Source organism: Trichoderma gamsii (assembly GCF_001481775.2).
Source record: "Trichoderma gamsii strain T6085 chromosome Unknown Scaffold_38.2, whole genome shotgun sequence".
NCBI lineage: Eukaryota > Fungi > Ascomycota > Sordariomycetes > Hypocreales > Hypocreaceae > Trichoderma > Trichoderma gamsii.
The window spans coordinates 404-272,133 of NW_020171375.1; the positions used below are offsets into that span (position 1 = coordinate 404).

Consider the following 271,730-nt stretch of genomic DNA (forward strand, 5'->3'; position numbering starts at 1 on the left):
TATACTACTATTAAAAGGTAAGAAATAATAAAAAAAAAAAACACCCTTAATAAAAATAATTAAAATTAATAAAACACTATTAACTATCCCTCTATAGCACTATAATAAATAAAATAAATTAAAAGTTATATAAATATAAAAAAAAATTATATTTATATAATAAGAATTAGCCTTTATTAATACTAAACTTACTAAAGCTAAGGTATAAGCCTAAAGCTAAAATAAAAATAAAAATAAAAATCTTAAAGAATAATTAAAACCTATTCTATAAAAGTTTTAATAATATAAAAAACTATATATTAAAATAATATAAATTAAAATACTAATTTATATTAAATAGGACTATATTATTAAATTAAAAAATAAAATTATACTTAAATTTTATAAAATTTATAACCTTAATAAAATTAAACTTATAACCCTATAAGAATAATTAAATAAGTAATTAAAATTAAAATATATATAAATATTTTTATTATTAATAAAATACTTTATTATATTTATATCTAAGAAAAATAATAAGCTATACTTAGTAATAAATTATTAATAGCTTAATAAAATAATAAAGAAAAATTATATACTACTGCCTTTAATTTTAAAAATTAAAGATAAGCTTATAGGAGTAAATTAATTTATAGCCCTTAACCTTAAAAAAGCCTATAACTTTATATAAATTAAAGAAAGTAATAAATAAAAAATAATATTTTAAATATAATATAAATTATTTAAATACTTTATTATACCTTTTAAACTTATTAATATACTTACTATATTTTAAAAGATAATTAACTTTATACTTAAGGAATATATTAACTAATTTATTATTATTTACTTAAATAATATTTTAATTTTTTTAAAAACTTATAAAGAATATAAGAAATATATTTATAAGGTACTATAGGCATTAAAAAACACTAATCTCCTTATAAAACCTAAAAAATATTAATTTAAAATATAAAAAGTAATATTCCTAGGGTATATTATTACACTTAGAAATATATAAATAAACCCTGCTAAAATTAGTATAATTTAAGACTAAAAGGATTTTAAAAATATTAAAGAAATATAAAGCTTCTTAGGACTAGTAAACTATTACTAAAGGTTTATTAAAGACTTTACTAAAATTACTATATTACTTATAAACCTTATAAAAAAAGAAATTAAGTTTAAATAAGAAAAATTAAAAATTATAGTATTTTAATAACTTAAGGATACTATTATTAATAAATTAATTTTAATTATATTTAATAAAATAAGACTTATTAAAGTAAAAACTAATGCCTTAGACTATATAATAAGAGAATAAATTAAATATTAAAATAAAAAAGGGAAACTATAACTTATTATATTCTTTTTTAAAAAACTTTATAAACTAGCACTATAATACCCTATTTATAATAAGGAATTTATAGCTATTATAGAAGTATTTAAAGAATAAAGATATTACTTATATAAAAGTATATATAAGGTTAAGGTTTATATTAATTATAATAATATTACTTACTTTATAATAATATAAAGGTTATTTAAATAATAAGTTAAATACTTTAAAAAATTTATATAATTTAATTATAAATTAATTTATATTAAAGGAAAAGAAAATAAATAAGTAAATGCACTTAGCTATAAACTTAAACTATTTTAAAAAATCCTTAAGTATTTTATATAAATACTTAAATATAATAATAAAGGAAACCTTAAATAATAATTACTAGCTATAATATTTTAAATTAAAGAAAATAACTTTATAATTATAAAAATTAAGGAATATATTACTTACTAAGAAATAAATAATATCTTAAAAGGTATAACCCTTAATAATAAAATATTAATTTATAAATATAAGGTTTAAGTACTTAAGGAATTATATAAGGAAGTAATATAATTAGTATATAAATACTTATTATATAGTTATAAAGGAATATAGAAAATTAAGGAATAAATATAATAATATTATTATATAAATAAAATAAAGAAAGTAATTTAATATATTATATCTTACTATAATATATATTAATAAAGTAAAAGTAATAAATATTTACCCTATAGTAAAATTTAACCGCTATTAATACCTATAAGACTATAAGAATTAATTTTATTTAACTATATTATAAAGTTACTACTATTAAAAGAACTAGTAATAAAAATAAAATATAATAATATCTTTATTATAGTTAATAAACTTATAAAAATAGCTTACTTTATTTTATATAAGGAAGTAATAAATATTAAAGACCTTATATATATTTTTATAAGATTTATTAATATAAATTATAAATTACTAGGAAATATTATTTTTAATTAAGGAATAATATTTATTTTTAAATTTTAAAAGGCACTTATAGCTAAATTAAAAATAAATTATAAAGCTAGTATAATATATTACCCTTAAATAAATAAATAAATAAAGAGAATTAATTAAATTATTAAAGTATAGTTATAATATTACATTAACTTATAATAAAATAACTAAGTAAAAAAGCTATTAATTACCTAACTCTTATATAATAGCATACTATTAAAATCCACTAAAAAATTACTATTCTTTTTAAATTATAGCTTTAAACCTAAAGTATATAAATTACTATATATTAATAAAAATATAAAAAAAGTAATAATTTAAGTAAAAAATATAATTAAATTATATAAAGAACTATAAGTATAACTTAAGCTAATATATATATATATATAGAAATATATTAATTAAATAAGGCTTAGAGGTTTAACCCTTTAAAAGGGGGATATAGTTTACCTCTGCTATTATATAAAAGAAATTAAATAAGCTAATATTAAAATAAATTAGCTAAATAATAAATTAAACTATAAGAAAGTAAGACTATATAAAATCTTAAAGAAAATTAAAAAAGTAAATTATAAGCTTAATATCCTTAATATTTAAGGGAAATAAAGAGTAAAACTTTACTTAATTTTTTATATTTTATTATTAAAAAAAGCCTTAATAAATAAAGATATAAGAGAAGTTATTTATAATAAGATTATAATTAAAAGAGAAAAAAAGGAATATAAAGTTAAAAAAATCCTTAAATTTAAACTTAACTAAAATAGGCTATATAAATACTTAATAAAGTAAAAGAACTATAATAAAAGTATAAATAGCTAGGAACTTATTAAGTATTTAAAGAATATATAAACACTAATAAAAAAGATTTATTAAAACTTAAAAGGTTTAATATTATTAAATTATTTAAATTAATTACTCTAAGGTTAACTAACTTAAAGGCAAAAGGGCTGCTTAAGGAAGTAGCCCCTGCACTTTATTAGTTAACCCCATTATACACATTAAGCACTTCTATCCCCTAATAAAATACCTTATTACTACACTCCTTAATATTCTATTTTAATTAATAAACCCGCTAAAGCCGGTTTAATGCTTTTAATAAAGCAGCCTTAGCCTTATACTCCTTTTTATTATATTTAATATACTTCTCTTATAGATGTATAACTAAGATAATACTATAATTAATAAAAAAAACCTTATATTTAAAAAATAATATAAACTTATAAAAAGTAACTATAGTTCCGCTATTATATAGCTTATATAATTAAATATACCTTTAATAATAAAAGGAATAGTTACTATAATAATATACACTCCTAATGCCTGCGCTTAAATAATAATTACACAGTATAGCAGAAATACCTATTATTTTAATTTAAGAAATTAATTTTTCTTTATTTAAATTAGCACGCTCTTTATTTTTAATAAAATATAGTATAATATAAGCCTTATAAATAGTACACTTTACTAAAGGTATTTTTATAACTATAAAAAGGGGTAATATAAAAGGAAGAAAATACTTATATAAGGAAATAAATTATAAGGTCTATATATAAAAGGGAAAAATATTATATTATACTAATGCATAAAATAAAGGATATTATAATAGGCCTTAAGGATAAAACCTTTAGGAAAAGAGTATTATATTATAACCTAATAAATATAATAGTATATACTATAAATTAGGTATAAATTAATAGGTTAATTATATAAAGAGCGATAATAAGCACTATTGCTCTTAGGCGCTCTATAGGAAAAAGGCAATAGAAGGCAATAACACTTATAATTATCTTTATAAAATAACTTACTATATAAGTTAAATAAAATACACTTATTAAATAGCTTAAATAGTTAGTTATTAATAATATAATAGTACTAAATATAAGTTAAACTCTATTTATTAACTAAAGTAACTATATAATATACTTAATAATAGATATTCTATCCCATCTGCTAATATAAACACAGGCATCTATCCCTTAAGAATCCCCTACCCTATAATAATAACCTAGGACCTAGGGAACGGATTATTATAAATTAAAAATAATATAATTATAATTCCTTAAGGTCTTAAGGATTAATAATATATATAAAATAAATTACTTTAATATATATCTCTTTAAAGTTATTAAAATTACTAACTAAAAGTCTATAGCTAACTTTACCTTTAGCTTAATTAATATAAAAAAGGAAAATAAATATTAGTGGCTTTATAAGAAACTAAAGGTAATCTATTAAAACCTTTATATCCTAGCGCCTTTTATAATTATTATAAATAAAGAAAATATACTTAAAAACGCACTTAAGGACATTTTTCCTTAAGTATAGCAGTAGTTATATATTTATTATATTAACGCTAATATATAGGCTAAGGTTTATACTTATTAAAAGGGTAATAGTAATATTAAAGAAAAGGGTAAAGATAAAAAGCTTAATAAGCTTAATAATAACCTTACCGCTTAAGTAGCTGCTATATAATAAGAAGCTAAAGAAAAAGGCTTAGCGCTAAAGTTATAATTAAATAATAAAAAGCTAACCTATAAGAATATATTTATTAATTAAAAATGCATTATTTATATTAATAATAAGGAAGGCTTTTAAGAGACCTAGGATAAGTTAAAGAATAAATATAAGGATTAAAGATATATCCTTTATTATATTTTAAAGGAATATATACTTTATTATAAGTAATAGGCTTTTTACTTTATTAAATAATACTATAACTTTAGTTAAAGAGTTAATAGTCCTATAAAAACTGCCTATAAGAATATTAAGTTATATCTCCTCTTTAATATAAGTAATCTTTTTTACCTTTATATAGTAATTATCTTTATAATTAATTAAAAAAAAAAAACTATATTTAAAATATAGCTAAAATATAAATATAGCAGTAATAGTATTTTATTAAAAAGCCCTAGCTTAGTAATATTACCTTAATTATCTTTTATATTACTATTAATTTTCTTAATTAATAGCATTGCCTAGCTATAGCTATAATCCCCTTACACTATAACCTAAGGCCAGAGCCCTTAAAGCCCTATATAAGGAACTTTATATAGCAGTATAAGCTCCCTTATAGCCATATAATTTATTATAAGTTAAAAGAAAAGGAAGCGCTTTATTAAGAAAATATACACCTATAGTAGTAATTAAAGAAGCCTTTAATATAATTCCTAGCTAATTTTCTATAAAAACACTACTAATCCTACCTCCTAGGACCTTAAGGAGCCTCTCCTTTAAATATATAACCTAAATACTGTCTAAAACCTTTATAGTTAACTAAGAATTTTAAAAAATAGTAAGTTACTTATTTTAATAAGCCTTAGGGCTAATAATAAAGAGAGTAAGGGAGAGGGAGAGACACTGGCTTTATTATAAGCGCTAGCTTTATTATAAGCGCTAGCTTTATTATAAGCGCTAGCTTTATTATAGGCTAGGCCTAGGGCATTTTAATAGTAACTTTATTAATAAGCCTTAATGCGCTATTTAAACCTATTTATATAAAAAGTTCTATCTTAGTATAAAATAAAAGGCAGCAGCGCCCTCCTATTATTACTATTATTGCCTTAAGGCTAAGGATAAAGCCGGGCTTACACTAGCGGCTTAGAAAAAGGCAGTCAGGCTTCCTCATAATCCCCTAGAGCCTCACAGAGCTCTTAATAACACTGACTTATAGCTATTACTACTACTGCCCTTGTAAGTAATATTAAAGAGGTTATCCCGGCTACCCAGCCGGCGCTAGCGACCCCTAATAAGTTAAATAAATTAGCCGGCCTGTGATTATATATATATATTAATAAATAATTATAGGAAATGCTATATTTAAATAAATTAGCCTACCTTATTTCCTTAAATAGCTTTATTTACTATTTTTTATAATATTATTTCCTTAATAGTAATTACTGCTAATATACTGCACTATAATTTAATATAAGTATATAAAATCCTATACTTAGGGGGTAAACCTAGCTTATGGCACAGACCACTATAGTTCAAATAGGAATATCCTACGGTGCAATTAATAGCACTCTTTGCAAAACAGCACTGCTCGGCTGCCGCTGTGGGGCCGGTAACGATAGCCGCGTTCTGGTGTGGGATTTTTGGCACGGCTACAGGGGACCGGCCTCCACTGAGAGCCACTCAATCGCCTGGCGGCTGCTGAAACGAGCGACTGGCCTTTGATCGTGGTCGCGGGTTCATGTGGTGTTCATTGAACAGAAACATTTCGGTGTCAGGCGATGGGGCCGATTATTTCTAAATTTAAGTGGCCGATGAAAGAAGAGCTACAAACAGCGCTGGAAAGCCGCTGAACAGACCGTTCTGTCCATCTCTTTTTGTTTAATCTTGCTACCTCTAGCTTTATATACATGTACCTATCCAGGTCGGCCCATGTTGTAAAAGAGCAAATGGTGCCGTAGACACAATTAGATACATCGACTATATTGAAGCCGATCTTTTGTCCTTATGTGACTTTTCACCCCGACGTGACTCGAGTTTCTGCAGCACTGACATACCTGTAGTCTGCGTAACAAAGACCTAGATCATGACTTGTTTACTGACAAAGACACGCATGCACATCTATATATGTGGACATGTGTGTCGAAGCATCATGTTTTCCATGCTCTTTACTATATTATTAGCCCATTCTTCCCTGTTCCAAGTCTGTGTGACGACCTCTGAACAATTTGATCATCTTTTTTCCGTTGAAACAAGCATTTCAACGCCATTATTTCCCTGCGCGCTTGTACGCAACCTATAGCGCCGGCTGACACTAACAATGAACGAAGAAGACGTAACGGAAGAGTTTCTTATAGCGCACTGGAGATTGGGACATTATGGAGATGAAGCCTTGTTTTTCGGGGTGTTACTTATATCCTTTCTGAAGAATGAGGCGGCTGAGTCAAGTAAGTCAGCCCATCGTCAGCACACTGGCATCAATGAACATCTCTCTGACTGTAGCTGGATATAATGTGGAATGACTGACGGATATTTCTAGTACTTCGGCTCGTTGAAGTGCTAAAGCAATATCAACTGTATATAAATAGCGATAGAGATATCACACCTTGTGCTTACTACAACCGCTATACATATATTACGAAGCTACAATTTAGAGATGAAAACTTTACGGGGCTATTCCGGTCTGACCATGAGATTGTAACTCTAGTCTATAGACAGATGGAACAGCACCAGAGAGGCAAAGAGGTGAAAGCTTGTGGCTCAACATGCTTTGAGATACTTAGACGTATTAGGTTTTGAATAAATCTTCTTCATGTGCTTTCTGCATCATTCTTATTATTCTTGCGACTTATCAAGGGCAGTTCTAGGCTCATGTGTTCAGACACCCACTGAGGCGCGTAGATGGTGGTAAATGGGCCAATGCTGGTATATTCCTACAGACATTCAATATACGTGCAATGAATATCATAAATCCCTAGGTAATATGTTATACATGTGGACTTTCACCCGACCTTAACTTGCGCGTCTGAGGTACTGTCATAGTCTTCTGAACAGAGAAGGGCTAGATTCCGGCATGTTCATTTACAAGTCTGGGCCCGTTCATCTTTCTACATGTGTGTTATTATGTTTTTGATCAAGTTTATACTGCTATTCCTTTCCTTATAAATAACTCTAACTTGCCTTTCGGCCTTTTTGTATTATTTCTTTATCCGCTGTAACTTCATCTCTGCATTAAGTAAAAGCAATAATGGATCAAGATTGCTGGTTGAAAGATATACTTGACAGCTACCGGAGGGAAGGAGTTTGGGAAATTGAAGCCGTGAGTTTCGGGCTTTTACTTTTACCCCATCTGAAAGATAACGCCAAGGAAACGGGTAAGACAGTCATTCAGCGCTCTTAATTAAATCATAACATCTCTATGACTATTAGTTAGCATATAAATTGCCATAAACTAAAACGACTAACTGGGTATATGTTAGTGAATAGCCTCTTCCAAACTCTTGAATATTTTCACCTCTATCTCAATGCACCTGGAACAAACAGACAGAAACCTTTCTCCAATCGCTGCAGGTTCATATGTACCGAGATGCTGCCATATGGGGGGTTCATCAACGGGTTGTTCAAGAATGGCTATGGCACTGCATACTTCATTCTTGGACAGATAGCTGAACTCCATCACAGACGCGAACAGAGATTTTGAGGGAGCTCGTCATAGGCTAGGTACGATATTCACGACTGGAGGATGATGGAATCTCTTGCACTTTAAATTGAAAAATCGTTTGCCTTTCAAGACACTTTTAATTTGTCATTAGTTAAATGATCTGCCGCTTTTAATATAACTTAGCCAGTAAATATACGCATGTGGGTTTTGTCCTGAACTGACTTATGCGTCAAAGCACCGGCATGCCTACTAGTAGTCTGTTGAACAAAGAAGAGCTACATTGTGGCATGTTCACTTCCAGATACGCACATGTTCACATCTCTACATGTGTGTCAAAATCTTTCATGATTTTGGTTCAAGTTCATACTGCTATCCCTTTCCTTATAAATAATGTTCAGCTGCCTTTCGACCTTTCTTCAACGCAAGCACTCTGGTTTTACCATTTCCTTGTCCCGCTTGAACTCCATCTCTGGCGTCGACAAACAGCAATAATGGCTCCTCTTTGCTGGGTGGAAGATCATCTTGAAGACTTCTGGAAGCAGGGAGTGTTTAGGCGTGAAGCCTTGGACTTTGGGCTTTTACTTCTACGATATCTAAAAGATACAGAGGCGGGAACAGGTAAGCTAATCATTCAGCACTGTTAATGCAATTAAATTTCTCTGTGACAATAGTTAGCATATAAGTTACCATAGACTAAACTAACCAACTGAGGACTTTAATAGCGAATAATCTTATTCAAACTCTCTACTCTTATGAATCCTTTCTCAGGAAGGATAATCATTCCGCACGATGCCATTTCTACAATCGCGTCAGATTTATTGAGATATCAATGTATCACAAACAAAACTTCATGGGGATATTCAACAATCGCCGTCTTACTGTATCCCGAATTTGGACAAAGATGGGGTCTCAAATATGCCTGAGAGTCAACCAGTGCAGATGTTCCCGCACTCCTCCCCCTCCTCCCCGTCAGTTTTATTTTTACGGCTAGTTTAGTTCTTTTCAACCTCGTCACATTTCCAGTAACAGTCACATTCTGCCTTCTTTGACCTTTTAGTGCCTCCAGTCATTGAGATTGTTCTCCCGGCTTTCTTGCGTTGTGTTTGTGTATCCCGTTTTCGTGCTCCCTCACACACGCGAAGCTTGAAAACAGATGGAACCTCGTGAGAAAAGCACGAGGCGCGAATATGAATGGCAAGAGGATGGTGGAATTGCTGCACTCTGATCTTGGAAACCGTTTCTATTCAAGGCACGTTCGGTTCGGCGTTAGTCAAAGGAGCTGCCTTCAATGGTATTTTCTAGGCAGTAAATGTACGCATGTGGGCTTTCATCCGAACTAATTAATGCTTCTAAAACATTGACATGCCTAATCTGCTAAATAAAGAAGAGTGTCAGGGCGCGGTACCACAACAAGAGTGATAGAGGACCAAATGGGGCTGATGCGATATTGTTGGATAGTAGGCAGTTAGGTCTTATGAAAGAACTATATATATCTCTGCCCGTTTTGAATTCCTGGGAGCCTTTGTTCCTTGATGTGTCCTTTCCTTGTTCCAACCAGATTCTAATCAGTTGCAGTCCAGCTTCTTTGACATCTGACAAACAACTAGAGTCTGGCATCGGGGTATCACAAAAGAGTGATTGAGTATCAAGTGGAGCCAATGCGATCTTATTAACGGATAGTAGCTAGCTCCTATAAGATGACTATATTTACCTCTGCCCTTCTGTTAACAGGTCAGGGCTCTTGCTCTCTTATATATCTATTCTTTGTAGCGAATAGGCTCTAATAGGTATCAACCCAGCTTCTTTGTCATTCAACAAAGAGCTAGATTCTAGCATGCTCACTTGAGCACGCGCTTGGTCAATACTTACAGATGTGTATCAAGACTTGTCATGTATTTATATCAAGCTATTCCCTGCCCTGCAATGACTCTGATTCCTGACAACTCCAAGCATTCTAATCTTCCTCTAGAACACGCATTTCAACTTCAGTATTCCGTCGCTCATCTTTACCGTCGAGTAACAGCAACAATGAGTCAAGATAACGACACTCCAAAAGACTGTCTTGATGTCGCCTACCGGTTCGACGGAGCATTTCAACTGGAAGCGTATAAGTTTGGGAAATTCTTCATACCGTTTCTGAAGGATGAGTCGACCGATACCAGTCAGTAAATCATTGACCCACTGCTGAGACAAGGAATATTTCTGTTGTTTCGACTGACTTGGAGACGTTTTAGTTGATAAGTTCATCGTCATGCTAAAAGACTATGACTTTTATTGGGATACCAAAGAAAGCAAACCAGAGAGCGTTTACCAACGTCGCCTCGAGTATATTCTACTCTTTTCGGAAGCCAAAAATTGTTCAGAGTTTTTACGAGATACACAAGAGGTTGTATACGCACTTTCCGAAGAGTTGAAGGCTCATTTCGATCGTACCTAGGTACGGCGAGCGGGGTTGACAGCCAGTAGTTGGCTGTAAGAGTTAGATAAGAATGTGATGAAGGTGCAAACTTGTTACACTCGGAATTGGAAGATACATGTAGTTGCCTTACGAGACAATTTTGGCTCGTTGTTGGTGGGAAAAAGCTGCTTTGTATATTTTCATGTATAGGCCATCAAAAAATTGTTTAGCTGTGTATTTGGAGGAGTATGCAATAGAATTTTCCTTGTGTTAATTACATCTTTTTTACAGCCTGTAAGGGTCAATTTTCAGCCCAGCTTTCTCTCTTTCTTCTCTTCATCTAGTCAGTCAAACCGAATATACATCATCGTCCTTTCACAGTCCTATTTCATTCTTTCATCTCTGACTAGATGCTAAAATTAATTGCTCGTGTATCAGTATCCGTTCGTCAGATGCTGAAGAAATGTATGCAAATCTTCGCTATGCTTCTCGTCATTATCCGGCAACAGCAAGTAAATATGCTCTCATCTGTCTCCATCGCCTGATCTCTGCAGCATCATCACGCAAGCCTCGCTCACGTCTTTATTGCACGCACCTACATTCACCTCCTTCTTCAACAGTCAGATGACCGGAATCTGCACCATTTGCTGCTGCATTTCCTTAGCCGGGCACATGCACCTCATCCACGTGCAGCTAGCAATTCGGATCTTAGCAAACCATAAAGTGCTTCCAGCTGGCGATTCGCTACCCGCAACGCCCTTTCAGCGCACGTCAGCGCTATTGCCGGCGCTATGCCCCCCGCCACGGTCCCGCCACGGGCACCTGTCCGGGCATCGCTACAGCATCGATCGAATCAGGTCCAGCGCTCCACCTCCATCGCGCACCTCCACGATGGCACCCGCTGCCGCAGTTGCCATTCGTCACGCATGTGCGTCCAGCCCCGGCGATGATGCGACTGCATCGAGACTTATCTCTTATCTATTTCTCCTCTCACCACCGCCTTCGCTTATGTACTTGCACCTCCTCCATCAACAACAACGAGGATCGAATCTCCATACCATCACAGAGAGGAATTTCTTCTTCTCTCTGCTTTTCTTCTACCATCTCGCCAGGGTAACAGCTGAAGAGAAGAGGGGCTGCCAACTCTATCCTCCAGCGCCACCAAACTCGTCGTTAGCCTACTAGGCTCCCATGGAAGATTGAACGCGCCCATCCAATCCTCTTCCTCTTCATCTGCCGTCTTCACCTACGATGCCATCGCATCGTCCCTCAGATCCTCGCCAACACCGTCTCCGAGTCCGCTGACGCGACCGACAATGCAATAAGAAGCATCTTTTGTCGACCCACCCGCGCGCGAACACTTCCGTTGCCTGTTGCTCCTCTAGACCCGAGACCTAATCATAAGCCTTAAGCCTGCCTCCTCGCTTTGTCGATCGCTTTCTTCTCGGTCAAATCTCACCTTTGGCCACCCTCTTTCTTCTTCTACTTCTTCTTTTTACTCCTACTAATTTCATAATTTCTTCTTCTTCTTCTTCTTTCTCCTCTTGTCCCTTGTCTGTAAAAATACTGCAGTACATCCACCATGTCGTCCTCTCTCGAGGCCAAGATTGTCGTCCTTGGCGCCCAAAACGTGGGCAAGACATCCCTTGTGATGCGGTACTGCAAAGGCTCTTTCAACCCGGCTCAGATCACGTCCACCGTGGGCGCCAGTTTCCTGACCAAGCGCGTGGTCGACAATGACTCCGACACTGTTGTGCGCCTCCAGATCTGGGACACGGGTATGTGCATGCCTTAGACCGATTTGCCCTGCGCCCTTATCTTCCGTGTCTTTTTGTTCAGTCTTGTACTATGACTCCCCTCCATGCTCGTAAATCACGTAATTCTGCATAGCCGTTTTCATGCTGACTTCTCTTCTGCAGCCGGCCAAGAGCGCTTCCGCTCCATATCCCGCCTGTATTATCGCGGGGCCAACGCTTGCATCCTCTGCTACAGCATCACCGATGCCCAATCCTTTACCGACATGGGCGAGTGGCTGACCGAGCTGCGCCGCAATCTGCCAGCAGATGTCGTGCTGCACGTCGTCGGCACAAAAGCCGACATTGTTGCCCGCGACCCGTCTCTTCGCCAGGTTCCCTTTGAACGCTGCATCGCTTACGTAGCCGAAAACTTGGCCCCCGGCCTCGGTGGCACGCCACCGCCGACCGCCACGCCTCTCAACGGACAATCCTATCTCTCTTCGGCCGGCATCGAACCCCGGAGCCCAAGCTCCAAGCGGAGTTCCGGCTTCTGGGGCCAAGAGATTGGCTGGGACGCCTGTCATGAGATCAGCGCTGAGAGTGGCGAAGGCGTCGAGGAGGTGTTCCGCGTTGTTGCCAGGAAGCTCGTGGAGCAGAATCGCAAGATGCAGCAGGCACTTTTACAAGCAACGGCCACCCCCAATACACCAGGGTTTGAATCTGGTATGGACGGAGGATACTTTGATGCTAGCAATGGCAGGGGGAGTTTTCGCATCGGGCGAGATAGGAGGAGCTGGCTATTCCCCCCTGGGTTCTCGCCCGCCGTGACCATTGATAGAGCTGGGTCAACTCAAGACCAGCATGACCAAATGGCTGAGAGCCGGCAAAAACAGCGACAGAGCAGCTGTTGCTAAATCTTGTGTTTGCTTTTCGAAGGCGTTTTCGTCAACACTTGGTTCCCCTGTCACAACTACGCTTCGCTATACCGGCTTTTACCTTGAAAAACGGCTTTTTGTTGTGGCTCGGCCTTACTGATGCTCTTTAATTCTCTTTCTCTTCTCATACATCTCGAGCGAGGTGGTTTCTTCTTCTGATTGGTTGATTCATTTCATCTGTAACTTTTTAGAGGCGGGTTGGCGTTCAGGATACTTTGTGCGGACGGGCTGGAAAAGATCAAAGGACGTACTTGGAGGGAAAGAATATTTTGGGTCCAGCTGTTTTTTTCGCCCTGTACGATGTTTTTACTTATTTGTTTGCTTATTATACAGAGATATTGGAAGAGAGCTCTCACGAGACATGGTTTGTAACTTTACATAACGGCGCATGGAATATACGGATAATGGATATTGGCATTTTTGCGTTTTTCGCCTGAGCAGTTTGTTTCCAATCCAGACGGGTATATGATGTGCGTGTATTGATCACTTTGAATGTGTACGTTTTTCTGGCGCACAATCCATTGTTGATATCTTATACGTAGTAGCCTTCCTTAAATCTTTAGTGCACTGTACAACAAGACTGTATCTAGACTGTATCTAAAGACACTCTTCGTTCAGAGTGGCCTAAACATAGTTACCCTAGATTGAAAATCTACACATTCACTTATGATGATGATCCTCCTGCCACCACCGTCTTGGCCTGGTTCTTCTTGTCCAAATCATCATCTGCTGCCGGTGGGGCTGGGATATCCACACCCATCACCCTATGCTCCAAGCCAACATAGCCATCGCTCACGACAATGATATCCAGCTTACGAGCTTCCCTAGCCTTGGGCTCCGGAAGCTTGAGCACCGTTCGTGCAGTAGGACGTGAGCCCTGACCGAGCGACTTCTTTCCTCCCGAGTTGTTGCCGCTCGTAGATAGACCAGCCCAGCCGACGCGCTTCACGGCAATGACCTCGTCCTTGGCTGAGTCGGCGATGATGACGAACCAGCCTTCTGTTTGAGGCTTGTGGAATTTAGGCGCCCAGATGCGTGCTTCGCGCTCGACGAGGGGGTTGAGACGCTTGATGTTGACTGTTAGGGAGAGCGTTGTGATCTCGTCGACGGAGACGGAGATGTTGGGGAGCATGGACACCGCGCGCTTGAAGCGTGGCTGAACACCAGATGGGACGCGAAGCTTCTTAGCAAACGCGTTGATCTGGTCTTGAGAGAATGTGCTGATTTTCGCGAGCGTTGTCTCGTCTTTTGTCGACTCGGGTTCTACTCCGGGGAGGATTGACGCCGGCGAGTCGGTGGGCCATCGCGCACACTTGATGCTCTGCATAAGCTTCATCATCTGGAGACAGCTCGACAGGTAGCCCATCTCGGTGATGACGTCGATGGAGGCCTGGATAATACGGATGGCCTGGTCAAGCACACTGGTCTGGTCGCCGACGTAGTCCGTCACGGGCAGCTCGATGCGCGACATGAAGGCTTGCAGCAGCAAGAAGGACTTGACGTGCGGATCCCACATGGGCAGGTTGAACGAATTGCCAGGGAAGGGAAGGTTCTGCGAGAGCACATCGTTGACTAGATCTTCGTTGTGGCGGACAGGGAGCTCGTCGTATTCTGTGGCGTGGCACATCCACGATAGAACGTTGAGGAAGCTTGCGTTGGGTTTGACGTTGTGGACGAGATGTCGGATGGTCTTGTGGGATAGATAGTAGTAACTCATAATCTTTCCGAGAGGGGTAGGGTCGACGTCGCCGTTGGGGAAACTCTCAACACATTTAGAATCTTCGAGCTCTCCAAGGGATTTCTCGACCATGTCAATCATGTATTCGTTGGCTTGCATCTGAGCAGCAATACTGCTGTGCTCTTCTGCAGAAATCTCCAGTCCATAATAGGACGGGTTCTTGTGAAGTCTTCTGAAGAAGAATGTCCAGGTCAAGTAATCCAACGCGTCTTGTTTGTTCATGATTGTCTCGGCAGAGATCTCGGCACAAATATGGTTGTCCAAAACTTTGTGCAGCGAAGATTCTACAGGGAAGCCAGTATGCAAAAAGTGCTTGTAAAAGTCCTTCTTTGCATCCTGCGTGAAGATACGGGCAACGCCAGAGTTATCAAACTGAGGTCGTCCAGCTCGTCCCAGCATCTGCAAGACATCTGTGAGATCCATGTCCTTGTAGCCGCTCGTTTTTGCGTCGTAAAATTGTGTGCCCTTGACGACAACCAGGTGCGCTGGCAAGTTAACACCCCAAGCAAGGGTACTGGTCGCAACCAATATCTGAATCTTATTGTTCAGGAAAAGCTCCTCGGCAATCTGTCTGTCAGACTCAACAAGACCTGCGTGATGAAGGCCAATACCAAAGTTGATAGCTTCTTTAAGAGCGTCATCCTTGACACGGGACAGGTTGAGCTGCAAATCCTCCTCGTCCATTCGCAGGAAGCGTCGCGGGTTGTCCTCCATACCACAGTAATTGATCAGATCTTTAGCAGTAAGGCGAGTTTGTCGACGTGATGCCACAAACACGATAACAGGCTTTTCAGGACTGTGATTCTTGATGGCCAAAAAGGTCGGCCGGTTCATAGACTGCATCAGTGGGCAGAAACCTCGAATTTCTGGGAACCCATCGATGTAAAGCTCCAGAGGAACGGGACGGACGGAGTGCCTAAAGTTGAAGAGGCCTTCCTTGACACCAAGCCAGTTGGCCAAGTCAGTAGCGTTGGCACAGGCTGTTGACATACCCAACAATCGGACTTTGTTCTTTAGCGATGATGAGATGTAGTTCATTCCTGACATGTTATTTAGCAACCTGCAATCATTCTTGAGCTTATGATAGGGAACACTTACGAGAAACGATAATCTCCAAAATTGGTCCACGATCTCCGGCCAATAGATGGATCTCGTCGATAATCACCAAACTGACCTGCCTGACGTAACCTCTGGTCTGCCATGAACGAGAGATACCATCCCACTTTTCGGGAGTTGTGATAATGATATCTGCATCCTTGATAGTCCTCGTGTCTGGAGTATTGTCACCTGTCAACTCGACCAATTTGAGTCCCAGAGGTTTGGCAAGCCGGTTCCCCCAATCAATAACTCGCTCACGCACCAGAGCTTTCATGGGAGCAATATACACGACTTTGGATTTTGGTCGTTCCCGGAATGCCCACCACATGGCGAGTTCAGCAGCAACAGTCTTTCCACTTCCCGTTGGGGAACCTAGAAGAACATTTGCAGGAGTATGATACAGAGTATGGAAAATTTGAGTCTGCATAGGATTGAAGAAGCTAAATCGCTTAGCATAGAGCTCTTCCAATCCAGGATTTTTGAGAGCGGTGATTGGCAGAGGTTGCAAATTGAGCAAATCCGTATATACGCTTTCTGTATCAGGACGGATAAGATGCTGGAAAGATACAGGAGTGACAGTCTCTGACCCAAGCCATCTGTCAGAGATTGCGCGGACGTAAATCTGAGTTGGCAACGGATCTGAGAGAGGGATCGTAAAATTCAGTTCGTGCTCATCATGAAGCTTTCTCCTATTAAGAATAAAGTATTCATGATGGTAAATTTCTGAGGTCTCCGAATTCTCAACCCAGATGTAGAAAGATTCCGAGGTTCCATGGATATGGTCTTTCCAGAGGAACTCAGGAATCACATAAAGCTTAATGCGCAACACATCTCGGTTCAGGGGCGCAATCTCGGCTTCCACATGAACCATTGGGAAATTGTTGAGTATCTTGGCAATATTCTTGCCAGCGCTCTGGTTATGCACTAAGCTCCCCAGCTCTGCTGGCTCCATCTCCTTCATTGTGTCAATCGTCAGGTTTTCCTTAGAGTCGAGCTGATTGAGCACGGGCTTGGTAAGCTCGAATTGATGAAGGGGGTGCTGGAACGGCCAGATTCTCTTTTCTATCGACTTGGATAGAGTGAGAAGAACCAAACACTGATGGCCCCATCTGCGATTAAGAGCGAGCATAAACAATGCCCTACAGATACGACCCGACTGCTGCGCAACGTAGTTCATGTCGTTGGAAAGAGCAAAATCATCAGGCTGGATTTTGGAAATATACGATTGCAAGAGAATGTTTGTCTTTGCTTGGGGCGTATCGATGCCTTTATCGACATCGCAAGGAACAATATCCTTGAACGAGGTTAGCTCCTTCGCCTCATTATCTCTTGACTGGATATTGTCAAACTCTCCACTCATACTGATCATCTTCAAGACATCAGCTTCGGTGGCTTGAGGGTGCATCATCGTGTTGAACACTTGGATACTTGTATGGAGGATATAATACTGGCTGGCAATACGGCCAATGTCCTTGCTGCGAAGTTCTTCGGTATTTTCGTTGAAGATGATCATCTGAGACTGCTGAAGAGTTCGTGCGGCCTGTATCGCCAGCTGGCGGCGTCGTTGAACCAGATTCGGATCATCACGTATTTCCGCCCACTCAATGCCATATGTCATTGGGCTCCTCTGCATTCGCACAAACAGATAGGAGTATCCTATCCATTGCACGGCTTCAGGGATAGACGTTACAGTGCCCAGAGCGATTTCAGCATTGAGATTGTCAACTAGTTTGGTCGAAAATTTGGATTCAATGGGCTGCTGTTCTGTGATGGCCGACAAGTAATGAGGAAGCTTGTCGTGAGTGGTACAGATCATACCGATACCCGTGTCCTCAAACTGGGGACGACCAGCACGACCAAAGATTTGAAGCACATCAAGAATGCTGAGATCGATAAATTTACCTTCCTGAGCGCTGTAAACCTGAGTGCCCTTGATGACTACCGCAGCAGCGGGCAAGTTGACACCCCATGCGAGCGTCGCAGTACAGCAAAGAACTTTGAGGACGCCATCGGCGAAGAGCCTCTCCATGAGATTTCTGTCAGCTCTTGCCATACCGGCATGATGAACACCGATACCCTTGGAAAGCAGGTCGCGAATATCCTTGGATTTGGACTGGTTCATATCCCTAGATGCCTGTCCAAAGTGAGGATGCCCTGTTGGGTCGAAAAGGTCAACGCAAAACTGCTCAATCGCTTTCTGATGAAGCATTCTTGCAGTCACCATGGTATCTCGACGAGAGTGGACAAAGACCATGACTTGATGATCCCGCTGTAACATCTCTTTGACTTTATCAAAAGCAACATTGTCCAAGTTCTCTTTGGATTGCTTGGATCCAGCCTTTCCTTTGACACCAATAAAGTGTTGCTCCAGTGGAACAGGACGAAACGAAGCATCAAAGTAGAACAAGCCGGCGTACTTGTTGACTTTCAAGAAATCAGCAACGTCGACATAATTAGGCAATGTGGCACTCAAGCCAACGATTCGAATGAGCGACTGAGTACTCTCTACCTGTCTCTCGGTTCGAGCCACCAGGGATTCCAGCACGGCTCCACGTTCATCATGAAGCATGTGGACTTCATCGATAATGAGAAGCCTCACCTTTTGCACCAGCTCCGTATCGCCAGTTCCCTTTCTTGTAACAACATCCCACTTTTCAGGGGTCGTGACAATGATTTGGGTTTGGACAATCTCTGCTTTGGTGAGCTGCATATCACCAGTGTATTCTCGGCACTTGATGCCCAGCCACGCGAGACGCTTGCCCAGCTTCTCGGTAACTTCGGCTGCCAAGGCTTTCATAGGTGCTACATAGACGATTTTGAAGTCGTCTGTATTGACGGCAAATTCAGTTGCCTCAGGGTTCTCAATGGGATTTGGCTCCACGTGTTGGCCAATGGTGTGAAGGATAGTGAGCATAGCTGCGTCAGTTTTACCCTAATACAGCGATGAGCATTGATTGATATGGAGAGTGTGTTATACGTGTTATAGACTTACCGCACCAGTTGGAGCACAAATCAACATGTTTTCGCTTGTTTTGTATCCGACTGGGTAAACCAGACTCTGCATTCGGTTAAGAGACTTGTACCCCTTGAACGTGTTACGGCAAAGTCCGTCCAAGTCTGAAATCTTGACGAGCTTCTCTCCGGGGCCCGGCACTCCCTTCTTTCCAGCAGGTACAGAGTACTCTTCGTATTTCTCAAACTGGAGACGCTCACTGCCAACCGGCAAGCCATACTTCTTACCAGAAGAGCTCAATGTGTTTCCTGCATTGTACGCTCTATAGACGTGAGGATACTGAGGCTCCTTGGCGAAACTGGGTGCCAAGGCTGCATTCTTGTGCTGATAATCTCGCGCACGAAGAGCCTCGTCTCTTTCGGCTTTGGTCAATAGCCGTCGTCCTTTGGTGTCTGGCGCATCGTGAAAATCGGCTGCAGACGCAACAACTTCATCCTTGTGACTAAGCAGCTCAATGATGAAGTCCAAGTCGTCAAAGCCGACCAGGTCAGTCAGATGCTGCTGTAGCTCGTCTTCAGGCTGGCCAGAGGACAGTACATTGACCAGCTGAGTTTGAAAAACATCAGGGGCCATGCCATTCTTGGCCGCGATGGAGGCACATTTGGTAGCCAGCCACTCGAGCCCAAAGCCGCTTGTGACTGCACCAGATCCTTCATCGGCAAAGTCGCTGCTGTAGTACTCATACTCGTCCTCGTCCGAGATGAAGTCCCAGACGTCGTGGCCGCTAGTCGTCGAAGAGTAGCCGCCAAAGTCATCATCGTCCAGATCGGCATCTGCCTTGGCATCGTTCTGAGGGAGCTTGAGTTTAGCAAGGGCCGCCTGCATGGCCTCGAATTGCTGCCTCCACTCGGACTCTGCGTTGATCAGGTCGGTCGACGCCATGGCTTCGTTTAGATCCTAATCTCTTCAATAATCGTGAAACAAGCAACAAAGATTCGCGTGAGTGCAGAGAAGAAACGATCAAAGAGCAAGTAGTCTAACGCTCTCGATTTCGAATTCAGAGCTGCACCTCAACCTCTTATCAAATTTCACAGTCCCAAGTCCAGATGACGCATCGTCAACCAAAGATCAACTCATATCAGTCACACACCGCCCGCCCCGCCAACGGGGGCGCAAAAAGTCCCCACTAATCCGCCTGAAGGCACCCACTTCGCAGCAACTCAGCGCCTGAATCTTGGCTCTAGAGAGCTGGACTTAGCGGGGTCCTGCTGCGGTAGGGAAGCGCCTAAAATCCGTGGGGCGGGCGATGGGCCGCATCCCTGTGGAATGCAGAGGCACAGGCATTTTCAACTCCACGCGCCCCAACTTGAAACTCCGACTTGTGAAACACCTTTCCTTGAACATTCGATTTGCAGCCCTTCGCCGCCTCTTTGCTGTTCGACAAGGCCTCCTTTCGACTCTCCAACTACGACTCGTGCGATCGCATAGACGAATTCTCTGCTTCCTGACATTTTCGGACTCCAGACGAGGAACAAAATCCAGATCGCACCAACCTCAACCTCTCGCCCAACATGAAGCTTCACTACATCGGCGTACGTCCCATCGATTTGCTCGACCATACCTCCTGCCGCCCTTCACCGAATACTATGTTTTCGAGCCGCCTATGGACGCTCAACTAATATGGCCCTCTTTCGAGATAGATTATCCGCAACGACTCCCAGCCCGCTCACGAGATCGTCGCAGAGAAGGAGCTGAGCGCCTACTCGCGCTTCACACGCAGCAAGTTCGTCTCCCTTCGCCCACCGCACGCGAAATCCTTCGACGACGCTTTCTCTTAACAACATCCGTTCACGAGTTAACTCCTCTCTGTCTTATAGCTATGGCGAGTTCATGTCCCTTTTCGCAAAGACCGTCGCCGAGCGCACTCGACCCGCCCAACGACAAGACGTTGAAGAGCAAGGTACGAATTCAAAACCGCCCCTTTTCTCCCTTGTTCAGATTCAAGGGAGATAAAAAAGCATCACGATCTTTGCAGGCCAGGAGACTCACTCACGATTTTCCTCCACCAGACTACACCTTCCACGCCTACGGCCGCACCGAGGGCATCTGCGGCATCATCATTTCCGACCACCAATACCCCGCCCTGGTCGCCCATCAGCTCCTCAGCAAGGTCGTCGACGAGTTCCTCTCAAAGCACCCGCGCTCCTCATGGGCCCAGGGCGACGTCACCCTGCCCTTCCCCGAGCTGACGGACTACCTCGCCAAGTACCAGGACCCCCAGCAGGCCGACAGCATCATGAAGATCCAGAAGGAGCTGGACGAGACCAAGATTGTGCTGCACAAGACGATTGAGAGCGTGCTGCAGCGAGGAGAGAAGATTGACGACTTGGTGGCCAAGAGCGATGGGCTGAGCGCTCAGAGCAAAATGTTTTACCGTATGGCTGCCTATCCCTTGAGCTCTCTTGTTTCTCTCTATTTTGCTTTCGTCTATCAAGTTGGTGACTAACGTATTCCAAACAGAGCAAGCAAAGAAGCAAAATTCTTGCTGTGTGTTGATGTAATTAGGGGAGCGTTTTATTTGGCGTTGCAATGGGGTCGTAATTTTCAGCAACAAATGGGCTGTCTTGTTTTCAAAGATTGGTTATTATGAAAGACACACACTCGCACACACATATATACTAATACGTAAATCTTGGGGGGGAAGACGATCAAACGAGTTTCACCCATGATTTTATTATACACATATTTTCAAACACACAGACAAAAAAACACATGTTTCAAAGAAGGAGAAAAGAATATCAATGATGTAGTTTCATGAAATTCTGCCATAGACTGTCCGATACAATCGTTACAAGCCTACATTTCGCTTTATATTTTTTTATTTATCCGCCATCAAAGCAGGCCCTCGGGGCTGTGCAACTAATGATGATAAATGATGAAGAGAACCTAAAAGAGAATTCGGGATTGCCTGGTATGATTGAAGAAAAAAGATGACACATAGAAAGGAAATGGATGGGGGCGTGTGAGTGTATAAAAGAAATACACGCCCGGTGGCTCGTAAAAGGAATAGTAAGAAGAAGAAAAAATAAAAGAATAGACAAGAATAGATCAGTCAGAAACGTAAAAAGGTCGTTCCATCATGCACCCTCGAGCACCACGCGCGAGCTCTTCCGATAGCCACTCTGCCCAATATTGCCCTCTTCTTCTGGATGCACCAACTGCGGCGTTGCTGTCCTCGTCTCGACCATTCGCTTGTTCTTTTCTGGCTTGATCAAGGCGGCCACTTCCGCCGCAGCCTCCCCAGGTACCCTTTTTGAGGCGGAACGCATCAAAGGCACCACAATATTACGCTGCTGCCTTGAGACGCTAATTTGACGCGCAATAGATATTTCCACAGCCTCGTATAAGGCTCTTTCGACCTCTTCTTCGTCTGCGTTGGTACGAATCGACGTTGTGGACTTTTGGTGTTGATGTTTCGGAGGCGCCACTCTTTGGGATGGCGAAGGCTTCTGGGTTGGTGAAACTTTTTGGGACGGTGAGATTCTTTGAGCTGGTGATGCCCTTTGGGATGATGGCGGTTTGGGCTCTGCTGCACGATTCAGTGGTTGTGGTGGCGGTCCAGAGGGCTTCTTTAGAATTGATCGAGGCTGTACTGGTGCCGGTATGGCAACCGGTGCAGTTATGGATGCGGGAGATTCAGATAGCTGTCCGGCGACTCTTGGTACTGAGGCCTCTGATGATGTCGACTCTTTGCGGTGGAACTTGGAAATAAGCTTCTCGCGTCGCTCCGGTGTCATTTGACTATCTGTCGGTAGAGGCTCGTCTTGAGAAGGATTAGAAACGGAAGTAGTCCTCTTCCTTAATCCTTTTGTTGCTTTGTACATGGCTGGAGTCGGAAAGTTGACCATTGCAGGGGAGGTGTTTGATCGCGCGCGTGAAGAGACTCTTAGGGGAAGAGTATTTGCGGGCGCTTGATCCTGGGGGAAGAGGGAGAATGAAGGTGAGCTTTTCGGCAAAGGTGAAGTTGATCGTCGTTGTGGCACTATGATCTCGATAGGAATAGAAGTATCTTGGAAAGTTTTGGCCGCGGGTACTTTCAGCTTGTCCAGTTTGACCTGTCGCCGGACTGACAACTGTGGTCGTAGCGGGGATAATACTTGTTGTGAGTCTTGAGTCTTGACCGATTCCTTTGATGGCCTCCTTGACTGCTCTGGGGTTTGTTTAGGCTGAGACTGCTGTGTTTCTTCAGGCTTCCGCGACTCTTGTGGCTTCTCATCCTGCTCTGGTGCCGCTGATGGTTGGGGCTGCCACGACTGTTGGGCTTGTTGTAAGAAATATTGATATTCAGATGGCTGCTTCTTAAGAATGGTTCCAAACATGACGCTGAATCGTTCCATCTGAGTTGTTGGGATATCAACCTCTAGTAGCTTTGAAGGCTGTAATTGAGGCTGTGGCGGAACTGGGGCATAGCGCGTCGGTGCCGCATAATTTCGTTGATTTGGCAATCCAGAAATGTCTTTGGGCGGAGATTTCGATACGCTGCTCGAGCTGTCCTTGCGCAATACGGGCCCTGTGCCTCTAATATCACTCTCTTTCTCGCTCCTCTTCTTTCCACTTCCAAAGTCATCAGCGTTCTTTGCTCCATTCGCAAGATCCACTACGCTTTTTCCAGACTCTGAGCCCAACGATTGCGAAGGTAAAGTGTCTACTGGCTTGGTTCTTTTTGACTTTGTCCTGCTAAAAGGATTCCACCTTTTTGACATTGATCTTGACACGCCATTGGGATTAGAAGCTGGCTCTTGTGCATGCCCTCCTGAGGTTACAGTCGTCAACGTCCCAGTCTGCCATCGCAAGTCAGCAGGTCCAGGAGCATGACTTGGGCTTCCAAGCGCCATCCCTATCCCGGTGGGTGTCTCGTCTCCGCCTACTAATGATGGTGCCATTAGATGCGAAGTTGGTGTGTTTCTGGGATTCGATGCTGGTGACGGTACTTCGGCTCGAATCGGGATATGATATTGCTTGTAGTTTCTCGGTTCCTTTGGCTTCGTACTTGCGGATCGATGGCTGGAGAAGGACGCTTTCGATTGTACACTGATTTGATCGGTAGACCTGCTAAATTCCGACTGATCACCCTGTCTAAGCCGTCCGGCGGCAGAATTGGCATCCAGGCCTGAAGAAGAATAAGGATTGTTGTTTTGGTTTGGGAGACTGGCAGTGCTCTCTGCTGCAACGGAACTGAGAGACGGCGGTCCGTGAGCATACTTGTAGTCTCTGTGATCTGCCCATTTTTGCGGGCCCCCTTCTGATGCTGCATAAGTCGGCGTGCTACTGTGGGCAACCTCATATTCGGAGCCCTCTTGGCTGGGCATGGTTGCGCCAGCCCCTGTCTGTCCCTTGCTGAACCAGCCCATTGTGTCCAGCGTGCCCCGGGCTTGCCTCTGCGGAAACGAGAACTGGCTTGACCTGGGAAGAAGTCGACCAGAAGAAGATCATGCGACGATTTTCCTTGTTTGCTCAGGCCACGGGGAGGATGCCTCTGATAAAAAGACGAAATGGCTAGCAGTAATACTGAACTGATGTTAGCACCGTTCCAGTAGCGCGGAGGTAGCGGATCGGCATAAAGACTGTGGCGTTTCGAAAGTGGTCTCAATCAAAATCCCATCTTACCTGTGTAGTGCATCTGCCCACCTTTAAGGGCCTTGGGATTCGTGGTGGCGTCCTCCTTTGAGCCCTCCGGGGCACAGGAACGGCGCCATCTTAACCTGCGCGGCTTTGTTTGAAGCCCCCATGTTTGCTGCAATGGGGTCCGCGCAGAGGCCCTTTGACGCCAGAGCAGTGCATAATAATAGTAACGTGTGAGTGCCTCGAAGCGATGCTATCTTGATGCGTGCAAGCGGGCGCCAAGAGACTTCACCGCTCCCCGAAGCGGCAATCCTGGGGCCTTGCCATCGGAGAGCGGTCTTTGAACCACGATCGTGGCCAGTAGCATTATGCGCGGCACTTCTAGGTGCGCAGAGCTATGTTTGAGGTTGATGAGAGGGGTCGTCGTGGCCGGACGTTTAGGCGGCCTGATCCGCACCAGGATGACTAGCCAGGGTCCAAACGAGGGACTAGCAAGGTTTGCCGGATTGGGCAAGCCAGAGAGAGCTGAAGACACGAGGCCTGCGGTACAAAATGGCATGCAAGTTGCAGCAGAGTTGAACGATTGATACGGCAGCCTGGTGTTGTTGAGGAAATGAATTTCCATGGGTAGAAGCCAATTAGACGGCGAGCTAAGAGCTGCAATGTAAGCGCCTGTATCGATTGTAGTCGGCATCACCGCCTTGGGAATTTTGCCAGCCATAACAGTACCGCCTAGCTTGTAGTTCAAAGGATTGATGGCAGCCTCATACAACAGTTGCTACCTAATCGAATGACATGCACCTCACAGATATGAAGCACGATCAGCAGTGTCATCAAACACAGGCTGTCGTTTGCCAAGCTGTGTCAAAAGACCACTCAAACAAGCGTTCCAGAAAACCACAGGGAAACTCCGGGCAGCCATCCCGCGCTGAGGCCGATCTAAGATCAAACCCTGCGGCCCCAACGACCCCCTTATAATTTCACATGGCGGGGTGCGACACACTAAACCCGACTCCTGAAGACAAAGTTGCAGCAGCCCTGTTGGCTGTTGGTCTGCCGTTCTTAAGACGCAGAGCCTTGCCCATTATTACACGGGCTGCGGTAGCTACTCTGCGCCGTACGAAACAAACTCGGGCGCGACGTTGCAGATTCTACAAGACGAGGTCAGAAAGTGGACTGCAGAATCTCGGTTATCGTTAGCCACATCCCAAATGGCACTCTATCCAAGCAAGCGGTGTTTTCGCTTGCCCCCAGGCCGGAGAATTTTATTTCCTCAGAGGGCTGCATATTGACAATGGGATGCTTGCGACTTTGTTGGTTCGGTGTCGCCTTGTTCCTTGTAATATGCTGCTGGCTTTGTCTGATTGTTCTTCCATGAGAACGGACACCCTCCTCGTTTCAGCTCTTTGGTAGACGAGGCTGCATTGCATCTTTCATCCGTTCTCTGACATGTTCTCCATTGTAAACCCCGTGATTATCGCATTCGGTACTTATGGAGAGACGTGCTCTGTAGCCCTCACCAAACTTTCTAGTGCTGCTGCCGAGCACTCTGGTCCGGCGCCTAATGCAAGGGACCGCACATTAAGGCCGTTGTCCAACGGTATTGGATTGAAGCCTTCTACGGCATGAGACTAGTATGCGCGGCATGACGTAGTTGCAGCATGTGAAAGGGGAGTTTGTAGGAGGACATTGCTGTGATTGAAGCAAGAGAGGTATACACTCTTATACCCACGACTTGAAGCATGAAATCTGAATCTCACGCCAAGTTATAAAAGCAAGGTAAAAGTGACACTCATGTGTGTTTCAGTATACCGAGTATACCTTGACTGTATTTGAGATACTTTAACATCGGCCAATTAACTCATTGCAGAGTGCTCTCAAAAGACCACGCTATGAGAAGACTTCACTTATAACAGCATATACAAAGAGCAATGCCTCGGCTGTTACTCTATTCGTCCAGACATCAAGTTGTAACAGTTCGGAGACGGCTTAACAATCTGCATCTGGTCTAGCTGACGATCTCTTGGTTATCATTGCATCAGATAAAGAGCAAGGCAAGATTAGGCAAAAATCGTCACAAACGTTGGCCCCTGTCTGTCTGCTTGCAGCTAAGATGCAGAGACAAGCACTGCAATTTCGGGATGACTTCCGACTAGTATCAACATGTTAGGTAGTTAAGCCTGTGATTCTACATCGAGTAATACCCGTTGCTGGCATCGGCACGATATCCTAGGGCGACAGCGAGGTTATCTCGTCGATGATCGGTGATAAGTGAGCGATTCGTGGTTCTGCATTTCTTTTGGCACGTGCATTTTCAAGGATCAGTTGATGCTCGAAATTGTGCCGAAAACATCAATCACTAATAGATGCGAGCAGCATTAAGTTGTGAGAACTTTTGGTTTGAAACTGGGCTCGAAGTACAGCCTTCAATGGCTCTTTGCTTGTCGGGAGGAAGAGAGAATCGAGGGCCGAGCGATGACTCTTTATGGATCACATATTGCTGCAGAAAGTGGGATTCGCCAACAAGGCCGTAAATTGTCATTTATTGGTATTTTCCTCTGACCTTCGAAGAAGAGATTGCTCTTATTTCGCTATAGATATTAGTATAGATTGCCATCATCGTCTATTTGGGCCAGGAAATTACACCCGTGGACACCAAATATAGTCATTTTACCGCTTCCAAACATGTCCCACTTGCATCTCACAAGACACATTCAACTGTACAGCGGGAAATGGGGCCCCGCTGACGGGAGCAGCTCTTGTTTCACGTCATCCAATCTCTGACTGATTTGCCAGTTGTTCATGGTGTTGCTGAATTTGTAGCAGATAGATGTCGTGTACAGACAGACGGACGTGACATGAGTGCACGGGCAAGATCTTGGTGGCTCTACGATGAGCGAGTCTGAGACCACTTTCTATCTTACACCGACAACTTGAGATTCTAGCATCCGCCTAGCCCAGAAACCTGGAAGAAGCTCGGCTAACTGTGCTGCCCGTGCTCCTCACTCGGCCGATGCGTCTGGAGCAATACAGCCCAGCAATTGGGTGAAGAGATGACGTAGACATGGAGGAAATTTTCGACATCGCATAAGACCCTGGGAAAGACTTGCCGTGAAGACATCCATGACCAGTAAATCGATTGGGTTTTCAACAAGCAGCCTACACTACAGCTAGTGTTAATGACTTTTCCTCTCTACCTTTGCTGTACTTTGTGAGATAGGGACCCCCTTAACTGTGACCTGGGTTGAGAGAATCTCAGCCTCGAAATGAAGAGGCACTACTGGTATATCAGAACGCAGTCGGTCAAGCTGGCGCTGTGGGCATCCCGGCACAGATCCCTGAGTGTCGGGATCCAGATGGACAGAGCAATCTTGGTGCTTTCATGTTTCTTGGAGATGTATACTGTACATTTTAATGAGATGGAAGTTGTGCCTAGTAGGCAGACAACTTTCATACATCGCCCGGCAAGGCAGACAAATGAGAGAGTGACAGCTTCATTTCAATGTTAATTTTGGCACCTGCTAGCGCCGCCAATATCACATGGAGGTCTCCACGACAGCGCATCCAACACCTGTCGATACATGCAGTGGACAATAAGCAGGCACCCAAATCAGCATCAGGCACACCTGCGGCCCCTGGAATCCGGTCATGCTCTTCTCTCCAGCCCCAGCGCGTGCTCCTATACCGCACCTCCTATCTGCAGACACCACTGACCGACCGCGCAGAATGGCGGTAGACTCCCTGTAGCGGCCCCGTAGAACCCTCGATAGCACCGCCAGAAGCTCTCGCTTTTGGTGGGGTTTCTGGGCCAAGGCAAGTCGTCGGTCTCCTCCCTCCCGCGAAAGGCCCGCGGCGGGGAACTTTGGGCGCGGATTGGTCAGTGGCGCTATTACGAGTGTCTTTCTGGCTCAACTGGCATTTACGTTGACGGAAACGAGGGGCACAAAAGCTCTAATCCACAGCCGCCCAAATAAACAACCCACTCCGCCATTTTCCTTTTGACTCTTCCCGTCGCGGAAACTTCTGCCTCTCCATCTCTTTTCTTCTCTTCTTCATTTTCTTCAGACTTTCTCGTCCGTCTCTACATACCACATAACCGCCCATCATGTCCTGGCAAGGTCTGCGCTCCTCCTGTCTTTCCCTTGATCCCGTCCCTGATAACCCCACCTTGGATTTCTGAGGAGCAAGAAGCAACTGGAAGAGAGATTTGGGAGTCATGATGACAGCTGCTGACTTGGCCCTGCGATTATAGCATTCGTCGACACTAGGTACTGCGACCTCCTTTTTTCCCGCGCTTCGATCGATACTCCGAGCCGTCGAATACTGACTGAGAGACTGCAGCTTGGTCGCCACCGGCCACATCACCAAGGGCGCCATCATCAGCTCCGCCGGTGACAGCGCCTGGGCTTCTTCCCCTGACCTGACCGTACGGTGCACCTTGCCTATCATGGCCATATCAGCAACCTTGAAATAATAACTAATGATGGAAAACGACCATATACAGATTACTCCCGCTGAGATGAAGGCTATTGCCAGCATCGTTGCCAAGGACCAGGCTGCCATCGACAAGGCCTACGCCGAGGGTCTTTACATTGGCGGCGTGCGCCACGTCTTGACCAGAGTCGACGACGACATCTACGCCCGAGCTGTAGGTTCCAGAGATGCCGAATTCACCTCTCACGGACAGCGCGCTAATATAATATCGCTAGGGCCGTGATGGTGTTGCCATTACTGCCGCCAAGTCCTGCATCGTCATCGGCCTCCACAGCGAGACCCAGGTCGCTGGAAACGCCACCTCTGTCGTCGCCGCCCTCGCAGACCACCTCAAGAAGACCGGCTACTAAATTAGACCAGCGATGGGAGTGAGCGCGCGATGAGGAACGGCGTGTAAATCAAAAAGTTTCGAGCACTCGTGCCGGGGTAGGACAGCGTTGGATGATATAGGAGAAACGGAGGAGTTTCCATGGGAATCTTTGCAAATTAACTAGCATGTGCTCTGAGAGGATAGAGACATCTCCTCAGCAGAGAAAAAAAAACAACCAATATTTCAAGTCTCATCTTCAAATTGTTGCATTCTCACATGCATCTTTCAGCTATTTCTGAGTGATGTCTGATAACATGGCTACCTATGTGGTAGATGTGACCTAGTTGCTCTTATTATAGGCGTTCCGCTCAAGCCTATGCCGATACATACAATGGTACCTATTCTACATAATCCAGCAGTTCCTTTTACACCATCCGGGTTCCATAAGGGCGCAGTTCAGTTTCAACGCCAACGCCAAAACACCGATGCCGCAGCTCACGCGAGCCGAGATATTATCAACCCCTTTGGGATTTTCGCTATCATCCTTCATCTCTTTCATCTTTCACGGAGTCTCCAGTAGATTCAAGGTTTGGCCAAGTAAATGGCACAATGGCGGTTATCGTAGCGCAAACAGGAGCGCAGGTGGGCTTAGACGGGCAGCTCAGCGTTGCGGCGCCCCAAACCCATCCGATCTACCAGCATGCCGATATATGGTCCGATTACCGGCAGACCTCGAGCGAATCCAGCAATCGTCCCCAAGAAATCCCCGAATAATACAGCTATGCCGTAGGCTTCTACTATGAAGCCGATAAAAGTCCATTTAATCAATATCAGCGTGAGACCCGCAAAAAATGCAGCTGTGCCTTTTGCTTTTTGTTTTCTGGCAAAGAAGAGAAACGTCTTTTGAGGACCGATGATGATTGTCAGGCCGATGAGGAAAAGGATCTAGAAGTCGTCGAGGAGTATACATGTCAGCTTCGATCGTTCGCATTCGCAAAGTAGGTGGACTATGGGGATCTTATACATTTCCCATCGCAAGCCTAGGTTGAAATAAAGTTAGAAAAGCGGAACAACGCCAAACGCCCCTTTCTTTGGCAGGTGGGAAACTTACATGGCGCGATCAAAGAAGAGCATCACTCCACCGACGAGGAAGAGACCACCTGAAACGAAGCGACACCGTCAGACCAAGCGCTTGTGAGCGTCGAAGCTCGTGAGCAGGCTGCGTACCTACCGCCTGAGCAGAAAACCACCCCGATCTCTGTAAAGCGAGTCAGCATACTACATCTTCCACTCTTGCATCAGGCACAAGCCCGAAGTACATACTCTGATTATCCGACAGCCACATCGACATGTTTGCAGACTAATAAGTGTATTCCCCTCTTTGTTGGTAAAGTTTGACAGGTATATTCGATTCTTGGCAGAATCGCGACGACGATTTCCGTATTGAGGAGCGGAGGGACAAGTGGCGGCACGCCGGGTTCGTTGCAGGAACAAAGCTGAAGTCCAGATCACGGGCGTCTCTCTACGAATTAGGAGTTTGAAGCTTCCCTTGGCTTAGGAGGACACCATGGCGGAACGCGATTGGGGGGCATTTCCGCTCTCAGCTTATCGCGTATTGGGCTTAGCGCAAGGGTCTTTAGAGGCGGTACCTGCGCTGGGCTGTGAGGCGCGACGTCATCACAGCAGGTAAATTGTGAGGAAGGAGGCATCTTGCTGGTGAAGAAAATGGTCGTGTTGTTTTGTGAGATGATTTTGTAAACTTTCATTTACTTGGATGATTCATTATAGCAGAAGTGATATACTTCCAGATCATCAACGTCGTAATCGCCATTACTCTTCTATATGTCTACCTACACTACCTAACGATACAATATCAGAGAGAAGCATGCGGTACCCGATATAGAAGTCAGGCAGACGTCTAGCAATTTGAAGTTTACGGCACTTTTTGGTTTCGTTTTCGTTTGTTCAAGTACCAGGACCAGCCTCTAGGAAAAACTTCTACTGCATTCTCCCATATGTCGCTGTCAAGTGGTGGGCATATTCGCCTCACTTCCTTATCTGTCGCTAACGTACTCAACAGCACCTGACAGACGACGCATATTGCAGCAACCCGTCACGTACCCTGATGGCTAGGTAGGCTTCAATGGCTACGAATCATAATTGGATCATCGTCAACGAGGCGTCATATCCGTCGACTCGTGATGCCAGGAAATAAGCTCTGTCTGCAGGTCGCCGAGCATTTGAGGCGCAGTCAGAAGATCAACTTCTCTTCCCGTCGGTGAGCAAGAGTGAAGCCGTTCAAACTGGAGCATGATAAGGAAATGAGAGATATCATTGGTTTATCGGGCCGTGAACTCTCAGCAGCTGATACGTATCAACTGCAACTCGCCAGAACCCGGCATATATGGCATCAAAGAGATAACGCAATAAATCCACGTCTGGCTAAAATGAATGAAAGGTCTCGCTCTGGTCAACAGACACGCTTATCTGAGCTGGTGTCTATATAATTCTATAACACCCCCTTTGAAGTCCTGAGGCTCTTTGAAACTTATTTACTTCACCAGAAATGATTCAAAGTCCACGTTCACCTGATCATCTCTTGTAGATATCTTTATGGACATGGCGGCGCATTATGATGAGTCCTTTTGTCATGTTGATTTATGAGGAGACATTACACGATCGACTGAACAATCGAGTTTGGACAAGAAAGACGTAGGTCAAGTCATCTGCATTCATCCCATTTTTCTCACCTGAGATGGCTCAGTGGCTCACAGACTCCTCTCTGTGTAGTACCAACGGCCGAGCTTACTCTCCTCCCCTGGCTATTGGTCGAAATTCAACTCGTGATTCAGGTTAACCGCGGGTGACTACGCCCTTGCAGCGGTGGTAGACGACCTCCAACGGACACGAGGAGCTCTGCTTTTGTTCTGTCGTTTGTCATTACCAAATGCTCCGAGTAACTCAGCTTGAGCTACAGCCTCGTGAGGCAAGTGACATTGACTGTCAACTACAACCTCTATATACGCGGTCGACATCGAGGATCAACACCGGGCCTGTATTATGGACTTATTGAACACGACCCCAGCCTGCGTGGAAGATGCTCGAACCCATGACAATTGATTCAATCAGTCTCTCGTCGCCATACTCTTCTCACTATCAGACCCTCTCCAGCACTGATGGGTGCGTATTCTGCGTACAGTACTCACAGCTTTCTTTTGCACAACAATATGACAGTAGCGACTCTTCTCAATTCGGCATCAGCTCTCCATACGCTCAGGAGGCAGCTAGCATGCTTGACATGGCGGTGGCGGATCTAAATCGTGTCTCTTCTCAATACTCTCCTCAGTGTAACTCATCTTCTTCAGCACTGGTGGATTCGCAATTTGCATACCCGCAGTTTCCTTTCACCTAGCAACATGACAGTGACGGCCTTTCTCAATGCGGCATCCACTTTAGTCTATACACGCAGGGAGTTTTACCAAGTCTGGCGATCTTGGTATCCTCACCAGCGACTGTACCATCAAATCCGAACGCATCTTGACCATGCCACTATACATCACCCTGGAGTTTCATTCAGCACTTTTATTGGACGTCCATCCCAAGTCCATCCAGCAACTTGTCCACGATGAGAACGAGCAAATACAACAATGTTCGGGGTACGCAACGCTCAGAGATTCTGGGCTCGGACTACAATGCTACTCCAATGCAACATGGCGACCCAAGATCGGCTGCAAGCCCAATGAAGGGCGATCCAGCCTTTCAACAGCCACATGGCATGAGTACTCCCAGATACTTCAGTCATTCAACTTTCTAGGCATGGCACAATGGAAGCCAGTCGCAACCCTATCCCACCTTGCATTCTCAGGAGCTCAAAAACGAGCCTTGCACATCTTACGCAGATCACATCTCTATCTACGGATCTCATGGTGTCCAAGGTCCCTCTTGGCAAACTACACAAGCCATTAGAAGGGGCAGCCTAGGAGACCAATCTAATATCCAAGAGGTCTTCTGGGCATGACATAATGGAGACCAGTCGCAACCATATCCAATTGTACATTCTCAGGAGCTCAAGAACGAGCTTTGCGCGTCTTACGCAAATCACATTTCTATGTACAGATCTCATAGTATCCAAGGTCTCTCTTGGTAAATCACACAAGCCATTAAAATGGGCAGTCTAGGAGATTATCTGATATCCAAGAGGTCTTCTGGGCATGACATAATGGAGACCAGTCGCAACCATATCCAATTGTACATTCTCAGGAGCTCAAGAACGGGCTTTGCGCGTCTAACGCAAAATAAACTTTTATCTACGGATCTCATGGCGTCCAAGGTCCCTCTTGGCAAACTACACAAGCTAGCTAGAAGAGGCAGCCTAGGGGACCAATCTGATATCCAAGAAATTTCCCGAGAGGCATGGCAAGCAACCAGCAATGTGAATCCGGAACGCAGAGCGATGTCAAGGGAATCCGGAACGCAGAGCCATACCAGGGGAATACGGAACGCAGAGTTATATCGAGGGCCAGATCCATGGCTCCTTCGAGCCAGCAAAATGCTACCCGGCGACTTATCGGCACATCACAGTTAATTCTCTAGAACAAGCGCCATTAATACAGCGAGAAACAATTGTACAAACTCAAGCTAGATCTGCGGCTACGTAGCAGGGGAGAACGGACCAAACGTCATATCATTGAAGCAAGAGGACTTGAAGCGACTCATTTAATCTACATGGACTAGATACAGTTTTCATATATCGTCTAATACTGCATCACAAACTAGTTAGAGAGACAATAACAGATAGCGAATCTCATTTCTTCACACAGCAATTTCCATCCTTGACCACTTCATTTGCCAAATTTTGCATCTCACAACTGGCAGGTTCAGGGTCCAGCTCTCCAAAGTCCTTGGCCAGAGCATCGCATAATGTGGCCAGGCCAATGTCTTTGTCTGATAGGCCCTTGGGCACATGCGTTGTCCAGCGGATGAATGTTGTGTTGTAGACCTACAGATGGGGATTCCATCAGATTTGACTGCTTTTCCTCCTAACGAATTCAATCTATACTTACGTTTGACCACTCAGGGTGATGATTCCAGATCTTGCACTGCAGCGAAACAGCCGTCATAAAATCCTGCATTTGTTTTTTTTTCCGTCAGCCATTGCCTTGTATCATGGCATGTAGAAGAACTGTTCTCATGTTAATTATACATACCCACGTCTTTGTAAAGTTTTTAAACTTGAAGCTCCGCTCCAAAGCCTCTCCATCAGACGTCAATGTCCACTTTCCGCCGTGCGATGCAAGCAGTGGCTCAAGCTTGGCGGGGCTTTGGGAAGACATGAATCTGGGGAGTCTAGTGCCAGTACTGGATGGTAAATTGATTCTGTGAGATAGACGTAGGGAGGGTGTTCTTAGGCGAGACATTGCTTTTTAGCTAAAGAGTGGATGACGAATGCTGATTTTGTTCGTTACGCTATTCATATGGAAGCTTTGGTGACACTGCTGATTGCTGGAATTTGGATTAACTATGCGCCGCTCTAGGGTATCATCTATCTATCATCCAGCTAACTAATTTCCACCAAGATTTTGACTTGCAAAATAGCCGTAGTATTCTCACATAAGCTTTTCAATCAATTGAGTCTTCATTTCTCATTTCACTCGTTTCATTATCATCAGAAAGAAGCTCAGTCTGTCATTGAATCCCCGCATCAGACGATCCCGTCGCGGGGTGTCGGCGCCTGTACCCGCCTCCACATCAGCTTCTACCGTACTACCAGCTAACCCTCGTCCGTTTCAAAGTTCTTTTGTTAGGATTGCATTTAGCCAAGATCCTGTTTCGGTAAGCGAGCGTCCCGTATAAACCGTATCGGCGCAGGTGTAGAGCATATCGGCATGTCATTGGTGATTTATCTCTGCTAGGATTTCCCAGCCACTCGACCGATGCTTGAATCGAGATTCCGTCTTATCTTGACTGAACGGCTATAAAGAGATGGATTCCAAGCCATGAGATCGAATCCGTCCTCTGCTTCTGTTCATCTTTTAGCCCATTGGCACATAACTTGCAATCGCTTCTTTCAGTCGTCGAAATGCGTATCCCTGTCCAGCGCCTACCCCCGTCGCATATTGCCTCGGAGCATCCCGTGGGAGAGAGCGAGACAATCACTCTCCTCCTCGCGAAACTGTTGATCCCAGGCCGCGGAGAGCCAATTCACAATGGACTGCTGGCGATCAAAGGCAGCAAAATCGAATGGGTTGGCGCACATGCCGACATACCGGCCAAGTACAAGGACATCAAGCCAAGGCATGTTCCGGTCCTGATGCCAGGCCTGTGGGACTGCCACGTTCACTTCATGGGACTGTCTCTTACCAATGCAGAGAGCGCCGCCAGCGCCGCGTATCTCCCTGGTTTCAATGCGTTAGCTGGCGCCATCTCGGTGGAAGACCTGAAGATGACGCTGATGGCGGGCTACACATCGGTGCGAGAGCTCGGCGGCTATGGATGCGATCTGTGGCCGGGCGTGCAGGATGGGCCTTTGATCGGCCCCAATATCTACGGCGCAGTTGCTCCGTTATCCATCACTGGAGGACATGCAGATGAGCACTCGGCGCCGATCCGGACTGTCCTGGATGCCATGAACTACGGCGGCTCTCCCGTCAGCGTATGTGATGGCGTCGACGACTGTATCAAGACTGTCCGAAAGATGATACGGCGAGGGGCGCGCTGCATCAAAGTCTGCTCCACTGGAGGTGTCCTCAGCCTCAACGACAAACCAGAGGATAGCCAGTTCTCGGACGAAGAGCTCAAGGCTATAGTGGACGAGGCCGCGCGGAGTGGACGAGCCGTAGCAGCTCATGCCATAGGCAAGGCCGGCATCTTGGCGGCGCTCCGAGCCGGCGTCAAGTCGATCGAGCATGGCATGTACCTGGACGAGGAGGTGGCCGACCTCATGCTGGAGAAAGACGCCATCTTCGTCGGCACGCAGCACATTGTTCGGAACCTGAGGCAAGACGCCGACTCGCTGCCCCCTCTGGTCAAGCGGAAGCTGCTTACGGTGTATCCAAAGGCCAAGACCTCATACCAAATGGCCATCAAGAAGGGCGTCAAGATTGCTCTGGGGACTGACATGCTCAGCAGCGCCAGGGCGTCTCCCCTCGCGCACGGCAACAATGCAAAGGAGCTCACGTACGCGGTCGAGCTGGGCATGACGCCTCTCCAGGCGATCGAGAGCGCAACGGCAAACGGCCCAGAGGTGCTCGGAGGCATGGCGCCTCTGAGCGGGCAGCTCAAGGCCGGGTATGACGCCGACATCATTGCCGTTGCGTCGAATCCGCTAGACGACATCCACGTCTTGACGGATCCCAGCAATGTCACGCACGTGTGGAAGGGTGGGAAGCTGTTCAAGAGCCAGCCGAGAATACCGACCCAAGCGATTGTTTCTTATTAGTCACTCTGCCTTTACGCTTTTACATGTACATGAGTCATCTGGCAGCATGGAAATTAATATAAGTACATCGGAGGTAGATGAGACACCTGTCGACGTGTAATTGGATGTAGGGATGCAGATATCAGCTAGGTCTTTGCATACACGCTCACACGAGAAACGATGAGATGGACGACGGGTTATCGAGCAATAGCTACAGTACATGCAAATGCTAAACACCGAAGGCCGCCGCCATCTCTACTAGTAAAAAAAACGCCTTACCACACCGAGTAGACGATAACATGACAGATGATAGCCTGGGGTTGGGAAGAGCCGCCACGTGTGACTGGCGCCGGGGATCCACGTCCAAGTGCCTGGGAGACTCGCTCCATGGAATCTTTTCCCGAGTGCTATGCATGGGTATATAGAAGCTACTGCGTGTGGTAGGTAATACGCTCGTGAAATAGCTGCACCCATGACCGGGGGGGCTATCAGTCAATAGGGATTTTCTGAGGAGAGGTTCAACGGGATTTGCCGATGGGGGCTCATTCTCCGTCTCGGTCGAATCATGCTTGAATAGCCTAATGCGACTCTGTAATCAAAAACTTACTCGTGCTAGCTATGTAATCAAAATGGGCAAATTTAGGTAAAGTGTTTATTTCCCGGAACATTTGCTGAGCTGACTGAAGACCCGAATCCTTTGTAGGAAATATTGATTATTGCAGCCCCCCAGTGCTACAGTACTTACATACGAGTACCTATATGCAAATATAACCTTATTAAGATGTGTACTGTAGTATTGGACGGACCCTTGCGGGCTGAAAGAAACATCTTCTCTTTTTCATTTGAGAGGATGGAGACGTAGTGATTCGAACCTCGGCTTTTTACAAGCTGCCTCGCCAAACTCGTTACCACAGTACGGAGTACTAGTAGGTAGACTATTCAACACACTGTAGAACTCCAAGTGCCACTGGCCTGAGTAATGACGGGTGGCTTACTACTGTACCTACTGAGGCTACTCTGCCTACTGTTGCTAGCATCATCAACCCCAGTCGCGGGAATTGATTGGTAGGCAGTCGATAAGTCTCCGGCGCGCTGTTATACTTAGTCTGGCGTCTGGAGTAGTAATCATGTCACTGACTGCGGTTAGCCGTCCATGTACAGTAGACAGAATCCTAATACGATAGACAGACATTACCTTGGTAATATTTCGCCGCACTGGCCGCAGTAAAGGAAGTCATACAATCGTATTAGTGATCAATCGACGCGCTCGATGTGCAAACTCTTTTGGTCTTAGTGCGGGCTGGGCAATCGGTGACTACGTAAGCCACAGGAGAGAGACCGAGAGCTTGCATTCTAGCAGGACAGACTGCTTCTCTCTATCGTCTGTCTGTCTGTCTGATCATTTCTGACGAGAGGAAACCGTACGTAATATCTTTGTCAGTCTGGCTAGGTACCAAGGTCCTGTGCCTACCTACCTAGGTAGCAAGGTAGCAAGCAGCAATGTCCGGGGTGGGCAACTGCTTGTCATTCGGATATAAGCCCCTCATTCCAGCTTGTGGCCGCAAAAAGGCGCGAGCCTCCTAGGCTAAGAATTAAAAGCAACGAGGTGCGCGCCGTGCAAGAGTGGCTGTCCATGCACTGTATACCTTACGCTGCGCCGCATCGACACTGTATCTTCGGATCTCTGCGTACCAGCAACCCGATGATTATACTGCCGCACTAGCGTTGAAATAGGTTGTAGGTACCAAAGGGTGGACCATTTGCTGTTTCTGGAATGCAAGGGCGAGGAAAAGCGACTTTTTCTTTCTGCTTTCTCTCCTCAATTATCCGGGATTCCACTCCTTATTCACAATGACTAATCGGACCATGCCCGATGGAGCCAATGTCAGGCATTGCTGACAAACCAGAACTGTAGGTATTCGCTGGCGCGCGCGCTGCAACTCGTGCCAAACTGGTAGCTGCACGGCTCGTTGGATGGGGGGTTTGATGCCGAGTCTGGAGTAGCCCGAGGCTCCCGTCAGTGTGATTGGGGAAACAGACAAATGACTAGGAAGACCGGATCCAAGGACTGCCGGTCGTGCAGAGAGACGCGAATGTTTACCTGTACCAAGGGCCATATCTGTGGCTGCAGTAATGGACCGAATATACGCACATCGCTGCTCGTCTATAAATTGTAAACTCTGTTGAGAAGCTAATTTAGGCCATCTGCAGACCTATCCCTGATTCCATGCCATGGCGTTATTTGCCGGGAGATGTGTTCAGTGCATTTGAAGTAAATCGATCTCGTTGTAGAGATCCATTGTCCGCGTTGTCACGGCGTATAACAGTCGTACCTAGGTACTTGTATGTACCTAGGTATGCAATGCTGGTGTTTCTCCATTGCTCCGCTTCTGTATGCACTGATTGCCAAGGTAGCAGTCGAGTCGAATCTAATGCCAATTGGAGAAATACGTCGACTTCTAGTGCTGCCGCCATCGAACATCTATGGAGGCGCAAATAGTAGCGCTGGGACGCATGGCTTACGGAAGCGGCTCCAGATGGAGGCTGCTCTCTTTGGTTGGATGGAGAAGATTCGGTAAGCATCCGATTGAGGCAGTAGTCGCGCCTCTGAAGTTTGCACCTGTGCCAGAGCAACACAGAGATACACGAGCATGACCAAATCCTGATGGAGAGCAGGCTTCAAAAAACTTCAATCTGATGGCGCGGTACTTGACCAGCCGTGGCAGCTCTGTAGAAACACAAGTACTCGCGGCTATCCAAGACGCGAGGCTCCAAGTACTTGCAGGTACTCATTTCTTCCCTCACGCGAGCACGACGGTACCTGCCGTCTGCTTTCAGACACGGCTGCAGCTCTCCAAATCAAAGCGTTCGGTTCTCCGGACATTCGATGCTCTGCCTAGCCCCAACTCATTACCCAAGCCTTTCCGCGTCCCGGAATCCGATCAGTCATCAGCGAGCCCCATATCGCATCCCACACTCGGTATTAGGGGGAGCAGGGAACTTGCAAAAACGCCTAGGCACCAAAAGCAACGGACAAAATAAACATGGGGAAAACCACGTAAACAAGTTAGTCGAGAAAATGAAAAAGAAAAAAGAGAAAAAAGAGAGGAAAACATGACTCGAAAAGGCAAAAAGTGCAAGGCCTGAAAAGCACACAGCTCAGCCATACCGTACGCCGCACCGTGTACCTGCGCGCGCCAGCCACGCCATTTTCGCTCCCAATCCCGCCACGCCCGCTGCGTTACATAATCCCGTCGCATCCAGCCTTTGGGGGAAAGCCCGTCTCTTGCCTGTGATTTTCCCTGTTTCACGTCAGCAAAAAGTGTGTAGTCATCAGAAAAAAATCCGACAGAATCGAAGCTCAATCTGCTAGCTAACGACCACACCATTGCTCGCCGCTGGTATTTAGAGCTGGAGAGGCCCGGATGCTGAGTCAGAATCTCCAAGCAATGCAGCAGAGCTCTCCTGCCAACGGCGCAAACACGCAAGGTACGTCTCGCTGACTTTCAACTCTCGGTCTTGTTTCGTATCTTTTTCCTCCCTCTTCTCTTTTTTTACTCTTCTCGAGTACATTGGATTACATACTGTTTCCTCTGTTACCTCAGCGTTGCCTTACCTGATCATATCCTGCCCTGCCCTGCCCTGTCGTCGTCGACGTTGATCTTTGGCTGCCGTGCCGTGCTTTGCGTTGCTGCAGCTCTGCCATCGCCAGCATCATCAGCATCATCCTCTGCTACCATCCTCTGTTTTTCTTGTCTTGAGGCATTCTTTGTCTCCAGGCCTGCTCCCCTCCGGCACGACGGTTTGTGGAAGCTCAAGTCAGCTTCCTCTAACACGTCCAAGCATTATTATCCGAGATTGGTAATTACCAGTGCATCTCATAGACGCTGGTTGGCGCGCGCCTCGGAACGCCGACGGTCCGTATAATCCACGACATTTGCTTCGAGATAGACGGCAGCACACGCAATTTCCCTGCTCTATCGCATTACAACTTTGCTTGTTGCTTATTTATTTTTGTCTTTTCTTCTTTTTTCTCTTGACTCGCTGAAGTCACGCGTGCATCTATCCACACTTGCCTCTTTTTGCCTTGCTGCGCTTGTTGATCTTCGCCATCTCCGCTAACACCAGCTCTGCTCCGCGACAGAACAGCACTTGCGCGCTCAGCTTGAACTGCTCCAGAACCACGATCCCGCTCCGTCGTCCGCCTCCAACCCGAGCGCGCGCGATCCCCGAGGCCCTCCGTCGCGGCCGCCGAATGGATACGACGTCCTGGCAGCATCCTCGCAAGACGTCGCCCGCCCTCTCGCCAAGCTAGACGCTGAAGCGCACATCCACCCCGATCTTCGAGCCTCCGTCGGCCACGCGCCAGCTCCCAACATGATGCCCATGGGCCCTCCTCCGGGGCACAGCCCTGTCACAGCCGGTCCCGGCCCTTCAGCCGTGCCGCTGGCCCCCGCGCCGCCGCAGCAGATGGCCATGGACGATGCCAACTCCAACGATGGCCGCAAGGCGAAGCGCGAGCTGTCGCAGTCCAAGCGCGCCGCTCAAAACAGAGCAGCACAGGTGAGCTTTTCCTGTTCTTGCTGTCAATTGCTTTTTTTCTCCGCATTGTTTTGTATCTGTCTCCTAGAATGGAGCTGTTTGGCTGTTCGCGGTTGCTGGGCAATACCGCGTTTGTCAGCAAACACACCGCGCCGGCATCGCCCGGATTCTTTCGCAACACTTGTGTCAAGCCATTGAGCCTTGCCATCTTCCTCTAGTAAAGACAGACTATCGGCCTTTCCATAGATTTAGCTTGCAACATGTCTAATTCATATCAATGGCGACACAGAGCTAACCAGCCATTTCCCCGCAGAGAGCTTTCCGCCAACGCAAGGAGGGCTACATCAAGAAGCTCGAGCAGCAGGTTCGTGAGCTTGCCGAGCTGGAGCACTCATACAAGTCGATGCAATCCGAAAACTACGCCCTCCGAGAATATGTGATCCACCTGCAATCCCGGCTGCTCGACACCCAGGGCGAATTCCCCCCGCCCCCTCCAAATGTCAACCTCTCGCAGCCTTCATCTGGTGCTCCTCCGCCGCCATCCGCCATCCCCGAACAGCACCATCAGCCGCACCAGCAACAGCACCAACACCAAGCGCCTCCGCCGCAACAGCCCCCTAACAGTAGCAATTCCGGAGTTGGTACTCCTCTCGAGGCCGTCGCGCAAGCCGTCGCGGGACTTACTGCCCAGGAGCAAATGGTTGAACGAGGGCAGACCTATCCCAGCCCGCCATTCAAGCCCGAACAGCCAGGCGAACGAGATGGCAATCCCCACCCGGCTCCCGAGGATTTGAGCAGGCAACTGAATCCTGAAGAGCGACCAGCCCAAGCTTAGGGGACCTTCCCCTAGAACACTTGCTATACTTGCTCTACAAGAATGGATTTAACTAAAGGGTGGCGTTGGGGGATTTTATTGCGTTATACGTGTGCGTGTGCATGATTTACAAACATTTATTATGCACATCTCTCACTTACTTTTTTTTTTTTATTTGCCTATTCCCTTTATTGTTTCCTTTTATTTTTTTAGTCAAGGAAAGGGGGTTTAAATCGATGGAGGGCGTTTACGGAAGGAGGGCCTTTTTGTGTCTAGTATGACTTTGAAATTTCTTTTTTGGTGTCCCAAGTGTGTGTCATTGATTCTCCCTTATTCCTTTTCTTGGGCTTTCTTAAGGCTATGTGACTATGGTGCGGCTTGGCAAGATGAGTATTAACTAGGTGTCTTTCTTTGCTCTCTTTCATACGGGCCTTTTTTTTTTTTGCTTTCCTTCTCAGGATATGAAACAGGTTGAGGTAGCAGGTTTGGAGTGGGCTGCTGTGTGTGCGTGTAGAAGGGATTCTATAAAACAAAATTGGAGACTGGTGTTCTTATAACAAGACCTTGGGAGTAGAACGAAGGGGCAGATATATACTTTCGGTATCTATGGAGAGATGCCTACTAATGTATGTGTGTTTTAGAGTCTACCTATGGACTACGAATTAGGTATTTTGGTAGGAGAGGGATGGACGCTGCACGGCTGGAAGATTTAATGATACTGTTGAACATGATCCATTCTAAGGTTATACGTGACGAAGCGTTAAATGTATAAAAAATGGAAAAATCACCCGAGCAAAAGAAAAAGAGCAAGCTACCTATAAAAGAATTACAAATCAAGGTAAAAAGGAGGAAACGAATTCCTTTCAACCCAAACAGTTTCACGCGTATGAATTGCCCATGTCGTGTTCCTATACTTTGGTTAGCAAATAGAGCAAAAAAAACAAAGATTAGAGGAAAAAAAAAATCACCTTGATATACTCCGGCCCCTTTTCCTGATACTCCTCCCGCGATATCGTCGCTGTCTTCCACGCCGAGCTCCCAACCCACCCCGCAGCCCCCTTCCACGCATCCAGCAGCGCGTCCTCTGCCCTCCTCACATGCAGCGGCGAATCTGCCGGCAGTAAAGCCCTCAGCCCATCGCGCACGCGCTCGTCAAAGTTGCGGAACAGAGTGTTGCCGCCCGTGAGGAAGATGTCCTTGAGGAAGTCGTCGCGGTTGGGCAGCGATCCGAGGCGCTGGTTCAGCACGTCGCCTGCAATCTCGATGATGCCGGCCTGGTCGACGCCTGCAATGGACGGGCGGAAGACCACCTCTGGCACGCGGATGCGCTCGACGTTGAGGTGGATCTGGTGCAGCTCTGCTTGGGACGCCGGGTCGATGGGGCGTGGGCCGCGGGCAAAGGCGTGCAGGAGGGATTTGGACCACACGGTCTGGGCGTCCTGGGTGTTTTCGTAGGTGAAGTTGGGGTCGTACCGGAGCAGATCCTGCTCCAGCGTCTTGAGCGTCGACGCGAGATCCTCCTCCTCCTGCTCTTCGTCGCTGTTGTCGCCCACGGCGATCTGGCGGTACACGCCCCAGTCGTCGTCGTTTGCGCCAAAGTTGTCGTCGTCGCCGCCGCGCCGCCGCTTCTTGGTGGGGTTGTCGGAGGCGAGGTTGGCGATGCTCTTCATGCGGATCTGGGAGGCAAGCGACTTGCGGTTGCCGAGGTCTTGCTTCAGCCTGTCGCGCTCCTTGATCTTCTGGAGGGCGTTCTGCAGGGCTTGGTGTTTCTCGCCGAGCCAGCCTTCGAGGTCGTTTTCGCGGCGTTCTTGATCTAGGCGCTCTTCTTCGGCGATGCGGGCCTTTTCGGCCTCCTTTTCGGCTTTGGCGCGGGCGCGGGCTTCATGGTTGGACTTCATGAGGCGCTGCTGGCGCTTTTGCTTTATTTGTGCTTCGTCGAGCTCCTCGTCGGGGATTTCTAGGAGGCCAAAGTCTGGCTGCTCTTGTTCTTCCTCGGGGTCGCCTCCGACGTCTTTGGTGCGGGCCTTTTTAATGGATTTCTCCAGTTCCTTGATGATCTTCTCGAGCTGGTTCTCATCTTTAATGTCGTGGCTGTCGAGAAGACGTCGAGTTTCCTTTTTCGTCTCATCGACGATTTTGCCCTGCAGGACTTTGTAATACTCCAAGTCCTGCTCTTTCTTGATGAGCTTTTCGAGCCGCATCTTGGCAGCCTGCTCCTGTAACCGTCTTCCACTCTCCTTCTTGCGCTCCGCAATGCGATCCAGCTCTTCCTGGCTCTTTTGAACAATCACTTCCTCTACGTATGGGTACTGGATGACTATATCTCGGTCTTCTAGTCCTTTCCAGTCAAGGTAGTCGCGAATCTCGGTATCGTAGTCTTTTGAGACGTAGAAGTGATCCCGCACCATGTTCTCTGCTTGCGAGGAGTTGAGTTTGCCCGTAAATGCGGGATACTTTAACCGAATCAGCTTGAGCAGATACTCGGCATTGTGGTAGCCGCCCCAATTGAGCCGTGTAGCCTGGGAAAGGAGCGCTTTCGAATTATAGACGGGTATTATGTGGGTAGATGTGTGGGAAGAAGACACCACCAATCCGGTCTTTCCCTTGTTATGTCTGTATGAGAAGAGCGAATCGATACCGTAGGCAAGAGATGGTGCACCGTAGCATTCGAAAATGATCTCGGTCATGGCTAGATGATTGTTTATGTTAGCAGATGAAACGGCATTTCTCTTGAAGGCTAGATTTGAACTTGCATTTCCTTGAATAAGGTAGATTGGCAACAGCCTCGGTCATCACAATCGGCACATCAATGCCACCGCTCGCATCGTTCATGCCCAGCTTTAGAAAGATGTAGTCCAAGACGTGCTCCGTCACGTCCCAGTTGCTTATTATTCCGGTGCCAGCTTCGAAGGCGTTCCGTATGTGGCCGCGCGCCGTGGTATCGGCATAGCAGTCTGAACCAGCAAAGGAGAAGGTCTTGCCGAGCTTTCGATCGCGGTACTTGGCCATGACGGGCGGGATGTTTAATCGCGGCGCGGACTCAAAGGACCAGCCTGCTCGAATGGCGGAGGATCCTGTGACTGGATTAGTCTTGTCTTATGCTCGTGTCAAGCTTGTGTGGTAGCTCACCATTATCTATCACAATGGCAGCATTGCCGGGCTGCTCCAGGGCTTTCTTCCGGCCATCGGTCTCAGGCTCAATGAACTTTTCAAACTTGTTCTCCTTGACAGGGAATATCTTTGCTGGCGGGTATGTCTTTTCGGGCGGCGCCAGGGGCATCCGCTCGTCGATTGCAGATGGAGCCATGATGTCGTATCCAAGGGAGTTTTATCGATCGATCGCAGCGGGAAAGTGTGGGATGATGGACAGTCTAGGTCGAAGAAGAGACCATGATGGGTTTGCAGGCGGTGTGTGGCGGGTGGTGATGAAGAGGAGAGACAATCGAGGGATGGCCAATTGATGTGGCGCTCGGAGAATTTGCTCGAAAGCTTCGGAGCTTTGGAAAAGGTTCAATGGACAATCGCGAGGCTGCAAGGCTGATGACGGCGAACGGCATTTGCGTGGGTCCTGGCCGCTAAACGCAAGCGCGTCGACACTTCTTTTCGCAGCTTCGCGGTCCCTTGAGACGGAATACATGGAGGAATACATGGAGGATTCCGTAGATTCTATCATGCTGATGATATTGCTGGCAATAATTACGGATTCAGAAATCAAAATTTGAAAGTACTCTTAAATAATTTTTTTTATCTTATTTGTTTTACGTGCAGCGCGCATTATGGTATCTTGAACGCATATAGCTTCTCTCCTCGTTCTCCATGTCATACTAGCCAGTCTCCTTATGCCAACAGCGACTCTCATGATGGAGGCTTCAGGTTATCAGTCGCTGGATTACACAATTAATTCCCATACAAGAACCGTAAACAATCACACAAAGATGCCGAACTCACCTTCTAGATGGAATAGGACGTTGGACTGGTAGTTTTTGAACATCTGCGCGACGAGCTCTACATTCATGTTTTGCACATTGATCTCCTACTCAGCGTTAGCCCAACTCCAGAGTAACTTACAAATTCTCTGCTTACCTGGAGGCTCTTGTTCATCACAACAACCGCTTCATTCAGTTTTTCCTATTTTCATTAGCCAGAAGCCCTGTATTAGTCTTCATTGGGCATCATACCACATTGGTGATGATGCGTGATATCAGCAGGTTCTGCTGATGCTCGTGCGGGCTTTCCTGCTCGGTTATTAGCGATGGTACACCGGCAAGTATGTAAACGTGATAATAATAGACCTACCATTTATTTTCCTGATTTGAATGGTTCTTGATCAATGAATGAAGGAGATGCGAATGGAACAAGAGCTGCGATGGAGGGGCGCACAGCTTACACTGTACTTGAATTATGACTAAGCGCGTAATCCAAAGCTAAAGGCATGGCTTGGTGATATCAGTTGATCCCTTCATGATACATCATTCCGCTTCATCTTCATTTATATCCCCTCAATCATCACAAACAACATTTCAACTCTTTACACACTAAACCGCCCTCCCATCAGCCATATACCAGTTTCCCCTTCACAATGGCCGCTCCCACAGAAGCGCAGCTCGCGCACATCGAGCTCCTCGAACAGCTCGACATCCACTCCATCCACAAGAACTTCCGCAACCCCAATTGGAAGCCCAACCAGCGACGAAACAAGAACCTCAAAGCCATCGTAGGCGACGCGTCCAAACGAGAGGCTTCCGCGTTCGCCACACCGCAGGACGTCAGCGGCGATGCAACTCCCGCAGTCGACGACGGCCTGTCCACCAGCGGCACCTCGACGCCCGCGACAAGCAACAACGGAAACCCGCCGCCTCCCAACCTCGCACAGGCATCGCGTAGCTTGTCAAAGCTCGTGCTGGAAAAGTCGCTGAAGCCCCCTGGAGGAGGATTAGCGGCCGGAGGCGTGACGGCGCCCAGCGCGACATACACAAACATCGAGTCGGCCCCTTCATTAGCACACTCAAAGCACTATTGCGACATCACGGGTCTACCTGCGCCATACATGGATCCCAAGACGAGGCTGCGGTATCACAATAAGGAAGTGTTTGGGTTGATTAGGACATTGCCTCAGAGCTCTGCGGAACAGTTCCTGGCTGCTCGTGGCGCGCATACGGTGCTGAAATGAGCGCGAACAAGGCAAGATTTCGAATTCGAATGGCATATTTACAACAAAGGCACGGAGGGATCAAAACTATAGGGAAGGGGAGCATTTTGGAACCTATCGGCGTACTACGGCAAGATTTGTTTTGATTTTTCTTTATACTACTGCTTTAATCAGAAGGGAAATAAATGTTGGATCCACAAAGTCAAGCTTCAACTATGCACCTCCCGCCTTTCAGCAAGAGGATGGCAAATGACGCTCCGGCTTAATCGGAATCCCGCAAAAAATAAGCGTTGGGTTTGCTCTTTGCCCTGAACGAGTACCGAAAAAAACGTATGGAGGAACAACGTCTCAGTTGCCAGAGCTTGAATGGCAGTGGCTGTCAGGGCAAGATTGTAATGGTAGATGAATAATATCGAATGAATAATATCGGAACATTCAAATGACTTTGATTGACGTTCACGAATGGCATGAAAGGGTGGTATTGGTGTGTTTAGCTGTGAAGTTGGTAGACAGGGAGCAAAATGGGTATCATGAGATTGTTCCTAGATGCGACATCCAGGGCCTTGAATCAAAGGCCGGCTAAGGGTAGTTTAATCTCGATACTTGGTAGCTTTACCATTCGATTTTACTGCCATTATTACCGCAAAATGATACGCGGTCTGCTTGTGGCACTGTCGCACAGGCTCTGACAAAGAAGAGAAATTACAGTTAAGTAAAATCCATGGCTGCGAAATTTATTCCTAGGAAATAATCGAGCTCCAGTTCGCTTATCTAATAAGTGGGGGTCGACAATCTGCCGTGGGTAATGTGCCTCTTACAGGGTCTATCAGAAAAGTGAAGTGTTTAAAACAGGGTATTCTTCCATTGAATCCAATTAAGCATGGAGCTGACGAAGAGCTGTATTAAGTATATGTCTAAGGTGCTCGCAAAGTACGTATATATATACAAAACAGTGAAAGAAGTCATGCTCTCGTCACCCCTCCCAACGCCGGTTGATGCCTTTTTGCCATCTCGGAGGCTGCCGCAGCTAGGCTATTAAGCTGACTATTAATCTATTTTCCTTTTCTCATTGTATTTTCAAAATCATGCAACCCTCGTTTTATCGATTGGCTTTGAAAAACCTGACGCATCTTTCGCTAAGAGCGCCTAGGCGTGTAATTGTTGTAACCAAGACAGATCGAATACACGACTGCTTTACTGGCCCTTCTTGGCCTTCATAGCAGCCAGCTTCTTCTCACGGCGTCTTCGGTGGGCATCGGCACCGGCCTCGGTGTCGAGCATGTAGTCCCACCAGCGGAAGCTGGAAGCGTAGTTGCCAATGAACTTCTCGTGGTGAACGTCGTGGTGCTCAGCGCCGGCCCAGACAGGCAGGAAGTGGCGCAAGCTCCAGGGGAAGTCGTAGCCGCTGTGGGCGTCGATGGCCTGGAAGAGACGCAGAGTGATCCAGATGTACATGGTCAGGAGGTGAAGCTTGCCGGTGAGGGCGAGGACAAGAATGGGAGATCCGACGACACCGATTCCGAGCAGACCAGTCTCAATGGGAGAAGCGTACTCAGCAGCCAGGCCGAAAGGAGCAGAGTACAGGTGGTGCATCTTGTGGATGCTCCTGTACAGAGGGCCGTAGTGAAGAGTGCGGTGGAACCAGTAGTGCCAGGTGTCCTCCATGACGAAGAAGAGGGCAATCTGCCAAGCCATGGTGAAGACCGAGGGGAACGGAATGCCGTAGTCCATGCCGAAGTAGGTGGCAATGGGGTGGAAGAACCAGATCTGAGGCAGTTCGGCGGTGAAGTGGCTGACGAGGACGATGGCGGCGCAATCCCACTGCTCTTTCAGGGTGGGGATCTTTTGGTTCTGAATCTTGTACTTGTGGAAGTAGGGGATCTTGTCCATGATCATGAAGGGAAGGCAGCGGCCGAAGTAGATGATCTCGTGCATGAAGAAGCTCATGAGACCGGTCGCCAGAGTGTCGTTGTCCATCCACAGGTACCAGGCCTAGAATGAGAATTTCGAGTTAGATTTGACCATTCGCAGAAAATTGGAGGGGCAAAACAAAAGACGTACGGCCCAGAGACGCTCAAACAAGTTCAAGTGAACATTGTATTTGCCAACTTCCTCGAGGACGTTGAAGTAGGTTTGCGTTTGGTTCAACGCGCCGAATGTCGCGTTCCTATACAAAAATTGCTGGTTAGACAGTGCCCAGTCATTGGTGTGGTTCGCTTGGAAGGTTCGTCTACTTACGCCACGTCCATGATTGCGGCCCAATTGTCGAGATGCTGGTACAAAAGGCTCTCAGGATATGCCGAGGGGGATGTAGAAGGAAAAAAAAAAGAGAGAGAGAATTAAGGAGAGGACACCGGTGTAGATAAGGAGATGAGCTTGTCGAGCACAAGTCTATTAGGGGACTCGCTGGTGGGGGCGGGTGGGAAGGGAGATTTTTATCGTTGGTCGCAGAGCTGTGAACTTTTCATTGGCCACTAAGTCAGGGGATGGGCGTTTTTGGCCCTGCAGACTAGAAGGTCGCAATGAGCTGACCTGGAAAAAGCCATTCCGTGCTCTGGGGATGGCAAATCGGAATCACGACGACCCGCATGGCTCTGCCAGATTTGCGGCGACGTGACGGGGCTTTTGTTGGGCTGAGACGGGTGCTGATTGGCTGCAGCGAGCGGGTTCCTTGGGCCGCCAAAATCAGCGACAGAAAAATAGGGACCGCAAAGGGAACATGTGCGTAATTTACCGTAATATGCGCACTTTTGCCACAGCAAGATCCTCAAAATTGTATGTGTATAGTCTCAGTGTTTGTGCTCAAAATCCTCTTATTCCCTGCCCTTTTGTCGTCTATCTGCCGCATTCGTATTCGCGATGAAGAGGCGACATTCGATCAGTTTGTTAATTCCCACACACACTCGTTTTCGCGCTTGAAGCTCGAGCTCTGAATCTGGCCATCTCATCTTATTGTGACCGCCACGCGCTGGAGCGGCCGCCGCTCGGCATCTTGTGAGGCAGCGCTGCGGCATACAGGCATCAACTGCGAATGGGCTTGGGAAAGCCTGCCCCGGCTTCTTGAGAAATATGCTTCTAGAACAAGAGGCTGCCCAAGGCTGCTGTCGCGCATCCATGGAGTAACTTTGCGCATGTATATCGTCTACCGAGACAGGGTTGTTCTGCCAGCGTCCACTGTGGGTAGCCTTTATTGTAGAAATTGGTGATAACAGATCTAAGCTTGATGCCTGATAGTACAAGTGCTAGTTATTCGAAGTTCATAGGTATGCATCTGTTTCTTTAATATTAGGGTGTAAGTTAGCTGTTGATAGTTGCTGTCGAGTTGTCATTCTCTTGTAAACTATACGCCGCCGCTGTCCAATAGGGGCAAGCAGCTCAGCTTAAACAGGCGCAAAACCAGTGACATCACAGCCAATGGCGGCCTTCATTCCAAATAGCAGCTGCACTCAGCCATCGTCATTCATCAGCTCGCCTCCTCCATCCTCGAGTTATTCACACTTGTCGCCCCTATTCCTCTGCATGACGTGAGCTGTTCGATTTCGCTCCGAGTACGATCTTCGCGCACGAATTCGAACTGCCCCGAAATATCTCTGTTTCGAGGTCCAGCAAAAAAAAAGAGGGAAAAAATCGGGCACACATTTGCCCCACGCACATCGCATCAGAGACCAGCGCCAGAACCGCCTCCGCCTTTCAATCGCAGAAATCGAATGGATCGATAATCGCCAGCTGCGCCCACCCGTTTGCTCTGCCCCTTCGGCCAGCTCTACTCCCGGACGCTGCCTGTGGTGTGATGGTCTGACCATCGTCCGGACTCGACTCCACCCATAGCCCGGTCCAGCTCCAGCCGAGATCGATGCAGATTCAGCAAGGTTCTGATACCAGCACCGTGGTAATTCTGGCCCTGGTCTGATCATTTCACCGGCTCGTACGAAGGGCAAAGGGCATACCGTTTTAAACCATGTCGTTGGTGGCAGAGTAAGTTCGCGTCCTCATTTTATTGCGGCTTGCTTGTTTGCTTGCCCCTCCAATAGCATGAGCTGCATTACCTCGATAGCTTCTCCTCCGCATTACGCAGCTGTGCTGACTTGACATTTCCCTTTGCCAGCCAGGTGCGTCGCCTGGATGCGTACCTCGACCGCCTCCCTGTCCTGTCCGAGGAGGCATCTGAAGATGGAGCTTCCGAAGCTGGCCACGCTTTCGCCACCGCAGAGGTGCTGGACGCTCCACGACTAGACCGTTTGCTGCACATTATTCGCTCGCTGAGCACCACCTCGTCTTCGGAACCGTTACTCAACATCCAACGTGTGAAAATCCTGCTCAACGAATCTGGTATTGCTACGATTGCAGATAACATCCATGGCGCTGCGTCGGAAGCTCACGCACGAACCAAGACGCCGTACGAGAACGAGATCGAGTGGCTCTTAGTCTCCAAAGCAACAGTCCAGGTCTATGGAGCTATCCTCAACTCCTTGGTCGACCGCATCGTCCCTCTTAGCGATGATATGTGGTACTGGGATGGGGTCTTGAGCTCCTACAGCTACAGTAGTATATATACGGTGCAGACATCTCCCCTACGGTTGTGGGCTTGGTCGCTTGATATATATCAGGCTAGTCAGTCACGGCTACGCTCTTTGTCTGCAGCAGACGCTTCGGCCGAGCTTGTCCAATCTACAAGATCCACACTATCACAACCATGGAGCAGGTTTTACGGTGTTGTTCGCGAAAGTATCCGAGAGCACTCGTTTGCTAACATTCAGCGAAAGGTGCTTTCACCTGTCGCTTTATGTCGAGCCGAGGCCCGCCGGAAACAGGCCCATCTACGGAAGCTAAGGGAAATGACGGCCAGCGGTCTTGGAGTGCTCATGGACGAAGGACTTCAGCTTGGCCATGACGATGAGAGAGCTGGAGTGCAGGATCATGAAGACCTCAAGGGCGTAGTCGAGCGAAGCGTAGCACTGATGGACATGGTCCTCAAGGAAGCAAGCAGTCTTGACATCAACATTCCTGACTTTGAAGAAAAAGTGTTTGCAGGCGTCGAAGAAGACGCAGAGTTGTCTGTTCACGTTGAGGAAGACATGACTCAATATCGTCCAAGCACATTGGCCCGCCGTCTGCTTCAAATCATTGACAAGACGCTTCCTCAACATATTGACGCTATGCAGCTTCTCGCAAATGAAAATGGCCCACCCCCAGCTATTGTGCGATACTGGCTACCCGCTCTTATTGGTATCACCTCATCTACAACCATCCTCAGGATTCTGGTCAATCGCAAGGCAGACATCATAGACTGGATTGCGGGTTTCGGCAGTACATTGCGGGATTTCTGGCTTAACTGGGTTATTCAACCGACTGAAAAAGTCATCAAGACTATACGGCACGACGAAACCAGCGAGATTGCAATCATGAGCAGGGACAGCCTCAAAGCTGACCGCGAGAGCCTGGAGCGAATGGTTGTAGATTTTGCCACTGAAAGACCCCATTACGCTGTTGGCACCTCATCTATCACTGACGCCCAAATTGCCGAAATCCGCACCAAGGTAGCTGAGGGTGATGTAACCCCAGTTTTAAAAGCATATGAACAAGAACTCAGAAAGCCTTTTGTTGGTGCTCTTCGGGGCGACCTTGTTCGGTCTCTCCTGATCCAAGTTCAAAAGACAAAGGTTGATCTGGAGGTTGCCATGACGGGCATTGACTCGCTCTTGAAGAGCCAGGAGCTGGTCTTTGGCTTTGTCGGTTTAACTCCTGGTGTATTTGTTTCGGTTGGCGTCTTTCAGTACCTCCGCAGCATCTTTGGCAGCCGATCTGGTCGGCGCCACAGCAAAACTTCTGGCAAGGCAATTCGTATTCTTCGAAACATTGACCGCATTCTCTCTGAGGCGCGGCCCACGGAGAACAACGTCCTGTCGTACAAGGATCACGGTCTCCTGTTGTGCGAGGTTCATGTGCTTCGTAATTTGGCTGGCAGTTTGATGCCGGATAACCTGCAGAAAGAGTTTTTGGAGGACTTGGATGACTTGGCGAATGTCAAGGGCGTGCACATTCAAGCAAAGGCTTTGGAGAGAATTCGCTGGGCGTATGCCAGATGGATTAGGTAGAGGAGTAGCGAGCATGCAATTTTGATTGCTTAAGAGGAATTTTTCTGACCTTGAAAATACCTTACTGTATTATTGCCGTACGGGATAGAAAGCAAGCAATAGAGCATAGCAACACAAGTTGACCATTTCTACCTGATATTGCTGATCACTCTGATGCCGTGCTTAGCACGCGAAATATTCTAGGGTATATGTGTAAATGTTCATATTATTGCTGATGCTGATTGATGATCTATTTCAATCAACCTATATATCTAAATGCCGTTGACCACGTTGAATGCTAATATGCTGCTCAAAAGTAGACGCTTTGTTGAAATCGCTTCGAGTACACCTGTCCCTGTTGCGCCACACCCTGCATGCCATTTCATCTAATCCGCCCCTGATTAATACTGTATATAAATGCATGATTATGGAAAGAAGGAATGGAAGGATATAAGAGAAAACAAGGCTATTATATGGCTTATGCTTTGCTTTCATCGGCCTCTACTTGCTTCTCCTTGAGGCTGTCGAGGCACGGGGCAACGAACAGTTCGCCGGTGATGACACGTTGTATCGTCCGTAGACTGACGAGAATCCAAAGGAGGAGGACCACAAGAGAGAGGATCTGTGTCTTTTGTTAGAAAGAGGCACCCAAAGAAGATGGGATAGATATGAAGAGGAAACCCACCATGGTTATATACTTGAAAAACTCGCTTCCCAGGTTCTGCCACAACGCGCTGGTGCAAGTTGCCCACACGCCCAGCGGAAAAGTAAATCCCCACCAGCCCATGTTGAAGGGAAACGACCGCGTGGTTCTCAAGATGATGAGAGCAAAGCACACCCAAGCCAGAGCGAACCCCCACATGACGATGCCGAAGAAGATGCCGAGGAAGTAGAAGAACTCGGCGCCGCGGGTGGGATCCACGCCGGCGACGTGGAACATTTCCGTGTGAGGGATGACTTTGAGGGCGACTTTACCGAGCTGCTGGATGCCGAAGCCGCCCTGGCCTAGGGGTCCGACAGGGAGGAAGACGGAGACGATGACCTCTCGCGGGGGCAGAGAATGGATCGTCAGGCGGTGGAAGTAGAGGGCCATGACGCAGGCGGAGAGGGCCTGGCCGATGCCCCAGAGGACGTAGGAGACGATGAGCGTGGCGTAGGCGTGGCTGATGTTGGGGAGGGCGTCGGCGACGATGCCACCGGTGGCTGCGGCGACGACGGTCGGGACGATGGGCAGGAGGAGCGCGGCGGTGGTGTTTTGGAGGCCGGGGCGGTGGCGGTGCATGACGATGAAGGGCATGGAGATTGCGGTTGCGAAGGAGACGAGGGCGTCAATCCACCAGAAGGCCCAGGCGAGGTAGATGAGCCAGGGGCCCCATTGGGCGCAGGAGAAGATCATCATGTTGATGATTGCTTTGGTGTGTTAGTGGCGGTGGTCGTTTTTGAAATTGTATACGTGAAAGTGAAAGGGGTGGGATGACTTACTTGCAAAGCCCATGGGGAGGCATCCCAGGAAGAGAGATTGTGCCGGATGAGCAATCATGGCGAACCAAATCTCGGGGTAGAGCGTGTATCGAAGGAGGGAGATTGTGAAGAAGATGGTGAAGAGGAGGATGTTGAGGGCGAAGAAGATGTAGGAGATGATGTGCAGCCAGTAGCCGTTCCAGGGGAGGTTGTGGAGGAGGATGGAGACGATGCCTGTGCCCATGTTGACGGCGAACCATCTGTTTGAGGGTGTTAGTTGAAGTTCTATTTTTGATATAGGGATACCTGTATGATAGTGTAGAAGTGTGTAAGTGATACATACGATGGCGTAAAGTTGCGGACGATTTTCCGCCAACCATGTTTGTTTTTTTCTGAAGCACATGAATTGCAGTTATGGTTGTCGGCTATGGCTTGGTTTGCAGCAGCGGGCAATGATGCCCTGGCGGTAGTTGTTTCCATGATGAGACTTGGAGGTTCAGTATCAGAATTTGAAAAGTCGAAGATTTTTAATTGTTGTTTGATGGGGATTCTAGAGTAAGAGATGTAGAGAAGCTTGGCCGGCTTTAGCTTATATAGCTCAGTCGTATAATAAAGAGTTGATGACGAAATTGTTTCTTTTCTTGCTTTGTAAATTCGCAAATGCCGGGCAACAGGTATTCTGAGTCTTGGCAGTTATTGGATGCAAAGCCCACTAAAAGGAAGTGTTGTTTGGCAGGCGGAGGTCTCTCGGCGAGAGTGGTTGAGTTTGCCGGAATGGCTGAGCCGAAGAGGATGGCAGATGGACGAAACGGGATGTTTGGATATCTGAGGTATGACGAGCGTGGGTTTGAATAGTATCCGAGTCGCCGACTATTGTGCGAGTAGAGAAGTCTCTTTTCACAGTTGAAATGTTTACTGGTATGGTATCTAGAACAAGTGGCAATAATTCTTCAGGACGAGCTGTTGTATTTTAAGTGCTTCATGACTCTCTATAAGCTACGATGATTCACAGCTTGCCGACCGACCGGATTCCCATTTCTCAGCTACGGCCTTGCCAGTCCCGGTTTTCAGATGGTAAAAAAAAAAAAAAAAAAAAATACGGGCATGTACCCACCGAGATCGAAATTCTAGAAGGGGTCAACTCTCGCGTTCCTCCGTCTTTCTAGCATTGGTGGCGCTCAGCCTCTGACATAAGGTGGGCTGGGCGGTTCTCATTCGCTGGAGACGACAACGAGAGCTCGGCATCGGCCGTGTGGAGCGGCTGTCGGGACTAGACTTGGGTCTGGGTTTTGGGGGCGCCGGGCCGATATGCGTCGACAATGGCAGCTGGAGATGCTTTTTTTTCTTTGTAAAGGACTTTCGGCCCAGAGTTCTGGTCGTTGGTCCGCTCTTTTTACTGGTTTTGAGATTGGATGCTCGGGAGTGACGTTGAGGGGCATCGGACGCTGGGGAAAGGACGGCAGATGGATTGATGACGACGATGCTGACGTCTATTTGGGACATGGAGTTGCACCCGACATGCGACGAGATCTGATAAAGCAGTCGTTTATAGTGATTACCGCCGTTCATCGTCAAAGATGCTAGTAAATCTCTTGGCATCCAGGTACTGCCTCGAGACCCGGGGCAGTGGATTTTGCTTCCCCGCATACAACGAACCCTCCGTACAAAACGGCGGGCCGTCGGCGAGCTCGAGAGTCCTTGTGCTAATTTCAAAATCGATAAGCTTGCTGTAGCTACGAGTCATTGCCATGGTCTGCTACCTGACATTTGCAATAGCTTGGATATTGCTTATCCGCGAAGATGAAGGTAGCCTGAGAGTCTACAGTGAGATTTTGCTCAATAGAAGCTGACTCTCAGTTGTGTTTGTTCGACCAAGGTCAAAGAAACTAGGTGTAAGAGCTTGTACGTTTAAGCTATAGCCTTTTTTTTTTTTTTTTAATAAAGCACTGTGGAAGCTTGAAACAGGTGATTTTGGATTGTATTCTGTACTGTAGGTATTCGTGTGTGAAAGCAGCGCGACAACAGCTCAATTGGGATGGCTCAATTGTTACTGAACTATGCGCAGTTACCCGTACTATGACTCGTTCACAAACAATAGAGCTTCTGGTTCTTCTGACAGTTTAAAAGCATTTATTCAAAGTATACGATGTTACTATTAGGATTTGCGCATTATTGCTGGTGTACCCGTCAAGGCCGTCGGCAAGCGGATGCAGAGCGGCTATCGGTGGCGGCTATCGGAGAAGTCTTGGTACTTCGCCTCCGTACCTCCTCGTCTTACCTAAGACAGCGTATGGAGCTAAATGTCAATCATGACTACGGCGAGCTGTCCGTATCCTACCCTTACTCTCTTTATCTTTTTCCACCTAAAGAAGTGGACGATTCAGGAGTGCTCTCCAGATAAGGATACGCAATAAGCAAGGACAAGAGAAGGTTCAAATTGCTGACCCCTTTTCACTACGAACCGTAAGCCCAGCAATCGTAAATCCTCAGAGTTCCTTTAGTAGCGTCTTGGTAGCATAGCGCTACTGCTGTGCTGGGTTTCAGGGCCCCACAAGGGAACTCTGCAAGTTCTTATCGTTCAAGTACTTCAAAACAGTCTCAAATCTTCCAGTCTCAATACCCTGTTGCAATTCGCACATCAAGTCCATTGCATGCCAAATGTGCATGGCCAAGTCTGTGATCCAATGCTGATCTCATTGGAAAGGCATTCGATAGTCTGTCGTCCCATCTTGCTGCTGCCATCTGATCAATTGATGGTTGCCTCTGCCGTTGACTTTGTGTCATCGCCTAAACCATGGCTGGCCATGATGCGCTCTTAGCGTCCTCTTATCCAACCAAATTGTGCGAAACGTGCGCAACGTAATCCACCGATGGTTGCCAGGTGTATCCGTACCTCGTACAAGCTATCACTGCCAATCCCTTTTTTTTTATCGCGTGGCTTGGAGGGACGAGGATTCCGCCTGCCGACACCGGGTGCCCTTATCCACCGTCGGGGGGCTCGCTCAGCTGACCTGTCGCGAGAGACACTGTCCATCCCCGCTCCAGTCGGTGTGTTGTCTTGGTTGTGCATCTTTGATTGCTGTGATAAATGTCCCATCGCATCGTTCTTTCCCATCGTTCCTATAGATTGTCAACATCCATCCATTATATCCACCTACGCAAATAATCTTCCCTAAAATTCTCATCAATCATGGCCATGAATATTATGTCAAGCAGCCACGTGCTCGGTGCCGTAGGAGACGTCGTGGCGCAGCGGGAGAGGGACCTTTTCGAAGAGCTCGTACTGGCGCTCAAGGAAGGCCTTGGTCCATCGTCTGGCCTGACGTCCGAGGATGTCGACGTTGACTCCTTGATGGAGATGATGCGAGCGTATGACAGCGGCGATATGCAATGGTCCAAGTATGCATTCGGCGACGCCAGTAGAGGCTACACTCGTAACCTTGTTGACGAGGGGAATGGTAAGAGCAATCTGGTAGGTCATGTCCTCAAGTCCAAGTCGAGAGTGATGCGACACCGCTCAAAGCCATCGGTATATTGACAAGCGAAACAGCTCGTACTTGTTTGGTCTCCAGGAAAGGGAAGCCCCATCCACGACCACGGAAACGCGCACTGCCTCATGAAGATACTGCGTGGAGATCTCACTGAGACCCGCTATGCCTTCCCCAACGACGACGAGCCCGAGGGACAAATGACCGTCATCTCCGAAAAGACATACAGAGAGAACCAAGTGACGTACATGGCCGACGACCTTGGTCTCCATAGAGTATCCAACCGTGGTAGCGACTTCGCTGTGTCCCTACACCGTAAGTTTTCATCTGGCACCACAACTCTTGTTCTGGACCCGACTAAAGAACTCTCCAGTATATACCCCTCCCAACGTCGCTAAGAAGGGCTGTCACATCTTTGACGAAAAGACTGGCCGGCGAAGCCATGTGCCTGGCTGCACGTACTTTTCAGCCTATGGCCGCGTATTGAAAGAGTAGCAAGCTTCGCAAGGTTTGCATCGGGCATGGCGATATGGCGTTCGGTATTCCTCGTTTGTTCCCTAGATTGAATCCTGTTGTTTAGTTTCTGGTTCTGGGTATTCTTGTATAGCATCTGCTGCGCTCATCCACAGCAGGTGGAGAAGCGGTCCTCATCGACGGCATCAGTGGAGAAGCATAGCGTTTTTTGCACCAAATGAAAGGCCTCATCGCATAGAAGCTCGCCTGCCCCAGTGAAGCGTAAAGAAGAGTGTAGTTGAAGGAGAGGAGAGGAATGGTCGCATGTCGTTGATATTACTGCTTGAATCCGCAGAGCCATCGATTGCGTGATTTCAGCTAGACCTATTTGGGGACAGCCTGGAGCGCTCCTCTGAGCGGATCTCGGCGCTCGATTTCAGTACGAGGGTACATGTTAAACTGCTTAGTCACTTCTCGCCATACTGTAGTGTCAGACTCAAATGCCTGAAACTAAAGCCAATAAAGGGTATTGAGCGTTGCAAAAAGGGAGTGATGTAGACTCTAGAAATACAAATCATATTGTAGATGCATTTGACATCTTATCGTATGCTATATTTCCAATGCCTCAAGTAAACTATTTGACTGTACATAACTTTGCTTCTGCAGATGCTCGCTACCTAGTCACATGACCTCGCGTTGTACCTGTATTTGCACTTAGACGCGCCAAGTGACTTGACAAGCTGCTCATCATAGAAGCGACATGGGAAAAAAAGAGAGGATAGAGATGCTCGACTATAGATTTTAACTTTGTTTCAATATCTCTACTTCAAGAATTTACGTCGTCTTTCATTGTTCTATCTTAGATTGCCTCTCGCACAAAACTGTTTTCACAATGCCTCCCCGTCGCAAGCGCGCCGCCCCAGAGGCTCCCGATTTCATCGATCTTACTGGAGATGCTGTCCAGCACGCTCCTAAACGACCTGCTTTATCATCCTCGCGGCCTGGTGCATCATCTGGCGCAGCAGGTCGCCAAAGAAGCCAGGCATTTCCTTCTTCGTCTTCTTACCTGTCAACTCAAGAGCCAGATTACTTGGATCTGACGCAAGAAGACGACGCACTTGACAGAGAGCTCTACGGTACTTTTGGTTCGTTTGCCTCAGCGTCAGTCATTCCAATAATCACTAAATTGACCCACATACCTTGTATAGATGGCAAAATTGTAGGCGTGAGGTACTACAACGGGTATGCTTCTCCTGGTGAAGCTGTCTTGTGTCACAGAGAGCCGAATAATCAGGTAAACTGTGCTCGATCATGTTTGGACTCCTCAAGTCACTGTGCTGATAGGATGATAGTATGACTCCAATGCAATCCGAATAGACAACGTTCTGCATCAGCAAATAGGCCATTTGCCTCGCAAAATCGTCGAAAAACTGGCACACTATATTGTGAGTTTGTATTCTTGTTTAACTAGAGTATTATTTGTTCTGCGGCTAATCTGAAATAGGACTCTGGAGACATCACTGTTGAAGGCCAGATCATAGGAGAAAAGGCTTACTATGACTGTCCTATTAGACTATCGTTTTATGGTCCAAGCAATCCCGAAGAGCGTACCAGGATTGAGAATGCTCTCAAGGCAGATAAATTTGTCAAGGCTACCCAACTGAAACAGACCAGGAAAGCTGCCGAAGCCCGTAGAGTGGTGCTTGGGCTGCACCAATCGATCTCTACCGCCGGTTTTGAGTCAGACAAGCAGCAAGGGGCACCTGAGCTATCTCTGGAAGAAATCCTCAAATCCAGCGATGCGGTCGAGTTCCGCAAAGGGGGTGATGCCATCAAGGCGCTGGCCATGGGTGAAGAGGAACTGTCAAAGATGCCGCAGGCTGAGCAGCCTAAACAGCTCAAGTCTACGCTTCTGCCATACCAACTGCAGGTATATATGAAATGTTTTTGCACAATCATCAAGTCAAAGCTAATGCCATTAACAGGGATTGGCATGGATGCAATCTAAAGAGAACCCGCAACTCCCACCAGTGGGATCAGATACCGTCACTCAACTGTGGAGGCGCGATAGCAAGGGCCGATACTGGAACGTTGCGTCCGACTTCATCACCTCTAAAGCACCAACACTATTTTCTGGCGGTATCCTCGCTGATGATATGGGCTTGGGAAAGACTCTCCAAATCATCAGCTTAATTCTTACGGGTGGCTCCGGCTCAACACTGATTGTTGCACCGGTTAGTGTAATGAGCAATTGGGAGCAGCAAATTCGAAGACACGTCAAAGAGGAACATCAGCCAAATATCCTAGTATATCATGGTGCTAGGAAAGTGGCTGGCCAAGAGCTCTCGGCATACAACGTTGTCATCACCAGCTACGGCACTCTCGCCAAAGAGCTGGACGAAGGTGGCAGCAAAACTCTGATGAGCCAAAAGAAGAACTGGCGGCGAGTTGTGCTTGACGAAGGACACACGATAAGGAATGTAAAGACCAAGGTGGCTCTGGCTGCAAGCGAACTGAAAGCCCAATCCCGCTGGGTTCTGACTGGAACTCCCATGTAAGTATCGATCGGTGGTGTCCTTGCAACGTTGATAATACTGACTTATTACTAGTATCAATTCTGTAAAGGATCTCCAGTCCTTGGTCAAATTCTTGCACATCACCGGAGGCATTGAGCAGTCCGAGATTTTCAACAATGCAATCACCCGAAAGCTGATGTCGGGTGATCGCAGCGCTGAAGCGCTTCTGCAATCGTTGATGCAAGACATCTGTCTGAGGCGAAAGAAGGACATGAAATTTGTTGATCTCAAGCTTCCCAAAAAGACTGAGTATCTACACCGAATCACATTTCTCCCAGAAGAGAAGTCGAAATACGATGCTCTACTGTATGTCGTCCAATAACCCTCACTTTGAGATGATCGTTTCTGAAGATTTGGTGTTAACCGGTGAACAGATCCGAAGCCAAAGGTGTTCTGGAAGAATACCAGGCAAGATCACAAAGCGGTCAAAAGGGCCGCTTCCAAAACGTCTTGGAGCGTCTTCTTCGACTCCGGCAGTCGTAAGTAGCCTGTTGATTGCATGCTGTTGCTACGCTACCCAAGCTAACTTCTTGTAGATGTAATCACTGGACTCTCTGTAAGGCGCGCATTGACGATCTGATGCAGTTGCTCAAAGATCAAGACGTTGTGCCCTTGACTGAGAAGAATCGAGCATTGCTCCAGGAAGCGCTTCGGCTGTACATTGATAGCCAAGAAGACTGCGCGATCTGCTACGATACACCTACTAACCCCATAATTACAAATTGTCAACACGTTTTCTGTCGCCACTGCATCGCCAGGGCAGTTCAGCTGCAAGGAAAATGTCCAATGTGTCGCAACCAGCTTACCGAGGACGATTTCCTGGAGCCAGCTCCCGAAGGTACTTTTGACGCGAACTTTGACACAGACACGCAGAGCTCAAAGACAGAAGCGATGCTGCAAATTGTTCGGGCGACGTTGAAGAATGAAGGATCCAAGATTGTCATCTTCTCACAGTGGACCTCGTTTCTCGACATTGTGCAGAAGCAGCTCGAGAATGCAGACCTGAAGTACTGTAGAATCGACGGAAGCATGAGCGCAGAGAAGCGCGACAAGGCAATCGATGCCCTCGACAACGAGTCTGAGACTCGCATCATGCTCGCCAGTCTGGCAGTCTGCAGCGTGGGACTTAACCTTGTTTCTGCGGACACAGTGATCCTGTCTGATAGCTGTAAGTCACCCCTTTGATAGAAGCCCTAACCCTTCAGCTGCTATGGTGAATACATGCTCATATGTGCTTTGACAGGGTGGGCACCGGCAATCGAAGACCAAGCCGTTGATCGAGTACATCGTCTTGGCCAAACACGAGAGACGAAGATATGGCGTCTCATTATGGAAGGAACCGTTGAAGAGCGAGTGCTGGACGTTCAACAAGAGAAACGCGATCTTGTCACCAAGGCATTCCAAGAAAAGGGCACCACGAAGAAATCTAAAGACACCAGAATGGGAGACGTGTTGAAGCTACTTTCTTGAGTGAGCGTCTGGCGTGGTACTCGTCGGCCCCCATGTACACGGAAAGCTATCTCCAGATGCAGGATGCCGTTGCTAGGCACACAAGGACCAAGTATTGGGCCTTCTCGACTACGCTATTGCGGCATCAAGAATCTCCATTATGTCAACATAGTGGGCTGACATAACAGGGATGCGGCCAATGCGGCAAATACAACATTTTGATACGGATTATCTGATCAATTAAATCTGATGGTAATCCGCTAATAGTTTGCGGAATTAATTAACCTTACTATAACCTGCTGTGGCTATAGCAGGAATATTAGTTCCCGAGATAAAGTGCTTACTTATACTGGAGTGAGTTGACGCCATTTATTTTGTACATTGATGGAAATGTTCAAACGGATGGGAAAATTGGCCAGGTAGAAGCAGGCTATATACTGCATGAGACTGCCGTTGTTAGGTAGTTACGAAATGATTCCAAATCTTTTTCGCCATACTTACATGTACGTATATCCATGTCGACTACTATGTGAGATTGGACATATATTTGACGTCCTGCGGCATCAATAAGCATCGCCATTCCAAGGTCAATACCGACGACTTGGCCTCGGCCTCGCGGTCTCTCGGCCACTCGGTCAGCGAATTCGTCGTCCACTCTGGGTGAATTGTTCCTCATTTAACAGTATGCCAATTGGTCAGCCAAAAGCTAGAAGCTAGAAGTCCGAGTTAGGAAAAAGCAGCATGGGCTGTATCAGCTTGGCTAACTTGTAGAGGGAAAAGCTACGCCCCCAGAATAGGATAAAACAGGAGTACCTTGGCGCGTTGTTTACAAGCTGTCGGGATTAAGCATATCCAGCAATACGCATGTGGCTGCATACCTTATTATTCAGCGCATAGCAGACTATTGGACCTATTACAATTCAGCTAGATTTATGCGACTAAGTATCCCGCTTAGCTCGGTTCCTAGGGCGCATTTACGTGGAGATACTTTTCTGCTTTCAGGCTGCACCATTTTGGCTCACAAAAGAGACGTCAACGTTGACTAAACATGGAGGACTTACAAATCGAAGCGCGGTCAGAATGTACTGACGCTTTCCATTCAAAAAGAGGATGTATAGAGACTAGGAACAGTAGTCAAAAAAATCGGAAGATAGACGATAGCCTATTGGCAAGAATCTCTATAAGTTAGATGTCGAACCCTTTCATTGACGATAGATTTGGTGTTGAAGCATAGCATTCCTAAGCGGTTTTCCTACTTCAGCCTGCATATTTCGTTTACTAATACCCAGAATATAAATTCATAAGATCAACAAGCCTCAGTAGCCATCATGGCCGTAATTTCCACACCTCAGCCACACGTCCTTATCATCCCCGGAGCATGGCATCCGGCTTCCACAATGGCCTCCTTTGCCGATGCCCTGGAGGCAGCAGGCTTCCCTGCTACGGTGGTGGCAACCCGCAGCGTTGGCACCAGAGACGTCACCATCCAGGACGACGAGGCTCAGGCCAAGGCTCTTTTGCAGCCTCTACTTGATGATGGCAAAGATGTAATTGTCCTTGGGCACTCGTACGGTGGCTTTGTGATCACGGGCCTCATTGCCGGTATGGATAAGAGAGGCAGAGAGGCGCAGGGTCTGAGGGGAGGCATTCTTGGTGTGATTTACCTTTCTGCGTTTATACCTATTGAGGGGGAGACGACGTTTGTAGCAGCGGGTGGTAATGATTGCACGTTTGCTTCGGCAGATAATGTGAGCCTTCTCTCCCAGCTAGGTTCATTCTTATTGACAGTATGCTAATTCGATTTTGCTAGATCGAAGAGACAGGCCTCTTGGGATCAAAAGAGGAGAAATACCACTTCTACAATGATATCCCAGATGAGGTAGCCGAACGCCTCGTAGCCAGCCTCAAGGGCCACTCCGGAGCGGCGGTCATGTCAACCCCTTCGAGTATAGGGTGGAAGGATAAGGCTTACGACGGTCGCCGCGCGTATATTCGCACTCTTCAAGACAATGCCCTTACTATCAAGTACCAAGACGAGCTTATTGCCCGTTCGGGTGTTGAGTGGCTTGTGAAGTCGGTGGATGCTTCGCATAGTGCGTTCTTTTCCAGGACTGATGAGGTGGTGGGCCTGGTTGCCGAGTTGGCGGTGGAATTTGCAAAAAATTAAGAGGGCTGAATGTTTGGAAAGTAAAAAGGTATATGGGATTTCGGTGTTTGGGATGTTCACTGCTGCAGCGGGCGGCGCAGCATTGTGTAAAATATAGGAGGATATGAAGCTATGATGACAATATATGTATTATAGACCTATCAATTCGATTCCGTTATGCGGAATCCTATTTTACAAGGAGATGAGCGCATGGACTAGTAGACGCCGTATATGTATGTAAAGTAAGAGATCTACTACATCTACATGCTCTGACTCACTCGACAACACATATAACCGCTACAATCTCCACGTAAAAACATCTTGGCGAGTTACTTATCGAAATGCAAACCTATCTACTCTGGACTATCGGAAACAAACTCATCTATCTGCTTGGTCACATTATTGCAGTTCCTCCAACCAATTCGCATTCTTCTTGAATCGGAATATCAAAACCTCTCCCGTTTGACAACCGACGATAACTCTATCCTTGTGAACCCTTATGGCATAACTATCCCTATCAGACTCTGGATGATATCGGTCTGGCAAGAGAATGATCCTTTTGTCATTCCAGGTGATCCATGTCTCTGCGCCGAACGTAACGCTATAAGGGCACCATGGCTCAGAGACTATCCGTGCCCTTGCACCGTCTCGCAACTCCTGGATGAGTATAGGACCCCTCTCTGTTATCACATACTGAGGGTGGTTGATATTGACGCTCAATGAGTGGATCGCTGACCTTGTGTCTGATTTGAGCGTGTACTCAAATTTCAAATTCCCATTCTCTCCAGTAATATTCCATATTGATATACTTCTGCGTCCGATGCGATAAATCTTTTTGAGTCGGCTGAAAATGTCATTGCATTTATGCGTTCCCCACCCCTCTCTTTAATAGTTGTAACCTGGATGGAGGAGCCGGTTTGATGGCCAGTGTGAAGGTCCCAAAGCATGATCTCGCCATTGTCAGCGCCAGACAAGACGTATCTTTCATCTTGTGAAAACAGAACGCATAAGACGAAGCCTCTATTACCATAAAATATTCTTACTCCCTGGACGCCGTTCAACTCTTCTATCTCTCCTATCTGTCCTCCTCCTTCTGCTTCTTGTGTCGCTATGGTACCTCCAATCTCAGGCTGCATAAGATCCCATATGCGTATAGTCGTATCACTGGATCCAGAAGCTAGGAGTGTTCCATCACGCGATAATACAGCACAGCGTACCGCGGTTTGGTGACCAAAGAGCGTGCGTGACTGGAAATCGTCCTTTAAGCTCCAGATACGAGCAGTTCTGTCATCGGAGGCTGATATCAGTTTGCGAGAATCATGGCTGAATGCAAGCGATCTAACAGGTTGCTCATGCCCCCTTAAGCTCCGGTGGAGCATACCAGAATTGCCATCCCATAAGCAGATTAGACCATCTCTAGAGGCCGATGCCACCCACTTCCCATCCTCAGATAGCGCAAGACGTAAGATAGACCGCGCGTGTGGGGTACTTTGACTGTCCTTTGAGCCACTTTCCGACTGCACCTGAGCTTTATAACTGCCGTAATCCCAAATCCGAATGGTTTGATCGCTGGAGCAAGTAGCAAGGCATGTGTCAGAAGGCGAGAATGCCAAGTCGTACACGCTCTGTAAGTGTCCGCTCAGTATTAATGGGGTTTGATTGGCGTTCCATGGCTCTCGCCACAATCTAACTGTTGCGTCGTATGATGCCGATGCCAGAAATGACCCATCAGATGAGAACTCGACTGTGCTGATATCGTCCATGTGTCCAGTGAGATCCACGGGAGGGCCTCCAAATTTCCAGTCCCAGATGTATATTTTGTTGGGTTTGTAAGTCCCAATGGCGACATATTTTGTATTCGGCGAAAAGGCCATTCCACATGCCTGAATTCTGTAAGAAGTAGGTATGATCAAGTCTTTTTGTCTCTTTAACCTTCGACTATGCTGTATAGCAGGCTCTGAGTTATGGACTTCTCTAGTTTTATCGTCGTCAGTCTCATCACTCTCCAGACTCCAGATAGTGATTGTTTGTTTTGCTACTGAACCAAGCAATGTGTCATGCTTGGAGAATTCAATGGACCTGACATTATCGTCGGAGGAAGCATTTTCTTGTCGTAGGATGAGCTTGCAGTCAGGAATTTGCCAAAAAACAACGTCTCTCCCAACTGCTGTTGCCAGCATGTTTCCGTCATTCGAAAACTTAACATCTCCGATAGCGCTGGGTTCATCGCGTGAATATTTCTCAACTGATAGCTTCAGCTGTTCTCCGGTAGATAAACTCCAGATTTTGACGGTCCTCTTGTTCGATGCAGCAATAAAGCCAGTGGAGGATAGAGCAATTGTTATTTCATAGTCGTTAGGAAAGGCTTTGATTGCATGCTGTGGTTTTCCCGATGATGTGTCCCAGATACGAATAGTACCATCATCTGATCTAGAGGCCAAGAGCTTTCCATCGTTAGAGTAAACACAGCAACGGATATAGTCTGAATGACCCTTCAAAATTTGACTGATGGGGTGCCAGTGGTTTTGGAACATCGGGGGGCCTTCAAGATACGGCCATTCCTTTGACAGGAAGGTTTCCTGAATTGCCGTATTACAGAGACAGAACAGAAGAGTCGTTTTGGCTGTAAGACCAGCGGCGCCTTGAATCATGCTGTGGAAATGCAGTAACCGATGCGTTTCATAGACAATGCTTGAGAACGCCCGGTGACGAATATCATTAGCACGCGCTCCAGTATTCCAGTTCTTCTGGTAGCAAAGTTAGTATCAGCGTTGGGATTGCGATATAAAGATATTGAAATTTTGATAAACCAAGAGAGCGGAGAAACGTACTTTGACATGGGTTTGTAAAGCTGATATCAGAGTTGTTGCTTGAGGTAACCATCCTGAATATACCAAGAAATCCAGCCATTTTAAAAGGTTCTTGCTGAGAAATCCAACAGTCATATCTATAACATCATCCGCATCATCAACATCACAAAGATGCCGAACCCAATATAGTGCCACATAGTTCGTGGGTGCCTTTGAGTTTTTGCCTGGGGTTGGCGATGAATATGCCGAAGATGAGCTCCAATATTTTGATAGAGATTTGAGACAGCGTTCGACGATTTGCAAATGCAATTTTGCCCCTTCGCTCTGTGTCGCTCTGAGAACCAAATCTCTGGCAGATTTGCGTGGAAAATGAACTCTTTTGTCACGCACTTCTAGGAATGCAAAACATTTCCCCACAAGGAACTGAACATTGACGTGTGCCGCAAAATCCAAAAGTGCTTCTAACTCCACAAGGTCCAAAGGTCTAGCTGCTGTTGCCATCATACTTAGCACATCTCCGCAGATCTCAGTATCATTGAAAGGTAGATTTCGAATATATTCGCGTATAGGAGCATATAGATTATTCAATGGATCGGAGTATGCAGAGTATACTGCCGAAGGCTGCGAGAGCCATCCAAGAATTGTTGGAGCATGCCAAGGATTTTCTCGTTGTATCGCCTGGCATGCCAAGTCAACTCGCAGAAAGTTTCCTGAAGATGCCTTCTTGAGGAGTTCAGTGATTTCATGTTGAAATTCTCCTTCAATGACCCAGTGATTTGCTATTTGGTTAGCCTTTGAAAGAATGTAATGATCCTTTAAAGTTATCTGCAATTCTTCATATGCGGCATCGATGCCTATGCATCCATCTTCAGGTATACACAGATTGCTGAACTTAGAAAAACGTTCAAATGACTCAGTTGAACTGGATATGAGCCATTTAACATTTTGTGACAGATTTATAGTTGTGTGGATGAGTGATAGGAAGGAGCTTGGATTTTCGTGTTCGAAATTAATCTCATCAATTCCCTCAATTATGAATATAGTCGACTCAAATGTCTCATCTCTGATAATGTCATATAACAGCATGGTTAATGCGTATACGTCATGGGATTCAGAAAATCCCTTACTATCTGCCAAGTTGCATTTCTCTGTCAGATATCTGCCCAGTTGAGGTTGGTGTTCCATGACGAGGTAGATGAGAGACTTTAGCACAGATACAGTGCTTTGCGCCTCATTTTCGCCGGTGCCGCACATTGAATATGACAAGGCTGTCGATTGTGAGCCGTGGCTCACCGGAGAGAGTCCACGGACAATTGACCAAATAACCATCGTTCTGCCGGCATCTGGGTCACCGCACACCCAGAGCACACGCAAGTCTCCTGTGATGAATTTCTTGTACTTACAAGAAGATTCGACCCATTCGTAGAGATTCTTCACCGATGGAATGTTCGCTTCTAATACTCGTGGATCGATTGCGTTCAAGATTTGTTTCGGAGTCTTCCTGTCGCTCTTTGTAGGCTCGGGCTTCTCATCTCCAATCCTATTATCCTTCTTTTCACTAAGAAGCGTGGAAAAGTTTTGAATCTGAATCTCAATATCCTTCCCATTAAAATTGAGAAGTGCTTGCTCTGCCTTTACCACGTCGGCCTCATTCACATCCACATCTCTCGATAATAGATTTTGATCCATCTGGATAAGATTGTTCTCTTGAATTGCATCTATTTGCAAACAGACGATGCGAGCTTGAAAGAGGAGAATCTGTTGGTATAGTTCTGTTATACGATCTCGGAGAGTTGTTTGTTCGCTTAAAGGAAGGCCTCTCTTATATTCATCGCCACCAAGAAGCTTGGGAAGTAATTTATACCACGACATTCCGGATATGATGTGGTTGATGCCCACCAACGTCTTCTCTGGTCGGTCGCTAGAGTGCAAGAGTGTCTATTTCATGTCTGACTTTTAGCAATCAGGATCACAGCAGCAATTCGTTCTGGATTTCAAGTCGCTGACCTGTAGAGCAAGACATGTTCCTGCCCATGCGAGGGCTGAATCTTCACCACTGTCGATTGATGATTTCAATAAGTCTTGAGTTTGTTTGGAAATTTCAAGGGAATCGCTTGACAGTTGATGTTTTTACTGCGCCCTTGAACAGTATCGGCACCAGCATCGCTCTCTTGCTGAGACTCGAGGCAGAAGGCAATAATATCCTGAGCGTATTGTCTCCTTTCTTGATGATGCGAAGGTTGAAACAGATTTTTTTCTTGATAATTACGAGAAGCTTTCTGATTGTGTTGTATCAAGTATGCACGTAGCCATAACGTCAATATCCTTTCGTACTTTTCCAATAAGTCGGCATGCTGAGGCCTCAGATTATCGTAAGCCACATCCCACAGGTTGTCGACCTCCCCGCGGGAAGATTCGGCTGAATCAAGCTTGCTAGGCGTGAAAGATATTGGAGATGAAACATCGTCAACTTCGCCTCTCTGCGAAATTGCTTCTTCTGGCTTCTTTGGGTCTTTGATTGGCAGGTCGGTGGGTTGTCCACTGTCTGAGGTTGCGGCGCTTGACTTTGGAGGTATTTCTGGTTCAATTGGAATGCAGATCTTGTCTGGCGCTTGATCAGTTACTGGGAGCGCAGGGAGAGGCTTATCATCTCCTGTATTCGTCCTTTTCGGGTTTTTAGATTTTCGGAAGTGCAGACCAAACTTCTCTAGAACCATGGCGCCTACCAGCTCCTACGACAGATCCAGGAACGCAAGGTGCAGAGGATCACTAGTGGAAGACAGATAATCGGTATTAATGTGTCGTAGGTAAGATGATGTGTTGCCTAGGAAGAATCGTGATCGGTAAAGCCTGGAGTGCCACGTTTGGGCATCAAGGCTGCAATAGGCACGTGTCGTACACTGCACTGTGCGTGTGTACAGCCGCGTAACAGAGGAACAAAGGAAGTACTTCAAGCACTTCTCAGTATCCCAACAATATGCGCGTTTGTATCCTGTGCTACCCACCCATTTCAATTCACCAGCCTCCCCATTTCCGAAGTACCACAAGCTGAGCAAGTTCCGACCATCTATGGCCGGAGCCTCTTGCTCTGTCGGGCTTCAACTCGGCCACTGGATCATCTTTTGTCTGGCTTGATGGAATAGAGATTGTGATGGTTCTATCTAAGTTTATAGCGCTGAATCGCAGATGTTCTAACTGCCCACCTCTGATATACGTAACATTACTTTCATATGCAACACGAGTACGATGGAGCATTCTCTTGGCAGTTTCTCAACTCTCGTAAAAATTAGTGATAGGCTTTCAACTGGCTTTGTTCGTGTTATACATGCTATAATTCCCTAACAAGAAGCTGCAAGGCCTAGGAAGCTTGTACTGTCGAGCTACTTGGGTGGTATATGCAAGTGCTTATCGCTACCCGAACAGGCTGCAGCCACAAGCCTGAAGTTGATGAGTGTACATGTAGATTGGACGGCGTTATGTCCCAAATGCGGATATTGAGACTTTCAATAAATCATAATGGAGGCTGTTTACGAGCACCATGGTTGCATGTACTCATAAGTTGTCTGGTCCAATGTAAATGTAACGCAAGATAGGTAACATTAGGTATATAAGCCGTTCTTGAGGCCGCTCATTCCCATCTTCAAACTTCGCTCAGTACTTTTACTTCTTCTTCCTGCTTGATTTCGTCCTTTATTGCACAGTCGGTGATCTCAACTCTGAATATTCGGTCAAACTACAGCCATGGCCAGTTTTGTGGACTTGGATAAAGAAGGCCAGTCAAACCGCCTAGAGATTGACCTCTATCAGAATTGGAACCATGAAACGACTGTCATGTCCGGTTCTTTCAAGTCATACGGAGCGAAAGAGAACGGTAGTGCAATCTTCGATAGTAAAAGATCTGGATACTCGGTAACAGCCGACCGGCTACTCTGGTTGGATGGATGGGAGAAAACAACATTCGAAGGTGCCACACCCATACGCCACCAGGAAATGACTTTAGTGGTGCTGAGAATCGACCTTGCTTCACATGATCCTAATAGAAATTTGGATCTGCCAACATCACCTTGGCATTCGAAGGCGGCGATGAGACAACGTCCGATCCAAGGGACATACCGGAGGTACAAGCATGGGCGCCTTTCAATACAACTGAGAGATACAACGCCTCGAAAGCTTCTCACACTAAATCTAGCAAGACGGAGATCGGCGCTCAGGGTGGATACTCTGGTTTCGAACTATCCAGCAATCGGAGCAACGAGCATGAGATATCATGGGATCAAACTGTGTTCGACCGAGGAAGCTCGACCCCAGTCATTGGCCAGCTTGGTCGACGGAACGGAGTCACCTGGGTTCTTGAACAAAACGAATTGCAGAATGCGGGCGTCCAGCAGACGTTTAATGTCGCAGTCCTCATTTCACGACAAACGCGTGAGCCGTATTTGGTCAAGTTTGACATCGAAGCTCGGGTTGGCACCATGGAAGATTTCAAGAACAGAACTAAGGCATTTTTCGGATCAAACCCGGGGAAAACCAAGCCCTATCTTGTGACCCCCTGGAAACAGAAGGTTTGCAATTACGAGGGTGTAAATATGTTGAAATGTATCGACCTCGATAACCTTGGGAGATTGCAGAACCACCAAAAGAGCTCCAGCTTGCAGCTGAGCTGGGAACTCAGCCCTCAAGTCGAGATAGAAGATGTGGCTACCGTCAAGCATACTGAAGGATTGTTGGGCGACAACCAGGCGGCGGAACAAGTACGACACAGCTTTGCAGAGGTGGCGATGTCGGCTTCGCTGAAAACTCCTGGCGGTACACATACCGAAACACCGCTTCTATCCGTGTCCAGATCCACTGCGGCTGATCTCGCTGCCTCTGTCGATTTGGCTAGATTCACAGCGCTCGAGGCTCGCGTCGAAGAGCTCGAAACTCGTCTTGCTTCACAGGATAAACTGATGCTTCGAATGCAACAAGCGCTTGCTCAGGAGCGTGATGCGTGAGGTTTACGTCTATTGTATACTGATATTTTTAATACGAGATTTGTCCGCGCATAATTTGCTATACTGTCTTTTTTTTCCTTGGCATGTAGTTTCAAAGTAAAACTGCGCTAGGTAGATAGATATGAATACCTACCTACTTACTTACCTTTACATCATTCGTTCTTGGCGCCGTGTATGTAGGTGCCTAGATAGGTATCTACAAACACGTTTGGGTTGACTCAGGGTATCTGACTCTTTGGCATTGCCTTACACTCAGATTTGCCTTCCATGACCATCACTCCAGCAGGCATACTCATTATATATATATATATATATATATATTTGTGAAATAGAAGAGCCAAGATGAGATATTGGCTGTCTTCATGCAATGTTCAAGGTATCGAGTATTGGTAATGGTATGATTAACTAAAGTATTAATCTTACAGAAAGCCTGTGATTGCCTATGCAGAGTAAGAGAGGGTGATACAATCAAAAGTTCCTTGAAAACTTTTCATCGGAAATGAGAATAAATGAAGTAGACCCTCATCGGAACTGAGAACCAATGAAGTAGATCCTCATCGGAACCGAGAACCAATGAAGTGAATATAGCTGCAGTTGAGCCCAACCCTATCTGTACGTATGCGAGTTGGTGTGACTCGGCGAGCCAGTGCCGTGTACCTGACTGTTACATAAGAGTAGTTCGGATATACTTACTAGGTATACTTGTACTGTGCTCTTTCTGCATCTGTATACCTATTGCTTCTTCTGTCCTTTGTTTACTTTTCACTTTCACCTTCTTTCTGGAACCCAAAATAGCCCACATCATTCAGACTACCCTACACAGTGTTTTTATTAAGAACTTCTTGTCACCAACTCACAGTTATATGATAACGAGGAGTTGCTAGGATTGGAGATAAATCGAGGAGCACCTTTGATTCGAAGCATTGAATTGGCGTTTGCTGATAATTCGACACCTTTTTCTTTTCTTTGCTTTTCTCTTCTTCTTCTTCTTCTTCTTCTTCTTCTTCTTCTGATTCTTTTTTTTTTTTTTGCTTTCGGACATGTCTCTTAGCCCAGATATACGAAGCAGCCAGACGCGTACAGAGCCCTCATCAAATATCGATACTAGCATAAAATTAACGCCAGATCCGAAAGAGTTGTCGGATGATCAATCTGTCGGCCAAATAGTAATCAATCAATGGATGAAACTCCGAAAGGCCAGTAAGGCATCAGAGATGCGATTACATGATCAAGCTTACGATCTCTTCCAATTTCTTAGAGAGGCTTTTGAACATGCAATTAAACACGAAAAATTACACAGCTTCATTCCAGACATCAAGAATTCTTAATCGACGAAGAAGGGAAATATCAACTAGATGACTGCATACGTTGGTTGATTCTCGATAGCGCGGTGGAGCAATGTTCGTTGGGCAACGAAGATGTTGGCGTCTCAGCAGTTCAGACAGAAGCTACAGAGGAGACTATCACTGGAGAAAAAAATCCCTGCATTATTATTATTCGAATTGTCGTTGAAGTCTGGCCTCATTTTCCGTTTATTTGCCTTTTCACTGCTCGTACGTTTCCTAAGCTTTTTCCGACTTCGGCACAAGAGCGTCTCGTGGGACATTGTTATTACGAAGAAGTTCATACAATCGAGCAAAGGAACGCATTCCGAAGCACCCCTTTGCATAGGGCTGCCGGGAGCGGCAACGGCAAGGCAATAAAACATATGATTTATAATGGACGATGTTTTAAGCCAGATATTCTACTTCAAATATTGAAACTTAATGATCCAGACCAAAGATCTGGCAAGACTGCCCTGTCTCTTGCTGCTATTGCCGGAAATCTAGGAGCTCTGCATGCACTTTTGGGTTACAATACTGGCATAGCAGATATGCCAGACACGACATTCAAAGAGGCCTTGGAGAATGGCAAAGGAAATGTCGTGGAAGTATTTGTGCAACAACCTGAACTCAGACAGAAATTCGCCAATGCCGACTACATTCTTCTAGCGATTGAACCATTGAAGGGCATGAATGAAGAGAAAATCAAAGATACTGAGAGATATAACCAACAAGTGGAGGTCGTCAATGCTCTGATCAAAGCTGCTGACCAGCAGAGTATAACTGATGAAAGGGTTATCGCGAAGATAATCCAGCTCGACTTGGAGAATGTTTGGGCCGAAAATGAAACCATTTTCAAGTCGGACACATCTGGATTGCTTCATCTCGCTGTCCAGTACCAAAAAACTGGATTTGTGAAGAAATTTCTCCAATACGATGAGTTGGTCACTGCTCAGAGTCATAAGCATCATGCACTCTGGCACAACAATAATATTATGGAAGGTTCTACGTCTACTCATCGCGTGTTGAAAGATGAGGATAGCAAAAGAATCCAAAGAGAGATTCGCAATCTCTTAGTTGCAGCGATTATTAAGAGCAAACACGTACGCAAAATGCAGGATTTGCTTGAGGTTTTCCAGTTGTCTGACGGTACGTATGAATTGAACAAGTTATCCCCCGTCTAGACGTGTCACTTGCTAATTTGAATACAATCTACTTTTTTAGAAACCGGTAAGAACAACTTCCTACGATCTATACGGCCGCTACTTCAGAATGACCTGACAATTTAGTCAACGAACTGTGTTTTGATCTCCCACGGTTCAATTCGGAGACCTACAGCGTTTCGGACTTTGTTCACTCGCTCATAAATCATCAAGACTATGCCAATCTGCTATCTTATGAAGAGACGCTAAAATATGCCACGTTTCCGGCCCTGGATCTCAAAACCGATAATAAAGAAACATTTCGCGACAATACTCAATTTGACCACGACGAGATTTTTAAAGCTTTAGATTGGTTGAGAAAAAAGAAGAAAGTTAGGCATATCATCAAACTGACAGTTTTAGATCGACTTGTGAATCCTCATGATGAGGTCATTATAGGCACCTATGTGAAACAGTTTGAGGTGGAAGTTCTCAATTGGAGATTACTAGATCTGTCTATATCGATTTTCAAGAGTTCGGAACCTAGCGAAAATGATGCACTGCAACGAATCCGAGAGCTTCATCTTTATACCAGCGGCAAGCGAGCAGTAATTAACCATTGGTTAAGCGAGAATGGGATCCGCACCCTTACGAATGTAGGTCATGCAATAATGCAGTTTTTCTTTCTTTTCTTTTCTTTTGTGCTATCTTATCAAAGTCTTTTCATGCTGAAAGAGATTATCGCTTAGCTTACAACGCTTGAAATATATGTTATCCAGGTTTGTGTTGCATGTCACGTATTTAAACGCCGTGCGCTGATGGAAATGCGAAGGACTTGGCGAGTAGAGAAAGATGCCGCGCCACCGCCACTTTTATCGAAAACGAATTTGGCAAGCTGAGCAAAGAAATAAACGAAGAACGGGAAAAGATGCGCCAAGAGAAGTGTAAGAACACACCAAACGCTCAGGACACTCATGATGCCTATGATACTTGGAAGCTCACAGTCGGTGTTAATACCCGGCCGTGGAATCCGACAGAGGAAAGAGACGCAGACTTGGGAGAGATGTAAGTGCTTCTTGTTGCCACTCAGACCGCACAGCCGGTCATTTGTATTTCTTCCGCTGACTATTATTAGAGCTGAACGGGCTGTCCCGAAGCTATCTCGGTTTATCAAAGGCTACCAGACCTATGTGCGTGACATTGTTAGAGAAGACTCTGTAACATTCCGCCCAACCAGAGTTGCCGTGATCGATAATGGAATTTTAAGCATTTCCCCTTTAGTTGACACTCCTTCAGCTATCTCAAACGCCGCTAAATATTTTTGAAACCCCATCTGCTCTTAATTTGACAGAGTCCTCGGACATCACCAGCATTGCTCCAAACGGATACCAAACCGGGAAAGACGGCGAATACAAGACTTTGTGGTCACGCATCAAGAAAGGCCGATCTTTTGTAGACGACGAATCCCGCGTTAGTTCCTGGCTATTTGCGTCGGATCCGCATGGAACTCAGATGGCAAATCTAATCTGTGCCATTGATCCTTGCTGTGATCTTTACGTGGCCAAGGTCGCTGAAGGGAGATCTGGAATCATCCCGGCGCGAGTTGAGCGAGTGAGTCAAGATTTGAGCTGATAAGACGTTTCTTTTTTTCTTTTTCCTTCTTTTTTTTTTCCAGACTCGGGTTTCGCTAACTCTTGGCTGCTTCGTGTTCTCTCAAGGCTGTTAGGTGGGCAATAAGCCAAGATGTTGACATTATTTCCATGAGCTTCGCCATCTTGGAGGGAACAAAAGGGCTAGCTAATGCTTGCGCCGATGCCATACACAATGGAATCATCATACTCTGCAGCACCCCTGACGAAGGCTTAAACACGGAAAAAAGCTGTATATCGGGGTACAGTGATACGATGACTATTACAGCTTGTGATGGCTTTGGGATATTGAGTCCGAATGCACCGCCAGACTATAATTATGCAATCAAAGGCATCGAGGTGGCTGCGGGCAAGGTCCCTTTTCTTGAGTCAAAGGACTGCATATCAGGAAGTTCGGTTTCCACAGCCATCGCCGCGGGATTGAGCTCGCTAATTTTAGCTAGCGATCGGCTGGCAAAGGATCGTCAACTCTATGAGCGAGGCGATAGGGCCAAAATTGTGAAGCATCATTTTGGAAAAATGGCCGGAATAAGCAAAAAGTACATCATCTTGGAAAAGTTTGCAGAGATTGACAAGAAGATCAAGGATGGCCGATATATCAACGCTAGAGATATCATAGAAGGATTTTTTGCTGAAGAAAGGTATAGTGAGTAAGGAAGGGTAACTTTTTTTTTTTTTTCATTACATTCTTTATAGGTATTAGATATCTCCAACCCTAAACTTACATGGTGGGTTAATGTTTAATGTGAATACTTTCCATCTATTTCGGAGCAAAAGTAGTGCCCGCATCTCTTTTACATAAGTGCATACTTGTAGAACTCGCGTCTAATGTTAGTAGCAGAATGCAATATCCGACATATACCGCTTCGAGAATGAGAGGCATTAGATCGTTGCTTTTGGAACCGTCAATCAATCTGTCCACCTATCGCCACTTTGATAAGACTACACCAAAGTCTGCACAACGCACCAATAGCAGTAAACCCCGAGGGTAGCACTTCATGGCTCGTTTTCACGACCTCAGACATTGTGACATCCAATCTTGCGATATCAAATACTTGCGCCAAGCACGAGCACGGGCACAAGATGTATCACCAAGGATGATCGCCTGCGCCAATGCAGGACATTCTTGTACTTGTAGATGGAACGGTCTCCACCCGAGTGCGTCTTATTCAGCGGATTCATTCAGTACCAAAGTAAACGTCTGTGAGCTATATCAACACGCACGCAGCTCCTTATTAACCCGTATAACAAGTTTTTCCGTCTTCCATCTTCTTCTTCGTCATCAGTGTCGGCGTTTCTTGCCGGTGCTTATATCTTGTCCTCGCTCTCGTTATCGTTCATGTGCGTCGGACAAATCCAGCCCGATTACCTAAGCAATCATCGGCGCGACGCTCGCCATCGCGCCGACATGCAAGCGCCGATGCACCGACCCTCCGCGATTTTTGGCACTGCAGGCAGCCCAGCTGGCGGTGCTTGGGGAGTCCGCTCTGGTCGCGGCCGGCACGCATTTGGTAATTTTCTTCGATAGCTACGTTGATCTCTTGTTTCTTGTCACTGGTGTCATCACGATTTAGAAATCAATACTTGACGAGACATAGAGGGAAAATTGGAGAGAGTGGACACTAAGCATATGAATATGGCTGGCAAGCTGAGCGACTGACCCAGACTCAGCTGTAGTTCTAAGACAGCCACCAAACATACAATCACGATAGCCAATGCCTACTATCGCCTACAATGACCAACATCCAAGACACGCGTATAAACCAACAGATAGTCTAATCGCACTAAACCTCCCCAGCCAAGCCTCCCAGCTCTACCCCTTGAACGCCCCAATTATCCGCTCTTTTAACGTTAAATCAAGCAACTCGCTAACACGCGTGACCCGTTCCTCCTCCCAATCCTTCGCCCAACCCCGGGCGGATCTTGCTAGAAGTGCGAGCGCCGATGCTGCCCAGCTTGAAACGTGCCTATTGCTGCCCACGGGCCGCAGATGTACGGACTTTGCATCAATGAATCGAAAATCTGCTTACAGATTCTGCCAGGCCCCCCCCTAGTATGAAGTAGCGTGGCATTACTGCTAGCAAGTGCAAGGTGATCCATTGTCGGTGCTTCGGGTGCGATGCTATTCTATTTTGGCGCGAGGGTAGCACAAGCAAGGGGAAGCTGAGCTACGGGGATAGGAAAAAGAAGACGAAAAAAGACCGCTGGGTCTATGAAGGATCTGGCTAAGCTCATGTACAATGACGGCGTTTATTGCTTTTTGGTTTTTTTCAATTTCTTTTATTATGTAGCGTGGCCCATGATCGTCCTCGACTCTGGTCATATTCGCTTATCATACTCGCTTGTCTTTTACATGACTGGAGCAACATACAACTAAAGCCACATACAGCATCCTATTCATCGCTTCCACTATCATCGATTTACGGGCGCTATCATTTGTCATCTCTTTTCTAGAGTTTATATCGTACGCGCTGTGTTTGACCATCACGAACTCGAGTATCTTGGTGGTGTGACTTGAAGGCAGCGACTTATACGCATCAGCCCACGATACTTCTACAGAAAGGCCCTTCAGCATCACGGCAATAAGAAGAAGTAATAAACAATAAAAAGAGAGAACACCGATTCTCGCATCTCTTGGATCCAAGTTGATACAACAAATATCAAAAACATGGCATCCGGCAGTCAAAACGGCGCCATGCAGATGCAGGTACGTACGACACCATCACCACCATCAAAAACACCACGAAATCATCATCATCATCTTCATCCAGCATCACAGCTAACATCTCAAAGGGCCCCCCCTACCCCCCCAAATACGCCGGCCTCGGCCTCACCCCAACCCCCTCCGTCGACATCCCCATCTCCGCCGTCATCCTCGCCTTCTACATCGCCTCCGCCGCCTTCAACATGACAATCTTCCAGCGCAACCGGCGCCGCGGCCACAAGTTCGTCCTCTCCGGCCTCTTCTTCGGCTTCTCCATGGCCCGCATCTCCGCAAACGTCATGCGCATCGTCTGGGCCTGTTACCCGAGAAACGTCCGCATCGCCATCGCCGCCCAGATCCTCGCCAACGCGGGTGTCATCATCATCTTCATCGCCAACCTGATTCTCGTCCAGCGCGTGCTGCGGGCGTATCATCCCCGTCTCGGCTGGAGCATGCCCGCCAGGATCATCCTGCGCGGGCTTATCGCGTCTGTGATTGGGTGCTTGATCATGCTCATCATTTGTCTCGTCGTCAGCATCTACACGCTCAACCAGACCACTATCGACCAGACTCACATCGCTCAAACCGTTGCATTGACGTATTTCGCCTTCCTGGCCTTCTTGCCGGTACCCATCATCGGTCTCTGCTTCATCATCCCCCGTCGCCAGCGCATCGAGAAATTCGGCACCGGAAGCATGCGTTACAAGCTCTTCCTCATCCTCTTCACATCTTGTCTGCTCACTCTCGGTGCGGCCTTCCGAGCAGGCGTAATCTACTATCGTTTACCCCCAACTGAGTCACGGTGGTTCCAGTCAAAGGCCTGCTTCTACTGCTTCAACTACCTCATCGAGCTCATCGTCGTCTACACGTACGCGCTGTCTCGGTTCGACAAGCGATTCCACATTCCCAACGGAAGCAGTGCCCCCGGCCACTATGCCAACGGCGTTCCAGGCTCTGACGGAGCCGTATTTGATGAAGAGCTGCCTGCCAGTGCTTCTGAGCAGACGATGACGGATGCCGGCTGGGCTATGGAATTTCAAAACAAGACTGCGCCCAAAGCATCTGCTTAGAGACGAAGAAGAGCAATGGATATAAAAGAAGACGAAAAGGGAGAAACGCACACGGGAAGGAATTAATAATAATTATAGCATAAAGGTGCCTTAGGGTTTGCATTTATATGTCATGGGTGTTCTTGACCACTCAGACGAGACACTCAAACGGCGTTGGCGGCATAGACTGGATATAGACAGCGGTTTTTACTGTGTTATACGGGTCTTGGAATGTCCGAAGAAAGAATCTCCTACATTTAGATTAGCCTGTCTGGGGATATTCTCCCTCAGCATGTAGAAATATGTATTCGCATAAATCTGAAATCAGTTCATTATAATTCTGTATCCTAGTTTGCTAGTCAGCGGCTGCATTAAAAGTAATGTTGATTCATAGTATAGGTAGACATAGGAATGATTCTGCCATAACGAGCTTGTAGTGAACACCGTCCAACGTTAATCTCAATTGCCGGATCCAATCATGGTGAAGCAGCCGAGCATTTTGTATATCGGTGTGTTTACAAAAAATAATAGGGCTAGGATTCTGTGATGGATCGTCCGTATCGCAGCAACACTTGGGCAACTCCTTGTTCACATTGAGACTGGTTACGGCTGGATGGCGTGGGCCTGTGTGCCAGCAGTAGGATTAATCGTACATTATTTTTCTTTTAGATGCCCAGCTCCTAGGACTCTAACAGCTATAAACCTTCTCGCAATAAGCCCTTTACAGCAATAACTTGTTTGAATGCAGAACATGAGTGCTAGATTAGAGGAAGTAATCAGGAGTTCCTATGAGAAAAGAGTTAGATGGCATGATTCAGATATTTGGTGGGGAAGTGGACAACATACGTCTCGAGACCATCGGTTCGCCGGCTCTCGGGCACGGGTCAAATTGCAAGCTGTTGCAGTTAGCACATCTGTGGCTTTGACAAAATCCCTCTTGGCGTGGGGTAGGTAGTTGCCACAGCGGGGAGATTCATCTGGACTTACAAGGTATATTTCAGATGCTCGTCAATTTCCATTATAGCAGCCTGGTTACCGCATCGGTAGCAGTAGTTTGGTGCTGCAAAGTAGTAGCAACGTTAGTCAAATTCTAATAAGGCTGGCGGAAAAAACAGAGGAAATGAAGGAAGGGTAGTAGGCGGGTTGATAGCTCGGGGAAGCTATAGCCTGCCATTGGGAGAGAGATAGCTAGAGAAGCACGTAACAAGTGGCACTCACCTGAGAAGATTGTCACCACGTTTCGATCCTGAGACCAGTTGTATCCCTCCATCACAAGCTGATGCGCTCGTGCCACCAGCGTCAAGCCGTTGTTGTGGTTGAAAGCCTCTGAAATGTCCTGGCCGAAAGTGTACCCCGCACCGCGGGGAGAGATTCCCCAACCGCAGCGGTCGTCTGGGTCGGACCATAGGAGATCGCACATGGGACCTTCGTGGGGAACTTCTTGCACACGATCGAGGGCCCTGATGTTATCTAGTGTGTCGATGCTGGGGGAGAGACCGCCGTGGAGGCAGAAAATCTGGTTCTCAATCAGGGCAGTCAGGGGGAGGTAGTCGAAGAAGTCGGTGAATATCTTCCACACGTTGGCGTTGCCGTATTTGCGAAGGCATTCGTCGTAGAAGCCGTAGACTTGTGTGATCTGGCGCGACTCGTGGTTGCCTCGGAGGATGGTGATGCGCTGGGGGTATCGGATTTTGAGGGCAACGAGGAGGGAGACGGTCTCGACCGAGTAGTATCCTCTGTCGACGTAGTCGCCTGCAGAATCAAGATTCATGGTCAGCGGCGAGGCACCCCTCATTTTGCGGATCATACTGCGTGTATCGCACCCATGAAGAGATAGTTGGTGTCAGGACTCGGGCCGCCAATCTTGAACAGCTCCATTAAATCGTGAAACTGGCCGTGGATATCGCCACAGACCGTAACGGGGCATTTCTGCACACAACGATTGGGGTCAGCTTCAGATACACATTATTTTGACTCATCAGCCGCGGATGGCCATCACCAAGGGCCAACCTACCACGGGCTGCACGTTTGATTCATCTTGAACAACCTCTCGACCCTACACGACAGCCAAAAAGTCAGCATCAATCTCCAATGACGTTTGAAACGGTGTCACGAGGGCGAGGTGATGGCGATGGGACAGCTTTGCAGCCTAGCCAAACCCCTCCTTCGCTCGCGTCGTCCACCATCAGCATCAAAGGCTCACCATGTCGCACAGCCTCTGGACGTCGGCTTCGGACAGCTGCTTGCAGTTCATCAGGTTCTCAATCCACTGCTCCAGCGTGGATCTCGTCGCGGGCTCCGTCTGCACAGGCGCCACGTCGGCCGGTACTCGCCCGACGTCTTCCATATTTGTGTCCATTCTGGGGGGATGCCGCGCAGTCTGTTGCGTCCGCTGCAGCTGTGCGTCAAGTCCTTGCTGGGAACGGGTCGATTGGCGATGGGTTGAAGCGAGGCGTAGGTGCGAAGCGGAGGATTCGAGGGCGCTGGTTGGGGAGGGGAGAGAGAAGGCTGCGATGGGTTTGAATGACGTTGCGGTCACGCTTCGGGTTGCTTGCTGTGCAGACTTTGGGTTCGCGAGCAGCTGTGCGACAGTGGCAGTTGGCAGTGCCAGCTTTGGGGCGGATAGCGGGCGAGCGGTGGGGCTCCAGGCGCCAAAGGAGGCGGCTCTATGGCAGTGGCGGTTGTGCAGCAGCCACTATCAGGAGGGAGGGAGATTGGGAGATTAGGAGAGGGGGCCAAAACAACAAGCCGGGGTGAAATGAAGTCAAAGGCTAGTGCTATTGCGAGCTGATGGCCCAGTGAAGCAGCATAGAGCACAATTACAAGATAATTCGATAAATGTTAATACTTGATCAGATAGAGCTTTTCGTTTTCTATGAAACGCTTTTCCTATTGTTTTCTGAACACTCTTAGTGGCTGTAGCTCTACGCGTCTGGACTCGAAATTGCTCGTGTTTTAAGAGAGCAAGGGGTAGCAAGTCAAGCTCTGCTATCTACTACTATACACTCGTAAGAGCAGAGGCTTAAAATCTTAGCAGTAAATGGAGAAGTAGATTGAGCAATTGATTTAGTAGAAGCAGTAGAAGCAGTAGAAGCAGTAGAAAGAGTGAGAGCAACGGATACAAGGAACAAAAGAAGCAGTAGTAAGAAGTAAAGCAAATCATGTGAAATTGAAGATATTTCTTACAAACATCATATAACCGTAATTATGGTGTGCACAAATGAACTATTCCTTCCAGCTAAGCACGCGGATTCCAATTATTTTTGGCTCTGGCCGAGCTGAGAGGTAGCCAAGCTAGAGCTCCCCCTGACACGAAGCTGGTATAGTTGACCTCCGGAGCTGCCCCGCCAAGCTTCAAAACTTGGTACATAGGTACCTTGGCATATAGTGAGGCAGATAAATACAGTAGTAGCAAGAGATTGATAGCAAAATATCGTGATTTTCTGGGATCTGGGGATCTTGATATTCTTCATTGCCTACTTATGATTTTATACCACTAATTGAAATAATATCGATTCACTGCTCCAGCGAGAGATACTTTATCACGATCCAGCGGCATCAACGTAGTAAGATAACGCTGATATAGTACCCAAGACATTTTATGCAAATCACGGACTTGAAAAGCATATTTAACACGGGAATCGTAATCAAGTGTAGCATATAATGCACTATAGAAAATAAAAACAATGTATAGGTAACCATACCACCTCCTCTTGCCACGCCCCATCTCGTTCTCCAGGCACAAACGCCATCAACAACCCAATACCAGATATCCATGACCAGACAGTTCACTGTGATCCACGTATTCTTCAAGCCAGCCCCAGCCCAACAAGGCCCTGGCTCTCAACCGACGAGCTAGCCGGAGGCCCATCCACGCCTTTACCAACCAAGCTTGAAAAGTCAAGGCCCACCTCAGACAACTTCTTCGCATGTTCCTTGGCCTGGTCCATGCACTGTGTCCAGACTGGCCCGCCGCGTTCGGTGCTGCTCAGCTGCCTGGCAAGAATCACGTTGAAAGCTTCTACTTGCTCCTTTGCCCACTTGACACACGTGCTCATCATAGGTGGGGGGAAACAGCTTTGGAAGCACAGCACCGTATTGTGGATGAGGGTAAAGTACACAAACGATAGCTGCCAAATGTATAGATGTAAGTCGCCCTGGAAGATGCATTGTCTGTTCGCACTCTGTTAGTTCATGTACTTCCATGGTACATCAAGGGGAGAAGCCTTGGCGGCCTTGAAGAAAAAAACGAACCTTGCTCGTTTATGAATGGTGTCACCGCGGGCTGCGAGATACGCCTCTCTAGCTCTGTCTTCATACCCCAGTCTGGCCAACCAGCTCAGATTTCGCTTCGTCTTGTTTTGCTGGTTGTGTGTCGTCTCCAGCTGCTGGATAATCATGCCCGCAAGCTTACCGCACCTGGCCTCAACCTCAAAGTTGATAAAGTCTTGCGCTACCGTGTTGCCTTTGAGTCCCCTGGCCAACCCGTTCATCTTTTCCACGCGTGCCACCGCGGGTTCGAATCCCTGGAGAGCAATATCAATATCAAGCTCGTCCATTTGGCCTTCGACCCAGCGCAGATTCTGCTGTTTGCCATCCACCTCTATCAGCATGTCCTTGATGTCGGACAGCGTCTCTAGCAGTTCCGTCTTCTGGAGCAGCCCCGGGTCTCTGGAAGCAAAGTAGTTGATTGTCTCTCTTGCCTTGTTATTGGCCTCCATTTCAGACTGTAACCCTTTGCGCAGCTCTTCCACTGCCTTGCGTACATTCATCATCAGCGCCTTCTTCTCAGTCGCTTCTGGTTTTTCCGTTCGATAGATGAAAGTCTCCTGGCCACCGCCTCGCACCATGATGGCATCAGCCAGCTTATTACGACCGCCCATAGAGTCGCCTGTTCCAGGCATTTCGATAACTTCAATGTCAAGCAAGGGCCAGCAGCGGTCAGCCACCAGCTTCACCATCGGTCCGCGGGTATCAGAGTTGGGCGCGTCGACCTTGCGTTTCTTCCGGGAAGCAATGAGAAGATGGTCATTCAGCAAAAATATCTGCATGGCTCTTCTGCTCTTGTAGGTTGCATTGTCCAATTCAATCCAAGGACCGGCATTGAGAACCACGTGGCGCCCTATCGCGTTCGGCAAAAACTTTTGAGAGCCCTCCACGGTCTTGTAGAGAGTTTGCATCTGCGTAGTCCAAAGAGCGCTTCGATCTACAATAGAGCTGCGCTTGTCTCGTTTGCTCATCGTGGCGCCTCCCCCTATGGATGTATCCATTTCACCTCTTCCCGAAGCTTGTCTAAGAGCTGTCGTATTCGCCTTGAGCTCCGACATCAGATTGCGGAGTGCTCGCATTTCGCCCTTTAGCTTCTCTGCTTCCTTACTGATTTTGATAAACTGTGTCCGATTCTGCAGTAGGTTTTGCTGCAGGTCCGCAGCTGCGCGTGCCTTGATCCCCTGCAGAGACTCGGCATATTCTTGGATCTGATCCTCGCTCGCCTCGCTCAGCACTGAGGCTACATACTGGTCGGACGTAAGGTTCGGATCTCGCAACGCCTTCAGATCGACAGTGGGAGCAGCTCCTGGCCCTGCTCGTGATGGAGGGGGCTGGTAGTCGGTGTTGTACCGCTCAAGAGGGGGGAGAGTCGGAACTGGAGGGGCGGCCGCGTCGAACTCGGGGGGCAAGTTGTTAAATCGTGAGGAGAATCGTCGCTTGACTAGATCAGAGGTCTACACAGCCAATATTAGTCGCCTGATCCAAACAAGTCTCCTCGGTGGCGGTGTCGTGCTATCTCACCTTTCCACCAACAAGTGCAGGCCGCGGCCGAGGCGCTTCGGGCAGCGGAACCAGTCCGGGACCAGCAGCTGTGCCCCCAGTCGAACCATCTTGCGGAATTGGAGCAGATATCTGTCGCGGTGCACTGATGACGGGACGGGCCTTTCGTCGCTTGCCGCTTCGAAGAGACAAAGTTATCTTGCTGCGCTCCTCAGACATGTCGGCTGCTGCTCATCGAGGTGAGGACCTGGCGACCAATTGAATGGTTGACACAGGGGACGGTGAAGAAGAGCAGCCTCTATGGTAGAGCTAAACGGCTATAGGTATGTACAGGCAACTTTGAACTTCCCAGTCGCGTCTACTTTTCTGGAAGTCGGTGCACAGAGCTTCAAAGCCGAGCTGTGACAGGATTGGCTGCTACGGTGGCAGTTGGGAATTCGACGCTCGGATGGAGGTATGTACAGTGGAACTTGGAGCTGTCGCCATGAATAGGTGGCTGCGTAAGTCCCGCGACGCTCTCATTTACCCGGCAATGTGCCGATCGCCTTCAGCGTCGCTCAATCGATATTCCGAGCTAGCAGGTATCGCAGTGACTCCATATTCCTTGTGATATCTTTTTTTCCAAAGAGCAAAGGAAAAAAAAATCCCGGCGGCGGCATCTTCTCAAGCTAAAGCTCAATTTCCCTGCTGTCGTATAACCGGGCCATTTCTGAGCAGCCGCCGCAAAGGCCGATTTCCGCGGAGCCCGTCATCTTTTCATTTTCTCACTTGCAGCTCCAGTTTGGGCAACCCTTGACCCCGAGAGCTCCCCTCCATTCGTCCAAAATGGTTCAGACAAGCACCGTGGTGACGGCATCAGTCGCAACCGTTGCGACGGGCCTCTTGGGTTCGTCTCTGCCCCAATGACCTGCGCGAGGTCGTCTCGGGAGCTGATTTGTTTTTGTTAACGATTTATTCAAAGCATATGCCGCATACTTTGATTTCCAGCGACGAAGAAACGCCGAATTCCGTCGTAACCTGAGAAGAAACGAGCGCAAGCAGGTCCGCGCCGAGAAGGAAGAAGCCGAGGCCTCCACACAGCGCCTGCGCGGCACCATCAAGGCAAAGGTCGACGAGGCCAAGGAGGAGGGATTCCCTGTCGGCGTGGAGGAGCGCGAGGCCTTCTTCAATGAGCAGGTCATGACGGGCGAGATGCTGAGCCAAGATCGTATGAATGAACCCCTCCATGACACAATTTTTTTTGTTAAAGCGTGATAACGAACAACACTGACATTTATTCTTCTTATAATTTAGCTTCTAAGATGCTTGACTCTGCGCTCGCTTTCTACAAGGGATTGAAGGTCTACCCTGCTCCCGGCGACCTTATCAAGATCTACGACAGCACCGTTCCCAAGGTAGATGATGCCCCTCCTTCTAGCAACATGACATTCCCAATGCACCGACTTGATCTTATGCTGACATTCAACTCCCTCACAGCCTATATTAGACATCTTGGCCGACATGATCGCATACGACGGTGACATCAGCATTCGCACTCGCCCCTCTTCCGCCGGCGTCAACCTGGGTGATATCCCCAGCGTCGGCCTCGACTAAGCAAACCCAACTCAACAGAAAATCCAGCCGAGTGTCATTCCCCCGCTCCACTCAGCTTATGAAACATCATGATGAGAGAAAATACTATCGTTTTTTTCTCCTGACCTAAAGTAAACGAATCTTGATGAAAAGGGGGAACGCAAAAAAATTGACAAAAAGAAAATCCCTGATTCGAAGCGCCGGATCCCCTCCCTCTCTTTGTTACATATATCTCTTCTAGAACCGTTGAGGAGGGGGAACGCAAACAATCGCTTTGGTGTACGATAAAACTCCCGAAACTCTTTTCCCCATAGTTTCTTTTTCTTTTTTTTCTCTCGCTCCGGGATTGAACCACTGGGAGTTGTGTGTAAACAATTGTGTAGTAAAATGATATAGCCATGGGAGGTTTTTGGGAAGGGCCGGTGCGGGTAGCGTTTCCATAATCCAATATGAAATTCTAATGGCTTACATTAGGTCTACGTGGATATGATAATACTTTCTTCGTGGATGATGAGGACTGGTAATAAGATACTTTCATCTTGTTATATATGATAATGACACTAATAATACCATTGAGCAATCTTACTCGGGTGCCTCGCGCGTCACAATGGCCTCCATTTTGCGGCCCTTTCTATCCACCCTTTCGTCCCGAGGATCAAATCCTCCATTCCCCCACAGAGCCCACTCAGGCGTCGGTGGTCCCATATAGTCCTCAGGCGTCCAATCACCATCTGGTCCTCTCTCCTCAAGGAGCTCAAAGAACCGCTGGTAATCAATGTGCGTATGCCACTTGCCATTGACGTTGAACCGTTTGCTCGCCAGCAAGACGCAGCAGCTATGGGCGTGCTCGGCAGCGATGCCGTAGTCAAGGCCCTTTTCCTGGAGACGCTTGTCCAGTGCCTTGACAAATTCGCAGACCTCCCAGTAGAACGGCACGTTGGACATGCTCAAGCCGGCATTGGAGGATGTTGACGTACCGCAGTACGTCACTCCCTTGACTTCGACAAAGCATGGCAGTCCGCGCTCAATGAGTTGGGCGTAGCCTTCAGCTTCATCTTCCACGTTAAAGCCCTTGACAAGAGTCAGGCGGTAGACTGTGCGATGGCGGAAACGCTTTTCCCGAAGAATGTCTAGGCATCTCAAGAATCTCTCCCAGAAATCTCGGTGGAGAGGCCTGTCAATCTTTCGCAGCGAGTCTCTGTTGGAGGCGTCGATGGACACGTATAACTGAGTCACAGCCTTGAGAGCCGCGAGCTGATCAGGATGTTGTGCATTGCAGACTAAGAAAGAAGAGATTCGCTCATTGTGCAGGAGAGCAAGAAATTCATTGATATAGGGATAGAAGATGGGCTCTCCCACCAAGGAGAGAGCACAGTGTCGAATTCTAAGAGCCTCGGCATATCGCTCCGCTCTCACACCAGGAACACCGCGCATCATCTTGATTTTCTTGTAGTGGTTCTCTTTGACGCCATCAAAGATCATGTCCGGGGGATCAACCACCCATCGCCATGTTGTACCGACAGGGTTCGTTCCGTGACGCCAGCAAAAGACACATTTATTCGAGCATGAGAGCGAAGGAGTGGTTTCCATGCACTGATGAGAGTTGATGCCGTAGAGGGAATACTTGTAACAGCTGCCCCGTCCGCGCAGAGCAGATTTGGTCCAGCGGCAGATCTTGACGCCAGAGTGAGAGCCGACAATGGAGTATCCTTGCTTGGTCAGAGCGGTATAAGTGGGTGAGTTCTTGGCTACCATCTCTTTAATGATGGGCGCCTGGGCCTTCTTCTTGGTGGCGGAGGGATATGTAGTGAAATCAACAGCCAGGGGTGCTTTTCGGGTAGTCCCATTTCCATCCTTGTTGGGACGAATCATCTTTCCCAGGTCCTCAACGTCGTCCAGTGGCCGAGAGTCATCAGAAGATTTGCCATCGCCAGACTCTTCATCGTCAAATACGACTTCACCGTCATCGGCTTCAGCGTCTTCTTCGTCGCTCTCTACAGCATCACCACTACCAGGCACACCCTCGCCGAGGAATCCAGTCTGTACAGCCTGAGAAATGACATCTTGTACTCCAGTAGTCCACTCTGTGAATCTTTCCGTGTGGTCGCTCTTCATGTCGCCCATTCCGACGGGGTAGGCTCGCTTCCGGCCGGTCAACTTGGACATCCATTTGTCTAGCTCCTTGGCCTGAAAGCAGAACCCCTCGTCTTCATTGGGCCATCCTTCCTTGTCTCCAAAGCCGAATACCGAGTATCCAATCAACGAAGACAGAGGGGCAGTATCGATCCTAAAGTCATGGTGGGTCTCTTGGAGATGCTGCAGAAATGTATCGTTGATGGAGTCGATGTTGTAGCTCGGGAGGAGGAAAAGGTACACGTAGGCGGCGTTCTCAGCAGACTTGGGAGGGCTGACGAAATAGTCTTCAAAGTCAATTTCAGTCAAATCGAGCAGTTCGGGCTTCAGGAATTTGCTCTCTGTTTCTCCAGCCTTTTGATCCAGGAATGTCTCAAGCGTCTTGATGTACTCGTGGGCAATCTTCTCCGTCTTGGTGGTGATAGAGGAGAAGAACACGAGTACTTTGGTAGGTCTATCCGTATCGACAGCTGTCGCCTTTTTCTCATGCGAGGGTTTCCTTGTCACACCACCCTTTATACGTCTTGGTCCGGTAGACTTTTTCTCGGCCACGGCGACAGGTGGCGCTTCTCGAGCTGTCTTTTCGTTCGCCTCGGGTTTCTCCTGGTTATAAATCTTGGGAAGCACAGCTAAGGGCTCCCTGTCTTCAGCCGCATGGAGAAGTGTGCGCAGACCGACCAGGAGAACAAGAGCGCACAGAATTATCGACGTGCGGTAGGCGTGCCACAGTTCCACCAGGTCTATGCAAGTTTGTCAGCATGCAACACACAGAAAATCAACGCAACAGACTCACCAGCAACTGCCGTCCCCAATTGGAGACGAATTCCCGCGTCCATCTTGATGGCAGCGTCACTTGCGCGTTGTCAAAGCGACTGCGCACAAGAATTTCATCCAGCACGCGATGCCTTGGAAATGGAAGGTTTGCTGCTGAAGCCAGTGCCCCGCGATGCAAAATTTTGGCGGGGCATCACGATAACGTGCTGACTCAATCTGGAGTGCACGATAAGATGGAAGTACACTGTACAGGTGATTCTAGGTATTCCTACCTATTCCAATCAATCTAATGTGGGAAAATGTTGTGCTACAATTTGATTATGTATATATAATTATTTGCTATTTAGCATAAGGTATACAAAATATTACCATTCGCATTGCACGTAGTAGGTAGGTCCTTACCTATAGGAAGGCATCCCTACTACGCCTACAATTTTACAGCCACTTACTTATTCGTGTGCAGCGGAACGGCATCCAATTGCCGGGATCCAATAGGTCTAAACAATATCTCATTATGTAATGTAGATGTTTCAGCCTCTTGCTACATGCCAGTATAGGATCTCAAGTACATACATCATCATATTAACTGATTAATTATCCTCGCACCGTTTACCGAGGTATATGAGGAATAACCGCTTCCGAGATATAGAGGCGTGCTTCTAGAGGCTATCACGTAAGGCAACTTTTCCCGGCTAAGTGGCGCCTAGTACGCGTTTCGCCCAACGAGATAGGGCCTGTGGTTTTAGCTGCCAATTAGCATTCGCTAGACCAGCAATAAATGCCCAGACAGGCAAGCAATACATTCCCAGGCGAGCAAGCTGACGTCTGTATTGACCGGCTGTCAGTAAACACCTAGGCTCGGCTTACCAATCTGATTTCCCGTTCTGGTGACTACCTAGGATGATGTAGCTCTCATCAGCCCATCATCATTAGATTCCTTAGACTAAAACCAGATGGTGCATGATGGTATAAGTCCGAAATAATACATGATGGTGTAAGTCCGAGATATACTAAGACATGTTTTTACAGTTTTCAAAAAGTATAAGAATACCCAGCAGCTGCATCCTTCCTGTGACGTTGTAGCCATTATCTACTCCTTACTACCGTCCGAGCTTCTCACAACTACATCCTCCCATCATGGCTCTTCCAAAAACTCTGGACGCTATATTGGTGGTTGGTGCTTCGGGCGCGGTTGGCAAGGGCCTCTGCCAAGCGTTGATCTCGAGGAAATCCGACTTCAAACGCATTGCCTTCTTCAATGACACATCCAGGCCCGAGACAGAAGAGAAGCGGACAATCTTCGCCACTTTCCGCGATGGTGGGTTGGAACAAGTCTCTGGCACATACACAGATACCGCAGCATTTACTGGATTCGACTGTGTCTTGATGACTTTGGGCAACCACGCCATAAAATACCAGCCTACCATCATTGACACTGCGATCAAGGCTGGGGTACGACACTTTTATACCAGCGAATGGGGCGCGGATCTGACTGCAGGATCAAACTGGACTCAACGATACTACCGAGACAAGGTTCTCACCAGAGAGCATCTGGCGAAGCGTGGTCGTAATGCAGATACACCAGATCTCGGCTGGACATACATCAACCTTGGACGTCTTACAGAATGGAGCATCATCAAGCATTTCGGAATCGACAATGCAAACCATACTGCCAGAATCTTTGGAACGCCCGAAGGAAGACAGTCGTTGCTTTCGACTGCGGACGCCATCGCATACACCATCGAAACTCTCCGACATCCATTTTCAGTTGCTGACAATGGCCATCGACGCACCTACCGTTTCCACGGTGGTTCGCCTACCTGGAAAGAAATATTCGACGACCTGGAGGCGATCACTGGCCACAAATACTCAATCACCTACCTTGACGTTGAAACGGCCGTGGAGAAAGAGGCTCGGGCAAAAGAACTCGGCGATGTCGACTTGGAATTGGAAGCCAGCCATCAGTTGATTCAAGGCAGAGGCGGGACTCTGTTGCCAGAGCCGTTTGACAATGATCTTTTCCCGAACATCCACCCAGAGCCGGTTCACTCTGTCTTTGAGAGAAGCTTCAAGGATGCAAATCTAAGAAAGTTTCTGGGTCTTCCGTAGACTAGGTACCCAAGTAAGTAAGATACATTAAACAAATGTCTTACTGTATTTAGCTTTGTATGTCAAATCGTACTTGACAATGGGATCTCACCCGTCTTCCAAAGAATCGTCCCAGGCTTTTATGCCTGCAAACTAGCTTCTGTATAAGTGGTCCCTTCATTGCGTTGTTAATTAGACGAAAAATTTTACCTTGGGTGTAGAAATCTTATCTCGAACCTTGTAAAGCTATTTTAATGAACTAGGCGTTGCTGAACCTTGATGGCCAACCTGGCTGTCTTTTTTTAATGTATTTTGGTTATCTTCATCCACCTACATACTCACTAATCCAAGGGCTAGGTACAGCCCGCTGTTGCAATGGTCTTTGCGAGCTTTTTGAATTTGTATAGTAAACTGTATTTGAAATTTATTCTTATGTCTATTCATGAAACTAATTATTCATTGAAAATTTTGTGACTGTCATTGTTCATGCCTTGGGTTCAATATGCTTATATGGGCCATACAGTTGTCTAACGCTTTGAGGCGGATGATACAAAAAATTAGCATCCCGTGCTATCGCCCCCCACTCCGTATCATATATTGTTCCCTCTGACCCAAAGTCTTGCCATACGCATATAGTAACGCGTTCAGACGAAGTTTCAATGGAGAAATCCGTTCTACAGGAACCGCAAGAGAAATGGACTGGAGTATTTTTTGTTGCGAAAGCCGTATCAAGAACTTGGTCGATTCCCGCGTGCTCGATTCCCGCTCGGTAAATTTGAATCCAACCATGGTTCCTTCTCATCCCCCCTTGAGAGTAATGAGGGCATATATCCAGATAACGTATAGACTTGCGAGCTGGCATGACCACGTACCCAAGATATGTCCAGATGGACAAGAGCAAATATCTTCCATTAACCACCTTGGGATAAACCGAAAATCTTACTTCGACGCCTCGAGTTATGGTCCAATACGGCTCTTGAAGCTGACGGTGGTATGGTTCAAGAAGTTTCAAAAGGTATTTCTGATACCTTCTTTCTATATCCTTCAGTCGCGTATACTTGAGCGTAAGCTCGACGTGTCTATGCTTTGGGGCATAGGCAAAATACTTGGACCGGCCGTACCGCTCGGAGATGTCCAATCCGTCTATACAGCTGAGGTGACGGGAGCTGCGGGTCTCTGGCGTATCTTCTCCATGGATCTTATGAAGCTTGCAGCATTTAGCGCAAACCCATCGATCAGGTTGAAGCCTGGAGAAGTGAGCGAGGTATAGTAGTCTATCTTCCGGCGTCACGTTGGCCAGTATATCACCTCTACCAGCTAGAAAGTAATCATAAATGATCCTGCGTAGGGGGCGACAAGTCTGGTAGACGAGCAGTAGCGTATAAGGCGGAAGAAGAGCCAGGATCTCCACAAGGGTAACGACTGGCAGCTGAAGGATGTAACAAGGATGTTGATAGGAAAGCTTGCCCTTTTTAGGGCGGACGAGGAATTCAAGAATGCTCATGATGGCGGACGTCTTCTTTCTCATCAAACTTGTGCTTTGGTGTGTTTGATGGAAGTGGGAACAGTATTTGATCGAGGTGTATGAGTTCTTTATATATTCGTGGCTGGCCCATCTCTTTGCTCGACGCGTAATCGAAATTAAGTTTACCATGTTTCTTTCTTAGTGTGGACAAAAACTTGGTAATTTGAGGCTGATGGTGGAGCTTTCATTTGTATAGAGATTATCGTATACTACTAGTAGTAGGTAAGTATAAAGAATGAAAGGTACTTGCAAATACATGTGGCCTGTAGTACCTATTTCATTACCAAACGCCCAAGCTACGACCTAACAACGTAATTGGTTTATAAAAAGATGTATTTTAAGTATTTGACATTAAAGGTACTCATTGTAGAAGAGTATCAGAAGTATCAGAAGTACCAATAGCCTACCTACATGCACCTATGCTCTGTTTGAGGTCAGAGATCTCCTACCGGCTGGACCTTCTCAGCCAAGGATCTCCACAAGCAGAGGTATTAGGTAAAGCGAGCTCTATATGCGTGCTAGGCGCAGCCCGCCAACATACCTTCCTTGAGGGTGTCCCAGGCGTGTTGGATGTCTTTCTAAATTCGTCGGTGGTCCTCGTTGAAGTTTGTCTATGCGCTGGTTTTCTTAGCAAAAACCTAGGTACCAACGTCCTCATTGTGTACGTCTCGAATCAAGCTCACGAAGGCTCGTACCTACCCTATTCAATCTGCCCAGAATCTGTTCCTACTTCCCAGGCAAGGATACAATTCTATAGCCAAAGCAGAAGGATGAACAAACATTTTCACCGTCAAAGGCAAAGCGAAAGATCATTCCATATCAATTCACCAAAATAGCAAATGTGGCTTGCCCATTGGCCAAAGAGAAGAATTGCCCCTCATTGTTTCCTTCTGTTTCTAAGGCGCGAGCATGCGCAAGTCATGTGCTGAAGCCTTCCGTATCCTTGTCCCTTTGTTGTGGAAATACATTGCCACTGATGTGTATGTAGTCCAATACCCACGGAGCACAAAATCGCATGGCAGTCTCGTACATCTCCGCAACGGATGTTGTCCTTGTCTGTTTGCTGTGCGCCGGCAACTTAGGTTTGAGATGTCTGACGCCACGTAGACAAAGAGGTGACCTTATCCTGGAGAAGTTTCGTGGGGATGTTATCAGTCATTTTGACACTACACAACTGAGTGTGTTGAGACTTGTGCCATGAATCGGCCTCCGGCCTCTTCTAAGCAACTTAGACCACTGATAGCCCTCATAAGGATCTATCTCTGAGGAGAGAAATACTTTTGTGAAACGCTTCAAGGAGTGACGAAGCCCGCGAAAAGAAGATCTAGGAAGCTATTTCCCGTGGGTTTATTATTGAGTTCTTTCGAAGTACTTCGCTGACATATTAGAGTCGGTGATACTCTAACCAAAGCGTAATTTTAGGTTTCACTGCTGCTTCCAAGCTCTTGCTTGCCAAAATTCAGTATCAGAGCCATCGTGAGAGTCAATAAGCTAGGTAAAAGTTATAAATGCAAAAAGTAGACACCTCATGCACGTACAGAGAATGGTGGATGGAGAGAAGGGAGAACCAGCCCCCACTCTCGTTATCGGAACGGCTTCAAGTATAAACACCGACACGTTTTAGAAGGCACAAAATCTAATGGGATTTAGAGAATATAACGCCCGGCACATTTATGGAGCATTTGGCTGCCAACAGGAAGTATTACCCAATAACGTTGAAGTCAGGTATTGGATCCTCTCTTTAGAGGATCCCAAAACCGGAATCTTCTAGATTTTCTAGCTGTTCAATAGAGCGTAGCCCCGATACATGTATGTTGTAAAGTACATGTCATTCTTCCCGTCAGTAAAGTTCCAACAAGGTTATCAACATCGGGGGACTATTCTCAGGGCTAGAAAGACGTGACTAAGCACAAGTAGCACAATGGCGCAAGTAGCACAATGCATCAGGATTTTGATCATAAGCAAGCTTGAGCAAGGTTGATAAAGATTGACCCTGGCATAAGCAACCTTGAAGTAAGCCTAGGTAGAGCATAAGCAGGGGCAGGATAAGACTGAGTAGAAGTGAGTCAAGGGAAAGCCGAGTAAGAATTTATGTTTGTAATATTCCAAGAATTATCAAACATTAAACGGGTTGCTACTAGCAAGTTTTTTAATTAGTTGATCAAAAGATTTTAGAAAAATAACTTTTATATAATGTGTTTAGTTTTATAATAGCTGTTAGAGAGGAAATACTAGTAAACCTTTGTTTGCTAAACTTGTCAAAATTGCTACTGCTTGGTGAATAAGGCTCTAGTTAGGTTACAGAGGCAATCTTATGTCAGATGCGGCATATGCACAACAGCGGGGCTTTAGTCCTTCCAAGCATGTCAGATAGTATCCACTTACACTACAACAAGGGACGTGTTATCAAGACGCCATGCTGGATTAACTGCCCTCCATAAAAACGGGCCTTGTGGCGTTACTACATCACCACGCCGATTCCGGCCGTTCCATATAAAAATAGCTTTTCTTTATTCTGACTCACGGACTACATAGTCTACAGCATCAGATCGATCTGGCAACCAACGTTTTCCTATTACACACGTCTTCGACAAACCATTAGCATTGTCCAAGATGTCGACCTTTGGCCAATTCCTGCGCGTAACGACCTACGGCGAGAGGTAAACATCAGTCTCTTTCGAGCGAGGATAGCGCTGGATGCTAATTTCCGTAGCCATTGTCCTAGCGTTGGATGTATCGTCGACAACTTTCCTCCTGGAATCCCGGTCTCAGAAGAGATCCTCCAGCCCCAGGTTAGTTAGCATACAGAACAACCCTCAAGCTGTCTTCAATTTTGTAACTCAAGAACTCAGATCTCCCGCCGTCGCCCCGGTCAAAACTCTCTTACGACACCTCGCAATGAGGCCGACCTTGTGTCAATCCAGTCCGGCGTGGAAGGAGGAATCTCACTCGGGACCCCGATAGCCATGGTCGTCAAGAACCAGGACCACCGTCCCGCAGACTACAAAGGCGATACCATGAAGCAGTACCCTCGCCCTAGCCATGCCGATTTCACCTACCTCGAGAAGTACGGCGTTCGAGCATCATCTGGCGGCGGCCGTTCGAGTGCGCGCGAAACAATTGGCCGTGTGGCGGCAGGCGCTCTTTGCGAGCACTACCTTAAACTCGCCCATGGGATTGAGATTGTTGCTTGGGTCTCATCTGTCGGAAATATTCATCAAAACCCACCAACAGCAGAGTACCCTATTACTTCTCATAACCCCAAGTTTCTCCAACTGCTTCAAGAGGTTTCACGGGAATCCGTTGACAAGTCGCCAGTCCGGTGTCCAGACCCGGAAGTTGCTGCCAAAATGGAGCAATGCATTGCTGACTTCCGAGACCGCCAGGACAGTATCGGCGGCACAGTTTCGTGTGTCATTCGAAACGTTCCCACTGGACTTGGCGAACCGGTGTTTTCAAAGTTGGAGGCAACACTTGCCCACGGAATGCTGAGCATTCCCGCAACAAAGGGATTCGAAATCGGCTCTGGATTTGAAGGAACAGAAATCCCAGGGTCCGCCCACAATGACATGTTTATTAAGCACCCTGATACCACTGCGTCAGGTTCCAAGAACGGATTTGCGCGACCAACGCTTGCAACGTCAACGAATAATAGCGGAGGTATCCAGGGAGGAATCACAAACGGCGCGCCCATCTTTTTCCGTGTCGCTTTCAAGCCGCCTGCAACGATTGGATTGCCTCAAGAGACGGTCACATTTGCGGGAGAAAGAGATGGGCTTTTAGAGGCCAAGGGGCGTCACGATCCCTGCGTTGTTCCACGTAAGTCATTTTGTACATGATCAATTTTGATTCCTGCTAACAGTATCTAGGCGCGGTCCCAATCGTGGAGGCCATGGCTTCAATTGCCATAATGGACGCTCTTCTGCTGCAAGGTGGTAGAAGGATGGCGACGCTCTCGTCATGAAAGTACAAAAATGCACTCCGGGTAGATGAAAACAAACAAAAAGGTGGCCTTGGTACCAGTGATGAGTGATGAGCTAGGAAAAAAGTCATGCCCTCAATCAATTGAATTAGCTGCCTGTCTTCAAACAAGTTGTTTATAACAAACGCCTACTAACCATATGAGCCTGATGTATATATTAACTAAGTTTGCTGCATGAATTGAAAATCCTTTCAATCACAACATAACTATACATAAACTGCTCCCTGGCTGCCAGTAGTAGCCCTGCAATTACTGACATATTGATCTATGAAGCTAACTAGTACTGACTGATTGCTACAAGTAGTAATATAAATGTCGAATGTCCTGACAGGTTTTCTGCAAGACTTTGTACTGCTATGCCTTTTGCAGGCATTTACGCGGCCCCTGCTAGTATAATCCTTTTAGGAACGGGGAGGATTCTTTTTTTTTTTTTTTTCCCGCTGGTGGAGCTAAGTGACACAACGTTATGCTACCAGCCTTTGCAAAAATAGGTATAGTGTCCTGAATTCGAGCTGATCAAGAATCTTACGGCAGATCAGCTTCGATGAATCGGGGCATTAGTGCAGAAGTGCCTCTCCGCGGCACATTGCCCCTGGCTGCGCTTATTCATTACTAATATACATGCATATGTCAACAATGTTAGTTTATGTGTCAAACATAAAGAAGTATCAGAAGTATTAGAAGTAGCAATAGCCTACATGTATCTATGCTGTAGCTAGAGTACCAGAAAATTGAACTGGGTTGCTTATTACGTAGGTACCTTCCAACTTATACGAATGCGACTTTATGTAGGTGTCCTTGAGTGTGTCCGTAGCAACGAGAAGAGACAAAATACATCAAAAATTCGAAACACGAGTAATCCAAAGCTTGCCAACATCAAGGAATCCAAAAGCCGTTCAGGCCCGATTTTAGATGCTCAGATCCTCGCTGACCCGGATAGCCAGGCTTTGGGGCATATTCTCCTCAACATGCTCAGTGGCGGCGGCAGCTCCAGTCTTCACAGCAGCCACAAACGTTTGAGCCATCGTCACGAGCGTTTTCTCAAGCATTTCGGTCTGCGCAGAAATGTTCTCAATTCGCTCTTGATCTCGCTTGGCTTGTCAGCAACTATGTTGAGGATAGCCTGAGAAGCGCTATTTGTCCAGTGGCTGAGGGCGTCGCGCTTGGCTGCCGCCTCACTGGGTTCCTTCAGCAAACTAGCTCAAATCTCAGACCGAGTCCATGCCCTTGGAGACATGGTTGATATGCATCTGGTAATACATTCGGGCAATTGTCTGGAATAGCTCGAAACATGCCTCGATCTGTAGGGTGCTCCTGTAGATGATCTCAATATCCATGTCCTTCAGGCGAAGAAGCTGCTTCTTGTTGGCGTCGATGGCGACGCTCGAGACATCTCCGTCAAACCTTTTGACCTTGTTTTGCAAGACTAGGCGCACCATGGTGGACAGAGGGCCAGAGAAGCACCTGAGCTTGCCGATTGGCACTTTGAGCTTCACGAGGGTGGTGATACAGTCAGTAGGGATATCCTTGGCCTTTTCGAGATTTCGAGAGACTAGCCCTCCATCTCGAAACCCTTGAGCGTGATCTAGAAGGTCATGAGCTCCTACTGCATTCTGAGGCACTATCAGCAGCCTTTTAGTAGTCCCTGCGCAGCATTGAGAGTCCCCTGGTTAATGGCCAGCTTCTCCATTGTCGTGTTTAGGGCAGCGTTTTGCGCCGAGTAGTCCGTCTTGGGCTCATCAATCTTGAGATTTCGTATTTGAGGGGTGCTGGCAGACGAGCTGGAGAAGGTCTTGGCCTTTGTACCCAGCTTGGAAGTAATGGCTTTGACATTCTTGATGTCCTCCTGCTAGGCCTTGATGATCGCTGCATCAGTGCCGCCGCCGGTCATGTCTGAAGACTTGAGCACCTTGGTCTTGATGGCCTCGATAATCTTAATCATCAATGCGAAGGCACTCTTGAGCTCTCTGCTGGGCTCACCGGTGCCGAGCTGTGCCGATTTCTCCTGTTGCTTGGCGTTGGTTGGCAACCAAGTGAGGCCGTGAGCCTGCTGGACTTTGCCATCCTCGTCTTTCATACTATCCTTGAACTTTGCCTAGTTAATATCGTCGTTGGAGCCATGGGTCATATACGAGTACATGCTGTTAAGAAAGGGGCCAGCAGTGGTGTCGCGGCGTAAGCAGGATCAGTTAGGGGCGTTGCGTCTGTTTGAGCGAGAGCAGAGCCGCTGTTGACAGCAGCTTGACCAACAGCGGCTCTGGTTAGAGCACCGGTCATGGGAGGATCGCCGGGAGCGTTGGCTGCGTCGTCTATTGCAGCTTTGCCAAAGGCTCTTGCGGCTGACTTGAGGACCGATATGGGACTCATGCCGTTGATGAGGGCAGGAAGAGTCTGAGCCACAGTTGAAGGCCCAGCCTGAGCGATAGCATTGATTGCTCCCATGGCGCAAGTTTCCTATGCTGTCCACAACCAGACGCCGGTGTTACTCATTTTACATTGTAAGTCTTGTGCCACTCCAGCCTTGTTTATAGACTTCAACATTACGTCGGCGGCCTTTTTCATAGACTCAACTTTCTTTACCTTGAAGGAGGATTCTACCTCGGCTTGCAGCTTGAGCGAGACATTGGCCTCGCCCACGGCCTCCGTGGTGCCATGCTTCTGGACCGACGCGGTGTGGAACCCTGTCAAGCAGAGGAGCCAAGCATCGAACGCTTTTTCGGTCCCATCAGCGTAGTTGAGGCAGCTGCCAGAGAGGCAACGAAGCTGGGTGAGCTTGTTGTCGAGAGTATGTGTATAATTCGGATTGGGCAGTTTCTGCGTTGCGGGGACAACTTCTGTAATCTTTTCTCTCTCACTTATTAGTAAACTACCCACTATCGCTCCTAAAAGTTGATTTCAATGGCTTCACTCACAATGTCTGTTGAGTCACCCGCAGTGCCAGCGATGGCGTCCATGTTGGTCGCAGCAATGGTAAATGCCTTGGCGCCGCAGTCACCGACATACACCAAGCACGCCTTGATAGTGGGCTTTGTGGCGACCTTCATATGCTTCCATCCGCCCTCAGGCGTGGCGGAGCGCAAATTGATGGCCGCGCCTTCTGGCTGGACAAAGCAAGATGGCAGGCGCCGAGGAGGGACAAAGCAGTTGGCGCGGCGGGGAGGATATTGGCCTAGTTGTACTGGAAGAGCATAGATTATGACCTCTTTCAAAGACTTTGTAACCGCCTTGTTGCCATACTCTTTCTAGGTGCGTGCCTTACTGCTACACTCCAGCTCCACTACGGCTTCAGCTCAGTTGAGACTCATGATGATGTTTAAAGGAAGAATGTTCCGGAAAAGCGGCAGATATCAGAAAGCGTTATTGTGCAAAATGATGTCTGCTGAAGATTGATAATGATATATTCGAACAAGGGCTGTATTCAAGTTTGGTAATACATTGCTTTATAACATTGGAAACATTAGTTTCAAGAGGATGCCTCTTCTATTGTTATCTTCATGTTTGCTGCTAATCTCTCCTCAACCTCTTCTTATCTTTCCACTTCAAAGCGAGAAAGCACTGTTAGTGCCGCCGAATTCGGTTGGCGCGTAACCGCTGTTTTAAGCGGCCTCGGCAGGGTGGACGTCGCCCATGCCTTAGTAATTTTGCGCCATGACAGCCTTCCACTTACCCCTTCATATTAGCTTACCCAGAACGAAGAATATGTTGCGTTGGTTGAAGTACTCTATTTACATAGTTTGTTGATCCTAGCTGATGGATTTCTGTATATATCTCTACGGGATATCTACAGCGGTAGGTTATACTCAGCTGCGTTTTGCTTTCGCCAAAACTAGAATAGCACGATGACTGACCTGTCTCATGAGCGCAATGATGACCACATATCTTTTTTTTAATCTCCAGAATAGTTGTTGAGCTTTGTCATTTCGTACAAAAGTGTGTTCTTATCATATTCTAATCCCCCCCAGAACGAACAGTGCGGCCAAGATATTTTTGATGTCTAGTTAATTTGATGACATGTAATCTCTTTATTTATTGATGACATTGGACTAATTACTACTCACAATGAATCAACAACGGTTACTATTGACAATTGGAAGATGACGGCTTGGCGTGTGCATGCGGCCAATGAAAGTATTCATTTTTGTTTCTCCGTGTCTTTATTCCACAAATGACTCTTTCTCAGCAATCCCTATGTTGGTATGTGCATTTGGCCAGAATTTCAAAACCATAACTGCTATTTTGCAGAAAGTAAAGCTACACTATTCTAAAAGTAGTGCGCTCCACAGTATTAGACCTCTCTGCTAATCTATATCGTTCTGAACTGCCCTCTGCGTAAGCTAGACCAACTCTCTCATATATGTTATGGCTTACACCAGGTCCAAGATGGAGCAATGTAATCTAAGTAAGGCGGCTGCGAGTTTGAATACCCAATATACCACGTTAACTCTCTGGGTAAGTCATCTTTCCAAAGACCAGCTAGGTAGTCACTACCTGTTAGCTTCTGAAAGTCAGAAGCAATACCAGAAAGTGCTGGAAGCTTGTCTCGCTTCATACTCAACTGCAAGTATGAATAGCTGTGAACTATTGATGCCCAATACTGAAAGCGCTCCGAATTGTTCTGGAGCTGCGCAGTCGACTGTTTAATAATTCCGTTAATCTCCTGATTATTCCAAGTAATTGGATAGTGGCAAGACTGAAGTCTAACATTGGTAGAGCACTCAAAATACATCTTCGTACTACCAAAATAAATGATTCGACGTGAAAGAAGCCTCTCTTGTAATATCCAAGCTCTTGTTGCCCAAGGTGAGTTGTGTTCTGGCTCGAAATAGTCGCGGTATTTACCAACCCCCTGGAGTGAAAGAACCACCTTTGTGTAAGCTCCATTGCGCGATATATCCACAATCTCATGTATTTGTTCATCTCGCTTATGAAGAAATCCTGAGTTACAACCTGTTGCAGCAGGACCAGCTAGCGTAACAGCGGCATTTTTGTAAACATTGATCATTTTAGTATATTCGCTATCCCAATCTGCTTTGCTGTCTTGGATGATACAGAGTGAGTCAATCCAAAGATATCGGGAGGCCCAGTGATCTTGTTACAGAAACAGCGTCCAAAAATGTTTTTGGAAGTGTAGAGAGGCTGATATTCTTCTGGAATTCTTCAAGTGTCGATAGAGTGAGTTTCAAAGGCTGGGAGCCGCCCCAACAATGACTTAGGGCCACATAACTGGCAGTTGACCCTTGGCCTAGAACGAGGCACAACTGTGAAGGACTTGTTGGAGATTCGAGATCTAGTACTCGTGTTGGTAATAGTGTTAGGGGCGGCGCAAGACAGAGTGGGTGGTCCGTTATACAGCTGTTAATCCAAGACTTTGCAGCGCGATTTCGGCTGTCACCGGTAGCTGTCTTGATATTATTGGCCCATTTTGTCACGTTTTCATAGCCTTCTCCATATCAATATGCAAGTTTCATTAACAATTTTGCGAAGATTAGTTTCATACCTAGGACGGACGATAGTCCAATATAGGGGTAGCACTGTAAAACAGGTAGATAGGCATCACCAGGTTGTTTTTCGTAAGTATACGATCCCTATCAGTCCGCGCTTTACCGATGCAAATCTTGCATCCGTCTCATTAGTCTCCGGACAAACATAGAATGCAGTACGACTTAAAACACGCTTTGTACGCCTAGCTTCTCGATCTTGAGCGCAGTCTTTGATTGTTTCCTGTTTTCCCAGCGTAGCTCTTATCAAGATGACGATGATATACTTCTGCTTCAAGCAGAGAACAGGTAAGTTCATTGGCGTATTCTTGAAGAAGCGCAGTGCGAAACATTGCGCAAATTCTACAACCTTCTTGGACTGCAAGCTGTAACTGGGCAAATGTGGAACGGTGTTTTGCTTCTCTAGGTAAGATAGGAAGCAGCGAAGCGAGGCTCTGACACTTTCGACACAGCATTATCAAAGTTAGTTACAGACAATACCAGAAGTCACTTCGTATAATCCTTGTGCAATTTAAGACGAGCTGACATGAACTGGCGCTAAGACACGGGCGATCCATTCCGTCGGGACAAGCCTAGCCTCCATAAGTAAGGCCGGGGGTAGATTCCGCCACACGCTAGCCTCGCGTCGACACAACCATCATGTTGAGATGAATCGCATTCGGCAAACCCGCTCTAAACTTTGCAGGTGAGGCCTTTTATCTCATCCACCGTCCAGGCCCATGATACTAAGAACCAACATGCATAAAATCGAGTCGAATTAGAAATCAAGGCCACAACTAAAACTCGGATTTATAGTCGCGGAGAATGCATACCGTGCCCGATAATGTAATGCGTATAGTAAGATGATAAGATGATTAATATTGCCTACTGGGCAGAGGCCGCTCGCGTGGGCCATCTAGAAGCCTGAGTCATCTTTTAGAGTTGATTGAAAAAGAAACAGTACAGGAAATTCCAGCGCTACAAACGCCTCCTTCCTCTTGCCACAAAAAGAATACCACAGCCTCAATGCCATCTTTATAACCCTATTAAACAATACATAGACTTTGGCAGACGGCGCAATAAATTGCTTTTCTAGCAGCAAAACACGCTATTCAAAAGCGGACAGCTCCCCCCCCCCCCCCCCCTTTGTCTCTCTAACATTACCCAAAATCGCCGCCAAAAGTGTTTAGAGCTTACAAGACGCCACCTTCACATCATCAAATCGATTGACCTTATCCTTGATACTGCCCAGGGCGTCAATGTCCTTGACCAACATGCCGCGCTTCGCCCTCGCCGCCCTGCCCCAGCCGCCAGCGCCTATACCCGCAGTGGCCAGAGTCGAAAAGATGGTGGCGAAAGCATTGTCCGGGTCCTCGATGATGCCCCACGTCAGCAGGCCGGCGTCGGCCGCCGGGCCAAGCATGCCGAGGATGGTGCGGACGGTGGTCAGGCCCGCGGCACCGGCGGCCGAGCCGACAAATGGGATGAAGAAGAGGACGCCGGTGATAAAGGAGAGGATCATTTCCTGGCGTTCGGCCTTCTTGATCTCCTCGGCCTGTTTGGCAACATCGCCCATGCTGCTGACGGCTGAGCTTATACTCAGGGCAGGGAGCATCGCCGCGTCGACCAGATCAGCCGGGTCCTCGAGCTCGTCGTAGTCGGCCATGGTAATCAAGACATTGAGTCTTGACAGCAAATCTCTCGACTTGTCATCTGAGTCTCCAATAATATCCTTGGGGTTGGAAACCTTGACATCGTCGCTGGCCTGAGGGTAATTCCAGTACCAATTATCATTGTTCCATGCACACTGGTTAATATCATCCGAGTATTGGCAGCCGTTCTTCAAGTAGACGTGGGTACTGCCAAACTTTATCCAATCCTTTTCAACGCCGTAGTCATCGTAGATGGCTTTGTAGAAACCATCCTCATTCTGGAGCGTGAATGTGGTGTTTGGAGCCGCGTCTTCGGAAAGCCAATTTCCAACCTCGCCGTACTCAAACTCTGTCGGACACGTAATCTGGAATGTGCCGCGGCCGTTTTTGCAGTCTTTAGAGTTATCGCAGTCTTTGTTGCTGTCATCATCGCAGAAGTAGCGGCAACTACCACAGCAATTGTGCTCGCCCGTCTCCTCGCACTTGAAGTAGTCACCGGCTTTTCCGTTGCCCATAAATGCATTGATCTGATCGGGTATTTGCTGCTTGACGTATGCCTGAAACGTGTTGAACTTGTCGTCGTAGCCGTCGTCAACAAGGTCGTCATACTGGCTCAGGGCATCGCTCATGATCTTGGCTTCCACTTTGGCAATGTAGATATTCATGCAATGGTCAGGGATTTTGTCCTTGCGGCTCTCTAGGGCATCCAGGGAGTCGTAGCTGGCATCACACTGGCTGAAGAAGTTTGTATCAATCTCGTACTCGTAGTCGAGCGGAAAGTCGGCAGCAGCCCCGGCATCAAGGTCACTACCACTGCAGACCAGTAAGTATAAAGCATTAGTAAAAGGCAGGGAATGCAGGGAACACACTCGCGAAACTCCAGCAAATCAACAGCCCAATCACTCGTTCCTGCCATGTTGTAGGACGCGTAGAGCTTTTCACGGTCCGACTTGATCGAGTTATTCATGTAAGCCACCCACTCGGTGTTATTGTAGACCAGTATATCAGATCCAGCAGCAACCCACTGCTTGTTGATTTTCCCAGAAGCAATAATCTCTTTAATCTCCGCGTTAGAAATGTAGCCTGCAGTGTTTGTGCAGCGGCCGGCATAGGCGTTGGACTGCCTTGGACTGCCTGTAAATGTACACATTGGTCCATCGCAACCGGCTGTGGCCATTTTGAAAGAGCGCCCATAGCTGGCGACGCCGACAACAACCTTGTTAGATGGCACGCCCGCCTTTGTGATCATAGCCAAGGCATCCTTTGTTTCCGTCTCGTTCACGTGAGAGCGAAGACAGTTTCCGGTAGGACAGCCGGAAGACGTCCACTTATTGTTGTAGTCCCACTGGCCGTGAAGATCGTATGTCATGTAAACAATATAATCAAGCGCCTTGCCCATCTTTTCGACGGGGAAAGCCTTGAGGTACCAGTATGAAGCTGGGGCTGCAAACGAAACGGAATACTTAGTGCCAACAGAGTCTTTAATGCTCTTGAGCAGCTGATAATAATCTTCTCCAGCATTAGGATCACCGGCAGGGATATCCGGGATATCAGGAGCCTAAGTGTTTTAACGTTAGCGGTGTCGGGGTATTAAGGGATGGCGAAGCAGTACTTACACCTGGATACTCCCAGTCAATGTCAACGCCGTCCAGGCTATGCTTGCCAAGGAAGTCAATGATATTCTTGCGGAAAGTGTCGCGATTCCCCGACTTGGCAGCCTCTCGCAGAATGTTAAACGTATTTGGTTTGGTGCTAAAGTCCCAACCGCCAAACGAGATGACCCTCTTAACCCCAGTCATGCCCTTGAACATATCAAATTGTGCTTGTGCGCCGCCAACGTCAACTTTGAAATCTTTGGTGACATTAGCAAAGGACCAGTGGATATGCGTGTACTTGCTAGTGTCAATCTGATTGACATCCATGGTCAAGCATTTGCGGTTGCCGTTCCAAGACTCAAAATACGCGACTCGAAGCGTCTTCTGAGGCGCGCTACCTTTAACAATATCTCTGCCGCAGCTAGCGATACCTGTTCGATATCAGTTTCCATGCGCTGCCTGGGGGGACGTAGAAGCAAAGGGGCGTAATAGGTCAGATGGGTAGGGTTATACTTACATCCATTCTTGACCCCGGAAGTACCGGGTGCACCAGTTACGGACTTGGAAAGAATGCAAAAGTCATCTGTGAAACCACACTTGCCCCAGATATTGCAGCAGACATTGAGAGGGCAAGGGTTAAGCTTAGCCCAGTCATCACTGGTGCTGCCTTGCGGCATCTTGGTACCGGGCACCGTCGGTCCACACTGGGCATCTCCAACAGAGGCTGGAAAAGGAGGTGTCCCTGTGCTCAGACAGATTACGCTTCCTTGGAAGAGCGGGTTACAGCCAGTCCAGCCCCAAGTCTTCTTATTAAAATCCTCAATGTCCTTTTGTGTCAGGCCATGGGAGGCAGCAATGGCAGAGCAGCCATCGTCCGGTTTGATAGTGTACGTCGCACACGACCCATCCTTACCTGGCTTGGGTTTCAGATCGGGCAGCTTGCCACGCGTGCAGCACACGGGCTGGCCAACGGCCAGGCTTGAGCAGAAGTTCTTGTCTGGGTGAAGCGCGGTGAAGTCTGCTGCAGCCAGCTTGCACTTTGACGCCAGGGATGTGCAGCCGTCGCCGGCTATGACACTGACGGTTTTGCAGGTGCCGTCAGAGTTGGCCGGGGGGATTTTATCGGGCAGCTGGCCTGAAGAGCAACAGACCACCTGGCCAGGGACAAGTGTAGAGCAGAAGTTGGATGCAGGATTGTACTTTTTCAGATCAGCCTGGCTAATGCCGCATCGCTCGGCCACCGAGGCGCAGCCGTCGTTCGCTTTGACCGTTTGCGTCTTGCAGGTGGCCCTCGCGGCAAGACGCGACTTTCCCCAGATATGGGCAGCATCTCCAGAATCAGAGACCTCCTGTGACGGTTGAGTGCTGGTGGTGTTTCTGGAGTCTCTGGCGATTTCTGGGACGCGGATAGTGACGGCCGTCCAGCCTGGATTGTTGTTGGTGTTAGCCGAGACACAACGTCCATCTGCCCATGCCTTGACCGCGTCTTGGGCCAAAGAAAAGTCCTGAGAACTGACGGCAATGATACCGACGGCATAGTCGGCCCCACGTTCTCCTTCGTTGCAGAGTTGAACAAGGGTAGGCTTGGAGATGGATTTCTCCCGGGCATGCTCCAGGAACTTGTTCAGGACCTCGGCAGGTACACCATGCTGGTGAAGCTCGAGACCTCCAAAGAGACCAATGACGGAAGACTGCGAGTAGCCAAAGCTTAGGAAATTATCGGTGCAAGAAGGCTTCTTTGCGCCGAGCGAGTTGAGAAGTTGTTTGCCCGCTTCCAGGAGGTGCCCAGTGACAAACTTGTTGTTGCCATTGGCAGAGCTGAGCTCCCCCATGGAGATGGAGGCCTGGATGATTCTATGGTTAGGCGTTGAGCAAATGGCGGCAACATCCTCTTGCGGTGTAAAAGCGTCATATCTGGATGTGAATTCGGCTTTGCATGCTCTGATTGCAACTGGCCTAGGAGTGCCATCTATGTTGCTGTTTTGAACGGCCACGCTCACTATCATGGTCTCGTTGCAGGCAGCCAGACCAACGGCATCGGAGAAGAGGAAAGATGCCTTTTCAGATTCAGAAGATGATTCTTCCTGGCACGGCGGAGGACAAGGCTTCATGGCATCTCCCGATGTGCGGACGTGTGCTGCCCGCCAGTCCTCGACGCTGTCGTGTCCGGCGGCATCATCTTGTGCAGCGACCGTCCCTGACAGCAAGAGAGCGGCAATCAACCCGCGGCGTAATGAGGCTATCATGTTGGCCTGCCCCTATAGGAGCGTTGAGGGAGTGAATGGAGGAGTGGGGGAAGCGATAGCGTAAGGAGGGAAGAGGAAGAAACGAAGGGAAAGAGGGGGATTATGATGGGCGTGGGCAGAGACCCTGAAAGGCAACCTAGAAGAGTCTGGTTGGTTCTTCCAGGTGGTATCTTTAACAAAGCTTCTGAAGAAGCGGCACGGACGGATAAGAGAGGAGAGTGAGACGGGAACTATAGAACTATGTAATTACAGGCAACACCAGGTGGAGAGTACCCGCAATCCTATAAGAAAGCAACGGCGGCGGATTCCAATATCACCAGGCCAAGAAGGATTCGACCATGTGAGATACAACCAACACTATAATGATAAACACTCAAAGGATTCCTTCTTCCCCTAGGGAGTAGCTCTTTTGCAGGCCAGAGGCAATGCTCGTTCAAGGAAAACCCACTTTGCTCTCGCGGCCCTTCGCTTGGGTAGCATTGCCTCGCCGCGGCTATTACTTGAATAGGATGTATACAGCGCAAGGAGCTAGCTGATCACTATACACAATCAAGTTTTTCGGCCAATCAATGTGAGAGCGCCTTATTATGACTCAAGGTAATGTTCCTTTCGTCGTGAAAATAACCGCCTAATCCCTGCACCGCCCATGTATGTAGCATCGTTTAGAGCGGAGGGTTCCACCCATTAGACTAGGAAGGGGGACGCACCGCCCCGGCCTCGCCTCGATCCCGCACAGTAAAGCACACGGAGTACAAGCCCTCTATTGTTGAAACTCAACCTCCATTGGTAAATCCCAAGATATTGTGTTGTTGGCCCAGAGGCCGATACATACCGAGGTATATAACATTCTCCTTGCGAATCCGTGGTCTACGGGTGCTCGATGACTAGAAGCGTACTGGGCTGCATTTCGCTCCATCTTCCCATATCATCATCGTCCCCCCTTGGCTCCCCATTCTTCTTCCTGGGGACCATTTGGCGCGGTCATTACTTGTTCATTCATCGCCATTCCTAGTCAACCCTCTCGACCATCGCCGCCATGAGAGCCACAGTATTGCTGGAGCTCGTCCTATTCATCACTACCGTCTTCGCCGGTGGTTACCAGGGCGCGTTGGAGCGCGTCTGGCTCTACTACATCTATGAAATCGATGGCCTCAACGCAGAAGCAGATCGTATCATTGGCTTTGCCTGCAAGGGAGAATTCAACAAGGCAACGGGCGAATGCCCCGGCGGTTGGGAAAAGACCAAGTCGAGGGGCCCTAGAGCAAACTTCAACGAGTTAATAGGCCCTCTGAGCAAACTGAATGGCAACTCCCTCGTGCCTTTCGGCAGAGACAGCGGCGGAAATCCCTTGCCCCTTGCCGACGGCGCCGCTGGTCTCGATCCCCAAGAGACTGCGAAGCACATCTACCCCGAGATGCTCAAGGCAACCACCAGCAAAAAGTATCCCGATGGCAAGGTTCTCAGCCCACCTGCTTACAAGATGGTAAAAGGCGGCACGGACAACTACATCAAGTTCCTAAGTGATATGGGGAAATTGGTGCAGAAGACATCCAGAAAGGGCGACAACTACAAGAATCACAAGGCTCTGTTTGACGGTTTCCAAAAGGCCAACAGCAAGGTGCTTGAGGCCAGAATGGGCGATCATGGGTCGTTTCAAATCCAAGCCATGAAGGACAGGCTGAGCGGCAAAGGCATCACGGTCAAGACAAAGACTGTAGGCAGCGGCACTAGCCCGGCCACCGGCGAACCCTGGGATGTGGTCGACTGGAAGGAGACCATCAATGGTGGAGTAACCGACACGGGTAAGAGTAGAGAGGAAGTGGCCAAGATTGTGGAAGCCGCCGCCAAGGATTTCTACACCAAGGACACGGCGGCCGTGGCACACAAGCCGGTCATTGACGCCGCGCGGCGGACGGATCAGAGGATGAACCACTGCGGCCCCTAACAAGGCCCCATCATGTTCTTGTGCTTCTCATTCTTATACTTGGTAACACTACATGTAGACAACTAGTCAAATTTACACCTTTTCAATCCATCTCGTGCATTTGTGCTAAAGTCATGTGCCAAGAATCGTCAAGGGCATGAGCAATCTCTTCCGAGAGATGATCCGGGTCAGGCGGGTTTCCCTCCCTGTCAAACGAGAATACCGTCTGCCAATCGCCCACCATCTTCAGCTGAGGGCCAGTGAGCATAAGCCCAGACTCCTCGTCGAGGAATGTAATATTATCTTTAGGACAGCATCCAAAGCCCCAGTCCGTAAACACATCTCCCCACATTGCATCACCAAGCTCTAACACCACCTGAATTTCCCTGAGGCTCTCTAATTTACAGAGAGGGGAAAGCCCATTATAAGTGGTAGCCCACTCATACCAGTCAGGTTGGTCGTCAGTCCGAATCTGAAGCCGCTGGACCTCGGATTGCTGGGAGACAGACGCAAGGTCTTGAATGGCGTAGAGGCTCGAGACGCAGAAAATGTCGACGTCAAAGTTGACCCACGTCCAGCGCGGCTCGGTGCCCGCGGTAAACGCGCGCTGGTAGGGCGCTTGCTGACGAGACTCGTGGCATACATGCATGAGAGCCGGGGGCGGCGTTGACGTGGTCTCGTAGAGGATATCCTTGCCTTTCAGGCGCTGCTTCTTGCTGAAGCTGCCCTCGCTCTTCTTGGCGCGGACATTTGTGATGCGCCGAGGCGCCACGGCCAAGCTCCAGATGTAGGAGCGGAGCTCGGAGGGAAGGCTGGCGAAGGACATGTGGAGAGAGTTCAGGAGGCACGCAGGAGAGGACAACGCCTAGGTAGTCTGTTGGTTGGGGGAGCTGAGCATCTTTTGTGCCAGGCAGAAAATGCCGGCGATGAATGCGAGAATGGAAAGTGAAAGTACCTTGGGAATGTCCTAGAGTAATCGTAGAATATCCGATGCCAAGTACTATATCTAATCAAAGGCAGACCCGCGCGGCCGATGAGAATTTCAGGTGGCGCGAGGCTCCACTTGTCGAGCCCCGAAGAGGAAAGTATGCGTACCTCCCTACGTACATGTACGGCGCAGGTACAGACAGAGTGCGGTGTCTTGCAATCACCGCGACCAAGGCCCATGTACAGTATGTTGCAAGTATCGTCTGCTGCATTGTGTGGGCGAGACTCCAGCGACGACGTCTGCTCGGCCGACTTCCGCTGCTCAGCCCCGCTGCCAAGGCCACCAATCTCATACTGTGTACTCCCTGTCGATGAATCCTTGGCACCTTGCCAAACTTAGAATTTATGGTTAAAAAAGCGCGCCAACCGCGCGGCTCCCGAGCCCTAATAGCGGCCACTAATCAAGCCCGAGGACCACCTCAGGCACCGCCAAGACGAACGCCTCTGCTTCTCCTCGGCACAGTTACCTGCACCGGACTCCTCCGAGATGCACTGCCTCACAGCCGGTGGCGCTTTACCGACTTTACCGATGCTACGTCGACAGATCAACGGTCGTTTTCGGGCGTCCCAAATCTCTGCTCTCCCAGCTCCGTGTAACGTGGCGCATCTCTACTACGCAACGGATTTGAATACTTAAACCCGCGCCGCATAGAGTCCGGTAGTCACGCTGCCTTTGCCCTCTGGCAGCTGGCCTGGACTCTTTGCCCTCATCCACATCGCAGCCTGACCTTGCGCGGGTCTTCCCACGTCTTTCGCCCTTTCTCGTATGGCTCTTGATTCCTCTCTTCTCACACGTCTCAGCTCCACCAGGGAAGGATAGAGAGAAGAGCAAGAGTGGAAAAAACCATCGCCATGAGGCCAATCTCTGCTTCTACCCACCGCTCGGGCGGTGTCCTGGTAGCGCTGGTCTTTGCTCATCTTTGTGCTGCTGCCCAGAAGCCAGTCTACTCTTTCGACCCCAAAACCGTCAAGAGCTGCATCGACTGGTGGAACAATGGCGATGAAACCACTTCCTGCAAACACGTCAGGGACATGTTCGGCATCACCCCAGAAGAGTTTCACGAATGGAACCCGTCTCTCAGCGTCGGCTGCGAGCCCTGGCGTTTCCCCTTGTCCTACTGTGTGTCCACCAGTGACCGCAATCCCCCTCCAGGCGCCAGCACCACAACCACTCGGGCCTCTTCCACCACCACCAGCAGCACCAGCTCACATGTGCCTTCGCCCTCCTCCTGGACGGCCCGGGGCTGCTACCCGGACGATGATCCCAATTTTCCCGTCCTAGAGCACATGGTGAGCAACAAGGGAGGCGACTCGGCCCTGGACATTGCCGGCTGCGAAAACTCGTGCTGGAAGGCGTCCGTCAACAACACTGTCCTCTACGCCGGTGTCAAGGCGGGTAACCAATGCTGGTGCAGCAGCTTCATCGGCGGAGAGTCGGCGAGCGATCAGGGCAAGTGCGACAAGCCGTGCAGCGGCAATAAGAACCAGATCTGCGGTGGCGATCAATATATCAATGTTTTCGAGCCTGTTACTACTAAGGCTACCTCCAGCGCTAGTAGTGCCACAACCTCCTCCTCCAAGACCACTAGTCGGACTTCTTCGTCCGCCACGGGCACTGTAACTAACTCCGGGGCGAATCGCCTCCGTGCCTTTCTTTGACGTTGACTATTCGTCTTATGGCTACTCGTCATGCCGCACACGCATCGTTTCTTCTCAGTAGCGCAGACATGACTCTCATAGATAGACACTATACAGCATTTCACCAAGCTCGTCTCTTTCCATCTGTAGCCATATCCGCAGCTTCTAAGACGTGCAGTTATCGGATTCGGCACAAGTTCAAAATTTCTAATTGAAATGTCATCGTTGTCTTGAGTCAAAACACTCGGTCGTTGTGAAATTCGCCAACGCTTTTGCACTGACTGATCTTTACTATATAGTATATAAATATTTTCCACAATCAGTCTGGATTATTGTTCCCGTGCATTGCCACAAACCTTTATTAAGATCCCGTGCGTTGAAGACTGTAACGGTAGTCTTCAACTATTATATGGATCCACTAGTCTCTCTTGCCGACTTATACAGCACAGTCTAAAGACTCGACAATGTCCCGCAGCCCCTGTTAGTTGGTAATGGTTAAATTTTTAACATGCTGGGAACAGTCGCCTTTGCAACAATAATATATCATGGCAATTACACTCGCATTGACACGCATGTTGACTTTTTTCACTGAAATAGTAAACAGACTTCTTTCTTACTACTTAACATTAAATCAAGCATCTAGTTTGCTGATACTAAGGTTTAAATATGCGGAGAAAAAAAAGCTTTATAGCTATTTTTCGCTTTTTAAGCCTAATATATACCTAATGGTGACCACAACATGATCTCCTTGCTGTTAAATCTAATATAATTATTTATGTTTTTCTTAGTGTATAGATTATATGGCATTGGTATGACTCGCAATGATATGGCAGACCAGGCTGACGAGATTCTGGGCGCGTACAAGACAGCACTAGAGAATGGTGTGTTCCTGGTGGGACATCTGTTCAATGCCGGACGGGGCCATGGAGCCACCGACAGTGCGAAGCATCCAGTCTGGAACAACGTCACGAATTTTGTGATCACCTCAATGACGCTTGCTACTGACCTCACCCTGGAAGAGAATCAACAGGCTCAACGTACTCTCACCAACGTGGTTGATGAGACTTTCAGAAAGGCCTCGCCGCACGCAATTTCCTACGTCAATGAGGTAAGTTTGATCCATACGATGGACTGACTTTGGGAGAAAGATGCTAACAGTTGTAGGGCAATCCATTTCAACCCAATTGGCAGGATGCTTTCTGGGGACCTAATTACGAAAGACTGGTGACAATCCGCGAGAAGTGGGATCCTAACAGGATCTTTTATTCTATTGCCACTACTGGTACCGAGGACTGGGAGCAAATTGAGGGGTTCACAAGACTGTGCAAGAAGCTTTGATGCACCTGGAGAATAGCAACTTAGGCGCATGAGATCGTTGTTACTTAACTCAATCTAATCAATAGTATTTAACGTTAAACAAACTTGACACCGTCAAAATAGTAAACTACTTGGAGGTGACTACACAAAGTCTAGAGTCATTGTCCTCGAGCAGCCTTGCAAAGTGTTTGTCTATAGCGCTTCTCACGTCACCTACATCTGGTCTACCCCAAGCAGTCAAAGCGTCTCAAAGCATAACGGAGGGCATTATACGTTCGGTCAATCGCCTAATTACAACTAGTTGTCACGTACAAATAAACAGCATTCTTGCGACGCTTGATTTTGATGCAGGCAGTGATGGGTTTTGTGCGAAATTCGAGTCCTCACAGTCCACAATCAAGTCTCTATAATGGACTAAAAACTCTCCATTCTCTCGACTGCAACTCACGATGATGATGAGCATAGTTTAGCCCATTATGCCATGAGTGGTGACGGCTGTTATGATTTTGGCAGTGAGCGCAATAAAATGGAAGAGAATGATGAGAAAACACTGCGCAAACACCCCAGAGTTGTGGCTACAATGGATGCGATAACACGCTACGGTTCCTAGCTTGTACTAAGTTATCAAGTCAAATAAGGAAGACAATACCGTCACCAGATATCCTAAATATAGCATTTTTATTAGCGCAAGTATCATTGTATGTTAAAGATGCCGTAACAGCTGATGCAATTATATACGAAGAGGTAGCCTTTTCCCGTCACCTTGAGGTTCACCTTCATGGACATTATCAATATTGTCCCCATGCAGCGTGAAGTCACCTCAAATTGAGAATATAACCAAGAAAGCGCATTTACACATATTTAGTTGAAGAAGGGCGCCATGGAGGCATGGTATACCATTCTACGAAGCAACAGTAAGGAATCGTTAAGAAAGTGCAGCGATGAGCTTGATAGGTGCCTGTTCAAATTGTGTTAGGCTTATACGAGCATAGGCTCATTTTGCCGACAGAAACCCACTAAAACGTTGTAGATGTCCTCAACCAACAACATTTATAAAAGCTCCCCGCTCACTATGACTGCGATAATTTAAAGAGCCCCACTCAAATACAGAGAAAACTCTGCCTCGGCTGGCAGATGAGTATCTTCCAGTTGAACTCGCTGTGAAGCAGAGTCTGCAGTCGTACGAAGGAAGAAATACTGCCGATTCAATTCAATACTGTTTCCGTTAGCAATTTACACTAGCTTAAACGGAGGACGGTACGCAGAGCTTATGAGACCCCAGTTTTCATGGTCCACCTTGTATCTCTAGTGACCGTAGATGTCACTGAGAAGGAACTTATTCAGCAATGCGAGAAACAAGTAATCTTTACTCTTGGCCTTTTGAGAAGCATACACTAATAAGTATCTAGGTAGAGAAGAAATGCTCAGCGCCCGACTGGAGGTATTATCAGCATGGCGAAGAAATCAGACCACCAGACGATACAGCGGCAATTCTCATTGAAGTCTCTGTAGCATCGGCCCAAGTGAGGCTGTTTCATTTTGGGACGGCGGTTACCTTTGTAAAAACAATCGCACCACTTCAATTTAATCTACATACTGTCATTGTACCGTGGGAACAGGGATTAGGATTTGTTTGCTATGGAGTGAACGATAATAAACAAAGTGCAAAGATATGTAAAATAGGAATAGTCAGGGTAGCCTAAGGTAGAGCAGCCCTAGTTTCAAGCTTGCAAATATGATATGCTGCTTCTGGTTTGATTGGAATTACCAAAAATGGGTGGGTGGTTGAATCTCCTGGTAACGTTAGATGTATAGGCCCGCTGATGGTATCCCCTGTGAGAGCGTAGATGGCCTGTCCAGACACCGTAAGACTTTCTGCATGTTCCAATGCGAAAGCAGTCGATTTGTTGAATGAACGGGCCTTGGCTGTAGGGGCTTCAGCTATTTAACAGTCAGCGAGAATATAAATACAGAATCCAGGGATGTTACCATTTTCGCCATTTGACAAGACTGGCGCAGACGCAACGGGCGCTTCCTCGTTGCCTCTGCGGGGTGCAGAAATGTGCTGATCCAAATTTCCTTGGCTCGCAACAGAGGCCGGTGAGTTTCCTCGAGACGTGGCAACTTCAATTACTTCCCTCGGAGTACTCTGGCGACGAAGCGCACGATGCGACAACAATTCAGGTTCTGAATCACTGTCTGCGTCCAATGAAGCTTTTCTCTCTCTTAGCTCCTTGAGTCCTGCCCCCCATTGAGATGTTGTGTCAGTATGCAATAGGCATCCATGCGTTCGTTCTGTAAAGCACATACTTTCTTCTATAAATGTTTTATGATCTGATTGAAGCCTGGAAATGAAGTCATAAAAAGATGGAGGAAGTTTATCAGGTGTTTCTTTCATCCATATTCGTAGAGCCTCACAAAACCTCTTCCTTTTTTTTACGACGCCTAGCTTCCATATGCCTAGTGAGAGCGTGCATAAAAATAAAGGCTTCAAGTCCGACATCCAAGATTCTAAGAAAGCAGTCCTTCACTAGTCTGCGTGTCTGCTGGCTTCCCCTTCGTGGTTGGCTAGGAGCATCAGCATCCCATAAAGCGACGGCTTTTCGAAATGTCTCTGCATATGCTGCAAGTCTTCGTGCTGTTAGATCGTTTCTAGCAAACGCGTTGAGCATAGATTCCATTTTCTGAAATTTGTCAAAATAGGGCGCAATTAATTCGTAAGACATTTTAGACGGCTCGCTGGTCGCTGAATCCTAAAATGGCTTTGGAGAGGCAGAGAGGATGCGGGCGTGTAGGAACAGGTGGAGTAGAAAGCTGAGGTGGGGGAATAAACGTGAGATTGCCGTATTCTGAGATTGGAAGACTCGGTTTTATATTCTGAGCAAAGAGGAAGGCGGTGAAACCAGGGGTTCGCACTTAGTACCTGCGGTAATTACCTACCTTACCTGTGTGATAGGTAGTAAATACAACGTTGAAAGTTTAACATTCAATGTCAAGAGTTGAGAGTTGAGCAAAGAGGTCTATCAGGTGTAATAAGAAACTAAGAAACTCTTTATTCTATTAAGAAAATTATAAAATTGTCTACCAAACTGCTTTTAATGCTGCGCCCCAAAACTACCTATGCCTTAGTCTTTGCTTCGTACTCAGGACTGAATGGATAATCTAGATAACCCTTGGGATTCTTCACAGCGTAGAAAGTGCTGCGGTCATACGGATTGAGCTGCAAGCTGTGCTTGATTCTGAAGACCAGATCTGGGTTTGCGACAAAGTATCGGCCAAACATAACCATAATGTCTTTCTGAGGATACATCTCATCAATCGTCTTGTGCACGTTATCCGGCTTGTAACCACCTGCGAGAAGGATTGGCCCATCCCACAAATTGATCGCAAAGTCCAAGCTTTCGACGATTGGGTGCTCCAGATCGTCAGAGTTGGCAACTCGAGGCTCGATCAGATGGATATAGGCAAGACCCAACTCCTTTGCCTTGCTGATGACATCTGAGAACTGAGGAAGAGGGTCTTCCATTCGCATGCCCTGGAAAGTACTCCAGGGGCTGAAGCGTATTCCAACGCGCTGAGGTCCAATGGCATCGCCGACGGCTTTCATGACTTCAACTGCAAAGCGGGATCGATTCTCGATGCTGCCACCATACTCGTCTGTGCGGTTGTTGCTGACATCTTGAATGAAGCTGTCCAGGAGATAACCGTTTGCGGCGTGGAGCTCAACACCGTCAAAGCCAGCGCGAATGGCGTTCTTCGCAGCTGTTTGGAAGTCCTTTACGATTTGCTTAATCTCGTCGACAGTCAATTCTCTAGGCACGGTTGCATCTGGCCCATGAGGAATGGGGCTGGAGGACACAATCTCAATTCCTTCCGCTGCAGCGATCTCGGGAACTGCTGCGCGGCCAACATGGAACATTTGGGCAATGATGAAGGAGCCGTTTCGGTGAACTTCATCAGTGATAGTTTTCCAAGCTTCGACTTGGTCTTCGCGCCAGAGGCCTGGTGCGTTGGGGTAACCACCAGCGCCGGGAGAGATGATACCGGCCTCAGTGACAATGAGGGTGCCTGGGATTTGAGATCGTTGGCTGTAGTACTCCTTCATCATGGGAGTTGCGGTATGGTCGTCTGTGCCTCGGAAGCGAGAGAGTCCTGGCATGCCGATGCGGTGCTTGACCTCAACACCGGCTATCTTGAGTGGTTTCCAGAGTCGTGATTCGGCCATTGTAGAAATTTGTTGAATCCGAAGTAAAGTTCAAGTAAAGTAAATTGGTATAAGTCACAAGTTTAGAAGATTGCTGTGCGAACTCGTTTGTATGTCAAGTAATGCTTTGTTGATGGATATCAGAATCTCTTTCAACAAGACGAGCACCATGGCCGGATTTTATATAAACTTCATTTTTGTATGTATTACAATAGCAGGCCTAAACATTTTCACCATCTTCAATTGAGTTTCTTCCAAAGACTTAGCTCAACTGCACCTCTTCCTGCCAACGAGTGCTCTGCTAAGCTAATGGCAATGGCCGTGCAACTACTCTTTTGGGACGAGAAGCCACTTCCCAAAGCAGCTAGGAAGCCATCTAGCGCTTTGACTACCAGCCCTGAATAATTGGGCGTTGAGCGGACGATCTCGGCCGAAGCGCCCATTTATCATTCGCTGAATAATGACGTACAGCTCCAAGGGATGCTACAGTGAGGAAAGTGGTGGGTAGAAAAACACAGAATTGGGCGCCGTTGTCGAGGGGGCTGATTAATAGTGCCGTGTGGCTTGCTTCCTGTTTTGAAAAGTCGCCGAGTCTTGTTTTTTCTGGCAGTTGCTGAGGGTCGAATGGCCTGGAAATTTGCGACTTTGTCAGTGTGAAACAGAGTTACTGAATAAGACGCCTGGAAGATGATTACCAAATACAGCGCGTATAGACACTAAACAAGCTTGATACAGGTAGCCAGCGATAGGGGAGATATAGCAATTACTATAGAGGGTGGCTGTAGAAACGCCAAGTAACCACTTGGTGATGACCTCACTTGACACATATACATACACAATGATTCTTTATTTGGAAAAAGCCTGAATGTATGATTATGCACACAAGTGCAATAGCATTTTATCTATTAAGATTAAGCTATCTCTGGTTGAATCTCTTCCCAAAATTTATCAAGTTGCATACGATACGCTTTCTCCGACCAAATAAAATCCTGTAAAATTTCCATCAAATCCTCCAATGAGCGATACATATCCTTAAACCTGGACTCATGATTAGTTTTAAGAAGAGCCTTGTATTCTGAATGTATAGCTCCTCTAGGAGAGAAGCATCCTCCCATATACAGCATCCAGATGAGTAGATCCAGATTGTCATTCCAAAATGGATCCTCATTAGATTCTTGAAGTATCCTTAATAGTCGTTGAGAAACATGAGACTGTTTATATTAAAATCAGCATTTCAAAGTTGCAAACACTTCACAAGCGTCTTGTCTTGTCACTTACAGGCATCACGGAGTGGCGCCACACTTTGCAGCAAAGCATACAGGCACTGAGATACGCGGCAAGGTAGCAAGCTTCCATCGTAGTAGAAAGCTTCGGTAAATCCACCAGCCTAGATCCGATCGATGCCTGCTGATTATCAACACGGAGCATTTCCACTGGATTCTGACAGGAGTAGCGGGGCAGATCTTGAACGCACTGCAGCGCGTGGATATCTTTGAGAACTTCTAGAAAATTCTCGTCAAACAAGTGAGACTTCCTCTGAAACCCTGGCGCTAGGGCAAAGTAAGCAGAAGCAAAGGGATCGCGCTTCCACTGAAGCTCGGCAAAAGTGGTGTGGTCCACTATGCGGTCAGATCCAGTCATGACGGATGAATTCAGATCTTGCCTATTCAAACGAAATTGCGGTCAGTTGTACTTGGATTAGTAATTTCTCGCCCTGTCAGTTATGACTTACCAGAAGATGGCACGTTTGATCCCATCTGTCAGATAAACGGTTTTTGTTTGGCCCAGCTCAAGAAGCTGCTGGATGGCTCCCATGTGCAGTTGAACCTGCCATCGCATGCCAAGACGCGCCTAGAAGGGTATCATCAAATTAGCGTTCAGATCTTTGGCAGTTTTTTCAAAATAGCCAGGGTTGATGTCGCATTACCTCTACTCCGGCAAGGAGCAAGATGGCCCCCAGAGTCGGTAATGTCAAAGCCGACTCTAGCGAATCCATCCTTTCGCGTATCGTGCTCATGGCTTGATTTTGAAAGTCGAGGCATTCTTGATCGATATTTCCTCCAGTCACGGCAAATGCAAAGGTGAGCTTAACAGCATTCAACAAAGCCGGGTCGTCGAGATCGGTTCGAAAGACGGACGCAAAATCCTGAAACACTACAGGATCTGCAACGCTGAATATAGGCTCTGCGGCTTGCCGGGCAGCATCTGAGACATTGAAACGAGCTTCAGCTGTGAAAACTATTCATACGACACTGTTTCGCAGCTTACCATGGCTAAGTAATGCTCTCAGTTTGGGAGAGTCTCCAATGAGAGTCTCAAAGGGGCCGTATGCCGACACTGGTGCAAAAATGGACCAAGGTATCAGTGATTGGCCCGACGCACCCGCCTCATCTCTCGGAGAAACATGTTGAGATCGCTGCCTGCCCTGTCTGGCGGCGTGGGATCGTGCCTGTCGTCGTTTATCGCGGTCTTTCGCTTCAGCAAGGTTTGTTATCGATATAAACTGGAAATTGTTGCCTATTGAAAATTAGCTTCCTTTGTTTTATCGAAGATGAAAATGACTAATTCATATGCTTCCTTACCTGTGTCACGATCCTCGTCCATGGTTGCAAAGACAACTGCCAATGGTGGTGCAATTACTTGTTTGGGCGTTTTGAGATATATACAAGAACGGTAATAGAAACAAGTTTTGCAGCGAGTGGCTTAGATATACTCCGCATTTACCGGAGACTTACAGCAAGTTTACTAGGACCAAGTGGGATTAAACGAAAAAGTTATGCTGTATGATGCCCAGTAATCTTTTCTCGTCTTAGTGTTGTGCTCATGCAGAGGCGATATAGACAAGGGGCCTAGATACGACCTTGGGTGTGGCTTGCTCAAAGCGACGGCCCCACCTCCAGGAGCTGAGTCTTTCGGAGGAGACTACGGACGGACGCCCCGGTTATTTGCCTGACCGTTTATATGCCTGAAAATAGTCTTTTCTAGAAAGCTGAATGACTAATGGCAAGCGATCGAGATAGGAGAGCTAATAGTGTGTTTTACTCAAGCCACCCGAGCGCTGATGTAAACTAGACTATGTGTCAGCTGGAGAAAGGGAGGCAGCTACATTTCTTCATAAGAGTTAGTGATTAGTAAGTGGATAGAAATGCCTAGTTACAGGCACATTGCGGAATGTCATTGGGGTCATGCTAATAGCTGAAATAACACTGGACCAGTGAAAAGCTTTGCAGATGCCGCTCTAACTGTACGCTGAAGCAGTAGACAGAATTAGTTACTAGATTGCTACTGTATACTATTAATAAGCTGAAAAACTAAATAGATGCGTAGATGCGAGAATGCCACAAATCGAGCAAAGTAAGGATCACTTTAATGCCTGTCGCACATCTTACGCACTATCACTTGTAACCTAGCACGAACAACACGCGCTCCTTTGGAGAAATATCGTTATCAGTTCATGTGATGAAATAAACTCTGACCTGGGTGGTACGATGATCATTCGAGTTTACCGATACACAGCGAAGCATCTGTGTTAGAGTTTTGCGTGGCGTGGTTTATACTATCACCCGTCTGGGAGCTAGTGACGCAACTTTCAGACTCAGTACATAATCTCTCTCTGTCTTTAACTATTAAGCAGCAATTCAAAGCTAGATGTCGATCCGTGCTCATTGACAACGTATCTCATACTATCGTTGAGTCATGTTTTAGTTATGACAGCCCACCGTACGACAGCCTTCTAAACCTTAAAGCGACAGCAACGGTGGATGATGACATGTTAAACGTCTATTAAATCTCATCAAAGGAAGTATCTCTCATCATGAAGAATCAGCGACGATGTGATGATATCTGCAGCCACAAATGAGAGTGGCATGATAATTGCGACACCATTTCCTGTGCGTGGCAATTGATCACTCTATATAAGACGGAGTGTTGCACTCGACTCTCGCTTCGTCAAACGAGTAATATCTCGTGCTCTCAGTAACATTATAACAAAACCAACGGCATTTACACCATGGCTTCCATCAACGGCGCATCATCCAACTTCGTCCCAGAACAATTATTCCACACCATCCTCACAGTAATCGACTACTCCCATGACCCATCCGGCGCCAATCGTACAACATTCGTTCTCAAAACACACGGCACCTTGGAAGCCGCAAAGCAATATGCCATCCACTCCCTCGAATCCCTCAACTTTGCCCCCACCGACTTCCAACAGTACCACATCCGCGGCTCCAGAGGCGTATCCGAGAGCTGGTCCCACGGCGACGGCGTCTTGCTCTTTGCCCGCGCCTTCGACGGACAAGAGTTCCTCGTCGGAATAGACACTACGCCGAACAATGAGGCATTGACTGCGACCCCAGATGGGAACATTGTCCTGCCAGAGGGCGCCAAGTTCCTACATTATGTTTTACAGATATCCGTGGACTACAACGCCGATCGTTCTGGTGGTCTTCAGACTACGGAGATCCTAGGAGTGTATATCCATCGGGTAGATGCTTGGACAGCAGCGCACAAGTGTCTCGATCCAGCACAGTACGCAGAATACGATCGCCGAGGCGACTCGCAGTTCATTGGAGAATGGCCTTTTGGTGAAGACATCGCAGTTCACGCTGTCTCCGAGACGGGTCAGAATCACTTTATTGCGGTTAAAAAGCCGCCAGAGCAGAAACATGAGCTTAAGCAGCACAATTTGAGGAAATAAGTACAGTTTGTGTACAGCATAGTCTAATAACTGGTAGTATTGATGCATATTCTTGGGAGATTTACTTTGGCAGCCGCAATGGTATGGCAGCCGCAAATTGATACTCGTGGATTTTACCATTAAACAGTTCAATAAACTTATTGTTACATCATCCATCTGGCCTTACATTTACCCATAATTATAGATGACACGGTTGGGCTAGTCACATCTTCAACGATGGCCATTGAGCTTTAGGCTGACCCCGTCGGTGAAAGCATTCATGCAAAGATAGAGAAAGGACAAACTTGTGACACCGTCTATAGATGATATCTCTTAAATTTTTTTCTCCCGTGAGAGTTAACGGTAAGATGCTTCGAATCAGACGACTCGCTATCTTAGACTGCTTCAGCGCTCAGTTAGCTCAATGTAGCATGCCTCTTTACTCTCATCCACGACGCATCTTCGTTGACTATTTTGATGCGAGCTTTTCTTTTGACTGAAGCAATTTCTGTTTTTTCATTCTTGCATTTTAAATATATTCTCTCTGCGTTCCTACCAATGTTTTGTACATCAACGTTAATACAATTGTAGATATAAAAAAAAGTGAAAGAGCATTTGTAATCTAAGCTAAGTAGACAAATATTAACACCAGTTGCTTGCTCCTTTTCTCCTTCACCATCCATCTCGTATCAACATCGTCGCTCTTCATATGGGGTATTTAAAAAAAAAATAAAAGATAAAAACGTCTGGAAGCGAATCAAAATGCAGCGCGAGTTTCCGCCCATGGGTTAGGGTATTATGGAATTGCACCTCATGTACTTCATCAAGAGGAATGCTGGCACCAGGAGTTTAGCCAAATAGGCTGAGCTGTTTCTGTCGTGACTAGGCATCTGTCGAATGGGATATTTGTGCTGTTGTCCAAAACGTAAGGAGTAGCAGAGTGAGGCGCATATGTTAAATCATGTCATCGGATCATAGCTAATGATATCAAACATGCGAAACGCTCAGATGACCACTTGTTCCTGTATCCGTTGAACCGTCCCCTTCAATTGTCTTCCTCCAATGTTCTGGGAGGCAGACGCATACTAGAGGGAACGCCTTTAGTTCGCCGTGGCCCTGTGGCGAGCTGTCTCTAGCACCAGAGGTATTCGAAACGCCGCTGTCCCTCTGCGCTTGCCTTCGTGCCTCCCATTCCTCCGCTCGCTCGTTGACTATAAGACCCGTCGCCCAACCGTCATCCCAGATACCCACAACTTTGAGCATATCTCCACGCTCCAGGGCAAACTCATCAGGGGCCCTTGGCTGGTAGGCCCATAAAACTGCAACTTTGTCGTGAGGGTGGATGTCGTCTTGTGAATAGTAATCCTTGAAAAATGGCAGCTGTTCAGACTGCTGGCTTGCCAGGGCATTCGGAGATGAGAAACCAATGGGGCTGCCGGCGATATCGCTTCCTAGCATCGAGTTGCTGGATAGAGAGCCTTGTCGTCTCGAAGTCGCGGGGGGCCCGCGAAGTCCGGTATATGGGGTTTCGGGCTCGGGAGTATCGCCAAACTCAGATGAAGACATCCTATCAGAAGCCTTGGAGGCGTAAGGAACAGCACGAGCAGAAGGAGAGCTGCCGTGGCGGGAGGGCGAATCGCCCGAATGTCCCTCCAAGGCAGACATGCGTGCAATGCGACCACCAGGAAGAATTTCGTATCCCCGCGGAGGCGCTGCGCTACCCTGGCTCATGGGCGGTCCTTTACGGGAAGGCTGAGGCTGGTTGAAAATGCTGTCGGCCTGGCCGCTGCTGCCGGGTCTGCGCCTCATCATCCTAATGCAGAAGAACAGGAGGGCGGCAAGAATCACGAAGCCTGCAAGAGAGCCGATCACAATACCCGCAATAGCACCGCCACTGAGATGGCTGCCACCACTGGAAACCGGGGCCGAGGAAGTCGTCGGCGTAGCAGTAGCCACGGGTGCTGTAAAGGTCACAGTAATATCAGGAAGCTTAACACCTTGACATCGCTTTTCGGCATTGGAGTTATAGCAGCAGGTATCTGTAGAATTGGTGCCTCCGGAGCCGCAATATGAGCATAGACCAACGGTGCTGTTACCAAATCCGCAGTTATCCGGCTCATTGTCCGAGCCAACGATGCAGCTGCTAGAGAGCGCCTGTTCCGGGTTGGAACAGACAGTAAAGTCGGCGCGAATCAATTTGTTGAGGTCGCTGCTGGGGCTGCCGCAAAGAGCTGTGTCGGCGGTGATGTAAGCTTCGCTCTGGGCATATTCGGCGCAGGTTTCGGCGCAAAGAGGTTCCGAGTTTTTCTCAGATACGCCGCAGCCAGCCGCGGACGCTTGAACAATGGAGCTGCAAAGGACTGTAGTCGTGTAGCGCGCGTACATGTCGCTTGGATCTGTGTAATTAATATTGTGGCAGCCAAAGTTTAACTGGAATCTAACAAGCGCAAGACGTGAGCAAATTGGACCAAGGTTACACCGGGTGAGAGCTGCCTACTTGTCTTGGAGATATGTAGTCTTGACGAAGCTGGAGAGCTGCGTGTCGAATGTCTCTAAATCGGAGACATACTTTAAGAATGAGCTGTAGCATTACTATTAGCAACTTCCTCAGGCTGGAAGAATAGCAGGTAGCTCACAATGTATCGATTAATGACTGGTTTGTGGATATAGAAGCAGCCTGAAAAGCTGGACATATTGTCGAACCCTTGAGAGAAATGCAGCTCGCCGAATCTTCAGCTGAAGCGGAACCCACGAGGGCTGCTAACACAGCTATTGATGCATTCCTGAGCGTCCATTGTGTGTGTGTCGGTATGTCTCGATTTCGGCCACGAGCCCTTGTCGGGCCTGATGTTTCGGATGCCATTTCAACGGACGGAAGAGAACTAGCGGTGACGAGGATTGTGAAGTGCTGTGTTACTGGGCTTTGATGCTATACACGCATATAAAACACGAGCTGTAACCAAAAAATTTCCAAAAACCAAGTAACGCTTCTAGGTTTTTAAGTAGCGCAATTGAATTGAATGTTGGAAGAGGCGATTGTGAATTGTTGAGAAAAATTAGATGAACGCGATTTCAGAAGAAGTCGTGGAAGAGAGCAAGCGCCAGGATGCAAGAAACGAATGAAAATAAGACGCTTGAAGCGAACAAAGATCCAGAAATGGAAGCAGCAGCCCGTTCAAGGCCTAAAAATGAATGAAAAATGCGAAGGAAGTGAACAATGCCGAAGCGAAAGAAAGAATGACCCGATGGTGTAAACTTTGGTGCCTAGGAAGGGATGACAGAAGGCCGACCAGGAGCAGTGATTTTGACGGGATCTGCGCTGGTCGCTGTGGTTCCTCTCCAGTTGCGACCGCCTGGCCTTGTCTTTTCTTCGGAATCGTGCCCAGGCAGAAGCGACGCTGGGAAAAGCGATCCCGTGGTCGAGTTTGGCGAGAAATGCACGGACGAAGGAGGCCTGGTCTGCGGACAAGGAGAGAGAAAGAAGAAGAAGAGATCGCAGGATCGAGGGCCTCGGAGACGAGGCTTGCGCAGAGGAAACACGGCGAGCTAACGGCGCTTTGGGGAAACACGAAACTGCGAAGCGAAGCGGCCTCGAAGGCACTAGGGCGTGGGATATTAGTAGGGGTGGTTGGCCAGCAGGTGGAGCGGTTGGCGAGGATGCGAGACAAGACGCCCTGGCCTAGCGCAGAATGCAACAATGAGCGTTCAAACAGGTGTTTCTCGTTATCAAAGACGCACGATAAAAGAGGAGAGGATGTAAAGGAAAGGGAGGAAAAGACAAACAGAGCTGCAGGGGCAAAGGGAGATCGAGAAGAGTGGAGCCTGCATGCACCAGATCGAGAAAAGAATGGCTGGAGAGTTGCGGTGATGGTGTTTTTGTTTTTTCTTTTCCTATTAGTTTTTGCCAGGCTGCTGTCACAGGGACGAGACCGAAGCCGAGCACTGCTGCCAACGAACATCTGGAGTCCGGCGGCCGCTAGCACTTTTTGGGCGCTCCGTCTAGACCCAATATCGCCAAGTCTAGGCACCTAATGCGTCTAAAGCACCTAGCGCCAGCACCTGTAGCTCGATAGCGTGCTAATAACCGCAGGCTAAGCTGGGCAGGTCGCGGTTGGTGATGCCGTGAATTGTTAGGCGCAGGAACTGCGCTATTCAAAGGACGCGAAAGGGGTCTCTAGAGGCGTAGCGGCGCCAGAGTTTGTGTCCACCAACAGCCGCTCTGGTGGTTTCCAGTCATGATGTTCAATCTTCATGATATACAAACAGAGAGCACAAGCCCGTAAAGCCAGCACATGTACTATGCGAGGTGCCACAGATGGGGCTGCTGGCATCTGCAGTGCATCTTCAGCGGCCCAGGTGCTAAAATTGGCTCAGTCACCCTGCGGCCAAAGGGCGACGATGCATTGAAGTGCGTGGCACGGCAAACGTGGTGCTAGTACTTCGCTCAGGTACCGTCTCGTATTAGACTGGAGCTCCACCAAAATCCCCGGCATCGATGCATTGCTGTTGCTCGTATGAGGACAGTTACAGAGGGCATGTAATTGGCGGTTTATGCGGTGCTTAGCCCAACACCGGGGTCGTTCGTTAACCATGTTGCCATGCAACAGCAGTAGATATGGATTCTCGCTTACATCTACGAGAACAAAAAAAAAATGGTGAAAAAATTCCCTGGCCGTTTTCAATCTTTTTTTTTCTTCTCTTCCGCACGATCAGCAGAGCTCAATCTCGCTCTTGCTAGCATGCAGAAAAATCTCCATTGCAAATTGGGCCAGCAGGGATGCTGCGGATGGCGCCGCCAGGGGGTGTGACGAAGCCCGCATGTTTTGGTCTCTGCTCCAGAACCATTGCAGGAAGAGCTGTGCGAGTACGGTGCCTGAGCTCTGCAAGGGCCAACTGCTTATGAAAGAAGAGACAGCTCAGGTCAACTTCCAAGTTGGTTGTTGGCAGGGCAAGGCAACAATTTGTCATGAAATTTAAATGTAAGCGCAGTTATTTTACATTGTTACTCAATTTGGGACATGTAGCTGGTATCTGAAACTTGGCTGCTGCTGTGATACTCCGAGAGAGAGCATCAATTCAATGTTCTCTATGGCCGGCTCAACATTGGATTTACTTCAGCTCTCAGCTCCCTACAGTACATCTTCAACTTCAGCTTCATGCATCATAGCCAGGAACTACGCGGATAATTAGACAAGCATGCCCTGCGTAATTTATCGGCCTCAATCGTCCCAACGCTGAGCTACCAATCTCCACGTGGGTCGGCGGAGCAGCCACAATCTAAAGGTCCACCCTCCCTCGAATCGCGACCCCAGCTACTGAAGGCGTTCGTGCGCTGAGCCATCTGCGATCTGTGGGTTTCATCGCCAACAAACCGTATTGTATCGATTGGTTTGATGCCGCAAATCTTTGTTCTAGTATAGATAGAATACACAATAGCTTTATACCACAATGTAAGATGCCATAAAATACCTGGGTAAGCTCTATCTACCCGAATACGAAATAACAGAGTTGGCGCCGATATAATATGTATTTCCCAGAACAAACTGCCTTTAAATTCGACTACATATTGCCATCATAGTATCCAGATCCTATCCGCGTAAACTTCATCAACAAGCCTTTCTCCACTCCTCAAGAAACGCTTTCGTACAAGCAGCCGCAGTTGCAGCAGCATATCTCTGCCACTTTTTATTCTTATGGCTGTCCGCATAGTCACACACGCTCTTGATAACAACGGTGGGGAAACTGTCCCAAACCCCAGCGCCCTCCATTTCAAACGCAATTACTTTCTCTCTCAGTGCGATTTCGTCGCGCCGCAGCCCAGATTTCATGACTGAATCTCCACAGGCAATTGTGCCAAAATGAATAAAGGGTTTCTGTGCCTCTCTAGTCTCGTCATCTCTGCGTGTAGCTGTGCTAGAAGTAGTGCCCTTCGCCTGCTCAACACGACCCCGAGATACTATCATACCATCTTCACAACCCAGTTCAGTGCATGAAGACTCTAGCGCGACATCACACACCTCATCATATGGACTCTGGCAGTTCGCACAGACGTTGCAAACATTTGGGTCGCGATGTTTATGGCGGTAATCAGAACGGTAAAGTACGTCTTTGTCGGCGCCGGGATATGAAGATTTTTTGAAATCGTCCTTTGCACAGAGATCATCAAGGTAAGACGATGTCTTTTCTCTTAATCTTTTTCGGCCCCTTAATCCCGAACATTTGGAAAGAAATGAGCGGATTCCCGTGTTTGGTCGGCTGAAGTTGTCTTCCAGAGTATTTCTCGCTACAGTTCCGTTATCATATTGTCGGCCAAAGTCATATTGTTTCAGTGCGTTACTGATGATAACATCACCAAGTAGCACTTCATTCTCGCCATCTCTTCCACCCGGTATACCTCCGCAGATACCCACGACAATGCCAAGCTTGATGTTGGGAAAGCTCATGCGAAAACCTGCCGCTACGTTGGCCGAGTTGACTTTGCCCATGCCCGGCATAAACCCCAACACCACATTATGTCCGGCCATTTTCCCAATAGTATAGGCATTTGGATCTCCTGGTGCTTTGACATATAAAGAGTCTTCGTAATACTCATCAAAGAGAGCTTCAACAGCATCGGATTCTATTTGCAGCGCACAAATGAGGGCGATTTCGAAGTCATCACGGCTGCTGGGCAGATCGAGGCTCGCCGTCGATTCGAGGTTCGGGAAACCATTCTCAAGCGAGCTATTAGTTTCTCTCCAAGCAAAAAATGACCGTCGCCGGAATTCGAAGCCACGCTGTCTTTTGTTTCTAAGCGTTGCGCGTTGAGAGTCTATAAAGTTTGTTGACATTTTCCCAGAGTCCTCGGTTTGAGCTGTATCCTGAGGGTCGAGAACAGGCGGGGACTCTGACCGTTGCCGTTTCGATCTAGGCATCGATTCCTTCAGCCCACATTCGAGCTTATAAACAATCTGTTCATATATTATTCGTCTAATGGTGTCTGCATCCTGGCTATCAGAATCGCCAAAGTCCACCATTTTATGAAAGAGTAAGCAGCTCGTAATAGCTTCTCGATAGGAATCCTTTGTCTCTTTTTCGAGTTCGTCCGTAAACTTCATAAGCCTAGCCCACGCCAAAAGATTTTGACTACTATCTGGGCTGACCTCTAGCTCCATAATGCCGCCTAATTCCAGTTCTATCAACAGTTTCGCAAAAGATAAGAACGTGGGATGGCCCAATTGAAAATTGTATGAATCATCTGCGGTCGGAAACTTTGAATCAAATGCTAGGTACGCAACTTCCATGAGACTTGCTTTTGACGAGCCAAAGAAATGGATCCTGTTTGAAGCGAAGTTGGCGTCGAAAAAATCCATTAGGCAGTATCCGAATTTGACGGCAAGTTTTCGCTTGTCTATAATGCTGAATTTCACTGATGACGGTTTGATATTGAAGTCTCCGACCTCAAGTCTCTTAAATGCACCAATCTTGATAAGTTGGTCAAGGGAATCCTTCGGCGACGGGCCTATCCCGGAGAAGACAGGATCTGCCCTGGCACCGTATAGTCTATGCTCCTTAATATATAGCATCAAGGCCCTTCCTCGATCAGCATATTGGTGGACATCTGTACAAATATCAGCAATAAGTGAGGTTGAATCGTCGTCTCTGCAAACCATGTAAGCAGATAAGCAAGGAGACAGGATTTCAGGAAGCTCAGACTTACATATCGGCCTTGTTGTATTGGACTTCTTGCCACGATTTTGACTCTGGACAAGATGGGAGCATCAACTGTAAATTTGGTATTGTTAAATCTTCTTTCGGGGTCTCAATGAGCTTTAACAAGACCTCATGCGGTATCCCACACTTGAAGTGCTTGAACAAAGTTTCAAAAAGACATATGGCTTGGTCTCGTATTCTGCCCTTCTTCCATGGCGTTTTCTCTCGCTGTTTTCGCGATGGCTGTATGACTGAGTTCAGAGGAGGAGGCGCAAGTAGCCCGTTGAGAGTGTCATTGCACTTTGTAAGAGCGATCAGGCATTCGTGAAGCTTAGCAGCATCATTGGGAAGCTCAAAAAGTCTTTTTCCATGACCATACACCAAGTCTACTGCGCCGCATTTTGGGTTGAGAAGTCCTATCAATTTTTCTAAGTGATGGTACTCTCCGCCTTTGGAGTCATCGCGGGTTCTTTGATGCGCTGCAAGATGGTCCAACAACGAACAAATTTGTTTTATAACTTTTCGGAAATCTTCAAACTTCTCTGGACTCAGATATGAGGGGAAATTCTCGATCGTTAAGAAGGTATGGCGGAGCTCGAACTCGAGAGATGCAGCGTCAGGGTGACTGTCTCTGTGCTCATTCATGGGTACTCCACGGTACTTATACGGTGCTTTCTTTTGGCTCAGCCATTCCGATAACTTTCGAATCAAGGACCATTCGTGCGAATCAGAAAGTAGATGCATTTCACAAGACTCTCTGATGGCAATCACAAACTTTATAGCGATTGAATCGACGCGTTAAATAGTACGGTGCGGAGTTGACACGGAGGAATAAGATGCCGTGCGGGGATATAAAATGTTAATCGCTACCATCTAGAGATATCAAATGTATCACAGATCCTACCAATTATAATTGTACGTAAGGTACGTGTCATCTGTACCTTAGGTACATGAGGTTGTACCATCGTTTTATTGGGTTAATTAGGTTGCGAGGTGACATTTTATGTACATGTAGCTTTACATGTAGCTTCCCCGCTTCAGAAATACAGATTACATGTGTCCGTCCTATTCATATAAACTACATGTTAGATAATCTACCTCACTCATTCTACGATCTTCAAACGTCTTGCACCAAGACACCTGTTGTACAATATTTACCATGGCGCTGAACTCTAACGGCGAAGATCTTCTTTATACTTTAGCCTATGAGTGCGAAAGTCAATTCAATAAACTAATCCAAGCTCTCCAGAAAGCAAAACCAGAGGGTTTAATTGTAGAGTTATGCTCTGAATATCAGCAACGTTTCGCTATATGGACGGCTTATCTCGGAGTCTTTGCTCGAAAGAGCCAGTGCTTAGATACAAGACTCCGGAAGTTCCCAGACCTTCAAGATCTTGTTGCTCGATTATTGGATATCCTCTGCCGCAGTCTACAGAGCCTGCAGCACTGTTTAGCCGAAACGGCCAAACAGACAGAGAGGCGGTTGGTGTTGACGAGCGACAATGGAAATCCGCATGGAGCTTCTCAAATGCAGACAACAGCCTTGGAAACGATAGACAATACTATCACTCGATTAAATCGGCTAGGGATTACTATTCGCCAGTCAAGCATTAGCAAAATCGACATGAAAGCTAAACATTTCGCCGCAGGTCCAAATATGGATTCATTCGCATGTTTATGCGTCAACGCCGTACAGGCTTTATATCCAGGTGCTAGCCAGCCTCTCAAAGACTATCTTAGCGAGTCGATGATTAGCAGATATGCAAAAATGTCATTTTCCAGTTTTCGCAATCAGAATCTTAAGACCCGCCGAGGAGCTCTTCCACCAATTGAAGAGATACCTGGCGACGAGGCACAGACTGATGTGCATATGACTCCATCTTCGGAAAAGGTACTGCACTCAGCTGTATCTCGTTTTCGAGGGGGGCGCAATGCCCCTACTGTATCTGACTCGTCCAGTGTTGACCCTCGACAAATTATGAGTCGGGGTAGGCAGCCTGATGAAGCATCGACAAAGTTGTATAAAACATCATCGATTCAAGTCAAACAGGGCAACTATCCACAGCTGCCTAGAACAGACGAAAACAACAGTATTTTCGCATGTTCATGGTGTGGTCAGCCATTAAACAAGAATAATCTCTCAGAAACAGACTGGCGGTACGTGTCATCTGTTTTATTATCACATATGTGGAAGATTATCGTATCATAAAGATTCTTTTCTATGCCTACATTTCTTTGTTAGAGCAATATCCATGATTTTCGAGGAGACGCGAACAGACATTAGCACTAAACATGCATGATGCTAACATTTCTCACATGTAGTCAGCACATAGATCAAGACCTTAAACCTTACGTTTGCCTATCTGAAGAGTGTTTGGATGCGCACTCGGCTTATCCAACGTTTAACCAGTGGCATAGGCATATGGAGCTTCATGATTGGCGATGGTACCAAAAGAGTTACTTAACATCTAGCTGGGTGTGCCCCCTCTGTGGACCCTCCAATAACGCATATACGGACTCAAACGCCCTGTACCTGCACTTGACTAAGTCTCATGATGATGGTTTCTCCGCTACAGAGCTTCAGGCTATTTCACGGCAGAGCAAAGTCGAGCAACAAAGAGCCCGGAATGACTGTCTTCTGTGCTGTTTCACAATAGACGAGCGTAACAACAAGGATGCGTCAACTGGTTCTAAACGACGGCGACGAAAGCAAAAGCAAAAGGTTACCAAAAGCCTTAGAGCGAATTTGGAGATGACAAGCCCTGGTTATCATACTTCGAATTTTGACTTGTCAGACACTTCTTCTGACTCAGACAACGAAGATTTAGATGAGCGAAGACGAAAAGAGCATTCAAACGCTGTAGCACGACATATAGCGGCACATTTGCAAGTGTTAATGCTCTTGACACTCCGGTTCGCAGCTCTGCAGAGCGATGGCGAGGATCTGTATGATGACATCAAAAGCAACTCAGTTGATACCGATGAGAGAAACAGCGCCGACTCCGAAGATGCTGACCTAGAAAGACTATCTCATCTAAGTTCTCTATCATTCACCACTGAGAAAGATACAGATGATGGGAATCAAGAGTTGGAAGAGATTGGGCTCTTAGAGCTGCAACTGCAGAGCGCGCAACAAGCTGCAGCAGAAGGTCTTCAGAGACAAGCATACATGGAGAGGGTTAAGCGTGAGCAGGCTCAAGCTAGAGAGATCCAAATGCGCCAACAAGCTGAAAGGCAGCGGCAAGATCAATACCAGGAACGTTTGATGCAGTCACCGCGATCGCCACAGCCGCCGCTAGGACAATACCACGACTATGATCCGATAGACCCGTATGGGGACCCAGGCTCTCCTCAGATTAAGGCCGTGCATCCCAGACTCGAACCAACCGAGAGCCCTCCCTGGGATTTCCCAATTGCTTCAGCTAGTCTTCCTCCTATTGGCGGCAATGCTAAGTCTAATCGCCCAAAGCTCCAACCTGTATCTGGTGATACTGTCCTCATCTCCTATCTTGGCAAAGGTCGTAATCCCGAGATGGAACATACCGCGAGCCACCAGGCGCTACCCGGCGGAGATAACCTTAAAACCACCGAAGACAAAGATAACTCCCAGAAGAGTGTCCCTCAAGACGCCAAAAGCGATAGCACACATCATCTCCAAGCTTTTGCTGCCAAAGCGTTAGCGCTCGACTCGCCTTCGCCTTACCACAGCCAGGATAGGGACCCAACGGCCTCGACCTGCCAACTCTCCATTTATAACAATAGCCCTAGCGCAATGGAAAATAGCACGCAGTCTTTATTATCGCCCGAGTCCGGCGAGCTGGCTCCGTTGAAAATAGATTCTCCCAAAACCGATAGTAACAGCAGCCAGAATTTAACGCTACCATCAATTCGTGAATTAACGGATATTGAGATTCAATTTGCGATAAAGATGCGTCCACCATCCGGCGACAGGGACCCAAAGGCCTCAACCGGCTAACTCTCCATTTATAACAACAGCCCAAAACACTTAAACGCTCCATCACCACACAGGCTAAGCGGACGCCCTAGCGCAATGGAGAATGGCACGCAGTCTTTATTATCGCCCGAGTCCTATACTTTAAGCCCAGGAAAATGAGCAGTTGACGAAAAAGCTGGCGCAGGCACAGGTAATTCATAGACAGGTATGTATCTGTTCTCAAACCTTAGAGAGGGAGTGTATGTAGTTACTTTACGTGTAGTGAATCCGTCACAGAGTTCTCAATCGGCAAAGTCATCTTCATCACGTTGATAAAATAAAGGAAAAGTCCAGCATCCCAGTTCTAATATCCAGCGCTCTAGCTAGTTCACTATATGTATTACTGCTATTTGACGTTTATTCGTAGTGATAGTCGTTGTATTGAAGTTTCCAATGTACATGTGCATGTATTAGTGAAATAGTGCTTGGTGTCTATCTAGCGTTTGTCGTGGGGCGTTGTTGGCGGAAGGCTAAGGAGGGGTTCTCGAGCTTCTCAAAAGCTCCAGCTGTGTAGCAGCCGTCATTTCCAACTCCATCCACCAACACTCGATTTTGTTCCCGAGGGTTGCAGCTTTTCATCTGGACTTTGAGATAATAACTGCGCCATTCCATCGCCTTGTCACTGGCATTCAATTTCCCTGCGAAACTTCCCAAGTGTTCTCGACCATTGTCGCACAATGGCTGATCTCAAGGCTCGGGCTGAGGCAGCGCTGCCCAAATTCAAGCTTGAAAAGGTGCTCAACCAAGGTAAGCTTCCACTTGCATATTTTGCCTATGGACTGAATAGCCCTTCGATACTGCCGAAATAGCAACTTATCAAGCCAGTCTTGTGCTCAATAATAAAATTTCACATTCTCTCGTCTTGTTAGCTAACAGAAATTTTCCCACGTAGACCAAGCCGGCCGCCGCGTCTCCCTCTACGGCACAATCGACAATGAGCCCGCCGTCATGGTCGTCGAGCGCGCGACGTTTCCCACATCAAAGGCCTATCTTGCTGGATTGCCCTCATCGCTTGTGCGGCTGCGAAATCTGGGCGCAAACGACATCTACTCGTGGAGCATGGCGAGGACAGGATCCGTGGACGAGGAGATCAAGCCCGAGGCGGACAACGGACACGACAACGGCGTCGATTTCTTTGCGGATCTAAAAATCAACTTGATATACCCGTGCACAGAGGCACATGTCAAAAAGTACAGCAAGCAGGCCGTCCGATTCGTTACCGAGACACCGGAGATCTACAAGAATCACATCCGACCGTTTATGCAGCTTAAAAGAGAGGAGGGAAGATTAAACTGGGTATTCAACATCATTGAAGGCAGAACCGAGGTGGAAGACGTTATATACAGAACTAAGCTTGGCGAAGCTGGCGATGAAGGTTTCCTGCTCATACCAGACCTCAACTGGGACCGCAAGACACTCGAAGGTCTGCATCTGCTGGCGCTGGTTGAGCGGCGGGATATCTGGTCACTGCGAGACCTGCAGAAGAAGCACATCCCATGGCTACAGCACATGAAGTCCAAGGTTATCGACGCCACAACAAAGACGTACCCAAGCATCGAGGAGAACCAGCTGAAGCTCTATGTTCACTATCAACCGACCTATTACCACTTCCATATACATATTGTTCATGTTGCCCTAGAGGCCGGGGCCACACAAGCCACGGGCAAGGCTGTTGGCCTTGACAGCATTATAGAGACACTGAAGATCATGGGGGGAGACGACGAGGCGGGTATGGATGCACTATCGATGAGCTACACGTTGGGCGAGGCGAGCGAGCTATGGACGGGAATATTCGAGCCGCTTACGACGAGCCGTGGTACAGCTTCTCAATAGCGAGGACCAGGTCGTTGACGCCGGGGCCGTTGGGGCAGTCCTTCCACTGGTCATCATCGCGAATGCAGTAGATTTCGTTGTTGAGACGGATGGTGCAGCTGATGGTTACGTTGGCCTATAAAGTTGTTAGATTATTGGAGTTTTCTCGATTTTAGCAAATGCTATAGAGACATACCTCAGCAGACCGCTGGACACTGTTTCGCAGCAGCTCAATGCCGTGGGCGGTCTCATCACGGGCGGCGCATTCGTTGAGCTTGTTGAAGTCGATGGCATGCTCGAGAGCGCAGTCTTCGATGAGCGCGCGATCGGGGATCTGGGGGTAGTCCTTGGTCAGGCACATGACGAAGCCAAGATGGATCTTGGGGTCGGGATAGAGCTCGCGGGCGCAGAGTTCGATGATGTTGCCGATGCACTCGGAGGGACCGTGTTTGCATTCGACGCCGCCGTTAGCGGTGGGCCTGGATGGCGGATGTTAGATATGAAAGGTTATACAAGCTGATAGAGGGTTGGTTTGACATACTTGCCAATGTATGACAACTGGAAGTCGACCTTGTCGTGGACCTTTTGCATCGCGGGCAGGATCAGGTTACGAAGGGCATGCTAGAAGACATGGTCAGCTAACAGAAGAGAAGAGTATCTTTGCGTAAAGTTGTTGCGTACTCTGGTATCAGGACATTTGCTGATGATGTGCGCTTCGAACGGGACGAGGGCCTTTGTCGTGCTACCGTGGTTGCACTCAAGGAAGCTCTTCGGCATAAATGGCACAGCGACCAAGTGGAAGCTCGCGATCAGAACAGCTGCAATCAGGAGCAGCCGGCGCGCCTTGGCGAATATCGACACACGTTGAGGAGGATTCATGTTCATGGGCTGCGGAAGCGGCAGCTGCTGGTGCTTTTCATCCATAATGAAGGTCGGGATGGCGGTGATGGAGGGAGCTGAAGTGGCGGAGAAAGTCGTTGAAGCGTAGGTGGGATAAAGATGCGGGTATCCAAACTTCGTGATATTCGTTCGCAAGAGCAATAAAATCCAAAATGATGGCACGCTGATGATGGCGATGCTTGAACGTAGTTTGAAGAGCTGAAAGCTTTAGCAGTAGTATAGCTTCACGCGCGAAGCTGCTGCGACGAGATTGGTCGGACGGCATAGCGTCATGGTGAGGAGCGGTTGCGTGGTTGGTGATGGCGCTAGTCCGAATAGAGCGGTTCCGCAGGGACCTTTTGGGGTCGCGTGTCGAGGTACCGAAGTATCTGGATACCGAGGCACCAAGATGTTGAGAGTCTTATTTCGCTGTTGAATTGATTACGATAGTTGATGATTACCTTCACTATTTTTCAAAATGATGAGACAACTAATTAGATGAGAGCTTCAACACAGACAACTTGAAGAGCGTACACCAGTCCTTGGACGCTGCCTCACTGCCATATGCAAAGTATTCTGCTGCTTATTCTCAGCTTATCACTGTTGTTTGCACGCAGACAATACAAGAGAGGTTAGTTTAATTTTCATCAGGAATATTAATATGGATTATACATCGTTCGTGAATTACTCGTTGTTCACTGTGCGTATTCTTTCTTTTTGCGGCTCTTTTTGAGTGCATCTCAGAGAGGTAAAGTCCTAATCACTACAACGGCAGCATACTACCTCACTATTACCCGGGATCTGGGAACTGGGGCGTTTCAGTAACTCGTGACTTAAAGTTGCAGCAACTAGGATATGTATTACATATCGTAGTCTAGATGAATATGGCAGCTGTTATTCCAATCAGATGATTGGTAGAAGCTATTAGTATGTACAACAAACCCTTCTTTGCCGATAAGAGGAGTGTAACAACCGCTTCAAATAAGGCAAAGATTGCTTCCACAGTCATCGTAATACGAGAGGAGGGTCCTTCTACTTTTCTTTTGCCTACTACAAGCAAGGCTATTTACATGTATCGACTATATTATCTCAGCGCTATATATAGAATGGGGCACTAGATGCTACCAAGTGGGCAGCTGGTAGGGTTCGTTTGTGAGTATGCGACGTAACATCGGATTTGTATAGTCAGTTTGAGTTAACGATTTCGAATTGTAATACCGCTTTCAGTTGAGACAACGAACTTTTGTCCCATCAGTATTATGAAATTTACGTTGTAGCTCAGTCAGAGAACCCCATGCATGTAGATGCACATGGTGCGTTTTAGCTGCAAACTGGTGGGTGGCCTGAACGCCCTTCTAGAAAAAGCACGTCCCGGCAACCATTCGGTCCGCCAAGCTGGCCCCATCCCGCCAAGATAGCACCAATAAGGCAACGTCCACTAGAAAATCCGGCCGGCTTTGCTCTTCCCAAAGGGGGGGAAACCCTTCATCACTGCCACCTTTACTTCAAACACGACTACGCTGCTACTTTGTTATCAGCCCATCCTATAAAGGGAGGTGAACAGCTGTCATCCTGCCTCGGATTAAGATCTCCGGCGGTGAATTGCTATACGAACTACGAACTCTTATTTCCTTATAAAGCAGCCAGTGCTTTTCTTTAATTACTGCCGCTGTTATCATGATACCTCCGTCATAAGCGTCTTTTCTTCGACTTCACTGGGGCGTTTCGCAAAGTTGGAGCCATGGCCTCTGCAACAGATATCCACCGGTTCTTGGAGCCGCTGAGTATCGATGTCGACAGATCGTACGAACTATCGCGCAAGTTTCTGGCCAATTTCAGGGATCTGGCTGCGGATTCGAGGGACCAATGGCTGCCCACGCCGATATCCGAGTCGATTCTGAGGCATCTTTCTGATCAAGGGACTGGACAGTGAGTGATGCATTGACCCAAAATGAGAATTGTTTCACAGTACAGCAAGCCAAGGGCTGCAGCGTTGGTGATGATCATTGCAAGATACACAAGATACACAAAGCTGACGAGTGAATGTTTGATAGGCATCTAGCAATAGACATGTGAGGCGGCCTTTTCGAAATTGCTGACTGGTTGCAACTTGTATGTTTGAACAGAATGCTAATATGAATCCATCCAGTGGAGGAACTAATCTCAGAGTTGGCTTCGTCGAGCTGCATGGCGATGCCCAAGATCCTTCATCACGTATCCAGCGGCCACTGGAGAAATCATGGCCCATAGATCATCACCTCAAGAATGACAACGCCGATAGCCTCTTCTCATGGGTTGGAAGATGCATAGCCGAAGTTGTGGAGGAGGGCTGCAGAGTCTTTGACATATCCAAGGATGAGCCTGTACCCCTTGGCGTCACCTTTAGCTTTCCCATGGAGCAGCGATCCGTCTCTCACGCCCTCTTAAAGGACATGGGCAAGGGATTTGCTCTACCATCCGGCATCGACCTAGGCGCCCACATCGAACAAGGCTACGAAAGGTACCGAACGTCTGAGCTGCCGCCTGTCAAAGTCACTGCCATCGCCAACGACACAGTCTCCACGCTTGTATCGTGCCTCTTCAGCTACGGCGGCACAGAGCATCGACGAGCCGCCATGGCTATCATTCTGGGAACTGGAACCAACGCTACGATACCCATGAAGCTGGACCTTTTGCATCCCAGTAAACGGCCGCAGACAGTGAGCGTCCTTCCAGGCGAGAGTGTGGCCGATGCCAAGATTGCAGTCAACACTGAGTGGAGCATCAATGGCTCGCTGCCGCCGATGAAGGAAATGAATCTAGTTACGAAATGGGACGATGTCTTGTCTTTGCAAAATGAGAGACCCGGATTCCAGCCGTTGGAATACATGACCGCGGGGCGTTACCTGGGCGAGCTGGCTCGAATCATCTTGGTTGACTACTTAATTAATGAGTTGAAGGTCGCTACTGAGACATTACCACAGAGGCTTCTAGAGAAAGAGAGCGTAACAACGACGTTCTTGAGCCATTACAAGCCATTCCAACCACCTTCTGCCTTGCTGGAAAAACTACGACAGCAGGTCCCTGAAGATGCAAAGTCTTCTTTTACTTGGACAGAAGACCTGGCCACGGCACTGTACCACATTGCAAAGGCCATTGAAGTCCGCGCTTCAGGAATAATCGCCGCTGCCATCATCGCCCTGCTCACACTAGCTGATGATCTACCCGAAGATAGGGCAGCAACAGCAGATTCGAGCTCTCCCATTCGCGAGCTCGGCGTGGGTTACACCGGTGGCTGCATCGTGCACTTTCAAGACTATCTTGCCGACTGCCAGCAATTCTTGGACGAGCTACTGGCCCGCAGGTTTGGGAGCGATAGCCGGCTGCGGGTAGTGCTGAGGCCTTGCCACGATGGCGGTGTTACGGGAGCGGGCATTCTGGTGGTTGCGGAGGCGTCATCGAGTAAGAAGTCAGAGGCGTGAGCGAACGAGTGTCTTTGTTTTCCTGTTATTTTTATTTACTTTGCCCCTTTCTCCTTTACTTGCAAAGCACAGCGTGGATTACTGAGCGCTAGAGATACGAGCTTGTCATGACGAGATAGAATAGCATGTGGAGCGAATCCAGGCATATGAGGGGACGATGTGAGGGATCTGGGAAGCAGTCTGCGTTTACCTATATCTACTCATATACCCTGTATATATCCGTATATACCTTATATATCCAGATGGCTGAACGAATTATTCCTGATTGGCACTGAAATGTTGCATGACGCTAACAGGTAACAACCCCAGCTAAATCTCATTGTACCAACTTGGAATTGACCAAATAGCTGGGAAAGCTGAAGACATTTTTGGCGCACCTTGACGCCTCTCACGCAATCTGTCATACACGGCACAAGCACTCAATTCTCCCCTTTTCGCCTCTTTGCCTCATCACCTAAGACGATAGGGCCACTGCCCCAATGAGTAAGAATATAGCTAATCTCAAATATACCTCTCCCCCACCCTTCCTCTCCGCGAAATCGCTCCAATAACGAAACTGCGAGATCGCTCTACTTGTAGTCTCAGTAAGGATGCACATGCACGCTCTGCCAGGATTAGCGGGCCAGACCCTGCGCATCCGCATCCCAGCCAATGCGTCCAAGCCCAAATCCCCTGCTTATTTCACCTCGTCATAGGGCACTTGACCTCTTTCCCACGGCATATTCCAGCCAATGCGGGCGCAGCCACCTTCAAATCTGCTCTCTCCATATTTCTGCCCGCTTCCCCGGGGGGGTTGCTGTAGGGGTCGAGCAGCATTAGCGGCGGGACGGGTGCATCTGACCGTCAAACTTGCAGTGCGTGCAGCGACAAGCCGCTGCTGATGTCTTGCGACGGCGCGGGCTTACACCGACAAAGCAAAAGAGCAAACTGCGACAACGGCCCGAGAAGATTCAGCTCTATAAATCTCTTTTTTGTGTTGTTTTTCAAGTTGGAGATTTCACACTTGCGGGGAAATCTTTTGTTTGCTTCTCTCTATTTTGCCGTGTACAGGCCATCCTTGTTAGTACGAGATACGAGAGATCCGCCCGCACTTACACCCAGACTTTTAGATGCGAGGTTACTACAGTACTCTACGGAATACGCCCCTTGCATCTTTTTGCGCTTGCATGGCCTTTTTTCGCTCCGATATATGGAGTTTGTGTCTTTAAGAGGGCGGCTAGCAGGATTCCCACCGACAAATATCCATTCTCCCTCTTTCAAACAATTCCCCGTAACAACATTCTGAAGAATCAATAGAAAGGAGCTTTGGTTTCTCCTCGCATCCCTTCTCAGTTGGCTCAAGTCAAAGATATAAGATCGAATAGATCTATATCAGCGCCGAAGCCATTTCCAAATGGCTCGAGAGGGGCCTCAAGTCGAGTCCGGTCCAGACTCGGACACAGACACGAGTATAAGTCGCCTCATAGACGATGAAGAAGGCATCCTCACAACCCACAACGACCTCAACAGCAACAACCACATCAAATACAACGACAACGACAACGACGACACAAACCCCCTCACCGAATGCTCCCCCCTCCTCCCCCGCCGCAACAGCACCGCCTCAGCCACCTCCACCACCAAATCCTTCATCTTCCTCGGCGAAACCTGCCCAGCCCGCTTCTGGCTCATCTTCGCCCAGATCCTCATCTCCCAGTTCATGGCCGCCTTCGACGGCACCCTCATGGCCTCATCCCACCCGGTCATCACATCGCACTTCAAAGCAGCCAACTCGGCCTCCTGGCTCTCCACGGCCTTCTTACTCACGTCGACGACGTTTCAGCCGCTGCTGGGCAGGCTGTCCGATGCGGTAGGCAGAAAGCCCCTGTTTGTAGCCAGCATTGGCGTCTTCACGCTTGCGACCATGTGGTGTGCTTTGGCGGGGAGTATCGAGAGCTTTATTGCGGCGAGGGCGCTTTGCGGGCTCGGTGCTGGGGGGGTGGGTGCGTTGGGGAGCATCATCACGAGTGACTTGGTGCCGATAGAGTATGTCCTCTCTCTCTCACTTAATAAGATGATAAACTCGGAGGAAATGTGAAACTGACTTATACAGACGCCGAGGCACCTACCAATCCTACGTCACCGCAAACTTCGGCGCCGGCTCCGCCCTCGGAGCTGCCCTCGGCGGCGCCATGGCCGAAGCGCTCGGCTGGCGATGGGAATTCGGCGTCCAAGTCCCGCCGCTGCTCCTGTGCATGGCCATGTCGGCGGTGGTGATCCCGGACGATATTGGTTTGCAGGGCCCGCGGCGAGGCATCTTTGACGCGATGCGGCAGTTTGACTTTGGGGGTTCGGCCTTGTTGACGGTGTCGACGACGACTGCGATTTTGGGATTGGTAAGTCGTTCATTCTTCTTTCTTTGCTCTTTAATCTCTTGTGGAAACAATGTGATGGAGAAAATGAAGCTAATAATCCATTTCACTCACTGTTTAGAGCTTTGGCGGCAACATCTATCCATGTAAGCATCCTCCTCACTCCCCCCTTTTTCCAGCATCTGCCTCTTCTTAACCAACATAATCTCATTCATCATCTCACAGGGACCCATCCCGTCGTCCTCACCGCCCTCTCCCTCGCAGCCATCGCCTTCCCATCCTTCCTCTGGTTCGAAACCCGCGCCGCCATGCCCATCATGCCCTTCCACCTCATCCAGAAATCCCCTCGGGCAAACCTCATCTTTGCAAACTTCATCGCAGCCGTGCTCGCCAACGCCATCAGCTTCAACATGTAAGAAAAAAAATCCCCTCTTCTCCTTCTTTTCAAACTAAAGACGTACATCCAGCCCCCTATACTTCCAAGCCGTCCTCCTCTCCAGCGCCACCTCCTCCGGCCTCCGCCTCGTCATCCCCTCTGTCGTCGCCTCCATCATCGGCGCCCTCACCGGCCTCTCCATCACCTACACCCGCCGCCTCAAGTGGCCCGTGCTCGCCGGCACCGTCTGGTACCTCCTCGGCAACATCACCCTCTGCTTCCTCCGCCGCGGCATGCCCGAAATCGTCTACCTCCTCGTGCTCATCCCCCAGGCCATCGGACAGGGGTTCCAGTTCCCCGGCACCTTCATCGCCATCCTCGCGTGCGGCGAGCAGGCCGAGCAGGCCGTCGTCTCGAGCACACTTATCCTCTGGCGGTGCTTGGGTCTAGTGCTCGGTATTGCGCTGAGCAGCCTCGTCATCCAGAATGGGCTGGTGTACTATCTTAATGAATTCGTTCGCGGCGACGACAAGTTGGAAATCATTAGGCGCGTCAGGGCGTCTGTCGAAGCTGTCGCTCAGCTGGAAGAGCCGTACAGGGAACAAGTGATACGTAGCTATGAGGCGTCGCTAAGACTGACCTTTATCTTCTGCACCGTGCTGGCTGCTGTTTCGGTGTTGATTGTTCTGCCGATGAAGACGCCTCGTTTAGCACCGATGAAGCGTAAGTCGCGAAATGCTTGATAATGAGAAAATGATGCATATGATATAGATATATAGCTTAGAAGACTGGAAAGAAAAGAGTACATAGCCTAGATACTCTTGCATGATAACGTCAAAATGCATATGTCGAATAAAAAAAAAACAGTTACTTGATGATTTCCTTTGTACAGCAACCCCTCTTTTAATGCCCAATCATTCAATTACCCCATGGTAGTAAACAAGAAAGATGAAATTACTCATTGCGTTGTCCCCTAATTAATGGTATCCGTTAATGTTTCCCGCTCGCAGAGCTTCTAGCTCTTCTTTGGCCTTTTGGTATTCCTCCTGAGCCTCTCTCTCTCTTCGGCTAATAAAATTGACTTCGTCTCTCAGTGACGCCAGTCGTCGGTTGATGGCTGTATCCTCGTTGATGGCCAGTGTCTTGAATCCGCTGAGAGCTACCTTTGCCTTGTCCAAGGCGTCTGCCGCATCCGACACCTTGTCTTTGAGCATCTTCTGCCGCTTCTGGTATCCACCCAGATGCAACGTGAGCTTCTTCTCGAGCTTCGCGTCTTCCTCTGCTGAAGTCATAATGGAGTCTTGAACAGCCTGTCATTTGCTTGGTTAGTATCACAGTGGGCAGATAATAACCGATCTGAGGTTCAAGATAAACTTACGTCAAAAGCAGCTCGCATAGCGGCATCTTGCTCATCCTCATCGTCGTTATAGCAGCCTAAACCCAGAAGCAAAGAGTCTCCATTGGCTCTGCTTTCAAAGGCTGCTTGAATATCCTCAAAGCTCGGCAGCGGCTTAGTTTCCGAGATAATTCGGAGGCGGGCGTCAGCGAGAGAGCCATCGTCTATCTGGGCCAGAGGCGATGGCTTGCCCTTGACTTGGGAGCCGCTCAGCGGGAAATTAATAGCATCATGAGCCATCAGAGCAGCCGTCTCGGCCGCAATGAGCGCCGCGGCTGGATCATCAATCGCCTTTGCTCTCTTCATCAAGTCCTTCAAATCGACAACTACGGGCCGTGGAAGCCCTCGCTGCATTACTTGAGTCCGTCGTCGCCGTTCAAGCGCCTCTGCAGCTTCTCTTCTTTCACGCTCTCGTCGATCCCGGTCAGCAGCATCCTCTTCCATGGCATCATCGGCAGCCGCAGTCTCCTTTTGCTCGTCTGGTATCTCAAACTCCCACTCGGTGTCTTTCGGCTTGGGCAGCGCAGCCAGTCCAGCGCGCAGCTGATTTCGCATGGCCATCTCCCTGTTTCTCATGTCTCGAGGGGTTGCACCTGTCATTGACATTCCGTCCTCTTGGTTGAGAGCAAAGGTATCTCGTGGAGTCCGCATCGGCGTTTGGCCAGGAGCGGCGCCGTTCGCTCCACCATTTCGTAAGGGTGTAGCTAGAGGATTGGGAGTCGCCATGACCTGTTTCCGAGGAGTAATGCCCTCAAAGCCAGTTGAGCCAGCTCCCTGGTGAAGAGGGGTGTTCTCGCCACCCAGAAGAGCAGATTGTGTGTCATTTAGAGCCCGAATGTTGCGGATTTCGTTGGCAATGTGGTCCTCCTGTGCAGGCGCTCTGGGTGTTCGGATCGGCGCATTTGAATTGAGCGTCGAATACGAGTTGACAAATCCTCGCGTCGCATCGTTGTCGCTTTCTCTAGCCAAAGAGTTGGCAGCCTCGCCCATTTTGCCCATCTTTACAATGTCCTCCAGCTCGCCATCTCCCACTTGCGGTGCTGGCAAGTTCAGAGGACGGCGTTTGCTGCTTTGTTCAGCCTCTCGAATCCTCTGCATCTGGCCCGCCTTGATAGCAGCCTTTTGTGATTCTGAAATGCCCTCTTTGTCGTTCTTCCTCCTTTTGCGGTCGTTATCCTCGTCGCCGTCGCCTTTTCGCTTACTAGCAAGCTGTTGCTTTCTCGGATCGAATGCCGCACGCTGTAAGTCATTTTTTACTTTCTCTTCCGAGGTGTCGTAGAATCCAGCGGCAGCCTTCCTTTCGAAAGGGATATCTGCGTTGTAGTCCATCTCACCCTGCTTTCGCGTGGTAACCTTGATATTGATGCCGGCCGTTTTAAGCTCTCGCCGCTTTTGCAGAGTCGCAAGGCGACGGGACTCTTCCTGCTGGCGTTCTCGGGCCTTTCTCTTTGCCTTTTTACCCTGCGTGTTGGCTAGACGAGCTCGAGCCTCGCTGAGCATCTCCTTTTCGTCTTCGTCGAGATCGATGGTATCCGGTCGAGCGGGCTTTGTCTCCGGATCCGGGTCAAGCTCTCCCGGTCGCAATCTCCTGACATCGTCGGCGCTTGGAGCCTGCGTCTCGCCGCCATCTGGTCCCATAAGGCCAAGGCCAGACGATTCGCGGGCCTCAGCCTCGTCAAGCAGCTTCTGGTATCGCTCGAGACATTGGTTCGCAGTCCGGCCGACTATGGGAGCAATGGTGCGCCATTGGGTGGGCATAATCTTGGCGAGATGCAGCAGCTTCTCGTCCTCCTCCTTGCTCCACTCAATCTTCTTGATGCTCGGGTCCAGCCACTCGTTCCATCTGGCCTTGCACTGCTTGGGCGTCTTGCGCGCCAGCAGCGAGGACACGCGTGCCCATTGGTTGAGGCCATACTTGGAGACGGACGCCTTGAGGATCTCGTCCTCGATGTTGGTCCAGACACCTCCCTTGACGACCGGCATTGTGGCGGCGGCGATGGAAATTGGTGATGGTTGATGCGTGTTCGCCGCCGGCTTGCTCCAGAAAATATGCCAGAGCCTTGCAGCCATGCAGCCATACCGCGTTGCAAGTGAGATTGCTGAGTCATCAGTACACAGCTTCTAATTGGCGGCTCAGAGCTTCAAGCGCAGAACCCTAGTAAATACAAACTACAGCCATTTCTGGGCAGAGAAAAATAACATGTACGCGTATCTGGCATCTACCAGTTGGGAATTCTTTCTTATAGATGAGTCCTTAAATAACGATCCACGGATATACTACCAATTAGAAGCGGACTATTACGCTTTCCAGCAGCGCATGTTGAGCTTAGAAGCTTGTATTCTTTTGTCACTTTTTCGGCTAAGAATCATTGGGCACTTTATCACAACTCTTGGCTGAGCCTGTTGGAGTAATTGTAATTTATAGATACCACTGGAATGTGTAGAATGCTCCGATTTACTCTTTTTTTTTTACATTAATAGTTGACTTACGCTATTCTTCACCTGATGCCCGATTTGGCAACCCAGGTGTATGGCTTGCTTGTCTCAGCTTAAGAGGATGCATTACAGTCTAGGGGCTGCCCGGTCATGCAAACTGTCAGGTACACATGAGGCACCAATAAGTGTCTTTGTTTTGCCTAATGTGGCTTTTGATTACTCTGTTGTTACAAATACTGCGACCTGCATGAAGTGCCACGTAGAGCCTCTTGTTTACTGTTAGTGAAGGAATTATGGAGTACCTCAACCTACACTGAGCCCAACCACAGTTATCATCGGTAAAATGGTACTGCCAGCTATCAGATGATTGGACCAAATGGATAAAGTTGAAACAACAAAAAGATAATTTTCCAGTCTCACTCTTCGCCCGACCAATCAATCTACGCCGCACACTGCTCTGCTCTGCCGCGCCAAGCGGTGGAAATATGAAGAAAAACCTAGACTGATCTCCATGCAGAACACCGAGTTCAGTATCTGCTATTATGGTGTACTTCTTCACTTTGCCAACTGGCTTCGATCTGCACCTGAAACGTCTATCTAAGCAGATACTGCATACAATAAAGGCCCAATAGAATCTATAGATCCAATAGCGCAAAGTCCACTGAAACCTAAAACATCTCTTAGCCTGCGGAGGCGGAGTTCGGACTCCCGGTGGCCCAAAAGTCCGAATTACAAAGCGCAGAATTGGCCAGTTACGTCTGCTCAGCATCATCAAGTCCAGTCCTGGCACCGCCAAAGCACGGCTAAACGGACGCGGTCGCAAAGTCTGCCACTTCATCGACAAGCGTATCGCTGGCCCCCGCCGTTTTCGCGGGATGCGGTACCCGGATAGGCTGGATAGGCTGAGAGAACTGGAGGCCGGGCACCATCTTGTGCGCTTCGGAGCGTTGGTGTGGCTGGCTCGTTATCGAAAAGAGCCCCGTCAGGCACGGCATTCGCAGCAGCCAGGCGTCATAGATTGGTTGGCCGACGCCTGCATGCGTGCATTTGCTGGCTGCGCTGGGCAACTAGCAGCAGCAATAGCCCCGTCAACGACGCCGTGGCCTGCGGGCATCTGGAGAGGCAATCGCGGAGTTGCAGCAATCAGGGCCGGTCGCGCTGACATGCTTTGCAGCTCGCATGGCGTCGCAGAAACACAAGGCAGAGGTGCTGCAGATACCGACTGGAATATGGAGGCGTCATCTATACCAGCCTAACTCCGTCGACACGGGCTCAACCATGGCGTCAGACAGCAGGCTGGGACTTTTGGTGGTGCGCCATCCCTCGAATCCTGGTCGACCTTCCCCCCTGGGCCCCGGATTCTGGTTCCGAGTCCACTCAAGGGCGTCCACGCGATTGACGGCAGCTTGAGATTAGACTTGGCGGCTTGCGGTTTGTGTTTGGGCTTCTGCGAGCGCTTCCTTGGATCCACCCGCCAGCGATACCTTATCAATGCGCAGAGCCCATGCCCCGGTTTGCTGGGAGACGCAGCATGGACTGCTAGACATGTAATAGTAAGCTCAGACTCCAGGCAAATCGCTGCGTCGGGCTTGCTCATCTCGCGTCTCTCCTCCCGAACCTTGTCTACCTCCTTCTCGTCCTCTTGTGTATATATCTGTACATAATACTACATGGCCGTTCCCTCTGTTCGCGGAAAGTACCGAGTAGCTTCATTCCAGTGAGAAATGAGACTGAGTCAAGCTTTGCGCCGGCATCACAACTCCGAAAGCTACTTGATAGCTTTCCCAACCTGAGCTGAGCGCGTCCGCCATCAGCAACCCCCGACTTAATTTCCCGCCCTCGGACAAAGCCGCCTTGAATCGCATCAACTCAGTCGGCATTTCTCAATCATTTCCAGCCTCAGAAGACGCATCGAATTCACAACATGGCTGGGCCGAAGCGGAGAGGTGACGGGCGGAGTCCAAGTCCGACGGTTCGCGAAATCGACGATCGCAACTCGGACCTCACAGAAACATCCCAATTGCTTGGCACTAATGGGTTTGGAGCAAGGAAAGACAGTTGGGACAACGATCTTGATTTTCAGCATTTGCCCTGGTGGCGCAGGCCCTCTGTATGCTGTCCTATGATGCCGACGTGCAGTTCGCAATACAAATAAGACCTAACAAGCATTGCAGGTATTCTGGCTTCTCGGTCCTTATGCCGTCTTCACCCTCGCTTTTGGCGGCATCATCGTTCCCAAGCTCAACTTGTAAGCAATAATCGAGTAATCCTGTCAACCGCTTGCAGGTCGCTAATAATACTTGCTCGATAATACAGAATCTTAGATCTTGTCTGCAAGCAATACTTTGCTGACGAACAGCTCGCTGACCCCCAATTCACGTATAAGCCCATCGTATTGGGGTCCGACAACCCGCAATGCAACATTCCAGCCGTTCAGCGAAACGTCGCTGAATTCATGCTGACCCTCAACCTCGTCATCGGTGGTCTGAGTGCCATTGTTGCTCCAAAGCTGGGCCATCTCTCTGACCGCTATGGCCGACGAAAGCTGATGGCTCTTGCATCCTGCGGTGGTGTTCTAAGTGAGATTGTTACCATCCTCTGCGCCAAATACCCTCAGACATTCAACTACCGGTGGATGATTCTCGGCGCTGTCTTCGATGGCATTACGGGCTCTTTTACCGCTGGCAGCATTCTCAGTCAGTCCTACACTAGCGACTGCACTCCTCCATCCAAGAGAGCCGTGTCCATTGGTTATATCCACGCCTGTCTCTTCACCGGTCTCGCTCTTGGCCCTCTCATGGCCGGTTATTTCGTCAAATGGACTGGAACGCTCATCTCAATCTTCTATGTTGCTCTCGGCTGCCACACATTCTTCATTCTCTTTGTCCGCTTCGTGTTGCCAGAGTCCCTCTCAAAGCGAAGGCAGCTGCTAGCCCGTGAGAAGTTGCTAAGGTCTGAAGCTGAGCAAGCCGGCAATGAGGGGTCATCATCTCGCCTCCTTCATAACCCCTTTGCGACCCTCAAGATCTTGTGGCCAACTGGCCCCGGAACCTCTTCAAGACTCCGAATCAATTTGGTCGCACTAGCCGTTGCTGATACCATCATCATGGGGTCCATGATGGCCGTGGGTAACGTGCTGATGCTCTACAGCGAGTACATGTTCGGCTGGGGCAACTTTGAGACGTCTCGTTTCATTTCCTCCTTGTCCATGATCCGTGTCTTTGTTCTGATGGCCATCTTCCCGATAATCAACTACGTCTTCCGCATCCGGCCAGCAGCACGCCGGCGACGAGAGTCCGGGGCACCCCTCATAGAAGCAAACTCTGGAGCGGACAATCTAGACGTTTGGATTCTCAGATTTGCTTTGACATCGGATTTGCTGGGATGCTTCGGATATCTCTTTTCTCGGAATCAACACCTCTTTTTTGCCAGTGGAATGGTCACTGCCCTCGGAGGCCTAGGAAGCGCCACCGTCCAAGCAGCTGTCACCAAGCATGTTCCCGCGTCGCGCATTGGGCAGGTTCTTGGCGCTGTTGGGTTCATGCAGGCACTCTCACGAGTCGTTGGGCCCGTCCTATTCAACGGCTTGTATGCGATGACAGTTGGGGTGTTCCCACAAGCCATCTTTGTACTGCTTGCTGGACTCTTCGGCATTGGCCTGACATGTGCTTTTATCTTGAAGCCTCATAGTATGTATATCCATATCAACTCTTGTGGTCTCTCACATGCTAACAAAACTTTTAATAGTCCACTGGGAAGAAATTGGAGAGGAACAGGATGAGCAGCCACCAAGTCAACCCTCGAGGCGTCTCGACGACAGCGCTGCCCTCCTAACAGCCAACGAGGAAGCGATTATTTAGATGCAGATGAACCGGGCGGTGCACTCTTGGGAAGCGGTTTTTTGTCTTTAAGCGTTGTGTCTTTAGCGGTTTGCGGCGTAGCGGTCTGTGCGGGAGATGATTTCCTTCGACAAGTGGCGAGAATTACAAGGAGAATAATCCAAAAGCGATTGGACATATTGACTGGCTTATTGGAAGGATACGGGAAGTATCAAGCAGCTGTTGCATCTGAAGAGGGGATTTGGCACGATATGTAATGTTAGAATATACGATAGAAGGTAACCAAATAAACTGTACAATGTAGCTGTATTTCATTCAGCCTTATATAGGCGAAGCCCATCTATAAGTCAATTCAGTCTACCTACCTAGGTACTAGCTGGGGCAAACTGAAGCTCTCTCACCAGCCATTGAGCGACCGATCCTAGCGAGCCGAGACATTTTTCTCCACATCGCAGAGAAAACAAAACTAATCAAATCGACGACTCGGCCCCGCTCCTCCAAAACAAACATTCTTAAATCTCACAAGTCTCACAATCTCACGCTCACATCTCACTTATATATTAAATTAGCAGACGCCAGTTAGTTTTCGCTTACTTTTCTCTTCTTAAACTCATGAGTCTAGTTCTTCAAAGTCTAGCTCATCGATCGGGTTAGTTACAGCTGGATTTAAATTTACATACACTGCCACTTTGGCTCTCTCGTTTTCAAGTTTCGCTGACGTATGAGACTTTTAACATGACTCGGACGGTTTACAGCTTCGAATAGATTGTTATTGTTCCGAGCGAGCCAACTTGTCAAGCAACGTTGTTCAGCTCACCCTACTACAGCATCTAAACTAGATTGTCTCAAGAAACCATCATTTGTCAGAGGCGTCATGACTTCAACCAACACCGACGGCATGAACATCAAATTCGGCCCCTTCGAGGTCACCAAGCAAGTCTTCCTCACAACGCCCCATTCCTACGGCCTCGTCAACCTCAAACCTCTCCTCCCAGGCCACATCCTCATCTGCCCGCTCAAGCCGCACCGCCGCCTGCTGGACCTCTCCCCCGCCGAGACAACAGATCTCTTCACCACCGTGCAGCTCGCGCAGAAGCTCCTCGCGAAGCTCTACTTCCCCGATCCGTCGGACTTCACATCCGGCAGCTTCACCGTCGCGCTTCAGGACGGCGCCGACGCGGGCCAGACGATCCCGCACGTGCACGTCCACATTATCCCCCGCAGAAAGGGCGACATGGGCGAGGCGGCAGACGAGATTTACGTCAAGCTGTCCGGCGAGGAGGCGAATGTAGGAGGCGCCTTGTGGGATCGTGAGCATGGGAGACCGCAGCCGGCGGGGAAGATGCCGAGCATTGAGGATGCAGAACGCAATCTGCGGACAATGGAGCAGATGATTGAGGAGGCGGACAAGTATAAGTCTGTGCTGGGAGAGATGGGTGTCGGCAGCGCCAAGGCAGGTGAGCGACTGTGAGGGCTGCGAGGAAATGTTTGGCAAGGAGGCTTTGTGGAACCTAGATACTGTCACTGCATATGCGGTGTAACGTCTGCAGAGGTCATGAAGTTGTAGTATTGACACAGGTCGCTTATTTATTGAAGCTTATAGAGAGACGTATTGGTTAATAACGATGAATTGCGTATATGTCAGATGGAGGAGCATAATAGTCTGGAGAATCGTGCTACCACAACGTCACTTTAGCAGCAAAGGGCAGGAGACTAAGCCAGCCTCATTGGGGGTGAATCCATCTTCTTTCGGTATTATCTGTAAATTATCATGACTTGCTCGCCCAGAGCCGCGCATTCCCTTTAGGACAGTAGGACTCCTAAGATGAACTCCTATCAGTTATTACAATTTGAAAAAAAAAAAGGCATTTTGCGATTGGACAAGCATAAGTGCCAAACGACGGCTGTGTACTGTTACAACTGAAACTCCCGTTGCAACCAAATAATGTTGAATGCAACACAGAGTTGCAAGATCACCATTCGCAATGCATTGCAGTCGGTATAGCCGAAGTTGATTCGCGCCCCGAGACCGGCGAGGCGATAGTCGGCATCCGGTTGCCGCTCACAACAGATGGGAGAAAGCATCAAAATTGCAGACCCGTGAGGTTTACAACAAAGAATTGGTTTCTTATCGTCCCCAATGATCCAGAATATCGGATGCTCAGCGCCCAGGCGTCATTTATAGCTTTTGTGCCACAAATTCAGCCACTTTTGGCCAACAATACCTCGATTCGATTCTTCTTTATCAGTACTTTCCGCTTTCTTTCCTATATATCGCGTTGGCTGAAGATGCTCCACCCAGTGTGGCCCAGTCCTCGGGAACTAGATGAAGTCTTTGTCTAGCGCTCCCTGGATAGATGCATAAAGCCTGCGGTCATTCTCCACCTTGAAAGATTCTTTTTCCTTGTCTGGCGCCGAGGCCATCGAAGAAGATGGAAAAGAGTGGAGGGGGGGTGGGAAGCCCTCAGGGTTCGGCTCCGCGCCATCGAGTGTCCACACGCCAAGTTCGAGGTCGTCGGAGAGGCGTCCCGGGTCTGGCGTTTGACGGTCTGTCTGCTCGTCTCCTTTGCGACACCCGCACGGGAAGCCGGTCATGAGGCTGTGAGACTAGATGAATCTCAGCACAAATAGGTGCAAGCTATCCATTGGCTGTTTCCGGGGTAGCACTCGACCAGACCGCCAGTTTGCTCTCACGCTGCGTTTCGAGACACATTCCAGGCCCCAAGGTGAGCGGCGGGGGAAGACTGGAAGGGAGACAGAAGAGAGATTGAGGAGGGGCACGAGGCGGGGGACATCCTCCGGGTGATTCATTGGCGCAGATCCAGATGCTTGTGGGCCACAGCCGGTGCCTGTCTGCTGCTGGCGCCTGCGTCTCTTCTCGCAATTTCTGCGGGATTCGATGCCTGCAGCAGCTCACCGGGCGACATCCAGTGACGCTTCTACTGTAGACAGCCACAGCCGTCATTCCATCTTGGTCTGATTTGCCCTTTTGGCTGGCCAAACCGCTGCAGATCCAAAGTTAGTGCGGGAAAGCCGCATAAGCTGATTAAATTGGAGTTGGAGGCTGGAGGGAGCAAAAGTGTGTAGCGTGACCGTGCAAAAACTGGCACCACGGCTCGAGACCTACCTATCTCGCAATCTGTGATATTAAGTAATGGCTACTCAGGCCGTCCGCGCTTGTATGAGGATATTGACCCCAGCAAACCGAGCCGAGATGGCTCGATCCAGCAGGTTCTAGGCTATGCATGCAAGTACAGGCATGCAATTGATCCCCATCTTCGCTCGGCTGTCAATCTTACTGTCTGTCGCATGGGACAATGGCCGGCTTGCATCCGAAACGACTTATCGCTGCTCCTGGTCCTTTCTGGCGCGAGCCGCATGAGGATGCGAAAAGGGCAGCGCAGCATGGTGAGTGCGCGGCTCAATCGTAGAGCATGCGAATGGCATGAGTTAGTTGACTTGTCTCTGACGATGTTGTCCGTCACGACGCCTGGATCCTGGTCATAGCGGCCATCGTCATCGTTTTGTCATTGTCATGCGATCATCTGTTTCTCATCGCAAAGTCATGATGGCGACAACATTGCCGCTCTACAAGTATCTCAACGGCCGAAGCAGCGGCATTGTCAGCATCAACCACGGCCGACATATGAAGCCATCAAGTAATGGATGGATACTCCTAGCAGAAGAGATCTCCGGTGAAGGCGTCGGCTCGTCGGCGTCGCACTGACAATCTCGCAGCGACATGCAGAAGTTGTCTAGGCTTTACCGTCTTGGGTGGAGCGCCGCGACGCAGGGAAAATTCTACGGGCCAATTGCCAAGCCCAATTGGCCGCGCGTCTGCGATAGATGCATATACTGTGTAGTGGCGCCTCGAATCTGCACTGCACCTCAAAACTCCTAGTTCGGAGCGGAAAAAGAGGTTAAAAGTTGCAGGCAGCGATAAGCCAATGGCAGGGCATGTGATGTCTGGATCCGAGCGCAACACGAGACTAACAAGCCCCCTCTATCAAGAGAACAAGGTGAGCTAGAGTTGCTAGGTTGTTAGTTGATCGGCTCTTCCCTAACTTCGCCTCCTCGGTTGAGTGGTTTTCCTCTTCTCTCCTCGCTTGGGAGGTACCGACACTGATTCGCGGTTCGGGGATTAGGAGACTGGCATCAGCATCGCGGAGCGTGCGGACGAGCATCATTCGTCTTCCCCGGATGTGGCGTTTTCTCGGAAACAATGGATTGTGACGCAGCAGATCCGTTGCTCGACTTCTTTAGCATGACCAGAATTGGATTCTGTCATTGAAAACAGCTGTTGTCGCAGCTGTTAGGCAGTTGAATCAGAGCGAGACATGTCGCCTAGCAGTATAGAGCCAAGCGATAGTAAAACCCCCGGGGTACGACGCTTGCGGCTGCTGCCAGAGGCTAAAATACTCGCGAGGGTGCCTAGCGTGTGGCTCGTGCGGCCTCGCTTGCTGCATACTGCTGCGACTCTGCATGCAGGCCCTGTCTCAACCCCCACATGCCACACGGGGCCACACGCCTTACATGCATGTCTCTCTTATCGATGCATTCGGCTCCACCAGCTGCCACCGTCCAGGCACTGTACCTCACTGTGCGCTCCCACCTTGGCAGACACCACGCCTTGAAATAGGCCTGCTCCCACCATCTTTCTCTCGCCTTCTGCCAACCTTTCTCAACAAAGATCCTCCATCAGCTCAGGTCATCCGTCTCTAGAACTCTGTTGCTTCGTTCTTGCCACTCTCGTGTGCGGGGCTTAGCAACATTCGCTTTGAACACATCAGCATAAACATTTCCCACCGCTCTTACTTATATCTGCTTTCGCCTCCGCGCTCAACTCGTCATCTTTTACGACTCGCGCAGCCAACCAACTCCAGAGAGAAACTCAAGCCTCTCTATACGCACACAACACACGCACTTCTTCGCATCTGTGCCTGTGTCTGTTGTCGTAAGCTCATACCAAACAGAGAAGACATGGTCCTAACAAAGCAGGCACGTCTTCGCAACCCGGACGACTTCCCAACCCTTCAACTATTCCTCCTCGGTAAGTCATCTCTCTGTCGTCTAGAGAGGAAGATGGAAGACATCTAAGCTAACATCTACGAAGCTATTGTTCGCCTTGCTGAGCCAATCGCCCTCACTTCCATCTTTCCCTATGCCTGGGCTCTTGTTAAGAGATTCAACATCGGAAGCGAGCAAGATGCCGCCTTCTACTCGGGTCTCCTCATCTCATCCTTCGCCCTCGCCGAGGCCCTGATGGGCATGTACTGGGGCGGCTTGTCTGATCGCATCGGCCGCAAGCCCGTACTGATTCTCGGATGTGTGGGAACCATGTTCAGCATGGTCATGGTGGGATTTGCTTCCAACATCTGGATCGCCTTGGCTGGGCGCGCAATCGGAGGTCTTCTCAACGGCAACATTGGCGTCATCCAGACCATGGTCGGTGAACTTGTCACCAAGCCTGAGCACGAACGTAAGTACTCTGTTCCAGATGCGTCCTGAGTGTCATTGGACAAGATTTGCTAACAATCTCATCAGCGCGCGCTTTCTCCGTCATGCCTTTTGTGTGGAGCATTGGAACCATTATTGGCCCTTGCATTGGTGGAACCTTTGCTGACCCTCACGAGTCGTGGCCCAATGCTTTCCCCAAAGGCTGCTTGTTCGAGCGATATCCCTATCTCCTGCCCAACCTCGTCTGCGCCGCTCTCTTGTTCGTCAGCATCGTCATGGGATTCTTCCTCTTAGAGGAAACTCACCCTGATATGCAACCTCGAGTTCTACTCCCCGCAGATACCTATGTTTCAGAAGAGACCCCGCTGCTCGAGACTTCAGACGCCATCAAGCGACCAGCGGTGGACCTTCGCGCGGAGACCTATGGAACTATTCGAGACAGCAGCAGCGAGGAGTGCCCGGAGCGAAGCTCAAACGATATGCCTACGGAAAAGACGAAGCCTGCCCGTATCTGGAACCAGCGCATCGTCGGCTTCATCGTGTCTCTGTGCATCTTCACCTACCACTCAATGACCTACGATCACCTCATGCCAATCTTCTTTGAAGATGAGCGTGTTTCGGTAAATACCCTCTCCAAACTCGGTGCTTCTTCACCCTTCTACTCTCCTGGTGGCTTGGGCCTTTCCCTTCGCGAAGTGGGCATGATCATGGCTGTCAATGGAGTAATCGCTCTCTTTGTCCAGGCCTTCGTCTTCCCCTTGGCAGCGGAAAGGTTCGGTGTGTTCCGACTCTTCCTCATTGTCACGGTTCTGCACCCCATCATCTATGCAATTGTTCCAATGCTGCTTTTCGTCCCCGAATCCTGCCTCTTCCCCGCCATCTACCTGTGCCTTGCTGTACGCAACGTCCTCTCCATCACACTCTACCCCCTCCTCCTTATCCTAATCAAAGGAGCTACCCCTTCCGCGAGTGCCTTGGGCAAAGTCAATGGCTTAGCCGCCAGCGCTGGAGCTGCTTGTCGCATGATTGCCCCGCCAATCGCAGGCTACCTCTACACGTTGGGCAGCCAGATTGACTGCACTGCGTTGGCATGGTACGCTAGTTCTCTGGTCGCCATTGCCGGTGCTATCCACTGCTTCACCGTTCCCCGCGATCGTGATTGCTCACGATCCAAGGACGACGCTGAGCGACAACATACCCCTGCCACCCCCGCTGAAGTTTCAGTCGAGGATGTGGAGTGAATAACAATCATAAAATGATTTTTGACTAAAAAAAAAAGAAAGAAGAGAAGAATGAATAGACAAAAAAAGTCTCTTACACACGGCATCCTCCTGGTAGGAGCTGTCACATTCCTAAAGGAACGTCATCTGCAAGTAGCAGTGGCGGATTAGTTGATTTTGATTAACAGGTTCTACGCACGAATAAACGGCGCTTTTTTTTAATGGAGCGAGGCTCAGGTGGCTATATACCCCATGGCGCAGGTTGATATTGGCTGATAGTACATTTGGGTGTGGCGCATTGGGAGAACATACAGACGATATTCAAGAACGCGCACACATATCCATTTTTGTATCTGCATCTGGAGTTGGCTGAATTTGTTGGAGTTTGGGGGCACGGAAAAGTGTATTTTGATACCATATATATTTCTCTCTTCTGTCCTCAAAATGAAAAGGACTAGATAGTATTAGAGATTAGAAAAGATAGCAATAACAGTGCTGTTTGAAAAAGTAAGACTTGTTTGCTGATTGAAGTGATTTCGGCTCGTTGGTAGTACAGATGCCGCTTCCTCTGTGAGCGGAAATTGCTGCTAGAAGAAGAACTTAATGAGATTCGAAATTAAAGAAAGCAGGTCGAGCAACAATACTCAAGTATAAATGCAAAGGTGTTTGTTTTGCAAACCATGTTGGATATTCTTCTGTCTGTTACCGCATGTCAAGCCTTTAATTCGTTGGCCGCTAGTATTAGGAACTAGAGGATCAAGCGTCGAGATCGATCTGACAAAATTTTGTCTCCTCATACTCAAGATTGCCCCACTCCGAATCAAGCTCTGCCTGCTGTACATGCACCTCTTACAGCAACAGCGCAGAAAGTCAAAAAGTGAAAAAACACTCTTTAATTCTGCCGTCTTCATTAAATACACAGTATTATACTCAACCGCTATCTAAGTGAGGCGCATCTCCACAGCGATGAGTATAGATCAGCTCGCAGACCAGATTGAGCAGGCCATGAGCCTCGGCCAGCAAAATCCATCCGATGCCACAACTCCAAGCCTTCCGCCGGCGCTGGCCATCGCCAAGAACAAGTCCGTGGATGAGATCCTCGCAGATCTGAACAAGTCGCCGCTGTTCATGACGGAGATGGAGGACAACGACGACATTGCGGCGCTGCAGGCTCTGGCGTATGAGGGCACGCCGCTGGAGAATGCGACGGATTTCAAGGAGCGTGGAAACGAGTGCTTCAAGGCAAAGGGGTACAGGGACGCAGAGCAGTTTTACGGAAAGGGCATCTCTATTTTGTTTGTGGAGGAGCGGAAACGGGCAAAGGGGGAGATCACAAAGAACCCTGAGACGGGGGAGCCGGATTCTGAGGAGGAGATTAAGCAGCAGAAGGAGACGCTCGAGGCCATGTATGTCAACCGCGCGGCGTGCCATTTGGAGATGCAGAACTACCGCAGCTGCTGGACAGACTGTGCGGCGGCCATACGGCTCAACCCGCGCAACGTGAAGGCGTATTATCGCAGTGGAAAGGCGCTGCTGGCGGTGGATCGCATAGAGGAGGCAGACGACGTGTGTGCCAGAGGTCTGGCTATTGAACCGGAAAATAAAGCCCTAAGGACCGTCGCCGACGGCATCATCAAGCGCGCAAAGACGCTGGATGAGCTGAAGCGCAAGGCGGCGGAGAGGGAGGCCAAGAAGCAGCGTAGGGCACTGCTCCTCAAGGCAGCGCTTGCGGCGAGAGGCATCAAGACGCGCAAGACGGAGCAGCCGCCTGAGATGGAAGACGCAAAGATTACACTCGTGCCTAACGAGGACGATCCTTCGTCCGAGCTGGCGTTTCCGACGGTTCTGCTCTACCCGCTGCATTTGGAGTCTGATTTCATCAAGGCCTTTCAGGAGACGCACACGCTGGAGGACCATTTGGGATATATTCTCCCATTGCCTTGGGATAAGGAGGGCGCGTACACGCTGGCTGGGGTGACGTGTTACGTGGAGACGAAGGAGGGCGGGCTGATCAAGATGGGCAAGAAGGTGCCTCTGCTGAAGGTGCTGGCCGGAGGAAAAGTGGAAGTTGTGGATGAGGTGGTGAGGATATTTGTGGTGCCAACGGCAAAGGCGGATGGATGGGTGAAGGAGTTTAAGGAGAAGAGGGCGGCGGAGAAGGGGGAGAGGAGCTGAAAATGTTAAGTTAGGGACATGAAGATGACATGGTTTTAGAAGGGAAAGCGAAAAGTTTGTTTTTGACGGAAGGTAAAGAGAACCAAGTAAAATAGATGGCACGTATGAGAAGAGAGATGAAGACCTCGATATGGTCCGATTAAGAAATTAGGTTAAACAGCCTAGATTACTACAACACAAGATTAACAAACAAAGAAGCCAAAATTCCAACAATCAATGTAACTTCCGATCAACGAATCCGATGATACAATTGCACCACGCTTTTTGAAGAAACCAACGAACAGAACAAAATCCCCAATCTCGATAAAATCCAGGATTTCCAAATATGCAAGACAAAAACAAAAGGTAAAACAGGTACGCCAACACCTCTCCGAAAGATTATCCCAAACACAAAGAAGAAGAAAACAATCTGATTTGCAAGTGCCAGCCCAATGGGGTATCTTAAAGAGCAATTAGCGAATATTACATAGATGAACGGCTTCAAGATCCAACAGGAAATAAAGAGATAGAGAGAAAGACAAAGAGAAATAATTCTTCAACACCAGCAACACCATCCAGTGGTTAAAGTAAGAGAGGCTTTGGTCGCTTCCTTTTGCGACGTCGCCCGTGAAAGTCTTCGCCGTTGTCTGACATTTCCACAGCCAGTGATGTTGGATGCGCCGTGTCTCGAACATCTGTGGCCAGGCTCAGTAGAACTTCAGCTACCCCCAAGTGCTCTTCTCGATGTGATCCCTCTCCTCCGCTGGGCGAATCCATCGTGATCCGTTCGTCAAAAGCTCGTTTGCGCCGGTTTGGCCCCCATTTTCCCTCAGAAACGTTCACTTCTGTCCGTGACGGACCAAATGCGTTTGTTTTCTCCTTCTGGCATGGATTTTGGCTAGGCACAGCTTGATTCGGAAGAGCACTGCGACTCGATCCAAGCAATATCCTGGTGGCCTCGCGGCTGTCGCACACCATCCTCGGGGTTGAAGCTTCCATAGCGCGGCTATTGGTCATCGATCCATCGACTGGTGTCCAAGCGGAACGATATTGCGACGGTAATATGGGCATAAGTGTAGTCTGGTTCTCCTGTTTACGACGCAATGTATAGTTTTCGACCCGATGAGAGCTGCTCAGTTCACCGACCGCCTTGATGAACCCGCTATTCTGCCTTTGGCGGTATTTCTCGACTTCTTCGGTTGCTTTGAGTATGATTTGCTGATTAATCACCATGCCCTTGCAGTGAGTAGTGTTGAAGGGCGCCGGAGCGCACTCGGAGGGAAACGAAGGGCCAAAGAGAGGAATCAGTGCGCCCGCAATCTTGTGACAGAAAGTCGCACATACCGCTCTAGCACACCGGTAAGGCATCCAATATCCTATTTAGAAGAGGGGCTTGTGAGCGACTAATCGCGGGATCAAATGCTTTTGGGCTTACCTTGGGCTGATACGGCGCCGCCAGTGATACTGGGCGATATTTCTCTCAAACCTGGATTCTGACTCAACATTTGTGCCGGCGTGGTCTGTTGAGAATTAGAAAAAGGCAGAATTCGAGAGGCAAACTAATAGCTCAGTTTGAGCCTTACTTTCGTATACTCCAGGCATTTGAAGAATGGAGTCATGTGAACAAGGCCGACATTGTAATCCCACATGACGGTATAGATCTTTTCCTTGTCTGGTAATCGGAATTCGTATTTAAAAACTGTCGTAAGGTCTAAGTTACTCTCGTTCAAAGGACGACTGGTCTTCTATTTCTTTATTGAGGGAGCCCCCTTACCTTCAATACTTTCTCTTCCCGTCTTCTCGAAAAAGTCCTTTTTTGAACTGTTGTAGGGGATATGTTGGCAGTTTTGTCGTATCTTTCCTAGCGGACTAACGCGAAACCGGCACATCTCTCGATATGATGCTTGATCGATTCCTTCGAAAGGTGCAAAGTTGATCGGCCCCAACGGTTTGAACTTTGTCATGCTGGCGATGCTTGCCGATGGCTCGATCTTCGGCACAGGCGACACATCCACAGCAGTTTGTACTTCCGTCGGCAATAATCTAGATTCGGTCGCTAACACTGAAGAAGACTGTCGAAAGCAAGTAACAGAATAGCCAGGCGAGGCGGGATTCATGAGAGCTTGCAGAGAGAGCATTGTCTTTCCGGTGTCTGTAGGCATCAAATAATCTAGTCGGCATGCAGGAAAAATCCTACCATGTGCTCTGTTGGCTACAAACATGAAGCAAAGTTGCAGAAGAAAGCAAGCGTGGTATTGACTTTGCGATTGGAAGAGGATGCAGGTCCTTCATATAGCTCCCACAAGAATTTCATCAACGGCACGAATGACCAAACGCAGCACCAGATTTCTCACATCCTAGGCTCCCAGCTAGGCAAACAAAATGAGAAGACGATTTGTTTTAAAAGTATCGTCTATCTGGGCAGGGAATCTTGGGCTGCTTGTTTCTTGAATAGGGGGTCACAGATCCGGAGCACAGAGAGGTCGCAGGGATCGATACGTTGAACTATCAACGGTACGGCCGCCGATCATGTGCGTCTTCGATGAGGTTTGCTTCCCAAGCTTCCGGAATGAGATTTCCGAATGCTGAATCTTAATTTCAAGCCTCCAGTATGCATGGGCCTCTTGCTGCTGCGTTTGCAAGTCTCCACCGCGGTTAGAATATCCGGAGATCTCCGCAATAAAGCTCGGAGTGTCGATGTTGGTAGGCAAGCCTTGAAATGTATCTTCTTCAATTATCACGCTGCATGCTGCAATGTATAGATGGAAAAGCTCAAGGTTAATCGTTCTCCAGCTTCGTATCCAAATCCGAATAGGTCCAGTTGCTTCAGGCTCAGGTGCAGTACAGCAAGTATCGCGCGCCCGTTTGCCGCTGATGAACATCTATATTAGCATCATAGACGGGAAGCCAAATTGGTCTCATGGGTCCTAGCTCAGATCATATGGACCCCATCCATAACCTCTGTAGATGAATAAGTACGCGTTACGCACTTCTGGTCATGGAAATGGCGAAAGAAGCCATCGTCTTCGTACACCAACATCCAACCAGCAGTGAAACTCAAATATGCCTTGACCAAACGTGCGCTCGAGGGTATTATACACTAGTTGCCTATCTCATGTTCATGATTCTACTACTGCAGGCATCCGTCGACTTTGAATGGAAGACGACGTTACTCTAGATGAAGCATTCCGGAAAGTCGCTTAGTAGAGCAAATGGGTTCGACGAGCGCAGACATCGGGGTGCCAGACGCAGAACAAGGCAGCCATCTGTTTGAACGTCATTTCTTTTCGTTGACAGAGGCGGCTATCGCCACGGGTAGCTGCATTGGCGGCATTTTTGACCAAATATCCTTCCAGTCGGCTACCACCTTGATGAAGTACGGGAAAGGACAAGAGGTTTAAGGGTTGTGTTCCATGTATCCGTTGACGTTTTCTTCCAACGTGTGGCAGGATATCTTCGAGGTAGCCACGTGTTGAAAACGCGGCATCATATGGCTGTGAGTGCTGATTCGGATCTGCATGTTGTGTCATCAAATTTGAGTGATAACGTTAATATTCCATCCGGTAAGCTGTTCAGGATGATAGTAATGGGATTTCATCCAGGATATCTTTGACCATGCAATGGTAGGCGTACAGGCTCAGTAGTCTCTCAGCCATTACGAACCGATGTACTTCGCTTCTTCCATAACAGGCTCAGCTCAACAAACACAGAGGAAACATCTTCCATGCCACCAATTTAGTATAGAGGCAGAAGCATATGCGTACAGACTCGGGGAAATTCTCCGATGCTGCACAAGTTCAATCATCTTTGACCTTGTGGCAGAGAGCTTGAGCAGAGAAAAGAGAGAGGCTGCCGACTCAATCGCTCTTTTTAGAGCAATACCTATCGCCAAAAGCCATTATCTGTGCTTTTTAATTGCTTGGAATTCTTCTTCCAATCGCAGCTCGCGTCAGAGCATCAAGGTGCAGGGTATATCTGTTAGACGAAGTCTAGGCATCGAGCAGATGTAACAGCTTTCTAATAAGAATGCATACCTTCATTTTTGATCGGAATCAGCATACTCAATGGTAATCGAGTCAAGCCGGGTATACCTATCACACCTGTCAATGCCAGTTATTCTATCACTGAGCAGATTGATTGTCACGGCCCGATAGCTCGGCATTGGCAAGCTATCGGTAGTTGCTCGTACTGGGTATTTGCCCATATGTCATCACGAGATGCAACGTGAGAGACGGAAAGCCTGGTTGGATTACCATACCTCGGTAAATAAAAATGTCCAGCGAGGTAAGGATGTTGTGACAAACGAGCGAGAGGGTTAGGACGGCATAGCTGTCATTATGTCAGATACCCATATTTGGAGAGTGGGAAGTCTTCTGCAGACAAGTTTCCCCTTCTTCCGCATACTTTTATTGATCACATCACTCTCTTGGTCTTTGAAAAGAGGGCGAACAGAGATATTCGCATTTAGCGCCTGCAATATGTCAGACAAACATGGATAGGGGGCAATTAGAAAATGCTCACAGGCAAATGTAACCAGCATGGCACAAGCAGCGCTTCTAATCCCTCAGGGCGGCTTCCGGTGAAAAGTTTCAGATTATGGCACAGTTTTCAGGTGACACACGGGACATTGAACGTAACCTTTGCCCGCGCAGAAATGAGAGAGCGGCGGGTGTTTGCATCTGTTATAATGTAAACGCCTCGTGCTCCGCACTGCATCACCTTTGCACCTGACCGTGAGGACCCAAATTCCATTTTGCAAGTTATTTCAAAAGTGATTCCGTAGTCGGAGGACAAAATTCATTTGCAGCTGCCGTTTGAGGTCCTGCAGTCTGCCGAGGCGTGAGTCCACTCCAACAGGTAGTCGGAAATTAAGTCTTGCTATATCAAGGTTAGTCAAAGCGTAGTCTTCTCTTTCTCCAGGTAGTATCTCTACTAGAAGAGACGATGACTGCAGCTGTTTCGCTTTGGGAGGTAGCATTGTTGTATGAAGACGGATACTCACGTTTGCTGACGCCAACCGACGAGATCTAGGGTAAGAAGAGCACGACTTGCATCATGGACTTCTGAGAAGATTGACGAAAGCTCTTGGTCCTTGTTGATGCTGAGATTAGGCTATTATGACTAAATCATAATGTTCACTGTAATATCAAGTTGAGCACCTGATATAGTAGCTTGGATATCCTGTTTGAAAAGAGTTCATGGCAGGGGCGTATATGAGAGATCAAGCGAGCTCATGCCTATGAGCTGTTAGTGGGTGAAAGAGAACAAGAACCAATAACGGAAGGACGTCTCTGCCGGTTCCTGATAGCATTTTTAAAAGGCCTTAGATGCTTGTCATGCCCTATTCTTGCGAGTTCAAAAGTTGTAAATTACATGGAATCGAAAACGAGTGCAGTGCACTCGTGGAATTCGATCGCCCATCTTGGTTCCTGGTACTTCAGATGGTTACCGGCCAGGTACCCGCTCGTCGCTGGATCGCCTTGCGGTACCTCCCCGCCATCTCACTCTGGGCTCACCGCCCGATACCCTGATTGGCCGGCCGCCTCGCTTCTGCCTCAGGCATGTATAACGCGTCCCACTATCGATGCCCGCTAGTCCGGATTGGGATTTATGCGACAACCACAGCAAGGTCGCGTCAAACAAAGGATCGCTATTTGTTTACGCGGGGGCTTTCAACAACAGGAAAATATCACCGCCTCAACCAGCTTCTTTCTTTCTTTCTGCTTCTGCTGGCCAGCCGATGTGACAAAGATAATCTCTTTTTCAGCGCGGGCCACTGTCGCTCCTTTCATCTCTTCTTTCATCTTCCCTTTGCAGCATCCTCGAGCGCTTCGGGCTATTTCAATCCATCCCTCCTTGCTGCGTGTCTCAGGCCTATTTGGAGCACCCCTGCCCAGCACTTTATCAACCGTCTTTTTCGAGCGCTCGATATCATCTACGACTCACCACAAGCCCAACAGCTCTCGGCCAAGAGAGATCGATACGATGGATTCCGACGACGACTCTGTCTTCCAAATTGAAGATGACTCTGACGGATATGTCCCCGAGCCCGTAAGTTACTCTTGACCACATCGCATGATTCCTACACCTGTGCGCCTGTGCGCCTATGATGCGCTGCCTTTGCTTTGTGTGAAGCGCCTTTGTATTCTCCCGTCAAAGGAGATTCAATTCTCGGCGCATCTAGCTGTTGGGCAGCAATTCACTTGGCTCTCCCCTCTATATTTCGATTGCGACAATCCGACTATGCTCGTTTCCTATGCGCCGACTCACCACCCTACGAGAATCGACCTTTACACATTTTTACCACTTCTATTTTGTGCGCTCACCCTGCGGCAGCTAACATATCCTCTGCAGAAAGCCAAGGCTGCAGCCACAAAGCCGGCCGTCAAGAAAATGGTGCAGACAACCATAAAAACCAAAGCGCCGCCGAAGAAACGGCCGATCATTGACCTTGAGAGCGATGAAGACGACGAAGATGTGGAAGCGTCGTCCGGCTTTTCAAACACTCCACCTACTGCTAAGAAGCAGAAGACGGCGCCTCCGCCCAAGAAGTCGGGCACCAAGCCTCTGGTAGAGGTTGAAAATGACAGCATGGCAATTGACGACGACTCCAAGCCTGCCGCCAAGAAGAAGACGGCGACGGAGACCTACCAAAAGCTGACCCAGCTCGAACACATCATCAAACGTCCCGATACATATATTGGCTCTGTGGAAAAGACAGACCAGCAGATGTGGGTCTACAACAAAGAATCAAAGCAGATGGAATACCGCAACATCACCTTCGTCCCGGGTTTCTACAAGATCTTTGATGAAATTCTGGTCAACGCTGCCGACAACAAACAGCGTGACAGCTCCATGACCATGATGAAAGTCACCATTGATCGAGCCACTGGCGAGATTAGCGTTGAGAATAACGGCAAGGGTATTCCCATTGTCATGCATGAGAAAGAGAAAGTATACATTCCTGAGCTGATCTTTGGTCACCTGTTGGCTGGATCCAACTTCGACGATAACGAGAAGAAGACGGTTGGTGGCCGAAATGGTTACGGTGCAAAGCTGTGTAACGTTTTCAGCACAGAATTCACATTGGAGTGCCAGGACAGCGAGCATGGAAAACGATACAAGCAGACGTGGACAGACAACATGCAGACCATGCAAAAGGCCAAGATCACTTCCAGCAAAACCTTTGATTTTGTTCGGGTCACCTTCAAGCCTGATTACACTCGATTTGGAATGGAGGAAGGCATTTCAGACGACCTTGAGGCTCTGCTCTACCGAAGAGTCTACGACATGGCCGGCACAATGCGAGGTGTCAAGGTCCAGCTCAATGGCGAGCTGATCAAGATCAAGGACTTCAAAGCATACTGCGACCTCTACGCAAAGTCTATTGCTGGTGAGAGGAGCCAGGAAGAAGGTGGTACTCCGACTTGTACCGTTGAGATCGACAAAGACAAGAGCCATCCCCGGTGGGAAGTTGGCTTCACCGTATCAGATGGTACATTCCAGCAGGTCTCATTCGTAAACTCGATTGCAACAACGTCAGGAGGTACTCACGTCAACTACATAGCCGACCAAATCACAGCACATCTCCTCAAGGCCGTGACAAAGCTGAGAAAAGGACACGGCTTGAAGCCGGCGCATCTCCGAAACCACATCTTCATCTTTGTCAACTGTTTGGTTGATAACCCTGCATTTACTTCGCAGACCAAGGAGCAGATGACTACCAAGACTTCTCAATTCGGTAGCAAGTGTGTTCTGGGAGATGACTTTTTGAAAAAGGTTGCCAAATCCGACGCAATTCAAAACATCATGGCCTTTGCCGAGAAGAAGGCAGACAAGATGATGGCCAAGAGCGATGGAAACAAGCGCTCTCGAGTGAGCAATGCTAAACTTGTGGAAGCCAACTTGGCGGGAACCAGGCGTGGCCATGAGTGCACGCTAATCTTGACTGAAGGTGACTCTGCCAAGGGTCTGGCTGTTTCTGGACGAGCCATTCTTGATCCCGACCGTATCGGTGTTTTCCCACTTCGTGGTAAATTGCTAAATGTTCGAGACGCTTCCATTGACCAAATCACCAAGAATCAAGAGATTCAGAACATCAAGCAGTTTCTGGGCCTTAAGCACAAGCAGACGTACACTGATACGAAGAACTTGCGTTACGGTCACCTCATGATCATGGCCGATCAGGATCACGACGGTAGTCACATCAAGGGGCTTCTCATCAACTTCCTCCAGGTGCAGTTCCCCTCACTGCTCCAGATTCCAGACTTTTTCCGAGAATTCATCACACCCATCGTCAAAGTCTGGCAAGGTCCCAACCCCAAGAAACCCCAAAGATTGAAGTCGTTTTTTACACAGCCGCAATATGAGGAATGGAAACAAGAACGCGGTGGCGAAGTCAGCAGATGGCATTACAAATACTTGAAGGGTCTGGGTACCTCCACCAATGAAGATGCCCAAGTGTACTTTACGAACCTGGACGAACACTTGAAAGAATTCAGTGTTATGAAGCCAGAGGAGGCGGATCTATTCGACTTGGCCTTTTCCAAGAAGAAAGCTGATGCCAGAAAGGAGTGGCTAGGCGGCTTTGTCCCTGGTACATACCTGGACCATTCTTCAAAGCTTATCACCTACAGTGACTTTGTGAACAAGGAGCTCATTCTGTTCAGTATGGCGGATAACATAAGATCCATCCCGTCAATGATTGATGGATTGAAGCCTGGTCAACGAAAGGTGCTGTACGCTTGTTTCAAGAGAAACGTGGTCAAGGATGAGAAGGTTGTGGAGCTGGCTGGTTACGTCTCTGGACTGACCGCCTACCACCACGGCGATGTCTCGCTGCAGCAGACGATTGTTGGATTGGCTCAAGACTTTGTGGGCTCAAACAATATCAACGTCCTCGAGCCCAGTGGTAACTTTGGTTCTCGACTTGCTGGCGGTTCAGACTCTGCTAGTCCTCGTTATATCTTTACACGACTGTCTCCGTTTGCTCGGGCAATCTTTTCTTCTCTCGATGAGCCAAGTCTAAACCACCAATTTGAGGATGGAAAACAGATTGAGCCAGAAGTATTTGCTCCAGTCCTGCCCATGGTGCTTGTCAATGGTGCAGACGGTATTGGCACAGGTTGGAGCACCTCCATCCCCAACTATCATCCGCTAGAAATCGTAAAGAATCTGAAACGACGAATGGGCCGTCTTGAGGAAGATGATACTGAGGAGAAACCCTTTGAGACAATGACTCCCTGGTTCAGGGGCTGGAAAGGTGCGCCAGAGGCTGCCGGCCAGGATCGATACAAGTTCAACGGTATTGCCTACCAAGATGAAAAGAATCCAAACGAAGTGGTCATCACTGAGCTTCCAATTCGCGTATGGACTGATGATTTCAAGGCTCGCCTTGAAAAGATTATCAGCGGCGTCGATGGCCCTACCTGGATCAAGGACTACAAGGAGTTCAACGACCACAAGACTGTTCACTTTGAGATTCAAGTGGATGAGAAGCACATGGCTAAAGTTTTGGAAGAAGGCCTGCTTGAGCGATTCAAGCTCACCAAACAAGTTGCAACTTCAAATTTGGTCGCTTTCAATACCCGTGGCCAGATTCGCAAATATGAAAAGGTGGAAGATATTTTGGAAGAGTATTACGTCTATCGACTCGAAATGTATCAGAAGCGAAAGGTATGACATCATTCAGACTCGCAGCTGGTTTACGGTTGACTAATAATACCTGTATATAGGACCACTGGCTTGGCGTCTATGATGCCGACCACCGGAAACTGAAGAACCAGGCGCGCTTTATCCAAGAGATTATCGACAGCGACTTGATCGTTGGCAAGAAGAAGAAGACTGTCCTTGTTAAAGAGCTGCGTGACCGCAAATACGAGGCATTCCCTCCTGTCAAGAACAATATGAAGAAATCGACTGAAGAAGAAGAGGAAGAGGAAGAAGATGGCGAGGAAAGCGCTCGTGATTACGATTATCTTCTCTCGGTAAGCTTGATCTTTCGTCAATCCAAACGACTATTGTATAGCAAAAGTAAACTCTAACTGTATTTTTTCCAGATGCCAATTTGGTCGTTGACTGCAGAACGTCTTGAGAAGCTCAAGGAAGCCATCCGGAAGAAGAAGGCTGAATATGATGACCTCAATGCCAAGAGCGACAAAGATCTGTGGTGTGAAGATCTGGCTGCTTTTGAGGCTGAGTGGGAGAGGCATCTGGCTCTCAGTGCAGAAATCCAGACCAATATTCGCCGCATGGGCCGCCGAGTATCTAAGAAGATAGGAGCTGGTGCTGGTGGCCGCGGCAAGAAGGCGAAGGGAGCAGACGATGATTATGAGCCAGAGAAGAAGGGTCGAAAGAAGGCAGCTCCCAAGGTAGAGACCAAGACGGCACAGAGATTTGCTGAGATGTTCAGTGCCAAGCCCAAGGTCAAGAAAGAGGAGCAGCCGGAGGCAGTTGAGCTCTCTGATAACTTTTCTGATGATGATTTTGCTGCCCTTAGCAGAAGCAAACCAGCGGCAAGCAAACCAGCGGCAGCCAAGCCAGCTGCGGTCAAGCCAGTTGCGACCAAGCCAGCTGCGACCAAACCAGCTGCGGCTAAACCATCACAGTCGCGATCAGCTTCCGAGGCGCGATCAATTTCAGTGCCACGATCTATTTCACAAGCCCCATCGATTTCACAATCTGAAGAGCCAGAGGTGGTGCCGGTTCCTGTCCGCAACAAGCGAGCAGCAGCCTCCAAAGCCAAAACCTTGTTCGATGCGTCCTCAGATAGCGACGAGGACGACGATAAGATGCTTGGCGATGTCGGAGCGCTGGTCAAGGGCATTGGCAGCAAGCCGTCTGGAGAATCCGGCGCGCGAGTTAGTCTGCACGCAATGAGCCGGCCTGACTCGAGCCACGGCAATACAGGCTCCGGAGCAGTCTCAAAGCCAAAACTAAAGTCAGCCAAGCTATTTGACTTTGACACCGATGATGAGACCAATTACGAATTGTTGGCCAAGCCGTCGCCACTAAAGGCTGGGAGCCAAGGACCGGGCGACGACGACGAGGACGACTTGGCCGCTCCCAAATCGAAGCCTGCAGTGAAAGCGTCAGCAGTGGATGCCAAGAAACGCGGCCGGCCAGCAGCGGCAAAGAATAAGGATGAGGGCAAAGCAGTGAGCAAGCACAAGGTACAACTCAAGGCTGCAACCACAACCTCGACTCTTTCTCCAGCCGCAAAGAGATATGCTGCCAAGAAGAAGGCGCTGAACGATTCAGATGATGACATGGAAGATTCGTTTGCAGATGAATCAGTCGCTCCGAGGCCAGCGGCACGGGCAAGACCTGGACGGGCTGCGGCTGCAAACAGAAAGGTTGTCATCGACGATGAAGACTCATCCATGAGCGTTGACGAGCAGGACGAGGACGAGGACGAGGAAGAGGAAGAAGAGGAGAGTGACGACCCTTTCATGGTGGAGGATGATGATTGAAGCAATGGCCGATTGCCCCATGTCGTTGAGAGTTTATGATATCTTTTTGGAGATTGGATTTTCTGATGCATAGGTTTATTTGACATGTTAGTCGTAGACAGGTTGGTCCTGCATGACTGTGGTGGTACATGATGGTCTGCGAGTATATTGGCTCTTTAGCTCGATAAAACATTGCTTTGTGTTTAGTCTATTGTATATAAAAGTGTTAGTCAACGTACCAGTGACGAGCCTGCGAGGGCATGATCTGTAAAATGAGATTTGTCATTCTAATCCATCGTCGCTTGATTGCTATAATTGCTCGTCACCTGTTATCGATATCTAAGCACGCTGCTTGGAGGGGCAAAACAGCAATCAGCCCCTCCACTCTAGCTCTTTTTCTCTGCGCACCTCTCTTCGTCATACCAACACCACAAGAACCCCCCGCAAGCACCACAACATCAACGCTCCTAAAGGAATTGCGAATAAAGCAAGACAAATAAATACCTACAACTTCATAACATCACTGTATATACTCACGCACACTCCGCCCTTCACCCACCATGGCCTCGTCCGACGAGCCTCAGTCCCTCAGAGCCATCTTCGAAGCCGCCGAGTCAAAACGAGAAGACGTCTACAACGCCCCCATCGCCACCTCCCCCCAATACGCAACAGACCTCTCCGCAGCGCTCAAGCTCTACGCTCAAGCCCTCGACCAAATCTCCGCCGTGTCGCTCTTCTCCGCCAACGAGGGCATCGAAGACGTCGCCACCACGGCGCTGCCGTACCTGCTCGTCGACTTTTACATTGCCGAGCTGGTGCAGCGGACGCCGCATCTGGCGCCGAAGCAGCGGCTGCAGGTGCTCGGGCAGTCGAGGTCTGCGTATGAGCGGTTCTTGAGTCTGGTGGATGGGTATGGCCTTGTGAGGGGCGCGTATAGGAAGCTGCTTGAGCGGTATCGCGACGATGAGGATACGTTTGCGGTTGTTGCTGGCGCGGACATGGCTGCGAAGAGGGAGGGCAAGATTGCGAATTTCAGGGCTGAGAAGGCGCTGAAGGAGAAGCTTCAGGTGCTGAAGCGCAATCCGCGGTACTTGGAGCACGGCGATGAGGAGCTTGTGCGCGAAGTGCATCTCACGAGCATAGAGTTTGCCATCCACAACACCTTTCAGGCGCTCGACTCGCTGAACCGAGAACTGCCGCTGCTGCGATCCGCGCCGTCACCAACCGCCGCGCCGTCGAACTCGGGCGAAGATCCCACCGACACGTCCTTCCGCCTCGACCAGCCTCTCAGCCGAATGCGCCCCGGCGGCGGCCCCATCCTCGGACCCAAAGGCGAGCCCTTGCAGCCGTTCACGATTGTCGGCTCGCGCGCCGATATCGCCCGGGGCGTCTTCCGCCCGGGGCATAACCTGCCTACGATGTCTATAGACGAGTACCTCGAGGAGGAGCGCAAACGAGGCGGCATCATTGAGGGCGGCGGGACGGAGCCGCCGAGGCGCCAGGTCGATGAGGATGACATGGAGGCGGTGGATATGGAGACGTATAAGGCGAGGCATTGGGATGACTTCAAGGATGATAATAGGAAAGGGTCAGGGAATACGCTTAATATGGGGTGAAAGAAACAGTCGTACATACGCATAGTTCTTTTTTTTTTTATGGAGGGTTGAGCGGATTTGATGATGGACATTTGCGCATTTAATTAATGGATCATATCAAAATGATTAGACAATGGATATCATATTTAGCGTTGACTATAGAATAAAGAACACGATTAAAACAAAACTCCTTAAAGATCATGCTTACGAGGCGGTTTATAGGTGTTTGTGCTGGTGTACATAACCTAATTTGTTTGCCTTACTATCTTGATGTTCCTAGCTTATATCCCTTTATATCATTCCTGTAGTCATCAAGTCGTATCAAAAAGGTTAAGTAAAAGAGATCCAATGAGATAGCCAAATTCTGAAAGAAAGTGGTGCGCCTTTCACAGCACAACAAAAGAGAAGAAGAAGAAGAAGAAGAAGAAGAAGAAAAGAAGAAAGTCTGCCATAGTCTCTCATTTCAAGGCCATATGTTTTCCCACGCTTCCAATGTAGCATCACTCTCAGCATCACTCTCGTCGCTCTGAGCAATCACTTGTGTCGCGGGATCATCAATATTCATAACGTACTCATCGCCGCTACTATCATTATTGCTCACAGTAGCAGCCATATCCGTCACGACAGATGCCGTATCCGTGTCCGAATGCAGAGACTCGACCATCATATCCACTGCGCGGCCAGTGTCCTGGTGGTCTGCCGGAATCACAAACCTGGCTTCTTGATAGTTATCGGGCTCATCCGCATCGAAGGATTCAGACGCAATCGAGACATTGTCGGCAATGACATGGCCGGGGGCGTATACCGTTGAGATGCTGTCTTGGGCATCCAATGATCCAACGACGGTGCTGCCCTTAAATTTCATCGTGGAGAATTCATGAGCCAACGAGCCGGAGACGCTCGACGACGTAGATGGGATTGTATTGCCGGTGTGGTACGCAGGCCCAGGGCCATTGGGACCCCAGCTAGCAGGGGGAAGCTCAGCCTCGAAGACGCCTCCTGTGCCATCATCACAGCCGCCGGCCCAGAGGGGCAAGAATTTCATCTCGTTATTATCGAGCGTGAGAAGCATGTGGCGGGTGATATTGAGGGACGGCTCGATGTCGAATCGCACCCATGAGCTGCTATACGGCAAGATGGCAGCATGAATTTGCCTATTGAGAGCGGATAGGTCGACCAGCGGGTTCTTAACGCTGAGAGGTTCTCCTACATGATCCAGAAATACCCACCAGCTTGGCATACTCGCCTTGAATGGCTTTGAATAGAGTACTTGTTCGACGCCATTCCGTGCCCGAGCCATGAGTGGTCCGGATAAGCCTGAAGTTGCCTCAGACAGCCATTGGGATTCGTGCACATTAATGTTCCAAATGTCGCCCAGTTGCCGATAGATGAAGGGGCAAAGAAGCCTTTGAGTCAAGTTCAAACTTTGTTCAATGTCCTGGAGAGACTCAAAATCTTCAGGTAGGACATAGGTGGCTCGATCTTCATCCATGGAGATGAATGCAGAGAGTGAGTTCTCATCACCCACTATAAGCCTCTCAAACGAGTTTTTAATGCTATTTTGGATTCCCGTCATCAAGACACGGAGAGACTCCAACGCCACCACGCAGCTTGCAGTGGTTTCTTCAGCGAGAGCGCTTTCCATTTTCCGGAGATTGATCCATTCTTCAATCATCCAGCAGTCGAGGCTAAACTCGCTCTTGAACGCATCAGGAATAATGGATACCCTTTCGACGAGGGCCCGAGCAGCGTGCTGAACGATGTTATGCAGCTCGTCATCCAAGTTGCCGAGCCTTCTTCCAAAGATGGTGACCCGATTCAGGTCGCGGCTGGAACTGGTGCTGGCCTCCTTGAGGGCCAACTCATTGACAAGAATTCGAAAAGCGCATTGTGTGACTTGTGCGAGCTCCAGAGCAAATCCTATCTGCAATGCCTCTTCTGGCAGCACTTCGATGAATCTTGTGTTTTCGTTGTACATGATCCACTGGGTGACGGGATCTCTCACAACAGACGGGCAATCAAATATCTTTGCCAGGCCGACAAGTGTCCAGACACGGTTTGCCGAATCTAGCATGACATCGTGTCCCTCAATCATCATGAGAAGACGGATAATATTATTGCGGTGGCGTGTGGGACAATAGTCGGGGATGTCGCGATACTTTGGCGTCTCATACGGTCGGTTGATGCCATGCATCTTTTTGGAAATCAAATCATGCGACGTGGGCGGAATTACTTTCTCACTGCTGGTGCTGTCATTGTCCTTGCCGTTGTCGTTGTTGGTACTATTGTTATTGTTGTTACTGTCGTTGTTTGATATTGGCTCATCGGACACATTCTGAGCCGGGGCTTTTCCTTTTCCCTCGTCCTTTGGAACACCCCATCCTGGAATCGGTCGCTGGCCGCATGAACATATGTCATCATGTCCGGTAACCAGCCAGCTGGTCACTTTGTGAAGGTCACTGGCGGCCCACCATTTGATGATGCCAGGCGTGAGCGACAGCTGAGTCATTTGGAATACAAGATCATCTCCTTCAGAAGGCGGTGTCAGATCGAGGACGTACTTGATGCCCTCTGGGAGGCTCTTTGTAAGCTTCTTCCGTCTTTGGATGCGAAATTGATATGTAGGATTCAGCATCTCGGCGAACTTGGCAGATCCAGTTGCGAGCAGCTTTTCCGAGTGCACACGAAATTTCTGAGACGAATATCTGATGCCATAGCAATCAGTTTGCTCCGAGTAGCGACGTTTGATCTCTGGGTAGTCGATGAAGACAAGCGTGTCTCCCTTGTCGAGTTCTGCGCTGACAGAGCGCAGTCTGCAGAGCTCGACAAAGCGAGAAGACAGGATGGCCTCGTCGGATGTGAGGCCTTGCATGACTTTGGACCACTGCGACAGTTTACTGAGCCTGGGGTTGATGTCGTCTTCGTCTTCGTCTCTCAGCCTCTTGGTCGAATACGCGGGATCGCGTAGAGCTTTGCTATTTTCTTCTATCAACCAATCCAAATACGAACCGTGCTTATCTCCAGCTTCTTGGTTGTGGGCAGGGTATTGCATATTTTCAGTTGAGATGGTGTCTTGGGCAGTGGTGTCTTGTGAGACACTTGAACTCCCTTGATCCTGCACCACCTCGGGAACAATAATCGACGCCCTTCTCGAAGTGACCGGCCATGGCTCGTCGACATACGTATGAGCGTCCATTGAGCTCTCTTTCCTTTATTAGTGATCGATAACCCAAGGATAAATAGATTGTCTAGTATTCGGCGGGAGGAAGGATTGTGGCAGTGAATAAAGTGCGACACCCAGGCTATGCAAGCAACGAGTCCAATGCTTATACGTGTAGTAGACGGCATGTGCATAGCAATTGATGCAATGGAGTATGCTTTATCGCATACAGCCCGTCAAGGAAATAAGACACTCACATGCAAGAGTTTAGAATAGCGAGGTTGGATTTGCGCGAACGATTGATGAAGTTTGGAATGCACTGTTCAGCTGCATACAATGGAGTAGCTTGAACAGCTCGTCCTCGATGCGGGCAAAGCTCAGCTTAACCAACACATGTATATCCCGTAAAGAGCTGAAGTCGATAAAGAGGGCAAACTAACAGCAGCGAAAACGAAGACGAGAGTGGCGCAAGCGCAAAGTCAATGGATTAACCAAGAAAATCGAGATGCGAAAACTGAGGCTCTGAAGAAAAAGACAGTTTGCAAATGATGTAGAAAGGTAAAATGCAGGCAGGTAGAGCTAAGCTGTATAAATCCGCTGAAGTCATTTGACTGACGACTGTAGCTGTAGGTGTGCACGCAAACTCCCGCTACTTTTATAAGCACCTACCAATGAAACCACCGCTACAGGGAGGTAAGAAATAGAAGTCCAGAAGCCCCAAGCCAACACATCTTCGCATATGACTGCAATATATTTTTTTTTGTCTTCTTTGCTGGCTGGTGCGGCTGGTTGCCTCGTCTGCCTGGTGCAGAACCACATGCACGCGTGTCCACGGAATAGATACGGCTTGCTGCAGATACCGATTTGCTACGACTGGCTACAAAGAATCTACAAACAGCCCCGCGTGACTGCTGGCAATGCGAGACGGCGGGGTTGACGAGGAGAGCTCCTGGCCAGTTGACGATCAGAGACGCCGGATGCTTGCTGGAAGCGGACGAGGGGCTGGCTTGTACCACGGCGTATACCCCAAGTATATCCAATGCCAATACGAGAGGCGAGCCGGATGCCTTTTCAGGTACCAACTGGGTGGCGGATGATGCAGCGGCTGCCTGGAGAGCAGTGCCTCATCTGGTTAAGCTGCAGTGACTCTTGTTCGGTGAGCTGCGGCTTATCCGCCCCGAGCAGGTGGGCGTTGCTGCCTTGTAGGCGAGATGGAGTGGTGAAACGTGGTGCATGGCAAACATGAAGACGCTGTGGATGTGCGCTGGGGGAAGCAGAAAAAGTTGTTTTTCGATATTCAGCCCAAAAAGTAGATATATCCACACTACAGAGTCATCGTGGCTCAGAGTTGCCTATTCGGGAGCTTCAACGTTGAGTCACCAGATCATCTGCTATAAAACAGACAAAAAGAATGACACGGCCATCTAGTATCATCCATCCATCATCCATTTTCTTAAGTATTTAGATGCTTGACTGTTGTCTTGAATCTGCAAAAATACAAGCAATTTGCAATTCTCCTCCGGGAAGGCTCGAACTTCCAACCTCCTGATTAACAGTCAGACGCGCTAGCCAATTGCGCCACAGAGGATCGATAATTTGGGGGTTCCGAAAATGATTTATATTCTCTGCAGTAGGAAACTCTTCATTCCAGCATTGGCTAATAGTTTTGCTCATCGACTGGATACGCTGAGTAAAAGTGTTCCAAATACCTAGTACAGATAGAAAACTTTGCATTCTAGGAAGCATCTCTAACGCTATTTTGTGTTTTTGTGTTTTTGTGCTTAGCGCTGTCTACCTAGGCCAACATTGTAGTATCGGAGATGGTTGCGGTTCAAACCGTAGCTCATAGTTGTTGCTACTACCATTATCGTCCCCACGGCCATCTTTTATTTGCTCGTTAAACACTGAGATATCCAAATTATCCATAGAGAGCTTTCGTCCATAGAGAGCTTTCGTCCATAGAGAGCTTTCTCTCATAGCCATTGATAGCTGTAAGCTTGAGCATGGATATCCCCGCCAAGACTGCCACTTTGAGCCTTTGTCTGCAGCTTGTCAACATCCGCCCTGTAAATATAAGTGTCTAATATCTCGCCACCGCCACCATTGTTGCAAGATTCAGTTGGCTGTCTGCCAGGAGCATCCTCAAGAGGTGGTGAATTCTTCCTGGCAAAAGATGGCCCAGATTCCGTATGTTGTCGAGGCTTGCTATGGTGCATGAATTGGGCTTCTGAGTCCATCAAAGATGAAGAAGCAGCAACATTGGTCGATGCGCTGTTGCATTGGCGTTTCTCTGGTCTTGATACATGTGAAGAAGGCCGCTTTCTCTTGGATAAAACCATCATCTTGCGGAGGGTGATCCCACGAGTCAGCCCCATCAGGCCTATAAGTGTGTAACGAAAGTCAAGAATGACTTTTGCTGCCGATTGGGCCCCAACTTCCTCTGACCATTTTGAAATACTGTTCGTTTTCAAAATTTTCACATGTTTTCTGCAATGGGTTCGGGCTTGGTTTGTTTGGAGATCCCATCTATGACGAAGGTAGCTTTGGCACAATCTCCTGCCTGCGTAATAATCAGAAGAAGAAAGAAAAAAAGACCATACATTGCATCAGGAATATCTGACTCGAACAAGGGACCATAATCAACATCCTCTTGATCTGGCTGGAGTTTCTGGCAAAGTTCATGGCGTCTTCCGCCGCCAAAAAGTACATTGAAGCAAGCGCATTCATTGTCTGGTGACAAACCGGCCAAACATAGCAATTCCCTTGTATTGGACGACGTCAGTTTGTAAAGCCTGGTAGTTGGAATATCACGCGTTGCATGCATCCAGAATTGATTCGCCAGGACGCAGGTAAATCTATGACGATAGGCCTGCATTTGAAACTGGGGCATCACTCTCCGCGTGTGCATGCGGAAACTTCGAATCGCTTGGATATCGGCAGGCTGTGTCAACATGATTTGGTTGTAAAGCTCGGCTCCCTCTTTCAGCGCCTGCACAAGGAACACTCGAAATCTTTCTTTGTAAATTGGCTGTGTCAGTCGCAGCAGTGCTGCTGATTGATCCCAAAAGGAGTTTGGATCGCTGCTCCATTGTGCGAGATCTCTAAGTGCGTATAATGAGCCACCTTCTGAGTTGGCTGGCGTTGGACTATCGTGTGGAACTGCACTTGTTGCAAAAGATGCGCTGCTTGCTGATACCGTGACTGTCTCTGAAGCCCGACTGTTGTTCGAAGTCACTAGAGTTGGAACTGGAGTTGCACTTTGTTCAGAAGAAGCGTTGCCCGCTTTAATTGTGACTCTCCCTAAAGCCTGACTGTTGTCCGTTGTATTTGACATCACTTGAGTGGGGACAGCGTTTGACGATTATTCCTGGTGTCGGGAAATTTATTCGTCCTGATGCTGCATTCCATTTGATTTGTTGTACCCAGTAACAATCTGGGTATATTCGATTGTTGTGAGCAGAGGCCGTGAATGCCAACGATACAAGTCCCCAGAAAAAGGCGTAGACATCTTTATGTTCAAGGAACTTCGTAAAATTAGTTTGTAGCGGATAGTTCCTGAGAAAGTCTATAATTCATCTCGCGTAGGGGACTCCAGCCATTTGTCTGGTCTGCCATATTGGTGGTAGCTTGGGCATGAGAGCTTGATTCTAGATTAACGAGGCAAAGATGCGGTGTGATCTGGTCTTTAAGCTACATGTACCTTTCGCTCCAACGTGCTGATGTATGTATTCTCCTAAAAGTCCACTGATATGCATTTATAGGGAACGTCTTCTCTATTACCTATTAAGTGATAATGCACATGCAATTGGATCTGGCTACTGCTTTCTCTAAATGTATTAAAGACGGAACACGCCTTGAAATGGCAGAGTGCGCTCTACACGGCTAAGCGAATGTTTAGTGCGTGAAAATCAGATAAGACGACAAGTAAAAGATAGGGCGACAAGACATCGGATTAGCATACATGTCATTTGCTTCACACGTCAAAAGCACCGAGAGTCTTATGCTCTCAAAAGAAAATGAATGCCTAGAAGTAACAGGGAATCTACTAGTCCTTCTACATCTATAATGCTAATTCACTTAGACAAAGTTCAGGCTAGAAGCGGAGTAGCTGCTTGGGCCAAATTCGTTCACGCTCAGTGGATCTGTTTAAATGGGCTAAAGCTCTAGCCAGTGTTTCATTCAGACTGAATGCTTCCTATTGCAATTGCTACAAGTACTTACTTTCAACTACTTTCCGAGACTCGCGACTGACCACAGCTGATGAATTGACATACAGTTCATCTAACAACTGAATTATTAATTCAAAATTGCAACTACATGGATACCAGCCTCTATATTCAGCCGCGCAAGGATATCAATGGCTCCCCAGTCTTTCGATTGGAATGGAATTCGCAACTTTGCCAGATGCCGTATATTGGAAGGAATCACCCCAAAAAGGGGGCGGCACCGAGGAATCTCTAGAAGCCAAACCCCATGCTTCCAGACTAAAAGCCCCCTGCCCTGTCCCCTACTTCCATGGGCTTTGTCATTACCAGCATACTTAGCACGTTGACAGGGCACACAAAGCGCGGATAGAAGCCGCTGAAGACAGATGAAAGTCTCCGCGCGGCAGCATGGATGCTTAGATGGGCAATGACTGTTTCTTCGCCGCACTCGTCATTCCCTGACAGATGCCATGTCCATTCAAGTCATCAGATCTAGCCAGCCGTTCCGCATTACGCGGCCCTCAAAGAGCAGCTTCGTTTTTTCCTTCTTTGAGCCCGATCACAAGTCCAAACAATGAATCACGCATTTTGAGATGCATCCGGATGCGTTGCCCCGACACGATTGAAAACAGGGCGATTGGGGAGGCAAAAAAGTCCAAAGCTTAGCTCATTCTCCTTCTTTGTGCTGAGAAATCGCCCTGCCGTCAACAAGGCGACGGCATAGTTTGGCCATTGGCTCAGTGGCGCTCTTAGCTCCAACCGCAGGCTGCCAATCTACAGGATGTGCCTGCGTCCATATTATCAAAGGGGCCAGTACGGAGACCACCACCAGCTTCTTTGAACCCCCGGTTTGCACTAACGTTAGTCTAAATAGCCTATCATGGCTATCCCTGGCGACGTCGTTTGATCGTCCCTGTCCATTGACGTCTTGGAACGCTGGGCCATCTCGATCTCACCGTGAAAAGATTGCTTCTAAATAATCTGGGAGGGAGCGATTGGTCGTAGTGGTGTGTATACCGGAGCATACCAAACATCCCTATTCCCGTCGATTCAGCGCAATTGGAGTCGAGGCCGTCCCCTCCGGATATCCAGGCGTGCCTTAGTGCCGGGAGGGCATCACATGTAGTCGCCTTAAGGTGAGGTATTGCCACCAAAGAGCAAAACATCTGGAGACGCATGTCACTGCTCCTCTTATCAGCTTATCAAGCAAGCTCTGCTATGCTCAGCTGCTCTGGCATGGAGAAGCAGCATCAGAGGCTTCAAGGTTTTGGGCCAAGTGGAGAAGACGCGGCTGATTCCCGTCGACCTGTTTTGCTTGGAGATGCTGTCACAGTAGGAGTAGCTATTTTAAAATAACCAGATAGACTGGGAGGCGTCAAGATTTGCAGTCAGAAGCGCGGTAGTCGGGATGTCTGCCGCCTCTTTGCCTGGCCGATGTGTGCCATCGAGGTCGAGATGCATAAGATGACCAAGACACGGAAATGTGCCTCCAAATAATGTCATAGTAGTGCCTCGCCACCATCTTCGACCAGTATCAAACCTAAAAATGGCCGCAAACTTGTCGTCGATAGGCGCCTGGCCATGGTGTGTTGGAGACAAGCTCTCTACGGAATCGACACCACAAGCGAGCAGACAGCCAACCCGTCACTACGGCCGGTTTCTAACAAAAGCCAATTCAGGCTCTCCACTGTGCCTCCCGCGCAGCCTGAAGAGGACAGGGCCCTCTGATGAATGTTGCTGGCCCCACGATTCGGCGACGTCTCTGGCCGGGCAGCATGCGAGCCACTGCCGCATTCAATGCATCGTCTGCAGGGCTGTCTAGGCTGCGTCTTCCCTGCGCTCGTATGCACGCCGGCGTCACGCTGACATTGAGAGATGCTGTCCCAAAAATGGCTGCAGACAGGGCCGGTGGCGTTGGACGACGGCAGCTGTTGGCTGCAGGCGCCGTGACTGACGCTGCCGTGTCTGCGAATGGTGTCACGATCTGCGGTTGGGCTGGCCGGCAAAATGCTGTTAGTTCCAGTCACTTCCATTGTCGCATGTAGCGGGCACTGTAACCGCTGAGCGAGACCCCCAAATTCTGCAGAGATGGCATGCCGATCACACTGGGCGCGTCAACGCCAATTGAGAGCAAAACAAGGTTTCAATCCAGAGGGGAGCAATTGCATCAAATGCCACACACAGGCAGCTTTGGCGTTTGTTGGCCCAGAGTTTACAAGGTTGACGCTACCAGGACTGAGGACCGCCTTGCTCTTCCAAGGAACGCTACCGGTAATAACAGCTGCTGGAGGCGTCAAGTCATGGCGGGCGCCCAGCCGGTCTGATTGGCGCCCAAGACCCCCAAGGCCGCTACAATGAGCCACCCCCAGGCCTCTGCTCGCCGGCGCTGCTCAGGTGACCCGGCGGACGCTTTGCTCTGCCGGGATGCTGCACGCTGCACAGCAGTCGGACCCCCTGCCAAAAGACCCTGGACGGCCGAGCATGGAGCGGCCTCAGCTAAATTGAGCATTGCAAGTCTATAAATTGTTTTCTGCGTACTCGTACCGCGGCCACACGGCTAGTTCCTACTAATATCGAGTCCTGCCTCCAACCCCTGGCTTCTTCTCATCTTCTCGACGGCTGCTTCTCTCTTCTCTCGCTATACCGCATCCATCAGCTGCTTTCTTTCTGTCTGAAACATCTTTGTCGGCAGTTCCGCCTCTTTGTTCATGCCACTGCCCCGGTTCTTCTAGAAGAACCACCCCATCCTCCATACTCGCACTTATATATTGCCCACGAGTGCTCCCTCCGCCGCGCTTCTTCTTCTACCTGCTCAACTCTGCACCTGCACCTCGTGGCCCATTTCCCAATTCTCCACACGAGTACGATACTGTACTCCATATTATCACTACCTACTCCGTACTTTCAGCGCAAATACGAGTAGCAAACGACAAGACGCTTGGGGCCTAGCTGAAACTCCGCACCCCCTGGTTGACTCGAGTTCCATAACTTCTTCCAAAGACCTTCTATTCTCTCCCGACCATTCCGTGGTTCTACCTCGCCATATCACAACCTACTGAGCCCTAAGACTGCTATCAGCTTCCAATGGCACCTCCTAGCGACACATTCCACGACATCACAATGACTATCAGTCCTCCCTCCGACCACGACGGCTTCCGAGGGCGGACACGTGACCGCAATATTCCCAGCTCCAAGAGCTTGCGCCCAGATGAATCGAGCACACTGCGAGGGCGATCTCGTCGGCGCTCCATCTCTCCCTTCAGCCTGACCTCTCGAACCTCCTCTCCCTCGGTCAAGTCCTCCGCAAACCGCCTCATACTCCACAACCGTCTACGAGAGAAGCGCCGCGAGCACTGCCCTTCCAGAATCGCTTCGCCGGCCAGCCAAGACGTCTTTCAGTCGCAGCAGCGTATGAGGAGCCGAAGCCGAGGCCGCGGACCTCGTGTGGAGCAAGAACTCCATAGACACGTCGATCATCTGTCCAGGCTTCGAAACGAGGTGTTCCTGTCCGACGAGGAGACCGACCACAACAAGACTTGTTGACATGGGAAGACATTACTATGGCCACTCAACTCGGATGTGGCAAGTGGTTGTAATGCTGCGGCATACAATCTCAAAAGCAACGATATCTGTACGATGACCACCACGACGGGGATACGAAAAGGTGCTTTTTCTTTTCTTAATATTGGTGTTAATGAGGGCAACGCATTGGGATTATTATTCGAGAATGATCTTTCTGGATACTATCGGAGACTGGCATGTCCCGAAAATTGTTTTATTATCCTTGTTTATTCTTATTTTTGGCGCTGGCGAAGCTTACAATATGTCTTCTTTAAGCGGTTCATTAATAGCAGCGAGAGGCAGAGAGTCACCTCGTGGTGCAAGATTTTTGTAATTAATAGTCTGCAATTCAAGAATTTACCTATTTTTCTACATCTTTTCTTCGTCTGTGAACCTTTTGCTACCCCTGAATGCTTCTTGTGCGGCGATATTTCTCACATTTGGCACTATATCTCGTCAGTAGATCCATGCCATATCGGCTATTTGGACATTCCAAGACTTTGCTAGGCCAACTTCGTTCCTAGTATGAGAATTTAGTAGGCATCGCATACTACAGCTAGCGGTTTCGAGTACTCGTGCTACTCGGAGCGCTCAATGCAGTTATCAGATCATAAAAGTTTAGGTGGACCTTCTTATCTGTTATCGCTGCAGCCGGCCACAGCTGGCGACAGTTGGCCATAGCGGGTATTGCAGCGCAAAAACCATCGTACTACCGGTCCGGAGACCCACCCGGACCTCTGGTATCTTTTTCGATCAGACCATCGTTAAAAGTGCAAAGATGAAGCTGGCGCTGCCTTAACAACGACCTCTTTCCCACGCATCTCTGCCTCGGTCTGCAGAAGCTCTAGGCAAACACGCTGAATGCCATTGCGGGCTATGTCTTCTGCAGAATTACAATCCAACTCACCATCATTCCAGAGACGATTGGCCACCACAACACCCGCGGGCCCGCATCCAGCTCCTCCATTACTCGAGACGCAGCGTCCACGACCTGGCTGCCGCCCGAGGCATGCCAATTTTGACACTCGCCTTACTTTATATCACTTACTAGCAGGAAGTCTGCGACTCGGGGCTCCCTGCTAGGACCAATGCTCGAAAGAACGGCGGCGGCGAGTCTGGAATCATGCAACATCCAGCGTATCATTCCGAAGCCGAGCCGCTCGACGAAACGCTGTCGCCAGCTTCATACAGGCTTCTGGCAGCATGGAGCTTCCGCCATTGAGCTCTCCAGCATCTGGCCAGCGATAGGTCGGATTGGCGAACAGGAACAGACCGAAAATGCCAACCGCCCGCTACAGACTGGACTGGTTGCTTCAGTTTTTCTGCTGGACTTTCTATACCCGAGCGCTACATATTCTCTCCTGCGGCGACTGTATCCTGGCCTACCGCGACCTCAAGATTCAAGTCATACGGGGAGTAGTGCCAGACGAAGGCATTTCACCTCGTCTACGGCCACTGCTGAACACGGCTCGACTGATGCCTCAGCCCCGCCAGGAATAGAAGCTCTTTCTTCGGTGGGGAGCCGAGTATATCAGCGAGACGATGGAGCATCATTTGTGGCGAGAGATTCATATCAATATACCACTCACTCGAAGCCCGCCTCTTTGGGTGAAGCTTCGCAGCCTTCAGCCTCCTTAGCCCCACGTCATATACCTCGGCTGCAGTCGAATGCGGTGCTCCTGGAAGATTTGCTCTCACATCAAAGCGAGGAGCGCTATCACGACGTTTGGGACTTGTACTGCAGATTAGATGAACACCATCAATTGGACTTTCGCCGCGCCATGGTCTTGTATCTCTCAAAATCGCGCGGAATAGTCGCAATCGGGAGGGCTATCTCACTCTTTCGCCAAATTGATATTGCCGAGTGGGACGACGACCTCTTGGCCGCTGGAGTCCTGGCTTTCATGCGATCTGGCGACTTGGAGCATGCTATCGGTAGGCTCAAGGTTGGCCTGGAGCTGAAAGGCTTAGTTGGGGGGCTTGAGTACATCCTGGCTGATACCATTGCCAATGAAAAATGGTCTATGCTTATAGGCGTGTGGCTAGAATTCTACGCATCTCGCCTCAAGTTTGAACCAGCTAGCCAGCCTGAAGCCATTCGCTTAGAACGACTCGAACACGTGCCTGGCCTCGACAAGCTCTTCTTCTCGTTTGAGAATTATCTCTCGTCCGACGGTGCAAAGACGGTTCGCCCCATTAATATCTATGAGACGACAAGGCTGGGTCTCAATGCTCTGAGGCGAAAAATGGCAGAGCTAGCACTGGCACAACCCTGTCAACCGAGGCAAGCGACTGCTATCTTGTACATTTTTAATGACCACCGATTATACGAAGATTATTTGGTGCGCGTGCTGGACTGCTGGCATGGCAAATCTGAATTGAGATCCAACCTCACATGGTTATCCGAATTATATAGAACATACCGCAAGCTTCCAGACGCTCACCCGCCCATCGCTTTACTGCAGCACATGTTTGAATTGCATTACCCGTATGGGACTGCTACACTAGAGGAGATTTACCAAGACTGGCATCGTGCCTGGGGAGACTTGGACCAATGGGGATATGAAAAGTTTCTCAAGTACTACGCTGGGGTGGGTGATGTCCAAGCCGTTCAACAACTATGGGGGCGGTATGTGAGCAAATATCCCCGCGTGTTGAAGAAACCCAGGGCCTTCAGGAGTACCATGAACGCTTATGCGCAGATTGGCGACATTACCAAAGCGGAAGAGGAGCTTCGACTCATGACAGACCACCACGGAGTCAAGCCTGACCTTGATATCTGGAATACCTTGTTGAAATGCTATATGCGAGCGCAAGATTACAATCGAGCGGTGGCCTGCTTCGGCGAGATCTGCAAGATGTATCGACCCGATTCCTTCACGTATGCTCATATAATGGCCATGTCTGCCAAGAAGGGTGACCTAGAAGCCACTCTTGGCTTCTTCAATCAATCTCAAAAAAGTCGAGTCCCCGTATCGAAAGAGATGGCAATGGCCCTGGTCATGGCGTACTGTCGCAACGATCGATTGATGGAGGCCGAAAGGATTATCATGGAGCTGGCGGAACGAAACGCGACAAGCACTGCCATCTGGAACCAGCTGATTCATTTCAACGGCATGCAAGGTAGACTTAGCAAGTGCTACGAGCTGCTTCAGGCCATGAAATCGTTTGACCTCGCCTGGGACCATCAGACTCATGAAATTCTCCTCCAGGCTCTTGTGAGGGTAGATCAAGTGCAGCCTGCCTATCGCCTCTTGCGGACTGCCTACAAGGAGAAGCTGTTTCCAGTTGGTCCAGAACATTTCGCCGTTGTCATGGCTGGCGCTGTTCGTATTGGCGACCTTGGACTGGTTGATATTCTGGCTTCGCATCTTCTCAAGGCTGGCCAGTCAATGAACTTCAATGCCAAGGTAGCACTCGCAGAGGCTTCTTTCAAGCAGAGGCCGTCTTCTAGCCGAACGCGGCAGCTCGGAAAAGAATTTGTGGTTCATTTGCGCTCTCTGTTTATCCGCAATGCCAGAGGTGGAGAGGCTCATGCTGTTTCAACGCTTCCGAGCGATATCAGACACTTAAAGAAACAAACCAAGAGCATTGGCCGCGCCATCAAACTCTTGGTCGAGCTACGAGACTTTACGACAGCCGAAGAGGTCATCAGCTTGTACGGCGGAATGTTCCCAAAGTATAAAGGAAGCGAGCCGTTCCCCCCGGAAGTGATTTCCGCACTCATGCTGGGCTACTTTAAAGACAGGAAATTCCGCCAGGTACACGATATATGGAACCAGACTTGGAAGAGGGTCCTCGCTCGAGCGCGGCACCGCCAAGCAACGGGCATTTATCCCGTCCATGAATACGATGTCTCCAGACCAATAACAATCTTAGCCAAGACGCTTAGGGAAGAAAACAGCGGAAAGGAACTGCTCGAAGTCGTTCAACAGGTTACATCAGCTGGATTCAAGTTGACTCGGAGCAACTGGAATCTTGTGATACGTTATCTTGCCGAGATGGGCCAATGGGAGCCTGCCATGCGCTGGTGCGAGACCATGTTGATGCCGCGCTGGCGTGGATGGAGTCCCGGCAAAAGAAGTCTCCAGGAACGCCGCAATATGAGAAACACGCGCGTGCTCCAGGCCTCCAATGCGGCTGTCCTCAGTTTACAACAGCAGTGGCTGAAGCTGCGCAAGTTGGCCGCCTGGTCGGCTAGTGTTTCTGCCAAGCTGAGAGAGATTGAGAAACAATATCCCCGCCTGCACTACGCCTTTACGAATACTGACTTTGAACATGTTTCGGGGGCGTTGGACGGCAACCGGAAGGCAAGCCTAAAGAAGAGCGCTATGGACATGTTGAGACCGTTTTCGCATTCAGAGCTGAAGGGCATGAAGAAGGCGCTGGAGAGACAGCTTCGGGTACAGCAGAGCAAACGACTGAGACGACGAACGAGAAGCCCGCTGCGGACAGTGTCCAGCGAATTGAAGAGGCGAGTCCGGGGTGCGCGGAGGCATGCGGGTAGAGCGGAGAGAACGACTCATCAGTCGCCTACAAAGGATGACGGTGGTGAAAGAGACGAGTAAGGGAAAAGGCATAGACTAGCACCGGCTTGGATATTTCTGCGCCATTTGGAGGGCAGCGCGGAGAATCAGACATATAGGGTTATGGGTGTATCACACGACAATTTTGAACTGATAAACTTGGCATAGAACATTCTTTCTTTGGGCTGTACACTAGAGACGGGTATGAGATGGACTGTATGAATACTAGCAAAATATCACACGCATGAAATGATGAGCATTTATAGAAGGGTCTCTGTGGCATTGAGTTGTGTAATCGGAATAGACGTTTACATATCAATGGCGCTCGTGTGAGTATTTCCAAGCTTTTACTAGTTCCAATGAGAACGATGTGTCGCCCATTTCTTAGTGTTGCTGAATGTATAGATGGTAATGAAAGTTGATTACCCGGTACTCGATCGTCATCATTCAAGATTCTAACAACAAGACAAATAATTACGGCACAGCAATGATCATTAGAGCAATTGTCATGAAAATATAAGAGGGATTTATACCGGGTAGCCAACTCTCGGTCAACCATTGAGATTAATAATGTCGAATTGCGGATTTCTATGGATTATTAAGTCATGCCAATAGTGGACTCGCTGTGCCCCGCAGCCGGTAAAAGGTGCCGTTATCAAGCCAGAACTCTCCGGCTACAGGTCTCACGAGCTTCACTTCAACGCCAAATTCTCCAGCGTACAACAACCAAATAGTAGTAGACATGTAGACATAATCGAGATTTTTATAGCCAATTGATGCTCCCAGAGTCGACATCTACCATTCTCGTCTTGTCACAACCAGAGCTACCCCGCCAATTCCGACCGATTACTCCGGATTCCGCAGCACTGAAGCACCGCTCAGGCCCCCGCAGTTCAGCCGATGGAAGGTACTAGGCCCTCGAATTTTCGGCCATGTCGTAGCCAGGATGCCGCCTAGAGCTCTCTTGTATTATTAAATGCGGTAGCCCAAGCTCAACCACCTGTTGCTCCATCTTGGATTACTCAGTCACCCGCCCTCCGCCACAGGATACTCGGGCAATGCGCATGAATTGCTACTGAGAACAAGGACGAAGCAGGAGAATAACCGAGTGATTCTTCTCTTTGTCTGCCTCCCTTCAGCATCTTGTATTTCTAATAGCAAACTCCGAACTCCGACCAGCCGACACAGCTCGAACCAAGCCTCCGCCATGCTGCCCCGATCCCGAGCCTCTGGGCGCCTGATACTCGAACGCTCGGCGGCTTCACAATCAAACCGGGCGTTATCCGATTCTATACCCAGGGCATGGACCTTCAGCTCGGCTCTGCGGGCCACTCACATTGCCGGCCGTCGCTATCCCGGCCTGCGACCCCGGCTGGCGGGAGCATCATCCTTCTCCACAACCACGAGACTCGGCAAAGAGAAGGACAACAAGGACAAGGACAACTTCTTCAATTCTGCCGCTGAGCCCGCGAGGGAATCAGAAGATGCGAAAGCCAAGCTTGAGAAAGACGCCAAGGAGGACTCCAAGGCCACCACCGCCGACCCGGAATCGGTAGCATCAGCCGCCAAGAACGATGGCGGATCATCACAAGATGGAAAGCCTAGCGATGCGGCAGGAAGCGCTGCAGGTGCTGGATCTGGCGCAGGCAACGAGGGCTCTGGTGGTGAGGGTGGCGAGGGCGGAAAGCGAGGTCGCAGAGGTGCTGAAAGGGCGCTGTCGAAGCCCGTCATTCCAGAGGTGTACCCGCAAGTCCTGGCGATTCCTATTGCCCGGCGGCCGCTGTTCCCAGGCTTCTACAAAGCCATTACGATCAAGGATCCTAACGTCGCAACTGCAATCACGGAGTCTATCAAGCGTGGCCAGCCCTATGTGGGAGCTTTCCTCTTCAAGGATGAGAACGAGGACGAGGACATTATTCGAAATGTGAACGATGTGCATGACGTTGGTGTCTTTGCCCAAATCACCAGTGCCTTCCCCATCCATGGCCAGGAGGGTGCCCTGACAGCAATCCTGTACCCGCACCGAAGAATCAAGCTGTCTAGTCTTGTTCCACCCGGAACTCAAGATGCGGATAAGGCTGATTCCAAGTCAGAGACGGAGCCCGAGCCGATACCGCAAAAGACAGCCGAGGAGGAGGCCCAGGAGAAGAAAGGCGACGTGGTAACAAGCTTCGAAGAGAGCGCCGTGGAGAAGAAGCCGGAACAGGTGGCTGAGAAGTACGAGCCTACATCGTTCCTCAAGAGATACCCCGTCAGCCTGGTCAACGTGGAGAACCTGGTAGATGAGCCTTATGACCCCAAGAGCCCCGTTATTCGCGCCGTGACCAATGAAATTGTCAACGTCTTCAAGGAGGTCGCTACCATGAACAACCTCTTCCGAGACCAAATCTCCACCTTTTCAATGAGCCAATCTACTGGAAATGTCACCTCAGAACCTGCTAAACTGGCCGACTTTGCCGCTGCTGTCTCCTCCGGAGAGCAGAATGAGCTGCAAGAAGTCTTGGGCTGCATGAATATTGAAGAGAGAATGCAAAAGGCCTTGATCGTGCTCAAGAAGGAACTCATGAATGCCCAGCTCCAGTCCAAGATTACCAAGGATGTTGAGAGTAAAATCAGCAAGCGCCAGCGGGAATATTGGCTCATGGAGCAGATGAAGGGCATCCGTCGTGAGCTCGGCTTGGAATCAGACGGCAAAGACAAGCTTGTGGAGAAGTTTAAGGAAAAGGCTGCCAAGCTTGCCATGCCTGATCCTGTCCGCAAGGTCTTTGATGAGGAGATTAACAAGCTGGCCCACTTGGAGACGGCCGCCTCAGAATTTAATGTTACGAGGAACTACCTGGACTGGCTCACCCAGATCCCCTGGGGCCAGCGAAGCCCAGAGAACTTTGGTATTCCGAACGCCGTCAAAGTCCTCGACGAGGATCACTATGGTTTGCAAGATGTCAAGGATCGAATCTTGGAGTTCATTGCTGTGGGTAAGCTGCGTGGCTCGGTTGAGGGCAAGATTCTTTGCTTTGTCGGCCCTCCTGGTGTCGGCAAGACGAGTATCGGAAAGTCCATCGCCAGAGCTCTTAACCGAGAGTACTACCGCTTCAGCGTTGGAGGTCTTACCGATGTTGCAGAAATCAAGGGCCACCGAAGAACATATGTCGGTGCTCTTCCCGGTAGAATCATCCAGGCTTTGAAGAAGTGCCAGACCGAGAACCCTCTCATTTTGATTGATGAGATTGATAAGATTGGCCGGGGCTACCAGGGAGATCCCTCCTCGGCCCTGCTGGAACTTTTGGATCCTGAACAAAACAGCTCCTTCTTGGATCACTACATGGATGTCCCCGTCGATCTGTCAAAGGTCCTATTCGTTTGCACAGCCAATATGACAGACACCATTCCCAGACCTCTTCTGGACCGTATGGAGCTCATCACTCTGTCCGGATATGTCGCGGATGAGAAGAAGGCCATCGCCAACCGCTATCTTGCGCCAGCTGCCAAGGAGGCAGCCGGTCTGAAAGACGCTGATGTCCAGCTCACCGACGAGGCCATCGACGAGCTTATCAAGGCCTACTGCCGAGAATCAGGTGTGCGAAACCTGAAGAAGCAGATTGAAAAGGTCTACCGCAAATCAGCGCTGAAAATCGTCCAAGAGCTTGGAGAGGAAGTCCTACCCGAAGAAAAGGCTCTGACAGACGAAGGCAAGGCCGCTGCGGAAAAGGCCAAGCAGTCTGCTGCGGAGGCTGAGGGCAATGAGAAGAAGGCCGCCACCGAGGCTAGTGAGGACGAGACTACAGAAAAGCCACGAAAAGCGTTACAAGTACCAGACAGTGTCCATGTTAGCATCGGAAAGGACAACCTGACCGACTATATCGGACCCCCAATTTTCACATCTGACCGCTTGTACGACGTGAGCCCGCCTGGTGTCTCCATGGGCCTGGCCTGGACACAGATGGGCGGCGCTGCCATGTACATTGAGTCCATCCTTCAAGCACCTCTCCGACCGAGCTCACGACCCGGCCTAGAAATCACGGGTAACCTCAAGAACGTCATGAAGGAGTCAACTACAATTGCCTACTCGTTCGCCAAGTCATTCGTGGTCAACAAGTTCCCCGAAAACCACTTCTTCGACAAGGCTAAGATGCACCTTCACGTTCCCGATGGTGCTGTTTCCAAGGACGGTCCCTCTGCTGGTATCACCATGACCACTTCGCTGCTGTCTCTGGCACTGGACGAGCCGGTCAACCCCACCGTGGCAATGACTGGTGAGATTACGCTGACCGGCAAGGTCCTCCGCATTGGTGGACTGCGGGAGAAGACTGTGGCGGCCAGGAGAGCGGGATGCAAGACTATCATCTTCCCCAAGGATAACATGTCAGACTGGCTGGAACTTCCTCAGGTATGTTTTTCTTCTTCATCTCACACATCCTTCCTTTCTTTAACCGCCTTGAACTTGTGCTAACAATGTATTCTCACTCATATATAGACCATCAAAGAAGGCATTGAAGGCCACGCTGTAAGCTGGTACTCTGAGGTCTTTGACCTGGTTTTCCCCAACCTGGACCGCCAAAAGGCCAACACTTGCAAGATTTGCGAGTGGAAGGCTGAGCAGAAGAAGAAGAAGGACGATTCTGAAAGCAAGGAGGACGATGATTAAATACACACTGACATGGCATATCTTGGAAAGCATACGAGAGCACGAGGCCATCATCTCACTTCGCAGAGGAGAGAAGAATATTGAAGAAACTCCCGTTCCTCTCTCTGGATAAGCTTTATCATCCCTATTCCCTCAACTACAACAACACGTCACAGGCACACATTGTCATATGATTCATATGATGACACGAGAGGAGAACAAGCCAGGCATTTTCCAACTTATCCTTGTTTGATTTTCGAGCAGAGCAAGGACTGGGAAACAATGACTTGGCGGACAGATATCACTCCCATTCATTTTGTAAAAACACAAAAATCAATTTGGCCATTCTTTTTGTTTAATCTTGTCAGGGGGAGAGACCAAACAACGAAAGAAAGGGGAATTGGCATTCATGTATATTAGATCCAAATTCAGTCGGCGAGGGCAGGCAGGCGAGGAAATGTAGAATATTTCGGGGCGCTTAGACGCGGCAAAATCTCCAATTCATAGAAGCAAGGGCAGGGAAGGAAATTCAAGTCTAGGTATATAGTATATCGACGCATAGCACAATGAAGAAAAAAAAACAGGTTTCATCATCTAGTCTTGAAGCCGAGTTATGTGTGTCATGGCTGTAAATCCCATGTGACATGACGTGGTGTAGTGAAGGAGAGTTGATCACTTTGTTTGTTGTTCGGTCAAGGCCTTGGCGGTAAAATAAGCTGACATCACTTTTAGCAGGTATTGCAGAGATAGCTCCAGTTTACAAGTCTAGAGGAAGACAAATGTTGGTCATTCACAGCGCGGCAGTAAACAACATCACTTTCGGTGTCTACCAAGGCGACTGGAGTTGATGTGGCAGCGCCTTCACGGGTATCTCCGGTTGCACAAACTGTGCCTTGTGCAAAAACAAGTCATGTTCCGTGTCAATGCCTTACGGTTCGCGGCCAGCGCTACAAAGCTTTTTCCCCCGAGCCAAGCCAGGCCGTTGTGGGCGGCCATCTTTATGCTGTCCCATCTGAAACGGCGCGCGTGGGGTTGAAAGTGAAAGCTCCGATCTGGCGTTGCGGGACGGTGGTGCGGGACGGGCCTAGGCTAGAATTGGGCGTCCGAGCCTATCAGGTTGACTGTGAATATTCGTGACCATTGGTTGATGGCGAGCAGTGATTCTCTAATATGTATGTACTGTAACGGTTCCTGGTATTTAGCAGCAGTAGTAGCATTACGACTTTAACGGTTCGGTCTTGTTTACGGCTAGAGTTTCCTCTCAGGAGAAAAGACGTTTGAAGCACTGATGCAAGGGGAATGTGCGTAAAGTGATGCATCACTCGGCCGTTGCTGATCCGGTTGATGCTCAGCCCAACCAACAACCCCGCGGCTGTGCCCAAGCTAAGTGCTAAACCATGAAGCCATGGCCAGAACTGGCACTCTATCCAAGGCGACTAAGTTGATGCGAGAAAGGCGAGCAGACGGACGAGGCATGTGCATTGCGCGAGCTGCATGCGGGAGGGCACGCTTGGGCGATTGTTGCGAGCGCGGCCTGTATGACTGGCGGTATCATGATGAGCGCATGTAAGTCTAGCGATGGCAGCCTCATCTGCTGTCCAGTTGGCCCGGCTAGCAATGCAGTCATGCCTGACCCCACACTAGACCTGGGCAGAGGTCCAGAGCATGCGCCTTTATCTGCGCACCAGCAGTCGGGGAAGCGATGATGATGAGATTTGCGGCTGCTGGACAAGAAGAAAAACAAGGAACGCTGGGCATCGTACTGGACAATCCGTCCGTCGCCCACGACTTCTCCGTAATGGCCCAGGCGCATTCAAGAGCTGCTGCCAGCATGACGTGCGTACGCAGGCCAGATCATCTCGGAACGGGGGCCCGGGCTTGGGGGGCTGACAGATGAGTCTGCGGATGCATTTCGTCTACGACCGGTAGGGATGAGAGATAGGGGCAGCAATTTGCAATTTGCAATTTTCCCGTCGAGCGATGGTAGCCTTTTCGTATATGTAATTTGTACTTGGCAATTTGTCGTTGTAATTCCGAGTAGGTACCTAGTAGTAATACCACATTTTGCTCGTCCAATAGTGTATGACGCTCAGCAGTAGATATCATGTTGGTGATGTCGCTGTTGCTTGGCCCATTGGGCTCTGGCTACCAACCCACTCGATTCGCGAACGGACTCATCGTGCCAGCTTCGTGGTAGCGATCATTATATGATGGATACCTGACTTGGAATATGGCCCAACCTTGTGATGGCCCGTACTGTAGCCCAAATCCAGTGTTCTTGAAATTATCCTCCCAAGGATTCCGGAAAGGCCGAGTCCTGGCGGATGGCTACTAGGTCCAAACAGTGGTATGTGACTAGGGCAGTAAGATTCTAAAGAACCATGGCCTGAAAGTGATGATTCTGCTCAGTGGCAGCACAAGTACCAGCATGTACCAGCTGCCCTGACAGATTGGCCGTCCGAGTACCGAAGCGATTGATTAAGCGTCCATGTACGATGCGGCATAGTCCGATCTACGTAGCCTGCTGGCAGAGACCTGGACCCTGCGGACTGGAGCCTGTGTCAGACCTACCATCACTAGCATGGCCTTCCCACAGTACCTGTTGTACATTGACAGCGAACCTACAGTAGCACGACAACGCTGCTAGACTCGTATTCTCGTCAGGTTCTCCGAGGCCTAGTTCGCTGCCCAACTGCCACCACCCGGTTCGTGGCTGGCCCGACGTCCAAGCTGTCGGTGCAACGACGCCAGCAAAAAAAAAAACAGACAACCTGGCAGCCAAGCTAGGAGCCCATGATGGCACTATTGCTGATCGCATGCCCGGCTGCTAGCGAGCAGGACTTGAGTCGAGTGGTAATGCTGGTCTGGCACTGGTGCTCGGTATGAGACCTACCACCGGCAAGGCGTCGTTGCCATGGCAATCGCAGCAGCTTCGGTCGCTTCCCATCACGGCTCTGCTCTCCGTCAGTAGGGCTCGACAAATAGAGTAAGCGGGCGGAGCTGGCCAGGTCGTTGGCGAATTGGCGGTCACCAAGGCGAGCAGATGAGCAGCGCGGTCGATGGGGCAACGCCTTTGTTTATGGTCCGGATTGACATTGACTGCGGCCCTGGCCCGGAGAGCTGCGAGATGCGCGGGTTGGGTACAGATTGCTGGCAGGATTGGCGGCAGAGAAGGACTTAATGAGTCGAGGTTGAGCATCATGAATGACCTAAAAGACATGAATGGGTCAATGGCTTCTGCCACATGCGAGGAACGCGAAAACAGCCCATCACAGGTGCAGGCCCCGCTGTGACAGTGGCTGCGGCCCTGCTGTTGGCGCGTCATGCCACCGCCCATTGCCCGTTTGGAGCAGCGGGAGGGTGCCATCCAGCGCTGTGGCCGCCCATTGCAGCGACGATTGGCAGCCCGAGGTCCACTGAGAGCAGCCGGCGCACCCTGGATTTTCTGGCCAGCGGGCGAATGCTGTAGCCACAAGCCAAAGGAGGGGTCCAGCGGCGCCCAACCCGCAGTCCGGCTGCAAAGTTGACAGCGCTAAGCAGCAGCTAGCAAGGGCGACGGTGCTAGTCTAGCTTGCCGTCTGGTGCGATGGAGCACGAGCAGCAACCGCAACCGCAGCCCGCTAGCGGCAGGCGACTATGGCGGGCTTTCGGGCACGACTCCAGCGGCAAGCCTAGCCGCTAACGAGCTGTTCAGTCCATCGAGGCTTTGAATCGACCTGTTCCGTTCCGCTGCCTTGGGCTTACAGCGTGGTTGATGCTGCTACTGCAGGATGTGTCTGTCAGGCCCAGGCCCCAGAGGCTGCTTCTGGATGCTTGGGATCAACAGCAGTACACAGGTACAGGTACCGGTACAGATACAGGTACGAGCAGAAGTGGCTGTCTGTCCTCTGTCTGGAGCTGCTGGGATTCGATCCCACGTACCTACTTACTGTACAGGCGAGCACCAGGTAGGCCTTTTGCACCAGACCGGGAGCTTCTGGAGCCAGAGCCAGAGCCAGGAGTCTGGGTTCTTGTTCTTGTACCGAGTACGACGGGGTACGCTGCCCCTCTGGCTGGGAACGACGGGTACCCACGACGTGGTGGCCGCACAAGGCTGGTCACGACCCCAGAAATAGCCCGCGTCCCATTTTCCAGGGTTCAATCTGCATGTACCTGCTGGTACTGCCTACCTCTGCCTCTACCTCTGCCTCCATGTACTGGACTGTACTCCGGATATCTCGTCTCGTCGTTGTTCATCTCCAGATCAACCCGGCTTCGACTCTTTTCGTCGCTCTCGCCAACCTCCTCCGTGTCTCTCAGGCCGCTCCACCTTCTTCTGCCTCCCCTTGCCGCGAGCGCTGCCTCCTTTTTTCCCTTTCCATCTTCTGCCCATTTCCCCTTGTCCATCGTGGGGGAGCCGAAGCCTTTTATTTGTGCCTCGTCGCCCACATTTTGCCTCGCCCCTCGAAGCGGCTCTTTTACACAGCAGCAAACAAACTCCGTCCATCCATCCCTCCCGCCTTGCCCCTCGTCCTGGCCTCGCCTCGCCTCACCTGCTCTCACCGCGCATCGTCCGCCAAGCTGCCGTTGTTACTGGACAAGCAACTGGGCTGGCCAGCCACTCACAACGCCCGGCCTCGTCTCGTCGTCTGCCTGCGGTTCGCCATCCACTCACCGGCCGCCTTGTCGTCTCCCTGCGTGCGTCCTCCGCGTCGATCACAGACAATCCGCCTCTTGTTCTTGACTCATACGCAGTCAAAAAAAACCCTGGCAGCCCCCCCGTGATCTATTCGAGCTCGTACAGGCTTCTCTTCTCCAGCAGCTTTCCGCCCTGCTGATCCCTGGCGAAGCTATCTGTTCGGTCAATCGGCATATATAGCAACGGCCTGCCTGCTTAGCTTCCATAAAAGCTCAAGCACCCCTCCTTGTCGCAGCTTCAGCCTCACGACAGGCTGTCATCGCTCGATAATAAAGCCGTTTTCTGACATCTCACTGGTTAAAAAGACATACATTTAAGGAGCGACAGAATCTGACCATTTACTGTACCATCGCGCACCATCTATTAGGTACTGCCTACTTATATAGTGGGTACTTGATGCTCGCAGCCGCACACCGCATATCGACAAGTACCTTGTATAACATCGGGATCGAGCCGGTTGCTCAGCATGTCTCTCCCAGATGGCCGTCCATGCACGTCGCCGTCGCTTCTGCACCCTCAGTCGCAGCCGCAGTCGCCGCTACCCGTCAAGCAGGGCTTTTTGCGCAAGCTCCTGGCCCGCTCAGCAAGCACAAGAAGCACAAAGTCGTCGGCTTCGTCTGTTTCCGCCGACCAGCGACTTGCCCCCGAGCCCATCTCCAGCCCCGGCCTGATCAAGCGCATGTCAAAACGAGTCGTGCCTGGCCTGCCTCGAACCCAGACATTCAAGCGCCAGCTGTCGGAAGATAGAAAACATCTGGCTCCTGTAGAGCCCTCAGCAGAGGAGCGAAGGGCGGCGTCCGTCGACAGGCGGGCTCACTATCCACGCAAACCCAGCGGGCGAGTCTCAAAAACTCACGTCGACCCTCACTCCAGTGCGCCGAGCTTCTTCGGCGAGCTTCTGCACGAAACTACTTCAAACTATGCACAGTCGCTTCCCATCGACCTCGCTGAGTTCGAGGCGGCGGATGCGTCGTCCGACATTCCGCATGCCGAAACGGATGATTCAGATATCGACGGCCATGAAGATGACGATGCCGATGACGAATACGCCACACAAGACGCGGCGTCTATTGCCGATACTTGCTCCATGACCACGTCGCAGTACGAAGCAATGATTCTTGACAAGTTAGAGCGGGAGTGGATTCTCAACCTGAGCATGCACTTTAGAGACCGTTCAAAACGAGAAAAGTTCTTTGTGACATATCGTGAGGAAGAACATATTTGGCGCCGCGTCACCATCTCATTGGATTATCGTGATGCGCCAGAAAATTCTCTAGAGTGGGATCTCAGCCGCACTAAATATCAAAGGGATAAGAGCACCAAGATATACGAGGCTATCCGCGACAGTCTGCAGGATATCCAATTTTACGACTCAGTGACCAACCTGAAGCTCGAAACTACTGACGGAAGACTGCATGTCCACGTAGTCGAGGACGGTAATGTAAGTGACTTACCCCCACGTCATCTATTGGGACCCATGGCCGTTTTCAATGGCAGACTAATAACGATTCACCCTCAAGGAAATCATTCATTACCCCACCGTCAGCCAGATTCGGCACTTAGGGTGTAAAAGAGTCAAAGAGCGAGACATTGTTTTCGATTCCCACATGTCTGGCTTTGTTTACAAAGTCAGCGTGATGGGCAAGATGCTGATCAAGAAGGAGATTCCCAGCCCCGATACCGTCGAAGAATTCCTCTACGAGGTCAATGCTTTGAGCGGCCTGCGCTTTTCAAAGCACGTTATTGACTTTTACGGAGTTGTAGTCGACGATGATGATGAGCAGGTCAAGGGCCTTCTCATCAGCTTCGCTGGCCAGGGCGCCTTGATCGACATCATCTTTGAGAATTGCAAGGAAAACAACATTGGTCTTCCTTGGAGTACAAGAGAGAAGTGGGCAAGACAGATCGTCCAGGGACTGGCTGATGTCCACGAATCCGGATTCGTCCAGGGAGATTTCACCCTATCGAATATCGTCATCGACGATGCTGGCGATGCCAAAATCATCGACATCAATCGACGAGGCTGTCCCGTGGGATGGGAGCCTCCGGAGGCGACGGCCCTCATCGAGTCTAACCAGAGACTATCGATGTATATCGGGGTCAAGTCGGATCTGTATCAGCTCGGCATGGTGCTCTGGGGGCTTGCAATGCTTGAGGACGAGCCTGAGACGCAGGGTCGGCCGCTCATCCTGGGGCCAGAGATTAACGTACCGGATTGGTATCGACAAATGACAGAAATTTGCCTCAGCGATGACCCACGCATGAGGTTGCAAGCCTCGTCACTGCTGCGTATGTTTCCACGAGCCGTCCCGGACGACGAGCACAGCGACGCACTGCGCTCGGATCACGATCCAGTGCGCGTGGATAATGGTGCCGTGAACAACGAGTACCTTTCTGATGGCTACGACGTCGAGTCCCACTCCGCAATGAGGACGGCTGACCTTGACGAGGAACTGGCCTATCCAAGCTCAACATATCTGCATAGCGGGCCTCTTCCTTACGACCAGTACTATACGAGTCGGGGCAGGTCACCACCAAGCCCACTGCCTAGCGATATGGGCGGCGGTGAGGTGGCATACAAATCCGCCTGGGCGGCAAACAAGAACATTGCTCCCTCTTACAGCGACAGCGGGGATAGCTATGTGATTCCGGACAGTGAATATGACGTACGGCGACAGCCAACTCCGACGCCGTCGGCTGAGAGATTCCTGAACATTAGCGATCGACGTTCAAGGCCCCTGAACCAGCTCAGTACATATGAAAGCACAGAGTACTTTACAGCCACTGATGATGCAGCTTCCAGGTCCGGGCATGGACTATCCGTTCCAATGGCACCCGAATCAAGCTGGGGAGGGTCAGCCGCCAATGATGTGTTTGAAGACGCAGACGCTACGCTGGAACCAAGGGACGCGGATGAAGAGAATTATTTCGCCAATACAATCCCCGCTGTGATTGTTACCGAGTCACCTGTTAGCGCAGTAGCTCGGCCAAGGAGCATTGTGTCTCTGGATGAGATGCTTGAGAGGGAAATTGACGGAGAAGAAGATGCTGGCAGGCAAGACTCTGCTATTGACATCGACTTTGAAGCTCAAGAAGCGACCATTATCCCGGATGTCAACATCGAAGCGCCTCGGCTAAGCCCGAGACTCAAGCTTTCGAAAAACACAGCCAATATCAAAGTTAAGCGGCTTAGAAAAGCCTCACCCAGGTCACCTTCGTCTCACGCAACACGCCAACAGACGGATGCAGCTGATACACTCATTTCAACAGACGCGACCGCGAGCTCCAGGGTGGACGACGGGGCAGGACTTCGGGTAACGACGCCTGAAACCGAGTCGGAACCTGATTATATCGCCTCGCGCTCGCCGGGCTTCAAGTCGCCTGATCCCCGGCAAAGCTACAACGCTAGCGGTGCGCAGAGAGCCGGGCAGCTTCTTAATGCAGGCGGTACGAGTGAACGCTGGGTCTCGCCAAGCGAGGAGACGTTGGGCCAAACTGAACCAACCGGCGGATTCACGTATCCCAGACACGGAACTATTCCCGTGTCACTGACGGGGATTGGAGCAGCCCACCTGGAGCTTGAAGGAGATTTGTTGCAGGAGAAGGGACTCATCGATGATGAGTTTCAATTAATGACACGACCCGAAGCGGCAACGCCGCTCATGATTACGACAGATGCGCAGACATGAACAACCAGACACACACATATATACACACAGATCTCATTGGCATACAGCGATAGCCTGCTCTTTGTTTGACTTTACTGCCTTACTTTTCACTTTCATTATTTTTTTTTCGCATCTTCTCATCACTGTCTCTCTCTCTCTCTCTCTCTCTTTTTTTTTTTTTCTTTGATCTCATTTGAAATATTGTTGGCATTATGCTTTCTTGCGACTCTCCTTGTGTAAAGTAGATATAACTGCGCAGGCAACTGACCTGGCTTCTTTTTCTTTTTACGATTTTTGGTTATGAGTATTTATGGATATCACGGCATTGGAAATGACATGGGCCAGCAAGACAGCATAGCGCCGGACTAACGAGTATGAGACATGATTAGTTGGCAATCAAGTAGAACAAATTGAATATCAAGATGTTGTTCAAACGAGTGTGCTGTGAATAGTGATTGAACATTAAGATGATATTCAAAAGAGGAATGCGTTGAACAGTGTTGTGCCATGTCTTTTCTACGTTACGTTCAAAGAATGCCCATTATGGAAATATTCTGGAAGGGCACTAGAAGCCGGGTGAGGCTGCTCGTGTGGCGTCTTGCAATGTGGCTACTAAGCCTAGCGCTGTGTAACTCGAAACGAAGGTTGGCCGTTTTCGATATCTTTTCGATTGTTTTCTGTTGGGGAGGGGGCGTGTATCTAGTAGACGGAATCTGGGGAAAGCAAAAAAACATGCGCACAGAATGATGGGATGAATGAAAAGCTGAGTACAGTGGCGACCGAAATGAGTGTCCGCTTCTATTAATGTAAAGCTTCTCTCCGCACAGACCACTTTGCGAAACTGTGGCTGGTACAGTGCTAATCTCCTCTTATCATCATGTACTGTACTGTCTTATAGCCTAAGAATTCCGTCTATTTTTAAATAAAGTGCCATTTCTGGCGCCTAGTTGCGGGCTACTGTCGCCATTATCCTAGCAACTGAATTACAATATAGTAGTGGCGACACGGTTCTACCCTACTAGATTTTAAACCAGATAGTATAGTATATATTTCAAAACGCCCCTTCAACCATCTATTATAAAGTTATGAATATATGTTAGTATAACTAGATGTGAAACCGGCTTCCTCTCCAATGTTAACTCTCGTGATGTTGAGCACGGACCACATGCTTTGGGTACATAAAGATATATATAAAATAAGCCAGAACTGGCTCTTGTCATTACCCATTTTGGCCGTGTATTAACTTTCTGACAAGTGCCTAGAAGTAGAGTAGAACTATATTCCAATCTTAATATTGTGTTAACAACTGGCTATCTGAAACTATCTGACTGAGTGTCGCGATTTGAACTTATATAGCAAGTTGTTTCTTATAGAACGCCGGAGCCTATTGTTTCATCTTCCTTATGGAACGCTCGTGTGCAGCATTCCTGGTGTGGGAGTGTTCTCGTACAGCGTTTCCAGTCTAAGGATGCTCAATATACTGTAGCAATCCTCCTTCTGATTGGTTTTTGTCGGGGATTTATGATCTAAAGTGCGCATCTTTTGTGATAGCATAAGTTGTCAGGTCGTGACAGAGAGAATAAAGTTCATAGAGACTAGCGAGTCAAGGTTAGTGAATTCGTCTCTTATATGAATTACAGGCCGGATAATTGCTCGCCACTGTGGTATGTGTAAGTAGCATAGCTCTCCAGTTACACGCATGTATTATATACTGCCCAAGCTCTAAAAGCTAAAGGGAGTCGCATCAGGAGTGGACGAAGAAGAGAGCGATTCTGCCAAGACAGACGACCCATGCACGCGACACGCAAGGGTCTTATCCGAGGAGGCGGGGATATCCTTACAGCGTACTCGTAGGGTTAAATGACCCTGGCACATGCATGCAGTGCAACGATAGCACTACTAGGCCGCTTCGTTCTGCAATTCAGTGGCTGGGAGAAGGCACATGCAGTCTTTATTTTCCATCTGTTCAGTTTTCCACCAGCTTACAAATTTTCGAGTAGGTAGGTCTCTCATTACCTGTCTCAGTTACCCGCGTCTTGAATTTCGCGAATTTTTTTTTTTTCCCACTGCGTACTCGCACTCATTCCTCCCACGATGGCGTCCGTCTTGCCCCTCCGCTTACTCCGCTACGATGCCGCCACTCAAAGCTTTGCCGTCGTGCAGCCCAATGCCCCGGGTGCACCTAGAGTGCAGTCGTTTGACATAACTTCGTACACGTGGGGACTGAAGAGAAAGATGCCGTTCAAAACTAAAATAGAGGGAGTGACCTGGCCCTTGTACTTGTCCAAGAAGAAGCTGCGGAATATCAAGAAATTGATGGTGCAAGGCGGGATTGAATATATATGGGCGGATTGCGTGTGTATCAACCAGAGCGACGATGCTGAGAAGGCTCGCGAGGTGCCCAAGATGTACGAGTACTACAGGAGCGCTCGCAAGTGCCATATACTCCTCGAGATTGACGAGGTGTGGGACCCTCAGAAGACGGTCGCCAATCTCGGATTCGTGGGCCACATTATGTCGCAAACGAGTGGTGAGGCGATCACCTCGGAAGCGAAAATGACGCAAAATATGGTCGACAGCCTGTCTGAGTGGGCTAATACTGCGCCCTGGGCCTTTCCCATGGATAAATCCATTGTCAAGTCGGCTTCTATAGATATGGGCGTTCTTAACTGCTACTCCACATGCGTCAACCAAGTCAAGGCCGTGTTCGACAATGTGTACTTTCGACGCGTCTGGACGTACCAAGAGATGCTGCTGGGTAAGAACACCACACTGTGGAGTGTCGACAAGACCACGTTATCGTGCGCAGGCGAGTTGGGTGTCTGGATGGACCTGGCGACCGACTCGAGGGACAAGGCGTCCAAGCTGTACGACTGGATCAATGATTCTCGTCATCTCAAGACCACAACCCAGAGCATGATCCTAGCCTTGATCAATTATGACAGTGACATCCTCCGTACCCTGCAGGTGGTAGTGGAAGGTATCAACGCTGCAAGAGGCGACATCATCAACGGCGGCCCTTTGTGGTGGAAAAGAAACCACAAGGGCGTCGGCAACGTGTTCTCGTCCATCTCCATCATCCCCCGAAAGGCGACATGGAAGCCCGACACCTTCACGGGGCTTTTGGGTGTATTTAGCGGTTTGTTTACACCGGCAGAGTTTGAGCGGGATATGGCCACCACCGACCTGAACGCCCTCTCGTTTGCCTTCTTCAAGCAGCTGTCCATCAAAACGGGCCAAGCATGGACCAAGCTCGCCATCGGCAATGGAGAGGATCGTGAATGGGGCTGGATTCCAGTTGGCACAGAGTATGAAGATGCAATTCCTGAAAAGAAAGAATGTACTGACCACGGGCTCATCGGGATGGGGGACGAGGAGGACTTTAAGAGCGATGAGGAGGAGGAGAGACTTGAACGGGAGGAAAGAGATGGAACCGACGACGACGACAAGAGCGACGACCAGTTCACGACCACCGATTGCTTCTCTGGAGTAATCAATCTCGGCATGCTAAAGCAAAACACAAGTCTAGCCAAGGTGTATGCCACGACTGGCCTCATTGGCAGCCCACGCGGGTACATGAAAATAAGTCTAAATCAGGTTCCATCAACCGGGAATGGCCGGCCAGATTTCAACTTTTACTTCCGGGGCTGCAACTGCGGCAAGAAGATCAAAACAGGAACCTTTAAGACCGAACCGATACTTGATCACTCCGAGCAGGTGGTCGAAGTATCTGGCGACGAGACCGGCGGGTATCTAGTCCAGTGCGCCACCATGCTAGGGAGTGTCTTTGACCCGGGTAACGACCTCCGAATCTTCCGCAAGACCCTCCTCGAGAAGCTGCAGCCCTATTGGGACTTCACCGACCCCAGCGCTCGGCCACGCAACTGGATCGACCGGTGCGTGAGCGGGACCGAGTGGGAGGACCCATCGTACGAGTACCTACGCCACCACAACATGTCGATGCACTACCGCCTGCGCCACATCACGCGCTACCGCTCTCGCCTCGAGAACCCTTCCACGCGGAACATCTCCTGCCGCGTCGAGGTGAACTGCGGCTGCGTCATCCAGGCGCCCTTCTCCTTCGTCTTCGAGGGCCTCACCGCTGTGTACGGCAGCCCGCTGGGGACGATATCGGCTACGCAGGACGGCGCCAAGCGCATCATCATCCGCGACGGCCTCGGCCTGGTCAACCCCGGGGGGGTAGGGAAGAAGTGGCTCGAGAACTCGGACCGCAACAACGTCCTTCGTCTCGTGGCCTTTGGCGGCAACATTGACGCTCACAAGTGGCATGCCTCGCAGTGCCGCAGCCAGAAGGAAAGCAAGCCCCTGCCGAGACCCGAGAAGCTGTGGCCCACGGGCAGAGCGCTCGTCAGGGACGGGTTCAGCCATTCTGCCAGTGACGGTATGTTGAGAGATTACGGGTACGCCGAGACTGGGCCGGATGCGAGGCAGACGCAGCGCGGCGGCGGCGACGACAACAAGTACCAGGACGATCTGTCGGAGGAGGAGAAGATGGCGAGGAAGAGCTGCGGCAACCTGCTTATTTGTCGGAATAATCCAATGAGTCCATACAGGGTAATCGGAGTCTGCGTGGACGGCGAGATTGCGAGCAAGAAAGGGCAGGATGTTATTACGATTCGTTAATGGAGAAAAAAAAGGTTGATTAACTAGGGTACTAGAGTTTATCTTGCCAGTTGCTTAGCTAGAGCGGTGCTCTTATTAACCTTGTATTTGTGCTCTTATAATACTATATTATAAATAGGCTATAATATAATGTTATAGTTATAATAAGGTAGAGTGTATCATGGCCTTGCTAGAAAACAGACAGCAGGCAGAAAGTTACTGTTTAGGCCAGATTTTACACTGAAAATGTTACCTTACTGCCTGGCGCCCCTTAAGTTATTTCTGGCTTTTATTAAGCCTCTCCAGTTCGAGGTACATACCCTCGCACAGTAACAAGCCACAGTGCGCCACATGTGATCCGTGCGCAGAAACACTAATGTTAAACAACTGCGACATCTATATTGGCAATGACTGTAATGGCGAACAGAACAGTTCTTTGACATGATGGTCAAAAAGGATAAAAGAAAATAAGCATGTGAACCGAGGCATCGGAGAGACAAAAGACGAAACATACGTACTACTACTATTTGTTTTGGGGTGTTGGGGTGGGTGCAGACGAATGAGTGAGTGAGTGGGTGGGTTAGTCAAGTTGGGATAGACGGGATGAATGGACCGGGATCTTACTAGAGCTTTGAATTGGTGCTATCGAATGAACATGGGGAAGAAAATGGATACATAGCCTATCAAGTTGATGGATGTGAATAAGCGAGACGGCGGAAGGGTGGCTGTTGTCTAGAGATGTATGGAGACGATCAATTCTGGAGAGACATGTGAAAGAGACAGAGATGAGAAAGAGGTTGTTCAAAATTGGGTTAAGCATAAAATGAAACGATTGGTACGATAAGAGACGTGCCATTCATTGGCGTAACTTTAGTTATACTACTTGGGTACTATCATTACAGCAGAATGACATGTTACGCCGGTGACGCATGTCAAAATGATACCAGAGCGAGTATGGCACGACATCCAGGCACATGAATGTAGAGTGATGCTGCATACTAACACTAACCTGGAACGAATGTAGATACGTAAAGAAAAAAAACATGAAGCTGCCCATCTGAAAACTCCGGTTGAGCGCCGAGAAATGGCGTCACATGTACTGCATTCCATCCCTCCGGGTCGACTATCAAAACATCCCGAGCACCCCGACGATAAGAAAAAAAAGCTTATAGTCCGTAAAGCAATGCCGCAGGAAATTCGAGGTGGATCAGAGACAGTGCGGTTGCTCGATCGGGGCTGTAAAAGTACCTCATCCAAGAGAGGAGAGAACAAGAATATGCTAGAGTGGTAGCAGCTATAAAACAAAAGAACCTCCATAAAGTAACAAAGAAGAAAAGAATCAGTAAATGTTCAACGACATGAGCAGTATAACAGCTAATCAGCTGCTGGCGTCCGGAGAGCCGCTGTCGGCTGAGCTCTCAGCAACCAGAGCCGCTTCTTCTCCAGCCAAGTGCTCGGCTCGAATCTGCCGTTGCGAAACAGGCCGAATTGCCAATTCCGCAATCCCTAAATGGTGTATTGCGTCTGCATGAGACGCGATCAATCTGCCACTCAACGACTCTGTTTTGACCACAAGTTCGTCGCCATGAAGCTTGTTTGTGACATGTTCCCAAGACTGGATCAAAGTAACAAGCAGTTTAAACTTCCATGTCCCTCTCCAGGTCATCACGGTAGGTCGCGGTTTCCCCTCTCTGTTCGCCTTATACCGTGGCGTCTGATATCGAAATACGGCCGCCACTCCTTCCAATCCATTCCAAATCTCCATGAGCTCAAGCTTGGGCATCCTCAAGGCCGCGCGGGCTGCTTGAAAAAGCAGATGTTGGATCGTGGAGTGATCGCCGAGGGGCTGGAGCAGCCCCGAAGTGAGAACGAGCGTAGTCAAAGACAACCACTCCCAGTCCCTGCCACGGGCCTGGAAGAAATGTTTGGCGTCTATGATGAAGGACGCGGAGAGCTGCTCAAGCTCAAGGCATCTAGCGATAGCCCGGGCGACATAGTAGTTTAGGTTTCGGGAGTCACTGCAGCGCTCGAAGTAGATCGGATACCGCTGATTGAAGTTCTCGAAGACGGTGAGTTTCTTTAAGGGGGAAGAGGCGACGGAGTGAAAGAGTATTTGGTAGTCTATAGAGTGAGGATGTGACGGGTTAGTTTCCCTGGTAATTTCGTATAGAACCGTCAAAGACACGCAGTTACATGTTCACTTACCACCATCTGTCCTCTTTTGCATACCATCATCCCATTCTCTCCAAGGCTCGTAGTGGATTTCTCGCAGTCTGGGAAACCGGGACAACAGTTGCATCATCGTCTTTGGTGGCCATCGCCGTCGAGTCTGTTGGCGAAAAAGCACCGCCGTCACAGCCCGAGCCAGGGGCATGCCCTGCCACCATTCGTGCCCTTCCATTGTTGTTTCAACTGGTCCTTTTACCACGATTTGATTGAAAACTTTATTGATTTGGTAGCTAGTAAAGTAAATCGCGTCGTCGTCCGTCTCAAGGTCCGGGCTGTCGTCGCTGTCGTCGCTCTCTTCAATTTCGTCGCTGTCGTCGCTGCCGCAGTTGGTTATAGCCGGCACAGACAGCCCTGGAAGCTCACTGTACTCGCTCTCTCTCTGATTGAACGGACAATCAGGCTCAAAAGTCAGGTACTTGAACCAGTACGCCGAATCACTGGGCGAGTGGATGCTGATATCGAGCACCAAGTTGGGCCTGTCACACCACGAGCTCAGAGCATCCACGACCTCATACAACGCTTTCCCGATGGCGTGGCTGTCGGCGTCGCCCATCCCTTGCGGATAGTACTCCTCCAGCTCGTATTCTTCGAGCTCCAAGCAGAGCCAGATGTACTGCACGTATCTCTGGGTACGAAAAGTCATGGAGTCAAGCTGTTGAATGCGTGGTATCGTCAGTTTGAGACGGGAAAAGTTGTGCGGCTCGATGACGGCCTGCCATTCACGAGACACTGTGGCATAGGGGGCCAAGCTGCCGTCGGTCTGAAGTAATGCATTGAGGATCGTCTGCCGGATCTTGGCGGGTAAGTTGTGCCATGATGGTGATGTCCTATCAGCTCTATCCGATGCCATTTATACGAGCGATATGATATAAGTAGCAGCTTGGTGCTTGACAGCAGCAACAGCAGAGGTCAACATGATGACAGCTACAATTCCACTCCTTAGCAAGATGGAAATGGAAAGCGGGAAGGAGAAGCAAGAGCTGAGGCAGTCGGTCCTGCTGCTGCTCATCAGGTAGACGTACTGTTAAGTCTTGGGGATTGATTTTTCTCTTCAAGTACACTTTGGTATTACAGGTACTAGTAGTAAAAAGAACAACAACTACTACCAGACATATATCAACATTACTACTACTGAGAATAGGCTAATTCATCAAAATGTCATAATTCTATATTTCCTACCGCTTTGCGAAACGAAAACAGTTCTGCAGCTGCCTTTATTTGCCATCTTAGTCTTTGTTATTGCGACTACAACGTGGCTTAGTTGTTTATAGAATCTCTCACATGGGCTACAACTTTACTCCACGAGACACGGAGATAGCGTTTGTTGCTTCAGAGGTATCAAAGACATCTGCAGAGAGTAAATGCTTCAAACGCGCGAATCGTAGGGTCTCGTGCTGGGTATCTGGCGGATTTTACTGCCATTACTTACTTTCTGGAGCATAATGAAGCAGTTTATTTACCAGTCTCAAAACCATCTGATTTTCGTCCATCATGTCATCGCTCGGCATATTTTCGAGCTACAAACATGTACCACGTTGCGTATTCACCACCAGATATTACAGTATCAGGGTGTCGTATCTACACAGAAGAATACCATTCTGGATAGATGCGTTTCATACAATTCAAAGGTTAACTCTCAACCTGTCGTCAGCAAAAGCAGCACTCAGGTACAACGAATACCCGTTTAATTCTCCGTTCACATGAGAGCCGTCAAGCATGAAGCGTCCGAGGCACGTACTCCGTGCTCTGATAACAGTGATGAACGCCACGCGTAGCCCGTAACAAGTGCCCCCAGCAGTAATAGCCGCTGTCCCAGGGCAGCAAAAGAGAGTGAAGCTGTAGCATGTCGTTTCATTCCCCTGCCTCCCATTCGCCCATTTGGCATCCTTGCAGATAAAAAGATATGCCTTCAACACTAACCTGAATGAGAGCTTGTTTCGCTGCGGGGGCTGCCTCGGCTGCGGGGACTGCGAAAAAGAGCAAGAAAAAAAAAAGTTGTTGGGGATAGGACGGAGAAAAAAAAGGTTGAGCGCTTGTGCCGCTGGAGCGTGATTGGCTCAACGTGGTGGGAGCGATTGCGCTAAAGAAAGGGTACCGCGTTTAGCCACTTACGGCAGACCAGCTTCAAGGTACCGCTGCGCCGGGGGAGGGGTCTCTATAGAGTTTTGATGAAGAATGAGGAATGCGACTGAGAGATTGGGATGGGGGAGCTATCAGGCGATGGAAGCTGCATCTGCTGATTCTGACAGCTGGACGAGATGCGAGTTATCTCGACGTTGGGGAGCTGCAAAACAAGAAGATCACTATCGACGTCCATCAGCTGATTTCGCAGTCCCAACTGGCCTCGCCTCGAATCGTCGCTCACTTACACGCCCTCACGTCTCGCCGCCTGCCCCAGCGATCCAACAAAACCAGCTCCAAGTACAGCCTCAGGTACTCCCAGCGGCCCCGGTACCCCCATCCATGCGCCATGTGCCTCCCCCCATCGAGTACCACCCACCACTCGACTACCGCCCTGCGACATCCCTGAGCGGATCCACGGATGCGTTTTGCCAGCCCATTTCTCGCTTTTGCTGTTTTCAATCAACCAGCATCTCCACACCAAAGGCAAAAGTCGCAGTGGCAGTGACAACGGCCATGGCCGACGCCGCACGCTTGACGGGTGTATCTTTTCCTGTTGCAATTTTTTCACCTTCTTCGCCTTCGCTAGTACTGGACTTGGACATGCTAGATTCTTCTTCCTGATCCGCTGGCCCGCCCTATTCGGGAAACCCCAGGGCTCTGATCCCGAGCCTGGCCTGATTCTAAGCTTTGCACAGGCCCTGTTGATCAAACGCCCCTCAAGGGCATCTTGATAGTATAAAGAGACAAGAGAGTTTCCCATCTCACACACCCTCCACAACACAACACAACACAACATAAAAAGAGCTCCTCACTTCGCACCCCTCCCTCTCCATCTCATCCCCCTGGTTCCTCTCCCTCACCCCCCCGGACTTGGTTTCTTTTTATAACACCTTTTTTCGCTCTCATTCTTGACATTTTCTTCTTCTCTTTTCCTTCTGTGTCCAGCCTTGATAGACTTCTTTGTTCATATCAAAGCAGCAACCAACATGTCAGAATCTTCCGCCGCGGCCTCCAAGGCCCAGGCGTCGGCCTTCCCTGATGGCACCACCGACTACGTGCCTCTGCGCGCCGGCGGCAAATACGACCTCAAGAAGGTGCACATCTCAGAGACGCCCATTACCTGGGGCAACTGGTACAAGCACGTCAACTGGCTCAACACCACCTTCATCGTCTTCATCCCCCTGCTGGGCTTCGTCTCCGCCTACTGGGTGCCTCTCAAGCTGGCCACGGCCATCTTCTCCGTCATCTACTACTTCAACACTGGTCTAGGAATCACAGCTGGTAAGTCGACGCTCATTTTAACCGTCAAAGACTATCAAGGATTCATTTACTTACACATCTCAAGGATACCACCGTCTCTGGGCTCACTCCTCATACAAGGCCACTCTCCCCCTCAGAATCTACCTTGCCGCTGTCGGTGCTGGCGCCGTCGAAGGCTCCATCCGCTGGTGGTCAAGAGGCCACCGCTCTCACCACCGATACACCGACACCGAAAAGGACCCCTACTCCGTCCGCAAGGGTCTCCTGTACTCCCACATTGGCTGGATGGTCATGAAGCAGAACCCCAAGCGAATTGGCCGCACTGACATCACCGACCTCAACGAGGACAGCATCGTTGTCTGGCAGCACCGCAACTACCTCAAGTGCGTCATCTTCATGGGCCTCGTCTTCCCCACCCTCTTCTGCGGCCTCATGTTCAACGACTTCCTCGGCGGCTTCGTCTACGCCGGCATCCTCCGCATCTGCTTCGTTCAGCAGGCCACTTTCTGCGTCAACTCCCTCGCCCACTGGCTCGGTGACCAGCCCTTTGATGACCGCAACTCACCCCGTGATCACGTCATCACCGCTCTCGTCACCCTCGGTGAGGGCTACCACAACTTCCACCACGAGTTCCCCTCAGACTACCGAAACGCCATTGAGTGGTGGCAGTACGACCCCACCAAGTGGATGATTGCCTTCTGGAAGTTCACCGGCCTCGCCTACGACCTGAAGCAGTTCCGCTCCAACGAGATTGAAAAGGGCCGTGTCCAGCAGCTCCAGAAGAAGCTCGACCAGAAGCGTTCCACCCTCGACTGGGGCACTCCCCTTGAGCAGCTCCCCGTCATCGACTGGGACGACTTTGTCTCTCAGTCCAAGAACGGCAAGGCCCTCGTTGCCATTGCTGGTGTCATCCACGACGTTACCGACTTCATCAAGGACCACCCCGGTGGCAAGGCCCTCATCTCCTCCGCCATTGGCAAGGACGCCACGGCCATCTTCAACGGCGGTGTCTACCTCCACTCCAACGCCGCCCACAACCTGCTCTCCACCATGCGTATCGGCGTCCTCCGCGGCGGCTGCGAGGTCGAGATCTGGAAGCGCGCCCAGTTTGAGAACAAGGACGTTACCTATGTCAACGACTCTGCTGGCCAGCGCATCGTGCGTGCCGGTTCCCAGGTCACCAAGGTTATCCAGCCTGTGGCCAGCGCCGACGCTGCTTAAATCAGGGGAAAAGTGCAAACAGAGTTAATCAAGGCTTGAGTTGAAAAGTCCACCTGAAGTATATAGAGCGGTGAGGGGTAGAGAAAACTTTTACTACTAGTTTCCTCTTCTACCTGCATTACCCTGCATATACTACCGCTGGGATTCTTTTTCGATAAAAGTCACTACCAAACTCTGATGGAAAAAATTATCATGAATTGGCGTTTGAAAGGGAAATGAAATATTTTAAAGGGGATCCGGTAGACAATTAAATCGAGACCGGACAAATAAGGGCGTTTTTATTTAAACATACACACTGCAGAAGTGGAAAAGAGAAGACTCTCAAATCATAAATATATCTATATTCTGATACAAACATCTGATTCTCTTGGCTTGTGAAGACTTGTAAAACTTGTGTAAAGAAAAAAATGTAGTAGCTGTATCTTTATTGACGTGAATCTTATGATTGACATTGGCTTAGGTATACTCAGTCGCCACAACTCTGCTCCAAGATTATGGAAAATATCCAGACACAAAACACAGCTCTCAATTCATAAGCATACTATATAACCCGAGAAAACGACAAAACCACCTGAACCCATCCTATCTCATAAAAACTCGTTAATGGTATTAAACTAAATCTATTTCTAATTCGCCAAAACTCCCCTCAACAAAGCCCATCAATAACGAAAAACACACGCCCATTAGAAAGCACATTCCACATCATCCCGCCCCCTTTCAAGGCGTCGCCATCCTCGTCTTCATCATCACCAACTCACTGCTCTTCGCCCACAGCCCATCCGGCGTCTGCCGATAACACAGCAGCCGCCCATCGTCCCCCGTGCTCCCCAGAATCTGCCCGTCGTCGTCAAACCCCACGCGCCACACCGGCGTCCGGTGACTGTCCAGCCGCGAGACTTCCTGCGCCACGTGCGGGATCTGCCCCGGCTGGCCTGTCCACAGGCGCTCGCCGACGTTGCTCGACTTGGCGAGGCTGGCGCTGAGGGTCGATGACGGCTGGTGATGGTGGTGAGGCACGTTGTTGCCGCCGCCGTTGTGATTATTATTGTTGTTGCCGTTATTGTTGTTGTTGTTGTTGTAATGATTGGTGCTAGGGTTCGAGCTGGATCCCGGCGTATGGCTCTCCTTGTCCTCCTTCGCAGAAGTCGTCGTAGTAGGCGACGCCTCCCTATGCTGCTGCGCACGCCCATCCGGCTTCAGCAGATGCGACGCCGCCCACGACCGCCCATCATTATCCGAGTACGGCGTGTCGATGCGGAAGACCCTAGCATACCCGTCCTGACACGCCGTGGCAATCATGTCGTAGCCCCTGATGTTGCCCGGCGCCCACGCCACGTCCCGCACCAGCCCCCTATGGCCCATAATCTCGACGGCCAGGTAGAATTCCTTTTGCAGCGTGTTGGCGCCAAAGCTCGCCGACGCAATCTCCCTCGTGCGATACACTTTGACCGAGTTCATGCCCGCCACCACCAGCCCCAGCGCATCCGAGGGCACGCCCGCCCTCAGCGCCGTGTAGCAGGGCTCCGGGTTCGGGTCGAAGCGCACCTTGAAGGACACCTCTTCGCCGCGGCTCGGCTTGGGACATATCGCGAACTCGTCAATGGATGTGTACTCTGCTAGATTCTCGGGCTGGTCGTTCTCGTATACCGTCAGCCGTCCGTCGGTTGCTAGGAGAGCCAGATACGTCTGCCTCGTCTCCTCGTTGTGCTTCATCGAAAAGGACCGGTATGGTGATCGCGCGGATCGGGTGTCAAAGGCTGGCCGACCATTGACCGACCGCGCAGCGCAGAAGCGGCGGCCAGGCGCAGCAGAAGGGTTCTCCGCCCAGAGGCGGAACCAGCCCTCGATACCGAGGGAAGCTATGAGGTTGGGGTATATCGTAGACGGCAGCCATTGCAGCTACAGATACAGTTAGTTCTCCGATTTTGCCTTGATAGCCAGATAGAATGTCATGCAAACAAACCTCTATCACTTCTCCTCCATGCGCGCTCCACGTATCACACAGCCTCCACGTCGCATCCTTGTGCCGGTTGAAGACGCGGATCTTGCCATCCACCGACCCCGTCGCGCACCGGTCGCCGTACGCGTTGAACGCAATCGCCTGCACCAGATCCTTGTGGCCGTGCTGCAGGTTCAGGTCAAAGGACTTGTTGTCGTCGTCGGTGGGGGACTGTGGGATGGAGGTTGTCATGTTCTTTTTGGGGAGAAAGGCCCAGTCAACAGAAGCAAAGAGGTGTCAAGTCGTTGTAGCTGCTACTTTGAAAGACTGCAGTAAGATGGTTTGCCAATGGGTAGTGCTTTATTTCTCAGATGATAGAATTGGTGGTTATAATCTGCTGAGGCAATGGCCGGGTATAGCATGTGAATCTGGATGCAATTGGAAAGTTTATCTGAGCCAGAGCTGGTCCCAATTGAAGCTCGAGGTCACTTGGCGGGGCTAAAAGGTACGTACCCCCGAGCTCCACTACGAGTCAGTCTAGCCCGCTTTGGCCACAAGGAGTTCAAAACCTTCACTTCATGCCCCGGACACTCAACAATCAGATCTCACGATGAAAATTTTCTCAAAGCTCCGCAGAAGCCTTGATATACAAGTCTAGAACACAATCCACTAATCAATTGGTTGCGTGGTCTAATGGTTATGACTGCGGATTCTGATTCCGCCAGCGAGGGTTCGATTCCCTCCGTGACCTTAAGTGTTGTTTTTTAGTTTCGACCTTTTTCTTCCCTTTTCTTTTTGAACAAGTTATCCAGCACCCCAATCCTGTTGTCTAGCACTCTATCTATAGCATGAGCTACTACTGCTACAGCTGCTACTAACTGCTACAGCTGCTACTAACTGCTACAGCTGCTACTACTGCCACTGTTGCTATTGTTGCTACTATTGAGAGTAGTTGAAATTTGGATTTTATATATAGACCGACTCTTGCTTGATATAGTGAGTGCTGTGATACAACTGGGCTGCTGGATAACAGCTAAATTGCTGGATAACTTTTCTCTGTTCTTTTTTCAAGTTGCTGCCCAGCAGAGGCAGGTAGAGTGTATGTGCTAGGTGAATATTTCTTAAAAAGTATATGATATATATAGAGCTTGCATAGCAGAGCGATTGACCCTGCTGCTGGTTACATCATGTCTCAAATATGTAGAAATATGAAGAGTAAAAGTGGCTGCACAAAGTTGTTTGCCCAACCAGGACATTGTTATCACCCATTGTGATAAATATATATCAACTAGTATCAGCTTCTCCCACGTTTTATGGATATACATGCAAAATATCGCCTCCCTTCTTCAGCATCCACAATGGCCAAATTCGAACAAAATGTTATCCTAGTCACTAGAAGAAGAAGCGAGAGGCGTGATAAGAAAATATGAAAATAGAGAGGAAACCGCTGCTCATGTCTAAGAAAACCATAGCACCAAACTCGTTTGCAGCGATAAGAGTTTTTGCTTTCAAGCCGTTTGCCAATTGCGCCGTAATGCCAATTCTCGATTTCAAGATGTCCGTTTCTGTTGTAGCCAAATTGTATGAAGGGGAGAAAAAAAAAAAGAAATCGAGAATGCCGAGAATGCCGAGGTCAGGGGAGAGAGGGAAGAAGTAAAGGGCGTGGGAGTGTGAGAAAGAAGGAAGGGTATATATGAGGTGCATCAATTAATCCTCGTCAGATGATGGCGTTGTCACTGCTACTCGGGATGGTGGCCGATGCGCTAATTTTATGAGATGAGGTGTCGTCGGAACTGGTGTTTCTGAGTCGGGCGTCGTTGCCGTTGGGACTTCGACAATCGGCTTCCTGAGGTCATATAGCTGTCGTCTCAATTCCGTACCGTCCCACAAGTCCTCTCGCCAGGGCCAGTTTATCATCATTTCAAACAGCTTTTCACTCATGGAGACGGTGTAGCAATTTGATGCCGCAATATAGAGCGTGGTAACGACCCCAAAGTCCACGTTGAACCAGGGCGAGGATCCAGGTGCTCCAGACGCCAGTGATGCTCGCAACGCCTGATTGATCGTCTCCGCGATGCTGGCAACTTCCAAAAACTTGTCCTCTTCTTCGTCGGGAGGCGTATACGCCATGCCCTGAGGCAATGGGGTAGAATCAAGGGCAATCGACGCGCCGCGGTGGCGAAGCAAACATCCCATAAACTTCAAAAAGTCGCGCGGATTCGCAGCATCCTCCATGTCCCCGTAAAGTTTGTTTGCCTTTTTAAGGAGCTCTCGGATGTGATAGCACCTCTGGTGTAGGATATCGAATTGAAACCGGGCTGCCGCATGATCCCATGAACTGTCGTCCCCGCGGTACTGTCTGCACATCCAGCCGAAAGCATTGACATCCTGGAATAAATCGTCAACATGCTCTTGTAGTTTCTCCAGCGATGTAAACTCTCTGACACCCCCTACGCTGTTTTTCCTGGTCTCGTATGCTTGGAGGGATAGTGATGGTGGTGAATTGATCCTCATAAAGGCCGCGGATCCTTCCCACCGGCGAAGTAACTTGGTCATATAGGTTGCCCTGGCGTGAGAATTATCACGATCATGGCTGAATATCTCTGGATGTCGAAAGACGTCCTGAACTGCATCAGGTAGATTTGACATCAAGCGAATGCCGTTCGCGAGATGCATCATGGCAGTTGGCCAGTTCCTTCGCAAAATCTCAATATAGAAGAATGAAACGCAGCATATCATGATGATTCCATAACGTTTCCTCATCGGTAGTCCATTCAACTCTTCGGCCATTCGGTTTAATGAGAGGTTATACTGTCTGATAATGTAGCGCTCGGTGTTGGATGGTGGGCCAAAAATGGTAATGTTGGACCCGGCAAGCCTAAAATCGTGATATGCGGAAGAGAGAGCGACGATGGCATGCCTTACTGCTTTGGATGTGAAGCAGTATTCGGGTACGACATGGCCCCAGAAGAAGGTATTGTGAATATGTGTGATTCCCACCAGATCCTCCGCTAGAGGCAAAAACTGCTGGATGTACTGGCTCTCCACCAAGTCGCCGCTGAAATTGGTCACTAGAGGCCGTAAGAGTGTTAACGATGATGACGATGAGTTGGCAGATGAGGATGCTGAAAGCTGTTGAGAAAATCCCGGTTTCCTGGTCGCTTTTGGCTTGGTGAGGGCCTTGTAGCCGTCGCAGGTTCGACCTGTTGATATGCATCGCTGGCACGCTGGTTTCTGTTCGTCGCATTTGATTCTTCTGATTCTGTGGCAGCAGTCTCGAGTCAGTAATTGCAAGGGCAAAGTAAACTCTTAGTTGATATAGTTGATAGAGGAAATGGTCTTTTTATTTCTCCTTTGGTGCTTGGTGAAAGGCGGATCGCTAGCTTACTTGCTGTTTACCTGTTGTTAGTCTAGAAAGCTCTAAGTCATCATGAAGAAAACACTCAAGGCACATGGGACGGTACATCTGAGTGAGATTAAGCGAGCCAAGGTAAGGCAACGTACCAAGTCACACAGCCCGTCCGAACCTTGGGCTTTCCGGCCCGCCTTCGTTTTTCCTTGGCAGGAGGCCCTTCGGACTCGTACGGCGGCGTTATAGGAGGGACAACGCCAGAAGGAATGGGAGAGGATTTTGGGGGCGCCATGATCGATACATTGGCTGGGAATACGCGATATGGTGCAGCTCAGATTGGAAGGTTACGTAACGGTGAAATTGAAGAAGAGTGAAAGAAAATGAAAGAAGGAGACGCCGGCATCAGCGCGAACGCTGACGCAGGGTAAAGGGGATGCGCCGGAATAAATTATCGAAAATGAGGAAGAAAAGTAGCAGTTTCCGGCGTTGCGACAGCAAGATTGACTGTGCCCTTTTTCCAAGCGGGTAAACCCTCGAGATCGAAATCCAGAGCCGTACCGTGTCTACAATTTCCCCTTTCGCATGAGCCGCCCTGCGCAGACAGCGGATATTGGTCGTCAGATCAGATTGGCGGGGGATTGCAAGAAAACTGTCCAGGACAAGCAAATATTAAATGCTGACAGCAGGTATAATTGAGGTGGGCTGTCGACGGCTTCCAAGGCTTCCTAGCCCACTCCTGCCGCCCGCTCGCCGAGTCGCTTTCGTCTCGCGTTAAAGTCCCAAGCCCAAGTTACCAAGGGAGAGAGGATGGCCCCCGGACCGGAATGCGGAGCCGCCTGGCCACACTAAAGAGCAAAAAGAAGCTGGGTGAGATGGGCCAAGAGATGAAGAGCGAGAGTCCAAGATGCTAGGTTTTCACGATTAGAAAACTTGATTCTTCCTGTCTCCAGCTGCCCAACTCCGGTTCGTTACGGAGGCAGGTTGCCACTCTAGCAGGCCCGGAACGAATAAGAGGCTTTGTGTCGTGCGATCTCTTGAGGCTTTGGCCATTCTGGATAATACGCAGTAGCGTTGCTGGGACCCGTGCTAGCAAGAACTAGGTTATCGAGCCCATGGAGAGGAGGGTGCTTGGCTTCTTGGGTTGCTAAGCCTGGGCATTAGCCTAGGCACTTGAGTTGGCTGGGTGGTGGCCCATCCCATTGGCTGTCGCTGGGCTGAGCTTTGGGTCTACTGCCTAGACATTTAGCTTGAACCCGGAGCAGCACATGGCATTGTGTACGCGTTACAGACTCTTTGGTGCAATGGGCCAGCAGATCAGCCCCCGAAGCTGTGGCACGATGCCGGCAGCTTGTCCTGCCGTGATTCCCCTGCAGCCGGTCTGATCTGACACCGTCTCGCTCTAGCACCAAGCCTTTGGCACTACTGGCGTTGGATCCATGTGATTAGCCAGCGTGATTACTACTCTGCCATTACTGCGCTATGTCTATCGGTGTTCTCGCTATTACAGCAATGCCGTTCAGGGGTCTGTAGCCAGGGATGGCTGTGCTGTGACAGTTGGATGCGATTGATGGCGTTTTGGGCGATGCAGAAGCCGGAGTGTGGGGAATGATGAAGAAACCGGCACAAGAAGCGGAAAAAGCAATTGATCGGAAAAGAAGATGGGCAGCAGCCCGAGCAGGGACTGACCTGGCACTTGTCGTAATCTCTCCGAGTGCTGATAGTTCCTGCTTTGCTGCTACAGCGCCTTGCCTCCAGCGGCTTGCAGCGGTACGGAGCATTCATTACTGGATCAGTACTCCAACTTGCCTCTACTCCCCAGCGGAGGTACTTACAAATTGCCGCGCGGTACCCTGGCACCAGGTATTGCCTGCTTACCAGCAGTACGCACGGTACCGACTAAAAAGCCGATGGATGTATCTGAGCCACAACTAGACGTATTTCTCCAAACCGAGTTCCCGGGACGCCTCAACAATCAGAAAGTGGGTTGGTTCGTGTGGCATTGGCGCGAAGATGCAAGAGGAAAAACCACGCTGATCAGCCCTGGCCTGGGATTTAAGAAGCATTATCCGGACTTTCCGCACAGGGATGATAAAGCCGAGATAAGGCAAATGAAAGAAGAAGACATCTCAACAAGAGGGACAATCTTGAAAGCCAAAGCACAAGAAGCAAGATGGTACGGGACGTATACGTGAAATCAGCTGTGTCCTCCGTACTGCGTACATGTACCCACAGGTTGGACGGATCCGTGTATCCGGATTCCCGCTGATGCGAGCCCCAGATCTGGCCCCCCAGAAGTAGCGCAGTCATGACTCGAGTCGTCCTCCTATAGAATAGTCCAATGGCAATACTATTGCTTTCACGGTGTTGCTTTGCACCATTAGTATTTCCATAGCTCCTCTGGGTGAGGATCTTCAACAAAGGGCCTTGCATCCGGCCCGAAGGATAAATATCTCGCTCTGAAGCAGCATGTCAAACCAGTGTCTAAATCCATATCAAAGGAGCTTTTCTCCTTCGTTTACCCATTGGAGTCGAATAGGCGAATACGCCTGTAGTGGGATTGCTAGTGACGCATTGGGCATTGAGTCAGCAGATATACCGTATAGAGCAGTCATCTATTCGAGGAACTATCTTTCAGTCATGGAGCATGTCGCCCCTAGTGCTACCGAATAAAGACGTACCCGGAGTAGGCAGTAGGTACGCTTCAGTAGGGATTATAGTAGCATCGGGTGGAATCCTACGCCAATAGTATGCACTTCCTTGCACATCTACACCTCGAGTCAGAAGTCTCCGCAGCTCACGACTTGGCTGAGGTATAGTAGTGATAGTAGGTCCTATTGTGCAGTGGCGGCAATGAATCATCCAGGACTCCCCTCCCACCACATCACGCATCACGATACAACGTGCAGTAAACGTACTGCTGCCACCACCACCCAGCAACTCAGCCACGCCGTCACCGCATGTTTTCTGGCCTTATAAGGCTGAAGCCGCGCCCTCCTCCCTGAAGTAAGCAGCAAGTAAAAGGCTCAGAGCAGCCACACGCCTCTAGGACGAACGTTGTCAAGCTTCGGACTAACAGCCTAGTGCTTAGGCGCCGCCAATTGTTCGGTTCTTTTGCTTTGGAGGCCAACATCCAATGAGAAATGTCTCGTGGCAGTGTGGCATTCAGCCCTCGCAGGAAACTCGGGGCTTTCTTTCATCGCATCCGGATTTTACCAAGGTCAAAGTGAAGTCGACCTGTGGCTGACTTTCGGATGGTGCAGAGCCGACGGCTGGGCCAGAGATAGTAAGAAGAGAGATAGGCGAGATGTCGCTTCTTCTCTAAGCCATCATTCAATAACACTTACCATATGGACATCCATTGCATCGCCACTGGGTAAAGGTAATATTTTGGGAATGCGATCGGTAAGACTGCTGGTGCCCGTCAGAAACCTTGCCTAGCTCAGATTACTCAACAGTTGCCGCAAGCCAGGTAGGCAAGCTGTCGTGAAATGATGAAGAGCAGCGTCTGTAGTGAATATACTCTGTACAGAATTAAAGATTATTAAACATCTTCTCCATTACAGTCTCTATTCGAGAGACCCTAGGCCTATCTCCTACCTCCAATTGGTAGAATAATTTGTGCTGGTGATGGAATTGGAACATGCTTAGGTAGACCTTGGGACCTTTGCAAGCGCAAATAAGCTCATTTACAAATTCTATGACAGCGCGGTTTATTCTTTCTAAAATCATATGACAAAGCTACAGCCTAGACGTCCTCATAATAGCACCAATGCCGACTCGTATCTCTTTCAAGTTGTCAAAGGTGAATACTGGAGACCGCAGATTTACGCGTTGCGTACCCATGTAGACGCCGGTATGATGGCACTAAATCCGGAGCAGCTCTGGTGGGTCGCCGGACTTCATCTCAAAAGTTTCGTGCCTCACCGAGCTCAATCATCTAATCTTTTCCACAGCTCGCGTCTCGTCGCGTCAGACGGTCATCCCGCCTCGGACGTACAACGGAATTAACGGCCAGAAGATCGCCACAACCTTGGCAGCAATGAGCCATTTCGCCAATCCGCTGGCGACGCCCTCACAGCTCTACCAGCGCGCATCTGCCTCATCGCTGCCGCTGGATCTCCACGAGGCCGTCTTCGTTGCGACGCAATGCCTGACCCAGGCGGCCGGCAGACTCTTGCAGCTGCCTCAGTCGGTGACGGCGCAAGCCAATGTGCTTTTGGCGCGGTACTGGGTGGTAGACTCGCCCATGGCCCATGAATTCAGCGTAGGTGACAGCTCTGATGGATGGGCGGAGGCTGAAGCCATTCTTGCTAATCGTGGTCTGCAATAGGACGTATCAGCTGCTTCGATATACCTCGTCGCAAAGCTGGGGCCAATTCCTCGTTCCCCGCGGGATGTCTCCAACGTCTACGCGTATCTGGCATCTGCCAATTCGCAACTTTTCCCTACAGACGAGCCACCAAAGAACGATCCGCGGACATACTACCAATCGGAGGCGGACTATTACGCTTTCCAGCAGCGCATGTTGAGCTTGGAAGCTCGTATACTTCGGTCACTGTCGTTTGATACTCACGTCGCTCTTCCACACCCGCTAGCCATCACCTACCTCCAGACACTGGATTTCCTATCGCAGCCACGATCCACAGTCTCTCTGCGAGTACTTCAATACCTCAACACATCTCTACTATCGCCACAGATGCTCTACGTCACCCACCAGCCGCACGCTTTGGCCACGGCGGCGATATATAATGCAGCGCGCGACGTGGGCGCCAAGATGCCGGAGCACGAGTGGTGGGAGGTATTCGACGTTGACCGCGAAGAGCTGGGATTTCTGGTGGTTGCCATGCGTAGCGTGGAGGGGTGGATGCAGAAGCTCAAGGAAGAAATCCCGAGCTTTGGAAGCAAGATGTTAAAGAGAAGCATGATTGAAGACGAATTAAAGAAGAGAGGGCTACGTGTCGACGGCGGAAATACGGCAGCCGTGGATGAGGAAGACGAAGTTATGCGAATGATGGACAGTCGCTGAAGCAGCAAGCGACCCCATCACAGAGTTTCGGGCCAATACTCACGCGAGTAAGTAAAATGGATGCTTCCGTTTACTTGGAGGTGCCACCTGACTCTCCTGATTCATCTATTCTCGACGAACCTCTGGCGAATCTAGACCAGCCAGGCTAAAGGCGAATAAGACGCAGGATGGAAGGATTCTTCAGCTGAAGAGCCTCTGGATCTCACGATTTGCTATGTTTTCGTCCGGTTATGCGAACTATTACCGCGCAGGATTCTTTTTCTGGCCCCCACGAGGCATCTGGTCATTGACTACAGGGCGGGCTTAAGTGATATCCCGAGGGGACCAGACTGGGTCTCGACCTCGAATACTTATGCTGTGCGCTGCTGGGAGAGCTGCAATCTCACTAATTGCTTGCTTACGCAAAACGGCACTGACAAGCAAACTATCGCACGAAGACTGCGCTTTCGGAGACGGCTAGTTTCTAGCTGACACAATCAGAGCGTGGCTAGATACCACTTCCTCTTGGGGCAAATAGCAGTATGCCTCGCGGATGAACCCCCATATTGCCTCAGGATTGGATAGTACTTACAGCGGTGAAGGATAAATGCATGCCAATAAAGGTTCCAGGCAAACGGCAATTTTAGGCAACACAATTGAGCACAGTTTTTCCCTCTCTGGTCAAATCCTCCTCGTCATCGCGGGGCTTCAAGTGTGGGGGCAGGAGTAAAGATGAGATGGCGGGAGTCTGATTCGGATGCTTGGTCTGCCGGCATTTTGGGGGCCAGTTGGAAAAGCAGAAAGGAAGAGGAGCGAGATTTCAATGGAACGAAATGGGCAAGCCTAGCTAATGCAGAGTATCGATGGAAGGATTTTTTTTCCATCGCAAAATGTAACCGCCAAGGCCAGCGGATTTGTGATTGCGGCGAAGGAGGCTTGGCGGCTTCTAGAAGACTTCGCTGCCGAGATGCCAAGAAAAGCGTACGTAGATGCTACTCGTTGAGAGTTACGGCCTCTTTCTTTCTTCTTATACGTAGCTTTCTACCTAACAACAAGCAGATTGAATCTCCTGAATTCATACCGGCATTAGGTAGGCCATTAACATTGCATCGATATGCTGTCTCCCACCACTTTAGATATCGATCAGTGATGATCGTCATCTGCCAATTCTCCGGTAGTAAAGGATTCCCGGGCCAACTCCACTGCCCGCTTTTGCCGACCGAAAAGTTGACCCTGCCTTTTCTAGAACTCGGTCAAGCTCTGCATACGCTCTATCATGCCTCATGCAGCGCTAGCAGATGGATGCTGTGAAACGATGATATGCATGGTCAATACAGGAAGCTCTTGATTGTTCTGATATAGTAGTCTGTGTCTATGATGCCGTGGGGGCTGCTGCTCTGCAACAAACGCAATGCCCGGAGTAGCGATACCACATGCCTTGGCTTTCATATGAATAATAATGGGATTTGTCTTTTCAGATTCTCTGCTTTGGCTTTCTTCTTCTTTTTTTGTAAAAAATTAAGAATAAGAACAAAAAGATGGAGCATGAGATAATGTGTAATTCCTATTACGGAGCCGCCCCCATTATCAGCTCGGCTCACACAGACACTTACCTGGCTCCATACACAAGCTCCAGCCATTCCCCAGTGAGGGAATCGTGAAATTAAATAGCTCAATTAGCATATGCAGAGCCCTGGGGAAGCCCCAAAATTCCTGAATCTTAGATTGCGGGCCGTCGTCTTTATTCGGAAACCAGTCTTATATGGATAATCCGTATAGTCTCCTATTCTTCCCTCTGGCTATTGTTTACTCTTTTCAATTCTTCTCTATTCAAGACAGCTTTATATTGATTGCCGTAGAAGGGTCAATTATAATTGCCGACAAATAAGCATGAACAGTTTACCCACAGTGAATTAAAATTGATAAGAATACTGCCCACTTGCTTGCTTGTGACTAGCTGAAGGATTCTGCGGTGGCGCCGTTGCAGCGGTTGATGCCTCTCGCCGGGCCGAGCTGATGATCGCTGGATCTTGGTTCCCGCATTTTCTTTTATATAAACTGGGCATCTATAAAGCTTCCCCTGTCTGCCCACGCGTGGTCTTTTGCTCTCCTTCTTTTTCCTCATCTCTTCAATATCTCGTTCGCACTGTCGCAATTTATTCCACTTCTTCCACATCAGAACAAACTAAAAACTCCTCATCACAACCATCAATTCTCACTCCTAAAATGCCTTCTGCTTCCTCTGCACCTCCTGCTGCCGCCGCAGCCTCCTCTGCAGCCCCCTCCAGCCTGGGCAACAACAAAGGCATCAAGTTCCAGATCAAGACGGGTGGTGCTCGTTGGGAATGCACTCTTCAGGATCGCTCCCAGTAGTATGTATAATTGAACTCAATGCTACTGTTTCTGGATGTGGATTGCTAACATAAGACACAGCGAGCGCATGAAGGTTCTACGCAGCGATTCTGCCGATTCAGTCGATTCTAGCAACTCTTCTACGACCGAGTCAAAGTAAGGCGACACCAAATAGAATATGCATATGCGGCGAAAATAGAAGAATTTCCCTCTTCTTTTTTTTTTTTTTTGCACCGGAGCCGCTTTTCCTTGCGTTGGAGTATGAGGCGAGAGCATCATGGCGCTTAGAAAAGACTTCTGTGCCCCTGAGTCGATCAACTGGCTCCATCTTGATATACTGAAAGGCGTCGATAACACCGTGGAGCTTTTGATTTGGTTTTGACCACCCAATTTAGGGTGGTGGGAGTTATATGAGCGTGGATGCTTTAGCGATTGGAAATAGTTTGCCTTGATACAAATTCATTCATATTAGCCCACTTGTCTTACACTATTACTTGAACTGCAAAATCGGAGACTCGTGTGACGGATTGTGAAGGTGTGCCGCATCGTCGTGAGTTGAGATCCAGTGGGTGTTACTGCCAGCTTCTTCTCGGCGTCATAGGCACTTGAGCTCTGTGCGCCATATTCTTCATCTCTTGATGTTTGGTACACTCCTCACGCTTCAATTGTTCGGTGTCCGGTTTGAGTTACTGGTCTGCCAACGTACCTAGAATAGGTACGGTACTCCAATACGTGCAGCATATACCTAGGTATGCAGCAAAATGTTGGTGCTGGCCACCCCTGCCATGGCTCATTGATCTCAAGCTATTGATGATTCTTCGTGTCGTGTGCCCTACAATGGTAGCGCTAGACACACTATAGCTAGAATCTATATTCCAGTGTCTTTCGATAATTTTCGTTATTGACTGAGCCAAGCGTAGCCAATAATAGCCCTTCGCCCTTGTCAGCTTGCCGAATATAGGGACGTTGATGAAGGGAAAAGTTATCCGGTATAACAGAACTGGGATGCTGGATTGCTGTTCCCTTAATGTCCGAACGAACATGAAAACATGAATGCTAATAGTACATTGCACTGATTGGAGAGCCCTATCGTCATATCATGAAGGAACCGATGATTTTTAGCTGCCGCCGTCTCGATTTGTAGCAGTACCTTGAAGGAAACCCATGATATGGGCTTGGTATAGCTTCGATAAATGTAGGCAATATCCAACCATGTGTCTGTACGTAGTACTTGCATAAAGAGGCTCATGGAATGAACTCTTTCACCTTTTTCTATGCAAAGTTTGTTATAGTATACTGTGACGCTTAGCCTTGACAATAAATTGATTCTTTCTCTTTCGTGTATCAACTATCACGGCGAGATGGCATCTCCTCTTTCAGACAACCCCATCGTCGTACATGACGCCTACGGCTGTTAGTGCGGCCCTGCTGGCACTAGCTGAGTCGGCCTTGCATATTGCTGCCAGATGGCATCTCTTTGCGCTTGACACATCACGGATGACATCTGGCGCTCAACACGTCGCGTCGCTACCTACAATTTGCGCATTGTTGGGCTTGGGGTGGAATCAGGCAAAGTTACTTGCAATGAGCAATAAACCGATGCGTTGTCATGACAGGTCAGAGGTCATGTGACGCCGCCGAGGTATCAAGTACATGCAGTAAGGCGCCGACCGGGCCGCGCATGGCGTTACGAATACGCCTCACCAAGATCGAGGAATGGTGGCAAAGCTTCCCCAGGACTACGCAATCGCCGTGTGGCGTCGCCAACTTTTAACCTGAGGCTGGCCTTTTGAAGGCCTCCCTGTGGCTTTGCCAACTTTTCGTCACTTTCACTTTTCTTCTCTCTCCCCTCTTCCTCAACCTCAGTTTTCTCTTTGCGAGAGAATTCAGAGGGACCGAAGAGAAGAAACGAACCTGACGCTCATTTGCCTCCCTTGCGACCACCTGCAGCATCTATAGAGTTGCAGCGGCTGGCTGGTTGACCGGCATTTCAGTCCCAAGTCAGCAGCTCCCTTCAGGCTCTGTTTCTGTTGCCTGAGCCTTAGCCGCCCGTTTGCTGAGCCGCCCGTTTGCTGAGCTGCCCCTCCCGCCTCACCTCACTGGCATTCCATACCTGCCTCCTGCACACATAAAAACCCGCCCTGCAACCGCCATCATGCCCGTGGCGCACCATATGGTCCTTGCCTCAGGCGCTGTCGTCGCAGTGTCTATGGCTGTGGCTACTTTCATCGCTATTTACGAGTCGCCCGAGCTGCGCCAGTACGCAGACGACGTCCGACGCCGCATCGCCATGGCCTTCTACTCAGTGGGCGATGGCATCACACCGCCGGCCAGGCAGCCCCGCTTCAACAGGCCCGAGGACGCCGAGGGATTCTTCGAGTCTCGGCGCGGCCAAGGAGCTGAGCCCGGCGTCGACGCCGACGACGAAACCCGCCGCAGGCAGAGAGAGGAGCTCCTCTACTGGAACTCGATGCGGTTACAGCAGCAGGAAAATGAAAAAGACAATAAGCAACAAAACTCGTCTGACCCGCCGCCTCGGCCCGGTAAAATTCACCGTGGATCTACTTTTGACGATTTCCTCAAGCCTGACGCAACTGCTGAGAATGGTGCATATGTATTCAATTCCGGTGCTGATCTTAGAGACTTTGGCGGTCTTCGTCGTCGTGGAGAGGGCGCTCGGGGCTTCATGTCGCCCGCCTACTCCAATCCCTTCGCCGATGAGCACCACATTGACTCCGATGAGATTCAGGAGGCCCAATTAGCCCGCCAGCTTGCTCCGGAGCAAAGCGAGATCATGTCAGACATTTACAGCGCAACTACTCGTGATGGCCATGAAGAGTCTCGTTCCGTCACCTTGGAAGCCCTCTCACCCCGGCCGTTGATTGATATTGCTCAGCTGTCTGCCCCATCACAGTCACCACTGCCGTCCACCCTTGAGCGAGAGCTGTCAGAAGACGAGTTCATGTCCGCCGGCCAGGAAGACCGTCACGATGTCCATGCCAATATTCAGGCTTGGGCTCAGGAATCGAGCCGTGACTTTTACTCTCCCCTCCCCGTGACCCCTGTAGCACCAATGTCCGAGCCGGATATCATCTCCGAGGGCGAGCTTACTCCTACCGACTCTGTCTCCCTTGCTGGATCTGGTGAGGATATTGCCAATGATGCTCACTTTTCTGACCATGATGGAAGCTCGCGGTACATGGACGTGATGAGTGAGAGCGAGGGCATGGCGACCCCAGCCAGCTGGTCCGAGGTGGGTAGCGTCATCAGCGAGAACGATGGCCCAATGCACGCATAAGCGTAAAGTATAGCCTGGCCAATGCATTGTTGGGATCTGCCTACATATAGAAGAGCCCGACCTTGGAGCTTTTATTGTTACTTTATCTTGATGTTTGTTATGTTGTTTTCGGGGTATACATGGGACGGCGTTCGGGTCTTTTGGCGCCCAGGCACACTGATTAACAAGACGTGACGCTACTGCAGGTAGCCCCTCTATCGTTTTACGGGATGCGTGCTCCATACATTCATCCCTTTGCTGTTTTGTATTTTGAGGAATATTTACCTGCTGTGGCACCTAATGGCCAATATATATATGCCGGGATTTTGGTGCCCTATTGCGCTCTTTCTAAAATAAATACCATTTCGTTGTGCGACAGTTCAAAATGAAAACAAAACCTGCTAGTTCTTCTCTTCAACTCGTCTTTATATGCTCCTCGTAATTTTTTAGCATCTATCTGCATGATGCTCTTGTCTTTCTCTAGATAGCCATCCATCATATGACTGTAGTCGCTATTGCAGTGATTGTGTGTACTCTGTAAACAATTCTTCAACCTCTTGACCAAAAAGCTCTATCCAGAAATCCCGCTCGTGATACTTGCTTCCCCTCAATTTCTCATTAATCCGGCGAACAGTCCCGCGACCAAAGCGCTGTTCCAGAAATTCCAAGAAATACGCCGTGTGCTGATATCCGGCGTCCCAGTTCTCTGTAACCTCTTGCTTCCAATGCGGAGGAGACAAATTGCAGTGGAGGCGCACCCAGTCTGCGATGCCCTCGATGAGGCCGCCTGGCGCAGCGCCGTGGCCGTTGTACTGGAAGCAGTGGACAAGCTCGTGGGTGATTACGCCGTTTATCTCCTCGGCTATGCGAGAAGGGTTGATTTGGGCAATGTACGGCAGCGAGAAGTGAATCTCCTTTACGTTGTTGTCTGCACCGGAGCCCACGGTGTAGGCCACGCCGGGGAAGTTTTCGAGGAAGAGCGTCACGGAGCTGGTCGGCGGGACTGTTGTCTCTGGGTCGGAGGGCTTGTGGTAGAGGAGCTTGAGGAGATTCACGGTGCCGGTGGTTAAGCTGTCGGTTGCGTTGACAGCGTTGAGGAAACGTGTTGCCCCGGGATGCTTGAGATCCTGGATTTGAAGCTGGAGAGCAGGTACCGAGAATTTCTCTTCCCTGGCATTCTGGTCTTCCTCTGGATGGTTGTTTGTGCCGTTTATATGGACGTTGGCAGGAACGGGCGTGGGCTCCGGCAGTCGAACCATGGTGTCAATGTTCAATATTTGTCCAATTCTGGACTGAGATGATTCCTAGTAGGTAAGAGGATAATGTATCGAAGGAAATGGATCAATATCAAGAAACGGTGTCAAGATAGCTGGCTAAATGCGGAGAAAGTGACAAATGTCGGCGGAATGAGGAGCAGTCCAGGCCTTCCATCAAGCAGCAATATCATGTGCCAGCTCAGCTTATCCTCATGGCTCTTGATCACGGCCAAGTCCACCTGGGAGCTGAGCTCGTGGGGCAGGCAGCACTCAGAGGCCTCGACGATGGCGGGGTAGGGGACCCTAGTCCTAGGGGTCTGATGGTGCTAAGCCACGATGCAGTAGCCTTCTCCGGGCTGTTCTCAGGGGCATAGCGCTACTGCATCCACTGTAACTTCCTAGCAAGTCCACTAAAAATCCCATGTTGCAATAGCCAATTCTGCCGCACAGACCACCCAAGAATCCAAGCTCCCAGCAATTCCAAGCCACATGTGGCGCACCGGCGACCGGGGCAACAGGCATTGGTCACGTCACGCCGCAATCAACCATCCACTCCTGATTATTTTCCTTTCTTTTGTTTTGGGCTGGAAATGAAAACACAACACAAAACTCCACACACACTCACGCTATCTTTCCACCCCCTCGCACCGACGACAACATCAACACACGCGCCGCGCCCGCAAAATAAGAGGACGATAAGAGCAGAAGCTGATAGAAGAAAGAATAAAAGAGGAAGGGGACGAAGAAAAGGGGAGGAAAGGAAAAGAAAGGCGAATTATTAATTCATTTTTGCTGCCCCTCCAAATGCGATATTGATTCTGAACAAGCCGGCGCATGCACTGTCTGAGACCTCGATATTTACGAAACGACAGAAAAACTAGAGCGCAAAGAGTATAAGAAGCGCAGCGACAAAAAGAAGGAAAAAAGAAGAGAGAGGAGATAAATTCGGACGGAAGCTTAAGAATTAACCACTGTTGCTGTGAGTAATAGAGATTCACTATTCCATATTGACGCATGCCCGATGCGCTGCGTTGCGTCGAGGCTATTTCGCTGTATCGCACGACGCTGAGCTGCCGTGAGCACTTCTCTTGCGCACAAGGCTCACGGCATACCTCCACACTTTGCGCTGCAGAAAGTTCCTAACAAAAGTGCGCCTCGTATAGCAGGAGACTCGCTCTCCCATCGAGCATCATGGCCGAAAAGCTTACCGACGACCAGGTTGACAACCTGACGACCGTCTTGCGAAGCGACAACATCCACCTCGACGCCAAAGTTCAGTACGTCAACACCATCAAGTCCGGCATCAAACAGCACAACGTCCCCGAGACCTGTATTCCCCAGCTGTTCGAAGGCCTCCGGAGCGCCTCCGCGTCGCAGCATGTCGCGCTGGCTACCGCTGGCTTCACAGCGCTCAATCACCTCTTTACGCGCATGTCGCGCCAGGAGCCCAAATACCTGGTTAAGGAGGCGGCACGAACGCTCCCTCTTGTTGTGGAGAAGCTGGGAGATTCAAAGGACAAGCCTCGCGCGCTCGCGATGCTGAGTCTCAACACGCTGTACAGCGTTGCCCCCGCCGACGTCGAGCGCTCGATTCGAAACACTGCCATGGTGGGCAAAAATCCGAGAACCAAGGAGGCGTCTATGCAGTGGCTTTTGGAGGTAGGCTCGGGTGCCGGGAACTTGTTTTGTGAGGGAAATGGTGGACTAACTGCGCTCCAGACTCACCAGCAACACGGATTGCCGTTTCGAGGATATGTCCCCGTACTGATGGATCTTCTGGAAGATGCGGACGGAATGGTCCGAGATACTGCTAAAAGCACCGTTATCGAACTCTTCAAGTAGGTTCTGGGCTTCTCTTCCATCTCCTTATCCCTCGCGTACATGAGCTGGGCTAATCCAAGTGTCTTAGGAATGCTCCTGGAGCTGCGAAATCCGATTTGAAAAAACAACTGAAGAACTTCAAGGTTCGACCTGCCATCGAGCAGGCCATCGTGAAAGCTCTTGCGCCCACTGGTGCCCGCTCAGATACCGCGCCAGAAGTTTCGGCTCGACCTGCACTATCAGCTCCTTCGTCCTTTGCCGCGAGTGAGCGGCCCACTACGCCCATGGTCGATTTGGCCGAATCCGTTGAACCGCAATACGTTAACACCCATCGCGAATTGGACGACCTCTTTAGGGATATGGCTCCTTACTTTGAAGGAAAGGAATCTGAACAAAATTGGATGAAGAGAGAGCAGAGCATGGTGACATTGCGGAGGCTGGTGGCTGGCAATGCTCCGGCTGACTTTTTGGACACGTTTGCTGCTGGATTAAAGGTACTGCTGGACGGCATCATCAAGGCGGCCAGCTCACTGCGTACAAGCTTATCGAAAGAAGGCTGCAGTTTAGTCCAAGAAATTGCCAACACGATCGGGCCCGCTATGGACCCTCTGGTCGAGCTTCTTATGCAAACATTTATGAAACTGTCTGCCAATACCAAGAAGATTACCTCCCAAATGGCCAATGCTGTTATAGACGCCATCTTAAGCAAGGTCACATATACTCCTCGTCTCATGCAGCATATTTGGGGGGCGGTTCAAGACAAGAATGTGCAGCCTCGAACATACGCCGCCGGATGGTTAACAACAATAATAAGGAAGGAAGCTCATCACAAGAACCACATCGAGCATACTGGCGGTGTCGACTTGATAGAAAAGTGTATCAAGAAGTCTCTTGGTGATGCTAACCCTAGCGTTAGAGAAAAGATGAGAGCGACCTATTGGACATACTGGGGCGTATGGCCAGGGAGAGCAGATGCGTACGTATTTCTTCGTCTTCTTGTTCCGGATTCAACAAGTTCATTCTAACGCGCAACAGATTCATGGCAGACTTGGAACCGACTGCCCAAAAGCTGCTCCTTAGGGATCCAAATAATCCGAACGCTGGAAAGAAAGTAGAGGCCCCGGCTCCTGTATCCAGGTTGGGGTCAGGATTCTCGAGGAGCGCCAATGCGGCCAGCAGCAAGCCAAGTCTACGGGAAACTATGATGGCTCAGAAGAAGGCCGCGTTGAGCGCAAGGAGCATACCAAGCCGACCGGGCTCTGCCATGTCCACATTCTCTGCCGCCTCTTCTAACAACTCGAGCGGCCAACTTGCCACGACGACTGCATCGAAACGACACCGAGCCGAGCCCGGTACAGTTTCAGTCAACGCAGGCGGCATGTCCGTGGCCCCTATGCGGCCAGCCAAGAGGCGGCCAGATGTGGCTCGCCCTGCAACGGCTGGCCCTTACTCTGTTCGAGACCAGCCGTCGCCCGTGGAGGCCCATAGCCCAGAGATGCCCAAGTCCAAATTCGCGTCCTCATCGTCAGCATCGTCGAGGCCCGAGAGGCCCGAGAGGCCCGAGAGGCTCAGAGAGGCTACGCCTCAGAGGCCATCATCACGGACCCATCATGCATCTCATGCAAGCGAATCAAGTATAACATCCCCAATCATGAGACCAACTGGGATACCGTCGCCACGCGCCAGCCCAGCCAGACTCAGGCATTCTCAAACCATACTGCATACATTGAGCCCGACCAGAGCAACTGACGATATTACCTTGGTAGTGCCTACACTTTTTAGCATGCAGTCGGCTTTGCCTAGATTAGAGTCTCCGCCACAGCCATTCTTCGCCCGCGCCTCCCCAGACCCCGTCCTCCCCGCCGAAATCCCACTATCTCCTCGTACCGAGTTGCCTTCTCGAACATTGAGGGTATACGAAGATCCTTTTACCGACGACGAGCCAACTTCAAGACAGTCTCTTCCTTCTGCTCCAGTATTGGAGGAGAAGCAAATCAACGAGGATGCTGCTAACATTCAGAGGTTGTCACTGGCACCTTTGTCGGACGAGGTGGAGTTTCAAGAGAAGAACGGACAGAACGCCCGTCTCTTGGATAGCGGCATAAACAAGATTAGAGCCAAGACTCTGGAGGTCCACGGGTTCCGAAAACTTCAGTCTCTGATTCGAGATAGTAAGACTGTCTTCACTGACCAGAGATTTGAAGCCCTTCTTGTTGGCTTGTTCCAATACTTGGAAGACCCTCTGGCAGATCTCCCGGCGGGCAAATCTCAGGATGTTAAAGCTCAGATCCTCACAACAATCAAGCTGCTGTTAAAAAAGGAGCGAAGGAACTTCCAGCCCCATGTCTCGCGGGGCCTCGAATCTCTCCTCCAGACTCGCGGCTGCTACGATACCAGAGCTCATGTGGTTAGCGGCCTTGAGCTTTTGGCGGATGAGCTTGTCACCCTCAGCGACGGCTCCGAGACTGTCGTTGTGCTGACAAAGCGCCTGCAGTCCTGCAGCGACGCCACGACGGAAGGTTGCCGCACTCTTAGCATGGGCCTTCACGTCCTCAAGGAGATGCTGGCCAAGCGACCCGAGTACATTCCCACTCACAAAGAGCTCCTGCAGCTCACCAACCTGGCAGGCCGATGCCTTGAGTCTGCCGATTCGGGCGTTCGGATGGACGCTGTCAAGTTCTGTGTTGCTCTGCATACGCGCGTTGGAGAGGCTGCTTTCTGGGAGGCCATGGCTGGAATTAAGGACGATCCTAAGAGCCTGATTACGTATTACATTGTCAAGAAGCAGCGCGAAGATGGGATGCATTCATGAACGATGTCCTGATGTTTGCCTTTTTTTTTCCAGACCCCGTTCTTCTTTGCATTGTTCTGTTTCGAAGTCGTTTTACTTTTGGAGACTTGAAAGCGGAATACAAGGCGAAATTTTATTTATTTCCTGATGAAATCGTTGGTTTTAGAAAGACAGCGACGTCTATGATACATTGATTGACTGAGCTTGTCTTTTGGCGTGGTTGAAAGAAGATTCGACGGGGTGTTTTCGAGCGCTGTAGGCAAGAGACGAAAAAAAAAGGGAGAGGAGGTGGATGGAGTAGTAAGGGGGTGGATGGGTCTTTTTCTTCTTCTCATTTCGTCTTATTCTATTTTATTGAAAACGGAAAATTATGCTTCTCTTCTCTTCCTTTCTTATCTTCTTTTTTCGATAAAATCATGTACTCTTTTTCTGCTAATTCTGTTTTTCTGTTCTCTTCATCTTTTTCATGTTCTTTCCTTGTGAAAAAAGGCCCTGTTTTGGACGGCCCTGGCGGTTTCGTATACATGTAGTTAGGCGATATTGTTACACATCTAGTAGGCAGGCACTTTTTTTGAGTTATTAATTTAGAATTATCTTTGTAATGGAAGTATATATATATATATCACATACCTAGGTATCTATCGCAGTACTAGTACTCATGTTGCCCACCTAAGGGGTGCAAAGAAAAATAGGGACCGCAAAATGTATATATACACAGAAATGTAAAGCAGAAGCACTATTTATTAAGTGTAAAGGAAAAGTCGTTTAGCATTCTTGTTTCTATTATTTAAAACTTAATCCTAGATATAGCTTAATAGGAGTAGTAATAATAGCAGCAGTAGCAGCAGTAGCAAGTTTTAGATAGGTATGTAACTTGAGTGCTATGGTGGTGCGTAAAGTTAAGAAATGTGTGCTGATTGTTTAAGAATTCACTCTTTGTCTTCGCACCCCTTGCCACTTTGGACGAACAAATTTATCTACTTTCAATTATAAATAACATGTCAATAAAACAGACAAGATTCCAAATCGCACAAAAATCATCATAACTTTCATATTTTTACTTCTTCTAATTGTTCTTCATCATGCTAATCAACTCAAATCAAGCATCGCCCTCAACCATATCAACTATATCATGCCCGCCTGCCTGCTGCTCAGTTCCAAATATATATAAAAAAAAAAGACGTAGCTATATAATACGAGTAGTAAAGAAGAATGAAAAGATGGATAAGAAGTAAAGCTAACAAGATACAGTAGCAGTCTTAGTTCATCTTCAAACATCCAACTCCTCTCGATGGTGTTGAAAACACAGCCCATACAAGGCAAGTGATTCGAAAAAGCGTGAGCTCAAGCAGAAAAACCAAAGACCAGCCTGTGTAATCAAGCCTTACCAAGCCAGCTCAAACAAACAGTGAGATACATCGACTTCATGCCGCCCAAAAGAAAGAGGGGGAAGTAAATGTGGCACAAAGGCCCCTACGAGCAGCGTGAAAAGAAGCATCGGGGTCTAAAAAGAGAAAAGAGACTGCTCAAACCCTGTCGTCCAGCCTCGCCTCCAAGAGAAGAAAAAAGTAGATGGCCTCCGCCTTTGATCAAGCCAGTAGAAAAGGAATGGACATTACTTTTTGGCCAAGCACAAAACGCCGTGGATTTTGTCTCGCTAAGACCGACAAAATTGAAAGCAAGGGGGATCAAAATCAGCGTAAAACCGCCAGAGTAACCGTGAGCGCATAATAACGTAAACATCTAGCCAATGAGGGCTTTAATTTGCCTAGACCGTAGCCAAATAAATGCAAAGGTTGTTTATTCCTCTTGGAAGATCTGGTTCGTGTTCTCAATGATAAATTGCACCGCAAGGTTCTTTGCGTGCATATCAGTCATTTCGCGCTCAATGCTCAGATCCCGCATGATGGTTGGCGCAAACACGACGGCCAGATTTTTAGGCGACATCTGACACGATTATTAGCATTAGCAGTTACTAAGAGGAGACGAGAGGCGGATAAACTGACCAAGTTTTCAGGCTCTCTAATTGCCACGCGGTGAAGATGGAACATGAGGAACTCCAGACAGTCTCGGTGGGCTGGAGGCATCGACGTAAAGACTTTGTGAAGGTGGGAGCAGCGTTCAGCTTCGTCAGTAATAGCTATATACAATGTTAGAAAACATCTCAAGAACCTACTATCACAAGAAGAAAGAACAACTTACCATTAGATTCCAACACTCGCTCATAGACATCAAAAGTGAGTAGTGGATTCGGCAGCTTTCGGAAATACTGCTTCAAGACACTTGTGACAGCGGTAATATCCAAGTCAGGGTCGGAAATGTCATAGTTTTCGCTCTTGTCAAAGCCATCCTTGATCATATTGATTTGTGAATTTCCACCAGTCTTTCGGTAAATACCTTCCTGGTCCATGCCTCTCAGCTCAACCTCTTCGATGCATCGAGTTACCACACTAGGAATTTGACGATGCTCAAAGTCGCATCGGTCTGTAAGCTCAGATCCGAATAGAATTGAGGCTGGCTCTGGCGCTGCTTGTGCAACCACGATGTTGGACGGGGCTGCCAGTCCAGTCTTTGGATTTGCATTCTTCTTGCCGAAAAAGCCAAACTGTTGTTGGTGTTGCTTTCCGGCCTGAGCGTTGGGAGTTGGCGTGTTGGAAGTGTCTCCTGGGGCGGCGGTCATGTTGTACGGAAGTCCAATACCATCAGCTGCCAGGCCTTGCTGCTGCATTCTCTCGCGATCGTTCTGGAAAGCAACGACAGCACGTCCCACGCCCTTGGTGATGTTTTGTGCCATGGTCTTGGATCCCTTCTTCCAGTTGAATTTCTTGACTTGGCCCTTTCTGACTTGGACCACGGTAGGTCCGTGCTCAACAATGAGAGCCGGGTCCTCATCGCCAATAAGAGTCGTACCGGTTGCGACGCTAGCTGAGTCGAGATTGATGGATGACGTGCCCTTGTGTTGGCTGTAGATGCCCAAGCCGTTGGATTTGCCATCCGAACTAATCTGAGACTTGAAGCGCTCTTGAATCTGGTGAGTGAGATCATTGTTCATGTCCGCAAGTTGAGCATTCTTCGAGGACAATTGCTCAAATTCCATGAGAGCACGGTCTCTGTCGGCCACGGCTGTGGTCTTCTCTTCAACAAGCTGGTCGCGTTCTTCAACCAGGCGTTCGATCTCTTCGGTAAACGTTTTCTTGACCTGCTCGAGTTTTTGGACGAATTCCTTGATGGCAGATTCCTCAAGCTCCCGAGGATCAATGGGGGTCTGTGTGTCTTTTGCGCGCTCCACATAGCCGGCCAACACCTCAAGCTGTCGAATCATAATCTCAGTTTGAGTATCCAGTACGGAAACAGTCTTTCTTTTCTCAATGAGTTTCTGATTGAGATTGAGAAGATCCTTTTCGACACCGACGTGCTTCTCCAACTCAGCAACTCGCTGTTCAGAGGACCGAAGTTGTTGCTTGAGGACCAGGGCAGCGGTATCGGCGGCCGAAACCGAAATTGAAATCGGGCTTCCAGATTCTTGTGCCTGGCCGTTCAAGTCGTCTTGGGTCTTGGGCCAACGAGGCGAAATAGCACCACGAGCTGTCTCGCTGATGCTTCTCGTGTGAGTGCCTCGGGTTGGTGGATTTTGAGTAGATTCAGCGCTACTCGTGCGTCCGTGTCGAACGGCGTTGGAGACACGCCTAAGGATAGAAGACGCTGCCTCGTCGGCACCAAGTATCCTGGCCATATCCTCATCCATGGTGAAATCTGCGCCGCTGCTCCACCTGGGAAGTTTCGGTGAAACGGGCTCGCCTTGAGCGTTCTTGGATGCTGCTTCCCTGGGCGGAGTTGGAGCCACGGTGGTTGGGGGAAGAGGGGCTGCTCGGGGTTGCATGTAAGTATCAGTCAAAGCTCTCTCGGTTGCACCAGGTCTGGAGGGTGGGCTCTGGTGGGGAGTTGCCGTCGCAGAAGCAGGATCTTCAGAGGCGAAAGATTTGCCTTGGGTGGTAATTGGACTTCCATTGACTAAAGATGGCTTTGTTAGTAACAAGGGACGTGAATTCATCGCATTGGGGGCACAGAAGGAGGGGAATACCAGGGCGGGTAGATGCCGCTGCGACCTCTTTTCGCGGGATGCTCTTGACACTGTCAGAGCGGGGTCCAACTTTGACACTTGAATCGCCATCGTCTTGGGCCTTGGAATCGTATGAGGACCGTGATCCAGGAGTGCTATCCAGTGCTTTGCGTGGTTCAACTTGCGATGTGCTGTCTTTCCGTGGGGTGCTAGTACCCGTCCGACTAGGAGTACCTTCCTGCAGCTGGGGGACGGATTGCGAACTGTCAGTCCGAGACTCAGTAGGCCGTCTTTTCTTTGTGGTTTCGTCAGATGCTTTAGTCTGGCCCTGTTCTGATTTCGGAGAAGAGCGAGTAGACTTTGCCTGTGAGGTTTCGTGGTCCGACTGCTGGCGAGATGAGGCGGCAGAAGAAGCGGCGGCGGCGGCGGCGGCGGCGGCGGCACCCATGAAGGCGATGTGTGTAGCAGAAGAATGTGAATCGACCCGCTTGTCAGACATGGTCGGCCGACGATCCTTCTTCATGACCTCGCCAGTACTCTCAGATTGCTTCTGTGATCCATTTGGCGATGAACCCGTATCGAGAGCCACAGATATCATGAAGCCGTCACCGCCATCGCCGTTGTTGGACGTAATAGTCGAATTACGATTTCGTCGGTATGTGGTTGGGTTAAGTCCATCTTTGGCGGCATCAGCCTCGCGGTCTGCTTTGCCTCGAGCCGACGACTCATTGTGCCTATGGCCTGTACGCGGCCGTGGTGATAGCTCCGTTGGCCCATCGGGGTCGACGCGGTCGTTTGAAAAGGCATTGTTGGGAATTACGCCGGGAGGAAGGGCTGGGAGAGACTTTTCTGGCACGTTGGGCGCCTGTTCTTTCTCCTTGGCTTTGGCTGCCGCCGCGGCTTTGGATTTCTTTCTTCTCCTGGCCATTAAGGTCTCATAACAGTCCATGCAGAAAATGCCCTGCGACGTTCTGGCATAGCGCAGGTTTTCGATCTTGCGCTTGCAGTTTCGACAGCGAAAGCATGTTGAACAGAATGCCTGATCCCCCGTTAGGATAGCCAGGTCCTCGATTTTGTTGCCACAGGCGGTACAGCTGTATGTGCAGTTGTTGCAGATGAGAGAGCCGTCACCGAGCAAGAGAAGATTGGCGTCGGAGTCGAGGAGGGAACCGCAAGAGGTGCATCGAAAGCAGTCGAGATGCCACCGATTACCAGCTGGCAAGACAAGAAGTTAGCACGCATGCATGTTAAGCGCAAGGTCAACAGTTTAGAGTTGTGTGCTGAGGTGTGCGTGGCGGTCAGGAGAACCAATCGAGGCCCACCGGGAATCAACACAGCGGTATAGTCTGAATAATGCCTTTCGCGCTCAAGCAAAAAACTTACCCAGTTCGAAAGCTTTTCCTTCTTCAAGGATCTAAAGGGCGGACACAGTTAGTCGAAGTCACAGGGCAGGAGCTTGTTCCGCAGCGCGGGTGGTATTACAAACCTCACCACAGCCCTTACAGGGGAAGGCATCGTCGGCCTCCATAGGGGTCTCCAGATACTCATCCACTATTGTTGAAGACATGGTGGGCTAGAGATGAAGACAGAAATCCGAAAGGATGAGGGCGAAGAGGTGTTGAGATGCGGAGATGTCGAGAGCTATACGTCTGTAAACATATATGCGTATGCGTATGCGTATGTATATAGCTATGCGGTCGGTGCGGTGTCCGATATCTCGTCAGCAGGCCGTGGGGAGCCGGTTTGTTGGATGAGGCGGGCAGGGTTGAGCTGTGGCCTGAGCAGGGCGGTCATGGACGGCGATGCAGAGCAAGCAAGCCGTTGCAGTCGTTGATCTCGTTCTCGCAATTCGCAGAGCAGCCAGAGTCTGGCAGAGTCTGGCAGCAGGTGCTCGCGCAGCAAAGGAGGCTTCTGGCGAGGCCGGGCCAAGATGCGGACGGCTGGGTCCGGTGCTACACAGCAATGCAGCGGTCGTTGCTCCAAGACAAGGGGGCCACGAGTCGAGTCGGGTCGATTCGAGTGCGAGGCACCACGGCGGGAGCAGCGAAGCGTCTGAGGGCGAGGCGACGGCGCAAGCAGAGGGTCGATCGAGAGGAGAAACTGGCGGAGGAGAAACTGGCAACGAGCTGGAGATGGGGAGTGGGAGAGAAGGCGGCCAAAATGCCTGTAGAAGCAGGTACCAGGGACTGGCCACGCCAAAGGAGCCCCCCCATGGTCCCCTAAAACAGGTACGGCGAGTACGCTGACAGGGAGCTGGCGGTACAAGTTTGCGCCGCGGCGTGTTAAGCTGCGAGGTACCCCGAATTAGCTGGTGCAGATTCAAGACCAAAGGACTCTTTAGCACGTCGTTAGCGGCAGGCCGGGTCATGCATATCGCTTATGGTGGCTTGAAGAATTGAGACTGGAGAGTTGCGGTGATGCTGCGAGGCCAAAAAAAAAGAGCAAGCAGTATTACGCGAGAAGGTTGTTTTTCGATATGTGCTTTATTTTGAGAATTGCTTATTCAAGGTGGCAGTGAACGTGATCATGTTGTTCCCCTGTTTTATACCATTTTCTCTGTTTACCATATACAAAGATAAGAATAGATGGACTGCTTGGAATGAAACATTCCCAAGTAAAGCCTGGTGTCTGATATTGGAAAGCATCTCAAGTTGTGGTTATTTCTGCAAGCCACCCCCTCAAGTACCGACTTGAGCTGAGATCGCAAAAGGTACAAGGCTTGGTATCCAGATTCTACAACGCCCAGTACCCCTCTGAACCCGACCGCTCATTCCACGAACCTCCAACAACCGCCAAAGCTGCCTATCACGACGCAGGTAGCAGTGCTCCATACTTGGCATCAGCTAGACGGCAATCCTGGACGCAGTCGTAGGGAGCTGGTCGCACTACGGGGAGCTTGGTGCACGTTAGTTAGGTGCCTTATATGTGCTGGCGCCTGCACACGAACCACTGTGGGACTCCTTCGTCCAGGGGACGTGGCGCAGTTGTCCAACTACAGAAGCCAAAAAAGGTCAGGGGCTGCTCTCCAGAACCACTGCGAAAAATGTCCGCAAGGGGAGACGCGGGCTGCTCCCTTTTTTTCCCTTTTTCCTTCGTTCCCAAGGCACGCAGAATAAGCCGGGATCCGGCTGAAACATGAAACTTGTGATGTACTGGTACATGGACTGCTACTAGTAGTAGTGTTTGTGGCACGTTTTTCCGGGAGGTGACGTTGCCATCCAGCCCGAGATCTCTCGACCATTGTTCGGTATATCAACAACTGAAATGTAATAGCTCAAGCACCACAAAACACAATTTACTGTCTTGTTTGTTCATGAATGAACTTGAAATCTGCTTCTCATTTGAGTAATCGTATACGAATTTGAAATGAAGGGGAGCCACTGGTCCCTCTTCTGGGCTCTCTCGTCTTTGGCTTGGAGAGCCGCTTAGCCGCCTCTAAACATTCTACTGGCGGCGCCAAGAAGGCCAACGTTGGCTTCGTTTTCTAAGCTTCAGATACGTCCAAGGCATCGGCCGCGTGTCGGATGTTGCCCTCACATGATTATCAGACCTCAGCCAGACGTGAGGTGCTTCCGTGGGCTCCGTAACAGACCAATCTGTAGATGCTGAAACCAAGTTGATGCATTTGGCTGCACAGTATCTGCACAGTATGCGTGCCACGCCGCAGAAATCTAGAATTCAGGATTCAGCACTCTGCCATGTGTTACAGCATCAATGGCTTGTTTACTTTATTCAGCTGACTACGAACCTCGCAGATTACACAGAGAATCAAGTAGCAATTACATTGGTAAGCTGGAGGCTAACAAGTGCGCAGCGAGTACTCGCTACGGAGCACAAATTCCCACAATCTGCAGCGGAGCAAGCCATCAATAGACGGTCTGCAAGTCGTATGCAGCAACGTAGGACGAAGACTTTTACAGTGAAATCGCCACCGACGGAGCACAAGGTGTGATGAGGTTCTGCATAGGCTACCAAGGACCGCAAATAACGCCCGTAGTCTTTTATAAATTGCCCTGGAGCCGTGAGTTGGCTTCTATTAGCACTCAGCTAGCACACATCCCGTAATAATACTCCTATGAATGTTGCCAGTAACAAAGCAACAGGAAGAGCGCAGGTATATGTGGACAGTGCGTGCTATCGGCCAATACTATGGGCAGCGGCAAACAGGGGTTATTTCCACCGCCAAAACAACTCGTGGGGATATTTGATGGATTCGAATGATTCCACACCCGCCTTGACTCGGGTGCCGCCTTCCACGTAACGTCGAGTGCACATCATCGGCTTCCCGTTTCATCTATTGTGTCTTAATTTCCCATTTCCATAATTATTTGCATTCAAAGTTTTCTCGGGATCAAATTAAACATCGCGCCGCCCGCCACACGCTATAATTCCCATCAAGTTGCGTTGAGATGACATTCCAGAATGAACTTCCCCAAAACTCACAGGCGTTAGTCAGCCTCTGTTTCACAGCATGACTTTGACCCCCTCTCCACTTAAGCCACTGTTTCACCTTGATTGAGCACTTTGCAGCTCCTAGTACGAAACAGGATGTGACAACTTGTGAGTTTCGGGACGGGATTGGCTCTTTTGACTTTAATGAGGGCGAGTTGGTTGGTTCCTTTTTTCGATTGTAAAGTACGCCGAAATGAACGCCCTGATCCTCCGCATTGTCCATCAGCAAATAACATTTATTGATCCTTGATGCACTAACATCTGCTCATTACCTCCCGTGGAGATGTTTGTTTTCCTTCATCTTGCTTCAAGGTTTGTATAACAGAGCTTGGATGAGCAAAAATTAATTTTCTGTAACGAACCTCCCCCTCTCTCCTGAATATCGCCTCGTTCATCTTTCGATGCCGCAGTATGCCTCACGTTCACCAAATTTGGCAGTCTTCTCCGTTGGATGAACTGAGTTGCACATCGCCCAAGACGCATTTGATGCATCATGTAAATGGCTGAACCCCGTCAGCTTCCCGATTCGTACCTCGTCGCAGCCGATGTTTATCATAACCTTGTTCAGTCTATACATGTAACCAACACTTTACTAAACACTATTGCGAGCTCACCACTGCTTTCAACCCACATGTTTCCATGATACGTGCTACGTGATACGTGATACTCGTGCATACAACGATTTTCAAGTTTTTTTCTACTTCGTCTTCTTTCTCATTTCAGCAAACATCACATACAACTACCTACCGAAATCTCAACCCGCTCAATCGCTGCAAACAGCGACTTACCCTTGGCATCTGATCACTCAACCCTGGTCCAGCCGTCGATCTGCCGCAAAAGCCCTGTTGCTAGCCGAGCTGCTGTTGGGAAGCACTACCTCCAATAGGCAGCTGGCGCCTTCACTGCTCTGCTTCAATGTTTCAATTATGCGGATGAAAATTGGTCTTCTTTATGCGGTGCTCGTAGTACAAGACTCGTTGTTTCTTCCCATGGGCCTTTCTTGAAATTGACTTCAGCTGAGAATTCCACGTGCTGCTGATTTCGCTCCTTGTGAATTAGCCCTGGGCCCTTGCATCTCACGTTTATCTGCCATGCGTACCATGATCTGGCTGAACTTACACTCTCCATAAAGTTAGGTTCAACCCAAACACCATGTTCTGAAGCTTGTCTGGCCATCGCATCCCAACGAGTTTGTTCCAACTCAACCTAAATTTGTGGAAATAATGCGCGATCGAGTTTCTAGATATAGTTGATATTTTTTAATCATAAAAGTATCAGGTTTTCCAACGCAACATGCTCCATTAGTAGGCACTGTACCATGAGGTCGGTCCAGGTACAAAGTAGAAACGCCTCGAAACCGCAGAGCCCAGTATGCCAAGGTATCGTAACAAATAATAAACATGCAAAAACAACCAAGACTTTGCGGCTTATTTCTCACCAACAAGCCTTTTCACCTTTTCCAACAACAATGAGCTCTCCCTTCCCAGCTTCTTCTTGCCATCCTTATCCCTGGTCTTCGCCATGGCCTTCTTAAACTTCTCTCGCTCCGCCCGCTTCTGCGCGCGCTCCTCCATTCGCCGCTCAAACTCTGCCCTCTTCGCCTCAACCTCCTCACGGCGCTCTGCGGCCTTCTTCAGCTGCTTGTCGTAGTATCCAGGGCGCCTTGTTCTCCGCCGCTGGCCGTCACTGAAGCCAGTGTTCTTCTCGGCTCCAGTCTGTGCCATTTCTTCATCTTTCAGCATGAGCTGTCTGGTGGGATGAATCTGTTTTTCCTCTTCTTCTCCTTCCCCTTCCTTGGCACCTCCTTGAGACGATTTCACCTCATCCTCACCGTCATCGCCGTCATTGTCGCCATGGCTCGGATGGGCCTTGGCTTCGGCAGCCTTCTGGTCAGCGGCCTTGATCTTTGCGTATTCCTTTTTGACTTTGGCTCTGTGAATTAAATCACGCTTTACTCTATCGACTGTATGAAAGATATTGTAAGTTTCGTTGCTCAAGTTTCAACTCGGGCACATGATTCGTGTGAAGTGCAGGGAAATTTTTCTGACAAGGGAAGAGAAAAAATTGTTACCTTTACGACGCCATGGCCCATCCGGTAAATTCTCAGGCCCGACTCTGAATCCGTGCTTCTTCTTTGGGGCTTCAGATGAGGCATCTGCGCCTTCCGGCGTCTTTTTGGAGCCCATTTAGTCAGGCCAAGGTGAATCGAGGGTATATCTTGATACTTTTTTGAGACCCTCAAAGAGTAAAAGTGAGATGGCCGGTGAGGCGCGAGGTGAGAGAAAGCGCCTAGCCTCTTTGGAGTTGGCCAGTGGGGCAAGCGCAAGGTCAGCGGTTCAGGTCCCTCACAGGTGAGCACTGAAAGACACGCCAGCACAGCCCTTGCCAGCGATTTTCAGCGGCATTGCCGGGTGAGTGGGGGGTTCTAAAGCCCACTGGTCGGGTGCATAATTCGGGCTACTGCTGGCCGATATTAATGGATTATTATGTGGCGGGCGCCAGCTGAAGGCGAGCTGTTAAGGCGAGAGATGATAGATGATAAGTGAATGAGTATACTACTATTACTAGTATAGTAGTGCTAGTTCATATCAGCATGCCTATCTAATACGCGGCAAAGGTTGCAATATGAGCCTTTTTTTTCATAGAGTAAGGTAGAGGTGCTCTCAATACTACTTCGTTTCGAAAGCACGAGGTGCGCATCATAAGGTGCACATCATTCGATGATACCTGACAATCTACCATGGCTTTATCAGGACCCTTTGGGTGCTAATGCGGCACACCTACAGCGCTCACATGCGTCTTGACCCGCCTATGGCGCTGGCGCAAACTCCACTGCGCGCGCTATCCGACTCCCCGTGAATAGCGTGATGTGCGCTATCGGCATGGCGCGGGTGGTTATCGCAATCATTTGGGCACCGACGTAATGTTTGCGTGATTCACCGCCCAGCGCCGCCCCGGCAGTAAGAGCCCGTACGCCTGTGCGTTCAGCTGGGCTTGCTTCTGCGCCATCCTTGTACTTGTATTGTTTTTGCCGTTCCTACGCCCTTGCTGTAAAGCAACATTTCATGCTGTTTCTCCCATTGTCTTGTGCTCTTCTCCTTGTACAGCCGCCCTTGCAACCGACGTGCAAAAGCTTTACAGGCCCAGGACAGCGTCCCGCTTGGATGAACCGCCAGGCCCATTTATCTGCAAACAGATCGGCTCCGATGGTGACGGATTCGGCGGCGGCTGTTCATCACCTTGGGGGCTGAATATCATTTCGAACCTTGATTCCCATGATCCGATCACTTTGCGCTGCAGAATATATCGCCGTATAATCGTTATCAAATGCCCATCTTCCAGGACGATATCGAACATGTACCGCCAGCATCCAGCCCATCCGGGTCCCTAAGTATCGAGCCAGCAGGGTCGAGGAGTCGTCGCTTTTCCGAAGAGAGCCTGCGACTCGAGCTATGTGAAGGGCCAATTCCCGATAGCCCTGAGACTCGTCCGGCGATTCCAAAGAGCGATGAAGAGACCAGGATATCGGATAGAGCCGAACTGATAGAGAGGCTGAAACGGGGAGAAAGCCCAACTTGGGTTCCTAACAGACATGTAGGCTCGAGCTGCTTCCTCTCTGGATATTTCTTCCCTTTGTTTTTGTCTTCTTTACTGACCAGGGCACCTAGCTCGAGACAATTCTCCAACACGGAAAATCAAACAGTCAAGAAGACCAGACGCAGGCGTCTCCCGAATCCCCGAGTCTCCTACCACCAGCACCAATTACACCAGAGAAGAATAAGTCGCCAGAGTCAGTCGACGAGAGATTGCGAGACGGACTTGGTATTGAACGGCCGAGATCAGCCTTACACAGCGGCGATTTCACGAGTGACGGCTCAGCATCCGAGAGTGGACAGCTCAGTGACTCGGGAAGAAACAACGGCCAGGAACGAGTGCCGCCTCAGCATACCTGGCTTTCAACAACGCCGCCGAGAGGCTTTACACCATTTTCATATGGCGCCAGAGCCCAGCTGATAGAAAGCAATACCATTGATGGCTTCAAATCTGATTCATCTTTACTATCGACGTCGCTATCTAGCTTCGTATACCAGCCACCGACCAGTCCGCTTGCACAGTCTGAGACGAATGAAGACATTGACTTGACCGTGCCGTCTGAATTTCCATCTACCACATGTAACCCTACAAGGCGACATACTCTCACCTCTAGCCATGCAACGCCATTTTTCTCGCCTTCACCATCAAGGTCCCGGCTGCAATCTCGCATTTCATCACGGCAGGGTGCCTTGCCATATCAAGCTCACCAGCCTCGCCGCTCATTAACATCTGCTCCCACTTTCCTCCAAGGCCACCATCATCATCATCATTTCCTCACTCCTCAGACGCCAGCATTTCTGCGCTCGCGACGACAATCCTTTGGCTCGGATGCCACTTCGCCAATCCAACATGCTTCCATGGTCGGATCCTACGAAGAAAGCATTCTGCGCGGCCGCATGTCGACAACACCATCGCAACCATTCGAATTCTTGGCCCAGATTGGCGTTTTGGGGAAAGGTAATTGCAAACCGAGTCTTCGATGCCCGCGGCATGTAACGCTCCCTTTCCCGGCCGTGTACTATAGATACAGTAGCACTCCGCAGGGAGGGTCGCCTCTTGAAGACGGCCCCAGCCCGTATGTCGGCCTGGTTGACTTGGAGAACGGCCTTTCTAATCCAGAGGAGGAGTCTAGGTCACGGAAGAAGGCCCAAAGTCGGTATAGTGACCGAAAGCAACAGGCCAGCAACGAACCCGCCAGGTTGGATGGAGAAGGCGCTGAAGTAGATCGGGAACGATCCAAGGCTACCGGGCTCAGGCGCCCGTCGGGGTCTGCGAGAGCACCTCCGGGAGGAAGCTATAGAATCCCTGAAACTGGCCAAATCCAGATCATTATCAAGAATCAAAACAAAACAGCTGTCAAACTCTTTCTCGTGCCTTATGACTTGACTGGCATGACGCCAGGGACGAAAACCTTTATCCGCCAGCGCAGTTACTCTGCTGGCCCTATAATCGATAATGTTCCCAACATGCCCAAAGCGGACATGGACCGCCCCATACTCAGATATCTCATTCATTTGCACATCTGCTCTCCTAGCAAGGGGCGCTTCTACTTGTACAAAAGCATTCGCATCGTTTTTGCAAACCGAGTGCCCGATGGGAAAGAAAAGCTACGCAACGAAACCACGCTGCCTGAACCGCGGTTCTCTCCGTACAAGGCTATCAGGGCAATGACCCATGCGTTTCCGAGCCACGGCAGCAGTGCGGGAGCCAGACTAGCCAACGAGAAGGCTCTGCGACGACGCAGTATGGGCGTATTTGTGGGTAGCAAGACGCCGACGTTTGACAGCATGGATGGCATTGCGTCGTCGCCTGACCAGATGACGATGGTCGCTCCGTCGCACAGCTTTGGTCCCGGCAGTGTCACTCCCGTTGATTCGGTATCACCACTCCATCTACAGTCAGACGCCACAGATGGCGGCGACAATAAAGATGACTCTTTTGGTACCGCTACGGGACTCGGCCTACCAGGCGCTTTGTCTTCACAGGCTAACAGTGGCCTGTCCTCCCGAGGCCCAGATGATGCTGGCATTTGGGGCCCAGCGCAGTACGAGAAGCTCGACAAAGACGATGCTCGTTATGGTGGAAATTCCTTTTATCGCACAGCAGCTAGTGATTCCTCTGCGAACGCTCCTGAAAGTCTGCTCTCGCAGCGCTTGCGTAGCTTGGGCGTCAAGCCTCAGCAGAAGACTGAGCCAGCTGAGTGATATAACTACATGTATAATTATGTTACAGATATATTTATGAGCGCCATTTTACATACCGTTCTTCACATCCGTCTTTTTTATTCTTTTTCGTCTTTGACTCGTTGTCCTTACATACCCACCTCTCGTTCTAGCGCATGAATTTTGGAAACATAGAACACGGGGTCTAATTTCTAGTCACTTTTTTATGCAGCCATTTTTTTTCCTGCCTCTCTTCTGCAAAGATGAGAAGATTTTTAGCACTCTCATTCGTCTCTTCGATTTACTTCTTTGATTGACTATATTACAGCTACCTAGGTAAACACAAAGGTTTGCGCACACCTGCAACGCTGTGCATCTAACCTATAAGACAAAATGCTGTGCTGGCCATTTGATGCGCAAGATTCCAAGTTTATCAAGATCATAGCTGGAAAAACAGACAGGAAAAGAAAAAAAATGAACAAGAAAAGGAAAAAAATATATGCCATGTATTTAGCATAGTCAAGGGTAGTTAAGTATAGATGGATTGTACTAAATATCCGTCTGTATATACTGTTTCACTCTCATCCTCATCTCTCAGCACGAATTCGACTTCAAGTAAGCCATCAGCTCTCTTTGTTCAACTGCACGATGCAGTAGAATTGAAAAGATATAATGAATAACAAACCTCATGTCCCAATGCAAAGACCTCTCAATCGTCCCACACAGCCATCTTCGCCTTCTCCGTCTCCGCCCTCCTCCTCTCCTCCTCCGCCTTGGCCTCCTCCCTCTTCTTCTTCTCCTGCTCCCTCACAGAGCGCTGATACGCCCTCTGCTCGTCCGTCTGCCGCGGCGCCTTGATGCCCAGCCCCGCCGCAATCAGCCGCCTGGCCACCGCGTCCGTCTTCTCGGGCCTCCGTGCCGGGGTGCCGCTCCCGCTGCCTGTGGCGGATGCCGATGCCGTGGTCGCCATTGGGCTCTGGCTTTGACTGGCTAAGGATGCCCATTCGTGGGGGGATTCGTAGCCCAATGGTGAGGCGGGTGTTGGTGGAGGAACGGCGGGAGTGGCAAGCGATGATGGCGTTGAGATTCCTGCGTCCACGTCTTTGTCTTGGTCTTCATCTTCGTCTTCTGCCTCTGCTGTTGCCTCTGCTTCGTCGTCAGATACATCTTCATCTTCCCAAGAGTCTGCGACGGGCTCTTTGGACTTTTTGGATGGTGTTGCTTGTTTTGCGGAGCCTATGCTGAGTTTTGAAATGGTGGAGGCGATGTCGTCTTTTCCTTTTTGTGGTAGTGATGCCATGGTGAGTGAAATGGGCTGAGCTGAGCTGAACTGAGCAGTGTGTAGCGTTTCGAGTCAAGGTGATAGTTGCGTTGTTTGTATATTGTATTGGACACAGAAACTGAAATGATTATCCCCGTCAGGTAGGATCCCAAACGGTGTCTTTTTAGATCTTTTCGGAAGCTGATTGAGAGGTTTGTTTTGTTTGATTTACCACAGTATGAGTGGTTGTTTTACAAAAGGAATCTTTAAATGACAAGGTTCGAAGCTAGGTATGAAGCTTGCACCCAAGCTTCGCTTTAGCTGGAGATGGGTGGATGTCCATAGCTACTGATGTCACGTGCCCCACTTCGTTCTGCCAACCTCATTGCTGCGAGGGGAGCTTGTACTGCTCGAAGTTGATACATTGCATGCATTTGAACTCAGCTGAATTTGATCTGTTTAGCTATAAGTAGTAGTTATTCAGAGGAATCAAGTGTGTTTTATTAATGCTCATTGACGTAATGTTCGCAACTTCCCGGCATCATATAGACCAACTGATGAACCTTGTGTATGTCCAATCGAGCATTCATGTGCCATGAATGCACTCTTATTAAGTCCCATAGAGTACCGCTCTTATGACAGCAGCATATAGCTACTCGGCTCAGCTAATGCTGGCAAAGGGATACCCCCATCTAATGAGTCCCTGTCTTTCAAATAGAGCATAATGTCATCTGGTGTTGTGGGCGTCCATCCAGCCATCAGATATCCGATATCCGATATCAGCATAGAATACCTAGTATAGTCCAACTCATCTTGCTGAGTTCCTTACATCATTTCCGGCGAGATCATAGCATGATGACTCACAAAAGACTTCATCATCTCACAACTATCCCCCCTTACTCAACAATCGGTAACGGCAATCCATCCTTCATAAGAACAATCTCATCCTCCTCCTCCTCACCAGCCCTCCTCAACGCAACATCAATCCCCTCCAGCCCTTCCTCATCCGCCCGCTGATTCCACTGCATCTGCTTCACAACCCCCTCCTCCCCCGTACAGCAAACATACGCCATCGCAGAGCGACTCCTCGTAAGGGCATTCCTCACGCCCTTGGTCGTCTGCTTCTCCGTCACCAACAACCCCAGCACGCGCGATCCTCGCCACCCCGGCGGCGCGCCCACAAACGAGCCCTCCAGCTCTCTGATGAATTGCGGCCCTACCCTAGATCCGGCCTTGCATTGCACCAGAACCCGGAGCGTCCTCGATGTGGACGGGATGGTCCAGTCGCCGACGAGGTCGATGCCAAAGTCGGATGCGCCCCCGACTCGCGTTAGGGAGAAGCCGTAGCGGGCGAGGCGCTCGGCCACGAGATACTCGTAACGGGTTCCGGTGAAGGTGGGAGAAGTCTCGTCGAGGCCGGTGCGTTTTGCGTGGGCGAGGAATGAGGCGAGGTCGGAGTGCTGGGATGTCTCGAGGGACTTTGATTTGGATGTTGGTGTAGGTGACTTGCGGCTTGCACTTGCAAAGGCGCGGGTGAATGTATTGATGATACAATGGTTATGATTGTTGTTTATAGTGCCGAGTTTGACGTTCCAATGCCGCATTGTCCAGATGAAAGGTATAATTGCTTATCAATTATACATTAATTAGTTTGTATTGTCAACTTTATCCTATTTCAACTACGGGTGTTCATGGTATATGATCAAATGTGGAAGATGAAATTCTATTCACTAAGCGGGGCACATCCCACTAATACCGCTTACTGAAATACAGTTGGAATACCTCAACCATCACTTCAGATGAAGATGAAGATGAAAAAAAGTGTAACTGCTGGCAATCGAGACGATATAGTTGCTTTCATTAAAATTCACTTCTCCTAAGCATTATAACGATCAAGGGTGTTTTATAAGATATGTACAGTGGCCATCATCCCGTACTCCAATTAACACAGCCAAGTATCACCATGCGAAAATTGCAGTATCCTCCAGCATTCTAAATTCGACACAAAAAAAGATTTAGTATATTATCAACATCCATAATTACATACACATTCGGCATCACACATCTCCAAGTCTCCTTTACTCATATCCTCTTCCTCTTTTTTCATTACACCCACATCCCCTCTCCTACGCACGCATGCATCAAACCGCCATTTTCTTCCCCTTTCCCCTCCCCTCCAACAACTGCCAAAAAAGGGTATTATTTGCTTGTCAGTGACTCATACAGTTTCATGTCCCATCTATTCCCATTTTCAGTGAAAAAAAAAAAAAAGAAAGAAAGAAACACCTCGTCTTCTAAAAAAAAATCCCAGCACGCCTCATAAATATCATAAAGTTGAATGAAAACGAAAGAACAAGAAGATAAAACATCTCTATATAGCTTTTTTTGCACTTTGTCCAATGGATTATATGAAAGAGAAAAGAGAAACAAAGGAGACTAAGTTTCTTCAAATAGGATCTCCTTCTCCAGGCATGTTTGTCGAATACAACTTGCTCGTAATCTTGGGAGTTGGCTGAGGCGGCGCCTTGTCTCGTTGCTGGCGCTCCCGAGATCGGCTCGTCAGACGAAGATAGCTTGGCTGCGGAACGTCTTGCCTTTGATCTCGCAAGGTGCTGCCCAGCGAAAACGACGACGACGCGTCATCCATGCTTCCCAGGTCTATCCTATCGTCGTCTGCGTCTGAGAAGCCGCTCACCACCAGTTCGTCATCTGAGGCAAAGTCTTGCGGATAATGTGAAACAGGCGCGGAAGGCGAAGTGATTGATCGAGCGTGAAGACCAGCGCGAGGGGCCAAGCTGCTGCCCATCGTAAACGCTCCTGGGTTCATAGTGTTGGAAGCATGCTCCCTGGAAAAGACTATAGGTCGTTCAACGAATCCGTTTTGAAATGATGTGTTGTTGGATGCTTCGTGCAGGATTGGTAGGATCTGTTCGTCGTATAGCTCTGTCCCCGTTTCGTACGACTCGGGCGAAAATTCAGTGATTGTAAGAGATGATCGTCCGTCATCATCCGTATGAGGACTCGGTGGTTCGTCAAAGAAGTCATCGAGACTATCCAGTTTCGTAACAAGATCGCCCGGGTGAACCTCGACACGAGCCTCATCCGACAGCATGGTCTCCGACCGCTCCAGAGAGTCGAAATATCCATATCCATACGGGAAATCTTCCGAGTGGAATTCGACATCTGCGGTAGGTGTAGCCTCTGTCGAAGAACCTTCGGTGCTTTGGCACATGTAAAAGGCGGCATGTATATTGGCCCTCGTGGCCTCTGTCTTCCGAGCGGGGATAGGGATAGCCCAACCAGACAGCTCTGGAATACCAAAGAGGCTTTGAGCACGCTCATACTCTTTCCGCACGGCTTTGGATGTCAAGCGAGCCATGCTCATCCTCAGATGCTGCTTGTCCATGTGGCTTCCCGACATGGTCATAATGTTGTCAAGCACCTCAAGCGCTCCCATGCAAAACTCAGACTGCAAAAGGCGCAGTAGGGGAGATATGAGGTCAGAGCCATGAATTGCGATTTCAGGATTGCGCATATCAATGTCCGGAATAACAACGCAGAGAATCCGCATTGTCTGAACCTTGACCCAGGAGAGAGAATTGGTCAGTAAGCCCATCAAAAACGTCATCATCCTGAACTCCATGTGCGGCAGGTAAAATTCGCGAAGTGCCACGAAAAGCTGGTTCATGAAATCGTCCGAGCTTTGGAAATGGTCGGATATCAAATCATCTAGTACAAGGCCGATTCCCTCGAGGCCTTGCCGATCAGACTCGGAGAGAAGGATCTTGGCTGTATTTATTGCCTCTGGAGAGAGACCACCTCGTTCCAATTCATCCAGGAAACGTGGGAAATTCGCCAGCAGGGCAAAGAAGAGCCGGTTATCGTCTCCAATGAGGCCGTCCCCAGGAAGTTTGACTAGCTCATCCATGATATCAAGCGTTGGCTGCCAACACAGAGATGACCTCAGGCCTTTATGAAGCAAAGGTTGAAGCCCCTCGAATTGGCCTTCCCATTTACTCGGCTGCCCATCCGCAATCAGCCTTCTCACATTTGCGGCTCTAAAATCGACCTTGCCGATTAATTCCTTTAGCATTTCCAATGCCTCAAGGAATTCGCGCTCATTGATTGATTCCAAGCAGGCACAAGTTGTCCAGAACAACTGTGGAAAGGTAATGAGCTTTTCGGAATCTAGCTTGACAATAAGCGTCTTAAGAGTTGTCAAGATCTCCATGGAAAATGTTTGGATTTCAGCGTCTTCATCAGCAATTGTATTCGAAAGACGAGCAAGCATATCGCCAAGCATATACTGGTCTAACGATGTGAGAACGCATCGGAATATCTGAAATGAGCGGCATGCCAAGTGCCTAACTGGGCACGAGGTAGCCCATGTCAAGGATAATCTACCCCATTGTTCTTTGATCCCCGGGAAAGCGACCTCAAAAGTCTTCACAACCTCGTTAGTAAGATATTCCATGCTTTGGGGAACTTTGTTCTCGTGATCGTAGACTTTTCCACTGCTATCTTCGTAGCTCCACACGACAGAACGATCATGCTGACGAACTAAATCTATCAGTTCCTCAATAGATTCCTTCCGGTCCAGATCCGTTTGATCATCAAGGCGTGACATCACCAGTTCATGAATAAGATGCACCAACATCTCACGAGCTTGTTCTTGAACCAACGGGGTGTAATGATCCCACAGCGCGGTGACGGTATGCAGCAACAGGGGAACGCACTCTGGGCTCAGCTGCACTGGAGACACCATGAGATCCACAAGCAAGATCAGCGACAGTTGTCCGAGAGAGAATCCAGCTTGCTTGGTGCCCACAGGCAAGGCTTCTGCCAGGTCGGCGCAGTATGGTAGACTACTAGTATCCGGCGGTGGCTGAGGCAGCTCTCTCTTCTCGATGGGAACCATGGCTTTGGGGTTGATCTGCGTAAGCAGGAACTCAACAACTCTATTACCAGGCGCACTACCCGATGTGGAGAGGAAGACGACGATTTGCTTTGCGTACTCGACAAAGTTCTGTTCGCGTCGCTCAAGGCAGAGCTGCATGATAAAATCGAGCACCATACTTACGTTTCCAAGATGCGGTCCGGTGGCAAGGGCTTGCCAAAGGGCCTGAACCTCGTTATGCAGCGCCCCGCCAGATTTGATTGTGATTTCCAGCAAATTCGCCAGGAGAACGTAGGACTGCGCCGTGGGACCTCCGTTGGGATCCAGCGTCAGTTCAATGGCCTGTATCCAGGGCAAGACAATCGCAACAACATTTCGTTGTGCTGCCGGTTGAAAGTCCTTGAAATAAAGAGCAAACTCGGAAATGACGTGGAAGGCAAGCTCAGTATACTGGTTAGCAAGCCTCTTGGAGATTTCAAATTGAGCCAGCTTGTACACAGCTTGAGTTTTGTCCGAAACACTAATGTCAAAATCTTGAATCTTGGAGTTTCTTTGCTGACGGGTCTCCAACACTCGCAATACAGTTGAAGATTTGGACCTGACTTCACTCTGATCATCTCCAAGCATAAAGAGACACAGGGCGAGGAGTTTCCAAAAGGGGCAAGGGTAGTCAGGGTGCTCTTGTAACACGTCAACAGTGACCAAGAAATAACTTTCGAGGACTTTGGAAATATCAGCCAGATAACAGCGCGCGATGCAGTGCTCCAGCAGATACGGGTACTCTTTGTTGTGGACCACCAGATTTTTCAGGGCCCTTCTGCCAATGACGTTCATCTTGTCGCTGCCCGAGTTGAAAATGGCCTCGATCCACGAAAGCATTCGGCGTATGTCAAACTGCAGCGTGACACCACTCTCTGTTGTGATATTGATTGGCCCGCCACACAACGACGCCATGGCGCTCAAGGCGGCGGTTCTCAGATTACGTTTCTCAATTTCCATTGCCGCGGTGGCAGTACCTCGTTCACCCAAAGATTGCTGATTCATCAAGTTCTGCCGCATATTGTCTTCCCTAGCCCGAATCTCATTCTGATTTGGCGAAAATCCGCACCAATCTTCCATCAGAGAAAAGGCTGACTTTCGAGATTCAAATGTCATCCATCGAGAGGGATCATTTGTCCGATTGATTCCTTCAAACAGCGATTCCATGAGCCCACAGTAATACCTTCGTAGCTTTTGGAACTCCCAGTCCATCTGCACCTCGCCATCCATTAGAAACAGTTTCAAGTCTTTAGCGTACGCCGTCAAGGTACTGAGGAAATATTCGGACTGGTAAACGGTCGGATCTTTGAGGAAATGCGACGTCAGTTTGAAGACATGAGTGATTTCTGTTCTGAGCAGATCCATCTTGCGATTTCTGCGCGGACTGCTGTTTGCTCGCTGATGGATCCTCGCACGAGCTTCATCATTGCAGCGGGATACTTGGCCCTGGAGTTCTTCTAGCAGAGTTTGGTATATATGAATGTTGATCGATCCCATAGCAACGACTACAGCATCTCGGACAGATGCCGATGTGGCAGATAAGAGCGGGATCAAGTATTTAAACAGAGTCCTTGCCGTGACAGCTTTCTCTGCAGATGCAGGCTTGGAGGACTTGCGAGTGTGCTGAATAGAATCCAAAGGAACGCTCTGTGGTGCGCTACCTGGGTCTGCCAGGGTGGTGCATGCGAAAATCAGATACAGCTTCCACTGCTCTACTATCGATTCTGGCTGAGCAGTAGGAGATCGAGGAATGGGGCGGTTGTTGTGGATTCCTTCTCCCGTGTGGAAAGGGCCTCGTGTAGGTTCGGACAAGAACACAATAGGCTTGTACATCTGTAGGACGCGATTGCAGATCAGATCTCGGCATATGGTGACTGCAAATGGGCACTTCTCAAAGCCTATCCGCATCAGGTTGGGAAATATCTTGAACCAAAGCGTCGTATCATACGTGACTTCGCTAGTGCATAGCTCAATGAGGGCGCCTTTGCCGTTGCCATTTTGCAAGCCTCGCTGCAGTCTACTGCGCTCGGCGACGGACAAGTGTTCATCGTCAAAATTCATCACTTGAGATGAGTCGTTTTCAAGAATATTGATCAGTCTCAAATCTTCGGAAGCATCTTTTCCCAATGCCTTGTCAAATTCCGTAATGAGTCGGAGGACCGTAATAGCAAAGTATCGAACGCGTCTTGACTGTGAGCATAGAAAGAACAGCCCATGTGCCTCAGCCTGATCAACTTCGGCCCAGACGCTAGATAAATCCAGCTTCAGAGCTCGGTTATCAGAACTATTCCCTTCAGATTCGCCCGCTGCAGCATCTCGCGACTTTTGCCTGATCTCTTCAATCCATATTTTCAGCAACTCGACATAGAGTCGCAACGTGTTTTCGATATGGTTGGCCCCAAGCATTCCGCCGTCAGACATGGTCGAATATCTATCATCAAAATTAAAGATGAAACGTGCAAATCCCATGGTGACCTGTTGCGCATGAGACTGGCGAGCAATAGCTTTGAGTGAGTTGGCAGAAGATTCTGCAATATTATACTGCACATGCGCAGTGCCTGTACATAAAAGATTAATTAGAGAATTAAATGGTATATCCACGGAGAGGCAGCGGGGAAGTGCTTGGACAGCAACATGTAGCAGTTCGTAGAATGCTTGCTTCTGGTCCGCCGCAGTTTGATGTTCATCACGTCGAGAAAAGGTAAAAGATTCGGAGATTGGAGTCTTGGGTCCTGGGCTGCCAAATTTTTCGTCCAGAGCAGCCTGGCCACCAAATGTATTGTCGCAAACAATTGTTATCTTGCCCAAGATTTCACAGAATTTGAGATAATATTCTCGTACACCATCCGTCAGTACGTGAGTCAGAACAGGCCGTGAGACATGGCTTTCCCTCATTGACGAAGTGCTTGATCCAGACGTAGGACTACTTCGAGGAGGTGCTAGCATTGGCGATGTAGGAAATCGCTCTGCACTTGTTGGGCTCGAGTCGTAAATCTGAGGAAATGGTGGTCGGCCTTGCTCTCCTTTTTCTAAATCTGACATGATACTCAAGAAAGCCCTAATGCCGACTACAATCCTGTCAGGATCCAGCTGCTCAACTCTGAGATCTTTATTGGCAATGAAGAGCTCAGCATTAATGAGAGGGAAGATGACGGTGCGGAAGCAAAACTCGGGGTATTTGAAACCAATGATGCGGATTATCTGAATCAGAGGTTCTGTGATGGTGGCATCAGATGCAACAATGCTCCGTCTCGATGGCGGAAGGACCAATTTCATAACGTCGTCTAGCTTCCGCGCCACGCTTTGGAAGGTGTCATTGGTACGATACAGGTATGTCCAGACCAGGCGGGATATGACTTGTAGGCATAAAGGCTTGGTCAGTCGATCTTTTACCTTTGTCTGCAGAGGCAGAACCAGCTGCAGCCACTGCGCTCCAAAGTTGTCCGGCGAAGAGACGCAAAGCATTGTGGCCGTGAGTGGGAATGCGACGGTCCAGTGTCGTGGCTTTGTAAACATCTGAGCCAGCCGGGGCCCAATGGCTGCCACAACTTCCATCCACTTGGGATGCATCAGGTGGCTATTGCTCGCTTTGGATGCGATTCCGAGCAGAAGCAGGTCGATGATTTGGCAAAAAGCGGTCTTAACCCTTGGTCCATGAGATCTGTTGAAAAGACGACCCAACGACACTAGAAAGTCGCATGACTGTTCCCATGCATCTTCGGGCGAAATTTTGATGCGAAGATGCTTCATGCCTCCTATAACAAGATCCATCTTTCCATCATTGGTATCGCGGCTTGTCAAAGAGGTAGGACTTTTGGTCACACGCTCAGTTAGAGCGCTATCAAGATCTTCGATGAATCGCTTCGTGACTCCGGCGAAATTGATGTCGCTCATGTGGCCAAGGAGGAGGGTAAAAAGGTTCCAATTTGCCATCTTCAAGGGTGAGGCGAGTAGCTGCTCGCTGTCGGCAATCTTGAGCTGCCCAAAAATTATGCTCTCTAATTTGTCCTCGACTTCCGGGGTGATGGATGCTAAGCTGCTCTGGCATATGACTTCGAGCAGAACACGACAGAGAATGTAGATGGAGACAGTGGAGCGGCGCTCTTGCTGGGCTACATACTCTTGCTTCGAAGCTAGCATTCCGCCGCCGGAGAGACCGCTATCAGAGCCATTGGATACAATCGGGCCAATTGGCACAGGCTCAGTATTTCTGCGCAACAGCGGTGGGATCGGGTGAGCCACTCGTAACTGTTGCAGCTGCGCCCTCGCTTCGTTTGCAGCATCGCTTTTGCTCTTCCTCCAAAGCATCATTGAGTCTATCAGATTCTTCGGCTTGGGACTTGCGATATGGCCAAGGGCAACGATGAGCTGGTCGAAAGCCGGGTCCACGCCAGGGCCGCATATCTTGTCAATCTGGGGCTCTGGATCGAAGGGAGTGGTTATACATTCGTTCAGCTTTTCTTCAGCTTGTGCAATGAACTAAATCACACGAGTTAGCAAAACAGAATAAAAATACAATTAGCTTTAAGGAAGAAGGAGTTCAGCTCACAGAAGTAAAGAGCACGTGTAAGGCATATTCGCCTACGGTTTTCTGCTCGTCTCGATGCTGGCGGGATGATCGCGAAGGGTGATCACGCCTTGACTTGCTGTGCATCCGCTCAGCTCTGCGCGACGGAGCCGAGCCTGGAGGAGTTACGCCGTTGCTAGAGGGCGATCGTTTCATTGTATAGGTTCCATCGCCGGGGCTTGTCGCTTGTCCAGCCAGCATAGCAGCAGTGGTGGCCCGAGGTGGCCCAGCATCTCCCTCTAAGCGTGCTATAGCTGCTTGTATGTCCATCCGTTCAAGCCCCAGGCCAGCTGCTGCAATCATCTGAGGACTGAGCGGGTTGGATGAAGAGCTCGCGCCGCTGCCATTTCTCGAGTGTTGGATCCCGTGGACGATGGATGTCTGGCGGTGGTGTCCATAGGTGGACTTTGCAGAGTTGAGAGGCGGTTCGACTACCCCGCCGGTGTTGGATCGCGATAGAGGCCCAAGGGTTCGTGGCGATGCCAGAGGTAGCGGCAGCGGAGTCGTCTTTTCAGAGGAAGGCTCTGCAAGATTTTGCGAAGGATGGCGCAACGAAGCTGAGTCGAAGGCGGGAGAGCGAACTGGTTGATCCCACTCGGGCTCTTCATCGAGCCTCGCCGAAGATCTCGAGGGGAACTTTGCGGATTCCTGGGGATTGTCCGGCGCCGATTGCGATGGCACTGCGCGCGTTCACATTGTCAGCAGCTATCCGTTGGAAACGAGGCTTTTGGTGCGCCCGCATGCCATGTAACCTCATGTATACATGCGAGCTCGACAGGGCAACAGATTGATTGCATGAGAGGGCCCGGCAATGCAAAGACACAGCTACTCGTACTCACCCATCTCGAAGCGGACCACAGCCCAATCCCATCATATGCCTATGGAGCATGCGCTGCCGAGCAAGCGTCTCCGGCTCCAAAGCCCACGGCGACCTGAAATCCTGGAGCTTCTCGATTTGGCGGGCAGCTATCAGCCAGTTACGATGACACGGCTGCAGCCGGGAAGCACAAAGCTGGGAAACACAGCAGGATGCTATGCTAGTCGTCAATTTAGGTAGCTTGGCTCCCCGTTACGCTGCGCGAGCGAGACTAATTCCTTATAGGGTCCAGCTTGGGCGCTTTCTGCTCTTCTTTTCCCCAGCCGCCTGGGCTTAGAAACTGTCTTGCGAGCGCTGCAAGGGCCGTTGGCTGGTCCTATCAGATGTGACGGCGTGACGAAGGGAGGGGCAGATGGAGGCTGGGGATTGGTTGCGGATTAAGGGTCCTCCGGGATGCGGAGCTAGGTCGGATTCTGGATAGCATCATCTTGTCTTGGCCACTTGGTGTTGGCTATCGCTGCTGTCTCTGAGCCCTTGAATCTGTTTTGTGGGGAGGGACGCTTTGACCGTTGCTTGTCTTGCTTGGTTGCTTGGCTAGTTGGACGGCGTGTAAGGGAGAAACACAAGAGACTCGCAGTGGAGGTTGCTTCAATGTTTCCAGGGTAGCTGTGGCCAGTTGTCGAGCAGCATCTAGAGACCTGTTGTCACCAGGATTAACTCACACATCTCAGCTCAATGTGGTTAATAAAAAGAGCATGATGTGGTAGGTATCAATTGAATTCCAGTTTTTCTCTATCTAGATTGTAGCAAGCTTAGGCGTCTCAGCCAGGAGACTTTGCGCAACGTCAAGCCCGTTTAGATGATGTTGGTGTGCGACATGCCATCCCACATACAGGTAGTGTTGGACGTTGCGTCCTCGAGCAAGGAGTAGGTGTGGCAGAGGCAGCGACAATACTATCTATCTCTGGTAGGAGCCGGAATCGGCTATTGTTGGTATATTTCGGAAGAAGGCGGATAGATCTCCATTCATATGTACGAGCCTCTCTCCATCTGGTCGTTGAATCAAAGGTATCTCTTTTGCTCGGTGGCTTGCGGTTGACTCGCCTATAGCCTTTCCCCGCGGACTTCCCGAATCCGGACCCAGCACCCCACGACAGACGTGCCGGGAAGAGATCGCGGCAATCTACGGAGCACCTCTACTATCCATGAGGAAATCTTCGCTTGTAGCCAGTCTATTACACCCAAGATGCATGAAGCATTTAGCGGCCGACGGCAGTGGCGGCATGCGTTACAGAGAGAGCGAGTCCCGACAGCATCATTTTCCGAGCCTATCAATCGTGAAAGACGACCAATAAGCCACATGTCTGCACGAAAGCTTACTGACAGTACGAGTAATACACTAGGTGAGTTAATAAGATAGACAGACGGGCAAGCAGCAGAATTGGCAGTAAGCTCAGGATCTTACGTCCGAGGTCTTATTAACTGGCGCAACCCACCTTGACATGCATTCATAACTTGGCGATTGATTCCGCCTATTTCCAACTACAGAATCTACGCAGTAGGGCAGGTGCGTTGCTTCTGAGGCACTTCCCCCCTTTCCTCTTATGCCGCGGCATAGGTATTACTTCATATGTCTCGCACACTTAACTGCGAGCTCACTCAACGATACCTAGAAAGTACAGCCGATTCCATAGGCGGAATGCTGGCTCAATCCCGTACCCCGACAGTCTCTCCAAGTGCCGTTCGTTGACCCGACGGCGCCGACACCGCGGCCACGGCCCCCTCCATACCCCATTCCCGTCCTCCGTGCCGGGGATTTCCACACCAAGTAGCCACTAACGATGCTTCATCTACATCTTTGCTTTGGCAGCCTCTCGTTGCTCGCCCCGCAAAGAGTGCACCGGGTGTGAATTACAAAGATACAAGGCCATCAATGCGCTCAAGTGCCGGTAACGGGAGCGGTAGAACGTCTCATGGGCAGCTGGCAGGTACATGTATCTAGATCTCTTCTCTGGCTCTGTATGGCCAACAACACGGGCTCTTGATGCTGCCAAGTGCCTAGACGGAAAGGGGGTTCTTCAATACTATCGGCGTAGATAGATACGACGTGGCTTCAACCATGTACTATTCACCTCTATTGTTCTGCGCTAGCATCTCGATGATGGCGTCAGCGAGCACATGCGCAGACGGGGTATCGTTGCCACACGCGTACATGCGGTACACACTGGCCAACGTTTGACCTGAACGACGAGCGCCAAAATGCTCACCATGTCCCGGAATTGCTGCAGCCGGATTCAAGCCCGTCCGGGGCTTAAGCCGCGCCGCCAAAGGCTGTTTGGCACCTTGTAGTAAGCTGGGGCTGGAATGATGTTGGAAGTAGACCAGGCTAGAGGATCAGATGAAAAGGCACCGCCCTCCCTCTCGGACTGGCAATGGTTATTCACAACTATTTTTTCTCCTTCTTTTTCTCCTTCTTCTTCATCTTCCGCCAGTTTTCTATTTCTTCTCCGTCTCTCCCACATCCCTCGTCTCTCTCGCCTAAACCCCCACGACAGGTTTCCGGAGAGTGCGGCCGCATTTTCAACCGCGCGTATCAATGCGCCATAAGCCCGTGGCTTCTGGACCTGACTGCGTATTCGGACTAGGCACCTTAATCGTACATTAGCGGCCAGCAACCTCGAGTTCGCGCTCTTATCGATCAGTCGATTCTTTTTTTTTCTATTCCACGCCACGACCCACCGTCAAATCTCGCTGGCCTCAAGCCCCTCCCCCGTGGTGCTGTTCCGTCCTGGACTAGACCGCAACTCGCCGACAGGCAACTCGCCGACGCTGCCCGCAAAAACCGCTGCGCTGATCTCAGCCTTAAACCGATCACGGCCAGGCGAGGACACGCTTTTTTTCTGCTTGATCTCTCAGCTGCAAGGGGAATTTGTAGCGAGACACTCCTTCGAGCATCTTGCTTCTCTACTTTGGTTTCTGCTGAATACCGCCTGAGGTTTGAGGTTTAACGAGAACCGAGTCGTCGTCTGTTGCTGGTGCAACCCCGCTGCCGCCATGGCGGAACTGGACACGTTGGACATTGTCGTCCTCGGAGTCATCCTCTTGGGAAGCATCGCCTACTTCACAAAGGGCTCGCTCTGGGGCAAGCAGAAGGACCCCTATGCCGCCGCAAACAACGCCAATGGCATGGCCGCCAGGCCTGCCCGGACCCGAAACTTCGTCGAGAAGATGGATGAGTCTGGCAAGAACTGCATCATCTTCTTTGGCTCGCAGACCGGTACCGCTGAGGACTATGCCTCTCGTCTCGCAAAGGAGGGCAAGAGCCGCTTCGGTCTTGAGACCATGATCGCCGACCTGGAAGAATACGATTTCGACGCTATGGATACACTGCCCTCCGACAAAGTTGCCATCTTCGTTCTGGCCACCTATGGCGAGGGCGAGCCGACTGACAATGCGGTTGAATTCTTCGAGTACATCAAGGAAGACGGCGTCAGCTTTTCGCAGGGCAACGAAGACGCCCCGCTGGACAACCTCAACTACGTCGCTTTCGGTCTCGGCAACAACACCTACGAACACTACAACACCATGGTCAGAGAGGTCGACAGGCTCTTGACCAAGCTGGGCGCCCATCGTATTGGCGCCGCTGGCGAAGGTGACGACGGCGCTGGTACAATGGAAGAAGACTTTCTGGCTTGGAAGGATCCCATGTGGACTGCTCTGGCTGCGCACATGGGCCTGGAAGAGCGCGAGGCCGTCTACGAACCAATATTTGCCATTTCCGACCGTGAAGGCCTGACTGCCGAGTCTCCTGAGGTGTACGTCGGCGAGCCTAACAAGATGCACCTTCAGAACACCGCCAAGGGTCCCTTCAACGCCCACAACCCGTATATTGCCCCCATTGCCGAATCCTACGAGCTGTTCAAGGTCAAGGACAGGAACTGCATCCACTTGGAATTCGATATCAGCGGCTCGACTCTTTCGTACACTACCGGCGACCACATTGCCATCTGGCCTACCAATGCTGGCGAGGAGGTCGATCGATTCCTGCGCGTTACTGGTCTCGCCGACAAGCGTGGTCAAGTCATCTCTGTCAAGGCTCTCGAGCCCACTGCCAAGGTCCCCTTCCCTACTCCGACCACTTTCGACGCCATCGTCCGCTATCACCTGGAAATCTGTGCTCCCGTCTCTCGTCAATTTGTCTCCACTCTTGCTGCTTTCGCCCCCAACGAGGCCATCCAGGCCGAGATGAACAGACTGGGTAATGACAAAGACTACTTCCACGAAAAGACCGGCTCTCAGCTCTTCAACATCGCTCGCCTCTTGGAACATGTCGGCAACGGAGAGACCTGGAATAAGATTCCCTTTTCTGCTTTCATCGAAGGCCTGAACAAGCTGCAGCCCCGTTACTACTCCATCTCGTCTTCCTCCCACGTTCAGCCCAAGAAGATTTCCGTTACTGCTGTTGTAGAGTCCTCCGTAGTAATGGGACGAAAGGATCCTTTCCGTGGAGTCGCTACCAACTACCTGCTGGCCTTGAAGCAAAAACAAAACGGAGACGCTAACCCATCACCTTTTGGTATGACCTACGAGCTCCATGGCCCCCGCAACCGGTACGATGGCATTCACGTCCCTGTTCATGTCCGTCACTCCAACTTCAAGCTGCCCTCCGACCCTGCCAAGCCCATCATCATGATTGGTCCCGGTACTGGTGTTGCTCCCTTCAGAGGCTTTGTCCAAGAGAGAGCTCAGCAGGCCCGCGAAGGCGCAAATGTTGGACGCACGCTGCTGTTTTTCGGCTGCCGTAAGAGCACAGAGGATTTCATGTACGAGGACGAGTTCGCGGTATGTATTTCGAATTTTCCCTTAAGTTTTGTCTGATTCGTGTTGACTAATCTATGTCTCTTTTACTACCTGCAGGAATACAAGAAAGCCCTTGGCGACAAATTTGAATTGGTTACTGCCTTCTCTCGAGAGACTTCCAAAAAGGTTTACGTCCAGCACCGTCTCAAGGAGCGAGCTGCCGAAGTCAACGAGCTCCTCTCCCAAAAGGCTTTCTTCTACGTCTGCGGTGATGCCGCCAACATGGCTCGCGAGGTCAACACTGTCCTTGCGCAAATCATTGCCGAGGGCCGTGGTGTGTCCGAGGCCAAGGCAGAGGAGATTGTCAAGAACATGAGAGCAGCAAACCAGTACCAGGTATGTCTCATCCCCTATTTCCCCCTCTTCTGAACCCCCCTCCCACCCTACCGTGAAACAAACGGCAGGCTAATTCGCTATTCTTTAATAGGAGGATGTCTGGTCATAAAGAAATAAGTGCATTTAGCACGAGTTGATCAACGCAAGCTTAACCCCCCCTTCAAAAAGAGGCAAATTACATAAAATTTCATGCCAAGAAGGGAGAGGGTGTGGCATTTTCGATTGCGATCACATTGGCGGGCGTTTGTTTATGAAAGCCATGCACAAACATCTGGAAATTGTCCTTTTTGTTTTTTTAATCATTATCGTTATTAGAACAGACCCGTGTTATCTGGGCTTCGGATCTAGAGGTTACATAGCAGGAATTGCCTGAATAGCGCACTTGCATGGGGATTTTTGTTTTCGATGTCATTATTCATACTGCGTGGGATGGTAGGATGAATAGATACGGAGTAGTATTATAAGGATATGAGATGGGCTTGGATATGAACGGGTGGGGGAAAAAAGAAACAAAAACAGCGAATGTGCAGGTTAGGATGGTTATGAAAATACTGTATCTACAGATTTAATCTATATATTATGCTCAATCTATGATGGACGGCACCATCCATCGCCACATTCGCCGTTGCTAGGAGTCTATCTGCTAGAATCTAGAACCCTGCCGATCGGTTAAGTTAGATACACCGAGACGGGAGATATAAGACAAAGGCATAGTGCAAGGTTTCATATCCACAACCACTGAAATCTACCTATATACGAGCTGTTATCAAAACTAGGCAGTAGTATGTTTGTGGCGCTTTTGACCCCTGAAAGCCAATTTGCCTTTTTCTCTTTCCTTTTTTCTATAAAACAGCCAAGTATGTAGGTGGCAAAGTTGAACGGCCGCTGTAGTTGGCGCTTTGCCTAGGGTAGTGACTTTGGATTGGCCATTTGTTGGCCAGGGAGATAAGCGGGATTGCGCTGCTCTCCTTGCTTAGATTTCCCTTGCCACGTCCCAAGGAGAATCGGCATTTGATGCGAGAGTTCAATGTTAGGATTAAATGAATAGGCGACGTGAAAATGGGAGCACTATTGGGTATTGCAGAAAGGAATCTCCTATCGTGAGGAGATGGACCGCTAGTCTTGATGGCCTCTGTGATGCTGTACTTGGAGCAACACATATACCGGCTTCTGATTTTCGTGGTGGGCTGACTATAGATAAAAACAAACTAAAGCCTAGATTATGTTATGGTGACTGCGAGAAACAATAGCCCGAAAAGTCTTGCCCAAGTACTATACCATAAAAAGTAACACTTCCCCCAAAGCACTGGATCGACCGTTGGACAAAGCAACAATATGTCTTAGTAAAATGGGCCTATAAAACCGAGCGTACCAATGGCTTGCAGGTTGACTCATTTGAACGGCTTGCCGTCTACCCCGTGCATTTATGCCGGGGCTGTCAAGTGGATAAAAGACCCTTTAACCAGCATTCGTATGCAGTATGGGGAAGTCTTCCGGTCAAGATGGATTTTGTCTCAGCAAAGTCCAGCAATCCGGTTGGCCAATATACCTTGCCTCCAATGGTGAACCACGGCTATGAATGTCTGATAAAGAGGAAAAAGCAAAATTCTGGCCGGTAGCATCAATGCATGCACTTACCTTGCTAGATATTTTGACAAAGCCCGTGATTATTCAAGGCCAGATCTACCTATATTCCACCCTCATGTGGTCCTTATAAGACAGGATCCCTGCGCAAGATGCCAAAGTGAAAGGCTTTTCAAAGAATATGTCTATTATCCCTCGTTGTTTTTTCCTTTCTAATACGAAGTGCCCTCTTTTGACTCGACTGCATCTTTATCTGAATTAGTCTGCCTGGCCTATATCGCTCTTTTATACTTTTGAACCTCCATGGCCACTGTGTTGCATATTGTGAATATTCGTCTGAAGTAGCAGCACTGCATTCTCGTTTTGCATATAACGACATAAAGGATTCCCGTTTGTCAATATTGCTTTTCAGGGATATTGTATTGGTCCCAAGGCGAAGGAACGATTGCGAGGAAGACTCGGCAATCGCTGAAACGAGGAAATCGTGTGTTGGAATCGACTTCGGAGCAGTATCGGTAGTCGTTGTTCGAAAATTGCGTGACAGCTATCCAGAGATATCAGTGCTAGGGTCACAGAAGGCAAACGCTAATCCATCCGCATGGTACTTACTCTTTGAAGCAGCAAGCTTCCACGACGTCCAAGTATCGTCCTTCATCCTTGCAGACCCGGCGAAAAGGAGAGACCTTGCTGTCAGTACTCTTCTGGGCCAAAGCCAAAGTGACAGAGTTTCAACTTTCGCCTCGAGGTACCCAGAAACTTCCCATAGTGTCAATATTCCCGAGTCGAGGCGTCTGTTGCCCCTAGAAACAACACATCGTCGGCAGGCACCTGGCATCAACAAACTGGCAAAAGGCCCGGACCGACAAGCAGCTGGCAGTTGTTAAGCACCAGCCTGCCAACACAGCTCTACTTCAGCCTGAGTATTTCGTCATCTCTCGCTTGTTTTCGCTCTCGCCATTTCTTCCTCCCTCACCCTCGTTCTTTTTTTGCTTGGTGGTAATTCCGGCCTCGAAACTCGCAGCCATCACGCCTGCACCAACATCGGCTCCTATTCTTTGGCATAGCTTATCGTGACGACTCCTTCCTTTTTCTTGGACTTAATATTTTGCGGCTTCCGTTTCTGCGAGGCCACCGCATTGCTACATCCAGCTTAGGTAGGTCGATTCTGCCGTTCTCGGCTACGCTTCTTCTGCCTCTACGTCTTCTCTTCTGCCTCTCTCTCTTCTCTTCTTCCTTTTTCTTCTCCTCACAGCATCACATCACCACATTCCTCGTCACTCACTTTCAGCTTTCTGCTGCGGCCGGATCTCTTCATCTCCTTCATCTTGCTTGATAGCTTGTTCTATCTTAATTACTCTCGCTTCATCTCAATTGTCTTGGTAGCACCATTTGCCTTCGTTGGCTCTCGAGCTTCATTGTCTGCAACACCACGTAAACCCAAAGTCTGGGTAGGGTGAGCACATCTTCGAATGACTCGTCCCTGCTCCCAGTCTTCTGCTTCCCTCAGTCTCTCTCTTCCTTGGCCCTGACATAGCATCCTTTGCCATCAATTCCCGGCATCTGCCAACTGGCAGATGGACCATCCACACTGCCCTGCTTTTTGTTACTCCTCCTCGCACCATCTTTGATCCTTCTTTCATCCTCTCTCCTTGCTCCCTAACACATCCTCAGCTCTCGCTTGTAATCCTCTGGCCTATTCGACACATGGTAGCCCTTTTGCATTGCCGTGCTCTACCCTGGCCACGTTCATCTTCGATGCTAACTCTTTGATTGGTTCAAGATTTTCGTCGTACAGTCGAATCATTTCTCCATTTTCTTTCGACCACTACTGTGGCAGATCTGTTGTTCTTTGGGTAAGGCATCTCCGATTGCAATTGTTTGTTCCATACAATCCCCTGGCCAGAACACCAGTGTGTCTCTTGCTTTTCTCTGGCCCAGACAGCTCGCATCATTTAGCCCTTTGACAATTGAGCGATCCATGCTGCGGATGTCTACAACCATCTCATGGTTTTGTCCATCTCTACTCAACGGAAAGCATCAATCTTTGGCATTATACACATTATACGTTGCAACACATCACTAACCTCGTCTTCAACAGGCAATCACATGTCTTACCATCTCCACACTGTTGCCGAATCCAAAATGGAAGCCAACAGCGGCGTTGCTAATCCTTACTACACCGGCCGAGCCGCTCACGGAGCTGCGGATCCTGGCACAATTCTTAATCACTTCAATGGAATGACGCTCGGCGGCATGGGTATGCCCAGCAATGGGGCTCCCATCCCCATGGGACCAGGCCATGCATTCATGGTCAACTCGGATAGCCAATTTGTCCTCACTCCCGTTCCGGCTGCTCAGCCAATGGGCCTTGGCCATTCCAACGAGAATCCATATCTGAATTTCTCAGTTGCTCCAGGCGGCTATGGTACTTCCTATGTCGGCCTTTCTGCGCCTTTGCTGCCCTTTACCCCTGGCCGCCCTGGTACTGCTCAGCCTCGTGTGGATCGTGGCCACTCTGATGTTCCAGGCCTTGAGAATCGTCGTGGTTCATACTCTACTACAGAGTCTGCCCCTGCCACCCCGTACTACGGCGGTGCCTTTTCCATTGTTCGCGACTACCCTCCTCGTGTGGCTAGTCTCGATCGGTCTTCCTATACGACTCCGTCTCCCAATGCTACCAGCCTTGCTCCCATTGAGACTGGCAAACCCGTGCCTATTGTCATCTCGGACCGCACCATTGATGACCTTCTCAAGAAGGAGCCGGCTATTCCCAAAGCTGTTCCAGCTGTCTTCACTCCCCCCGGCCAGATGAA

At 49.1% G+C, this 271,730-nt stretch overlaps 81 protein-coding genes across 81 annotated transcripts in view; 46 read left to right on the forward strand and 35 right to left on the reverse strand.

Moving 5' to 3' along the window:
* Positions 1 to 12,397: 12,397 nt before the first annotated feature.
* On the forward strand, positions 12,398 to 13,465 carry TGAM01_v208657 (hypothetical protein; the record flags this gene model as incomplete). The annotated part of the gene is made up of 2 exons (XM_018806529.1): positions 12,398 to 12,593; positions 12,735 to 13,465. 2 exons carry the CDS (start codon positions 12,398 to 12,400, stop codon positions 13,463 to 13,465), a joined length of 927 nt encoding a protein of 308 aa, XP_018660356.1.
* A 685-nt stretch (positions 13,466 to 14,150) lies between these two features.
* TGAM01_v208658 (activating signal cointegrator 1 complex subunit 3) lies at positions 14,151 to 20,217 on the reverse strand (the record flags this gene model as incomplete). The annotated part of the gene is made up of 3 exons (XM_018806528.2): positions 14,151 to 16,264; positions 16,323 to 19,254; positions 19,315 to 20,217. 3 exons carry the CDS (start codon positions 20,215 to 20,217, stop codon positions 14,151 to 14,153), a joined length of 5,949 nt encoding a protein of 1,982 aa, XP_018660355.1.
* A 629-nt stretch (positions 20,218 to 20,846) lies between these two features.
* On the forward strand, positions 20,847 to 21,781 carry TGAM01_v208659 (synaptobrevin; the record flags this gene model as incomplete). The annotated part of the gene is made up of 4 exons (XM_018806527.1): positions 20,847 to 20,867; positions 20,976 to 21,058; positions 21,153 to 21,235; positions 21,345 to 21,781. 4 exons carry the CDS (start codon positions 20,847 to 20,849, stop codon positions 21,779 to 21,781), a joined length of 624 nt encoding a protein of 207 aa, XP_018660354.1.
* Positions 21,782 to 22,412: 631 nt separating this feature from the next.
* TGAM01_v208660 (hypothetical protein) lies at positions 22,413 to 24,686 on the reverse strand (the record flags this gene model as incomplete). Its single annotated transcript, XM_018806526.1, has 1 exon — positions 22,413 to 24,686. The coding sequence occupies one exon, from the start codon at positions 24,684 to 24,686 to the stop codon at positions 22,413 to 22,415; it is 2,274 nt and encodes a 757-aa protein (XP_018660353.1).
* Positions 24,687 to 29,377: 4,691 nt separating this feature from the next.
* TGAM01_v208661 (profilin) lies at positions 29,378 to 29,741 on the forward strand (the record flags this gene model as incomplete). The annotated part of the gene is made up of 2 exons (XM_018806525.2): positions 29,378 to 29,545; positions 29,607 to 29,741. 2 exons carry the CDS (start codon positions 29,378 to 29,380, stop codon positions 29,739 to 29,741), a joined length of 303 nt encoding a protein of 100 aa, XP_018660352.2.
* A 4,764-nt stretch (positions 29,742 to 34,505) lies between these two features.
* On the reverse strand, positions 34,506 to 35,034 carry TGAM01_v208662 (hypothetical protein; the record flags this gene model as incomplete). The annotated part of the gene is made up of 3 exons (XM_018806523.2): positions 34,506 to 34,700; positions 34,765 to 34,827; positions 34,909 to 35,034. 3 exons carry the CDS (start codon positions 35,032 to 35,034, stop codon positions 34,506 to 34,508), a joined length of 384 nt encoding a protein of 127 aa, XP_018660350.2.
* A 746-nt stretch (positions 35,035 to 35,780) lies between these two features.
* Positions 35,781 to 37,139, forward strand: TGAM01_v208663 (amidohydrolase; the record flags this gene model as incomplete). Its single annotated transcript, XM_018806522.1, has 1 exon — positions 35,781 to 37,139. One exon carries the CDS (start codon positions 35,781 to 35,783, stop codon positions 37,137 to 37,139), a length of 1,359 nt encoding a protein of 452 aa, XP_018660349.1.
* Positions 37,140 to 40,543: 3,404 nt separating this feature from the next.
* Positions 40,544 to 42,495, forward strand: TGAM01_v208664 (hypothetical protein; the record flags this gene model as incomplete). The annotated part of the gene is made up of 3 exons (XM_018806521.2): positions 40,544 to 40,607; positions 41,263 to 41,681; positions 41,974 to 42,495. The coding sequence occupies 3 exons, from the start codon at positions 40,544 to 40,546 to the stop codon at positions 42,493 to 42,495; spliced, it is 1,005 nt and encodes a 334-aa protein (XP_018660348.2).
* Positions 42,496 to 43,352: 857 nt separating this feature from the next.
* On the reverse strand, positions 43,353 to 45,781 carry TGAM01_v208665 (hypothetical protein; the record flags this gene model as incomplete). Its single annotated transcript, XM_018806520.1, has 4 exons — positions 43,353 to 43,382; positions 43,443 to 45,163; positions 45,291 to 45,548; positions 45,604 to 45,781. 4 exons carry the CDS (start codon positions 45,779 to 45,781, stop codon positions 43,353 to 43,355), a joined length of 2,187 nt encoding a protein of 728 aa, XP_018660347.1.
* A 548-nt stretch (positions 45,782 to 46,329) lies between these two features.
* TGAM01_v208666 (DASH complex subunit Dad4) lies at positions 46,330 to 46,773 on the reverse strand (the record flags this gene model as incomplete). Its single annotated transcript, XM_024550384.1, has 5 exons — positions 46,330 to 46,358; positions 46,423 to 46,507; positions 46,558 to 46,602; positions 46,653 to 46,709; positions 46,771 to 46,773. 5 exons carry the CDS (start codon positions 46,771 to 46,773, stop codon positions 46,330 to 46,332), a joined length of 219 nt encoding a protein of 72 aa, XP_024404855.1.
* A 280-nt stretch (positions 46,774 to 47,053) lies between these two features.
* On the forward strand, positions 47,054 to 47,644 carry TGAM01_v208667 (hypothetical protein; the record flags this gene model as incomplete). The annotated part of the gene is made up of 1 exon (XM_018806519.1): positions 47,054 to 47,644. One exon carries the CDS (start codon positions 47,054 to 47,056, stop codon positions 47,642 to 47,644), a length of 591 nt encoding a protein of 196 aa, XP_018660346.1.
* A 1,173-nt stretch (positions 47,645 to 48,817) lies between these two features.
* TGAM01_v208668 (methylsterol monooxygenase) lies at positions 48,818 to 49,872 on the reverse strand (the record flags this gene model as incomplete). Its single annotated transcript, XM_018806518.1, has 3 exons — positions 48,818 to 49,615; positions 49,685 to 49,790; positions 49,862 to 49,872. The coding sequence occupies 3 exons, from the start codon at positions 49,870 to 49,872 to the stop codon at positions 48,818 to 48,820; spliced, it is 915 nt and encodes a 304-aa protein (XP_018660345.1).
* A 1,709-nt stretch (positions 49,873 to 51,581) lies between these two features.
* TGAM01_v208669 (hypothetical protein) lies at positions 51,582 to 53,718 on the forward strand (the record flags this gene model as incomplete). The annotated part of the gene is made up of 2 exons (XM_018806517.1): positions 51,582 to 51,598; positions 51,729 to 53,718. 2 exons carry the CDS (start codon positions 51,582 to 51,584, stop codon positions 53,716 to 53,718), a joined length of 2,007 nt encoding a protein of 668 aa, XP_018660344.1.
* Positions 53,719 to 54,175: 457 nt separating this feature from the next.
* On the reverse strand, positions 54,176 to 55,638 carry TGAM01_v208670 (hypothetical protein; the record flags this gene model as incomplete). Its single annotated transcript, XM_018806516.1, has 4 exons — positions 54,176 to 54,319; positions 54,383 to 55,107; positions 55,180 to 55,418; positions 55,502 to 55,638. 4 exons carry the CDS (start codon positions 55,636 to 55,638, stop codon positions 54,176 to 54,178), a joined length of 1,245 nt encoding a protein of 414 aa, XP_018660343.1.
* Positions 55,639 to 58,348: 2,710 nt separating this feature from the next.
* Positions 58,349 to 59,141, forward strand: TGAM01_v208671 (cysteine dioxygenase; the record flags this gene model as incomplete). The annotated part of the gene is made up of 3 exons (XM_018806515.1): positions 58,349 to 58,630; positions 58,709 to 58,961; positions 59,020 to 59,141. 3 exons carry the CDS (start codon positions 58,349 to 58,351, stop codon positions 59,139 to 59,141), a joined length of 657 nt encoding a protein of 218 aa, XP_018660342.1.
* Positions 59,142 to 59,991: 850 nt separating this feature from the next.
* Positions 59,992 to 63,145, forward strand: TGAM01_v208672 (hypothetical protein; the record flags this gene model as incomplete). The annotated part of the gene is made up of 9 exons (XM_018806514.1): positions 59,992 to 60,244; positions 60,308 to 60,393; positions 60,452 to 60,544; positions 60,604 to 61,029; positions 61,085 to 61,653; positions 61,709 to 61,981; positions 62,050 to 62,154; positions 62,212 to 62,843; positions 62,919 to 63,145. 9 exons carry the CDS (start codon positions 59,992 to 59,994, stop codon positions 63,143 to 63,145), a joined length of 2,664 nt encoding a protein of 887 aa, XP_018660341.1.
* Positions 63,146 to 64,452: 1,307 nt separating this feature from the next.
* On the forward strand, positions 64,453 to 65,291 carry TGAM01_v208673 (hypothetical protein; the record flags this gene model as incomplete). The annotated part of the gene is made up of 2 exons (XM_018806513.1): positions 64,453 to 64,872; positions 64,935 to 65,291. 2 exons carry the CDS (start codon positions 64,453 to 64,455, stop codon positions 65,289 to 65,291), a joined length of 777 nt encoding a protein of 258 aa, XP_018660340.1.
* Positions 65,292 to 66,037: 746 nt separating this feature from the next.
* Positions 66,038 to 70,797, reverse strand: TGAM01_v208674 (hypothetical protein; the record flags this gene model as incomplete). The annotated part of the gene is made up of 5 exons (XM_024550385.1): positions 66,038 to 67,153; positions 67,475 to 68,017; positions 68,102 to 70,018; positions 70,088 to 70,161; positions 70,215 to 70,797. The coding sequence occupies 5 exons, from the start codon at positions 70,795 to 70,797 to the stop codon at positions 66,038 to 66,040; spliced, it is 4,233 nt and encodes a 1,410-aa protein (XP_024404856.1).
* A 1,024-nt stretch (positions 70,798 to 71,821) lies between these two features.
* Positions 71,822 to 73,074, forward strand: TGAM01_v208675 (hypothetical protein; the record flags this gene model as incomplete). The annotated part of the gene is made up of 2 exons (XM_018806511.1): positions 71,822 to 72,082; positions 72,121 to 73,074. The coding sequence occupies 2 exons, from the start codon at positions 71,822 to 71,824 to the stop codon at positions 73,072 to 73,074; spliced, it is 1,215 nt and encodes a 404-aa protein (XP_018660338.1).
* A 1,177-nt stretch (positions 73,075 to 74,251) lies between these two features.
* Positions 74,252 to 77,170, forward strand: TGAM01_v208676 (hypothetical protein; the record flags this gene model as incomplete). Its single annotated transcript, XM_018806510.1, has 7 exons — positions 74,252 to 74,274; positions 74,461 to 74,627; positions 74,850 to 75,545; positions 75,962 to 76,194; positions 76,371 to 76,603; positions 76,674 to 76,728; positions 76,820 to 77,170. The coding sequence occupies 7 exons, from the start codon at positions 74,252 to 74,254 to the stop codon at positions 77,168 to 77,170; spliced, it is 1,758 nt and encodes a 585-aa protein (XP_018660337.1).
* A 2,685-nt stretch (positions 77,171 to 79,855) lies between these two features.
* On the forward strand, positions 79,856 to 80,961 carry TGAM01_v208677 (hypothetical protein; the record flags this gene model as incomplete). The annotated part of the gene is made up of 2 exons (XM_018806509.1): positions 79,856 to 79,894; positions 79,981 to 80,961. The coding sequence occupies 2 exons, from the start codon at positions 79,856 to 79,858 to the stop codon at positions 80,959 to 80,961; spliced, it is 1,020 nt and encodes a 339-aa protein (XP_018660336.1).
* A 742-nt stretch (positions 80,962 to 81,703) lies between these two features.
* On the reverse strand, positions 81,704 to 83,299 carry TGAM01_v208678 (serine/threonine-protein phosphatase PP2A catalytic subunit; the record flags this gene model as incomplete). Its single annotated transcript, XM_024550386.1, has 7 exons — positions 81,704 to 81,726; positions 81,787 to 81,836; positions 81,928 to 82,000; positions 82,159 to 82,692; positions 82,764 to 82,892; positions 82,951 to 82,996; positions 83,144 to 83,299. The coding sequence occupies 7 exons, from the start codon at positions 83,297 to 83,299 to the stop codon at positions 81,704 to 81,706; spliced, it is 1,011 nt and encodes a 336-aa protein (XP_024404857.1).
* Positions 83,300 to 84,749: 1,450 nt separating this feature from the next.
* On the reverse strand, positions 84,750 to 86,928 carry TGAM01_v208679 (hypothetical protein; the record flags this gene model as incomplete). The annotated part of the gene is made up of 3 exons (XM_018806507.1): positions 84,750 to 85,113; positions 85,195 to 86,663; positions 86,731 to 86,928. The coding sequence occupies 3 exons, from the start codon at positions 86,926 to 86,928 to the stop codon at positions 84,750 to 84,752; spliced, it is 2,031 nt and encodes a 676-aa protein (XP_018660334.1).
* Positions 86,929 to 87,534: 606 nt separating this feature from the next.
* Positions 87,535 to 88,302, forward strand: TGAM01_v208680 (hypothetical protein; the record flags this gene model as incomplete). Its single annotated transcript, XM_018806506.1, has 4 exons — positions 87,535 to 87,595; positions 87,671 to 87,916; positions 88,003 to 88,103; positions 88,186 to 88,302. 4 exons carry the CDS (start codon positions 87,535 to 87,537, stop codon positions 88,300 to 88,302), a joined length of 525 nt encoding a protein of 174 aa, XP_018660333.1.
* Positions 88,303 to 88,863: 561 nt separating this feature from the next.
* TGAM01_v208681 (hypothetical protein) lies at positions 88,864 to 91,250 on the reverse strand (the record flags this gene model as incomplete). The annotated part of the gene is made up of 2 exons (XM_018806505.1): positions 88,864 to 91,154; positions 91,208 to 91,250. The coding sequence occupies 2 exons, from the start codon at positions 91,248 to 91,250 to the stop codon at positions 88,864 to 88,866; spliced, it is 2,334 nt and encodes a 777-aa protein (XP_018660332.1).
* Positions 91,251 to 92,325: 1,075 nt separating this feature from the next.
* On the forward strand, positions 92,326 to 93,297 carry TGAM01_v208682 (NmrA-like family protein; the record flags this gene model as incomplete). The annotated part of the gene is made up of 1 exon (XM_018806504.1): positions 92,326 to 93,297. The coding sequence occupies one exon, from the start codon at positions 92,326 to 92,328 to the stop codon at positions 93,295 to 93,297; it is 972 nt and encodes a 323-aa protein (XP_018660331.1).
* Positions 93,298 to 94,233: 936 nt separating this feature from the next.
* Positions 94,234 to 94,780, reverse strand: TGAM01_v208683 (hypothetical protein; the record flags this gene model as incomplete). Its single annotated transcript, XM_018806503.1, has 2 exons — positions 94,234 to 94,258; positions 94,305 to 94,780. 2 exons carry the CDS (start codon positions 94,778 to 94,780, stop codon positions 94,234 to 94,236), a joined length of 501 nt encoding a protein of 166 aa, XP_018660330.1.
* Positions 94,781 to 97,414: 2,634 nt separating this feature from the next.
* TGAM01_v208684 (aromatic-3) lies at positions 97,415 to 98,765 on the forward strand (the record flags this gene model as incomplete). The annotated part of the gene is made up of 4 exons (XM_018806502.1): positions 97,415 to 97,461; positions 97,515 to 97,593; positions 97,654 to 98,620; positions 98,671 to 98,765. The coding sequence occupies 4 exons, from the start codon at positions 97,415 to 97,417 to the stop codon at positions 98,763 to 98,765; spliced, it is 1,188 nt and encodes a 395-aa protein (XP_018660329.1).
* Positions 98,766 to 99,691: 926 nt separating this feature from the next.
* Positions 99,692 to 100,222, reverse strand: TGAM01_v208685 (hypothetical protein; the record flags this gene model as incomplete). The annotated part of the gene is made up of 2 exons (XM_024550387.1): positions 99,692 to 99,838; positions 99,998 to 100,222. The coding sequence occupies 2 exons, from the start codon at positions 100,220 to 100,222 to the stop codon at positions 99,692 to 99,694; spliced, it is 372 nt and encodes a 123-aa protein (XP_024404858.1).
* A 410-nt stretch (positions 100,223 to 100,632) lies between these two features.
* On the reverse strand, positions 100,633 to 102,088 carry TGAM01_v208686 (hypothetical protein; the record flags this gene model as incomplete). The annotated part of the gene is made up of 5 exons (XM_018806501.2): positions 100,633 to 100,853; positions 100,916 to 101,237; positions 101,364 to 101,555; positions 101,696 to 101,961; positions 102,085 to 102,088. The coding sequence occupies 5 exons, from the start codon at positions 102,086 to 102,088 to the stop codon at positions 100,633 to 100,635; spliced, it is 1,005 nt and encodes a 334-aa protein (XP_018660328.2).
* A 3,358-nt stretch (positions 102,089 to 105,446) lies between these two features.
* On the reverse strand, positions 105,447 to 109,753 carry TGAM01_v208687 (glycosyl hydrolase family 18; the record flags this gene model as incomplete). Its single annotated transcript, XM_018806500.2, has 4 exons — positions 105,447 to 106,725; positions 106,782 to 107,470; positions 107,529 to 107,938; positions 108,025 to 109,753. The coding sequence occupies 4 exons, from the start codon at positions 109,751 to 109,753 to the stop codon at positions 105,447 to 105,449; spliced, it is 4,107 nt and encodes a 1,368-aa protein (XP_018660327.2).
* A 1,036-nt stretch (positions 109,754 to 110,789) lies between these two features.
* TGAM01_v208688 (hypothetical protein) lies at positions 110,790 to 111,698 on the forward strand (the record flags this gene model as incomplete). Its single annotated transcript, XM_018806499.1, has 1 exon — positions 110,790 to 111,698. One exon carries the CDS (start codon positions 110,790 to 110,792, stop codon positions 111,696 to 111,698), a length of 909 nt encoding a protein of 302 aa, XP_018660326.1.
* Positions 111,699 to 111,780: 82 nt separating this feature from the next.
* TGAM01_v208689 (hypothetical protein) lies at positions 111,781 to 112,503 on the reverse strand (the record flags this gene model as incomplete). Its single annotated transcript, XM_018806498.1, has 1 exon — positions 111,781 to 112,503. The coding sequence occupies one exon, from the start codon at positions 112,501 to 112,503 to the stop codon at positions 111,781 to 111,783; it is 723 nt and encodes a 240-aa protein (XP_018660325.1).
* A 1,013-nt stretch (positions 112,504 to 113,516) lies between these two features.
* On the forward strand, positions 113,517 to 114,323 carry TGAM01_v208690 (CFEM domain-containing protein; the record flags this gene model as incomplete). The annotated part of the gene is made up of 1 exon (XM_018806497.1): positions 113,517 to 114,323. One exon carries the CDS (start codon positions 113,517 to 113,519, stop codon positions 114,321 to 114,323), a length of 807 nt encoding a protein of 268 aa, XP_018660324.1.
* An 805-nt stretch (positions 114,324 to 115,128) lies between these two features.
* On the forward strand, positions 115,129 to 115,640 carry TGAM01_v208691 (isoamyl alcohol oxidase; the record flags this gene model as incomplete). Its single annotated transcript, XM_018806496.1, has 2 exons — positions 115,129 to 115,410; positions 115,467 to 115,640. The coding sequence occupies 2 exons, from the start codon at positions 115,129 to 115,131 to the stop codon at positions 115,638 to 115,640; spliced, it is 456 nt and encodes a 151-aa protein (XP_018660323.1).
* A 1,266-nt stretch (positions 115,641 to 116,906) lies between these two features.
* Positions 116,907 to 117,322, forward strand: TGAM01_v208692 (hypothetical protein; the record flags this gene model as incomplete). Its single annotated transcript, XM_024550388.1, has 2 exons — positions 116,907 to 116,978; positions 117,029 to 117,322. 2 exons carry the CDS (start codon positions 116,907 to 116,909, stop codon positions 117,320 to 117,322), a joined length of 366 nt encoding a protein of 121 aa, XP_024404859.1.
* TGAM01_v208693 (hypothetical protein) lies at positions 117,319 to 117,927 on the reverse strand (the record flags this gene model as incomplete). The annotated part of the gene is made up of 2 exons (XM_024550389.1): positions 117,319 to 117,560; positions 117,609 to 117,927. The coding sequence occupies 2 exons, from the start codon at positions 117,925 to 117,927 to the stop codon at positions 117,319 to 117,321; spliced, it is 561 nt and encodes a 186-aa protein (XP_024404860.1).
* An 810-nt stretch (positions 117,928 to 118,737) lies between these two features.
* TGAM01_v208694 (NADPH dehydrogenase) lies at positions 118,738 to 119,844 on the reverse strand (the record flags this gene model as incomplete). Its single annotated transcript, XM_018806495.1, has 1 exon — positions 118,738 to 119,844. One exon carries the CDS (start codon positions 119,842 to 119,844, stop codon positions 118,738 to 118,740), a length of 1,107 nt encoding a protein of 368 aa, XP_018660322.1.
* Positions 119,845 to 120,734: 890 nt separating this feature from the next.
* Positions 120,735 to 122,427, reverse strand: TGAM01_v208695 (hypothetical protein; the record flags this gene model as incomplete). The annotated part of the gene is made up of 6 exons (XM_024550390.1): positions 120,735 to 121,034; positions 121,102 to 121,486; positions 121,556 to 121,674; positions 121,751 to 122,028; positions 122,092 to 122,340; positions 122,406 to 122,427. The coding sequence occupies 6 exons, from the start codon at positions 122,425 to 122,427 to the stop codon at positions 120,735 to 120,737; spliced, it is 1,353 nt and encodes a 450-aa protein (XP_024404861.1).
* Positions 122,428 to 123,832: 1,405 nt separating this feature from the next.
* On the forward strand, positions 123,833 to 124,525 carry TGAM01_v208696 (hypothetical protein; the record flags this gene model as incomplete). Its single annotated transcript, XM_024550391.1, has 1 exon — positions 123,833 to 124,525. One exon carries the CDS (start codon positions 123,833 to 123,835, stop codon positions 124,523 to 124,525), a length of 693 nt encoding a protein of 230 aa, XP_024404862.1.
* Positions 124,526 to 125,491: 966 nt separating this feature from the next.
* TGAM01_v208697 (SH3 domain-containing protein) lies at positions 125,492 to 127,367 on the reverse strand (the record flags this gene model as incomplete). Its single annotated transcript, XM_024550392.1, has 3 exons — positions 125,492 to 126,941; positions 127,002 to 127,085; positions 127,141 to 127,367. The coding sequence occupies 3 exons, from the start codon at positions 127,365 to 127,367 to the stop codon at positions 125,492 to 125,494; spliced, it is 1,761 nt and encodes a 586-aa protein (XP_024404863.1).
* Positions 127,368 to 130,110: 2,743 nt separating this feature from the next.
* On the reverse strand, positions 130,111 to 132,940 carry TGAM01_v208698 (hypothetical protein; the record flags this gene model as incomplete). The annotated part of the gene is made up of 2 exons (XM_018806491.1): positions 130,111 to 132,145; positions 132,204 to 132,940. The coding sequence occupies 2 exons, from the start codon at positions 132,938 to 132,940 to the stop codon at positions 130,111 to 130,113; spliced, it is 2,772 nt and encodes a 923-aa protein (XP_018660318.1).
* A 415-nt stretch (positions 132,941 to 133,355) lies between these two features.
* On the forward strand, positions 133,356 to 136,172 carry TGAM01_v208699 (serine/threonine protein kinase; the record flags this gene model as incomplete). The annotated part of the gene is made up of 2 exons (XM_024550393.1): positions 133,356 to 134,353; positions 134,519 to 136,172. The coding sequence occupies 2 exons, from the start codon at positions 133,356 to 133,358 to the stop codon at positions 136,170 to 136,172; spliced, it is 2,652 nt and encodes an 883-aa protein (XP_024404864.1).
* A 695-nt stretch (positions 136,173 to 136,867) lies between these two features.
* TGAM01_v208700 (hypothetical protein) lies at positions 136,868 to 137,703 on the forward strand (the record flags this gene model as incomplete). Its single annotated transcript, XM_024550394.1, has 3 exons — positions 136,868 to 136,937; positions 137,089 to 137,653; positions 137,697 to 137,703. The coding sequence occupies 3 exons, from the start codon at positions 136,868 to 136,870 to the stop codon at positions 137,701 to 137,703; spliced, it is 642 nt and encodes a 213-aa protein (XP_024404865.1).
* A 288-nt stretch (positions 137,704 to 137,991) lies between these two features.
* Positions 137,992 to 138,926, reverse strand: TGAM01_v208701 (hypothetical protein; the record flags this gene model as incomplete). The annotated part of the gene is made up of 4 exons (XM_018806488.1): positions 137,992 to 138,138; positions 138,199 to 138,481; positions 138,544 to 138,623; positions 138,684 to 138,926. The coding sequence occupies 4 exons, from the start codon at positions 138,924 to 138,926 to the stop codon at positions 137,992 to 137,994; spliced, it is 753 nt and encodes a 250-aa protein (XP_018660315.1).
* Positions 138,927 to 140,622: 1,696 nt separating this feature from the next.
* On the forward strand, positions 140,623 to 142,342 carry TGAM01_v208702 (hypothetical protein; the record flags this gene model as incomplete). The annotated part of the gene is made up of 2 exons (XM_018806487.1): positions 140,623 to 140,810; positions 141,031 to 142,342. 2 exons carry the CDS (start codon positions 140,623 to 140,625, stop codon positions 142,340 to 142,342), a joined length of 1,500 nt encoding a protein of 499 aa, XP_018660314.1.
* Positions 142,343 to 143,735: 1,393 nt separating this feature from the next.
* Positions 143,736 to 145,812, forward strand: TGAM01_v208703 (hypothetical protein; the record flags this gene model as incomplete). Its single annotated transcript, XM_018806486.1, has 5 exons — positions 143,736 to 144,367; positions 144,435 to 144,717; positions 144,815 to 144,839; positions 144,919 to 145,105; positions 145,161 to 145,812. 5 exons carry the CDS (start codon positions 143,736 to 143,738, stop codon positions 145,810 to 145,812), a joined length of 1,779 nt encoding a protein of 592 aa, XP_018660313.1.
* Positions 145,813 to 146,046: 234 nt separating this feature from the next.
* TGAM01_v208704 (pre-mRNA-splicing factor cef-1) lies at positions 146,047 to 148,448 on the reverse strand (the record flags this gene model as incomplete). The annotated part of the gene is made up of 2 exons (XM_018806485.1): positions 146,047 to 146,379; positions 146,448 to 148,448. 2 exons carry the CDS (start codon positions 148,446 to 148,448, stop codon positions 146,047 to 146,049), a joined length of 2,334 nt encoding a protein of 777 aa, XP_018660312.1.
* A 964-nt stretch (positions 148,449 to 149,412) lies between these two features.
* TGAM01_v208705 (hypothetical protein) lies at positions 149,413 to 150,157 on the forward strand (the record flags this gene model as incomplete). The annotated part of the gene is made up of 2 exons (XM_018806484.1): positions 149,413 to 149,431; positions 149,586 to 150,157. 2 exons carry the CDS (start codon positions 149,413 to 149,415, stop codon positions 150,155 to 150,157), a joined length of 591 nt encoding a protein of 196 aa, XP_018660311.1.
* Positions 150,158 to 150,825: 668 nt separating this feature from the next.
* TGAM01_v208706 (hypothetical protein) lies at positions 150,826 to 152,761 on the forward strand (the record flags this gene model as incomplete). The annotated part of the gene is made up of 4 exons (XM_018806483.1): positions 150,826 to 151,011; positions 151,076 to 151,149; positions 151,218 to 152,590; positions 152,649 to 152,761. 4 exons carry the CDS (start codon positions 150,826 to 150,828, stop codon positions 152,759 to 152,761), a joined length of 1,746 nt encoding a protein of 581 aa, XP_018660310.1.
* Positions 152,762 to 153,614: 853 nt separating this feature from the next.
* On the forward strand, positions 153,615 to 154,211 carry TGAM01_v208707 (hypothetical protein; the record flags this gene model as incomplete). Its single annotated transcript, XM_018806482.1, has 1 exon — positions 153,615 to 154,211. The coding sequence occupies one exon, from the start codon at positions 153,615 to 153,617 to the stop codon at positions 154,209 to 154,211; it is 597 nt and encodes a 198-aa protein (XP_018660309.1).
* Positions 154,212 to 157,720: 3,509 nt separating this feature from the next.
* Positions 157,721 to 159,438, forward strand: TGAM01_v208708 (major facilitator superfamily transporter; the record flags this gene model as incomplete). Its single annotated transcript, XM_018806481.1, has 3 exons — positions 157,721 to 157,790; positions 157,854 to 158,219; positions 158,285 to 159,438. The coding sequence occupies 3 exons, from the start codon at positions 157,721 to 157,723 to the stop codon at positions 159,436 to 159,438; spliced, it is 1,590 nt and encodes a 529-aa protein (XP_018660308.1).
* Positions 159,439 to 160,383: 945 nt separating this feature from the next.
* TGAM01_v208710 (hypothetical protein) lies at positions 160,384 to 161,592 on the forward strand (the record flags this gene model as incomplete). Its single annotated transcript, XM_018806480.2, has 1 exon — positions 160,384 to 161,592. The coding sequence occupies one exon, from the start codon at positions 160,384 to 160,386 to the stop codon at positions 161,590 to 161,592; it is 1,209 nt and encodes a 402-aa protein (XP_018660307.2).
* A 561-nt stretch (positions 161,593 to 162,153) lies between these two features.
* TGAM01_v208709 (APSES transcription factor Xbp1) lies at positions 162,154 to 163,793 on the reverse strand (the record flags this gene model as incomplete). Its single annotated transcript, XM_018806479.2, has 4 exons — positions 162,154 to 162,947; positions 163,007 to 163,091; positions 163,155 to 163,270; positions 163,346 to 163,793. 4 exons carry the CDS (start codon positions 163,791 to 163,793, stop codon positions 162,154 to 162,156), a joined length of 1,443 nt encoding a protein of 480 aa, XP_018660306.2.
* A 3,763-nt stretch (positions 163,794 to 167,556) lies between these two features.
* On the forward strand, positions 167,557 to 173,042 carry TGAM01_v208711 (DNA topoisomerase II; the record flags this gene model as incomplete). The annotated part of the gene is made up of 4 exons (XM_018806478.1): positions 167,557 to 167,622; positions 167,926 to 171,246; positions 171,306 to 171,557; positions 171,630 to 173,042. The coding sequence occupies 4 exons, from the start codon at positions 167,557 to 167,559 to the stop codon at positions 173,040 to 173,042; spliced, it is 5,052 nt and encodes a 1,683-aa protein (XP_018660305.1).
* A 539-nt stretch (positions 173,043 to 173,581) lies between these two features.
* On the forward strand, positions 173,582 to 174,637 carry TGAM01_v208713 (hypothetical protein; the record flags this gene model as incomplete). Its single annotated transcript, XM_018806477.1, has 1 exon — positions 173,582 to 174,637. One exon carries the CDS (start codon positions 173,582 to 173,584, stop codon positions 174,635 to 174,637), a length of 1,056 nt encoding a protein of 351 aa, XP_018660304.1.
* Positions 174,638 to 175,079: 442 nt separating this feature from the next.
* Positions 175,080 to 177,812, reverse strand: TGAM01_v208712 (hypothetical protein; the record flags this gene model as incomplete). The annotated part of the gene is made up of 1 exon (XM_018806476.1): positions 175,080 to 177,812. The coding sequence occupies one exon, from the start codon at positions 177,810 to 177,812 to the stop codon at positions 175,080 to 175,082; it is 2,733 nt and encodes a 910-aa protein (XP_018660303.1).
* A 7,253-nt stretch (positions 177,813 to 185,065) lies between these two features.
* Positions 185,066 to 185,524, forward strand: TGAM01_v208714 (hypothetical protein; the record flags this gene model as incomplete). The annotated part of the gene is made up of 1 exon (XM_018806475.2): positions 185,066 to 185,524. One exon carries the CDS (start codon positions 185,066 to 185,068, stop codon positions 185,522 to 185,524), a length of 459 nt encoding a protein of 152 aa, XP_018660302.2.
* A 1,106-nt stretch (positions 185,525 to 186,630) lies between these two features.
* TGAM01_v208715 (hypothetical protein) lies at positions 186,631 to 190,110 on the forward strand (the record flags this gene model as incomplete). Its single annotated transcript, XM_018806474.2, has 1 exon — positions 186,631 to 190,110. One exon carries the CDS (start codon positions 186,631 to 186,633, stop codon positions 190,108 to 190,110), a length of 3,480 nt encoding a protein of 1,159 aa, XP_018660301.2.
* A 1,165-nt stretch (positions 190,111 to 191,275) lies between these two features.
* On the forward strand, positions 191,276 to 194,713 carry TGAM01_v208716 (lon protease like, mitochondrial; the record flags this gene model as incomplete). Its single annotated transcript, XM_018806473.1, has 2 exons — positions 191,276 to 194,455; positions 194,543 to 194,713. The coding sequence occupies 2 exons, from the start codon at positions 191,276 to 191,278 to the stop codon at positions 194,711 to 194,713; spliced, it is 3,351 nt and encodes a 1,116-aa protein (XP_018660300.1).
* Positions 194,714 to 197,519: 2,806 nt separating this feature from the next.
* Positions 197,520 to 199,078, reverse strand: TGAM01_v208717 (hypothetical protein; the record flags this gene model as incomplete). Its single annotated transcript, XM_018806472.1, has 3 exons — positions 197,520 to 198,207; positions 198,614 to 198,744; positions 198,890 to 199,078. The coding sequence occupies 3 exons, from the start codon at positions 199,076 to 199,078 to the stop codon at positions 197,520 to 197,522; spliced, it is 1,008 nt and encodes a 335-aa protein (XP_018660299.1).
* A 758-nt stretch (positions 199,079 to 199,836) lies between these two features.
* On the forward strand, positions 199,837 to 203,059 carry TGAM01_v208718 (serine/threonine protein kinase; the record flags this gene model as incomplete). Its single annotated transcript, XM_018806471.2, has 2 exons — positions 199,837 to 200,811; positions 200,891 to 203,059. The coding sequence occupies 2 exons, from the start codon at positions 199,837 to 199,839 to the stop codon at positions 203,057 to 203,059; spliced, it is 3,144 nt and encodes a 1,047-aa protein (XP_018660298.2).
* Positions 203,060 to 205,132: 2,073 nt separating this feature from the next.
* Positions 205,133 to 207,682, forward strand: TGAM01_v208719 (hypothetical protein; the record flags this gene model as incomplete). Its single annotated transcript, XM_018806470.1, has 1 exon — positions 205,133 to 207,682. The coding sequence occupies one exon, from the start codon at positions 205,133 to 205,135 to the stop codon at positions 207,680 to 207,682; it is 2,550 nt and encodes an 849-aa protein (XP_018660297.1).
* Positions 207,683 to 209,039: 1,357 nt separating this feature from the next.
* On the reverse strand, positions 209,040 to 210,740 carry TGAM01_v208720 (hypothetical protein; the record flags this gene model as incomplete). The annotated part of the gene is made up of 2 exons (XM_018806469.1): positions 209,040 to 209,782; positions 209,867 to 210,740. The coding sequence occupies 2 exons, from the start codon at positions 210,738 to 210,740 to the stop codon at positions 209,040 to 209,042; spliced, it is 1,617 nt and encodes a 538-aa protein (XP_018660296.1).
* A 2,260-nt stretch (positions 210,741 to 213,000) lies between these two features.
* Positions 213,001 to 214,495, forward strand: TGAM01_v208721 (acyl-CoA desaturase; the record flags this gene model as incomplete). Its single annotated transcript, XM_018806468.1, has 2 exons — positions 213,001 to 213,295; positions 213,360 to 214,495. 2 exons carry the CDS (start codon positions 213,001 to 213,003, stop codon positions 214,493 to 214,495), a joined length of 1,431 nt encoding a protein of 476 aa, XP_018660295.1.
* Positions 214,496 to 215,212: 717 nt separating this feature from the next.
* On the reverse strand, positions 215,213 to 216,686 carry TGAM01_v208722 (hypothetical protein; the record flags this gene model as incomplete). The annotated part of the gene is made up of 2 exons (XM_018806467.1): positions 215,213 to 216,394; positions 216,459 to 216,686. The coding sequence occupies 2 exons, from the start codon at positions 216,684 to 216,686 to the stop codon at positions 215,213 to 215,215; spliced, it is 1,410 nt and encodes a 469-aa protein (XP_018660294.1).
* Positions 216,687 to 218,141: 1,455 nt separating this feature from the next.
* TGAM01_v208723 (nuclear pore protein) lies at positions 218,142 to 219,224 on the reverse strand (the record flags this gene model as incomplete). The annotated part of the gene is made up of 1 exon (XM_018806466.1): positions 218,142 to 219,224. One exon carries the CDS (start codon positions 219,222 to 219,224, stop codon positions 218,142 to 218,144), a length of 1,083 nt encoding a protein of 360 aa, XP_018660293.1.
* Positions 219,225 to 223,825: 4,601 nt separating this feature from the next.
* On the forward strand, positions 223,826 to 224,812 carry TGAM01_v208724 (hypothetical protein; the record flags this gene model as incomplete). The annotated part of the gene is made up of 2 exons (XM_018806465.1): positions 223,826 to 224,050; positions 224,117 to 224,812. The coding sequence occupies 2 exons, from the start codon at positions 223,826 to 223,828 to the stop codon at positions 224,810 to 224,812; spliced, it is 921 nt and encodes a 306-aa protein (XP_018660292.1).
* Positions 224,813 to 226,807: 1,995 nt separating this feature from the next.
* On the forward strand, positions 226,808 to 227,303 carry TGAM01_v208725 (hypothetical protein; the record flags this gene model as incomplete). Its single annotated transcript, XM_018806464.2, has 2 exons — positions 226,808 to 227,163; positions 227,225 to 227,303. The coding sequence occupies 2 exons, from the start codon at positions 226,808 to 226,810 to the stop codon at positions 227,301 to 227,303; spliced, it is 435 nt and encodes a 144-aa protein (XP_018660291.2).
* Positions 227,304 to 229,298: 1,995 nt separating this feature from the next.
* Positions 229,299 to 230,441, forward strand: TGAM01_v208726 (hypothetical protein; the record flags this gene model as incomplete). Its single annotated transcript, XM_018806463.1, has 1 exon — positions 229,299 to 230,441. The coding sequence occupies one exon, from the start codon at positions 229,299 to 229,301 to the stop codon at positions 230,439 to 230,441; it is 1,143 nt and encodes a 380-aa protein (XP_018660290.1).
* Positions 230,442 to 230,932: 491 nt separating this feature from the next.
* Positions 230,933 to 231,679, reverse strand: TGAM01_v208727 (plant Basic Secretory protein; the record flags this gene model as incomplete). The annotated part of the gene is made up of 1 exon (XM_018806462.1): positions 230,933 to 231,679. One exon carries the CDS (start codon positions 231,677 to 231,679, stop codon positions 230,933 to 230,935), a length of 747 nt encoding a protein of 248 aa, XP_018660289.1.
* Positions 231,680 to 232,867: 1,188 nt separating this feature from the next.
* Positions 232,868 to 236,309, forward strand: TGAM01_v208728 (protein STU1; the record flags this gene model as incomplete). Its single annotated transcript, XM_018806461.1, has 4 exons — positions 232,868 to 233,335; positions 233,396 to 233,514; positions 233,586 to 234,473; positions 234,533 to 236,309. The coding sequence occupies 4 exons, from the start codon at positions 232,868 to 232,870 to the stop codon at positions 236,307 to 236,309; spliced, it is 3,252 nt and encodes a 1,083-aa protein (XP_018660288.1).
* Positions 236,310 to 238,088: 1,779 nt separating this feature from the next.
* TGAM01_v208729 (hypothetical protein) lies at positions 238,089 to 241,915 on the reverse strand (the record flags this gene model as incomplete). Its single annotated transcript, XM_024550395.1, has 6 exons — positions 238,089 to 238,235; positions 238,295 to 238,428; positions 238,491 to 240,299; positions 240,370 to 241,563; positions 241,732 to 241,762; positions 241,835 to 241,915. The coding sequence occupies 6 exons, from the start codon at positions 241,913 to 241,915 to the stop codon at positions 238,089 to 238,091; spliced, it is 3,396 nt and encodes a 1,131-aa protein (XP_024404866.1).
* A 235-nt stretch (positions 241,916 to 242,150) lies between these two features.
* TGAM01_v208730 (hypothetical protein) lies at positions 242,151 to 242,594 on the forward strand (the record flags this gene model as incomplete). The annotated part of the gene is made up of 1 exon (XM_018806459.1): positions 242,151 to 242,594. The coding sequence occupies one exon, from the start codon at positions 242,151 to 242,153 to the stop codon at positions 242,592 to 242,594; it is 444 nt and encodes a 147-aa protein (XP_018660286.1).
* A 3,633-nt stretch (positions 242,595 to 246,227) lies between these two features.
* On the reverse strand, positions 246,228 to 246,986 carry TGAM01_v208731 (hypothetical protein; the record flags this gene model as incomplete). The annotated part of the gene is made up of 2 exons (XM_018806458.2): positions 246,228 to 246,763; positions 246,872 to 246,986. The coding sequence occupies 2 exons, from the start codon at positions 246,984 to 246,986 to the stop codon at positions 246,228 to 246,230; spliced, it is 651 nt and encodes a 216-aa protein (XP_018660285.2).
* Positions 246,987 to 248,127: 1,141 nt separating this feature from the next.
* TGAM01_v208732 (hypothetical protein) lies at positions 248,128 to 250,598 on the forward strand (the record flags this gene model as incomplete). Its single annotated transcript, XM_018806457.1, has 2 exons — positions 248,128 to 248,394; positions 248,469 to 250,598. The coding sequence occupies 2 exons, from the start codon at positions 248,128 to 248,130 to the stop codon at positions 250,596 to 250,598; spliced, it is 2,397 nt and encodes a 798-aa protein (XP_018660284.1).
* Positions 250,599 to 251,265: 667 nt separating this feature from the next.
* TGAM01_v208733 (hypothetical protein) lies at positions 251,266 to 251,856 on the reverse strand (the record flags this gene model as incomplete). Its single annotated transcript, XM_018806456.1, has 1 exon — positions 251,266 to 251,856. One exon carries the CDS (start codon positions 251,854 to 251,856, stop codon positions 251,266 to 251,268), a length of 591 nt encoding a protein of 196 aa, XP_018660283.1.
* Positions 251,857 to 252,713: 857 nt separating this feature from the next.
* TGAM01_v208734 (hypothetical protein) lies at positions 252,714 to 253,421 on the reverse strand (the record flags this gene model as incomplete). Its single annotated transcript, XM_018806455.1, has 1 exon — positions 252,714 to 253,421. One exon carries the CDS (start codon positions 253,419 to 253,421, stop codon positions 252,714 to 252,716), a length of 708 nt encoding a protein of 235 aa, XP_018660282.1.
* Positions 253,422 to 254,263: 842 nt separating this feature from the next.
* On the reverse strand, positions 254,264 to 262,163 carry TGAM01_v208735 (hypothetical protein; the record flags this gene model as incomplete). Its single annotated transcript, XM_018806454.2, has 3 exons — positions 254,264 to 261,232; positions 261,303 to 262,000; positions 262,160 to 262,163. The coding sequence occupies 3 exons, from the start codon at positions 262,161 to 262,163 to the stop codon at positions 254,264 to 254,266; spliced, it is 7,671 nt and encodes a 2,556-aa protein (XP_018660281.2).
* A 3,028-nt stretch (positions 262,164 to 265,191) lies between these two features.
* TGAM01_v208736 (NADPH-cytochrome P450 reductase) lies at positions 265,192 to 267,442 on the forward strand (the record flags this gene model as incomplete). The annotated part of the gene is made up of 3 exons (XM_018806453.1): positions 265,192 to 266,979; positions 267,055 to 267,333; positions 267,425 to 267,442. The coding sequence occupies 3 exons, from the start codon at positions 265,192 to 265,194 to the stop codon at positions 267,440 to 267,442; spliced, it is 2,085 nt and encodes a 694-aa protein (XP_018660280.1).
* A 3,617-nt stretch (positions 267,443 to 271,059) lies between these two features.
* Positions 271,060 to 271,730, forward strand: part of TGAM01_v208737 (hypothetical protein) — a gene marked incomplete at both ends in the record, with an annotated part of 1,941 nt that continues 1,270 nt past the window's right edge. The window contains one exon of the mRNA XM_018806452.1: positions 271,060 to 271,730. This exon is cut by the window's right edge and continues 168 nt beyond it. Within this exon, the coding sequence (XP_018660279.1) occupies positions 271,060 to 271,730 (671 nt within the window).